A 288,358-nucleotide genomic window follows, 5' to 3' on the forward strand; every position below is an offset into this window, starting at 1 on the left:
TGATATCACATCAGAGCACTCATTTTGTAAGTTAGATGCTGGAGTGACTGGAAAGGAGGAGATCATCTCCTCCTCTGTCATTAACCTGCCTGCTCAGGCCCTAAAACCTCAGCATAGCCCAGCACAGTGGACACTCTGCCCATGGACATTGCCTGATCCAGGAGAGGGTGCAGCTGGCCGTAGTGGTGATCTGCATCAGGATGGGACTTCGTGAGAATGCCAAGATTAAGCCTGACTTTCATTGTGAAGACTAAAACTGAAAGTGTTTTTTTGTTGTTGTTGTTGATTTTTTTGTCCTCAGTTACTGGAACATTGTTCCCTAATCATTAGAAACTTGTTCAGGGCAAACGCACATGCTGGTGTCTTACTGGTTTTTTACTCTTCCAGAATGACAAATGTGTGCTGATGTCAAAATTGATGTGATATTAAAAAAAAATGAAGTCCTAGAGCCAGGATTACAAAAGTACTATGCAGGTGTGTGTGTGTGTGGTGCGGGAGGATCACAGCTGAGAGGTGGCTGCTGCCAGCACATTGAGCAAAACAGCGTGAGTGGGCTTCTGAGGACCCTCTCGTGGTGTGCAAGCGCTGTGGAGTGTGTGTGGCTGGGGGCAGGTGGACCCGGGTTCTCGTATTCGTGGACACATCTGGCATTTTCTCACTGCCCTTGGTTTTCTGATCGATGGAATGATGGTCATACCAGGGTCAATGCCGGTCTTTGGTGTGGTGAAGCAACGTGAGCAAAATGGAAAGAACCCAAACTTCTCTTGCAGAACTCCTTTAGGAATCAGTTAGCACGTGTCATTGTATGGAATCCAGCAGAAGAAGCACTTGGGCTTGAAATCAGACCTTTAGATTTTCATTTTATATCATTTCCTATTCTGTGATTTTTGAGCAAATTTATTTCCCTCTTGAGTTTCTGCACTGGAAAATAAGGAGTAAGGACCAGTCTTGCTGCCCTGGCTACATTTAATGAGACAAAGCTCAAAACAAGGGAGGAGATCAAATATTCTTTCTACAAGGATCAAAACGCTTGGAGCAATATCTCCCATTTTTGACACCACACTTTTTAGAAGGGTCATTGCCCTACATGGGAGGATTGAAGGAAAGTAACCAGGAGGAGAGGGGACTAATATGGCAGTATGTAAAAATGTGATGTGTAACCGATGTGATTCTGCAATCTGTATTTGGGGTAAAAATGGGAGTTCATAACCCACTTGATTCTAATGTATGAAATATGATTTGTCAAGAGCTTTGTAATGTTGTGAACAACCAATTAAAAAAAAAGAATCAATACAATTATGGAGACTGAGAAGTCCCAGGGTTTGCAGCAGGCAAGCTGGAGACCCAGGAGAACTGATGGTGAAGCTCCAAAGGCCTGAGAAGTCGGAGTAACAGTGGCATAAATTCTGGTCTGAAAGCTGGCAGACTCAAGACCCAAGCAGAGCCAGCATTTCAGTTTTGGCCTAAAGGCAGGAGAAGACCCATGCTCCAGCTGAAAATGCTCAGGCAGCAGGAGTTCCTTCTGACTTGTGGGAAGGTCGGTCCTTTTGTTCCTCCAGGACTTCAACTGATTGAATGAGGCCCACCCACATTGAAAAGAATCATGTGCTTTACTCAGCCTGCAGATTCAAATATTAACCTCAACCAGAAACACCTTCACAGACACACTCATAATAATGTTTAAGCAAATGTCTGGGCACCACATAGCCCAGTCAAGTTGACATATAAATTAGCCATCCCAGGAGCTAAGGCCCACTTTCCTTGAGGGATAGATAGGGGTGTTCATCTGCTTCATTTATCAGCTATGGAACTGGTTCTGTGAGGCAGTTATGTCCACATTAAACAGATTCTGATTCAATGTAACAAGAAAATTTCTAGCATTCAGGTTAGTTAAGAATGAAATGAGCTCCTTGGAGAGTATATTCTCTCTTGTTGAATATGCACAAACACAAGCTAAAAAATCCCTTGAATTGGAGACTGTCACAGTGGATCAAGTGCCATGTACAGGATTAAGCCTCAGTTGGACAACATACTTGACCAGAGGTTTCCTCCAAGCCCATAAGGCAATGGCTCTGTGACTTTGTGTGTACAAATGCTGTACAAGTGCAGGTAATATTCGTATATATAACCACAGAGTACCAGGCACTTAAAATATTTTGCCCAAGTAACAGCATCCCAGTCATTCTCTCCAAGAATGCTCATAGAATGACAGCCTCACCTAGTAACAATCGAGTGCTCCCCATTACCTAGTGAAAAACACCCAAACTTACTGGCCTAGCACACATCAACTTCTAATAATGCCCTACCTATCCTGACAGACTGATTCCTTACTAATTTCTGTATAGACCCTTTACATAGCCCAGTACATGCTCTGGATTTTTGAGGCTCTATGTTCTGTCCCTCATGCAGGACCTTCTCTGAATCACTCAACACTGGACAAGGTGATCCTCCTGCAAGTTCCTTGGGTCCAGTGCTCTGGCCCTCATGCCAGCATTTGCCACACTATATTGCAATTACCTAGTTTCTTGGGTCTATCAAGATCAAGAGCAAGTGAACCAGATTCCCTCAAGGGCAGGAGCTCTGGCATGTTTGATCCTGTGCCTGAACATCTGCCTCAAGGCCTGGTACACAGTAACAGTCCCATGTGTCATTTGTTGACTTGAATTGTGTTTTTCCAAACTCCTTCATCTGCAGGCTTTCCTTCTGACTTCCGGCAGCACTTTGGTCCTTTCCCTATAATGCCTTTCATTCAACCACTTCTTCATCCAGCTGATCCTGAATGTTTCCTAGAACCCGAGTTTGGGGGCTGCATCTGGAAATAGGACATACTCTTGCCTTTCAGGATGCTTACATTCTAGCAGGCAGAACACAGACCAGAAGCCATGACAAGACACTCGACAGACTTAATCTTGCTCACCAGGCAGAGGGCTCCTGGAGGGCAGGGGCCATCCAGGCTTCTCATCTCTGAACCTTCAGTGCCTAACCAAGAGTAAGTAAATAGGATGTAATTACAGAATGAATAAATAAGTACAGGTATTTCCATAGCTGTGCTAATAATTAGGTCATCTCTTCCTATCTAGGCAAACCACTGAGATCTTCGATAATTCCAGAGTTTTGGAACTGAAAAGAACCCTGAACATCAAAGTTCCTTATCTATTATTTTAATGCCTTCTATAATATCCCTACAATTAATTTCACGAAGACAACTATGCACTCCTAGGCATGGAAGCATCATAGGAAAATAAGATGATCTAATATTTTGGGCTGTGGTTCAAGTGAAAATTTTAAAACCATTCAGTTGATTATGTCTACAGTGGGCACATCTGTTGGTGTTTCACCTATTTTTTACTACATAAAATGTGACACAGGCTTGATCCTGTTATAGTCCGTACTATGACAGCCAGAATGCTTGCCTGGTGAAACAATTGTCAAGCTCCAGCCCACAGCCCACCAACTCCACTCAGCAGATGCAAGTAAGAGGACTTGAGCTGTTTATCAAAATTCTCTGTGATCGTATTTGTCTCAGAATGAAAACCACATTAATTGAGTGTGTGTGAGACAATTCATTTGGGTTCTCTTGGATTGGTTTGCTGTGCAACTGGGTAGTAGATAACCTAATTGAACATGAATACACTCATGCAATTTCTAAGTCCTCTTCAAACCATTTTGGCAACTGTGATATTGAGGACAAATAATGAAAATGCTAAACATAAATAATTTTGTCACTGTTTTAAAAGCACTTGTTAGTTGTTATGGTGCTAATGATATTTTGTTTCCAATAGTACCAGCAGCTCAATAAATTAACTTACATGATGTGGTTGAATTTTCAAAAGTCTTTACCATTTTTTTCCTATCTCCTGTTCAGGGGTGTATGGGAGTTGGCCATATGAGGACTGGAGAGAGCTTGGGAGGGCCTCTGTGAGCTTATGGAGTTTGTGTCTTAAATGACAAGGCTCATAAGGAGAATTGTTACATTCCAATTTATAAGGACAAAGCCAAATGACAGGAATTAGGCTTTGGGGATTCAGAGAACATCAAAACACTTTTATGCCCTTGAGAACAAACTTGTAGACATCTGGTAAGGACATGGATGGAATCTATGGGAATCGAAGTTATCATATCAATTAGGATGCAGAAGATTCATGTTGAAGCTTTGAAGATGCACACTTAGGCTCACATGGCAGGTCTGCTCCTTGTGAGCCATGTCACCTCAGGCCACAGACCTCACCTTTCGGCACCCCCATACAATCACCTGTAAAAAGGAAGAAATCACATCTCCCACACAGGATTGCCAGGAGGATATGAGGTAATGCATCCAAAGCACCCAGCCAGATGCTCAGAAAATATGATTTTCTTTCTGCCTAAGGAGCACGCAGTGTAGACGTGTGCATGTGCCCAGTCATTGGAAGCCATAAATTCAAGCATCCAGTTTGGGGCCATTTAAAAAGAAAGCATCCACAAGAACCATTATGGGAGCGATCGATTAACTCTGAGTGCCACAATACATTATGAAGGCCAAGAGAGAAAATATTGCTCAGATAAATTGCTTCGCTTTCTTTTCTGTCTTTAACATATTTGTCAGCACAAGGAGAGGAGAGAGAAAATAAGCACAAGAAGTCCTCATGTCAAAGAGGACCTCTTCTTGACTCAGTTGTGCATGGCATTCTCATTTAGAATGACAACAGTCTCACCTGAGGACAAGGGAAGAGCCAGGGGACTCCAGGGTATTATCCCTCCATCCCTCAGAGTCTGGACTCTTACCCATTGCTCTTTTCTTAATAGGGGTGACTGGGGAAAAAAAGAGGGAAGAAGGAAGGATAAATGAAAGCAAGATTGTGTAAAAACAAGTCCAAGTTCAGACTTACTAACCGTGTAACTTCAGGTATGTTTGCTGAGCCTCAGTATCTGTTTCTATTTAAAAGGGCATACCAACGTCTACTTAAAGAGATGGTGTTAAGTGAGATTAATGCCACTTCTCACTGTTGGTACATTATATATTCATTGGCTTCTTTGTGTATTAGAATTGTCTCCACCAAATTAGGACAGGAAGGTTGTGTAGTGCTCACCACTGCTTCACACATCTAGAACACTGAAGTACGTAGTTGGCACCTTATAAAAATTTGTTGAATGTTTAAATGATAATGATGTAGATAAAGGTTTGGCACAATGTCATCCCTGAGAACCTTTGAAAGACTTGTGCGTGGCTTTCAGAAATTCAGTGAATGGGGAAGAAACTGTCTTGGGATCTCTAAAGCCAAATTGGATTTTCCTTTGAACAACTGCATAGCAGAATACGCATGAGTAAGAACTTGATTCCAGCAGGACCACGTGGAAATCCCAGCTCTCTCACTCTCTCACCTTGGGTGAGTTAGTGTCCCTCTGTTTCACCTACCCTTCAGAGTCCCACTGTAAGCGTTCAGTTTATTATTATTTGGTAATGGAAAGGGTGGGATCGGCAACAGGAGGATGCTTATGACAGCGAGAATCATCAAATCCCAAGGGTCTTGGATGAGACGCAAAGGTCACTGCTTGCAGACTGGGTCCCACCACAGGACAGAAGCTTATTGCTGCTCCACCCCTGGGAGGTTAGAGGAGAGCCATCAGGGTGTTTTCCCGTAAGTGGCCCCCGAACAGGCATAGTATCTCACGCTGGTCTAGACACCTTGGGGAACACAAGTGATTCTTGCTCCCTTTCCCCAAAATCTTTCTTGGAGAGCCCTTGTCCCCTACATCATTGTCCCCTCCACCCCTGGACTAAGTTAGAGCTCATTATTATGAGATCTCAGTGTGCCTTTCCTCTCCAGACACCCTGCCACATGGATGAGGACCTGCTCAGTGTCCTTCCTGACAGACTCACCCCATGAGTAGTGATAGTGTCTGAATGTCCATCTCTCTAGCCCTAGTATCTAGCATAGTCCCTGGAATGTCTTATGGATTCAACAAAGTCTGAGGAATAAGGAGTAAAGGAATGCATGAAGTGTACCCGTTTTGTATCAAAAAAGAGAACTCTAAGAACATGCAATGTGTTTGATGGGATTACCTTTCCTGTGCCCAAATGTACATCCTTTCTCTCCCCACCCTCTTTCTCTCATTTCTCTTTCTCTCATTCAATCCCTACCACTTTTATTTCAGTAGCCAAAAAAAATGAGGTTATAACTTTGTACCTGGATTCCCCATGCAGACTCAGACATGCCGAAAGCTGAGCACTTAGAGACTGAAGAGTTCTGGCTCTGATTGACAGCAATTTGTGGTCTCTTTGAGAGGTACCCTTCAGGTAGGAGCTAACACAGAAGCCTCCTTGTGCCCAGGGCTCTGAGGCTGCACCAGGGGAGGCCAGTGCCCAAGAGCCTCTGGAAAGTTGTCATATTGCTGGCGGCCAGCCTGACTCGTTCAGCCCTCTCTACAGATGGCGACTTACGTCAGAGGGATGCACTTGTGTTCCATCTGCACACCCAGGGAAGATTCCCTTCTCCCATTGGCCAAGCTCATGCACGCACGCACACACTCACTGCTCACATATGCTCCCAAACTCTCACAATACACACTCCCAGACTCACACCCATACACAGACACAAAAGCATACATGTTCATATGCACTCCATATACTGAGTGTGTATATTCAATATACACACAAATTCACATATACTCACACACACCCACAGTTTTATGGGCATATATACATATATACATACTCTCACATATACAAACACTTATAGGCATAAACATTGCGTATTGTGTTAGTCAGCTTTCTGTTGCTGTGACCAAAATACCTAACAAGAACAATTTAGAGGAGGAAATGGTTATTTTGACTCATGGTTTCAGAGGTTCAGTCCGTGGTCAGCCATTGCTCTGGACCCACGGTGAGGCAGAGTATCATGGCAGAAGGGTGTGGCAGAGGGAAGCTGCTCCATTCATGACAGCCAGGAAGCAGAGAGAGGGAAGTGGGCAAGCGGCTCAGGGAAGATGAAGCCTTTCAAGGCAGGCCCCATTGACCCACCTCCTCCAGTCACGCCCCACCTGCCTCCAGTTATCAGCCAATCGGTCCATTCAAATCAGGATGGGCCAATCAAGTTGAAGCTCTCATAATCTAACCTCTCACCTCTGAAGAGTCCTACATTCCTACAGGCGCTTTTGAGGGACACCTCATGTCCAAACCATGATACATATATTCACACTGTCTCACTCAGATTTAGAACAAAAATCACAAACACACATGTAATCACTGACCAAAGATGGGGGAGAGAAAAACGAGCTCCCAGATGCCTCAAGGAGGCAGTGACCTGGCTTCTCAGCTCACTGTGGACTCTGTGGCCTCAGTTCCCAGCCAGGCTCTGAACCCACGTACTAGGCAGACACTGGAGCCAGCAAGGGCCCAGCAAGCCCACTGGTCAGCAGGGTCCAGAGCTCCTCCAGCCGGGCCTGCCCACCCGCCGCCTGCTAACTCCCCGTGCCGCTGTGAAGACCTTCCCTCATCATCCCTTTCCTGTCTCTCAGCAATTGATGAGCTCCAGCTTCCCCATCCCTATCACCTAAGTCATCTCTTCTCTCCCTTTTCCTCTTGTCCCAGCAGTAAGGGTGTCCCACAGGAACAGCAGGCAGGCTTTGGGGTCAACAGATGTGGGTCTGATTCCCACCTGGCCCTTTCCTGACTATGGATTTGGGCAGGCCTCTCACCCTTTTCTGATTCAAATTTCCTCATCTGCAAAGTGAGCTCAACTATATCTCAGGTAGGTAAATAATGAGAGGAGGAAAGGAGGTGTCCAGAGTGGGGCCCGGGCTCCCGTCAGCCCTCAGTAAGTGCCCACCTCTCCTTTCCTTCTTTCCAGCAAGGTTAAGCCCTCCCTCTGACAGCCCTCGTCCTGGTCCTGGGTCTCTCTTTCTTTATGCCATCTACGAACTTCCCCTTCAAACCATTAACCTTTCTCTCAGCATGACCTCCATCCTTGGACCTACAGCTGTTTCCTGTAGAAAGCCTCCCTCAGCAATGCCCTGTCCACTGCGCACCCTTTTCCTCCCCGTCTACGATGTGCAGGCAGTATTCACAATATTAATCATGCTGCTCCTCCTATTGCCTCCTCTACTGTCCTCTACAGTCGGGTTTCTGTTCACCCCACTTCTGTACTATAGATCCCATCCACTCCTTGGGGTCCTCAGTGCTCAGCTCAATCTCAGCCCCTGGGCACCCAGCGCTGGTACCGTGGGGTGCTTCCTTCAGCATGGGGTAGGGGTGGGGAGTGAGGGGACTGGGTCAGACAGCCTTCCTTCAAGTCCTGGCTTATCTACTCCCAGTTGTCAACCTGGAGCCATCGCATATACTGTCTGAGCCTCAGTTTTGTCATCTATGAAATGAGACTATGAGGAGCACTGGTGTGTTGGTTTGTGTGAGAGCCACAGGGGACAACACGAGTTGAACATTTCCACGTAACTCATGTTGAACAATCATGACTTCTTATTTGACCCTTACACTCTTCTCCCCAGAATCCGGAGCCTCTGAAGTCCTTTGAATCCTTCTCACACATGAACATTCTCTGGGGCTCTGTCCTCAGGCCTCAGGTATGTGGAAGAAAACCTAACCACTCCCACAGCACCCCATCCCTTCCTCCCAGATGACTCCGCTGCAATGCAGCCAGCCCTAATAATGGCTCTCCTGTGCCCCTGATCTGGCCTGTGGAGGGACTTCTGTGCATCTCTCTTTGGACGGGGTCTCACACTGCGTGGTTTGGAGCCATCTTGGTCTTCGAGCAGGGCAGCTTAATGGCCAGGGTTTTCTTTAGTAAGAATACTCAAGAGGAAAGAGATCCAAGCAGCCACTCCAACGAGGAGATGGCTGCCTGCAAGGGAAAGGAAAGGGAACTATTTCTGAGCATATGTCTCATTAGAGCTAAAGATGGTCCTGCAAGATAAGCACAATGACCCCATCTCAGACTTGGGGGGTGGTGGAGGTGAGCCTAATGCCAACCCCAGTCTTTCTCATTACAACTGAGACAGCACTTATTTTAAACAAGATTTTCTCCAGGTACTATGTCTATTGCCATACTAGTTTAATCCTTCCAGTGACCTTAGTAAGGAGTTATTCCCATTTCACAAATAAGTAAACTGAGTTTCAGTAACTTTCTCAAGGTGTGGCTAGATCTGATTGGGTTCAGCTGATGACAGGAGCTACTTTGATGGCTAAGCTCTCTCTCTTCCTTCTCCCTCTCTCTCCATTCCTGCCACATTTCCTATGTAGACACATATACAAATTCTGAGGAGACCATTTCTGGAGATACGCCAGAGACAATGTTCCCTAGGTTTCCCTGCTGGAGTCAAGCCTCATAGAGAAAACTAGATTTTCAGATGGTATTGTTTTTAGGCCAGTAAAAGAATTCTACAATCCCGAAGGCAGCTGTCTGTTTCATAATCTAGTAACATTTCATGGTTTACTGCAATCCTCCACAGATAACAAAAAGAAGTTCAAGGAAAACGTTCTTTGTTTATGAATCAAATATTACCTTCACTTTCTCTAAGGAAACAGACTTTAATTTCCATAGAGGTAACATAAAGGATGCAGCTGCTGATTTAGTGAACCCAATGATGTATTCTTTTACCCCTTTACCTTTGTATAAATAGTAGCACACTAGCCATAATTTTTCTGCACTTGGCTTTGTTAGCAATATGATCACTGAAACTTTCAAGTGGTGCACAAATGTAAGGAGGTATTATTATAGTCACAATATTTGAATAATGTAAAATGGTGATTATGAAAATCAAATTAATTTTTCTTAGAATTTGTAGAGAAAAAAAAGACTTTGATATAGCATTTGGATAGTTTAATGAAAAATGCTACATATTCCAAGTTTCTCTAAATTTAATTTTAAAACTCCAGAAGTCAGGAATAATTGATTAGCAAATACATTTTCTAAACAAAGTGTGTTCTGCACCCTCTGGGACACTGAACAAAGCTGTCTTGTGTTAACAGCACCACCCAGAGGCAGAGGAGAATTTTCACCATCCCCACTCCCAACTTCATTTCTTTATGTTTACATCTTTGGAAATCCATACAAATTCTTGACATATACACATTCATGACTTCTTTTGGTTCCCTTGATTCTTTTCTCAAATGATCTGTTTGCTGATGACATGATCCTTTATTTAGAAGACCCCAAAACTCCACCAGAAGACTTCTAGGACTCATAAATGAAAACAGCAAAGTAGCAGGATACATGCTCAACACTCAATCATATTCCTATACTCCAATGACTAATTTCCTAAAAAAGAAATTAGGAAAACTACCCCATTCACAACAACAACAACAATAAAAAAAAAACTTTGAGAATCACTCTAACAAAAAAGGTGAAGGACCTCTATAATGAAAACTATAGAACACTAAAGAAAGAAATTAAAGAAGACCTCAGAAAATGGAAAGATTTCCATGTTCATAGATAGGCAGATTTAATAGTGTCAAAATGACCATACTAACAAAAATGTTCTACAGGTTCAATGAAATTCCCATCAAAATTCCAATTCATTTGGAAAGATAAGAGACCCACAGTAGCCAAATCAATTCTTTTTAAAAAATATTTTTCTTAGTTGTAGTTGGACACAATACCTTTATTTTTATTTATTTATTTTTATGTGGTGCTGAGGATGGAACCCAATGCCTCACACATGCTAGATAAGTGCTCTATCACTGAGCCACAACCCCACCCCCAAATCAATTCTTAGTGAGAAAAGTGAAGCAGGAGGCATCACAATACCAGGCCCCAAATTATACTACAGAGCTAATAGTAACAAAAATAACATGGTACTGGCACCAAAACAGGCATGAAGACCAATGGAATAGAAGACATAGAGACACACCCACATAAATACAATTATGTCATACTAGACAAAGGTGACAAAAACATATGTTGGAGAAAAGATAGCCTTTTTAACCAATGGTGCTGGGAAAACTGGAAAATACACATGTAGTAGAATGAAATTTAACCCCTATCCCTCACCTTGCTCGAAAGTCAACTCAAAGGATCAAAGACCTAGGAATTAGACCTGAAACCTCGAAGCTGCTAGAAGAAAATGTGGGCCCAACAGTTCAACATGTCAGCACAGGAATTGACTGCCTTAGCAAGGCTCCTAAAGCACAAGAAATAAAATCAAAAATCAATGAATGGGATGGCATCAAATTAGAAAGCCTCTTCACAACAAAGGAAGCAGTCAAAAGAGTGAAGAGAAAGTCTACAGAACAGGAGAAAATCTTTGCCACCTGCTCCTCAGATAGGGCATTAATATCCAGGGTATACAAAGAACTCAAAAAACTAAACACCAAAACAAGTAAAGTAATAATAATAATAATCCAATCAGTCAATGGACAAAAGAACTAAACATATACCTTCAAAAGAAGAAATACAAATGGTTGGCAAATATTTGAAAAATTGTTCAACATCCCTATCAATTAGAGAAATGAAAATTAAAACTACACTGAGATTTCTTCTCACTCCAGTCAGAATGGCACTTATCAAGAACACAAATAGCAATAAATGGCAAGGATGTGGGGGGAAAAGGTACACTCATACATTGTTGGTGGGACTGCAAATCAGAGCAACCACTCTGGAAAGCAGTATGGAGAGTTCTCAAAAAAACTAGAAGTGGAACCACCACATGATTCAGCTCTCCCACTCCTCAGTATAGATTTTAAAAGATTTAAAATTCGAATACTCCAAAGATGCAGCCACATCAGTGTTTACAGCAGCACAATTCAAAATAGCCAAGCTATGAAGCCAACCTAGGTGCCCTTCAACAGGTGAATGGATGAAAAAAATGTGGTATATATACAGAATGAGTATTAGCCATAAAGAAGCATGGCATTTCAGCATTTGCTGGAAAATGGATGGAACTGGAGATTATCATGCTAAGTGGAAGTCAAAGGTGGAATGTTTTGTCTGATATGTGGAGGCTAATTCAAAATGGTGGGGGAGGTAAACAATAGAAGAAAGATCTGTGGAGTAGATGAAAGAAGATGAAGGGAAGGGAGGAGAAATGGGATAGGGAGAGACAGTGGCAGAAATCTGACCTATTTTCCCGTGTACAAATATGAATATACCATAGTGAATCTTACCATCAAGTATAATCCACAAGACATTAATTTTAAAAGACTAAGTAAATACCAAAAAGATCAATAGAGTAGAGGGAAGGGAACAGGAGGAGGAAGAAAGGGAGGAAAAGGAGAAGTCCTGGGGACTGAATTAGATCAAATTATATTCTATGCTTTTATAATCATGTCAAAATGAACCCTAATATTGTGTCTAACTAAAAAGAACAAATAAAAAAGAAGAATGATTATTATGGTGCCAAGAAGCAGGGTTAGCCATACCAGAGAGGGTATCCAAGACTTTGTCTGTTCCCTCAGGTAGTTTGTGCTGGAGGGCTTGATCCCTTAGCCACTTGGCTTATTGTGAGATCATCTGGGCTCATGTCTCCACCGTGCTGGTGGCATTTCTGTACATACTGCGTGAGATGTTAGCAATAGTACAGACCCCACCCTCCTTGGCAAGGAGGTTAGGAAAATCTGTAGGTCTTAATTTGACTTATAACAAACGTGTGACTCTGGTAGCATCTTTTGTAACCTTTTCTTCATAACTTTCTAGTTTTACTTACTTGTGGGAGAATTGACACAAGTGTACATCTCAAGTTACATAAAAAGAGGGACAGATTCAATGCAGAGACGCTCCTCTTTGTAGAAGGTGCACTGGTTGGTTCCTGTTCTCTAGAGTTCTCACAACCCCCTGATCAGGAGGCAGAGTGGCTCACTGGATTTGCAGAACCCTTAGAGGGGTCACATCGCTCCCTGAGTTCTGGCTGACCTTAGAAGGCAAGGGACAAAATACTGGCTGCTGTTTCCTTGGCCCAAGTACTTCCTTGGCTTTGGTCTCCAAGTTTTGGTTTTAAACATCCCGAAGACCAGTTTCACCATTCTTGAAGTGGGAGTAATGGGTTTTAATTTTCATGTCTATACTTTGACAATTACCCTTTTGTTTGATTACGACTAGTGTCAATAAGGGAAGGCAGCATTTTATCCTATTTTTCCTGGAGGTGATGCTTTATTGTCTTAATTCAGGCTGTTCTGTTTTTGCTTCGCCCAAAATTAGGGAAGGAGAGAACAACAAAATCCTGGTAGTGTTAAAATAAATTGTAGTGGCAGCAAAGCGGGGGCTGTGTTCACAGTATGAAGTGGGCCATTATAATAAGAGCAAATCAATGTTTTAAGGAACACTTGTTTTTAAACAGAGAATTAGCCTTTGTTCTATATCAGCATATTAAAAGTTGACCTTGGGGCTGGGGTTGTGGCTCAGTGGTAGAGCACTCACCTAGCATGTGTGAGCACCATCCTCAGCACCACATAAAAATAAATAAATAATACAAAGGTATTTTGTCCAAATACAACTAAAAACAAACAAACAAAAAAACTTTTTTAAAGTTGACCTTAAGGGAGAAACCCTGATTGTGCTGAGGATAGCCAACTTAATCACAAACACAGACCTTTTGAGATTTACCAATAAAAACCTACCTAGCAAGCCTGTCACCTGAGTCTTAAGGCTGGTGGTCATGCCAGTCATTTTTTAACTGACTGACAGGTGCTCAGTGTTTAAAGACAATGTGGCATATATACACAATGGAATTTTACTCAGCAATAAAAGAGAATAGAATCATGGCATTTGCAGGTTAATGGATGGTGTTGGAGAAGATAATGCTAAGTGAAATCAGCCAACTCAAAAAAACAAATGCCAAATGTTTTCTCTTATATAAGTGGGGTGACTCATAGTGGGATAAGAAGGGAGAGCATGGGAGGAATAGATGAATTCTAGATAGGGTCAAGGGGTGGGAGGAAAAGGGAGGGGGCAGGGGATCAGCAATGATGGTGGAATGTGATGGACACCATTATCCAAAGTACATGTATGAAGACATGAATTGCTGTGAACTTACTTTATATACAACCAGAGGTATGAAAAGTGTGCTGTATATGTGTAATAAGAATTGTAATGCATTCCTCTGTCATTTATTTTTTTAAAAAACACAATTTAAAAAACACAATATCATTCACTATGATATTGCCTATGACAAACCCATAGGCAACATCATAGTGAATGGGGAAAAAAATCTACAATAATTTCTTCTAAGATCACTAATGAGACAAGGATGTTTACTTACTGCACTCCCCCCACTTTTCTTTTTGGTACTGGGGATTGAACCCAGGGCTTCCTGAATGCTGGGCAAGTGCCCTACAGCTGAGCTAAATCCCCAACCCTCCACTTACACTGCTGTCATTAACGTAGTATTGAGCAATGAAACAAGAAATAATAAAAAAAGACATTTTTTTCCACTAAGAAAGAGCACAGAGAAGAGAAATGAGAGCTCTTTTGTCCATAATATTCCAGCTCACATCTTGAGAACATTTTTAATTGATTTTTTAAAAAATAAATGACAGCAGAATGCATTACAATTCTTATTCACATATACAGCACGATTGTTCATGTCTCTGGTTGTATTTAAAGCATGCTCACAGCAATTCGTGTCTTTATATGTGTACTTTGGATGATGATGTCCACCACAAACTCTAGGGAACCCAGAAAAATCTCTAAGCTGAGGGTTATAACTGAGAATCCCAGGGAACCAAGTTATCTAGAATTCTCAAAGTGGACTAATGAAGAGAAGTGAGTTGCACACACACACACACACAAAAACAAACAAACAAACAAACAAACAGAGCTATGCAGAGGGTCCCCCTTGAGCAATAAGGCTGGGGAAAGAACCATTCGGATTAGAAAGAATAGTATTCATTTCTCAACAGGAACAGATGTGGCACCTATTGCCTAAAAGAATGCTGGAATTTATTTGGGGGGAACAAAACCCTCCTTTTAAATATCTTAAGGGGCAAAGAAGAAGTCAAAAGCTAAAGTAAGAAGTATTCTAGGCTGGGGATGTGGCTCAAGTGGTAGCGCTCTTGCCTGGCATGCGTGCGGCCCGGGTTCGATCCTCAGCACCACATACCAACAAAGATGTTGTGTCCGCCGAGAACTAAAAAATAAATATTAAAAATTCTCTCTCTCTCTCTCCCCTCTCTCCTCTCTCACTCTCTCTTTAAAAAAAAAAAAAAAGAAGTATTCTAAACTGAAAAAAACCGAAAACAAAACATATGAAACGTTGTAGAATGCTGCAAGAGCAGTAGTTAGAGAGACATTTATAGCACTAAAATTAGGAAATAAAAAAGGTTTTAAATAAATGACCTTAGGGCTGGAGTTGTAGCTCCGTGGTAGAGCACTTGCCTAGCATGTGCGAGGCCCTGGGTTCCATCCTCAGCACCACATGGAAGTGAAATAAAGATATTGTGTCCACTTACAACTAAAAATAAATAAATAAATAAATAAATAAATAAATAAATAAATAAATAAATAAATAAACAATCTTAGATTCTACCTCAAAAACAAAAAAGAAGAGCAAATTCCAAGTAGAAAAAAAGGAAATGATAAAAAATCAGAGTAGAAATCAATGAAATAAGAAACAGAGAAACAATAGAGATGTTCATTAAAACCAAAACCTGGTTTGTTGAAGAAGATAAAATTGAAAAACAAAACAAAACAAACAAACAAAAAACAACTCAGCTTGGCACAGTGGCACATACCTTTAATTCCAGTGACTTTGGAGGCTGAGGAAGGAGGATTCCAAGTTTGAAGCCAGCCTCCCAACTTAGTGTGACTCTGTTTCAAAATTTAAAAAAATAATAAAAGGGCTGGGGGTGTAGCTCAATAGTAAAGTGTTCTTGGGTTCAAGCTCCCATATCAAAAAAATAAAAATAAAAATTGAAAACTCTCTAGACAGAATAATCAGGAAAAAGAAGACAGTATTAATATTAGCAATGAAAGAGGTAATACCACTACAGATTATGGTTACTAAAGCATAAAGAGAAAATGTTATGAACAGCCTTAAATTATTCTTTCAATCTTTGAACATAGTTATAATAGCTGATTAAAAATATTTGCATTTGTTATTTCCATAATCTTAGTCATTTCTGTTGAATTTGTTTTTTCTTGTTCTGGGTAACACTATCTTGTTCTCATTCTCCTGCTTCTTTTTGAATATTACATCATTCAATATCTAGACAAGGATGATCTCCTTTAAAGAGTACAACATCTCTAGCAATTAGAGAAATGCAAATTAAAACAACTCTAAGATTACTTTAGAATGGCTGTTCTATTAAGAATACAAACAACAGTAAGTGTTGGCGAGGATGTGGGGAAAAAGGTACACTCATACATTGCTGGTGGGACTGCAAATTGGTGCAGTCAATCTGGAAGGCAGTATGGAGATTCCTTAGAAAACTTGCAATGGAACCACCATTTGACCCAGCTATCCCTCTCCTTGGTCTATACCCAAAGGAATTAAAAACAGTGTACTACAGGGTCACAACCACATCAATATTTATAGCAGCACAATTCACAGTAGCTAAATTGTGGAACCAACCTAGATGCCCTTCAGTAGACGAATGGATAAAGAAACTGTGGTACATATACACAATGGAACATTACTCAGCATTAAAAGAGAATAAAAGCATGGCATTTGTAGGTAAATGGATGAAATTGGAGAATATAATGCTAAGTGAAGTTAGCCAATCCCAAAAAACCAAAGGTCGAATGTTTTCTTTCATATGAGGATGCTGACTCACAATGGTGATGGGGGGGGGAGCATGGGAGGAATGGAGGAACTTTAGATAGGGCAAAGGGGAGGGAGGGGAAGGAAGCGGGTAAGGGGGTAGGAAAGATTGTGGAATGAGTTAGACATCATTTCCCTGAGTACATGTATGAAGACAAGAATTGTGTGAAAATACTTTTTGTACAGTGACTTGAAAAATTGTATGTGTAACATGAAATGAATTGCATTCTGCTATTATGTATAACAAATTAGAATAATTAAATTAAATAATTTAATTTTTAAAAAGTACTGATGTTTACTTTGGTAGGTATCTGAGCAGCTGTGGAGGGGCATGGATTTTTGGAGCCTCATTTTATAAGATGTTTTAGGACAATTCCAGGCTGGTCTTTCTCTAGGGCCTTATATTGTTCCTCCTGAAAGTTCTGGGAGTTGAGTGAGATTGTCCCACTAGGGCTGGTCTGAATTTGAATGTCTCCCATGTCTCTGGGAGTTTTGAGATTTGTTTGATTTACAGTTACCTGATAGTGGTTCTTGTCCAGCCTCCTTCGGTATCACTGAAGCATGTGCTATGAAGTATTCCACCAAAGACTCAAGGGAAAGTGCATGCACATTTATGGCACTTGTTTGACTGGAAAGCTTTGTTTTCCAGTATTCTCCCAATGTTGAGCTAAGTCTCCACCAACTCAGGTCTCTGACTCCTCGACTCAGCAATACTGTGCTCTGCTGAGTTCCCCCTTCCCGCCTCACAGTCCTGTATGTGCCTCTAAGCAGAAAGTCAGGGTGACCAGAGAGTTCATCTTGTTTGTTACTCTCTGTTCAGATATCTCTGTCCTGTGCTGCCTATTGTATAATGTCTGAAAACAATTATTTCTTATATTTTGTCAAATATTCTAGTACTATGGGAGATCAAGTCTGTTGCCAGTTTCTCTGCCATGGCTAGAAGCTAATGTGAACTAATTTATATCTTGGAGTCATATTCATCAAGACTTTGCTTATAATTTCCTTGGTGTCATGTTTAGAAAAAGCCTTTGTATTTACTTATATTTTGTGCCAGCATCATAATGGTTTCATATTTTTTAACATTAAATTCTTTAGCTCATGTGGGATTTATTTTGGTGAAAAATGCAAGGCATTAGTCTAGTATTTCACAAATGGTTAGCCAATTGTGCTAACCCAATTTGCTAAATAATCCATCCTTTCCTTAGAGGTACAAAAAGCCTCCTTTATAAACTTAAATTTACATGTAATTGCATCTATATCTTGACTCTATTTTGTTCAAATAAATTGTCCATTGCTGAGGCACTATAGAAAAATCACTCCATGTTGCAAAATACTGACTTACATATTAATTGTTAAAGCAAACTCCAAGGAAAGAATATGTGCTAGAATAGAAGTGGTGGAGGGTTGTATGGCCCTGTCCTTTTGGGCCTGCGGCAAGGGAGCATACCATGGCTGGAGTACATAGTGATGCCGTTCACCCCGTGGTCAGGACAGGAAAGAGAGGGATGAAGAGACCAGGGTCCCAATATATCCTCCAAGGTCATATCTCAGTGACCTAACTTCCTCTCACTAGGCCCCACCTCTTAAAGGTTTTATTATCTCCAGTGGTGCCCCAAGTTCGGAACTGACCTTTAATATGTGGTCTTTTGGGGGACACTAATAATAACCACAGCACTCTGCTGGGATAGATTTCTAATCTTTTCTTGGTGAAATCTTACATATCCTGCAAGGAATAGATATCAAATGCCATCTCTTCTTATGTAACCCTCCCAATAGCCTGAGTCCATATCTCATTTTGATAAAATTGTTTATTTACACATCTATGTCCTGTGGCTGAATTCAAGCTCCCTGGGGATAAAAACTGTGCTTTTTTTTAAAAAAAACTCTCTGATCACAATAATTAACACTTAGCAGGTGCTTGGCAGACATTGTTTGAAAGATCAGGTGGTAGACTGGTGTGTAAATGCAGGGCTAGTACCTGGTTTAGTAAATTGGCCATCCCACCCTGCTGTATGCCAGCACAACATTTTGCCACACAGGGCAAAACTGAGTTGCAAAGGGTAGATTGCCTGGATTCGTATTTGCCATGTGAAAATCTTAAAATTTTTAAAAATTTCTGTTTTGATATTTAGACACCTAAAGCCTTACTAAACCTTGCAGAATCAGTGAGTTCTTAGAAATAGTAAGCAATTGGCCTGTGAATACTTTTTTTTTTAATGCAAACCAACCAATCCAGAGTCCACATGCCAGACAACCATTCCCTTTATCAGGTTCTCACTCTCTGGGCCACTTTGCCCTTTATCCATAACTGGGGACAGCCCCTCTGAAATTATTCAAACTAACCAATCCTAAGCTGGTTTACTCTGTCTTGCCCATTCCTTCCCCTGGTAACCACAATAAAGGCTCTTGCCTAAGGTTCCCTCTGTCTCCCTCTGCCTCCTGACCAACCTCAGTGCTTCCTCACATGACCCCCTTTCTCCCATGGCATAGCTTGCCCCCTTCTCTTGGGAAACATCTTTTCAGTGGCAATCACCTCCTTCTGTGTTGATATTATATCTCCAGTTTTCTATCAGGACACTCAATTTTAAAATAGGCTTTGAATCTAAGATTTGAGATACTAATTATATAATCTTAGATACACGTCTTTGAGTCTCTACTTTCTCAACTGCAAAATGGGGACAGCAGTTGTTTCTATGTAAGGAGGTTGAAAGGATTAAGAAATAGATTGCCAGGCTGGGGATGTGGCTCAAGCGATAGCGCTCTCACCCGGCATGCGTGCGGCCCGGGTTCGATCCTCAGCACCACATACCAACAAAGATGTTGTGTCCGCCGAGAACTGAAAAATAAATATTAAAATTCTCTCTCTCTCTCTTTAAAAAAAAAGAAATAGATTGCCCGACACATACTGAGTTCTCATCAAGTGTTGATTGCTACAGTGTGATTCTCACTGCTGTGTACTCTGCACTCACTAAGTACCCACTAAGGTGCAATGTACAGGCCAGGGACAGACAGAGAACGACCTTAGCTTGGACAATGACAATCAGTTAAGACCTCCTTCATGTAGTTTGCAGTCATCCAAACACAAATTAGGGTCCTCTGGAACTCTGAAGGGTTATGGATGTGTTTGGGAGAAATCAGCCTAAGGACCTGAAGGAGCAATTGTGCTAGGCGGTTCATAGCAGCAGAGTGTTGCTGACCACGTGGTTGGCTAGGGAATAGTGGGCAAGTGGACAGCACTGCTAACTTGGTGTCAAAGTAGAGGCCAAGTAGTTGGTCAAAGCTAAATTATAAGAGTAGAGACTATGCAGAGACCATGTTACTAAGACCATTCTTTCTCTACCTGAGTTTGTTGCAGGAACTGGACTCAGACTGACAGATGGAGCAATAGCTGGCATATGAGTCTACATACAGAGGGCAGTGACTTCTAGGAATCCAGATACCCCTTGGTGCTTCCCAAAAAAGAGGTCGCAAGAGTATTACAGACAGCACCCCAGAGCCAGAGTAGGTTTGCAGTGCTACATTGTTCCTGAGTCAAATGATAGCTCAGTTTTGTAGTTTTACCTGTATTTATTGTGTGTCTATCATGTTGTTAATGTTGAAAAATCTTCGTCTTCCAATACAATGTGGTTCCAACGGTGATGGAATGTGGCTGCAATAAGGAAACACCCTTGACCCAGTTGGTAGAAGAAAATGACTTAAAAGAGCACAAAACATAGGTGATTCTCAAAATGGAGCAAGCATTGCAATCACCTGGAGGTTGGGTAAATCAGATTACTGGGCCTCTAGCCCCACTCCCAGAGAACTCAGGATACATTTGGTTTAGTGTGAGACCTGAAAATTTGTATTTCTAACATGCTCTTTTGCCAAGCAGCACTCTGTCCTTTATTACAATAATTCAAAAATCACTGTTGGCCTTCCCTACCAGGATCCTCCCTCCTAAGATCTCCCTAAGCAAGGGATCCATTTTTATAACTGGGAGACGTTAGGTTTGCCCTTACAATGAAATATGAATGCAAGGATTGTGTGCCAAGAGCTAACATGTACATTTAGCCATCTCTCTTTTCCCCTCTGTCAGAATGAAATATGAATGCAAGGATTGTGTGCCAAGAGCTAACATGTACATTTAGCCATCTCTCTTTTCCCCTCTGTCAGGAGACCAGCATGCTCCAGGCATGGGATTCCCATTTGTCTTGGCTTCTATAATGATGAAAAGATGAAATTGAGTTGCATCTGACCATGATGAAAATTTTCCCATGGGAAATAAATAAACTTTTATTGTTATAAGCAACAAAGATTTGGGGATTGCTTGTTAGGGCAGCATACCATGGCTTAAACTGACTGATACAGAAGTTCCTAGGGAAAATGATACTGAGGGGAATTTTGAAGGTGAATTACCTAGGCACAGTGTGCTATACCTTTGGTACACTGAATATTCTTCAGTGCAGAGAGTGATGAGAGGTAAACAGAATCGAAACATTGAGTCTTACACAGTAAGGTGAATACAGTAAACAAAAATGCACTGCTAGAAGAGGATTTTGAATGTGCTCACCATAAAGAAATGAAAAAGTTTTAAGGTGATGGCTAAAATAATTACTCTGATTTGATCATAACACAATGTGTACATGAATCAAAACATCACAATATATATTAACATATATAATATATAATTATCATATATATAACATATAATTATCATGTATCAATCGAAAAATAATAATAGAGATAAGAAAACCCACTTCATTTGTATGGACAAGATGAAGGAAAACTAAAATGTGACATGTCCCAAACCAAGTCTTAGGTACCTCTCACTATACCCAAAACTATTCCTTCCAAATTCTTCTCCAGAGAGTGAAATATTATCACTTACCTTATTCTTCAAACTAAACATCAAGAAAGCATCCTTAATCAATTTGTCCAGTTCCCTCACTGCTCTCATGTGCAGGTCCAGTGGGCTGTACCTGCAAGCACAGGGCCAGCTCCTCTGCCTCACCTGGTCCTGAATTGTTGCAACCACCACCTGGCTGGTCTCCCTGTTTCCAGCCTTCCCTTCCTTTCACTCCAGCCTCCACATGGTAGACAGAATGATCCACTAAAAATACAAACCAGATTGTGGATGATGTCATGTTCTTGCTTAAAACCTTCCAGAGGCTTCCAATTAGATTTAAAATGAGATCTTCCTTCTTTGCTGTGTTCTGCAAGGCCCTGTAAAACCTGGTCTCTCCCTACTTCTCTGATCTCTCCTCACAGCACATTTCCTAGGCTAGCTCACTGAGTTCAACCCACATTGGACTTCTCTATGGTCTTCATTCTCCTCTCAGGACTGCAAGTTCTCTGCCAGAAATGCTCTTCCTCTAATGTCCACATGCCACCTCTTTCAGGAAGCCTTTAGGGGCCACTCCAATTCAATGCTTCTGTTCCTCTCCAAGTTGATCTCCATCTTCTTTTCCTTGCATCCACTGCTGATTGAAATGATTTCACTTACTTGATTAAGTAAGTAAGCTAATTAGCTTGCACATACCTTGGAGTGCAAGTTCCAAGATAGTGGTTCAAGACTTTTATTTACTCATATGTCCACTCACTCAACCTATACTCATCAAGCATCTAGTATGTACAAGACGTTCCTGCTTTTGAGGACACAGCAGGCAAAAATATTTCAGCTTTGAATATTCTGGTTGCTTAATAAATATCAGTTGATGAAATAAATAAATTAACAAACCAAAGAGTAGGGAAAAGTTTGAATCACAAAGAAGTATATAGGTCACATGTGCATTGCTAGTGGTAAAATTGAACATTAATAAGAAAGCAACAAAATGCTAATGTAGACTGGCTAAGACATCTAGATCAAACAGGACTGGCCCAGAGAAAATGTGCTGGGAAAAGCTTCCTCACTGGGACTTCTGAAATTATGCAAAAATCATTAAATTGTAGAACATGAATATGAGCCACCAGCATGAAAATACCATGTACATTTCTTCTGTTAGAAGGGCAACTACTCAATGACTTATTAGGTATAATTTATTAAGTACTTTCCCTGACAAATGAAAGGAAACTGTATTTGCAATTAACCACACTTGCACTAGCAATAATTTTATGTGCAGGATTTAATGAATCTTTCAGGAATTTTCATAAACTGTTATGAGTCAAAGTCAATTTTAAGGCAGCAAAGAGATAGTGTTTGCAAGGTGCACATTCCAAGGGTCAAAACGCAGTATCTGGTTCTGGCCAGAAACTCAGATATTATGTTCCTGACTTTAGAGACTCGTTTATTTTTCATATAATGTAATATCATTTCTGTATGAAATCATGTGCACTTTGTCCCCTTCCTTTCATCACAAGGATTAATGAAGCTATAAACAAAATCTAGGTACAGCAACATCTCAATAATTCAGACTCGCTATGGAGAAAGCCAATGGGAGCTATTGCAATGCATGAATTCTAGAGAGCACTAGGTAATGGTGTGTGCTTTTTTTTTTTTAAGTACATTCAATAATGTAAAGTAAGTTAACCAAGTATTGACTTTGGTTAGTACTTGGGGGGAGGAAGCTAAATTAATGATAGATTAAAATGCCTTACAATAGCATATTACATATTGATTTGTCCTCTTAGGGAGGATAAACATTTTTTTCCCTAAAAGATAACTTGCATATGATTTTTTTTAATTCATGTTTTCAGAGCACTTAGGCAAAGTTCAATCTAGGTTTGGTCCAGCTAAAGGCAAACTTTGGATTTGTGGGTCCAATTAATATTTTATTGAAAAACTAAGAAGCATTTTCATACCTACCATGGTGTAGTTACTTTAACATTCTCCAAGATCTTATCAAGATTTCTTTCTGTGTTTAGATGTCAAGATACTAATTGCTTTTTGCCATGTTCTGTGACTCCAGATTAAAGTAATCACTTTTCTTTAATGACTCAAGCAGGGAAGCCAGTGACATTTGTGAATGGTAAAAGGGATAAAAGGAGCTGGACACATTCTCTCTTTACCATCCTCCAGGATATGATTTCACAAGTGAGAAATGTACTAAGGCAAATGCCCAAGTCAGTCATTATTCATTTGCTTCATAGTTCCAGAATTAAAGAATCCGTGATGAAAATAATCGATATGGTGCTTATGCAAGAAAAGATGACTAGAGCAATGGAGTAAGATAAAAAGCCCCCAAACCATACAGACATTCAATAGATTTACATCAAAGGGGACAGATGATCTTTCTAGTAAATGGATGACCAGTGGGCAACTAAATGGGGAAAAACATATCTTAACCTGCCTCAAATCAGGTACAATTATCAACTCGAGGAGTACAGCTCTAATTATGAAAAGTAAAGCAATAAAGTTTCTAGAAGAAAAGACCATCTTTAGGAGCTTGGAGTATGTAAAGATCTCTTAAACAGGACCAAATTGCCAATTACATGGGGGGAAAATGATAAATTTTTATACCAAAACCAAGAACTCCCCATTTACCAAAAAGGTATCATCAAGACAGCAAAACATACAGCTCACAAAATGGAAAATAATGTTTGTAATAGTTATCTGACAAATAATTCACATCTATAACACATAAAAAATTTCTACAAATCAATAAGAAAAAGACATACAATCCAATAGGAAGCTGGATTTTTTAAAAAAGGAAACTGGATAAAACCATAAATAAGCACTTTACAAAATAGGATATCGGAATGGCCAATAAACATATAAAAAGATAGCAAATTCTTTTTTTTTCAATTGTGTACTTTATTAGTTTACTCAGGTTTTTATTTTTTTTTATTGGTTGTTCACAACATTACAAAGCTCTTGACATATCATATTTCATACATTAGAATCAAGTGGGTTATGAACTCCCATTTTTACCCCAAATACAGATTGCAGAATCACATCGGTTACACATCCACATTTTTACATACTGCCATATTAGTGACTGTTGTATTCTGCTACCTCTCCTACCCTCTACTATCCCCCCTCCCCTCCCCTCCCATCTTCTCTCTCTACCCCATCTACTGTAATTCATTTCCCTCCATGTTTATTATCCCATTCCCCTCACAACCTCTTATATATAATTTTGTATAACAATGAGGGTCTCCCTCCATTTCCATGCAGTTTCCCTTTTTTCTCCCTTTCCCTCCCACCTCATGTCTCTGTTTAATGTTAATCTTTTCTTCCTGCTCTTCCTCCCTGTTCTGTTCTTAGTTGCTCTCATTATATCAAAGAAGACATTTGGTATTTGTTTTTTAGGGATTGGCTAGCTTCACTAAGCATAATCTGCTCTAGTGCCATCCATTTCCCTGCAAATTCCATGAATTTGTCATTTTTTAGTGCTGCGTAATACTCCATGGTGTATAAATGCCACATTTTTTTATCCATTCATCTATTGAAGGGCATCTGGGTTGATTCCACAGTCTAGCAATTGTGAATTGTGCTGCTATGAACATTGATGTGGCAGTATCCCTGTAGTGCGCTCTTTTAAGGTCTTCAGGGAATAGTCCGAGAAGGGCAATAGCTGGGTCAAATGGTGGTTCCATTCCCAGCTTTCCCAGGAATCTCCATACTGCTTTCCAAATTGGCCACACCCGTTTGCAGTCCCACCAGCAATGTACAAGTGTACCCTTTTCCCCACATCCTCGCCAGCACTCATTGTTGTTTGACTTCATAATGGCTGCCAATCTTACTGGGGTGAGATGGTATCTTAGGGTGGTTTTGATTTGCATTTCCTTGACTGCTAGAGATGGTGAGCATTTTTTCATGTACTTGTTGATTGATTGTATGTCCTCCTCTGTGAAGTGTTTGTTCATGTCCTTGGCCCATTTGTTGATTGGGTTATTTGTTTTCTTATTGTCTAATTTTTTGAGTTCTTTGTATACTCTGGATATTAGGGCTCTATCTGAAGTGTGAGGAGTAAAAATTTGTTCCCAGGATGTAGGCTCCCTATTTACCTCTCTTATTGTTTCTCCTGCTGAGAAAAAAACTTTTCAGTTTAAGAAAATCCCATTTGTTGATTCTTGTTATTAACTCTTGTGTTATGGGTGTCCTATTAAGGAATTTGGAGCCCGACCCCACAATATGTAGATCGGAGCCAACTTTTTCTTCTATCAGACGCAGAGTCTCTGATTTGATATCTAGCTCCTTGATCCACTTTGAGTTGACTTTTGTGCATGGCGAGAGGAGGGGATTCAGTTTCATTTTGTTGCATATGGATTTCCAGTTTTCCCAACACCATTTGTTGAAGATGCTATCCTTCCTCCATTGCATGCTTTTAGCCCCTTTATCAAATATAAGATAGTTGTAGCTTTGTGGATTAGTCTCTGTGTCCTCTATTCTGTACCATTGGTCCACCCGCCTGTTTTGGTACCAGTACCATGCTGTTTTTGTTACTATTGCTCTGTAATATAGTTTGAAATCTGGTATCGCTATACCACCTGATTCACGCTTCCTGCTTAGAATTGTTTTTGCTAGAGGAGAGAGAAGATGGCGGCGGGAAGTGAGTAAGCCGCTCTGAGCCCCGCGCCGCGGCGTCTGAAAAGATGAGGTAAAGATCATTAAAGGAGATCTGTCGACAAAAACCCAGCACCGTGTCATGATAGGGGCCTAGGTGGAGTGAATCAGCCACTAATCCAGCCAAGGTGAAGGGAGTACAGCAGGACTTCAGCGCGAGCAGTAAGGCTGCAGCCCGAGCCGCCCGGCTCCATCAACCCCGTCTCCTTCTCCCTCCCCTTCTCCTCTCCGCCTTTCCACCTTGCTTCTTTCTCCCCAGCCGTCTCTCCTCCCAAGCTCAGTCTCTAAATTTAGATCTCAACTTCTTTCCCCCACCCCGCCCGCTCTCCTGCGTGTCTGGTACCCGGACCGCGTGGCCTGAGGCGCCGCCTCCCCTCCCCCAACCCGCACCCCCTCCCCGGGGGTCCCGAAGGCCGCCGCGCTGCCGCCGCCTCCCACAGAGCACCACAGAGCAGACGCTTCACCGCGCGATTGAGCTGCCGAATTATATGAAACAGCTGATAAGATGAGCGACAATTTAAAATCCAAGTGATCCGAGAACACGCACTGAGCTCTGGCCCGCTGAATTCAAACTCCCGGTCACCTGCTTCCCGCAGACAAACAGCTATGACTCGGCATTAATTCATCCCGCTGAAACAACGGGTCAGCCCTTCTCATCCTACGAAGGTAAATGCCTACCGAGCCTTCATAAGTAGTGGCCACAGGTTTGAAACGGGGCTTGGGAGAGAAGGACCCACCCGTTGAATTAGTCTCCCGGCAAAGGGAAACCGTGTCATCAGACTGCTGCGGAGAAAACTTTGTTGAAACAGGTGTGTGATCCCATAGCCTTGCCTCTCCACACATCGGGAAAACTCAAAGAGCCCCTCCCAGCTCTCCCCTAAGGGCACCTCCCAGCTCTCTTGTGAGTGCTTCAGCCAGCCCGAGGGAATCATAGGTGGTGCGGGTCTCGCAAGCGGAAATACCGCTCCCACCTGGGCTGATTGCTGAGGCCTCTTGCACCACCTATGGGAAGTGGATACCAGAGGGCAAGTAAAAGCCGCTGAGGATTCTCAGCCCCAAACTCTACAAGCTTAGGGTCTGAGGGAATGGCAAACTGGAAGAGTGTGCCCAGTCGTTCATGAAAACAGGGCTCCCGGGAGCAGCAGACTTGGCGTGTAGCCAGTATTGTGGTGAGAGGGGCCTGGCTAGAGAAAAAGTGGGAAGTGACTAGACACAAGAGGAGGCCCTAGACACTCAGGATTGGAGACTCGCCCAGTCTGGGAGGAGCTGCTGCACAGTGATTGGTTCCCGCGTATTGACAGGAGAAACTTGACCTGGTGGGCACAGCGCCATCTACTGGAAGAGAAGTTAATCAAACTCTAAGACTGCAGTTATTAGGTTTTTTTTTTCTTTTTCTTTTCTCCTTTTTTTTTTTTTTTTTGATTTAGGTTTTTCTTTCATTTTCATTTTTTTCTTTCTTGTTGTTTTATTAATTTTTTTTTTTTACAAAATATTTTTTAAATTTTTTTTTCTACTAATTTTAACTTAAATTTTTTTAATTATTATTATTATTTTTTTTAAATCTTTTTCTTTTTTAGTTCCTATTCTTTTTCTTCTTTAGTCTTCTCATTTTTCTTATCCCCCCTTTTTTCTTGAATTCTACCTGCCTACTCTCATTCTCTTTAGAGACTTCTTCCCTTCCCTTCAAATACCTTTCCTCCCAAGCATCAAACTAATTTATAGGAGTAAACAGTAACTCAGCAGTCAAACAGAACAAGAAACAACATGAGCAGCTTCAAAAAACAAGGAAGAAAAGGAGTACAAACAACGCAGGACAGCCTAAATATTCAGGAGGACCTAGAGTCATCAGAAAAATGGTCATATAAAGAACTCAAGGAACACCTAAGACAGATGGAATGGAACCTTAAAGAGGATACAAGACAGCAAATTCAAGCAGCGAAAGAACACATTGAGAATGCATTTCACAAACAGATAAAAGAAGAAGTTAAGCATCTTTATCAGGAGATAGAGTCTATAAAAAATAATCAAACAATAATTCTAGAAATGAAGGAAACGATAAACCAAATTAAAAACTCAATTGAGAGTATCACTAACAGAGTGGAGCAAGTAGAAACCAGAACATCAGATAATGAAGACAAAATACACCATCTTGAAAAGAGTCTAGCCAACTCAGAAAGGCTGGTAAAAAATCACGAGAAAAACATCCAAGAATTATGGGATAACATTAAGAAACCGAACTTGCGAGTCATCGGGATAGAAGAAGGTACAGAGATTCAAACCAAGGGAATGAGAAACTTACTGAAGGAAATAATTACAGAAAACTTTCCAGAAATAAAAAAGGAAACAGATATACAAATTGAAGATGCATACAGGACACCGAGCACACAAAATCACAGTAGACCAACGCCAAGACACATTGTTATGAAGATATCCAATATACAGAACAAAGAGAAAATATTAAAAGCTACAAGAGAAAGGAGACAGATTACATTTAGGGGTAAACCAATACGGTTAACCACGGATTTTTCATCACAGACACTGAAAGCAAGAAGGTCATGGAACAATGTATTTCAAACACTGAAAGACAATGGATGCCAACCAAGAATTCTGTATCCAGCAAAATTAAGCTTCAGGTATGACAACGAAATAAAAATCTTTCATGATAAACAAAAGTTAAAAGAATTTGCAGCCAGAAAACCAGCATTGCAAAGCATTTTGAGCAAAACACTACACGAGGAAGAAATGAAAAACAATAACCAAAACCATCAGTGGGAAGTGCCGCAGTAAAGACAGAGGGCAAGGGGAAAGACAATCATGGAGAGACAAACTAAATTTTTTTTTTTAAAAAAAGGATAAACAATCAAACATGGATGGAAGTTCAAACCACATATCAATAGTAACTCTGAATGTTAATGGCTTAAACTCTCCAATAAAGCGACATAGACTGGTATCATGGATTAAAAAAATAAATCCAACAATATGCTGCCTCCAGGAGACACATCTGATGGGAAAAGACATACACAGGCTGAAGGTGAAAGGATGGGAAAAAATATACCACGCACATGGTCCTTGTAAGCAAGCAGGGGTGGCCATCCTCATATCGAATAAAATCGACTTCAAGACTAAGTTAATCAAAAGGGATAAAGAAGGTCATTATATACTGTTAAAAGGAACCATTCACCAACAAGACATAACAATTATCAATATTTACGCACCAAACAATGGTGCTGCGACATTCACAAAACAAATTCTCCTCAAATTCAAGAATCAAATAGACCACAACACAATAATTATGGGAGACTTCAACACACCTCTCTCACCATTGGACAGATCCTCCAAACAAAAGTTAAATAAAGAAACTATAGAACTCAATACCACAATCAATAACCTAGACTTAACTGACTTATATAGAATATATCAACCATCATCAAATGGATATACTTTCTTCTCAGCAGCACATGGATCCTTCTCAAAAATAGACCATATATTATGCCATAGGGCAACCCTCAGTAAATATAAAGGGGTGGGGATAATACCATGCATTTTATCTGATCATAATGGAATGAAACTGGAAATCAAGGATAAAAGAAGGAAGGAAAAATCCTACATCACATGGAAAATGAACAATATGTTACTGAATGATCAATGGGTTACAGAAGACATAAAGGAGGAAATCAAAAAATTCTTAGAGATAAACGAAAATACAGACACAACATATCGGAATCTATGGGACACAATGAAAGCAGTTTTAAGAGGAAAGTTCATCGCCTGGTGGTCATTCCTCAAAAAAAGAAGAAACCAACAAATAAATGAGCTCACACTCCAACTCAAAGCCCTAGAAAAGGAAGAGCAAAACAATAGCAAATGTAGCAGAAGGCAAGAAATAATTAAAATCAGAGCGGAAATTAATGAAATTGAAACAAAAGAAACTATTGAAAAAATTAACAAAACTAAAAGTTGGTTCTTCGAAAAAATAAATAAGATCGACAGACCTTTAGCCATGCTAACGAAGAGAAGAAGAGAGAGAACTCAAATTACTAACATACGGGATGAAAAAGGCAATATTACAACAGATGCTACAGAAATACAGAAGACAATTAGAAATTATTTTGAAAACCTATATTCCAATAAAATAGAAGATAGTGAAGACATTGATAAATTTCTTAGGTCATATGATTTGCCCAGACTGAGTCAGGAGGATATAGACAATCTGAACAGACCAATATCAATAGATGAAATTGAAGAAGCCATCAAAAGACTACCAACCAAGAAAAGCCCAGGACCGGATGGGTATACAGCGGAGTTTTACAAAACCTTTAAAGAAGAATTAATACCAATACTTTTCAAGTTATTTCAGGAAATAGAAAAAGAGGGAGCTCTTCCAAATTCATTCTATGAGGCCAACATCACCCTGATCCCGAAACCAGACAAAGACACCTCAAAGAAAGAAAACTACAGACCAATATCTCTAATGAACCTAGATGCAAAAATCCTCAATAAAATTCTGGCGAATCGAATACAAAAACACATCAAAAAAATAGTGCACCATGATCAAGTAGGATTCATCCCTGGGATGCAAGGATGGTTCAACATACGGAAATCAATAAATGTTATTCACCACATCAATAGACTTAAAGATAAGAACCATATGATCATCTCGATAGATGCAGAGAAAGCATTCGACAAAGTACAGCATGCCTTTATGTTCAAAACATTAGAAAAACTAGGGATAACAGGAACTTACCTTGACATTGTAAAAGCTATCTATGCTAAGCCTCAGGCTAGCATCATTCTGAATGGACAAAAGTTGAAGGCATTCCCTCTAAAATCCGGAACAAGACAGGGATGCCCTCTATCTCCACTTCTATTCAATATAGTTCTCGAAACACTGGCCAGAGCAATTAGACAGACGAAAGAAATTAAAGGCATAAAAATTGGAAAAGAAGAACTTAAATTATCACTATTTGCAGATGACATGATTCTATACCTAGAAGACCCAAAAGGGTCTACAAAGAAACTACTAGAACTAATAAATGAATTCAGCAAAGTGGCAGGATATAAAATCAACACGCATAAATCAAAGGCATTTCTGTATATCAGCAACAAAACTTCTGAAATGGAAATGAGGAAAAACACTCCATTCACAATATCCTCAAAAAAAATAAGATACTTGGGAATCAACCTAACAAAAGAGGTGAAAGATTTATACAATGAAAACTACAGAACCCTAAAGAGAGAAGTAGAAGAAGATCTTAGAAGATGGAAAAATATACCCTGTTCATGGATAGGCAGAACAAACATCATCAAAATGGCGATATTACCAAAAGTTCTTTATAGATTTAATGCAATGCCAATCAAAATCCCAACGGCATTTCTTGTAGAAATAGATAAAGCAATCATGAAATTCATATGGAAAAATAAAAGACCCAGAATAGCAAAAGCAATTCTAAGCAGAAAGAGTGAATCAGGCGGTATAGCGATACCAGATTTCAAACTATATTACAGAGCAATAGTGACAAAAACAGCATGGTACTGGTACCAAAACAGGCGGGTGGACCAATGGTATAAAATAGAGGACACAGAGACTAACCCACAAAGTTACAACTATCTTATATTTGATAAAGGGGCTATAAGCATGCAATGGAGGAAGGATAGCATCTTCAACAAATGGTGTTGGGAAAACTGGAAATCCATATGCAACAAAATGAAACTGAATCCCTTTCTCTCGCCATGCACAAAAGTTAACTCAAAATGGATCAAGGAGCTTGATATCAAATCAGAAACTCTGCGTCTGATAGAAGATAAAGTTGGCTCAGATCTACAGATTGTGGGGTCGGGCTCCAAATTCCTTAATAGGACACCCATAGCACAAGAGTTAACAACTAGAATCAACAAATGGGACTTAATTAAACTTAAAAGTTTTTTTTCAGCAAAAGAAACAATAAGAGAGGTAAATAGGGAGCCTACATCCTGGGAACGAATTTTTACTCCTCACACTTCAGATAGAGCCCTAATATCCAGAGTATACAAAGAACTCAAAAAACTAGACAATAAGATAACAAATAACCCAATCAACAAATGGGCCAAGGACCTGAACAGACACTTCTCAGAGGAGGATATACAATCAATCAACAAGTACATGAAAAAATGCTCTCCATCTCTAGCAGTCAGAGAAATGCAAATCAAAACCACCCTAAGATACCATCTCACTCCAGTAAGATTGGCAGCCACTATGAATTCAAACAACAACAAGTGCTGGCGAGGATGTGGAGAAAAGGGTACACTTGTACATTGCTGGTGGGACTGCAAATTGGTGCGGCCAATTTGGAAAGCAGTTTGGAGATTCATGGGAAAGCTGGGAATGGAACCACCATTTGACCCTGCTATTGCTCTTCTCGGACTATTCCCTGAAGACCTTAAAAGAGCATGCTACAGGGACACTGCCACATCGATGTTCATAGCAGCACAATTCACAATAGCTAGACTGTGGAATCAACCCAGATGCCCTTCAATAGATGAATGGATAAAAAAAATGTGGCATCTATACACAATGGAGTACTATGCAGCAATAAAAAATGACAAAATCATAGAATTTTCAGGGAAATGGATGGCATTAGAGCAGATTATGCTTAGTGAAGCTAGCCAAACCCTAAAAAACAGATACCAAATGTCTTCTTTGATATAATGAGAGCAAGTATGTACAGAGCAGGGAGGAAGAGTAGGAAGAAAAGAGTAACATTAAACAGAGACTTGAGATGGGAGGGAAAGGGAGAGAAAAGGGAAATTGCATGGAAATGAAGGGAGACACTCATTGCTAAACAAAATTACATATAAGAGGTTGTGAGGGGAATGGGAAAATAAACAAAGAGAGAAATGAATTACAGTAGATGGGGTAGAGAGAGAAGATGGGAGGGGAGGGGAGGGGGGATAGTAGGGGATAGGAAAGGTAGCAGAATACAACAGTCACTAATATGGCATTATGTAAAATTGTGGATGTGTAACTGATGTGATTCTGCAATCTGCATTTGGGGTAAAATTGGGAGTTCATAACCCATGTCAATCTAATGTATGAAATATAATATGTCAAGAGCTTTGTAATGTTGTGAACAACCAATAAAAAAAATGTAAAAAAAAAAAAAAAAAAAAGAATTGTTTTTGCTATTCTGGGTCTTTTATTTTTCCATATGAATTTCATGATTGCTTTATCTATTTCTACAAGAAATGCCATTGGGATTTTGATTGGCATTGCATTAAACCTATAGAGAACTTTTGGTAATATCGCCATTTTGATAATGTTAGTTCTGCCTATCCTTAAACAGGGTATATTTTTCCATCTTCTAAGATCCTCTTCTATTTCTCTCTTTAGGGTTCTTTAGTTTTCATTGTATAAGTCTTTCACCTCTTTTGTTAGGTTGATTCCCAAGTATTTTATTTTATTTTTTTGAGGATATTGTGAATGTAGTGTTTTTCCTCATTTCCGTTTCAGAAGTTTTGTCGCTGATATACAGAAATGCCTTTGATTCATGTGTGTTGATTTTATATCCTGCCACTTTGCTGAAGTCATTTATTAGTTCTAGTAGTTTTTTTGTAGACCCTTTTGGGTCTTCTAGGTATAGAATCATGTCATCCGCAAATAGTGATAATTTAAGTTCTTCTTTTCCTATTTTTATGCCTTTAATTTCTTTCGTCTGTCTAATTGCTCTGGCCAGTGTTTCGAGAACTATATTGAATAGAAGTGGTGATAGGGGGCATCCCTGTCTTGTTCCAGATTTTAGAGGGAATGCCTTCAATTTTTCTCCATTCAGAATGATGCTAGCCTGAGGCTTAGCATAGATAGCTTTTACAATGTCAAGGTAAGTTCCTGTTATCCCTAGTTTTTCTAATGTTTTGAACATAAACGGATGCTGTACTTTGTCAAATGCTTTTTCTGCATCTATCGAGATGATCATATGGTTCTTATCTTTAAGTCTATTGATGTGGTGAATAACATTTATTGATTTCCGTATATTGAACCATCCTTGCATCCCAGGAATGAATCCTACTTGATCATGGTGCACATTTTTTTTTTTTTTGATGTGCCTTTGTATCCGATTCGCCAGAATTTTATTGAGGATTTTTGCATCTAGGTTCATTAGAGATATTGGTCTGTAGTTTTCTTTCTTTGAGGTGTCTTTGTCTGGTTTTGGAATCAGGGTGATGTTGGCCTCATAGAATGAATTTGGTAGAGCTCCCTCTTTTTCTATTTCCTGAAATAACTTGAAAAGTATTGGTATTAATTCTTCTTTAAAGGTTTTGTAAAACTCCGCTGTATATCCATCCGGTCCTGGGCTTTTCTTGGTTGGTAGTCTTTTGATTGCTTCTTCTATTTCATCCATTGATATTGGTCTGTTTAAATTGTGTGTATCCTCCTGACTCAGTCTGGGCAAATCATATGACCTAAGAAATTTATCAATGTCTTCACTATCTTCTATTTTATTGGAATATAGGTTTTCAAAATAATTTCTAATTGTCTTCTGTATTTCTGTAGCATCTGTTGTGACATTGCCTTTTTCATCTCATATGTTAGTGATTTGAGTTCTCTCTCTTCTTCTCTTCGTTAGCATGGCTAAGGGTCTGTGGATCTTATTTATTTTTTCAAAGAACCAACTTTTTGTTTTGTTAATTTTTTCAATAGTTTCTTTTGTTTCAATTTCGTTGATTTCTGCTCTGATTTTAATTATTTCTTGCCTTCTGCTACATTTGCTGTTGTTTTGCTCTTCCTTTTCTAGGGCTTTGAGATGAAGTGTGAGCTCATTTATTTGTTGGTTTTTCCTTTTTTTTTTTTTTTTTTTTGAGGAATGACCTCCAGGCGATGAGTTTCCCTCTTAAAACTGCTTTCATTGTGTCCCATAGATTCCGATATGTTGTGTCTGTATTTTCATTTATCTCTAAGAATTTTTTGATTTCCTCCTTTATGTCTTCTGTAACCCATTGATCATTCAGTAACATATTGTTCATTTTCCATGTGATGTAGGATTTTTCCTTCCTTCTTTTATCATTGATTTCCAGTTTCATTCCATTATGATCTGATAAAATGCATGGTATTATCTCCACCCCTTTATATTTACTGAGGGTTGCCCTATGGAGTAATATATGGTCTATTTTTGAGAAGGATCCATGGATAGCAAATTCTTTTAGTCATCAGGGAAATGTTAATTTAAGACACAATGAGATACCACTACATACCCAACAGAATGGCTACATAGTTGGTAGGATGTGGAGCCAATGGAACCTCTATATACACTACTGATGAGAGTGTATATTGGTAGAATAATTTTTTTTAAAGTTCTTCACAATATCTACCAATGCAGAACACAGACATTTCTCGTGACCCAGGGGTTTTACTCCCACATTCCTGTGTTATGGAAAATACACATAGAAGTATATCCATAGCCCTAAACTGGAAGCTAGCCAAATGTCCATTCAATGGTAGAATGGACAGTATAGTTTGAAATGTGAAACATGCATAGAATAAGTATAACTTGTTCTAATTAGGATCCCATTATTGTGGTTGTACATGATGTGGTTGTGTATTTATATATGAGGATAGGAAATATAGGTCCAATTCATTCTACTGTCTTTTCTATCACCTTCTCCCTCCCTTGGATTAATTCCCCTTTGTCTAATCCAAAGAACTTCTAATCTTCCCCTCCCTTGTTGTGGGTTAGTATCCACATATTAGAGAGAACATTCTGCCTTTGGTGTTTTGGGATTGGCTTATTTCACTTAGCATGATATTCTAAATTTAAAAAAAAAGTACTAGCCCTGCCTTAAGGAAAATTAAAATAAAAGTTATCACAAGCACATGTATTCAAAATTCCATACTCTAAGAAATTTCTTCCTATTGAGTTTACCATCGGGCTCTTCTGACTCTATGCTTGGCCCACTACAGTATCTCACAGAATATAATTTCTGTTTCTTTGCATGTTAACAATGATTTTAATAAGTGATGATAAAGCATTGAAGATCCTGTCATACTGTATAGGGTCTTTACAAAACAGAACAGTATTCAACATAGTTTGGGGGTTAACTATTTTCTGATTGCTTAGAAGTTGGGAGACTTTAGGGGCTGGGGTTGTGGCTCAGTGGTAGAGTGCTTGCCTAGCACATATGAGGCCCTGGGTTCTATCCTCAGCACCATATAAATAAATAAATAAATAAATAAAATAAAGGTATTGTGTCCATCTACAACTAAAAAGAATTGAAAAAAGAAGTTGGCAGACTTTATAGAGGGAAATTCTTGATTGGTTCAAGCATTCAGTTCTCTTATTGTGCTAAATAACAGAGGGTTTTGTGTATTCCTATACATATTTACAATAATATTTTTCAGATGGAAGAGTTTAATAGTTTTCCCACTTTCTAGGTTTTTATACTATCAAATTACTCATTTAAAATATCCCATTACAAAAAAAAAGTTAAAACAAAAAAATATTAAAAATAATGGTAGAATGGATAAATAAATCATGTTATAATCACAATGAGTTGGTAAAATGAAAGTGAGAAAAGTACAACCACCCAACAGCACAGGCGTCTCTCCAAACATCAGGGCAGGTGATGAAAGACACACAAGGAGTACACACCACACAAGTCAATTGGCATAAAAGTCAGAAACAGGCAAAGGTAACCTGTGTTTCTAGAAGACAGGGTGGAGTTTTTTCTTTGCAGGGTTTTAACTGGAGAGGGGCGTGCTCGGAGGGCTGACTATGTGGCATTGTGAAATAGCAGCAGGCTGGATGCTTCAGTGTGTGCATAAAACTCAACACTTAAATTTATGCATAGGATAAAATCTCACTGCAAGATATTTTATATTTTTCAGTTTATTTTTGATTATATTTGGAGAGGCAGATTTTACATGATAGCTTCAAACCAACCATTGTACATTAACCAAATTTTACACAAGCCATTTGAAAAAAGATCTAAAAATGTGCTTAGTTATTGGTATTATATAACATGTATCAAGCACCAAGAGTGTGCTGAGAGCTGTACAGAACAAACATAGAAAAGACACAGTCCCTGCCTTCAAGGGTACCCACTCCTGTAGGGTCTTGCACAGAAAACTCCACCTCATATTTCACACTCTTTTGTTCATAAGGCATAAATAAGGAAGTTTGTTGCATTTCTCATTATTACTTAATAAATATCTAATACCCTTTTCCCCAGGTATAGCATCGTATCTTTGCCTTTAAATACAAACTTCTGTAATACAATATACAGTATATATTGATTTGGTATTCACACGATTGACCACAATGTTCTTGCAGGTTGGTTATAATATGAAGCATGTTGAATTTCAACATTCACAAAGTTTCATACCACTTAACAGAATCTTTTACTGCTGGCAGAGGTTTTCTTGTTTAAAAATAAACAAATGAAGTGCCACTGTAAACAAATAACACACTGCCGTGATTCCAATAAGGGTATCAGAACTATGGCACAGATATTCCTAACAGTGATTTGTAGCACATCTATTAAATTCGCCTTGCAGATATCAATCACATAGTTGCATGCCCTAAAATACTAACAATTTATGATCAGCTAGTAATGGATGATGTAAGAATGATTGGCTATATTGTATTTGCCATTTAACAAAGGGGCTACTGGTATAAAATATCTGAAATCTGAGAGCTGGGTACTCTTTTTTTTCTTCTCTGCAAGGCTATGTTCAAAACAAATTCAGATTAGAAAAAAGGATGAAATGTTTCTGAATTTAATCATTGTCTAAGGACATTTGATTTCAAAATAAATCCCTTCAATAATAACATCTGATTGTTTATTTTTTAAAATACAAGAAAATGCAGTGAATTTTAATCATGTAGTGATTTTGGACTCTGATACAAGAAATTGTACTCTACGTAAAGTGCCAGAATGTGGTAGAAGATGACACCCAGTACTGAAGATAGGTCAGTCTACCTGTCATCTGGGGGGAGCTCATTGTAGCAGGAAATGAGGGGCACCTATTAAAGGGATGGGTAGATGTTTCCCTCTCAGCCAGACTCTTTCTTGCTCCACTCAGCATATTAAGGGACTGGAAGAGCTGGGGTGAGTCTGGGGTTCTGGGGAAGAAGGCTGGAGCAAGCTTGGGGGCCAATGGAGAAAGGATCCAACTATGAACTTCACCTTCTATGGATCCCAAGACCTCAAGCACCAATTAGCTTCAAGACACAGCCAGGGCCCGCTACTTCAACAGTAGACTTGGTACCATCAGGCTGAGGATGACCCCACCCCCGATAAACCTTCAGTATCTGATTTCCTGGGTTAACACCAGGTCTGGATGTTTCATTATGTCATAACAATGTTGAGTTGAATTTAAATTTTATAGTGGACTTCAGGCAAGACTGGCTATCTCCCCAAAAATGAAGAAAAAATATAGAAGGCTCCACAGGGTCCTTCTACTTCCATGCTTGGGGTGGGGCACACAGTGGTGCCCTCCCTCAGTAGCTAGGCACATGACCCAGAGAGGGTCCATTAGTAATAGACTCACCCGACGGCAGTGGCAAAGTGGTGTGGCCCAACCACCATGATCCTATCTTTCTAATGGAGGAGTCGGGATGGGATTTAACAAGATTTTTCTTATCCTGGGTGAGTATGTCTCCACTTTTCTGCAAATCACAGACCCAGAAGTTGGGAGGTACGATCTCTGAAGCTCTGGTAGCTTAATCTGTGATAGAGGGCAGAATGGTGGGACCAGAATGTGGTGCAGAATCTTACTGGTTAGAGGAGAGAAGGCAGGACAGCAACTCCCAAGGGTGTAATCTATGACCTCTTTGGGGTGAAAGAAATAATCCTATTTAAAGTGCCCAATTTAAAATGGAGCACCAAAAGACTAAAATTCTGACAATAGACAATAATATAGAGAGTTGTTTTTTTTTTTTCATTTTCAACTATAAGCCCTCAATACTAAGGCTTAAGTTTCAGTCACCTAATTGAAAATCCATACATAAACATGACAATAGAAATAGATAACATGGAGACCTCTAAAAATAAAGGCTCACTACAGTTGAGAGCATCCATCCCTCATTTGCTAACATCATAAAATGCACTGACTACCTCTTAATAGTGAACAGTAGAATTAGACACAGCAAGCTAAATATTATTGTAATTGTTTAGGATGAATGCTGGACTCCTATTGCTTTAAAAATTGAGATGCTTCCCAAGCCCCACTTGCAGGAATTTATCATACCATCCAGAGCAAAAATTTCTTACTATCCAAAAATTATGTATATACCACCTCGAGAAGAAAAGAATTTAAGGTTGCTTGCTTGGCAAGTTTTTGTTTTGTTTTGTTTTAACTCATAACAGGACATTAGAAGCAGATGTTGACAAGGATTCTTTCTGTCCAGTTATTGGCAAAGCACCATTCAGCAGGTGGAAACTTGAGATCAGACTCTAATGAAATCACAACAGCTTCTTATACACTGGAGAAAACCTTGCTCTCGAGTTACTTAACAGAGAAGACAATAAACAAAAGTTACGTATTTAGATAGACATGTAGATAGATAAATGGTTAAATAGATACTATTTTTTTTTTTGCACTGCTGACAAGTATTCAAAACTCTGGAGTAGGTGTTGGGGTAATTGAGAAGACCTCAGTGCCTTTATCATAGTATTGAACAAGCTTTCAAAATCTTTTTAAGCCATTGAAAATAGCTGATATGGATGGTGCATGGAAACCATGGTATAGAGTTAGAATGTCAAAGTGTCGCCATTTGTCTCTACTCCTCAAGGCACAAGGACAAGTTCCAAACTCTTCAAAGCAGAGTATATGGTATCACCAGGAGAGAGAAAGTCAAGGAGAAGAACCACTCGCCAGAGCAAAAGTGGTAGATCCTTTGGGGTGGCCACAATTTTCAAATATCGACCTTACACCATGAGCAAGCAGCTCCCCACACCATGGGTTGAGGACAGGAAGATCTCCTGGCCTGAACACCTCGGCCATTATGCAGAAAGGGCACACTTGGTGCCGTGCTGGCTTGGCAGGCCAGCTCCTTCCTACTCTGGGCACAAGGAAGAAGGTCTAGAATGTTCCCACGAAGATCTGCAATGCTGCAGACATTCTGTCACGGTGATGATAGAAGGGCAAGAATGCAAAGTCGGTAGCCCTTGATAAAAGTCAGCAGGGAAGTAAGATCCTGTGTGGACACACATCCTGTACTTCACCAGCAATGGTCTCAGAGCATTATTACGGAAAAATAGAACCCATCCCCTTTTTCTTTTCACTTTGCTATCACCCTCAGCTTCCCCCAGGGAGGCATGTATTAAATATACTATGTATAACTTATTCCAGGCCAAAAAACATCATCAAAATGGAAAGAATCCAATTCATCTTCCTTTTTTTATTTTTGCTTAGAATATTCACTTTGTATTCACTAATAGTCCATTACATTCTTTTGGTAGGAAAAGATATTGCACTTCTAAAAATGCATCAGAGTGTAAGTAAGTCAAAGCTAATAAGTAGGTAGATTTCTTTCTAGAGTTGTATATACCCTCTGAAGACCTCCTTCGGCATTTGCAGAAAAGTCTCCATGATTTCACCTCTGTTTCAGCAAACGGTTGTCGCACTGCTGCAAGCTCTTCAAACATGGAAGAAGTCATCAGTAGTCCTAAGTTTCATGAATGCAGTGACCACAGGCTCATGATTTCATCGTGCAGATGGGCACAACAATGACAAGGATGACCGTGCACGCAGCAGCAGTGATCAGAGCCGCGATCTTGCAGACCTTGGCACGTCTGAATTCAGCTTCTTTCCGTTTTAGTAATGAATCGTAGCCTGGAGTATAAATATCTTCCATCCAATATTCTAAGTTGTTCGGGTTTAAAGATTCTTGTGTCTAAAAGTGAAGAGAAGATGTTAGAAATAGGATGGATCCTTGATGTCAGGTCAAAGACATTCTGACAGTCGTCACTCCTGAAAGCACTGAAGATGTTGTTGCAGCTGGCAACTAGGTGTGACTGTCAGACACTGCTCCCCTGGCCTTGTGCCTGCCACCAGGGACTCAGCCCACATATCACAGAGGCACCAGCCCCTTTCTTACTGAAAATGCCATGTGGTTTTTGACACCGAGAAGCCCAAGGATCCTCTATCGACAAGCAAGCAAAATAGGGTCGGGAGAGACAAAACTCTAAACTTCAAGGGCATAAAACCAAGAGCAGGCTGTCCCCACTGCAAGGGGAAAAAGGAAAGTCACTGAAAAATATTCTCTACCAACAGGCTCTAGGAACAGACTTGCCTGAAGCAAGGCCGTCCTGTTACTCCAAGTCTTCCATTCCTAGAAGAGCTTCTACTGAAAATCAAAGGCACCTCCAAGATAAGCAGTTCAAAGAAAATGTAAAATATTTCAGTTCCAAACATTTGTCTGAGCAGGTCAGGCCACTGCTCAAAGTCAAGTTCTAGAGACTGTCCCCAACCCAGGCCTGTCTTGATGATGACCCTGGACTTGGTGCAGCTTCCCCCAAAGAGACACCCGCCACTGACATCTGTCTCCCAGTCTCCCCATGATTAATGAACTGTCTGCAGGAGAAATATCATATTTAACCTATATTGCTCATGAATCCTATTCCGTGTTGATGGTTATAATCTATTTCCGTGAAGAGAGGCAGTGTTCTCATTTTATGGCAAGCATTTAATAATGTGAGTGTCACATAAAAGCAACAACACATTGCAGTTCCAAGTGAGGTCACCTAAATCTCTGAAACACACATGAAATAATCATTTTAAAGATTTTTCTTGGATTGTTTAATGTTCATAAATACAGGCACATTATAATTCTCACACGCAGCGGATTGAAAAACAAACCTTTCAACACTTTAAAAAAAACTCAGTCGCACCATGTTGTTGATGGTATATTGATGATCCTAATGCGTGCTAGTAATCTTCTGCCTGCCCTCCTGATCTGTTCTTTGCTCTCTGGCTCCTTCTTCTGTGCCCCCAGGAGACTGTCCCATATTAATACATGATGGGGGCTCCCCTGCCCTCTAGCTCCCATGTGGGTTAAGTCAGAGGCCACAGGAGGAGAAAAAGGTGGAGGTGGAGGCATTTATTCCCCAGCTCCCTCCCTCCTGGGCTACAGTTTGGCAGCAATTCAGCTCCTACCAGCTCCAGCTCCCAGAGATGTCAGTCTTAGGGATTTCAGAAATAGTTCCCTGCCCTTGGCCTTCAGACCCAACAGTGGTAACAGCTTCTCCCGGGTGCTGGTCCTTGGGTGCTTCACCGGACCTCACTGGCCTCTATCCCTGCTCACACCACTGTGGTATCCTCTCCAGCCTCCCCTCGCCCCATGAAGCATGCCATCTGTTCTCTGTGGTGCTGGCAACCGGCTGCCATGTGCTCCTCAGGCTCCTCACTCTTCTGTTGCTACCCATCTTCTAGCACAGGCCCTACAGACTGGCCTGCAGGCCAGATCCAACCCACCACCTGTCTTTATACAGCCCTCCAACTCAGAATGCATTTTCTATCTTGAAATGGTTGCCGAAAATCAGAAGAAGAATGTTTCACGGTAAGTGAAAATTATATGAAATGCATATCTCAACATCCAAAAATAAAGTTTAGTTAGCACACAGCCAGGTCCATTCATTGACAAATTGTAGCTGCTTTTGAGCTGCAGTGGCAGAGGTGAGCAGTTGTGATAGCAACAGTAGGGCCCATGAAGCCCTAAGTATCTACTCTCTGGCCTCTGTGCTGGTACGTATTGTACAACATCACACAATGGAAAGAGAACGGGCTCCTTCCCCAGTGAGGCATAATATTTAAACACTGTGGTTGAATTTTTCAAGTTATCTGGATGGTAGAAGGCTGTGTTAGCCACTCAGGGTACCCATTATGAAAACCAGGAACTCTCAATGTGGGAAAAGTCCTTAAAATGTAGGTGCTCTGTCCAACCCTTTGCAAGAAATTCCTGCAACAGTGTCCCCTACTGGGATCCAGGAGCCTCTAAAGGCTGCCCTGCTCTGGCCATTAGAATGCATGTTCTTGGGCTTCGGCCAACCCCCTCCACATACACACATCTGCCCTCTGTGGACACCTGGGACAGGTCTGCTCTCCTTGGCAATAAAAGCCCTTCATTTGTTGAACAGAAACTCTAGAAGGAAGAGATGAACCCAAGATGGGTTGATTTTCCTGGAAGACTAGTCTGCCATGCTGTGAGGTGCTCATAAGGTTGGTGTGGTAGAGGCTGGACCCACAGCCATCCCTGCCTTGGCACCTTTAAGACAGGCTCAGGCCATTGCTGTTGAAACAACCTACTCTTCTTCCAATCTTCCCAGGGCTGCTCTGAAAGGTAAACAGACTATACAGGACACATCAGATTGTGTGCCTTGTTTCCGGCTCAGATAGAAGGAAATTGGCTTCCTTTCATAGCTATCTACGCTTTATTATGGACTAGCATCCTGCCTGTGAAATAAACTATTTTTAATTAGTTTTTTCAATAACTGCAAGCTGTAATGGCACTAAGTAGCAGAGAGGTAATACTGAGGGTCCCAGGGACGCAGGTGAGCGTCCTCAATTGTTAATTAGGCTGCCAAACACTGGAAGTAAAAACAGGTCCATTATGCCTTTGCCTACATCTGCAAGTGGGCACCACTGGACAACAAGGGACCCAAAGAAGATTGTCCAGATGCTAAAGCTGACCTAGGACAGTACCTGCATCTCTGCAAAGCAATGAAAACAAATCAGGTGATGTCTTTGCCTCCACCAAGCTCCTGATGCTTGCTCTGCTTGGCTGCAAACACCCTTGCAAAGCACTAAACTCTTTCTTCAGCTTGTGTGACTGAACGCTCTACCCTTTGCATTAATTAGTGTCACCTAAAGTACTGCAACCTGGACATCTATTTTATTATTTTTTTTATAATTTGTTTTTATACTTCTAAACATTGGCATTTTTGTTTGGGCGTGGTGGCCCACACCTGTAATTCCAGCAATTCAGAAGGCTGAGACAGGAGAAACACAGGTTCAAGGCCAGCCTCAGCAAGACCCTGTCTCAGAACTTTAAAAATTTTAAAAAGGAAAAGGACTGGAGATGTATCTCAGTGGGAAAATAACCTTGGGTTCAAAAATAAAATAATTTAATTAATTAATTAACATTGGCACACTAAAATTGCATATAATCGGAAGGCCTGTATCTTCTCATTCCCTCTCCCTAAACTTAAAAAAAAAAAAAAGTTTCTTAGTCTCATGCAATCATGATCATCTCCCTGGCACTGGTGAAATGTGGATTTTTCTACTGGTTTAGCCATTCACACCTCTGGGTTCTTTCTAAGCAGTGGCTTACTGTTGTTGAATATCTATAGATCGAGGTATAGCACTCATGGCAAAGCTGCATAGAGACCCACCTGCCAGGGAATCAATTCTTGTCTGACCTGCTTGTCAGCAGGAAGATGACAGGAAAAGTACTGTCCAAAAGGCATAGGTGACATGCAGTACACATGGAGTCATAACATGCATGAAGTAAGAAGGCTGAGAAGGTACTTGGGGGATGCTCCTCTACTCACTAACCTCACTTTCAGGATCTGACCAGAGCATCCCTCTCCCATAATTACATAATTTAGGGCCCCAGATACACAAATGTCATTGCAATCAATGTTTGTGACATGAAGATCCACTACACTCTTATCAACAGAAAAATGAAATGGCGCCAAGGTAAAAGAAGAGAAAGAACGGGAGACTTATTGCTGATGGTCCAGTGTGCTTTAGACTCGTCTGACCTGGGGCAAGCTGCCACCCTTCCTGGTGCCTCTATTTCCTCATTCCTAAACTGGAGAGAGTCTTACCAACTCCTGCCTCCACTGCGCCTGGATGAGAGACTGCTGTGAGAAGCACCAGGCGAAGCTGACGGATCCCAGCCTCCTTTACCCTCCATGCTGAATCTCCCAACGCTCTCCTTTTCAGTGTCTACTTAACTCGGTGGACTTTATCATATTATTTTCAGTTCTCACAGTGCCACCATAAGTTGGATATTATTATGCCCATGTCATAGATAGAAGGACCAATGCTGAAGCAGGTGAAAAGAACATTTCAGGTTACACGGTGAAGGCGCCCTGGCTTAGAACCCAGTGCTGCTGGAATACAAGTCTTCTCTGCACCATGCCGCCCCTCCTGCAGCCCTCTTTGATTTAGAACAAGGCCACTGCAGGAGAGTCTTGCTATATTGGCCTCTATAAACAGCTCTTGCCAAGTGCATGGTCATTCTGGATATGACGCACCCTTGGTGCTATGGCCTCGCTGCTCACAAAGCTAAGCCCACAGGTAGGGACGGTGTTTTCTTTGCTTCATGGTGATGTAGAGACACAGATAGATGTGGCGTGAATGAAACTAAGGTGGAGCTGCTCACCAAAATGAAAAGTGTGGCCAAAACCCAGCCCTGCCTGTGGGTGAACAAAAAACATGCCCTCTGGCCACAATGGCATTCACAGAGCTTCTGGGGATGGCTCTTACCTGGGGCTGCTCCATATGGAAACATAATCCATAGCTTGGCTCCCATAAATATGCTTATCCCACGTGCTACATATGGAAGGAGAAATCAGCTTGTATTTCATTAAACAGTTTGGCTCAGGTCTTGTGAGTCAAGATTAGAATCTGCACTTGGTCTTAAACGCATCATTAGCAAATCAGATGGCCAACAAATAAAAATAAAGCAAGCATCCCCACTGCTAAATGTTTCAAAACAACTACACAAAACAACAATCCCCCTTGTTAGAAAAAAAAAAGAATCTCCTCTGCTCTCTGATTTATTAGAATTCAGAATTTCCTAAGGGGGACCCAGGGAGTTGAAGGGTGAGGGAGTGGGCGGGTCTAAGCCATCCATGACCCATTCCTGCATCTGCCTGCACACTGCAGGGCTCCCCCCGCCCGGGAGCAGGAAAAGCTCACCTGCAGGTCCAGGGCTGTCAGCTTGCCCTTGTCGCCTGTGTTCCGTGCATACTCCTCAATGGTCCAAGAAGGCTGGCCCCGCTTCACCTCGGCCATCTCGGTCAGCCGCATGTCCGTGTACAGGGGGTTGCTCTTCATGTGGGCCTTGAGTGAGGTGGGGTAGGGGTGTGGGCTGAACACCTGCTCCACCAGGAAGCCATCTTTGGGCTGCTTGGGCAGTCGGTGCTGTGGGGGGATGTCATACTGCCTGTCAGCCTGCAGAGGGGCACAGAGAATTCCAGAAAAGCAGCACAGGGGCCATCAGATCTCAGGGTGCAGCTTCTTATCACATCCAGGTAGCAACATGTAGTTACTTAGGAACAAATAGAAAACATACCTGTATTGGGGACATTTCCTAGTAAAAGCTTCTGATTCTAATAGTATGAATACAACCTAATTTTTCCATGCCAAGTTCTTCAATCTGATCCTAACACCATCACTGCCATATTAACACCCATTGCACAGATAGAACAATGAAGCCCAGACTCGACCACCTGCCCCAGAACACACGGCTGGTATGGGTTAGGCCTGGGATTGACACCTAATCAACTGGCTCCAGAGAGTCCTTGTTGACTGCTGCACAGCAATGCCTCATCTTTCTTTTACCATTTTATAGCTGGAGTGAAAGATACAGGTCCTCCTTTCTAGGCACACTACTTGTCTGAAAAGGAAAGGCCAGGAAGAAAGCACATGTCGACTGCCTCTCTAGCAATTATCCCTGGTAGCCGGTGGTCCCTTTCAGAGGCATCTGCAGGCATTCAGGATAAGAGGATAGTCAGGGCAACAGGGTGAAGGTGTGAAGGTGCCTAACACAGCTCACCATCATTTATGTTCTCAGTCCAGGAAACATATCCCTGGACTGTTCTCAGTGGACCTGTTATAATGGAGAACTTCTGATGCTCTCTATTTCTACCTTCAATCCACAAAGATGTCATTTCCTCCAGGCAGCACTTCCTGACCCACCAAGACTGTGATAGCACCCAGGCATGTGACCTCACAGGATGTGCATAGACCTCTCAACCATCATTTGTCACATTGAACAATAACTGCCTGTTTATCCATCTGTCTCCACTGGACTGTGAGTTCCTTGAAGGCAGGCAATTGTTCACCTTGTAATCCTGAATCCAGCAAAATAGACACTGAGTAGAAGACAGTCCATCACTATTTGTGGAAGGGAGAGAAACCAATGATATGGAGTTGAGTTAGCAAAGAGTGTTGTGCATATAATTAACAGAAAAAGACTGGAGTAGAGGAGTGTAGTAAGAAGTAAGAGAAAGGGAATCAGGTTAATTGTCATGAGGGTGACATATCAGGTGTGACATGTGACATGTGATGAACAAATGTGAGTGCATTGCCCACATGCAAGGGGACCGACTGCCCACCTATCCGCAAATCCAGCCCATCGGCTCTTGCTCAAACACAGCTAGCAATTAGCTATTCCAACCCACCAAGGCTGTTACACGGAGATGAAGAGTGCAGGACAAACTCTGCTAAACCAAACAAGGAAGTGGGGTTCCCTCTTGTTTTCTATTTCCTCAAAGCCAAGACTCAGAAGAGTCTTCACTGATTTGACCTATTCTTCTAATTTCCATGACTTGACATTCATAGAGCCTCTACCACATGCAGGGCCCACACCAAGCTGAGGACTGGTGAAAATGGCAATAATGACAACCACAACAGCCACTGCAATCGTGATCACAGTTAACCAAGGGCTATGTGCCCAGTGCTAAAGGTGCATTATCTCATTCCATCTTCTCATTAATATCCTGAGGTTGTAACTATAGTTATCCCCATCATGCATGTGCAATCTCAGGTCAGAGGGGTTAAGAGACTGACCCAATGCTGCACAACTAGTAAGTGGTAGAACCAGAATCTGTACCTGTTGGCACTCCTAAGACAGGATGTTTAACTGACCATGTCTGTTCCTACCAATGAGGAGTTTATGTTTTAACTTGGCAATCCGTATATATACACAATATGTATGTTTTAGCCTATTACATCTGAACAAAGACTAGAGATCAAAGGCCACAAATAATCTAGGGAAGCTTCCAGATACCTATGAATTAAGATGCCATGAAGAGTGTGCAGGACTTAGATCAGCGCGGAGGAGGGGGTCAGATGTTTCTGATGGAGGAATCATTTGAAGAAAGTTTTGATGATAAAACAGGGCCTGGCCATTATAGATGCTCAATCAGTATTTGCTGAATGGGTGACTGGATGTGAGCATGGTGTTTTTGAGGAAAAATAGGTAGAATCATGGAGGTAGAATAGGCCTCAGGATGTAACAGAACCTTCCTGTGTGTGTGTGTGTGTGTGGTACATAAAGTCCACAAAGCCTCAAAACCTAAGTTTGAGACTTTTTGCTGAAGGAAAGGGGTACCAAGAAGCAGCTGGGAATAGCAGGCACCACGCAACCAGAGAGCAGAGTTTTGGAAAGTAAACACAGCAGTGGTCCATGATGTAGGACAGAAAGCAGAGAGTGGGCCCCCAAGCCCTAGGTGTGGGGTACTAAGAGCCTGGGTTGTGTGTGGGGTAAATGGAAAGGAAGGAAGAAATGTAGGAAATACCACAAGAGAATAATGCACAGGGCCTAGCAGCTCTACTGGATGTGAGTGAGGCAAAGAGGGAAGTCCAAGGTGAGCAAGGCCATTTTAGCTTTGATGATTGCATGAAATGGTGACCCAATACCCCCAGGAGGGAATCAGCAAGAAAGAACACTGGCTTTCAAGGAACACAAAAGTCTGATTTGAGACCTGTAGGTTTTGATATGTGGGCAAGTCATGTGGGGAACTGGCCTGCAGCAATTTGAGACCTGGGACCAAATTGAGAGCCCAGGCCAGTTAGCACCATCCTCAGCCCAGGGATGGTGAGAGCAGGTAGAAGAAAATAGGGTCACAGAGGCAACAAAATGAAGAAGGCTTTTGTGTGAGGCACATTTCAAATGGCTCTTCCTTGAGCTTGCGGCTATTCCTGTTGGTCAGGTGAAGCCTGGACGTTTAATGGATTGTAGGCGTGGCTAGTTCAGTTTGAATTAGCATTCCTAAGAAGTGCCTGACCACTTCAGACCTCTAAATAGCCACTTCAATGCTATCCAAGACCCAGGATTCTATAAACCTGGCTTAGCTAAGAGTCAAGGGCATTGGAACTAGAAGACAAGGACATGTCTGGGCATCTAGTCAGAGTAGCAGCATGGATCATCCTCTGGCCTTTCTCCAACACTATTCATGGAAAACAGATACAGAAAACTGGAGTGGTGACCAGTACTACCCAAGGCTTCTTTGGGGTCAGAAAAAATGGCTACTTAAATTTTTTCTTTCCCCCGTCTTTGGACCCTGAGAACCTCTTTAGGGCCCAGTTTTCCAAGCTTTTCTTTCTTTGTAACATTTTAGAATCTCAGCCTCCTCCTCTAGCTTAGCACATGTGCATCCCACACCATCCTCACTTCCTGTCCCTGGCAATCCTGTCCTCAGGGACCTCAGCAGGCTCTGTGGTCCGACCACTTACCTTAAGAAGCAGGGGAGGGAATGGAGACAAGGACAGACTGAAAATTATCACTTTGGCCAGAAATGGTTCTCTGGAACCCACTCAGAATGAACAGGAGTAGCCACAGGTGCCACTAGAAACAAGTCCCTCCTTACCACAGGGAATGAGAAAAAGACAGCATTCGAGTATATGTAACTGCACAGATTCCAGAGCTGATGAGGTGAAGTCTGAGATCAATATGCAAAAGCACTCATGCTCACATTGAAAGCACAGAACAATACAACTATGTAGGGAAAACCAACGGAAAAGGAAAGGGAGACACCATATTAAGAGTTGCTATTTTTGCATGGGGAACAATGAATCATTTTCTTATTTATCTTCTTACCAACATCTGTCTTACAATGACAGAATTCATGCTTTTGCAAAGGAACATCACGCGTGAAACAAAGTCCATAAAAAGGACACACATCAGCAAGCATATTTGCAAAGCATTTTCCTTGCTTGCCTGGCATGGGTCCTGCTGCTCCGAAAAGGACAGAAAGACATCCTTGGTGGCGCCTGTCTGCCCTGACACACCCCCGTTCTGTGAAAATCTGTTCTCACACCACCTGTCCAATATCCCAGCCACACTCTCTACTGCAGGCAACATCTCAGCGTGAGCACCACCTCGCTGACTGACAATTGGCCAAACAAACAGCCTGCCTTCTTGTCCTCTCTGTTCTAATGGGCCAAGCTTGCCAAACCTGGAAGGGTAAGTAGCACACAGAGGTGAGGCCTTTTTCTTGCTTTATGGAATATCCCGAGCTTGGAAATACAACCAGGGCTATGATAAAGCCGGTGCCAATTATGGGAACCTAAATTTCAGTTACCTCTTTAGATTTCCGATGCCAGTCCTTATTATCTCCTGGGCCTGCCTCTTTTATCTCCTCCTCATTGAGGCCCATGCGGTTGGTGTAGGTGATGGTACGCCAGTCTCTGGGCGAGTTGGAGATGCTGGCGATTTTGGATTCGGTGGCGCTGTTCTCCTCGGTCAGGGACCTGGAGGATGGCCTGGTGAAGAGGCTTTTTTTTAAGGCCTTGACGCGCAGGCTTTCGCTGTTGCTTCCGCTGGCATCCGAGCAGCACCAGTCCGTGCTGCTCTCCAGCTTGGGTCCATGGGAGCCACTGTGTGCACGGAACACCCGGGGAGAGGCGCTGTCATCCGAGGGGGCCTCGCTAGTCAAGGAGTTCAGATCGATCTGCACATTCACCTTCTCTGGCTGCTGCATCTTCTGATCCAGTTTATTTAGTTTTCCCAGGACCTGGGAGATTTCCTCTCGGACCCCCGACAGTGATTCCAGCTTCCGTTCAATTTCACCGATCCTGAGCACCAGTTTGCACACACTGGTCTTCAACTCATCTTCCGAGTGGTGGATGTTTTCGGGCCGGTTGCCCTTGTCTCCCTTGCTGTTGGGGACCCCATTGGAAATTTTGGTGAGGTTGTGCTCTGGGGAACTGTCACAGTCCGACTTATGAAGCTGAGACAAGGACCCGGTGCTGTTATAGCAGGACGACTGTATCACCCCCGTGGAACCACTGATGCTCATGTCGTCGAGGAACCGGAAAATATCACTGATATCGTCACTGACGATTTCAGAGTCGTCATCGGAGTGCTTCATGTGCCGGTCGCCGTACTTGCCCGGGCCAGAGGCGCACAAGTCTTTGCATTTCTTGGGTTCTAGGACGTGCTGCTCCGTCTGGGTGCCCACGCTACTGGTGTCTGAGCTGAGCTGTCCGCTGGTGCAGCTAATACTCTTGTCTTTAAACTTCTTGATGGCTTCGTGCTTCTCCAGGTCAACAGGGGATGAGATCTCTTTAGATTTGAGCCCATTTTGTTTCACCGCGTAGCCAATGGGGAGAATCGGCTGCTGATCCTTTGGCACCAAGTAAGTGGGGCGCCTGTCTGGGGCTGAAAAATTGGGGGTCTGGCTTCCGGGATTCGGGTAGCGTAGCTTTTCCTCGGAGGGATTTCTATTGAAAAAGGACCGTTCAAAGTCAGGAACTTCCTCTGTATTTAAGCTCCAGCTTTTGGCTGGCCACGGAGTCTGCTTACTGGGCTTCCCGGGACAGCGTCTGGTGTCCTGGGTTCCCATTACAGGAGTGGGTCCGAAATACGTAGATGCTTGAAGGTCATCTAGGCTTTCATGCTTTACGCGCCTTTTGTCAGGAACGGGGGAATACACTGGGTTCAGGTACTGGCTGTGGTAGGGCATCTCAAAGCTGTGATTAAAGAAAGGTGGCTTGTGGGACTCCTTTCGACTCTGGTGTTCCCCATGCTCAGCCTCTGCTTTGTTGGTAGGATCAACCAAACTAGGGGACACGGTCATAAGATTGTGAAAATCCTCTTTGAAGATGTTCCTTTTCTGGACACAAGACTGAACCACGAAGGGCTCCTCATTGGAGATGAAGGTCTCCTTGATGCTCTGACTGAGGGGCAGGGAGTCCTGGTCTGAAATGGACTCATTCTCAATGTTCATGGGGAAGTAGGTCCTTTGCATCTCACAGGGCTGAGGGCTGGCCACAGAGTATGGGGCCAGAGCCTGCAGCCTGTCCAGGGAAGCAGCCCGGTTTTTCACCTCTTTGCTGACACCCAACAAGAAGTTGGGCTCCGAGGCAGGGACAAACTGCGGGCAGTCCTTGCAATCCATCTTGCGGCACTTGGATGACTGCCGGGTGGGGTAGCCCCGGCTGAAGGGCCTCTCGCTCAGCTCACAGTTCAGGGGCTCACACTCAGCAGCGTTGCAGATCTCTGTGTCAGACCTGCATGATTCAAAGGACGCCTCCTTCTTGCGACCCTTTTGGCGACCAGTAGGCAGCTTTTCCTTAGCGGCGCCCCCATTCATTTGGATCAGGTTGAATATGGTCACGATGTCTGCTGCCACCATGATTTTCTTGGATTGCTGGTTATTCACAGTGCATTTCATCTTGTCTTTGAATAATGTGGCTGGAAAATTGGGATCGAGACAAGCAGTGTAGAAGAGCACGCTTCTCAGTTTGGCAAGTTGCGACAGATCAAACCGGGCACACAGTGATTTGCACAGGTCCTGATAGGAAACGGTATTTTGCTTGCTGTCCAGTTCCTCCAAGATCTTCACCAAGAAGAGGGAAGTCTCCTGATTGGTCTCCATGATTTAGAATTTCGAAACCTCACTGATGATAGGGAAGCTTCAGGTCAGTTCTACAGGGACGACATTGGAAAAGAGAGGGAGGGAAAGAAGATTATAAACACCAGTGGAACCTTAAGTTCAGCTTGTTATGAACCACTTAAAGAAATACAAAGGAAAACATTTTAATGACTAAACAGTGTATCAAAGGCTTTAAAACTATTCATAGTAATTCCCTTCCCAGGAATCTACCTTAAAGAAATGATCAATGGCAACAATTATGAAAAAAGATGTTCACTTCCAGGGTTTTTACATGGTGAAAAAAATTTAAAAAATCCTAAATATCCAAATAATAGGAAATATAGGAATACAACAGGTTATGATATACAATGAAATTTTACAAACACTAAAATTACACCCTATAATGGAACACTATTCATTAGTAGGAAAAGAACAAACTTCTAGTACATGCCATGACATGGATGATTCATGGAGTGAAAGAACCCAGAGTCAAAAGGCTACATACTATATTATACTATATGATTCCGTTATAATGAACTCTGGAAAATAGATCAGTGGTTGCCAGGGGCTGGATGTAAGGGGAGGGGTTGACCTTGAAGATGCACAGAGAAATTTTCCAGAATGATGGACCTGTTCTACATCTTGGTGGTGGTGGCAGTGGTTATGTGACTATATGCATTTGTCAAAACTCATGGAACTAAACACTAAAAAGTGTGAATCTCACTATATGTAAATGGTACCTTAACTTAAAAATGACATAAAACTTTGATTGGCAAAAGAAAACTGTGGTACAATATTGAGTGAAAAAATATGGAAATAAATATGTACATAGAAAGATCTTAATGATATAAAGTTATATGTTCCTAAAAGTGACAATGAAAGTGCATTTAAATGTTAATAGTCATTAAGTTTGAACTTTAAATATACTTTTTTTCCCTAAATTAGTAATCTCTTTTCCAATATTTTATCATGCAAATTTTCAAACATGCAGCAAAGTTGAAAGAGTTTTATAGTAAACACTGATATACCCACCATCTGGATTCTACAATTAACATTTTAATATATTTGCTTGATCATATATCTACCCATCTATCCATCATCAAGCCACCTTATTTTTTATGTACTTTAAAGCAAATTGCAGACATCTGTACATTTCCCCCTAAATACTTTGTCATGCACATCATTACCTCAAGTTCAATAACTGTTTAGTTTTCCTTTGCATATAATGAAGATCACAAATTATCAAGTATGCATCAGTTGAAGTTTTGACAGATATGCCTGTGCACTAACCAACACCTCCAGAAAGAAGATGTAAAATGTTCTTATTACTCCAAAAAAGTTCCCTCATACCCTTTCCTGTTCAGTCACTGTTCATTATTTATAAGTGATATGTTATTTGTTCCTTGTAATTCCCCATCCTTTCTAAAATTCTTACAATATACACATACTATTTTGCAGTTGCCAAACAATAACGAATCTTACTTTGGAATGGAATGGAAAAGCCATATTAACTGATGTGGGATGAGAAAATTAAATACATCAAATCAAACGTTTAACAAAATTTCATAGGAGAAGGTGAAATTCCTCATTTATAAACATGGACACAGCTTTTGCAATTCCTGAGGACACAATGAATTACATAATGCATTACTTCCCTGATCCACACTACTTAGACAAGGTGATTTGATAATCGACTTATTGATTTTAAAGCTGACCCAGTCTGTGGGGCCCAGCCCATTTTCTAGGGGAACAGTGCATTTTCTTCAGATTAAATTGTAGCAGCTTGAGGCAATGGGCTCTCTCTCCACCCCAAGGGCAGCTCCTCTAAACAGGCTTTTATAAACATTAGCTTGGTCTCACTCATGAATGTTGAGGGATATGCATAGATCTGTGGCTTACATTTTCCAGTATAGAAAAAGGAATGAAACCCAGACAAGTTCTGTTCCTGCCCAGAATAAGTCAATGGGAATCCCACTTCTCCCACTCAGTGCCCCTGCCCTGCCCAGCCTTCAGCTGCATCTTATTAAAGCATTCTGTGTCAGGATGTTCTGGCTTGCTAAAGGTGGGGACAACCTGTAATGCTTGAATTTCAAGTAAATAAATGGATTTAAATATCAGAGCAGAGGACAAATGAATGCAATTTAGAGAACAGCAACACATGCATATCATATTGTATGGTTGTGGTCATACAAAGCACTTTCCTAGCTACATTTTTCTTTAATCCCTGTAACTACCTTCAGAAGCCTCTTCATTTTTGCTATTTCCACCATGTGGCCAATGCAATGGTTTCATTAATGAGGTTCTTGGCATAAAAGTTAGTTAGCGAGATCAAAATAAAACACACAGACTCAGTTACCTTATTTCTATTGCCAGGTCCGAGTCGGCTCCCCTCTCTGGTTCCCACCTCTAACCGCCCAGCAGGGCAGCAAGGATTACTCAGGGCTAGCAGGAGAGAGAGAGGGAACACGCCTGGAAGTAGCTTTTTATTGGGGAACAAGAGATTCAGGGGAGAATTCCATCCAATGAAGGTTGAGGGGGGACCGCATTCCAAGGTCAGGGTCAGTGATTGGGCCCCCGGGGTCAGTGGTCAGTCACACCCCCACACGGACAGGTTCTCTCATCAGGAAAGGGTCGGGAAAGCTTCGACAGAGCCAAAGCGCCTCAGACCCTTAACGGGAGCCACCCAATCACGTGTCAGAAATGGCTTCCCACAGCTATTACTTTTTGACAGATGAGGAAACAGGCTTCAGGAACTTAAGGGTCTGGTAGCATCTGGAAGCAACAAGATCTAAAGCCAGGGTTGTCAGCTAGCTCCATGCCCTGCCCCATCATGTGCCTCCCAAGAAAGCCCAGGACTTTGCCATCTCAAATTTCATGCCTACTTTGCATGTCTATAAAGAATTATTGATCCCAGATTTAAAAAAAAAAAAAAAAACTACTTGGGGACTGGGATGTAGCTCAGTGGTAGAGCGCTTGCCTCACACACGTGAGGGCCTGGGTTGGATCCTCAATACCACATAAAAGTAAATAAATAAAAATAAAGACATTGTGTCCATCTACAACTAAAAAAAGATTTAAAAAAAAAATTTAAAAAGAACTATTTTAGGAAACCAAGGCTCAATGTCTCCTGAAGTGAATAATGGAAATACAAACACTGTATGAGGCCTAAGTCACTTTTGTCAAAGTTGAAGGTAAAGAGGGGACAGGAAAGATGGTGGATGAGATGGACATCATTACCCTAGGTACATGTATGACTGCACATATGGTGCGATGCTGCATGGTGTACAACCAAAGAAATGAAAAGTTCTGCAACGGTGCACAATGAATCAAAATGCATTCTGCTGTCATATATACCTAATAAAAATAAATTAATTGATTAATTTAAAAAAGTGAAGGTAGGGAATCTATGGATGAAAACAGGTACATGGACACAGGTACTGTGTAGGTGCACATGATGTGGTCCGCCATCAGAGAAACTCCACACAGACCTGCTACACTATACCAATATATGCAAGGAGGAATAGGAGCAAAGAAAGAATGCATTGAAAAATAAGCTTCCAGGTTCTCTAGCAGAATAATAGACTCAGCCTGCAGCAGGCAGCCATGGGTGGGCTACCTCATTTGACCACACAAACACCTCTCTGCAGATGAGGAAATTGAGGAACTGGGCGATCCAGAGTCCAACACTGGATCAGGGACCTGATGTCTTCTGGTACTGTTTGAAGAGCACAAGGCTCAACCTTATACTAAGGGTAGGTAAAGTGTCCACCACTGAGGGACAGTAGTGAATGGGGGAGGCCTCTTTGGACTGACCTACTATGTGAGATCAGCTTTGGAAAATGACTCCGTTGTATACAAAGAGCAAGACACACTTGCCTAAAACACAAATTTGGCCTCTCCACTATTACATTTTTGACTTCTTGAATCACATGCTTCCAGGGACCCTCATTAGACCCGTGAGTTACTGCCTGTGTCTGTATTATGCACCACCTCAGAGGGAAAATAACAAGTTGGCTGTGGGACTCATTATCCAGCTTTTTATTAAATAAGAAGAAAGCTCATGAGCTGATTCCATGGGGAAAATTTGAAAGTGGCTCAACACACATGACGCCAAGCCCGGCCTGGCTTCCCCCATGGTCTTTAGCACCCGCCCCGTGCACTGGCCTCAGGTCTCCTTGAAGGTTCTGGAAGCATTCAGCCTCACAGAACCTTTTCTGTGCATCCAGTATGGGCATGGCACTGTGCTAGGCACAGCTTAAAAAAGGTAAGGGAGCTGCCCTCACAGAGCTCATGATCTCAGAGAAGAAAATGACTTTTATGATCAGGGCTGGATGGAGCCCAGCCTGAGTCCTTTGTTTTATGGATAAGAAAAGTGGGGCCAAGAAAAGAGACATGGCGTTTTAAAGGCACATGTGGGGGGCTGGGGATGTGGCTCAAGCAGTAGCGCGCTCGCCTGGCATGCGTGCGGCCCGGGTTCGATCCTCAGCACCACATACCAACAAAGATGTTGTGTCCAACAAGAACTAAAATAAATAAATAAATATTAAAAAATAAATAAATAAAAATAAAGGCACATGTGGGATTAGTGGCAGAATGGGTCTTAGTAGCCAGGTCTTCTGTCACCTAGCCTGTTTTCTCAAATGGTCATGCAAAATGCCAGAGTTCATTGATGAGGACCAAGGAGCTTAAACAAGGGACCAGGACCCCAGTTGGGGGTGATGGAGTCCAGCCCGGAGGAAAGGAAAGGTGCCATCTACAATGACCTCAAAGCTGAAGAGGAGGTGAATGTTTGAGGGTACAGGGTAAGGGGACAAAGGGGATGTTCCAGGCAGGAGGCTGAAGGTGCAGGGGAGCAGGGTGGAGTCTGTGTGTTTGGTCAGAATGGAGAGAGGGAGGTGGAGCTGGACACATGAATGGTATTTAGATAGGGCTTGCTACGATCTGACTGTGTCCCCTCCAAAATTCAGGGGTTACCAATGTGACAGTATTAGGAGGTGAGCTATGAAGAGGTAACTAGACCATAAGGGCTCCTTGCTCATGGGAGGGACTGAGGCCCTTATCAAAGGATTCATGCAGCATGAGGCTTGCTAGCTCTTCCACTATCTGCCACGTGAGGGTGCAGTGAGAAAGCCCTCTCCAGATAGCAGAAGCGGGTGCCTTGACAGTGGGCTTCTAGCTTCCAGAACTATGAGGAATAAACTTTTTTGTTGTTTATAAATGATCCAGTCTCAGGTATTCTGTTATAGCAGCACAAATAGAGTAATGAATTCTGAGTGAGGAGTTTGGACTCAATTCTATAGGCAACTGGAGTCAGGGCAGAGGTCTGGGTGAAGCAACCCAGCCTACAGGATATACCGACTGGGATTCACATTATCTTCTCCTTTTCTAAACCTCTGCACATGCACAGCCAAGGTGAGAAATCCAGGATGGTCTAAATCCTGAGCCATGGATATTTCCACAAACAATAGTCTGTAGCTTTGGGAAGGGCAGGAGTTGAATGCTTTCCCATTATCCTGGGGCACCTTTCTCATTTCTCATGCCACATTCCCACAATGATAAATGGTGTTGCTGTCCAGCCTACAAGGCTAAAATGAATGTCCACCCTTTCACCACCTTATGCATTTTTAATTGCTCAAACTGTTGACATTTGATGTTAAAGAAGAAGAAAGAGATGATGGGGGATATAAAATTTGTAGGATTGCCATTTGAATCTTTGGACAAATATAAGCTCCCTGAATTTCATTTCTATCAACTCCCTTAAAGCTTTAATCTTCCTTTCTGACACTAACAACCCAGAAATCTGATGACAGTGAATGATATAAACCTTAAACTGGATCAGCAAGACTTGGTTATGGAGTATTCTTAATAAAGCTCACCCATATGCCATAATGCATTGATCTTTCAAAAACCAAAATTAAGTGCTGAGATGTAACGTGGCCATAATGTTCTTACTTCATGTTAGCACAGTGAGGGAGAATTTATCTGTAGCACTTATATGATTTCTGGAGTGGTTGTCCTGCTTATTGTTCTGAATTTTGTGGTCTTTATTTCCAGGATGGGAAATGTTACTGTGATTTAATGAAACTATGGATTCAGTGAAACTGTAAAAGGTTGGTATCCATCTAGGAATCTGAACTGGTAACCTAGAATTTCTACATTCTTTATGTCATCTCAAATAAAATCTCATACTGAAGGGAGAGTTCTTTCCAACCCAGAGGCAGCTTGTTCTCCACAAAAACTACTAAGAAGACATACATCAAGGAGTTGGGGAGGGGACTACACTCTTGTTTGCTGAGGGTATCCCTGCAGAGCTCAACTCTTTATTAAGAAATGAAGAAATTACAAGGCAATTTCCAGATCTGACAAGGAGGTATCCTCAGAAAATGTGTTGGGCTGAGGATGTGGCTCAAGCGGTAGCGCGCTCGCCTGGCATGTGTGCGGCCCAGGTTAGATCCTCAGCACCACATACAAACAAAGATGTTGTGTCCACCGAAAACTAAAAAATAAATATTAAAATTCTCTCTCTCTCTCTCTCTCTCTCTCTCTCTCTCTCTCTCTCTTAAAAAAAAAGAAAATGTGTGTGTGTGGGGACACCCATTACAAACACCTAGAAATGCTGGATAGAGTGCTTCCCCCCACCCTTAACATGCATAGCTAAGATTGCAAGAGGGCAAAATAAATGTCCAGGTGTCAAAAACAGGGAAAGGATAAGAAATCACAAAAGTAGGCAGGAGAACTGATGTTGAGCTTCCCTGGAGGGAAAGGGAGAGTCTTACTAAGGAGAAGGAGAAGAATCCCCTCTCCATGAGAAGGAGGGTGGGAACACAGATTCTGCATAAAGTTGGGACCCTTGAAGGACTACTCCCTAATTCTAATTGAAAGAATGAAATAGAAGAAAATCTGCTTATTAGTTCCAGAAACAAGGACACTCATCAACTTCTGCCTGGGCTCTATAGTCAATAAAGTAAAAAAGTTACTCCTTGGAAATATAAAGCAAGGGCAATGTCTTAAATATGTCAGGGCCCATAGTTTTGTTGTCACAGGATAAAAGAACTCTTGAGCTAAGAAATTAGCTATAAAAATTGGTTCCATTCTAATAATGTCTGTGGGTGCAAGAAGAAACAAGTGCTATACTGCTGTGGACAGTCTATGTGACAGAGGAAAAATAAAAGCCCTACACTAAAGTTGAATTATCTTTCTAGAAATAACAACACACAAGAGAAAATGCCCCACAATGAGTAAGAATTCAGAAGACACAAAATAACCAGAAGGATTAGAAGTTTAAGAATTTCACAAAAGTGAACCACAATCTAAAAATGGTATGAAGATGTTTAAAATAAGTAAAAACATAAGTAGTAAGTCTAAATAAGACACTGGGGAAAAAAAAAACGACAACATAGATTTGGAAAGGAACTAGATAGTTCTTGTAGAAAAAAACGATGATCGAAGTAAAAAACAGAACGCACAGATTCAATAACAGATTTAAGTGAAGAAAAAAATAGTGAACTGAGAGAGAGATTTAAGGGAATTCAGCAGAATCCAGCACACAAAGATAAATGATATGAAATCAGGGTTAGGAGACATAAGCACAGAAGAAGTTTCTTCAAATGTCTGATAGGAATTCCAGGAAAGATAAAAGAGAATAACAGAAAGACAATAATCAAAAAGATAATGTCTAAGAATGTTCCAGAATGAACCTTCAAATTCAAGGCGAAACATGAGCTATTAAGACATATAAAAATGAACTCACCCTTAGATACCTAAACACATCATATTAAAACTGAAGAATTCCAGAAACTAAAAGAAAACTTTGCCCAAAAATGTGTACTCGGAAAAGATATTCCTTAAAGAATGAAATTAAAGAAAAGTACACATAGGGATAAACATCTTTATATAGTGCTAAAGAAAAGTAACATATACTTCATTATTCTATTACCAGATAAAATGTTTCTCAGGAATAAAAGTTGAACTTTTTTCAGGTATAGAGGTGATTTCTCATATTCCTTACCATAAAAGCTATAAATTAGCCTGTTCAAAGGGAAAGTGAATCCGGAGAAAAGAAACTAGTGCACATATAGTTAATTTTTATCATATGTCAACTGTGTAAAACTACTGATGACTAATTTTGCAGGTAAAATAGGAGAGGAAGTGATGAGGATCAAATTGTTTTTATGAAACTCCTTATATTATCTGGAGAAGGAAAGAGATGATAAATAAATTCAGCTAATACATCAATTAAAATGTATGTTGGGAAAAAGTATGGGAAACCCCAAGAACAGGAAGAAATTGTTGGACTTCTAAAGCAGCATAGATAAAACAGGGGAATAAATAAGAGCCTACTCTAGGACAGAGTAGGAAAGAAGAGAAAAGCAAAGACAAAGTAGGACCAATAAAAATCAATAAGATGACAGAGTGTTTCCAAGTACATTTTATGACAATAGATGAAAACTTTATAAACTTATCAGTTAAAAACAATGACTTCCAAACTAGAATTTTAAAAATTACAACAAAATGCAGCCAAACACTCCTATAAGAGGTATACACAGCAATTAGAAAAATACAAATCAAAACTACTCTAAGACTTCATCTCACTCCAGTCAGAAGGGCAGCTATTAAGAATACAAACAACAGTAAGTGTTGGAGAGGATGTGGGGGAAAAGGCACATTCACACATTGCTGGTGGGACTGCAAATTGGTACAACCAATATGGAAAGCAGTATGGAGAATCTTTGAAAAATCTGCAATGGAACCACCATTTGACCCAGCTATCCCTCTCCTCAGTCTATACCCAAAGGACTTAAAACAGCATACTACAGGGACACAACCACATCAATGTTTATAGCAGCACAATTCACAATAGCTAAACTGTGGAACCAACCTAGATGCCCTTCAGTAGATGAATGGATAAAGAAAATGTGGTATATATACACAATGGAATATTATTCAGCATTAAAAGCAAACAAAATCATGGCATTTGCAGGTTAATGCAAGGAGACAGAGAATATAATGCTAAATGAAATTAGCCAATCCCAAAAAAACAAATGCTGAATGATTTCTCTAATTTAAGGCTGCTGGTTCATAATGTGCTGTGGGGGGTTGGGGGGAGGATTAAATGAACTCTAGATAGAGCAAAAGGGAAAAAGGAAAGGAGGGAAAGGGAGGGGGCATAGGGTAGTGGTCATCACTACCCTAAGTACATGTATGACACGAAGGATGTGACTCTACTTTGTGTACAACCAGAGATATGAAAAATTGTGCTCTATATATGTAATATGAATTGTAATGCATTCTGTTGTCATATATAACAAATTAAAATTTAGAAGTTCAAAAAAATTTTAAAAAATAAAGAAAGTATAATAAAGATATTGTGTCTGGGACATCTTTTAAAAAAAAACACTATCACATAAACAGTGAAAGTAAAGTAAAAAGATGAAATGAGATATATCCGTCAAAACCAAATAAGAACCAGGCATGGTGGCATATGCCTGTAATACCAGCAGCTCAAGAGGCTGAGGCATGAGGATCCCAAGTTCAAAGCCAGCCTCAGCAACTCGGTGGGGCTCTAGGCAACTTAGAGAGACCCTGTCTCCAAATAAATAAATTTTCTTAGAAAACAGCTGGGGATGTGGCTCAGTGGTTAAGTGCCCCTGGGTTCAATCCTTGGTTCAAAAATAAATAAGAAAACATTTAGTATGTGTTGTAGATAGCATGGCATAGCAGTTAAAAGTCGCAGGCTCCGTTTGGATCCAAGTTCTCCCACCCTTAGGGTATGTGATGAGAGCAAGTTATCCGTTGCTGTGAACTTCACAGTTTCCTTATCTTCAAAATGCGGGTGGTAATAGCATTTATTTTAATTAGTTATTTTATATAAAGTACAGTGCTTAGTATACAGTAAGTACTAAGTGTGAGCTATAACTATTGTTATAGTAACATAAATTTAAAAGAGTTTAAGGTTAAAAAAAAGTATTAGGGACACAGAGAATTATTACAAAAATGATAAAAGGAAAAATTCACCTGGAAAACAAAACAATTCTGTACCTGTAGGCACTCTAATATAGCCTTAAAAATATTTGAAGCAAAAATTGACAGAATGTATAGGAAACACATCAAACTTATAATCATATTTAGAGACTTTAACATACCTTTCTCAAAAAAATGAAGGATCAAGCAAAGAAAAAATATTGTTTGTGGTAAAATATTAGAATACCACCATTAACAAATATGATCTATCACACACAGAGAACACTGGAACCCCCTCCCCCAAATACAGTTCTTCTTTTAAATGGCCATCGGTAGAGTTGAGCAAGCAGATTGGGGGAGGGAGGAGGGAAAGTACTGAGAGAATGAGATGGATCAAATTATGTATGTGCATGTATAAATATGGCATAATGAATTCCACTATTATGTATAATTATAATGCACCAATAAAAATTAAATACAAACAAGTTACTAAATTTACAATTTCCTACTTATACATTCCTGGAACATGAGTAATTTTCATTTTTGAAATTGATGTTCATTAAAATTCAAATGAAAAACTCCTAAAACTGTAAATTGCCTTATTGTATAGGAAGAACTAAAGTTATTTCTTTTAAAGTAAAGTTGGCCACATATTTTGAACCAAAAATGTTTCAAAAAATACCAGTGAATTCTCTCATCCTGTAGAGAATTTTTTTACAATAAAGCAGTGAAATTAGCAAATGTATCCCCAAAAACATCTCCTAAGCACATAGGTCTAAATAATCTATAGGTCGAAAAAGAAATCAAGGTAGAAATTAGAATAAAATTATCATTAAACGCAATGAAAATACTATGTATCAAAACTTGTGAGGCATATCTAAAGCTGTCCTTATGGAAGATTTATAGTGATAAATACAAATATTGGATTAAAAGTTTGAAAAGCAATGAGCCAAGTATGGCATTCTACAATTAGGGGGGGGGGGAAATCAGCATAGTAAATACAAAGAAAAGTAGAAGAAACAAATAAGAGCAAAAAACCCAGTTAAGTAGGAAACAAACATTATCATCCTCAAAACCTAAATAAACTGGTTTCTTTGAAATGACAAATGAAATTAGAAAACCCCTGGCAATAATGATGAAAAAAAAAGATAGAGAGACAGGAATAAACAATAACAACGCTGAAACTGGTAATGTTTAAGGAAAACTTACTACGTACTAAGTACTTTATTAACTTATTCAATCTTTATAAAATAGGAACTAAAATGATCCTAATTTATGGTGGAGTTCACTCCAGCAGGTGAGTCACAGAGCTAGTACATGGGTAAACTAGACCCAAACTATACAGCCCAAGTTCAGAGTCCACAGCATCATGTGCTACAGCCCTTCAAAAAATTAAGAATGAAAAATAGTACAAAGTCACAGATTCAAAACACAGGTTTTGTTTGAAAGTTTAATAACACCAAGTATTGGTGGAGATACAAGCAGATTTTGTCATACACTTCTGATGGAAGAGGACATTGGGAGAATCACTTAGGAGAGTAATTCAGCAATATGAATAATTCAAGCTAAGCCAATCATACTGTCCTCCAAATCCACTTTAGGTATTTTCCCCAGATAAACACTCTCATGGGTCATGAGCTTGGGCTTGCTCATGCCATTGATATTTTACAGCAACTAATATGAATGAATTTATTTAGAATAAATTTGAGGATAAACCTCCCAAATATAAAAATGTATGGATAAAGGAAGTTGCAAATTAATCTACCACATCAATAATGTAACTTGAAATAAAAGAAACATTGTTTAGTGGTCCATGCATTAAAAAGAACGTATTAAAAACATGGAGATGAAATACACCAGGTTTGGGACAGTGGTTTCCTGGAGGGGGAAGGAAAGATGTGGTGCGAGGCCCAAAATTAAGGCCCACTGTTCTGTGCCACCTTGACACCCGGTGGAACTGTAAGCAGGGGCCTGAGGGGCACCACAAGTTCCCACTCTGCTTCCAGGTAAGGCTCCCCAGCCAAGCCACCCTTCTAAACAAGGGACCAGGCACAGTTCCTACTTACCCCTGAGGAGCAGGTTTTGGTTCCCTCCCAGCCATCACAAATATTCAAACAAGCTCATCCCATCCTCCTATGGGAACCAGAGGTCACCTTACCCTCTTGGTACTCTAAAGCCTGCCTCCCACAGCCCACGTTCGCTCACTCTACTGCCAAGTGGCCCCGTAGCAAGCAGCGCTCACACCAGACTGACCACAGGTCACTGATAAATCAAGTCAGGTGCCACGTGTTCAGCCACCCTGTAATAGGGCGGGAATCCTCCCTTACCTAGGGGGTGAACTGCAGGTGATTAACCAAAGGAGTGCCAGGTGGCAGGTCAACTAAAACATGGTCTTTTTTCTCACTTATTTGCTTTTACTGAGACCTATCAAAAGTGGAATAAGCAGAAATTTTTCATAAACACAGCTGTAGCAGGACAGTAGCCACTAAGAAAATTGACAGTGCTGTTCTTTGTTGTCATTTTAGCTTTGCTGTTTTTATTCTTTTCTTCCTTTCTATGCGTAGAGGCCCTTCATGTTGGGGGATATGCTAAGCAATTGTTTATTTTAAGTTAATTCATTGACAACTGGTCAAAATGGCAATGTTTTTGAACAGCCAAAGATTAAAACTTACTACAAAGTACCTATAATTTATTAACAAATAAATCAGTGGGATTGGAGGACAAGAAGCAGATGCAGACGTAGATCAGGGTTTCAATATAAAAGGAAGGTAGAATTGCAAGTCAATGAGAGAATAACGTTTTTTTCCATAAACATAAATGTTTTGATTGGTTTATTGGTTGAGTATCATTGAAAGCATCAGTTCATCGATTGGTTAAAAAAATTAAGTTGGCCCTCACTACTTTCCATATACAAAAGCTGAAATCTAAAGAAGATTGGAGTCAAGATTTAGATTATCTGAGGCTCTGAAAGAGTTTTCCACACATAATCCAAAAAGTTGGAATCAAGAAGAAAACGATTGATCCATTTGGGTCCATGAAAGTGACTCACCAGGGCAATGAACATCATAAAATCTGAAAAAGACAGAAAGCAGAAACTTCTTGATTCTAATTGAAAGCCCTTAAAAATGAATAAGAAAGAAGGAACAACTCAAAAGAAAAATGTCCAAGGAAAGGCAAAGAAAAGTGCAGCATCATAATAAATAAAGCAAACTATAACAGGCCTTTGTTTCATTACTTTGTTATTTACAAATCTAAAAGAAAATGAAATTATTTTCTTTCTGAAGTAGAAAAGCACTAAATACCATGAGGTTTGCACCTAATGCTTGGTTTGGATAGTTGCCCCCAACACCCATGGATTAAAGGGCTGATTGCTAGTCTATGGTGCTCTTGGGAGTGGTAGGAACTTTAGGAGGTAGAGGCTAGTGGAAGTCAGATCACTGGGGACATGCCACTGACAGGGATATGGGACTCTGGACTGTCCTTCCTCCATCTTTTTTGATTCTAGGCCACCGTAAGGCAAAGAGGCCTCTTTTGCTATGCACTCCTGCCATGACTTACTGTACCACCACAGGGCCAAGCAGCGATGGACTGATACCTCTGAAACCATGAGCAAAGTAAACCTTTCCTGTTATTCATCTAAATATATCAGGTATTTTGTCACAGTAATGTAAAGCTAATATACCTACTATTATTTATGACTCACGTAATAATATATTGATTATGGTATTTATAATCAGTACTGTTGACATTGGATAAGAAGCAAGCTCATACTCCTGTTAGTGGGAAAAGTAGGCATTCCCATATATTATTGAAAAAAAAGACAATTGTCTAACTTTTACAGGAAGTAACCAGCCATAAAACTTGCAAATATGCACATCCTTTAAATGAAGGAAAATCACACTTCTAAGTATTCACCTAAAGGAAATAATCAAATAAGTGCAAAACATGCAACAAATATATTCTCTTCAATGTTGTTTAAAACAAGAAAAAAATCAGCAATAACCTTTCTATGCAACAATTGACTATATAAAACTATACTACATTGCTATGATGGAATACCATGCAGTCATGAACAAATCATTTTGCAGAAATATATTTGTTGGCATATTTACTTTTTAATGATGTATTCCTTTTTCAATTTTTTTTGTTATACTTGTATCTTTTTTTATGTTTTTATTAGTGCATTTTCATGGTGAGATTCATTGTTACATGGTCATCCATGCACACAGAATAACAATATAATTAGGCCAATACGATTCCCCAGTATTTTAATAATGTGTTCTTACATGAGAAAATACAGTGCTAAATGATATAAAGTAAGATGGCATAAAATTTCACATATCTGTATCTTCTACATAGTAAAACGTTAATAATAATTATCCCTGGGATCTTTTTTTCCCTCTTGTTTCAGATCTGCATTAGTTAAATGCTCTAAATATTTGATTTTTTCTAGTAAAAAAAAAATGAAGAGGAAAGGATTTTCAGCAAATCCTGGCATTGGGAACTTGAGGGAGTCAATTATCATTTCTGGAATTTGGTTTTCTTACCTATAGAAGAAAGATCTCAATTCCTCCTCCTGGGATTACTAACAAGGTCAAGTGAGACATCTGTGTATTCATTCAAAAAATATTTATTTTGTAACTGGAACATGTCAGACACTGGGCTACTGGAAATATAGCCGTGTATAAGGTGGACAAACAGTAAAGCAAAAACCTTACCCTCAGGAGCTCATCCGCTAGTGGAAAAGATAGGTAATCAGCAAAACTAAAACATCAAATTATAGTTTGTTATATGGCTGAAAGTGCTATAGAAAAAAGAAGGAAGAGGTTAGAAATTGCAGGGGGAGGGAGTGGCAATTCTAAATTGGATGGTTGAAAAGGATTCAGGGGAAAGATCATATTTGAGTGAAGTTTCCAGTAATGAAGCAAACCACGTGGTAGGGAGGAAGAAAGGCAAATATTACCGCAGTAGCAACAGCGAGTGCAAAGGCCCTGAGAGAGAAGCAGGATGGGCATGACCAGCAGGCCATGACAGTACTTTTTAAAAAGCTGATAGGCAAAATAAATAGTATTTATCAGTATATTATTATAACATAATAGATCCAAATGATTATTTTATTTTTCAAAATGTCTCTAAAGTAGCTTTTTAATGTTTAGCCACTGCTCATGTTCCATTTTAGGGTGAAATAATTATAAGAGAGTTATGAGCTCCCTCAAATTCCCCTCTTTTTACCTAAACCATGCTTAGGTCAGACTTCCTCCTACCTCTGACTTCCCGGGAAGAAGGGAGGCCTTGGACCAGATGATGGAATTTGGAATAGAGACATATAGAGAGGTACCCTTTTGGTCCAGGTAAGCCAAAATGCTGCCTAAAGCAGAAGAATCCCTTGCTTCATTTTCACTTTGCAAAGTTTTTCTGACCCTTCCTTATATGCAGTCTCAGTGATATGCCCTGTTTATGTTTTTTTTTTTTTAAAGAGAGAGAGGGGAGAGAGAGAGAGAGAGAGAGAGAGAGAGAGAGAGAGAGAGAGAGAGAGAGAGAGAGAGAATTTTTAATATTTTTTAGTTCTCGGCGGACACAACATCTTTGTTGGTATGTGGTGCTGAGGATTGAACCCGGGCCGCACGCATGCCAGGCGAGCGCGCTACTGCTTGAGCCACATCCCCAGCCCATGCCCTGTTTATGTTTTAACAATTTGTTTTTATTTGTGGGATGGATCTAAATGCATATTCCAGATCTTGTGAATGGCTACCTTAGAAATGGTTATGGCTCTGTAGTGTCAGTGCCTACCCTGGCTTTGGGTAAAGGTGTTGAACTTTTGTTGTTGTGTTTCCCAAATGGGTCCATGGAACCTTTAAGCTCCAAGGTTGGTCTTGAAGAGGGTAGAGCTCCAGAACCCAAGGAAACACTGACCAAAGAAAAGATCCAACTAGATTCTCCAGACATCCACTGCCCCTAGAGAAAGTAAGACAAAATCATGCCTCTGGGGCTGTTGTTCTGTTGTTCTCTCAAACTTATGGGGTAAATACTAATCATCTCAGAGGCTGTCCTGTATTAGTTTCCTATGGCTGCTGTAATAAAAACCTACAAATGTCATGTAAGAGAGAGATGTACCAACTTACAGTTCTAGAGATAAGAAGTTCAAAATGAGTTTCAAAAACCATGGTGTCAGGGGGCTTTGACCTGTCCAGAGCTTCTAGGGGAGAATCCCCATTTTGCAGCCCATAGACGCTTCCCACATTCCTTGGCTCATGACCCCTTCCTCCATCCTCAAAGCCACAATACATCATCCTGGCCTCTACTCTGATGGTCACATCTCTTTTTCTAACTCTTCTTCCTCCTCTTCCTCATGAATAAACCCCTTCCATTACATTGGGCCCAATAAGATAATCCAACATAACCTCCCCATCTCCAAGCCCTTAACTCAATCACATCTTCAAAATCTCGCTTGCTGTGTAAGGTACCATAGTCACAGGTTCTGGGGACTAGGATGTGGGCTTCTGTGGGCAGTCATCATTCTGCCTAGTGAAGGGCCCATGAGCAGAGGCCCGGGTCACTGGCAACTTGTGCCCCAGGGAAGAAAAGAAAGCTTATTCTCTCCACGGCCTCATATTTGAGATGAACCCAACCAGAAGGCAGCAGTCCTCAAGACTGAACGCTTTGCCCTCATTGATGACATCAAATCAGGTTTACCCAGCCTGTTGAGAGCCATCCGTGGGCTGTGTGTGGACTCGGTTGCGCATTGTAGCCTAATGAAGGAATAAGTCGGGCACTGGGAACTTCCAGTGCACCCCCAAACCTGCCCCAGCCTAGGGATTGACCAGCCTGATGCAGATGAACTTCCCCCTCAAACTCTGCCAGAGATCCCACACAGCACCTGAGATGGTTGTGACCTGACAAAATGCTAATCAACCTGCTCACCGCAAGACATCACGAAGCAAGACTCCACCCTTGAAACCTTATCCCTGCCTTTGATGTACACCCTTAAATAAACCACTAGAGCCAGCTTTCTTTTGTCTAGTTCTAGCACCCATGTAGACTAGATCTATCAGGGGCTCCACTTTATGCAAATATATTTCTGACTATTTGTGTTTTGTTCTTCACTTATTTGAGACTTTAAGTTTCCAGGTAACTTATACCCTCCTCAGCAGGAAGAAGAACCCCCCTATGAGACACTGGTCATCGCCCCCATTACAGCCTCATCCGTGATAACCCTCCATTACCTGGAAGCAGAAGATAATGACATCTGGTGGTGTTAGTAAGGATGCTCATGTACTATAATCCTGAAATAAACCCCACAGTCCTGGGGCCTTGAAGGAGAATGATATGGAAGGCCACATTATCATGTCCTTTTCTTCATTCTTGGGGCTCACAGACAGCTTGACCTGTGCTTGCCTGGGCTTAATGGCAGACACAGAGCAGTGATAATTTCCCAACATGACCTCTTCCACATCTCCAAAGAGTTGCCCTCTACAGAGATCCTGTTCCTCCTCACTGGGGATATACAGAAGTCCAACCCCTGTTTATAGGGTAGTTATGCAAAGATGGGAGGGTGGCTCTTACATCCTGGATCCTCCACCCACTCCCATCAGCACCGGGCTGCAGCTCCTGCTTCCTTCCAGCTTGAAGAGGAAGCTGTGAGGTATGGCCTCTGACTCAGAATATTGGTCAAGCCAGATCTTTCCCTTCTTTAGGTACTTATAAAGTATGGAGGATAAACCAGGTCTCAGGCCTTGTCCCTAGAGATTTTGGCTTGGCTGGTCTGCGGCAAGGCCAAGAATTCTGTGTTTATAAAGATCATCAGGATTTCCCATGTGGTCTGTGCATCCACAGCTCTTGGGAAATCTGTACTACATCACTTCAGACCTGATGGGCCATGGTGCTTCTTTAAATAATTTCCAGTTTGCTCAAGAGTTTCTCAGGGTATGCCTCCTTGCACTGAAGTGCACAAAGAACAGGAGTCCCCTTCCCCAGTCCTGACACCATCTTTCAGCTAAGGATCTTTTTTGGTGGCCATGCCATACTGTTAACTCGGGCTGAGGTTAAATTTTTTCCTTCATGCAGCAGCTACGTGGACAGGCCTCCCCCATTCCTGCAGAAAGTACTCTGAATCAGCTAATGCTCATTTCCTATTTCACTTGGCTGCCCAAGTGAAACCATGGCCCTGCCCAACCTGTGCCAGATACTCTGCTCATCACTAGGACAAAACAATGATGAGTTATCATCCCATTCCTCCAAGGGCTCACAGCTGAATGGGAGAGACAGACCAGCTAACAGTCTGTTCTAACCCACTGCAGGAAGTGCTCAGAACTCAATGGGAACAAGAACAAGAGCCCATGGCCAACTGCACACACCACACACCCACTTATGACCTACTCACACCCCATACCCACTCACTAACTACCCACATCCCACACCCACAATGAAGAAAGACATTCCATTTTCTTCAACTCCAGATCCTCAAATGGGCCACATTCCTTCTTTCTCAAGGCTGGCCTCTTATCCCTGTTTGTCAATCATTTAAGCTGCATGGTGTGCTAAAGCCCTTCAATCTCTATAGGCCTGCTGATCTTTTATATTTATTTGTTTTCTCCACTACTTAATTGAAACCTCCTCAAATAACCATAAAACTTGAATTTTTAGCAACTTGCCTAAAACTGCTCTTTCTCAAAATCCCAGTGTTATCCTAGAGACTACAATGTGTTCATTCGACCACATCAGCACAGGAGGTCAAAATTGCTCACCCAAACACAAAGCAAATGGCAGGAAGAAAGGGCACAGCAGATGAAATACACATTGAGGAAGACTCTGAAGTCAGAGGGCAGCGGAGGGCTCATTTATGGACATTCTTTGCAATATGGTATCCTTGTAGGCCAGGCCAGTCGGAAATTCTGTCATGGACGTTCTCATTGGCTGAGGGCATAGAGAAGTGATCAGAACACTAGAAAAACCATACTGTAGTCATGTTGAATGAATCAAATTCAAAGGATGGTAGTGACTTGTGTACATATGTATGCAGTCTATTTAGAAGGGAGTTCTCTAACTTGAATAAAAAAGAATTCATCAGAACATCATAACTTCATGACAGTGTCCATTCAACTAGTTCCACAAACTTCCCTAATTTTAATTCCAGGCTCACAAAGCAGCTTCTGATTTTATTTAGCTTTTAGTGGAAATTTCCCCTGATCAGTGAACACATTTATCAGATTCACATCTTCCCATCAAACTATTAAACTAGCATTTCATTGCATATACATCAGGCTTTTGATTATCTTGTGCCCTCCCCTAAAAGGCTAATCTCTTCAACCAGCCAAAATGCAAGCATATGTCTCAACGTGGTATTCACACCCTGGTCCTGATCCCCATGAAGTCCTGTCTCAGCAACCACTGGTCTTCCTGGAGGCAACACTGCTATCCTGGTATCTTCTCATTAAAAGCCAGCTTTAGCCTAAATTGTCACATATTACATCAGTCAGGATAGGATAGGTTATGCTGTAACAACAAACAATCCTCATGTCACACCCAGTGGCAAATGAGTAGGAAGATACAATCTACTATGTGCCCCCAAAGGGAGATAGCCAAAATCTTGATACAAAACTAATAGCCAGCACACATATGTTGCTTGCTCCCTCTTGGAGCCATCCATTCCCAGAATTAATGTTAACTACTTTAAAGATTTTCTTATAATGGCCCCAAGGCTGCCTGTACCAGTAGACCCAGGGCTGAAAAAACTATGGACTCCCTGGAGTTCAAGTCCTAGGAGTTCAGCCAGCTATCAAGGAAGGCTGATGCAGGTGAGAGGCTCATTACACATTGGTAACACAGCATTTCATTTGAAACACTCAGAGAGTGCCTTCTAGTGGTTCTCAAACTTTCTTCTGAGGATCCCTTTAGGGGGTCCAAAAGGATGCTTCAGACATCACACTGGGAGCAAACAGACCACTATGTCCTTCCCTTTGCTCTTTAATTGATTCATATACTTAACTTCTATATAAGATTTAATTTAAAGGATTTTACTCTTCTAAAAGAGTAAGAAGGGAAAAGGGGGAATTCAACAATCTAGTCTGATGCTCTCTCATTACATTTATATGAAAATAAACATTCAAAAAAGTTAAGTATCTTGCCAAGGTGGTGAGTTAGAAGAATGCCTGAGATGGAAGCCAACTGCCTCTGCCTGCCTTCAACTCGATAGCACTCTTTTTTTTTTTTTTTCTCTAATTTACACTAAGTCTGCAGGGTAAGCTGCAAAAACAAACATCTGAATGTCAGTGGGAAAAGCTAATCAGTGGGCATTAGCAACATATTCACAGAGGAATTTGGAACCTTTTCCCAGCCAGTTTGAGAATACACATTACCACTTGGCTAGAGCAGCAAGCAGGGCCTTCCCCTTCCTTCTCCTGGACACCAGATCCCTGCCCAGCAGGCACAGAGCCATAGCTGCAACGCTGCTTTCTGCTCCACATTTGTCAAGATTTGAGAAAGGCTCCTTTGGGGAATCCTGAGTTAAAAAAAAAAAAAAAAAAAAAAAAACAGCCCCAGCCCAATGTGTGCTATGGACAAGAGAGGAGAGGAGGGAACCTCTCAGGGGTATGGGTGCTTCAGAGGAAATATCAGAGTTAATAAATACAAAGGCTTTTAGAAGCTGGAAAGACACATCAATTTTGCCTCTAAGATTGGCCAGGAAAAAAGACATTCTAAAATTCACAAGGAATATAACACCAACACAGAAATCTTTGTCTCTCTTCCAAGTATTAAGTGCTATACAACACTTCCTCATGAAATTCATCAGAAATGCAAATAAACTGTTTGATCTATTTTTTTCCCTGGCAACTGACATTTATTTTCACACAGTCCCAGACCTATACAAATGTCTCAGACGCACACAATAAAAATCAGACATGTAAGGCTTTCCCTCCAGGCTCCAGTAACTTAAGAAAATCTAAATTTGCTTTCTTCCAGACTCACCACTCTCTCCTGCTCTACCCTCCTCCTCTAATACAGAAGAAAGCCCACTAAAGGAGGTGTTAGAACTCCAGGTACCCTACTCTCTTTAACCCACTTCTCTTATTCCAAGAATTGCTGAAATATTGCTCCCAGTCTCTCAATGAGCTCATTCCAAAAGGCATTTTGTGGCCACAGCAGGAGCTGAAACCTCCAATGATGCTGGTGGTCACACACACACACACACACACACACACACAAAAAAAAAAACTGGAAGGATGGGCCATTAACTGTCCCTGCCTATCAGGGAGAGGTGGTAGTGGGAGTTTGTTTGCTGGGGCAGCGGGGGTTTGGGGGTGGGGGGGGGGTGAGCTGGTGTGTGTGTGTGTGTGTGTGTGTGTGTTGTTGGGTGCTTAACTGATCACTTGTGCTGCCATCAAACTCCTCCTGGAAACTCTTTATGTCATGCATAAAATCACAGCAGAGCCCAGCAATGAAGCCCCCAATCACAGCCACAAGGACAGCTTGCACTTCCCAATTATAATCGTCCTATCCACAAGAAAAATCGGTGTAAAGTTTATAAGATTAAATCTATATTGTTTATAGCAGAAACCATCGATTTCCCCTTCTGTAAAGTCTTCACCAAATGTTCCTTAATTCCCATTGAAAAGAGTACCTCAGTGTAACCTCCTTCCCCACAGCTTACAACCACCACCTCCCAGCAAAACAATGCTACAATAAATGCTACTCGAGTTGCGCTGCTCGTTCGCCTGCCTCTGGAAGCTCCCTGCACCCCCTGCAAAGAGGACAAATTATTACTTTGGTGGTTTAGCAGCCCGGAGGAGTACTCGCTTTAGGAGGGAAGGCGGCAGGGCAGGGAGGGAAGGCAAGGCTGCATTGGCATGAGTTAGTGTGTGAATGCATGCACACGCCTCGCCGGCCAGGCCTGGCGACGGTATTTTCTGGCAGGTGAAGTTGAACATCCTTATCTCCTCCGGAAAACGGCGCTTCCATTCCACGTCAACGTGACTGGAAATCTTAATTTAAGAATCGAATGCATCCGTCGGTACTTCTGGGGCTGGTCCAGTTTTGCCTCTTACTTCTCACCTCTGGTGTGTCAGGCTTTTTGCCCAGATGGCTCCACTGTTTAACCCTCAAAACTCGGTTTCCTGAGGCGAATTCTCAGCCAGGAAAACTTGCCCCGAACTGCACCTTCTTTTGTCGTTGCTTCTCTTCCCGAATCTCTCGTTTCTCCACCAGGTCTGGTCAAGCCCAGCATCCCCCACACACCTTTTTCACCAAAGCCCAGAGCACAGAGGAAAGGGTCCCAGGGTCCCAGGGTCCCAGGGTCCCCGCGCCTCCGCGGCCCGCAGTGCTCCCCAGTGAAGCCGAGGCAGGGAGGCGAGCCAACAGCTCTGGACTTCACACCGCGCGAGCTTAAGTACCGAGCAGTTGGCACACCGGGAACACACCTCTCACACGCATACACACGCACACGTGCGCTCCCAGGCCCCGCCAGTCCCTGGCTCTCCGAAGTTACCTCCGAGGCGGTCCCGGCGCCAGGCCCACACCGCCCCGCGGGTCTCGCGCTGGTCTCCAGCGATGGTCCGCACGGCCTCCAACGCCGCGCCTCCGGAAGACTCCTGAACCCACTGGTCCCAGTCTCCTGGGCACCCCTGGCTTCGCACCTGGGGCGGCACCACCGGAGCTAGGGTGGCTTCAGTCTCTGCAGCCCCGGGTCGGGGTCTGCCTTCACCTGCGCGGCGCCCACCAGCCTGCAGCCTGGGCTAGAGCCGGCGCACAGCGACTGAGGTGGGCGCTCCGGCTTCTCCTGGGCAGCGGGCAGCCAGTACCGGCTCGCATGGCGCTTGGGCTCACACCGGCCCCGGGACTCGGCCTTTGTGTCTGGACCGGCGCCGCCACGTCACGGGCTTGAAAGCTCTAAGCAGCTCGGGCCGGGAACCCAGCAGTGGAGAACCGGGCTGGGCTTCTCCATCTCCGCCCGCCCGGGGCGCGCAGTCTGGCGGGGCGCGCAGGCTAGCAGGGCGCCCCGGCAGCGACTGCGCGCTCCCCGGGGGACGGAGGGGGCGGGCCCGGGAAGGGGCGCGGCGAACGCGCCTAGGGGTGCCCTGCCAGACGCTGCCACCAGGAGAAAGGGGTAGGGACGTCGCCAGAGCCCCCGGAAGAAGGCGTCGGTTCAGTCCTCGGTCGAGGCTGCAGCGCTTGGGGTGGGAAGGAGAGGGAGCGGAGACTGTGCGCTGGAGGGAACCCGGAGCCACCGCGGGGTTCGTTTCTCCCCACTTCCCTACTCTGAAGGTGACTGCGGCCCCCAGCGGCGGAGCAGGGGCAAATGGTGTCCTCGGCTTTCCTCTTCTCCGGGTGCTTTCGGCTTCGCCCTTCCGCGGCCTCGGACTCTGCAGTGCTTTGGAGGGCCAGGGCAAAGTGGTCACTTCGCTCATTGATTTTCCCTCTTGGTTAGTGCCGTTTTAATTGGTACCCAGATTGGAGAGAGTGGCGGTCACGTGACACACCCTCCCCAAACACACACGCGCGCGCGCACACACACACACACACACACACACACACCAACAAAACTAGGATGAATTTCCAAAAGTCCAATCTGATACATCGATCAGAACTAGAGGCCTTCCGCAAGTCACCCTGTGTGCTGCAGTGGAACTGAAGAGCAGCCGCTGTTTCTGTTGCCACTATCTATACAGATCCCGTCCCTGCGGTTGGGGAAGCTCATCCTAACAGCACTTTGGGTCCCATAACAAGAACAGAAGAAAGGGCGGCGGGCGGAGGGGGGGGGGCGGAAACCGGAGTCATAGTTTCAGATCCAAGGAATCTCATTTCAGAAGGAAAGCAAAGCTCCTACTGAGTCACGTATCAGAATAGCTGAGGAGCAGGAGAGCCATACCTCCGCAGCAGGAAAGGAGCCTCTCCCTGGGCCGCGGTAGGTGGCTTTAACAGAAGCAGAGCCAAAATGTCAGCTCCCTGCTTTTACTACCTGTGGTCTGAGCACCTACCTGGGGGAGGAAAACACCTCCATTTGAGTCTCCCTGCATGCACTGCCTGTATGTGTGGAGACCACACTCTGAATGCAAACAGGCTAATACATGGACATTTTAAATAATGCCTCATCTGGGTTATAAGTATTGACAACTAGATTCTCCCAGAGCGCCTCCCTACCTAATTTTTAAAATCCATTTTCCTCGATTTCCTTATTGTGAGAAGTTCAACCCCATGTTAGGCACAGGGATTTGAAAGGGTAAAATAGGAGGGAAGTTTGTTTGATCCACTGTACCTTGCCCAGGTATTCTAAATTTGTAAACATACTGTCTTTTAGTTCCAACGTTGTTTCTGAGGGGCAAGCCCAGGAGTAAAGAGTGCCCAGGGTACACACAGACACAAGTATGGCAGTATGTAAAAACGTGGATGTGTAACCGATGTGATTCTGCAATCTGTATATGGGGAAAAATGGGAGTTCATAACCTACTTGAATCAAATGTATGAAATATGATATGTCAAGAGCTATGTAATGTTTTGAACAACTAATAAAAAAAAAAGAAGAGGCCTGTTTGGTGGCAATTAAACAGAGTCTTAGATTCTGCGGGGTACTTATTACCCTTGGAGTTTGAAGGGCAAGTTATTTAAGACCTGAGCCAATAGATACCCCCTCCCCCCTCCAAAAAAAAAGAGATTAGTTGGACCCATCGGAGACAATTAGGATGGGAAGCTCTGCAGCTCCTGCTTTCCCCCTTGCTCTAAGTTTTACTCCTTTTTGTTCTTTCTCCCATTGTTTCATGAAAGAGACCAAGTTTTAGGAGCAAAAGCTACAGTTTTCTAAAGCTGGAATGGGTTAAAAATCTGCTTTTTCATCTTTATTCAACTGAGATTGTTAGGGGTTTTTTTTTCTCCTGAAAATCCCTTTTAGAAAACAACTTTTAAAATTTAAAATGACTTAAAAGGAACATACAGAGTATAGTCCTCCAGGATCACTCAGTTCTAGCCAGAAGTCGGCTGGGTGGTGCTTATATATACAAAGGATCCAACTGGTTGCCCCTTTCCACTCCTGACTACTGATTGCCCTAAATTTGCCCCATTTGAGACTTGGGAAGATCCCCTTTAAGACTTGGGAAGTACCCCTCTCACTTTTTGTTTGGAATCTCACCCCTCCCCAAGTGACACACAGTGTTTTAGTTTGGATAAGTGTCTCTGAAAGGTCTATGTGTCAAAGTCTTCATCCCCAGGTAGGTATTATTGGACGACAGTAGAACATTTAGGAGGTGGAGCCTGGTGGGAAGTCCTTAGGTGATTGTGGGTACCCTCCAAGGGAATTGTGGAACCCTCATCTCCTTTCCCATTTTTGCTTCCTGGCCTTGAGGTAAGCAGTTGCTCTGCCATTCACAATCCCACCATTGCCATCCAGAGGCCCAAAGCAATGTGTCTGTCTAATCTTGGACTGGAACATACACAACTGAACCAAAAATAACCCTTTCCTCTCATAAATCCATTACCTCGGGCATTTCTTTAGAGTGATAGAAGCTGACTCACACACACAGGTATGGTGCTGCTTCAGCCTGTTATTCTCCCTTGTGTGTCACTCTCTGGGAAGAGGCTAGAATTTCGATTCCCCCTACATCCTCATACACACTCCATCTTACCCACCTGGGGAGGAGTGAAAGTCATTTCTCTGTATCACTCACTGCCCCAGAATCATAATAAATTATTTATCTATGGACTGAAGGCATTAACTTAGGGAGGTGGGGTGCAAACTCATGGCACTATACTTCATGATGAATAAAGATTTTTTAAAGATTTTTTTTTTTGTCTGAGGAACAAAAGGAGACAGGATGGGGTGGGAGGTGGGCACAAGACCATGAAAAATGAAATCAGCATCCAGAAACCACCTAGCCCCTGCTTTCCCCTCTATGTCTAGTGGTGTCCCATCCAGACCCCTACGTGAAGGTGCAAAAACCCATCATGGCTTCCTAGAAACATCTTTAGATATCTACTTAATGATAAAAATAACCTATGTGATTTTGAACATATGACTTCACCTATCTGGTCTTCCAGCACTTGAATGAAATGTAGGGTTGTACTTAAATTTAGCACATGAACTAAGAAATATGGATGGCTTCCACCATATGGAATCTTAGACTGAGTATGAAATCCTAATAAATCTTGGAGTCCACGTGCTCTAGTCCTATTCAATGAACTACAGACCAATAGCCAAAAGACTTGTATCATTAATCAAGTTCTTAATTTGAATTTTTTTGAGACTAACATCCTCCACTCTCTCTAGTTCTCTCCTACTTCAGCTCTTGCAAAGCCTCTTTCTCTCTGATATCCTCCAAATTCTCTCTAAACACAAAAGTACATCTTTCTGGGTATTTCCTGACACTCTCTACTTTTCTTTATTATGTAGATCTATGCTTTCCTTCTTTCTCTCTTTGGAGGAAGGAAGGGGAGGAGACCTACAGAGAACCTGGAAAAAAAAATCAGAATTCTCTTCAGCGATGGGGATGGAGGAGAAGGCTGTGATAATTCACACATTAATACTTTCTGATCTGCCATAATTAGAACTTCTTTGGGTACATTTTAGATATGTCAAAGTATTAGAAAAGGAGAGTGAATGTTGTATCATTAGACAAAGATGTTACCTCTACTCACCTGACGACTATCTAGGCAGACTTGAGGTCATTTCTCAACCTCCCCTGGGCTTCAGTTTCATCATCAGTAGCAGCAGAATAAGAGTCTTCAGATATTTGTTAGGAAGATTGAGTAAATGTAAGTATGAGCCTCATAACAGATCTTCAGCAAATATTTATGGTTCTTAAGTTGTCAGAAGGAGGGGAGGAAAGAAAGAAGGAAAGAAGAGATGCAGGGAGGAAGAAAGGGAAGGAAAGGCAAAGGGAAGGAGAGATGGAGTGAAGGGGAAGCAAGTACTTGTGTTGTGGGCATCTAGGCAAAAGCTTGTCTGTACCAGTGAGCAGGGATTGGACACAAGAAAATTGTTTGCTCCTCTGGATTGAAAGGTGAGTTATAATCTTTTGAATCCTGAGAGATGTTGCTTTTCTGGCTGACAAAATGTCAAGTAGCACAATCAAAAGGAAAAAAAATCATGCATTGCCATAGTTAGTACTTAGCAGCTCAGTCTGAGTCTCCTCTGAGCAGCCCAAGAGTCTTGCTGCCTCATTGCTCTACAAACCCTGGGGTTGTCACTCACCAGTACAGCACTGACTAAGTCTCACCCTGAACCCAGGGCTTTCTAGATCTCGTTCTGCTAAACCTCACTTGTCCCGTATCATATCTAAGGACTTAAAAGGATATATATTAAGCAGAAATAAATCTCAGGGATTAAGACACTGGTTTCAAACGCTAAGAGAAGAGTAGTTTCTACCTTTTACCTCACAAAGAAGGACTTTTGATATAATACCTTCATCACTGGAAGGAAATTTTGGTACAGCAGTAGGCTTATGAGACACAAATTTGGGGTGAGGTAGAGAACAGAGCACTCCCCAGTCCTAACTCATTGTTCCTAAGTGAGTAGGAACAAGTATTAGCAAATTGTCAGTCATAAAAGTGAGATTCAGAAGGAGCTGTGAACTTCGGAGCCATGCTCAGAGACTAGAACTTTCTTCAGATTCCAGACCAGAGTTCACCATAGGCTTCTCCCCAACTTTTCTGAAATGCTTCCAGGGCTGGAACTCAGAGCACTTCCATGCTGCCCAGGAACTGTGTCAAGTCCATCTAGGGACTAGGGATCTTTTCAAACCAAGGAGACTGTAGCAGTGCCCATGGTCACGTCTGGAAGACTGAGTCCAGGGAGTCAAGTTGGGCATTCTATAACCTGACCTATGTAGCCCTGGACTTTACTCTTGTTTGCAAATGACTTTTCCAAGCAGAGGCTGCTCTGGTGGTATGTTTGGAAGTTGCAAGGGATATTTGTTGTAGTCATTACCATCACTGTAATTATTAATACTGCTAATATTATTTGGAGCTGCCCAGTTTCCAAATTATCTTCCTATTTTGCAGCCATTCTGAAATGTTGATGCCTCCTCTTCTGAACCTTGGCAGATGAGGCATGGGCATGCTCTTTCAATGCCTCTTGCCTGAGGCTATGAATCTAAGCCAGTCATGATGTAAGAGAATACAGTGACAGTTTAGAAATAGTTCCACTCGGAGTGGTAGTGACATAGAAGGTGCTCTGGATCAGCGCTAGGAGCAACAGAGCTTAAACAGTCCCTCCCTGTGGCATGACCTTGGCTGTGATTCCAGCTGTGTTCTCCACCAAATCATTTCCTTCAGTTCCTGTGCATTTTCCTAGCCTCATTCTCTGTCTTACCACTGACTCAGTCAGCAACTGATATTCTTCCAATAAATTCCTTTCCTGGCAAATAGACCAGAGTCAGTGTCTGACGTAGGCAACCCAGAGTCCTGACTGGTACATGAGAGGTTGTCTTTCTACTCTTAAAAATTATTGCGCCTTAGAAATCTCAGACAGGGAAATTGGTTTGACATTAATCCCAGAGTGGCCAAACATGTTGGGGCTGCAAGGAATTCCTGTTGCTTCCTTCTCCTGTGCAATTACAGGGCTATGTTGAACAACACAGTTTGGTGCACTGAGCAATGGGGCAGGAAGTTTGTTTCCAGTTTACCTGCTCTTTCATCCTTGGCTATGTCATTTTGGGAAGGTATTGCACTCCTTTTCTCACCTGTTGCAGGAGGAGGTGGCATCCCAGGTATTTCCTGGGGATGTCTGCTGCTCTGATGTTCAAGCATTCTGGTATGTATAGAAGATAGTCTCCAAACATTCTGGCTACCAGCTTTTATCTCTGAATGAGTGAGGCTTCTTGGATGAGCTGCCATAAAGGAAAGATAAGGGAGTGAGACAATGGGAAGGAAAAGGATTTTCATCCATGACTTGAGTTATGTAAGGTCATCATGTGGGATGGTGGCGGGGAGTGAGATTTGCTGTCCTGGCACAAGGGTGAGTGGGGAAGTCGGTAAGTTTCAGGCAGTGCGGTTTGGGAGACACAGTTCATTCTCACAACTTGTTGATCTGCAGTCTCCAAATGGAATAATAGCCATGCACTTTGTTAAGAGAAAACCATGACTCATGCTTTTGGAGATTACAATTATAATAATACTTATATCATAGATACCATCACCTTTGTTGAAAGATGAAAGTTGAAACTTGAGTTCCTAGGAGCATCTAGGGCTTCTTTCTATTTATTCTCCATAGCATCCAAACATCCAATAATATCCAAATGATTTGGAAAGCAAAATGATGAATTCTGATGGATTTCAATCACTGATCTCTCCCAAGCAGGAAAAAAACAATACCTGAAACATACTGGGATCTCAGTAACTATTTGCCTTGCCGAATGACTTGGCTGTCCTTGTAAAAGTGACCCAACATGAACCTGAACTAAGCACAGGGCCCAATACATATGAGGAGCTCAGCATGTTTGTAGACTCATCTGTTTCCCCATGGCATTTTATCAGGGTAGTTCCCCGACCCAAGTTTGACATTCACCTCACAATACCCTCATGATGGAGTTGGGAGTTGGTTTATTTGTTTGTTTTCTTACCATGACTTGACAGATGGGAGAACAAAACCACACACTGTGAATGAAATGACTTCACCAAGGTCATTTGGAGAGAGGGGATTCTCAAATGCTGATCTGACGTTTTCTCCACTAGACTGAACTTCAGAAGGAAATTGGATCTCAATCCAGCATACCGAAATAATATTGCCTGAAAAGGAAAGCTCAACGAAGGGAAACTCAATCGAGAAGAATACTTAAGAAAAATCCATTTATGCTGCACTCGGATTGCTGGTGTACCGGGTGCTATTTTGTGATCAGATAAAGCCTGGCCTCGCTGTCAGAGAGGCTGGTAACTAAGCCTCATTTGGAGATTCCCATTATTTCCCCCGAGTTCTCTGGATCCCTGAGATAAACAAAAATATTTTTAGGACTGGCACAAATGGGCATGCCTCCAGGTTTCTACTAAAATAGCCATCTCCTTTATCATATTAGGGATGTCCGGCTGCTGGACAACCTGAAGCATCCAGAACTATCCTCCAGCTAAGCAGAAGAAAGACAGCTCTTAGCACTAGATCATAGGATGGTGTCTACTTCTGAGCACCCCTGAGCATCCTGAGGCACTAGGCCCTCAGCTGCACTTGGATACAGAGATGTCACCCAGAGCTAATAATGATTTAGAATATATTACATGCCTGGCATCTGTCTTGAGACTTATTTAGTCCTTACAAAAACCCTATAAGGCTGGTCACAGTGGCACACACCTGTAATCCCAACAAATTGGGAGGCTGAGGTAGGAGGACTATAAGTTGGAGGTCAGCCTGGGCAACTCAATTAAACCCTGTTTCAAAATTTTTTTAAAAAGGGGGGTGATCCAACATGGCGGCAGGCGAGGAGAGATCAAGTCTCTGACCTCTTCAGCTGCACGGGCATAGGGAGTCTTAAACTGTTGAAATGCTGTTTGCTCAGGAGCACTAGGCAATGCTGAGCTGACGTGGATCTGGGGCGAACAATCTGAGCCTCTCAGAACACACACCCAGCCTGGAGCGGCTGAATTCAGGCTCCCGTTCGCCTGCGTCTTGCAGACAAACCGCTGTGACTCAGCGCTAAACGATCCCGATCCCACTGAGACAACTTGTCGGCTTTTCCTGATCCTGCTGAGGTTAATACCAACCGAGCCTCCATAGGCAGTGGCCACAGGATTAAGACGGGGCTTGGGAGAGCCGGTCAGGACCCACCCGTTGCATCGGTGCCCGGCAAAGGGAACAGGGAACAAACTGTCACCATTCGCATGGGATATCACCATGGCAGAGAACTGATGTCACCAGAATGCGGTGGAGGAGATAACTTCATTGAAACTAGCGGTGGCAGGTGTGTAACCCCCTAGCCCCCCCCTCCACACAGCGGGGAAACCTCAAGGGCCCCTCCCAGCTCTCCCGTGAGCGCGATAGTCAGACCGAGGGAACAGAGGAGCAGGACCCGCAGCCCGGACCCCCGGCTACTGCTCCCACCAGCGCTGACAACTGAGGTCTCTTGCACCAGCTACCAGGGGCGTGGTTACCGGAGGGCAAGCAAAATACGCTGAGGGTTCTCAGCCCAAAGCTCCACAACCTTAGGGTCTGAGGGACTGGCAAACAGGGAGAGAGTGCCCAGTCGTTCAAGAAAATAGGGCTCCTGGGAGCAGCAGACCTGGCATGTAGCCAGTATTGTGGTGAGCATCTCCGATGAGCGGGGCCTGGTTGGAGGAAAAGTGGGGAAGGGTCTAGACACAAGAAAGGGCCCTAGGCACTCAGGATTGGAGACTCGCCCAGTCGGGGAGGAGGAGCTGCTGCACAGTGATTGGTTCCCACGTATTGAGAGGAGAAGCTTGGCCCGGTGGGCACAGCTCCACCTACTGGAAGAGAAGTTAATCGAACTCTAAGACTGCATTTTTTAAATTAATTTTTTTATTATTTGGGTTTTTTAAATTGTTTTTTATTTTTATTTTATTTTTATTTTTATTTTTTGATTATTTTTTTAAATTTTTTCTTTTTTTCTTTTCTATTTTTTTCCTTTTGTCTTTTCATTTCTTTTCAATTTCCTTATTCCCCTTTCCTTGAATTCTACCTGTTTACTCTCATTCTCTTTAGTGACTTCTTTCCTTCCCTTCTAATACCTTTCCTCCCAAGCATCACGACACTGTTTATGTGTAATTTACTAAATATGTATAGGTAAATGTTCCAAGGCATTATATAGTGCTACCAAGTCCCTAGCTACCCCCAAATACTCCAGACCATTCTCCTGTTAATATCCCTCGTCAGTAGAGCAACCTTCCAAGGTTGCCAAGAGATACCAACCTCAATACCATCACATCATTCGACCTAAATATAAGTCCCAAGACCAAATCGCAGACTGCTATATGCCATCAGACTCCATACACAGTTTAGGAAACGAAGTAATCTGCATTAAAGTGCAGCAAAAAATCATCATCTCTAGTCATAGTCTCCCATCACAAAAGAGAGACTCCAGAGACACAGAAAACCAAATAAATTTATAAGAGTAAACAGTAACTCAGCAGTCAAACAGAACAAGAAGTAACATGAGCAGCATGAAAAAGCAAGGAAGAAAAGGAGTAAAAACAATGCAGGACAGCCTAAATATACAGGAGGACCTAGAGGCATCAGAAAAATGGCCAAATAAAGAAATCAAGGAATACCTTAGACAGATGGAATGGCATCATAAAGAGGACATGAGACAGCAAATTCAAACAATGAAAGAACACATTGAAAATGAATTACATAAATAGATAAAAGAAGCAAATAAGCATCTTTATCGGGAGATAGAGATTATTAAAAAAATCAATCAATAATTCTAGAAATGAAGGAAACTATAAACCAAATTAAAAACTCAAATGAGAGTATCACTAACCGAGTGGAGCAAGTAGAAGCCAGAACGTCAGATAATGAAGACAAAATATCAGAAAGGCAGGTAAAAAATCAAGAGAAAAACATCCAAGAGATGGGATAACATAAAAAACCAAACTTAAGAGTCATCAGGATAGAGGAAGGTATAGAGGTTCAAACCAAGGGAATGAGCAACCTGTTGAATGAAATAATTACAGAAAACTTTCCAGATATACAAAAGGAAATGGATGTACAAATTTTAGATGCATACAGGACACCGAGCATACAAAATCATAGTAGACCAACGCCAAGACACATTGTTATGAAGATATCCAATATACAGAACAAAGAGAAAATATTAAAAGCTACAAGAGAAAGGAGGCAGATTACATTCAGGGGTAAACCAATAAGGTTAACAATGGATTTTTCATCACAGACGCTGAAAGCGAGAAGATGCTGGAACAACGTATTTCAAACACTGAAAGACAATGGATGCCAACCAAGAATTCTTTATCCAGCAAAATTAAGCTTCAGGTACGACAAGGAAATAAAGATCTTTCATGATAAACAAAAGTTAAAAGAATTTGCAGCCAGAAAACCAGCATCGCAAAGCATTTTGAGCAAAACACTACACAAGGAAGAAATGAAAAACAATAACCAAAACCAATAGTGGGAAGTACCTCAGTAAAGCAAGAGGGCGGGGGAAAGCTAATCATGGAGAAACAAACCAAATTAAAATTAAAAAAAGATAAATAATCAAACATGGCTGGAAGTACAAACCATATATGAACAGTAACTCTAAACGTTAATGGCTTAAACTCACCAATAAAGCAACATAGGCTGGTAACATGGATTAAAAAAACAAATCCAACAATATGCTGCCTCCAGGAGACACATCTGATTGAAAAAGACATACACAGGCTGAAGGTGAAAGGTTGGGAAAAAACATACCACTCACACAGTCCTCATAAGCAAGCAGAGGTGGCCATCCTCATATTGAATAAAATTGACTTCAAGACTAAGTTAATCAAAAGGGATAAGGAAGGACATTGTATACTGTTAAAAGGAACCATTCACCAACAAGACATAACAATTATCAATATTTATGCACCAAATAATGGTGCTTCGACGTTCATAAAACAAATTCTCCTCAAGTTCAAGAATCAAATAGACCACAACACAATAATTATGGGTGATTCAATACACCTCTCTCACCATTGGACAGATCCTCCAAACAAAAGTTGAATAAAGAAACTATAGAACTCAATAACACAATCAATAACCTAGACTTACCTGGCATATATAGAATATATCAAGCATCATCAAGTGGATATACTTTTTTCTCAGCAGCACATGGATCCTTCTCAAAAACAGACCATATATTATGCCATAGGGCAACCCTCAGTAAATATAAAGGGGTGGAGATAATACCATGCATTTTATCTGATCATTATGGAAAGAAACTGGAAATCAATGATAAAAGAAGGAAGGAAAAACATCACATGGAAAATAAACAATATGTTACTGAATGTTCAATGGGTTACAGAAGACATAAAGGAGGAAATCAAAAAATTCTTAGAGATAAATGAAAATACAGACACAACATATCAGAATCTATGGGACACAATGAAAGCAGTTTTAAGAGGGAAATTCATTGCCTGGAGGTTATTCCTCAAAAAAAGAAAAAAACAACAAATAAATGAGCTCACACTTCATCTCAAAGCCCTATAAAAGGAAGAGCAAAACAACAGCAAATGTAGCAGAAGGCAAGAAATAATTAAAATCAGAGCAGAAATCAATGAAATTGAAACAAAAGAAACTATTCAAAAAATTGACAAAACTAAAAGTTGGTTCTTTGAAAAAATAAATAAGATCAACAGACCCTTAGCCATGCTAACAAAGAGAAGAAGAGAGAGAACTCAAATTACTAACATACGGGATGAAAAAGGCAATATCACAACAGACACTACAGAAATACAGAAGATAATTAGAAATTATTTTGAAACCCTATATTCCAATAAAATAGAAGATAGTGAAGACATCGATAAATTTCTTAAGTCATGTTTTGCCCAGACTGAGTCAGGAGGACACGCACAATTTGAACAGACCAATATCAATGAATGAAATAGAAGAAGAAATCAAAAAACTACCAACCAAGAAAAGCCCAGGACTGGATGGGTATACAGCAGAGTTTTACAAAACCTTTAAAGAAGAATTAATACCAATACTTTTCAAGTTATTTCAGGAAATAGAAAAAGAGGGAGCTCTTCCAAATTCATTCTATGAGGCCAACATCACCCTGATTCTGAAACCAGACAAAGACACTTCAAAGAAAGAAACTACAGAACAATATCTCTAATGAACCTAGATGCAAAAATCCTCAATAAAATTCAGGTGAATCGGATACAAAACCACATCAAAAAAATTGTGCACCATGATCAAGTAGGATTCATTTCTGGGATGCAAGGATGGTTCAATATATGGAAATCAATAAATGTTATTCACCACATCAATAGACTTAAAGATAAGAAACATATGATCATCTCAGTAGATGCAGAAAAAGCATTTGACAAAGTACAGCATCCTTTTATGTTCAAAACACTAGAAAAACTAGGGATAACAGGAACTTACCTTAACATTGTAAAAAGCTATCTATGCTAAGCCTCTGGCTAGCATCATTCTGAATGGAGAAAAATTGAAGGCATTCCCTCTAAAATCTGGAACAAGACAGGGATGCCCCCTATCACCACTTCTATTCAATATAGTTCTCGAAATACTGGCCAGAGCAATTAGACAGATGAAAGAAATTAAAGGCATAAAAATAGGGAAAGAAGAACTTAAATTATCACTATTTGCAGACGACATGATTCTATACCTAGAAGACCCAAAAGGGTCTACAAAAAAACTACTAGAACTAATAAATGAATTCAGCAAAGTGGCAGGATATAAAATCAACATGCATAAATCAAAGGCATTCCTGTATATCAGCGACAAAACTTCTGAAATGGAAATGAGGAAAAACACTCCATTCACAATATCCTCAAAAATAATAAAATACTTGGAAATCAACCTAACAAAAGAGGTGAAAGATTTATACAATGAAAACCACAGAACCCTAAAGAGAGAAATAGAAGAAGATCTTAGAAGATGGAAAAATATACCCTGTTCATGGATAGGCAGAACTAACATCATCAAAATGACGATATTACCAAAAGTACTCTATAGGTTTAATGCAATGCCAATCAAAATCCCAACGGCATTTCTTGTAGAAATAGATAAAGCAATATTGAAATTCATATGGAAAAATAAAAGACCCAGATTAGCAAAAGAAACTCTAAGCAGGAAGTGTGAATCAGGCGGTATAGCAATACCAGATTTCAAACTATACTACAGAGCAATAGTAACAAAAACAGCATGGTACTGGTACCAAAACAGGTGGGTGGACCAATGGTACAGAATAGAGGACACAGAGACTAATGCACAACTATCTTATATTTGATAAAGGGGCTAAAAGCATGCAATGGAGGAAGGATAGCATCTTCAACAAATGGTGCTGGGAAAACTGGAAATCCATATGCAACAAAATGAAACTGAATCCCCTTCTCTCGCCATGCACAAAAGTTAACTCAAAATGGATCAAGGAGCTTGATATCAAATCAGAGACTCTGCGTCTGTTAGAAGAAAAAGTTGGCTCCGATCTACATATTGTGGGGTCGGGCTCCAAATTCCTTAATAGGACACCCATAGCACAAGAGTTAACAACAAGAATCAACAAATGGGACTTACTTAAACTAAAAAGTTTTTTCTCTGCAAGAGAAACAATAAGAGAGGTAAATAGGAAGCCTACATCCTGGGAACAAATTTTTACTCCTCACACTTCAGATAGAGCCCTAATATCCAGAGTATACAAAGAACTCAAAAAATTAAACAATAAGAAAACAAATAACCCAATCAACAAATGGGCCAAGGACCTGAACAGACACTTCTCAGAGGAGGACATACAATCAATCAACAAATACATGAAAAAATGCTCACCATCTCTAGCAGTCAGAGAAATGCAAATCAAAACCACCCTAAGATATCATCTCACTCCAGTAAGATTGGCAACCATTATGAAGTCAACCAACAACAAGTGCTGGCGAGGATGTGGGGAAAAGGGTACACTTGCACATTGCTGGTGGGACTGCAAATTGGTGCGGCCAATTTGGAAAGCAGTATGGAGATTCCTTGGAAAGCTGGGAATGGAACCACCATTTGACCCAGCTATTCCCCTTCTTGGACTATTCCCTAAAGACCTTAAAAGAGTGTATTATAGGGATACTGCTACAAGGATGTTCATAGCAGCACAATTCACAATAGCTAGACTGTGGAACCAACCCAGATGCCCTTCAATAGATGAATGGATAGAAAAAATGTGGCATTTATACACAATGGAGTATTACTCTGCAATAAAAAATGACAAATTCATGGAATTTGCAGGGAAATGGATGGCACTAGAGCAGATTATGCTTAGTGAAGCTAGCCAATCCCTAAAAAACAAATGCCAAATGTCATCTTTGATATAAAGAGAGCAACTAAGAACAGAATAGGGAGGAAAAGCACGACAAGATCACCATTAAGCAGGGACGAGAGGTGGGAGGGAAAGAGAGAGAGAAGGGAAATTGCATGGTAAAGGAAGGAGACCCTCATTGTTATACAAAAAATTACATACAAGAGGAAGTGAGGGGAAAGGGGAAAAAACAAGAGAGAGAAATGAATTACAGTAGATGGCTTAGAGAGAGAAGATGGGAGTGGAGGGGAGGGGAGGGGAGGGGGATAGTAGAAGATAGGAAGGGCAGCAGAAGACAACAGACACTAGTATGGCAGTATGTAAAAAAGTGGATGTGTAACCGATATGAATCTGCAATATGTATACGGGGTAAAAATGGGAGTTCATAATCTGTTTGAATCAAATGTATGAAATATGATATGTCAAGAGCTTTGTAATGTTTTGAACAACTAATAAAAAAAGGTTAGAGACATAGCTCAGTGGTAAAGTACCTCTGGATTCAACTCCCAGTAACACCAAAAATAAATAAGTAAATATTAAAATAAAATCTCTGTAAGACAGGCGCTACCATTAGTCCCAGTTTGCACATGGAAAATTAAGTCAGTGAGAGGTTTAGTTATTTTCCTAAGGTTTCATAGTTCATAAGGACTGGAGCAGGGATTTGAGCCCTGATAGAGTGACCTTAGAATCTGTGTTTAAAATCTTGACACTATACCAAGTGAGTGACACATGACCCCTCAAAAGTCCACTGGCAAAGACAGAAGCCAAGAAAATCCCTTTTATAACTCAGGGTGATCAGTGAGTGCAGCATTGTGTAGGAACTGAGGACAGGGGGCCACACAGGGACATATAGGCACATCACTTTATTTTTTATTAAATAATTCACCATTTTGAATATATAATACAAACAATGGTATAAAATCTTACAACTTTCTTTTTTTTAAAGAGAGAGAGAATTTTTTAATATTTATTTTTTAGTTTTCGGTGGATACAACATCTTTATTTTATTTTTATGTGGTGCTGAGGATTGAACCCAGTGCCCCGCGCATGCCAGGCGAGTGCACTACCACTTGACCACATCCCCAGCCCCCAAAATTTTACAACTTTCAATAGTTTACCAACTAGTCAACCTGTCCAGAGACAGCTACTTTACCAATTATTTTATATGTCCTTCCAGAGGTACACTCTGAGAATTAAAAGAAAGATCAAAACAGTGTTGTTAACCAATGACAAAATATGTTGAATGTCATTCTGTCAGTATTTGTAGGCACCGGATTCTTAAAGTTTAAGATGTCTGAAGATTCACCCGCAGTGGTCTTACTATTGGGGAGGGTCTGATTGTCTTGGGGTCTTCCTTTATGCCCATACTCATTTGTCTGTCACCACATCTGGAAGCCCTTGCTCCTTCTCTTTCTCCTTGTTTCATCAAAGACGGAATCTGTATGACTTTTGTCCATTTGGAATGCATCTGTAAGAACAATGCCTCAACCTACCCTAGAACTCTGAGTCCAAGGGCTGCTCCATAGGAGTGTGACTGCTTTGTAGGGAGAGGATGGCCACCACCTCAGGGACCTCCTCCTGCTGTGGGGAAAAGTGACAGAAAGGTTTTAGGCCAACGCAGTGGTTAAGCTCTCCGCGGGAGTGCTTTCTTCCTGGACCTGGAGATGGCAGACAGGCATCCGGGCCTTCTTCTGCTGCTCACTCTCCTGTATGGTTACAGAGATCTGTCGCTGCATCCTCTGTAACACGGGCCCTCAAAATAATAAGGCTGCTGTGACCCTTAGCCTGTCAACTGCCCACAACAGGAGGAAGACAAGAATTGAAGTAAGCATTTGAAAACTTCTGTAGCACCTTGACAGAGTAACTTCGTGCCTGTGGAATTTAATAATAAACAATTCTCACTTATATTTTTGTATCCCTAAATTTTACTGTAATCTTTACTGTATTTGTTTTTAATTTTTTAGTGCAGTATAGTTATCCTTGAAATTGGGGTTCATTTTGAAACTCATAAATGCATATAACAGTTTTGTACATTTCAATCCTCAGTACTACCCCCCCTTCCCTGTATTACTTTTTAAATAATTTATAAATACTATAATAACTTTTCAAGTATTTATTTTTGTTTTACTATATAAAAGTATTGATTTAAACAAAATTGGAAATTTGAAAAAAATACAACAGTCTTTCACAGTAGTTTGAGAACCACTGCTGGATAAAATACCCAAACCTGAGGGTGTTGGTGTTCATGCCCTGGGGTGTTCTGCAGCACCAGCAGATGAGGAAATGGGGTCCCCTAACATTTGGGAGTGAAGAGAGAGATCAGAACCAAGTGTAAAACTGGTTCCATATGGTAAAGAGAGGAGTATGTTGTCTGTCAGATTAAGGGAACCAAGAACAGATCCCCTACTCAGGGTTTGGAGTTAGAGACCAGCACAGCAGCAGCCAGTTAAGTGTTCAGGGCCAGTTATCAGAATAAGCAATGTTGTCCAGGATTGGCTTTTGCCTCTTTGGGTGTTTTTCCATGGGTAGCAACCAAAGTTGGTTAAAGAGGTGGATTAAGGGGCCCCAAAAGAAGTAGCCAGTCTCTACCTGTGTCCGAGGGCACCAGGAGAAAGAAATTAAGCATGGAAACCAGACAGCACAATAGAAAGTTAGGGCGTTATTCTAGTATGACTATCATTAGTCTTGGTGAATGAATCTGCTGAATATTCACGTGCTTCAGTGGCTGCCAGTTCCATTACAGGATTCCAAAGCCCTCATTAGCCAGTGTCCCTCTCTCAAGTGTTCACTCCTGGCTCTGTCATGCCGCTGTCCACAGAATGTTAATTATAACATCACATCCTCCACCAACCCAGGCTCCAAACCTGCATGATATTAGTAGAGGAAGTTGCCATACGAAGTTCAAAGCCTGGCTTTTTTTTTTCTGTTTTGTCTCATATTTGTTTATTTATTCATTCATTCATTTGTTCACTTATATTTTTATTATCTGCAGAAATAAAGATTCATGAAATGCACAAATAAAATAGACTTTACTTGAGCTCTGTAGTTTTAAATAAAATTTTAAGAATGATTTTAGATTCACTGAAAAATTGCAAAGATAGAATGGAGTTCCCAAACAGAATAAGCAATGTTCAGAATAAGCAATGTTGTCCAGGATTGGCTTTTGCCTCTTTGGGTGTTTTTCCAAAAACCTCACACCCAATTTTCCCCTATGACTAACATCTTACTTCAATGTGATACATTTGTTACGTCCAGTGAACCAATACTGATTCATCATTATTAGTGAAAGTAGCTCATACACAGGTTTCCTTAGCTTTTACCTAATGCCCTTTATTAGTTCTAAAGACCCCATTCAGAAAACATATTACATTTAGTCATTATGTCTCCTTAGGTTCCTCTGACTGTGACAGTTTTTCCAACACCTCTTGTTCATGGTGAGCCAGACGGTTTTGAGAAGCCCTGGTCTATTTTTTTACAGGGTTCCCTTCTGTTGGGATTTGCCTGGTGTTTTTCCTCACGATTCGACGGGGGTTGTAGGTTGGTGGGGAGGAAGACACAGAGGTAAAGTGCCATTCTTATCACATCAGATCAACGGTATCACTGTGGATGTTGACCTTCATCACCTGGTTGAGTAGCATTTGTCAGGTATCTCCACTGTGAAGTTATTCTTTTTCCCCCTTTATATAATATATTCTTTAGAAAGAAGTCACTATCTATAAACCATGCTAAAGGATAGAGAGGGAAGTTCCTCCTTGTTGGGGAAATATCTACATAAATTGTTTGGATTCTTCCAAATGATAGATAAGTAAGTTTATCTATTCTCCCTAAGTTTTCCACTTATTCATTTACTTGTAGCATTATTTGGCTGAGTTCATGAGCTTCAAATTTGTGTTCAAAATGTTCCAACATGACTATAAGGGGTAAGTATGTTCTCTAGACTTTAAAATAGCATCAAATTTGTCATTGTTTCCTTTTGTATTTCTGGTTTGATAAGACTCTCCTAATACTGTTTTTAAAAAATCATTTCTATTGGCATAATAGAAATGATTTTGTTCTTACTGTTATCTTTTTTCCATCTGCTGGAGTATATCTTGTACCTATTCTTTCAGGAGAGTCTGTGAATGATAAGTTGTTTGTGTCCTTACAAGATTTCCTATGTATAATTCTCTCTGCAGAATGATAGTCTGTTGGATATAACATTCTACCATTAAAAGCTCCCCCACCTCCAAGCACGTTAGAGATATTCCTTTCTTATCTTTTTTTTAACCAGTGTATCTGGTAAATTTGCTCTCATTATTACATAAATATATACTCTTTGCCCTCTGAAAATTTTGTAGAATTTTCTTTATCTTTGATGTTTTGAAATTTCACTGTAATATATTCAGGTGTTGTTTGTTGGTCTGTTTTTCGATTCATCCTACTTGGTAAACAATAGGCTTTTATAAACTGATGGTAACTATCCTTCTATAATTGTAGAAATTCTTAGCCTTCCTCACCTTCACAGGTCTTGTAGTTCCTCTTTCCCTATTATTTCCATTTACTTCTTCTAGAATGATTATTAGATAAAATTTGGAACCTCGGATTGAACCTTCATGTCTCTGAACATTATTTTTTCTCTCTCTCTTTTTCTTTACCAGTGATTTGAGAGGATTCTTCAGTTCTGTCTTATACTGCCTGAGTCCACTGCATCCCATATTAATTCACTCTTCAATTGGTTCATTCTTCTAGTCAGCTCATTTGTTGAAAATTTTATTTTAGCACTCATGTTTTTATTCTCAATGTCTTTTTTGTAACAAAATGTCTTTTTGTGTCAGAACCATCTGCCCTTTAGGGGAGAAGAGGATGTGAAGGTGTTATACATGTACAGTGAAGTTCCCAAGATGTGAAGAGTGGCTCAGGGGTAACTCCCATATAGCTGGCCAGCTGAGTCACAAAGGTGGAACTGCCAAATCCATATTTATCCAGATCCTGGTTGAGGTTTGCCATCATCTGATGGTGGTGATTGTCCTCTTCAGTTTAAATATCAATGGAGACTATTGGAGTCATGTGCCTTCTGAGATTTCCAGGATAGTAGGCTACCACAGGACTCTCCTGGCCAGTTAGTGCCCATTTTATCATCTGGGACTGAGAATAATACCAGGCAGGGGGTTCTCTGCCAGGCTTTCCCCACAGTCTTGCCTTCTCTGTATGTCACTACTCTCCATCTCCACAAAAGGTAAGAATGATCACCTGATGAGATGTGAATTGACACCAATCACATTACATCTGAAGACACAGTACAGTGGGCGTGTCACCTTAGGATGAAATGCTTCCTTCATTTTTATGGGGTTAGCACTCTTCAAATATTTGCTGGTGCTTAATTGTGGGCTCTTCTCTTAGCTGAGACTCCCAGTTAGTGGATCTGTTGCTGGCTGGAGAAGGTAATGAAACTACCCTGCAGGCTGTGCTGGGCTTCTGCTGTAGGCCAAGCTGGCTGGCCTTCTAGGGCAGCTTGTGGCCTGGGCAGGGGTGTTCCCTGTTGTCCCAGGGGCTGCCAGCCACCCTGGGGCTCTGCCTGCCTTTTCCAGTCTGAGCACCCATATCCATTTTTCCCACTAGAAGAAATTTTCGATTCCTGCTAATTGGGGACAGAGAGAATGTTTACATGGGGTCATGCCACCTGTCTGCTCTGCCTGTCGTAACCTAGCCAGTCAGGCTGTCAGTCACCTTCCGGGTCCCTTCTGCCCCCAGTTTTTGCCATCTCAGGACAAAGAGCAACCTCAGTGCTGTCTCCACCTCTCTGTGCCAGTATTCACCCATGATGTCCCAAGCCGTCCCTTCTCTCTGCTGTTGTACTTTCCTCAGTAGCTCCCTACTGCTGTCGTCTTTCAGGGACCCTTCACAGATTCAAGAGTGAGAGTACCCACTGAGATTTACAAGGGCAACTACTTTTCAAACAAATATTTTCTATCGTTTCTATGAAATTTGTGAATGGGATCAGCAGTGCCATGTTAACCACTAATCTCCACGGCAGTGTTTTAAAAATAGTTTAAATCTAAATATCTTATTTAAATAACATCTTTCTATGTAACTCTAGACAACCATCTCACCTCCTTGATTCCATGTTTTCACCTGCAAAAACCAAGAATTTGGACAAGATGATCTTTAAAAGATTGACCCAGTTTGAAATCCTACATTTCTCCTTTAAATGCAGCTGTGTAGGACCTCCACAGTGAGGTTTCTGACTCCTGTAGTACTGTGAACATCTCTGAGCCTTTCCATCCCTTATCACCAAGGAGGATCACGGGATCAATTCTGCCCCTTCCCAGTCCCTGCATTTGCACTTGGCATTACAATAAAACCCCATTAACTTGGTTGACATTCATTTAGAATGTATGACAATTCTGTGACTGGACCAAAGTTTGTCTTTGTCCAGTACAACCATGACTTCATGGGAAGTACAGTTAAACTGTGCTGACAGCGCGGGCAGCCAGTCTTCTGACTCCTTCAGAAGCAGCTATTTTTCCAGCTTCTGTGAGCATTTTCAGCATATGCCTTTGTGTCTACCAGGGACTGGCTTTTAACCCAGAGCATCAAACCAAATAGCCTGATGGGCAGGACTCCAGTCTGCTGCAAGCCTGGCTTCTTGCCCTTTGGCCCTGCTGTGAGCTTGTGCCACACTTTCAGAGATTAAAAAAAAAAAATCAGTGCCACATCAGAGAGTGAGGAACCCACATTGCAGAGAGAATGGAACAGTAAAACAGGGAACTCCCATCCCGCAGCAGCAAATAGAATGCTTCTGACCACAACTGCTGCAGCCTAATGGAAAAGACACAGGAAGCTAATGGAAGACACAGGAAGCCGGCCAAGGAGGAATCTCTAATTAATGAAGGAGAAGCCCTTCCAGGTGGCATTTACCATCCCCACGCAGACACTAACAAGCCGTTTCAGCAGGGCGCCTTGCAGCTTCGAAGGAGAAGCCTGTCTTCAGGATTTATGTATTTTACAAGTACCGCAGATGATTTCTAAGCCCACCCCTAGTGGAGAAATATTGTGCTGATTAGAAAGATTATTAACTGTGGTTAATAAGACTCCTCCTGCAGCGATGCCCAGAACTCTCTGCACTTTAATAGATAGGTGCTCACGTTAACAGTTTCCTAAACTGTGCGCTCTGCATTCTTGTGACTGTTAAGGAGCCATCCTGAACCATGTGAATTAAGCCATACTTGCAACTAGATCCTTCTTTCTGGAGGGGACAGGAAAGATAAGAGCAGACCCCTGCCAAGAAGTGAACTTGGATAGAGCAACAGCCTTCCAAGGTGGAGTGCATCAGCTCCCTGGGGGGTAGTCAAGCCCAGCTGGCTTACTCAAAGCTACCTGAGCAGCAGACATAATGCCTGGCAGCTGTTTGCCTAACGGAAAACTTTACAATTCCCCAGGAAGTTGGCCATTTTCCAAATTCCCTGGGGAAGGGGCTCATTGTCAACTGGTGTCACAGGCCATTCCTGGGTCCAGAAGAGTTGAGAGGATGCTAAGAGAAGGGGGATCACAGTGGACCTTTCTTACTATATGAAGATTGGGGTAGGTGTTCTTAGAGACTGGGCATCCTCGTGAGCTAAGAAGGTAGGACCCCAAGGTCCCTGTTAGCCAGCTGCCATGTCCCCAGCCTGTTCCATTGATGGTTGTGAATTTGTGGCAGTCAGGGGTATATGGTTAAATTTATTCTCACGTTCCTCAATTTCTGTTATAACTTCTTTCAGCATCTCAAGTTATTTCCATAGTCAGTTTTCCCCTCACAGCTATATTTGCCTTAAAGACCAAACTCCACAAGATGTTTGGAGATCTCTATGGTAATACGGAGAGGAAGGGAATGGTTCCATCAGAGCACATCACCATCATTAATGAAGTGATTCTCTCCTGGTAAGATGAGATTTATGACCCCTGGAAAGAGATCACAAAGCTGGCAAGCTGGGAAATTCTCATAATAAGCAGCTGATCCTGGCCAGTAGACATTTTTGGCCAAGAAATCTGTTCCATCACAAATCAGCCCCTCCTTTACAGATGTGTCAAGCAAGAAACTTGCCAGATGTTTGAAATTTCAATACCAGCTGCCAGTTCTTGGGTGAACTGAGAATTTCAAGGCTGATTTACAAAAGGTAGAGTGAGAAGCCAAGAGAGACGTTTTCCCAAAAGCTGTCCACATGATGTGTAGAGCAGTTTTGGCTGATACAAAAAAAGTTCCTAGTGCTAGGGAAAGGGTTTTGGAGAGTATGGTACATTTACTCAGATGGTGTATTCTTCAGCCACTAAAAGAGAATTAACAACTGAAAGGGAAACAAGTTTATAATATGCCATGTAAAAAATCTACAAAGGAATCATATACATTACCATTGCAACAAAGAAATATTTATGCATACAGACAAGAATTGGGGCAGAAGGGAAAAATAGTAATTACTGAATTTTTCTATGAGTTTAAAAAAAGTACTACCTTACCACAAGAAGAAGAAGAAGAAAGAGAAGAAGACGAAGATGAAGAAGAAGAGGAGGAGGAGGTGGGAGGAGGAGGAAGAAGAGGAGGAGAGGAAAGAAGGGGAGAGGGGAGAGGAGGAGAAGGAAGGAGGAGAGGAGTGGGGAGGAGGAGGAGGAGGAATGTGGTGGTGGCAAGGAAGAATAAGAGGAGGGAGAGGAAAGGAGGAAGAAGAAGGAAAAAGAGGAGAAGGAGAATATGTTGTTTTCCGGCCACTCCCTTCATTAAGTCCCCGGAGCTACCTCCAAGTCTCCAGCTATGTTCTCAGCATACAGACCTATAATTAAAATTTGTGCTTCACGTCTTGACCTTTTCTGGAGTGTTGTTTTTATTATGGCTTTGGCATACTCAGAAGCCTCCAAAACAATGTAGACAGAAAGATCCAGCCTGCCCCATGCAACCTTATCTGAGTGCATCTGCATTGAGCCACCTCTGCTCACATGCCAATCAAGGAGAGTTCTTGTCCAAATGCATTCTACAATTTCCTAAAACTAGGTCCACTCTGCGAAGATCTTACCACTACTACTTTGTTACTTCAGAAAAATTCAGCCTCCCTTGGTGGAAAGATAATAAGTAATTAAATCCATCTTGAAATCAGAATAACAAATGTGAGCAGGAAATTGCTAATAACTAAATAAAAAGATCTAAGTTGGGCAATCTGCAAGCTTCTTCAAGCTTTAGAGCACATTAAGAAGTTACATTTGTTGTTTTATTAAAAATGTGATAGAATCTGATTAAACCACTGACCTGTGGCTCCTCATGTCCTATCTTGTTAATGCAAGACCCTCAGCCCTGAAGTTATGACCTTCCCAGCAGGTGCCTGACATTTTCTGTGGGTGCTAGACAACTCTCGGCTCTCCAAATGCCTCCTGAGCCCTCCTGGCTCTGACCTGTTTATCATGGGCCCTTCTGCTGAAGGCCTGTTGTGTTTTCCCCACTGTGAAGCCCATCCTGACAGTTCATGGGATTTTTCAATGCTGTGTGAGGAGCCAGCATACCACCTCTGTTGATTCCCTGTCTGGACACAGGCAACATCAAACATTCAGATTATGTTCTCTGAACACCGGCCACTGATGAAACTTGTGACTTGTTTCTTGTAACCTTGCTGGAAAGCTCTGCATTTTATCATGATTAGATATTTTGGAATTCCAGATCACAGTGGGACTCCTGTGGGCTGGCTGACACCTGTACCCATCTCAGAGCACTTAGAGTGATCTGCACTCTACTATTTGATAAGTCCTCCATCTTATTTGACTGGATCTTATGCATTTCTGAACTCACAGTGCCTCCATAGGCATGCACAAGCACATGGGTAGGTCCTCGACCAAAATTTATGAAATGAGATGACCAGTCCAAAGAGGCCACACTATACTGCCACCCATTCTAGGATCTCCTCTACAGCTGTGCCATCCACATTCTTATTCCCACATCTTGATCTCCCTGTCTGCCCTACTCTGAACCATATCCATTCACCAAAACTCGGCTCAAACTACACTTCCTCTTTATCATCTCTTACCTACACTGGTCTATCCTCTTTCCCCACTCTCATACTTTCAACCCTGAGTACATCACATATCTTGGCACACCATCACTTTTCTGTACTGTTTACTCATTTATTCTTCAAAAATTACTGAGCATTTTTTAAGTGCCAGATTGATGAGAACAGAAAAGCAAAGGCATGCACTTAAGTACCTAAGTGAAAGGGTGCTTGGTAGGCATGGATTTGGTTCAAAGGGATACACACACACACACACACACACACACACACAAACACACACACACTTTTTGGATGTAGTCTCAAAATCTGGATCTGGCTATCTTTAATGAAATAAGGATTTATTGAATGGCTGTGAGGGTGTGTATAGGAGAGAAAGGAAGGCAGAAAAATCTGGCATGGGGCATACTGATGTATAGCAATAACAGATTCAGGGACCCCCAACTTTTCTAGTCCTTTTGCTTTTCCCCTGATAATTCATATTCAGGAAAGAGTGTACACATGGTTTTGTGGGTGCTTTCAACTAAGGTAGGGAAAAGTCTAATTATTCCTCCAGACAATACCAATGAGATAAAGGCAAATGCTGGCTGCCATTTTCAATACAAGGTGGAATAGGGGTTGAACAGCTATAAATAATTAAAGTCTATCACAATGATATGCTCAAAAGATGAATAACACAAAGTTAAACCAGCCTGATGTGTCCAGTTCTGTATTTAAATTGGGTCTGTCCCTTACTACAGCATGACCAAATTGATGTTAGTTAGGGCTTCCTTACCTCTGGATCATGTTGGGATAGGCTGACCAAGACTCATAAAGATCTCTTTATTCCAGCCAGAATGTAGAGTTTCTGCTAGAACAGGAGCAATATGAAGGGCATTGCCATGTCCACTCCCACATCCTCCCAGTATCTAGCACATAATCTATGCTCCATGAACATGCAGACTCAATTGAATTGGAACCAAACAAGGGTTCCTTATCTGATGGCAGCTTCCCCTCTTTAGATCATCCTCTATTTTGAGAACGTGATTACTCCAATCAAGATGTTCATTGAAAGAATCAACACAGACTCTTGATCAAAGCTCCTTGATTGTGTCCATGGAAAAGCAACCCCTCTGCTGGGTTCTGCAGAGCATCCGGCATGTGTTAGGCTCCTTGATGAGTCAACAAGTGGGTCAATCACAGAGCTCCAAGGACAGCTGCCAATGTTGCAAAATGACTGATTTGCCAAGTGCTTTGGGAGAGCATGGGTCCACAGCTATAGCCCTCCTGTGAATCTCATAATTATTCTAAAGGATTAAAGGATTTAAATGAAGAAATTTAGAGCCACCAACTGCCTAGGATAAAGCTTTCCATTTGCATGCTTTATTTCCACTGTCCACCCAGTGTCTTTGGGGAAGAATTTACTTTAATGGTTGCTTAAAGAATCCTTCCCTAGCCAGAAAGTTTATTCATTCACCTGCGATAAGTGGGAAGCTCTTCTGAACAAGAAAGTGTATTGAACAGGCCATATACGTTGCTCCTAACTGACTGTGTGACCCTGAGGGTGTTACCTTCCCTCTCTGCAATTGTTTTTTTTTTTTTTTTTTCCCATGTGCCTTATATGACTAAACCAAGTTTTCAGCCCTGGAATTCTGCAAATCCTTTAGCCATTGCTAATTGTGAGTAACTTGGATGGCTCTTTACCCTCAGGTTTCAAATTAGAGAGATAGACACAAAGAGGATACTTTAAGGTAAGAAGTCAAAAAGGCACATAAAACACTGTCATGGAAGTGTGATATTGCTGTCAATACATTCTCATTTAAAAAGCAAGACATGTTTCTGGAAATTTATTGTGATAGACTTGGGAAATTATAATTTAGATTGAATCTCTTGCAAATGATTGCTTCTGAGACGTTGCTGCCAACTTTCATAATTTCATTTCTTCTGTATTACTGAGTATAGTTGTTCATATATACATTTTTGAGGACATGTGAGTTGTATATAATATATAAATATGTATATATCTTATATTTCCCCCACAATCCAAAGCTTAAACACATGTGGGAAACCTTCAAGCCACATTTCGTAGGTCCCAAATGGCAGGCATTTCCTGTTAAACTAAGTTAGTGATGTAATTTATTATATTAACTAAATCAGTTTCCATTTTATTACAATAAAAATCCTGTCTGTCATCTTGGCGCCAAAGGTGCTCCTTGGCTGGGCACATTTCAGTCGCCCCTACAAGTGCTCTTGCCAATTAAAAAGATGCAATTAGATGACAATTTCACCACCCCCGTCACAGCCAGCAATAGAGATGGAAGCTTCATTCTGATGGGCAGGATTGGGTTTTCTGACACTTATTAATGACCTGAATTAGAATGGAATGCTTCAATTGTCATTTTACTTAATCTTGCTGTAGAGCTGTACTATTTAAGTCTTATTTGTTAAACCATGAGGATGATAAATGAAGGGAGTATCATAAACCATTCCAAGCATATAGAATTGTAGAGTAGGAATACAATAGTATGTTTTGTTTCTGGGAGGAAATATATACAGCCCCCAGGTATATAGACTTATTTCATTTTAAACATTTGTTTGCTTAATTAATAGGTGATAGATATATGTATTTGGTACAAAAGTTACTGGGTATAAAGATACAAAAAGCACAGGGAAAAGTACCAATCTAGTTTAAAATAGCTTTTACCAAGATTCAGCATATAATAGCCTAAAAATGATCCCCAGGCAATTAATTCACCTCTCTAGGGGCAAAAAGGGTAACCAATTTCTTATATCTGTTGATATCTGTTGTGGTTTATTTTACAATTAAGGAAAGTTGGGCTCAGAACAGCAAAATGATTCATTCATGTTAATATACCCCTGATTAGAACTTGTAGCTTGGTGATAGTCGAACTAGAACCTTGGCCTCTTCACTATAACACATTTTTACTCAGGGTATATAACTGTCAGCAGACCTTCAGCAAACCAAAGACATTCTTTTCTTACAATGCAAACCAAAGCTTCCAATAAAAAGAAAAGACTTGAGGAAATATTCAAAGTGTTTTATTTGGCTGAATGCTCACAGAGCACAGAATATTAACTTTCAAAGAGAGTTTCAGAATGTACACCAACAACTTCAGTTTATAATGAAGAGACTGAGATTTAGGTTGGGAAATTAATATTGAGTGGACCCATTTGCACGAACTCTGAGCAGGATTTTTGACTTTGCAAGCACAGTCTGGATTCTTCTCACTCCAGCCCTAATCATTAGCTCATGGTTCCCCTGGCTGTATCTGGGGCACTATGGCTGAGTTATAATGGAAAATGCAGGAGCACATTGATTTCCTATAATGGTTTTATCTATAGCAACTTGTGAGGACATCCTTGGCTGGAAGACTTGGCATTGAATATCTGAAAACCTTGACCTAGGAGGGGATGTTCCCAAATGGTGCCTCCTGATTGGGAGCAAATGAGCCTTTGCTTCTCAGAAAGGACTTTAAAACCATAATCCTTTGCCCTGTCCTTTTCACAGGACACATCCTGTTAAAAATGTGTTGCTAGGCATTAGGGCTTCTTACTGCCTTCTTGGTTATGCAAGTTATAAGCTTTAGGAAAAATACAATCACTGATTCAAGCTTTTGAGAGAAGCTATGCACTTGAATTAACAAGGAAATCTATTTTGAGTCAAATTTTCTCTTATCTTTCTAATTTACATTGTATTAGGACAATGTAATTACAGAGACCAAAAGGGAGATCACCAGCAAGATGAAAATGTAAATACAGAGAAGCTGTGCAGTCTCTTTCTCTGCCCCAGGAGAGGTGCTATGCCCCTACACCCAGGACTTCTCTACACTCTTTCCTTCCCAACAATTCTGAGAGGTAAGAATTTCCACCAATTCAGTTTTAAAGGTGAGAAAAAAATCAAAGTGAAGGAAGGTCAAGTGATTTATGCCAAGCCCACAGCAAAGATGGGCAATCCCAGAAATAGACCCAAGGTTCTGCCAGCACCTCTTCTCCCACCCCTCTCTATCTCCCTGGTTCAGTTCTTTCCTCCTTCCAGTCACGGACACTTAGGCATCCCTGGAGTGCTCCTCTGAGGTTCACTTCTTTTTTCAAATGAGGTCATCAAGTCCCCTTTCAAATTTCAAAGATTACCTCTTTGCAGGTACCTTACAACTCCCACCACTTTGGGAGTCAGTGCCTTGAGCTCAAAACTGCTCCTCTGCCTCTGGGTCATAGATTCTGTGGGTCTTTAAAAAGCACCTGGGTGACTCAAGCTTCCCATGGGAGGATCTGGGGCCAGCACAAGCTGAAGACCAGAGGGTCCAACCCTCTAAGTAGAGACTAAAAATCAAATCTGCAGGAAGAAGATCTCTGTCAGGTGATGTGGGCAAAAAGGGAATTCTCCAAACATTCTTACATTCTGTTGTGTGTTGGAAGGACATGATATTGAGAAACAAATAGGGTGACACTTTCTGGGCTGGGGATCTAGCTCAGTTGGTAGAGTGCTTACCTTGCATTCACAAGGTCCTGAGTTCTAATCTTTAGTATCTGTGGGGGGGAAGAAGAACACTAAAATAGTGACACTTTCCATTTTTTATAGTCGTTCGCCATTCGCAAGGTGATTTTACATCCATTGTTTTGCTTGGTCTTTATGACAACTTTGCAAAGTCAAAAGAGTAGAAACTAGTATTCTGGGATCTTCCAGTTAGTAAATGGCAGTACCAGACATATGGACAAAACAAGTCCAACTCTCTCCCAAAATATGTCCCACGTCCTTAGCCAACTAGTTATGATCTTCTTTGTTAAATTTTGTTAGATGGATAGTATAAATCCTTCAAGGGCTAGCCCTTAGCTCCAGTACAAACCAGGGGTCTGCAAAGTTTTTCTGTTAAGAGTCAGTAACAAATATTTTAGGCTTTGTAGACCATATAGTCTCTATCACAATTGTTCAATTCTATTTTATTTAGTATCAAAATAGCTGTAGGCAATTCATAGGCAAATGGGCACAGATGTGTTCCAATAAAACTTTATTTACAAAACCTGATTGGCCAAATTTGACCCATGGGCTATAGTTTGTCAACTACCAGCACAAAACATTGCAAGGTGATTCTTGCCTTCCCCAAGATCAGCTCCACCTTTCCTCATAGCCTCCAGACCAACAATCAGGGCCAAGTGAAGTCTGCCCAGAACAGAGATGTAGGATCCCTATTCTGAAACAATCAACGTACAAAGAATATATGCTAATAGGGACTGGGGGAAATTACTCAGTATCTTGAGGGTTTGAGGACTTAGGCAGGAAAAATTGGTAGGGAGAATGAAACGTTGTGTTGGGGCGGGGGCTTATTGACAGACAGGCACTCTCCTCTGACTCAGAGTTTACTATCTTGCTGAGATCAGATGGCTCCTCAAAGCTTTGACCCAACAATAGCCTGCAATAAATGAAGTTGAGATACTGGATCTGGTTTGACTGCATACAGAGAAACAGTTGGGAGGTGGAAGGACTAACTGCATAAGAACAGAGAGCCCACCATGTGACAACATCCCTGAAAAGGCATGGAAGGTGCTCCTTGACCAGACTAATCAAATTCCACTGAGACATCAGCACCTCTGAGACCTCAGCCCCTCCTGACTTCTGTTGGTCTAGACCGACACTAGGAAAAACCACCACAGAAACAGGCAGTGCAGTAGATGGTGGTGACAGGATTCCCACACAGCGAGGATCACATAGCCAGAGGCAAGACTGACAAGTTAACATAATGGGCAGCAACTAGCATGGCAATGAGAATGGCTTTAGAGATTGGCAGTGATGGCCATTAGACTACAGTGTTCCTAAGAGGTGAGATTAATGACTAACTAAATTCCAAATCACAGAAATGGAGGTTTGATGAGTAGAGGCTAATGTCAACTGCTGCAACACAAAATTACTGTTTCTCCTCTAGTTCCTCAGTAAACCCATTTCACAGACCCAGAACTTGTTGCTTTCCCATGAAGGATCAGTATTTTTCTAGTCCTCCCTCAAAGGGATCTCTAGCTATTTTCCAGAATAGTATGTGTGTGGACTCTTAGAATGAAGTCCAGGCTAACACTGATGCTAAGAAATCCAACATGCCATCTAGGTCCCCACTTTCTCAATTAAAGTGAGGAAATAGGAGAGTTGGAACCCTGGCCCAAGTTCTCTCAAATGAGCCCAACGTATCCATGAACCAAACTTCTAGTTATTTTCCCTGATTGCCAAGTATATCATTATTCTCAGCATCTAGCAGAACCTCTTATTCATTCCCCGATTTGTGGAAGAAGACCTGTTATACCAACCAAGATAGCAAATCAGGTACCATACCACCTCCTGGCTGGTATGCCAAACAGTGATGTCTGTTCAAAGATTTAAAGAATGCTGGGGTGGTGATCTTCATGACATCTTGGCTGTTCACTTCATCCACGTGGCTTCTGCAAAAGCTAGACAGATGTCATAGGTGATCCTGAGCATTACAAACTAAATTGAACAGGAGCCCCTATTGCAGCTGCTGTGCTGGACTTGGTATCTTTACTGGAAGAAATAAACACAGTCCTCAGGCACTAGGAATGTGGCTATTGATCTAGCAAATAAGTTCTTTTTCAAACCCCATCAGTAAGAAGCATAAAAAGCAGCTCACCTTTCCATGGAAGCACAGAAATACACACTCACTGCCTTGCTCCAGGCTATGTGAATTGTCTTGCTCTCTACTTCAGCAGAGACTCCAGGGATCTTACTTGTCTTGAGAGTCATGAAGCATCCTGATAGTCCACCATATGGATGACATCATGCTAAGTGGATGTCATGAGTAGAAAGTGGCAAAATTGCAGACACTCTAGTAAGACAGACACATGCTTCAAAGAATATTGGGATTGAAATCCATGAAAATTCAGGGGCTGGCCTCATTGGTGAAGTTTGCAGGCATTTAGTGGCCTGAGACTTACAAGGATATGTACACCTTGCACACCCTAACACTGAAAAAGATGTTTGGTAGACCTTCAGATTTTGAAAGTAACATGTGTGTGAGCCCTTAGGAATATTTTTCTAACCCATTTATGAGGCGTGCTGGAAGACTTCCAATTTTGAGCAGTGGAAGAGTGAAAGAGGATTCTCTAGCAGGTCCAAACATATTACAACTACGATCCTAACCACTCAGGCTATGTGACTTGAAGATCTGAGAGGGCTAAAAGAATCTGTGGGGAATGAAAGATGCTCTGTGGATTTTCTGGCCAGCCCTGAAGCTCAGACCTTTGGAATTCTGGATCAAGGGCATGGCATTGGAAGCAGGGAACCACATCCCATAGGAAAAGCATCTGGGCACGCCTGCGTTCCTAACCAGGGGATTGCGCGTGACTCTGAGATTGGAGTGGAATGTCATAGTTGCTGTATTTTAGATTCACTAAATTGTACTGGAAATAGTGTTTTCAGAGTTGGGTTTAAGCAAATTCAGAGGTAGCCTCAATGGTAAACCCAAACCCTAAAGTGGGCCGAACTTTGTATTTCACATTAATACCCGCTGGAGAGTACATACTGCTGAGGAGGCATTCAGCTCCCATATTTTATCTTTTCTCTTTAGCCATCCCACTGCTCAGGGCAGCGGCCCATGAATGGAAAAGCTGCAGAAGGAGGGACGGATGCTACAAATGGGCCCCATGTCATGGGTCCCCTCTCACCAACACAATCTAACCATTGTGGCAGCTGAATAACTGTCCTGTTACCAGCAGGCTGAGCCTTTGCAATGATGCCAGCCCTTAAGAAGACCACCAGCTGATTGTAAATTAGTACAAACACCATGGAAATCAGTGTGGAAGCTCCTCAAAAAACTAGGCATGGAGGGGCTGGGGTTGTAGCTCAGCGGCAGACCACTTGCCTCGCACATGTGAGGCACTGGGTTCGATCCTCAGCACCACATAAAAATAAATAAAATAAATAAAGATTTTTTAAAAACTAGGCATGTAATCCCACATTATCCAGCTATAACACTCCTCAGTATTCATCCTAAAGGATCTAAGTCATCACACTATAGTGATACAGGCATACCTGTGTTTATAGCAGCATAGTCGGAACCAGCGAGGTGTTCATCAACAGATGAATGAATAAAGAGAACATGGTATAGGGGCTGGGGTTGTGGCTCAGTGGTAGAGTGCTCACCTAGTATGTGCGAGGCCCTGGGTTTGATCCTCAGCACCACATAAAAAATAAAAATAAAGATATATTTAAAAAAAAGAAAAAGAAAACATGGTATATATACACAATGGAGTTTTCCTCAGCCTTAAAAAAAATGAAATTGTCATTTGCAGGAAAATACATGGAACTAGAGACCATTATGCTGACCAAAATAAGTCAAACACAAAAGGTCAAGGGTCATATGTTTTCTCTTGTATGTAGAAGCTAAAGAGGAAAAAAGGAAAAGAAAGCAGGGGCAGAAATCTAATGAAGATCAAAGGGAATCAGTAGAGAAAAGGGACAGGTGGGATGGGAGGAAAGGAGGGAGGAGGGAAGTGCTGGGGAGTGATATTGGTCAAATTATATTGTTATATTTTGTGCATGTATGAATACATAACAACAAATTTCATCATTATGCATCACTCTAATGCACCAATTTTTAAATGTGGGGGGAAAAAAGGGAGACCACCAGCCACATGACATCAGAATAATTGCAATGGACCCTTCCAATTTACAGGGCACAGTGATTCAACTTTGCTGAAATTGTCACCCAACCCATATAGAACTACCTTCTTAACGTGCCTCCTCCAGCTCCTGTACAGGACAGCAGATCAAAGGACATAGAATCTTTAACAATATTGCTGCAGACCAAGGGATGCATTTTATGTCAAAGCAGACAAGTGAATGTGTGACTATCACATGCCAAATCGCCTGAAAAGTGTGAACCTAGGATAACAATGAAATTCCCCCCCTTTTTTTTCTTTGAATTAGCACAAATGCCAGATTGGAAAGAAAATCTGTAGAATTTGCGCTCTCTCCTCTGGGATGCAACACATGCACAAAAAGCCAAAGGGCATACCTGGTGCCATGTTCCCAATATCTAGAATGTGCATGCTTGGGAACCAAGAGGCAGAGGTAGCAGTGACCTCTTTCATCATCATTTCCAATGATTTTCTTGAAAATGTGTGATCCCTGCCTCCATCACCCTAAATTCTCCTGGTTTGTAGGTTAGGATTTCTAGCAAGGGAGGGCTTATTGGAATACAGTAAGGTTCCACGGAACTGGAAGCTGTGACTATCACCTGGTCATTAGGGCTTCTTATGCCAGTGTGCCAGGAGGCACGGAAAAGAGCTGCCAACGTTATCAGGGGTGACTGTCCCTGGTTGTTGCTAGAAACTAGGGCTGCAGCTATAACATGGGGTCTGAAAGTAGTATACATGGACACTTGGGGATGCTCTTTGTGCTTCTTCACCCAGAGATAATGGTAAAAAAGGGGGTTCAGGTCTGTTTTACCCCATCAGCCAAGCAACCTGAACTAACTAAACCTCTGAATTGAGACATGGGATTCTGGAAGGGCAAGAAAGAGAAAGATAATGAGCATCAATCACTATGTGAGTTACTGTCATGTACAACTAAAAGGAACAAGTAAAAATGTAAAATAAAAATAACCATGTGAGGACCAGTTATAACAGCAGGACTGTATCTTCTCTGCTATTTCTCCCACCTTGCCTCAAGGTGAGGGCTGGCTACCATCGTGAAAGCTCTAGGGCTCAAGCAGCAGGAGGGTGGGGCAGTATCAGGCACCTCACCTCTCCTGCTTTGCCTCCATTGTCTCTCCCTGCCTTGCCCAACAATTGCCAGGCAGTCAGCTTTGCACAGGTATAAACTGACAGCACCTGGCCTGAGCTCTGTCACAAATCTCTCACTTCCCGACCTGGGCTTCTCTGAGGTCCCTGCCTGAGGTCCCTATGGGATACCACCCATCAGTCTCTCCCTTAGCCAGCCTGGAGGTGGAAGGAAGTTAGTGACCTGAGGGGTGAGCCTTGGCCAACATGGAATGGGAGCCAGCACCCAAATGCACCACCTTTTGGCATCTGGATGGATGGCTACGAGGTACATTCTCTCCTGCTTCTCAGAAGGCTCCAGGGGAATTGAGCCTCCACCATCTGCAACAGTGACCAAGTGGAGAACACAATCTTGATCAGCTTTCCTTCTTCCTTTGGCTCTCTCCTCTTCCCCTCCTCCTGATTCCTGAGACCACATCTCAAAAGAAACCATCTTCCCATAGCCCTTACTTAGCACTGGCTCTTCACTCTGAGACACTCAGACCAAGTCAATTGCCCTCTTCCCTGGTCCCTACCTCCTTCACTGCTCCCATTGCCTACCGAAGAGCCATTGAGGATGCTCTGAATGAACAATATTGCCTCCAAAGTGACCTCCTAACTGTCTAAAAATCTATTGATATATTTTCAATCTATAACCTCATCTACTTGAAAATGGTATTAAATATCCCTATGTGACATATACCATTGTGAAAGCTCTTTAGCAGGGAAACAAAACAAAACAAAATCTTTTCCTTCTTTTCAGCCCTCATTTCTCTTTTCCAGCTATGCTTTTTCAGTTCCTGATACTCAGGTAGAAAAGTGAAGCCTCTCGTCCACACTGCCCACTTCTTCACTGTTTCATCCTTCCTGACCAGGCTCGGACAGGGTTTCTTAATCTTGGCACTATTATCATTTGAGTCTGATAATTATTTGATGTATTGCACGATGTTTAATAGCAGCTCTGCACTCTACCCACCAGATTCCATCTCCCCAATACAACAGAAATGTCTCTAGACATTGCTCAATGTCCCCTGAGAGCAAAATAACCCCTGTTGGGAATCCAGGAAGAAAATCCTTCTGATCCTCTTTTCAATCCTCCGTTATCACTCCTGTACTCCTGTAAAGAAAATACTTCTTTCTCCTTCTTTTCTAAGTAAAAGTACAAGCTAACAAATATTTTTCATAAGCAGCTACACACCAGAGCACATACTGGATACTATTAGAAAACACTTATTGATACTTAAGTGTTAAACTTCACTCATTCATTCCTACATGCCTGTGTTCACTCATTCAACTCATATTTATTGAGTGTTTAATCTGTGCCAGAAAGTGTCCCAGACACTGGAAATACATCAGTGAAAAAAGAAAGTAAAAGGGGGGATAGTAGGGGATAGGAAAGGCAGCAGAATACAACAGTCAATAATATGCCATTATGTAAAAATGTGAGTGTGTAACCGATGTGATTCTGCAACTTGTATTTGGGGTAAAAATCGGAGTTCATAACCCAATTGAGTCAAATGTATGAAAGACGATATATCATGAGCTTTGTAATGTTTTGAACAACCAATAAAAAAAAAGTAGAGAAACGAAAAAAAAAAAGAAAAAAGAAAGTAAAAATCCAAAGCACATAGCAATTACTCCACATGGTATGGTAAAAGGCATTTGGGGCTTGGGAGTAGTGCAGACCTGGGTTTAAGGCTCGTTTTTGTCACTTTCAGGGTATTTGGTCCAAGGAAGGCACTTGGCTTATTTTATCCTTCGTTCCTATCAGGAAAAGGGATACCATAATACCTACTTCATCGGGCTGGCTTTGCACACCACGTGCTTGTACAAGGTAGCTGCTCACCCCATGGCAATGTTTATTAATTAATTTAGCCCACTTTGCTGAAAAGCTTAAGTCAGTCCTTTACCATAGCAACTTCACAAGTTGAGAATATCAATTGTGAAGAGGAAAAGTTTATTGTGGCTTCTAGGTTGTAGGTTTCAGTCCATTAGGTGACCCCAATGCTTTTAGACCTATGGTGAGGCAGCACATCATGGCAGCAGAATGTGGCAAAACCATATGCCTCATGACCTTATGCAAGAGAGAAACAGGAAGGGGCTGGGGTCGCAATATTCGCTTGGAAAGCATATCTCCAGTGACCAGAAGACCTCCTACCAGGCCCCACCTCTCAAAGTTTCCATCACCTCCCAATAGAGCCACAGGCTGGGGACTGGGCTTTTAACACAAGGGCCCTTGAGGAACATTTATGATCTGAACTATAGCATTAATTATGAAAGAAGTTTAAAGGGTGTTTTGACATTAAATGATCCATCCCATGTCTTCTGCAGAAGAAAATACCCAATTTTAAAATGATGACAAAGCCTGGGAGAGAATAGGGTTTCCAGATGAATTGTTCATTTCTCATTAAATGAGGTAATATATGCAAAACTGTATTGCAATTATAGCATTGTCTGGTATTGTAATTATCCACCCACTCTCCCATTTTCTGGTCTCTTAGGTATATCTAATAGTGAGCAGTCTAACAGTGGCAATTAGGTGGCTCTCATCAACTCCAGACACTGGATATTATTTTTGCATTGCTCATTTCATCAGTAAATGTTTATCCAATGCCTATTTTGCATTAGGCAGTGTTGTAGGTAGTGGTGCCTTGAAGGTGAACAAAATAGTCCCTGCCTTCATGGCACCTTAGTAGGGAGACGGACAAGGGATAATTAAATATAGACATAGATGAAATGATTACATATTACTAAAGAATCCAGGAAGAAAATAAAAACGTACTACGATGAAGAATAACACAAGTGAGTTAGTTGGATAATGTGGTCTGGGAGAGCCTCTTTGTGGAAGTGACATTGAAGCCAAGACTTAAAGGATTAGAAGGAACCAGTGCTGTGAGGAGCGGGGACAGAATGGTCCAGGCAAAGGAAAGAGGAGGCACAAAGAGTGCAAAGAGTATGACAAGTTGGATAGAGAGAAAACTGACTCCTTTGGCTAGAGCACAGTGAGAAAGGCCGGACAGAAAGATAGAAGCCATTCAGGGCCTTGAGGCTGGGTATGCTGTTTAGATTGTATCCTGGGAAGTCACAGACATGGGGGGCAGAGGTGAAGGGTAGCAATTCTTGACCTGGTATATCTTTTCAATCACTGTGGTTGCAAGAGAAGTGTCATAGGCTATCAATGGAGCTTGAGATGTGGAGGAAGCCCAGGACCCATGGTAGCATGTACCAGCCTATCTGGCTTGGATTCACACCTCTTGATTTAAGCTGCCACTGCAGATAAGAGAAGGATTACATTTGGTGATTCTCACAGATGCAATTTTTACTTAGTCTTTCCAGAGCTCATTTAAGTTGGCATTTGAATAATGAATACCGGGAGTATTCTGCCCAATATGGGGAGGCAGGTCAGAGACCTTTCTAAAATGCAAATCTGATTGTGTGTCTCTCTTGCTTAAAACCCCTCATTATATGCTAGATAAAGGACACATTGCCTGGCCTGGAATTCAAGTTCTTTGAACACACGTCCCGGCTTCCATTCCCTCTCATATCTGACACTCTCTCCACCCAGCTCCTCCAGCCCCTCAACTCCAATTCTCCTCAACATAGTATCTGGCTCTGTGCCTCTTCTCTTCCTCCCCCTTCTTCATCTTTTTGGACTCACGCAGCCCATCTCAGGAATTTTCCAATTTTAGCACCATAAATCCCAGATTGGAAACCCCTGGGCACATCAGTCCTGGGCACATCAGTTCAATCTATGGGATGGTCAATCGTAAGTGTCAATCTGACTGAGCCACAGGGAGCCAAGATATTTGACTAAACTTTATTTGAGGTTTTTCTGTGAAGAAGTTTTTGAATGAGATTAAATGTATGGACTGAGTAAAGCAGATTGTCCTCCTTTGTATGGGGAGGACTCATCCAATTAGTTTGTGATGATTAATTTTATATGGCAACTGAGCTGGGCCATGGGATGCTCGAATATCTGTTAAACATTATTTCTGGGTGTGCCTATGAGGGTGTTTCCAGAGAAGAGTAGCATTTGGATTGGTAGACTGAATAAAGCAGATGACCCACCCCAGTGTGGGTGTGCATGGTCGCATCTGTTAAGGACCTGAATGGAACAAAAAGACAGAGGAAGGTTGGACTCACTCTCTGCTGACTGCTTGAACTGGGACCTCAATCTTCTGTCCTCAGGGCTTCCTTCAGGTGCTTGGGTTTTCACCCGTAAACTGAAATCTACACCGTGGACTCTCTGGGTCTCCAGGCCTCAAACTATACCACTGGCTTTCCTGGGTCTGCCGCTTGCAGAAAGCAGACCATGAGACTTTTCAGCCTCTATAATTGCACAAGTCAAAACATTATAATAAATCCCTTATGAGGAGAGAGAGAGAAGGGGGTGGGGGAGAGGAACATGTATTAATTCCATTCCTCTGGAGAGTCATAACTAATATTCACTTGAAGGCTGAATAGAACAAAAAGGCTAACTTTTCCTAGGTAAGAGAGAAATCTTCCTGTTCAACTGCCTTCAAACTAAGCATGAACTCTTTTCCCACCTTCAGACTCAAAGTGAAACATTAGCTCTTCCTGGGTCTCTAGCCTGCCAATCTTCAGACAGGAACCACCTCATTGGTTCTCCTGGTTCTCAGGCCTTCACACTTGGACCAAAACTAAACCATCGTTTTTGTCTGGGACTCCAATTTGCCTGCTCACCTTGCATACCTTGGGACTTGCCCACCTCCATAATCACTGAGGCTGTCCCTCATAATTATTCCCTTTCTGTATATACCTAAATAGATTAGTTAATAAGCCTCTTTATATATACATAAAAATTATATAGAGACTTATCTATGTGCATATAAAACTAGATAAGTATTTGCATGTATGTGTACATATATATGCAGTTGTTCCTTGAAGAATGTGGATTAAGGAATCTGACCTCTCTACACAGTTGAAAATTGATGATTAACTTTTGATTCCTTTAAGACTTAATAGCCTGCTGTTGCCTGTAATGCCTTACCACTTATGAAAATGGTTAATTCACACATATTTTATGTTATGCTTATTATATACAGTGAAAATATGCAAGAACAACCAGAGATCACTTTTCACTGCAATACACAGCTTACTAGAGAGAATTTCTAAAATGCAAAGCTGATTATGCTTCTCTCTTGCTTAAAGCCCTTCATTACATGGTGGATAAAGTACACATTGCCTGGCATGGAATTCAAGTCCCCTGCTACCATTTCATCTCTTATCTGTCAGCACTTCCCACTCAACTGTTGCAGGTGATTAACAACACACACTGTTTTAAGTGGATGCTCACATAACGTGGTAATGTAAGCACAGATGAAAATTCTAAGAAATCATAAAAAATGCCAGATATTTGAAAAAAACTAATAGATGTTTTGATGGCTCATTAGTAGACTTGATATAGCTGAGGAAAGAATCTCTGAGCTTGAGGATATCTCAGTAGAAACCTTCAAAGCTAAAAAGCAAAGATTTTTTTTAAAAGGAAAAGAACAGGAAAAATGAAACATAATATCCAAACTATAGGACAACTGCAAAATATGCATAATGGGCATACCTGAAGGAGAAAAAGAGAGAAAGGAATGGAAGAAATATTTGAAGCAATAATAATAGATTTTTCTCAAATTGTCAGAAACTAAACTATGAATTCAGGAAGCTCAGAGAACATCAAGAAGGGTAAATAAAAGCAAACAAAGAGAAAAACAACAACAACACTACACTTAGGAACATCACATTCAAACTGCATAAAATCAAAGATAAAGAAAGAAGTCTTGGAAAAAATCCAGAGGGCAGGAAAATCACACCTCACCCACAAAGGAGCAAAGCCAAGAATTATAACTGACTTCAGAAACAAGCAAAGAATCATATCTGTGAACAAGAAGAGAGTATAGTGAAATATTTAACCTGTTGAGAGAAAAAAAACCCATCAACCTAAAAAGTATGAACCCTATGAAATTATCCTTCAAAGATGAAAAAGAAAAACTTTCTCAGACAAACAAAACTGAGATCATTTATTTCCAGAGCCCTGCCTTGAAAAAAGTGACTTCAAAGGTCTTCAGAGAGTAAATAAAATGATCCAGGTCAGAAAGTTGGATCTACATAAAGAAAGGAAGAGAATTGGAAAATGAATAGGCAAAGATAAGACAAAAACATTTATTTTTCTTAATTGTAAGTGATCTAACAGCTACAAGATAAATTAATAGTGACAATGTATTTGATTATATGTATTTATGAATATGCATATGCTATAAATGCTATGTATAAAATAAATAACAGCAATGTTGAAAGCATTGGGAGAGAAGAATTAAGAGTATTTTATTATAAGACACTTGTACTACCCATGAAGCAGCATATTATTATTTGAGAGTGGACTTGGATTTATTATTAATATACACTGAAAACTCTGAGAAATACATAAACATGCACAGACACACACACACACACATACAAACACACACAAGTTTTAAAAGAAGTATAAGCAATATGCCAAAAAATGTCAGGAAACAGAATCACATAAAATGCTCAATTAAAAGCATAAAAGGCAGGAGGAAAACAGAAGACAAAAATAGTAACAAAGTCAGCAAACAAAAAATAGTAACAAAAAATTATAGTTGGAAATTAATTTAACTATATCAATAATCACTTTTAATGCCAATGTCTAAAGATATCAACTAAAAGAGATTATCACAGAGAATCAAATGACAAGATTAGTTTTATGTTGTCTCCAAGAAATCCACACATATAGATTAAATGGAAAGAAATAGAGAAAGATACACCATGTGATAGTAGATGAAATTAAATAACCTCTCTACAATTTCTTCCAAAAGCCAGAACAGAGGGAATACTTCCAATTTTTTTCTATAAAACCAGAATTGTCTAATACCAAAACCAAATAAAGACATTTGTAAGAAAAAAGAAAGATCAATATCTCTCATGAACATAAATGAAATATCCTGAATAAAATATTACAAAATCAAATCTATCAATGTATAAAAATGAGCAAATAATATAAACGGCATATTCATTTATGAAAAGATATCCAACATTATATGTCATTATGGAATTGCAAATTAAAACAATAATGTGATACCACTACAAACCTATTGAGAATGGTCAAAATCCAGAGCTCTAAAAGCAATAAATGCTGGCAAGGATGTGGAGCAACAAACTCTCACTCATTGCTGGTGAGAATACAAAACGGTACCTCCACTTTGGAAGAAAATATGGCAATCTCTTACAAAACTAAACATTTATTTTTATTTTTATTTATTTATTTACCTTTCAGCAATGCACTTCTCGGTATTTACCCAAATGAACTGAACACACAAAAATACACACATAAATGTTTACAGCAGGTTTATGAATAATTGTCAAAACTTGGAATCAACCAAGGAGATTAACCAAGATGCCCTTTGGGAAGCGAATGATAAATAAGTTGTGTACATCCAGAAAGTAGATTATTCAACACTCAAAATAAATGAACTACAAGTCAGGAAAAGGCATGAGAGAATCTTGAATACATGTTACTCAGTGAAGGAAGTCAATCTAGAAAGTAGACTTACTGTGTGATTTTAATCATATGACATTCTGAAGAAGGAAAGTTATGGAGACAGTAAAGAAATCAATGGCCACCAGAAATAGGAGACAGGAGGAGAGACCAATAGGTGGGGTATGCGAATACAGGGGCAGAGAAATCCCATGGTGGATACATGTCATGACACACCTATCAAAGTTCATAGAATGCACAACACCAAGAATGAACACTAATGTAAACCAGAAATTTGGGGTAATAATGATATGCTAACGTAGGCTCATCAGCTGTAACAAATATACCACTCTGGTACAGAATGTTGATAGTGAAGGAGATTTTACATGGAGCTGTGAGGGAGAAGGCATGTAAGAAGTCTTCATTTTCCACTGAATTTTGCTGTATACCTAGGACTGCTCTAAAAAATAATAATAAATTCTATTAAAAAGTATACTATCAATCCTGGTGCAAAATGGCCTCTGGCTAGAACTCCCAAAATTGCTCTCCTGTTGCTTTATTAAAAGAAGCAAATGCAATAATGCACATGCATATTGATTCAACTAACTGACGGATAATCTGATTCAAGAATTTGAAAGAAGAGAAGCTGAAGCAATTGTAAAGCAGATGAACTAAGAAAAACTGTACCTAGCTTTAACTCATGGCATTCCTTGTTTAGCTACCTTTAATGAAAAAGAAACAACAATGATCAAAGATGGCCCTGCATCTTTGAAATGTTTTCATCTGTCCCAGCTCAGAGTCCTAAGGCCAACCAGAAAATGGGCATGCTGTTCTCTTTTCTCTATTGCTGCTCCACAAGGAGGGAAAGAAGCTGTGCTGAAGTGGTCACCATTTGTCTACTTCCGGGTAGAAAGTGCAACTCAAAGCAACTGAGCAAGTACATGAGGGCAGACAGACCAGTATGCATCTAGTGCTTTCTGAAAAGCACGGTTCTCAAAAGAAGATTCTTTGTTCATTCCCAAGAAATTACAGAGTAGATAGCCTCTGGGAAGCAGAGGTTCTAGAGAGAGAGTTAGAAATTTCTAGGGAGAGAGTTAGGAAAAAACTATAAAAGGATGAAGCAAACAGACAAGGATGAAAATAGAAAGATGAATGATATAAAGAAATGAGAGTTGAGAAATGCTGAACAGTAAGTGGAAAGCACAGTGCAGTGGTTTTAAAATATGACCACAAAGTCTTTGACACATGACTGAAAATCTTTTTTGTCAATCTTCAAGAGGTGAGGTCTAGGCTTTGGGGGTAAAGCTCAGTGGTAGAGTGCTTGACTAAGCACAAGACACTGGGCTCTATCCCTAGCACAGATGAGAGAGAGAGAGAGAGAGAGAGAGAGAGAGAGAGAGAGAGAGAGAGATAGATAGAGAGAGAGGAAGAGGCAAAATATTCAGTCTGTATTCCTACCTCCTAAATCTGAATGGGTGCTTTGCTTAGAGTTGTCCAACATAAACATGATGCAAGCCACATGTGTAATCTTAAATTTTCTAATAGATACACCAAAAATTTGAAAATAAGCTATTGAAAGCTACATTATATTTTATTTAACTAAATATATCCCAAATGCTATCAGTTCAAAATGTAACAAATATAAAAATGTATAACAATACATTTTATATTTTTTTATTACTAAGTTTTTGAAACCCAAAGCATATCTTATAGCCACAGTGTGCCTCAATTTGTACTAACCACATTTCAGTGCTCACAGCCACATGTGGCCAGTGTCAACCACATTGAACGATTCAGGTTTGGACCAATAAAGTATTATAGAAAAAATGCTATGTGACTTCTGAAGATAGATCATAAACGGCTGTGAAGCTTCTACCTTGCTTACTAGGGACACTTACATTTGGAATCCTGAGGGATAATGTAGGAAATCCAGCTACCTGAGGACAACATGTTTGAGGAAGCCCAAGCGATATGGTCACAAATATATGTTCTGATTTACATTTCTACTTAGCATGGCCCTGGAGTCATCCAAGCTAGGTACCAGACATATAGGTGAAGATTCTAATCCCCAGCCATCCAGGTCACCCTCAGTCATTCAAGGTTTTGTTGTTGCGGCCCAGACATGGTGGATTCACAACAAGTCATTCTCCATATGCGTTGTGTAAACTCCTGACTCTGAATCTACAGGCATAATAAACTGGCCATTATTTTACATCCCTTACTTTCAGAGGGGATTCATTATACAGCAACAGATACCTATAACATACAAATAAAAGTTACGATTTCAATAAAAGAAGTTAAAAAGTAGAAATGGTGGAACAAGAAATAAAATAATGGTTAAGGAGGGCAGAGTTTAGAATCTGTTCTAAAATTCAGAGGAAAAAAATTGAGATGATGCAACAAAAAAAATAGTGTTAAATGTTGTGTTAGTCAGCTTTCCATTACTGTAAAAGAAAAATTTGAAATAATCAACTTATGAAGAGAAAAGGTTTATTTTGGATCAGGGTTTAGGAGTTTCAGTCCACAATTGGGCAAACACATTGCTTTGGGGCCTGTGGCAAAGCAGCACATCTTGGCAGGTATACATGGAGGAACAAAGCCAGTGACCCCATGGCTGAGACAGAAAAGAAGGGACAAGGAAAGGCTGGGGATCCTGCTATCCTCCTCAAAGTCATGCCATCAATGACTGGAAAATCTCCCTATGTCTTAAAGTTTCCATTACCTCCTGATAGTATCAAGCTGGACCCAAATCTTTAACGTGTGGGCATTTGGGGCATTCAAGGTACAAACTACAGCAGACATGGAAGTCAGAAGCTAGAAAGACAATGTACTTTCGTTTCTTTGAAAAGTTGCCTGAATCAAACCAATATTAAAAGGAAAGAGAAATATTTCCCAAGCATTTCAGCTGACATTTAGATGGTTTATCAGCAACAACTGTGCCAAAAGGAAACTGGGTGATATATTCAAACTACTCACCTAACATTTTATTCTTTGCCATGGTATCCTTTAAGACAAAGGACAAAAGAAAGACTTCTAAAACTTCAAAGATCGAATTTACTACACATGTGTTCACTAGAAGGTTTATTCAAGGATTCATTTAAACACCAAGGGAAGGCATAAAATAGGAGGAGCAATGATTATACACAGAAATTGATAAAATGTGTTGGTAAACTTGATTAAATATCTTCTCTTAAAATCCCATATTTTGTATTAAAAAGTAAACTAAAATTCTGTATATAATAACAGCAAAAACTGTTAAGCGTTCAATAATTATCTTAATGCATAAAAATCCTTATCCATGATTGGGATACAATGGAAATACAATAGGTGGTTTTCCATAATATATATTTATATAATTTTGGCACTTAATGAACAGAAACACTATGACTTCCAAACTAAGAGAACAAAAAAGAAAACAGAAAGTATTATCAAGCCAATAGAAGAGAATGAGAAAGAGAGAAGCAAAAAGCAACATGGAGGTCTAACAATAACAAATTAACATCATTTCATTTAAGGAGCTTGAAAGCTTATAATAATATAGTGCTTTACAATACTGAGGGTGCATCTTTGTGTAAAGTATAAAACAGCATGCATGGAAATGATGCTTGAATTCGTGGCAGTACTAACCCCTGGGAAAGCAAAAAGTGCGTTGATGTTAGGTACTGCTCCGAATGGGTCACACTTCTCTGTAATGCTTCATTTCTTTAAGCAAAGCTCAATAAGTAAGACATTGTTAAAAATCGGATAAAACTGGGGTGGTAAGTACAGAGGTAATACTCTCCATTCTCAAGTGTACATTTGAAATATTATCAATAAGATAAATAGAGCAATAGAAATTCTGGATGGAAGACCCCTTCTGCATCTGTAGCTCCATCTTTGTGCCTAGAGGAGGCAGAATATGGACAGGGCCTGCAAATGGTGGAAGGGAAATCCTTCCATTGGCATTTCTCTAGAATAATGAAAAACCAGATTTGAATACTAGTCTGTGGATCTAAGAACTAAGATCTAAGAATTGCTGCTCCAGTAGAAATCTGACTTGGAAATGCAAAATCTGTTTGCAAACTTCCCTCCCCCTGTGTATTTTTTAGGAAATCTTGGGCTGCCAACAGAAGGATGAGTCAGTCTCTCAGCCCTCCTAGCCAGAGACACTCCAGAGCCAAGAGAAACGTATCACAGTAAACATGGGAACGGTGGGCGTGCTGCAGGAGCTCGTGTTCTATAAAGGCCTACAGCGCTGACTTTCTGACAGTCTCTGGGAAAAATAGACTCTTTTAACATATGCCTTTCTCAATGAGCTTTTTAGAGATGAGGCAGCCTCATAAGATAGTACAGAAATATTGTTGGACCCTAAATGTGCACTGATGCCCTCTAATCCCACCACCCCAGCCACCCACAACTCCACACATCATCCCAACCCCTCCCCCGCTCTCAGGACTTCAACAGCACAAACATATTTTTGAGTGAGTTCCCCTCTCACAGCCAAACCTATACCCATGACTATTAACACTTGGAAGCAGAAGCTGGGCACAGTGGCACATGCCTGTATTTCTAGCTACTTGGGAGGCCAAGGCAGAAAGATTACGAGTTGGAGGCCAGCCTCAGCAAGTTTGTGAGGCCCTGGGTTTTTACTCTTGGGTAGAACACTTGCCTAGCATGAACAAGGCCATTGGTTCAATCCCCAGTACTGAAAAAAAAAAAAAAAAAAAGAGTCAGAACGAAGCAGGAAAGTATGAAATGCCTAAAGGACCCAAATGGAACTTCCTGTGTTTACTTGAGGAGTTCATTATTTGCTAACTATCTAGAGATTCCCTGAAGCCAGAGAATAAAAATCCTAAATTGGAAGTCAAAAGGTCCCCAACCTCAGAGAAAGGATGAAATAGAAGTAAACCAAGTCTTGAACAGGTTTTAGCTTTGTGACATCAAAGATTCAAGGTCCCTCAACTTTGAATTTAGAGGAGGATGGTACTGAATGTGTATGGCACCTGGATACCTGTCAGAAGCATACAAAATTTTATCTGAAAGTCTCAAATTATTTCTCCAAATAAATTTTTAAACACAATAATTTTCAAATTAACTAAGTACACTAAATAAGACCCCATGAGCAAAACCTCATGAAATAATGAACAGTAGAAAGAGTTGCACACTTATTTGAGATATTGGAACTAACACTGACTACAATATTCCAAAAAAAGTCAAGCGTGAACACTTTGGCAGGAAACAGAAGCAAGAAAAAACTAAAAATAAAACAATGAAAAGTAACACAGTTGATTTTTAAGTGAATCAAATATAAATTCCAGAACTGAGACTTTTTTTCCTTTTAAAGTATGAACTCAATGACTGGGTTTAACAGAATAATGTAGACAAAAACTAAAGAGGAAAACTAGAAGATAGATCAGAAATAATTATGCATAATGAAGGCTAGAGAAACAAGGCAAGGAGAAATGCAGAAGAGTTACTGAAAACAAAAGTGAAATAAGAAAGTCAAACATGATTGAAAGACCAGAAGGAGAAATGAGAGAATGGGACAAAGACAACATTTAAAGAGATGGCAATGAGGAATTTTTTTCAGAACTGATAAAAGACACCAATGACAGATCCAAGGAAGTCTCATGAATCCCATGAAAGAAAAAGAAAAAGAAATCCATAACTCTACACATCATAGTGAGATTACAGTGAACCAAAGAGCAAAAACAAAGTCTTAAAATCTGCCAAAGGACAACAAACAAACGAAGAAATAACTTTCCAGTAAACAAAAGTTAAATAAGTAGCTGACTTCTTTATAGCAAAAAATAATGGAAGTACATAATTATAAGCAAAAATAACTGTCACCTAGATTTCCAATCCATCAAATATATATATATACACACACACATATATGTACATATATATGTATATATATAAATGTGTATATTTTAAATTAAATATATATGAAATGAAAATAAAATTTCAACAAATAAAATTTAATCATTTGTGACCGACAGAACAGAATTTAAGGAAATTGCAAATGACATCAGTAAACTTATGTAATAATTCTATTTAAGAACATAGTAATCGTCTGTCAGATTTCAAAACAGTAAATCAAGAGGAAGCTGTTCTGCTATTCTCATGTAAGAATAATCAACTTTAAGTCAAAAAATACTTTATTACAAGTAAAAGAATCACTCCTGAATGACAATGACAATAAATGATTCAATTCAACAGGAAAGAATAAGAATCTTACATTTGGATGAATTACATTATGTAGTCTCAAAAATCCTCATGGCAAAAGTGACAGAAATACAAAGAAAAATACAGATTTTCACAATTGAGTTAGTAATATTAAAACAGTCATTAGTAGAATAAGCAATCCAAAACTTGGTAAGGACATAGATGTTTTGACATCATGATTAACTAATTTGAAGTAATGAACAACACTGTAGCCAATAATCACGTTTTCTGCAGACATATATGGAACTCATAAAACTCAACTATCTAATGAGTCTTTAAGAAATCTTCAGGAAGGCTGGGGTTGTGGCTCAGCGGTAGAGCACAAGCCTAGCACACGCAAGGCCCTATGTTCCATCCTCAGCACCACATTAAAATAAATAAATAAATGAAATCATTAAGAATATTTCAAAGGATTGAAATTATATAGAATATTGTCCCTTTTCACAATGTACTCAAGCAAGATTCAAAATAACTAGAAAAACAACATTTAAAATTACAAAATACAGGCTGGAGTTGTTGCTCAGTGGTAGAGCCCTCACCTAGCATGTGTGAGGCCCAAGATTTGATCCTCATCTACCACTAAAAAATATTTTTTAAAAGTTACAAAATACATTGCCAGGTAAGCCATAGATCAAAGAAGAAATCACATGAAAATTATGATGATGATGATGATGATGATGGCGGCCAGTAAAAAACTTTAAAATGTAATAAAGCAGCCAGGTGCAGTGGCATATGCCTGTAATCCCAGCGCCTCCAGAGACTAAGGAGAAAGGATGGAAAGGTCAAAACCAGCCTCAGCGACTTAGCAAGGCCCTAAGCAAGGCCCTTAGTAGACCCTGTCTCAAAACAACAAATAAAAAGGACTGAAGATGTGTCTCATGGTTAAATGGCCCTGGGTTCAAGCCCTAATACCAAAAAGAAAAAAAAATCACTAAAGAAATATTATTTGGAGGAAGAAATGACAGATTATACACACAAACATACCAGTCTGAAAAAAAAAACCCAGGTTAATTAAATGCCCCAAAAGGAAAGAAACTAAATAATATAAAAGAAAGTTTAAAATGTGTTTAAAAGTTGATAATCCTCAGGCAAGACTAACCCAGCAAAAATAAGAGAAGTTTCAAACACCCAATACCAGAAATGAAAAGGGGGACACCAATACCACCATATTCTACTATAACAATTTAAAAGGTGATTCTTTTGAAAGAATTACATCAATAAATTGAATGATTTGATATCCAAAAATAATAAAAATTGTATATGAAAGGAAAATTACTGCTAAACTCATGTATAAAAAAAGAGACAAAATAACATTACAAAATATTTGCAAACAGAATCCAGTGATATAGAAAAAAGAATAAACTTCATGATCAAATTGGATTCATCCCAGGATTGCAAGTCGCTTCAGTATTATAAAGTCAATGTAATTTTTCTCACTAACAGATTAAAAGAGATAAATAACATGATTATCTCAAAATAGGGTGAGATGTTTGATAAAATTCAACTTACATTAATGATTTAAAAAGAAACTCTTAATAAGCTAGAAATACTGTTAAAGTAATCAACAAAAACAGAAAAGTCTACATAAAACATCACATTTAATGGTAAAATACTGAATATTCCTGATAAAATGAGGGAAAGACAAAAATATACACTATTGCCTTTTCTATTCAACACTTTATTGATTGATAAACCAGCCCCAAATGGCAAGATAAATAAAAAGCATGAAGCTTGGAATGGATGATAACAAAATTCCTATATCGCAGTATAGATTGTGCTCATAGAATGTCCAGAAGTACTACAGATGAATTATTAAAATTAATAAGAAAGAGTCACAAAATTACCAGAAAACAAAATCAAGTTTATTTCTAGGTGCCAACAATAAATAGAAAATGAAAATTTCAAAACTACTATCTGCAATAGCATCAAGAAATGTCTAGTGCTTAGAATACAGAGAAAAAAGACACAAAGTCTATATGGAGAGAAAAGCAAAATATTATTGAGGGAAATTTAAAGAGGATTCAAATAAGGAAAGGAATAAATTAGAAAACTCCATAGTGCAAAGATGATATTTCTCCCCAACCAACATATAGATTCAATGCAATCCCAGTGAAAATCCAAACAGGGTTAATTAGATTTTTAAATCTAGTTTTATTTTTGTTTATTTACTTTTAGTTGCATGTTTCTAGCATTTACATGGAAACACAAAGGACCAAGAACAGCCAAGACACCCTTCAAGTCCTTCTAAATGTCAAAACTCATAAAGCTTAATTCATTAAGTTACTGTGGTATTTGCACAAGGATTGACAAACTGACCAGTGGATGATAATCAAGAGCCTAGAAGCTGATCCACACATACAAAGATGACATTGCAGCATGGAAGGGTGACTTTTCACAAGGAAATGTGATAAATGGGTAGTCATGGAGAAATCAAACTGGAAAATATACCAAATAAAATAAAATATGCCAAATATGCCCAAAAAATACAACCCAGGAACATTATAGACTAAGTATAAAAAACAAAATTATAAAGCTCTTAGTGAAAAATGCAAGAAAATCTCTTTCTAACTTTGGGGTAGAGGATATTTATGTTTTTGTTAAACAAGCCACAAAAAGCATTGGCCATAAAGGCAAATAAAGGCAAAAACTTGATAATTAGACACTGAAATTAAAAACTGCTGTTCATCCAAAGATCCTCTTTAGACAGTGGAAAGGCAAGTCCCAAAGCAGAGCACATCTTCAACAGAGAAACAAATACCCAACAAGGAACTACTATCCAGAATACAGAAGGAACTATAAATGAACAGGAATATTCATACTCTGGGAATTCAGATTGGGTATAGCCACTTTGTAGAAGATTTTCACATTATTTAGTAAAGCTGGAGATAAACATTCCCGAGATAATGCAAATATGTGCGTTCCTGTACACATGCCAAATGTTCATTGCAGAATTTTTCATAATAGCCCCAAAATGGAAATAACCCAAATGTCTATCAAACAGTCAGGTGGATGAAAGCATTGAGGTGTCTTTTAACAATGGAACAGTATGCAGCGGTTACACTGAGAGAAAAATTAATCTTATACAAAAGAGTTAGAAAACTTATTATCCTAGTATACCAAGGTCAAAAACAGACTGTAGACTGCTGAACTACATGCATACGTAGGTGGCAAATCAGAAATGAAAGCCAGCAGTGATTGCCATCAAAATGTAACAGTGCAAAGAACACAGAGGGATTCTGGGGTGCCGGTGGTGTTCTATTTCTTCACCCAGGGGGTGATAAAATGGCTTTTTACTTTGCAGTTGTTGAACTGTTCACTGTTTTGTGGTAAAAAGAAGAGGAAATACTGGTGTGCTCTGAAAGTTAGTGCCACAAGCCTGGAATTGTCCTTGGCTATGTTCTGAGCCTGTGCATGACATACAGCCCTGGCCAAGCCATGAAATGTTCTGATGACTAGTGCTGCATTGTGTCCCTGGGTCTGAGGTGTTTTAGGGAAGTTTCTGCCAGCTGGTCAGCGTTGTTTTCTGATAACAAGGGCACTGACCATGTACATCTGGTCCCCATGAGCACCCTGGGTAGCTCTGTCTTTGAAGCTATGGTGTGGCAAAAACATGTCTATGTGACTGCTAGGGTATAAGAACCCCTAGTGGTGACTTGATTTTAGGCTCTTTCATTCCAAAGAATTCCATATAAAAGTCAGGGGCTTCTGATCTGGGGGAAAAGTGTGTAGGGTGCAGCTCTGGCAGGAAAAGAAAAATGAGAGCTCACACTTCACTCACTGCTCCTTCATGCATGACAACTTGTAAAGGCTGTCACTCATAACCTTACTGTAATGCTGTTGCTCTGTCAGGAAAATCAGTAAACTTCCCTCTGAGTCTCAGAGAGCCATGCATTGTGGAGACCATGCAAAAGGCCACAAGCAGTCGGAACAGGAGAATCCCAGATGCAGACCACCCTCTGTGGTGGTCTTGATACTGTGAAGCACTGGGGCTCTTGGAGAGACACTGAATCACATGATGCCTGGCACCAGACTTTGGCCCAAGGGAAGAAAGAATATATAATTTTGGTAGGAACAAGGGCATAGGGTACCCAGGAAAGATAATGGAAAGGAAGCCTCCATGACCCCGGATCTGAAAACACTGCTCCATAAGCAGATGATAAGACTGAAATTCCAGGATTAAGGTTGGCAGCCAGAATAGATGGCTGATAAGCCATTAGCAATGCTAGATGTTCCAAGTGAAGTACAAGAATCGAGACAGCAGGAACAGGGCTTCCAGATGGGCGGTATGGGAGGCAGAGATAGCCCTCCACGGGGCAGGTTCTGTGGGTGGAGACAGTTCTCACTGGCAGGATGGACCCTCTCTGTAATCTGCTCTCTGTAATCTGGTAGAGACAAGCAGGTACTGCTGACAGTCAAGAGAAGGCTCATCACAGCTTTTACCAGCTTTTTGCAGCCTCCTTTTGAGACACTCCTTCTAGCACAAGGCCTACCAACCCTCTCGTTTCATTCTGGATTCTGAGTAAAAAGTCAGAAGCCAGCAGCACAGTAAACCCACAGCCCCCATGAGCACCCACTTTGTGACTTGGTATCCATCCCTTCCTACCCTTCAGGGTAGTCCTCATGTCACCAACTCCAGAGCACAAATTTGGACAGGAGACTTCTTTCTGCAAAGTCTAGAAATATCTAAGTTCTGGCCCTGGGAGTAGATGTAGAAGACTGAAACTCCTCTCAAGCAACTACTTTGAACACCATGAAAATAATCTTATAGATGCGGAAACTGAGGCTTTGAAAACTTAAACTTCTTCCTGGGTAGTGGCAGGGCTGGTCGCCTCTTGGCCTATGGCATGATTTTCTTAAATCACATGTCACCTCTGACAGGATCAAGAGGAAGGAGGGAGGTGCTTTAGGGTCAGAGAGTGGCCCACTGGTAAGTCAGAGAGTCTAGTCTGATTCTGCAATTGCACAGCACACAGAGCCCTTTAAGTCAGTGAAAGAATCAGGCAAATAATACACTCACCCCGGTGGGATATTGAGTCTCTTCCACAGAGCCAGGTCAGAGTGGCTGCAGAATCATTTGTCCTCTTTTGTCCTCTGGGAGGTGTTCTGACGAGGCACCAAGCCTGGCCTCCCAGCCCACAGAACAGATCTCTGCAACATTCAGCACTTGCTCTAGACAAAAGCCACTCAAAGGAATTGGTCAGATGCTAGTGGTGCAGACGGCCTCACAGGGGAAAAATTAGGAGTGTTCCTACAGATCACCTGCTACCTCCTTATTGCTCCAGCAAACCTTTTAACCTTGGTCCTGTTCTGCTAAGTGTGCATCTCCCGGTCCATCCGTGCTGAAGTGAGCAAAAAATGAGACTAAGAGACATTTACCTTCGCTTCTATGCATTGTGGGTTTTTCTGCTTTTGGTTTGTGGAGTTTGTGCACACTGTGCCTTGGCTCAGGCCCATTTGTTCAAGGCTGTTAAAGTTACACATACCCAAGCTTCTTCCTCACCTTGAATCCCACCAACAGCTAGGAGCATGCTGCCACCTGGTGGTTGGAGTTGACTCACATGGGCCTCTAAACAAAATTAGGATTTTGCAAGGTACTCCCTTGCACCAAGAGTTGGAAGGAAATGAATGTTTAGATGCCTCAATTGCCATTCCTGAAATTCACCTGAAAACAGCTCAGAATGATCACGTAGATTTTCCTTGCCCACCTTCCTCTTTATAACTGACCTTCTTTTTGATAGAAAAGAAAGGCATATGTGGAATCTTACTGTTGGGCCTGCCCTAAGCTATAACACCCAGCAAGGTGCAAAAAAAAAAAAAGCGGGGAGGGGGGACAATTTGAAATGCCACTTTGGGACAATATTTCTTTAGTGACTGATCAAAGCTCCATGGGCTTGCCTCAGGCTGACTGTCTGTGGGGCTTGGAGAGATTTCTGTGAGAGTGAAGCAAAGCACCAGTTCTAGGGTGTGTTGGCCTGTGTTTGCAAGTTCTGATTTGAGATGTATTGTAGAGTAAATGAACATGTGGGGTTTCACTTCTTTCACTCCCCAAATATTGCTAAGTCAAGCATCACTTTTGAGGAAGAATCCCCTAGGAACAGAAAGAAAAAAAAAAACATGCATCCCGCACACCTCAGTATTTAGAGTTGAGCGATCCTTTTTAGATGTTTATCCCTAACAGGTACAGCTTAGTAATGCTGATTCTTTTAAATAAGATTAGAGTGTTTTCTGAGATACCAGAATACGCTGACATACACTGACTCACTCTTGCAGATAAAAATCCTTTGCGATCCTTCAGATTTGGGGGGCTTCATACAATAGAATAGTTAAAACACATTTTAACACATCATATCATAAAATATTTATTTCAATTAAATTCTGCCATTACCTTATTTAATAAAATGCTATCTTTTTATCTTTTTTCAATCTCATTTTAGCAAAAAGCAAAATTACACATGAATTATATATGAATCATACTGATTCGTTTTTATACTTCATCAAATACGTAGGAAAAGTTTGATCATGATATCTAATGTAGTTAATAATTTCTGATTTTTATACATGATTCTTACTTAATTATTTTACAAAGACAGTCACCAGTGTTCAATACACAAACACATTTTCCAAATACCAAGCTTCACATGCTTACCTTCTTAAATAATCATATTTTAGACACACATTATATTGCATTTTACTAAAGGGTAATAATTATATTACTTTAATGTGATATATTACTCTAAAATACATGATGTGTATTATATGTACATCATTCATTATTGCTGATTTGCTTTTAGTAATATATCTTACATATTCTTTATTTTATGGGTTTTTTAAAATAATATTTTTTTGAAATAGAAATTGAAAAATGAAGTCAATCCTTTCTAATTAGATAAAGTGAGACAGATGTGACCAACTGGTCACATCAACAACAAAGTTATAGTTGGTTTTATTTTTTATTCTAGAATTCAGGCACATTTCACTGCATAACAGAATAAATGTTAAAATGGGCTGATTGGAAGAGGTTGAGTTTATAGACTGACGGGGGCTGAAGAAAGCAGAAACAAAAGACAAAAATTTGGTCATTTCAAATTTGTTTTCCTTTATAAGGCCAGGACAGGGAGAGAGAATAACAAGACAGCAGATTGGTTCACATCAGGTTGCTTCTGGTTACTTGTTTTGTGTGAGGATTAAAGCAGGGGGACTTCATTATCTGCTAATTCAAAGTATACTCTAGGAAAGCTGGCCGTTGCCTTCCCTAATCTAGGATGCTTAATAGTTATTTGTCGATATTCACAACTCATTTATGCTGCTTATGTCAAATGTGCACTAATAAAGAATCACATCGATAACTCAATCCAGAAGAAATTTTAAACACTTAGAGCCTTATGATCATAAGAAATTGTTCCAAAGTTCAATTTCTAATCACAATTTTGATATACCGAGTTTTGGGGGTGTGATCAATAAATATAAAAATGTACTATATCAGGATAAAATTATATACTGGAAAAGACATGGCAAAAGGAATTCAAGGAAATAAGAGAATGATGTAAAATAATTTAATGTTAACAAAGTTTGTCCATATACAATTTTTAAAGATGATGATTTTCCTTGAATTGCTACCAGAGTCTCTTACACTAATTCCTAAAAACATTTTAATATTTTTTTAAAGTTGTGCTATACCAGGTATTTTTAAATGTTATGAAAGCATGAATTAGTCAGGGTTGGTTCTGTATTTGAAGGTAAGAATATCTTTACGATCACTTGTTTCACATGTGTTTACTGATCACCTTCTATATACCAAACACTCTGTTGAAGACTTGGTGAAGATATCATACATCTACACTCAAGTAATACCCTCTTCCTTTCTCTGTCACTCACACATACACACATTACACTTGAGTTTTGCTGTTTTTAATAGCTAGGATCCACCTCAACATAGAAAATGGGCCTATTTGAGCCAGAAAAATGGCTCAAAATTATAAAAAAAGGAGCTATCCGGTTTATCTAGACATTCTGTACTTTTTAATGATAACAAAAATCTTTTCTCCCTGGTACCTCTCTAGTTCTCTCCAAAGTGACAATGCCAACATCCAATCCCTGGTTTTCTCTGCTTTGTGAAGACCTACCAGTAAGTAGATGGATTCACAGCCCCAGGCCACCTCCCACTGACTGGAAAAGCCACTGAGTTCCGCACATGCAGGAACTAGCCAAGCAACCAGCCACTGTTTGGATGGGAATTGTGGAGTTCCACAAAAACTCTAAAACTGACCCAAACAGAGGACAGTTAAATGATGCCAGGATGAGGGAACAAACTTTGAATAAATAAATAATTAAAAGCAAACAACCATAAAAATGCTCAACAAAGATATTTTTGAAGTTGTGTTTGATATTTACTCAGTGTGTCCACTGCTTGGTGAGACTGTCTACAGTTAACGCTCTTTGAGAAGCTTTAATGAAAGCCTTGGTCCCAGAACCAAGGGCAGGAGGGTCTGACCTGTTGGAAGGGGCCAGGTAACCACCGCAACAGTGGGTTAGATTCTCGTGCTGCACTCGGCAAGCAGCCCTCACAAGCTGCAGCTTCCTGAAAACTGCCATCTGACACCTCCACAAGACACAAGTAGGAATGGGATCATCCTGGGGTAGGACTGAAGCATTCCTGTAATTCTCAAGTTTAGGAAATCTGTGGATGTTGTGCAACCCATGGAAAAGGATTCACAAAATGACCAATAATACTTTTTGCCAAATGACCTCATCTCTGCTAATCTAATGTGAGTTACCCAAGAGTCCTCAAAGCAATGAAATAGAGGTCCTGAACTTCATGGCATGAGCTGTAGAAACCACAGGGGGTGACTATATTTTAACATAAGGAAATTCTTTTTGCTAAATACATAAAGTAAGTTTTGAAATTGTGAGCCCTTTAACTTGGAAGAGATAAGTAGAGGATGTTTGGTAAAAGGGCAAGTAGTTTGTTAGATAAGATCCACTTCAACTGGATGACCTAGGGCTGCATATTTCTCCTTCTCTCATTGACTTCTGGTACCACATGAAAGCTCATACCTGAAGCTCTTCTGTAACCTTGGCTTTGGCACCACACAATCTACTCTTTTTTCCCAACCAGCATAAAAAAGAGACCCTAGGATTATCCAAGAGGAGAGCTGTGTAGACTTGGGGAATGTTAGCTGTTATCTAAGCAAAAAGAAACTGATCAGAGACAAGATACTGTGCTACTTGATGGCCCAGGATGCATGGAACAAACAACCTCAAAGCCCAGCATCAGAGAACTGGAGATTTGCACCTGGCATGACAAGTATTAAAAAGTCAGACTAACTAGCATTTACTGTACTCCTAATATGGGCCCCTAATATGGGCCTTTTAAGGAAATGAGACATTTTTGCAGGATTATATGGAATTCTGAAAGTCATAGAAAAAGCTATGGTGGGTCTAGCACTGTGAAGGTATAGGATTAGCCCTATTAACAAAGGGCTGCCTTTGCTATGGAGGCTTGAGGGAGGAGAAAAGAGGCCGTGTGTCTTCCTGGTTGCCCTGATCAGCAATCAGGACAGAGAGAAGGGCTAGCCATTGGAGAAAATGTGCTCTCTAGGAACTAAGAGCTTTGGTCTGTTTGAACCCATCTCCCAGACTGTGTTCCCTGGGGCTCAGAATCTGGTGGGCAACTTGAAAAAAAAAATGAATTATGGACCAAAGCAGGGTTGGTCTGTTTGCCCTGGTTCATCTGCAAATCAGTCAAAATAAGAAATCCCTTAGAATCAGCCATGTTTTATCCCAAAATATTCCTAAACCTCCAAATCCTTGCTAATTGGGCAGATACTTGGGCAGGTATGTAGTAGAGAGAGATTGGGGACGGGAGAAAATGCATTTGCATTTCATCAGTTTCCAGATTGGCTTTATTTAATTTCCCATGTAGGATTTTTAATTGAATCCACCCTAAGCTTCAAACAATTTCTAGCTGCCCAACATATCCTGAACAGTCATCTTGCTTTTTAGTAAGAAAGGCTATCAAACCAGCTATATAGCCCTTGAGACCCAAGGCGACAGCAACTCAGAGAGCCTTCCTGCTCTTGCTTTGTATGCTGAGCTCCTCCTCAAACCAGTGCTTAATCTTCTGTTCATTTGCAGAAGTGAAAGGGACAGATGATTAACTGCTGTAGGGAGACTTGGGAAATTCATTGGAAGATGGGCTTGCTCGCATTAAACCATATTTATAACCTTTTACAGTTGAAGACAATTGAACAGCCAAAGAAAATAGCCCAAGAGGGAAACCAAAGAGATTTAAGATGCCTTGATGGAAGGTTCTTGACAAAACTCTGGGACCAATGTAATCTCATTGAAAGTGCAGCCTTTTCTGTCTCTTACCAAGAAGATTTTATGAATAAAAGAGAAAATAGCCCATGACTGGTCTTATCTACATGATTAGTGGTGTTTACAAAACACAGATTCACTGGGTAGCAAGAAAATAGTGCAAGCTTCTTTGCAGGTAAAAAAATAAATAAATAAAAGAGAATCTGCTGAAGTCAGAAACACAAGGGTCCATTCTCTTCTATCTCTACTCATTTGATTGTTCTGAGTTTGACAATGAGCTGGGCCCTAAAAAATCCCATATAAATAAATCAAGAAATGACAAACATATTTGGGGGAGAGGGGGTATTAGCGTTTGAACTCAGAGGTACTCAACCACTGAGCCACATCCCCAGCTCCATTTTGTATTTTATTTAGAGACGGGGTTTCATTGAGTTGCTTAGTGCCTCGCTTTTGCTGAGGCTGGCTTTGAACTTGTGATCCTCCTGCTTTTGCCTCCCAAGCCACTGGGATTACAGGTATGAGCCACCGTACCCAGCAAGCAAACAGACCTTTAAAGTTAGGGAGACAAATAAAAAGAGAGCTCGTTTTTTTTAACATGATCTAAAGTTTGACTTGAAAAAGCTGGGATGCATTATAGGTACAGTAGGGGCACTGGAGGGATGGCGTACGCCTGTAATCCTAACGACATGGGAGGCTGAGGCTGGAGGATCAAGGGTTCAAAGCCAGCCTCAACAATTTAGCAAGGTCCTAAGTAATTCAGCAAGCTCCTGTCTCTAAATAAAATATATATATTTATATGATATATATCATATAAATAAATTTTATATATTACATATATAAAAGGGCTGGGGTTGTGACAAACTTTTATCTTAGGAAGTTCTTATGGAATAATTATCTCATATGAGATAAATTGAAAGTCCTTCCTAAGATAAAAGTTGTGCACATAGCAAGTGTGCTTTACATTTAAACTTCAGAAAACTGAAGGGCTGGGGTTGTGGCTCAGTGGTTAAGTAACAAAGAGTTCCATCCCCAGTACCAAAATAAATAAAAAAGAAAGGGAAATGCTGATCACCCAGCTCAAAGTCTCAAAGGTGTAGAGAAGACAGGCTTCAGAGCAGTGGGAGTCTGTTTTATTCAATCCAGCATGCCTGCCATCTCTCTACCTGGATCTCCCACATTGCAAGTTCTCTTTCCTGTTCAAACCTCCCACCTACCTCCAGACTTTTCTTTAGGACAGTAAGCCTTCTTCTCATTTCATGACTTCTTATCGAGCCTGGGGCCTCTTCTCATTACCAAAAGTCTCCACTCCCCAGCCCTCATCAACAGAAGGCATTTTATATGGATTTCCTTAATATCATCATGTCTCTAAAGACTTGGGTTTAAAAAAAAAAAGAAGTCTTGGGTTTACCATTTTTATGCATCTTGTCCTCTTCTAAGTCTTGGGTTTAACATTTTTATGCATCTTGTCCTCTTCTAAGTCTTCTTAGGGATCTCAATTTTAAAACACGCATTAATCTCTTTAAGACTATGCATGTTTATTTGGTTTTCGTGAGGTAGGGCCTACTCAACACAGTATTTGTTAAATTAGAAGATACATTCTTGAATAGTTTAGAGGTCAAAGCTAAGACAGCATCAGGAGAGCTAGACAAATCTTCTTTCATTTTATTATTGAACTATTAATAGCACGTCTGCCTCTCTGGGAAGTTGACTGAAAAAAAACTTTCCAGATGTCTTTCACACATCCTGTGACTTAGCTCTGCTCACTTCAGGGCCACTTGGATATTCAGACAACAGAAGACGACCCCAAAGGAGAAATGCCAGCCACGTGTCTGGGCCAAGTAAAGCAACACAAGCAGAAGTTGTGCATAAGATGACTTTCATTTATAGAAGCACTAGAAGCCAAAGAGCTCACCAGCACACCTTCCATTTGGGAACTCACAGACTCAAGAGTCTATCTGTAGATTCCCAAGGATCTGAGGCATCAGTTTGAAAAAGACTGCACTCATAATTAAGTTTTGTCACTTAGGAGGTCATAAAATCTGACATAACCATTTGACATTGAATGGCAGGACTGGTTATAAAGGGAAACAATCAAGCAGTGTCTAGTTAAAAAAAAAAAAAAACTGAAAGCACTTTAGGTGTTTCACAGGGTTTGAAGGATAGAAGAGCAAAAAGGAAAGGCTAAAGTTAAACCCTAAGATTGGGGAAGCAAAGGGAAACGGAGCTCCATAGAGCCTGTCACTGAGGCTGATGGAGGCCCTGCTCTTGCCTGCACCAATCTGCTGGGAACCAGGAGTCCACACACCCATGCCAGCTGCAGTAGCCCTGGGGCCTACAGTCACCAGTTGCTTCTGCTAGAACCAGAGTTCAAGCTCCGAGCTGCTGCTGCTGCTGCAACTGCCTTCCCCAAGCAGAGCCCTGGAGACTGTATGGCCAGTAGCTGCTGGTGCTACTGACTGAAGGTGACTTCAGATGCAAGGGGCAGGGAGAGGAGAGAAAATTAAGGTGTCTCTCTTCCTTCTGAGAAAGAGCAAATCTGCCCCTTCCCGCCAGCAGCTGGTACAGCACAGCTGAGCTTTGGTCAGACAAGGTCACTATCAGACAAGGTGACTTGGGGCCAGTGATAGGGCAAGCAAAAACTAGACTACTGCATGATCATGGATGAACACAGACAAAATAGGAGCACTGGTCAAACCAGAGAAAATGACCAAGTATCCCTTTACTCTAGCTGATACGACTGGCTATTGCCTTAGGCTTCACCTAGTCTTTCCTCTTCTAGATTAGATTTAGTAAGATACTCAGTCATAACATTGACCCCTGCCTGCCAGCATCTAACACCTCTCCTAAAACTCCCCCCAAACTACCTAACACAAGCCTGAACCTTATAATTTTTTCTCTCCAATACTCTCCAGCTGTGATACCCAATACTTCCCACAGTGTGCAAGCTCCCTCCAGCAGAAGGAGAAACCCCACCTGCCCAACTGTTGGTGCTCCTGGTAGACTCTGGCTGCAGGACATTGACACTTCCATCTTCCAATCTGCTGTCAGCCAGGGATACTGAACTCTGATCATCCCTTTGGAAAGGTGATTTGAAAAAAATAAAAAGTGCACCTGGTGGTCTTGTCTAGGCAATTGAACAAATACTGGATAAGAACAAAGGTGAAATAGATGATTGATGTGTCACTACCACAATACAAAATGGGGTCAGTATATGGGGACTTATATAATGTTCTTTTTCAATTGTCTAGACTGTCCTTCCTTGATTTTCTCTGTACGCTGCTCAGTTTCTCTTGTTTTCATCTCTTTATCCTTTATCTTTTTTCTGAAAGCTAGAATAAAGACCACTGCACTGGAGTATCCAGTCAACTGCTGACTGACCCTGTTTTGGTTCCTGCATGATATTGGACTTTGTCAGGTACTAGGTGAGATGCATTTGGTTAAAGATGCCTCTATCCAAATACTTTACCCAGAAAGAAGAATAGAAAGCTCTAGGTTATAATCCCAAATGACTAATTCAGGATCCAACATCTTGAGTCAGATGAAAATGGAAAGTTGGGCGTGATCAGTTCCATTTAAACCACACAGACTGGGCATAAGAACACAGTGGTTCCCAATAAAATGGATCTGAGCAGGAAACCCCACCCAGCAGAGTCAAAAACCTTTCTTAATGCTGCAACTCATACCAGGGGGACCCTCCAGGTCACTTTTTTGCTTGTCATTGTCACCAATGCCAACACTGACCCAGGTCAGTCATGTTAACAGATTCCAAAAATTGCAATGCAACCCTTGCCCTCCCATGTAACAGGTGAAAGTGGGGGATCTTACATGGGGCTCCATATATTTATAGGCTTTACTTTTGGATGTTTAATACTTGTTTGTTTTTTAATTCAGAATAAGGTAAGGAACTCTAATACTCCAAGATAACCCTGGAAGGTTGAGGACCAATGAAGGAAAGTTTTTTCCTCGCAAACATATTGCCATATTAAAATACCCTCTCAGCTCTCCAGACCAGGCAATTGGAACCAGGAGGCTTTATTAACGGATCTATCCAGCAACATGAGATCTGGAAGATTTCACTTTTGTCCACTTATCCAAATACACACAGAAATGACAGCCATAATGTCATTCAATCATTACCAAATATCATGAATATTTGCAAAGACTCTTCCTTAATCTTTTTCTTTAGGACCAAAGGCTACCAAAGAAACTAAAAGAGGCAAAACACTCAAACAATGAGGCTTTTCTGAATGACAAGGGTGCCTAAGGCTACTTGGGAATGAATTAAATCTACCTGAAGATGGTCCCAGCATATGGAGAGGTGGGTGAGGCCAAATGCCACCCTATCACTTGGAATGGGTATACGGAACAGAGAAACACACAAGGAAAGGGCCAGCATGATGAGGCACATGGTCCCAGTTTTCTCCTCATCCATGGGCCCGGATGTTCTGACAGACTATGGCTGTTAGGCCCAGGAGAAGGCCTCCCGCTGCTCCTCCCCTCTCCCCAGTGCAACTGGGAGCACCAGGTGTGCAGAGAGCAAACAGTCAGTGCTCAAGTGCCATGCTGTCTGAGTTTAGACACTAAGTACTAAGACTTGGTGACACTGTAGGAAGTGGGATTCTAGCTGCTGGGACACAAGGGCCTTTAACTCCATAGGAAAGTGAGTGATGCTCAGCCCCTCTCATCTGGGAAAAGGTGACATTTTGTCTCAGGTGTCCTATTTTTCAGAATCTGAGGAGTGCTCCTGGGGTCATTGTTGAATAAGTCTGCTTGTCTCTCCACAATGTACCATGCACAGATTTATCTCCAACCTTTCTTTAGCAGAACAATTAAAGAATCAATTCATCCTGAGAATGCATGTACATCTGAATCGAGATTGCTCTGTGCTTTCTGAAAACAATGACCCAACCATCATTACTCCTGGCAACTGACTGTGAAGTTTCCATCGGATGAGTTCAAAATCAATCACTTGGAGATGAAGAAAGACAAAGAAAAGTGCAACTTAAAGTAACAGCCAGACACACAAAGGGATGCTGGATGGCTGAGAAGTGGGAAGGATGCTATGACTACTTCCCCAAAGTCAGCCAGTATGACGTTTGCCATCACATTGAAGTGTTGGATTTGCAAAGCCAGCCCCAGGATCTGTGCCCAACCTCCAAGCAACTGCCTGCAGGAGCTTTGGGACCTGAATGAGCAGCCTTCCCAAAGATATGGATACTGAGAGGGGCTTAGAGCACAGAAGTAGTCAAAGAAAACTGAGGGTACTCTTATAGAAGTATTGTTTGCTGCCAAGTTGTAAACTACCTTATTTTTTTAGTGAATATGAAATGCTAGCAGATAGGGGTGAGATGGTTTTCATATATTTATCAGCCATTTCTATTTCCTTTGTGAAAGATTTTTTTTCTCCCTTTTGCTGCCATTTTCACTTGAAGTTTTAAAAAGCAAATTGTCAGAATTCCTTCTGATGGTCATTAACCATTTCTTGTGATATGGTTTGCAAAGATTTTTTCCTGGTTTGCTGTTTGTCATCTTTGATACATGACACACAGAAGTTTCAAAAGTTCTTAGATCTATCAGTCTTTACTCTTACAATTTCCACCTCTGTTTTATGATCAGAAAGTCCTTCCTAAGATCAAAGTTGTGCACATGGTTATCTATATTTCCTTCTAGTATTTTATGGTCTTTTTTTACATTTAAATCTGCATGAAATTTATGTAAGTATATAGTATGAGACATAAAATCTAACTATTTTTTTCTGATAGCTGCCTGGTTATTCTTAATCTATTTATTAATGTAATACATCCTTTTCACCTGACATTAGCTATTCTCCTCTCACTCTTAGATCTGCATCTGATTTTCACTATTTTAAGTTGTATTAGCCAGTCTGCGCTGATCACACAATTTTCATATTATAACTTGGAAATGTTATCTTAGTAGCACACATTATCTCTCATTTTTTTTGTAAAATATCTTCATCTACTTATATGCACAAATAAATCTTCATTACTTTAAAAAAATCTATAAGAATTTTAATTAATATCACACTAAGTGTATTAACTATGATAAATTGACTTTGGTTTATAACACCAAGCTTGTTATCCAAGAACTAAGGCATTTTTCAACTCAATTAAGTTGTAGTTTATGTAGCAATTTCTAAATAGTTTTGTTACTACTGTAATATTTTCTTTTTCAATAATTAATGGGGTCTTTTTCTTTCATTATATTGACCAAGTTATTAATTCCCTTATAAAGGGAAAGAAGTATTTTTACATTTTATTTCCTGACTGGAAACTTTCTGATGTCTCATCTCAGTTCTTAGTTTCCCACCTGATTTTCTTGATATAAGTTCAAGGCATCATTTTAACAACTATTTGGGCAAAAGATGTTCATGTTGTAATATTGAATGTTTAAACAGCTTTAAATCTTAAAATAAAATGCTTTCAAATGAATCACCTCATTTGAACCTTACAAAAAATCATATGAGATAAATTTTAATATCCTTATCTTACAGATAAAGAAACTTGGCTTAGGAAAATTTAAATATCTCCTAACTACACCACTGGTAAATAGCAGAATTGAAACTTGAACTCAGGAAATTGGTCAAAAATACAATTGCATAAATTACTGAGTTATTTTAAGTAAATCTATAGAACCCTATTAAACTCTGTGTATTGTTTTTTGTTTTGTTTTTTTTTACTTCTTGCACACATATAAAATCTAGTGTCATATGGCACATGGGGATAAGTGAACAACCAGCCTGGTTGTTCAAAATTTAAAACACCACAGCTGGACGCCCTAATCTACTGGTAAGGAAAAATGTCCATGTTGCATGTTATACTGTAAGTATAGTTGTAAGGAATAAATATAAGTAAAACTCTTACAACAATGCTTGGGATAGCAAAGCCCTGAGTAGTAGCTACTAGTCGCCCTTCTCTTCTACCCTAGATCTCTGACTTATGCTTCAGGAGCATCCTCTGTGTGACTCCAGAAGATTCTGTTCGCCCATCTATACATCCTGGGTTCCTCAGATGGCGTGATCTAGAATCGCCCACATAAACCTGGGTCCTCTACTTTAACATTGATAAAGGATGACTTAAGACCCCATCGCATCTTCTCAGTGGCTCTCACACAGTCCCTGACCCCCATCAGTCCATTGAGTTTTCAAGAGGATTAAACAGCTGGGTGGGTCCCCTCTGCAGGCTGCCTCACTTCTCACTGGCTCCTGCCTGTGGTTCTCAGGTCCTACCTCTCCTCCTCACTGACCAACTAAGTCCCCGCAGTCTCACTAACAATCATTAGTTGGGTTCATCAGAATTTCACTAAAGGTTTTAGGTGAGAGAGGGAGATTACACCCCAGTAAAACACAGGCAACAAGTTACTCTTAATGTTATACTTAATGTTATGTCATACCTAAAAAGGTATGAAATATTCCTTTCCCAGGATATTCCAGAAGCATAAGAGAGATCTGTCTATAAGGGTAGAAAAGGGGAAATCGTGGTTAAAAGCCTACTGAAGGTTTTTAATATCCCAGGCACTGTAATTAGGGTTTAGCTTGGATTTACATTTCCTCTTGGTTGGCGTGGTCAGCAGACGGTCAACTGTGTATGTGTGTATGTTTGTGTGTGTGTACATGTGTGTTACTGGGGAGTGAACCCAGTGTCACACACATACTAGGCAAGTGCTCTACCACTGAACTATAGTCCCCAGCCTTGATTTCCAGCTTTTTCATGCACGCCTCCTCTCATCTCTCTCTTTTCTGGAACCCTGACCTTCTCAGTCTTTCCAATGGTCAGAAAGTAAATTCCCAGGTCTGTACTGTTTCTATGTGGAGGTCTTTATTCCTCTTCTCCCCCATCCCTCTCCCCTAACAAGACCATTAGACAAAGAGGTTCACATCTCCACTCAAAAGGATTCATCAGCCAATTTTTCTACATAAAGAGCCCTCTCCTTCAAACAGATTACGCCCCTTCTCTGGCATGCACATACAAGTACAATCTGCTTTTGTGTTGATTGCAGTTTTGCTCCTTCTGGCTCCATAAGCCTCCTCAACCTCCCTTGTCTTCCCCTCTGGGCAGGATCTGATCTGTCTGAGTGCCTCCGTGGTGGGACTTCCAGGGTGGCACTCCTGCCAGGCAGGCACGACTGCACTCACTCTCTCCTCCCAGCCTCTGCATTCCCAGTAACCCTGTGAAGGCCTCTGTCCAGAGGCAGGGAAAAAACCCTCCGACCCCCTCCACCCTTTCTAGGATCTCCCCAAGATGCTTCCAGGCTGTCCCTCAGGACCCTTGCTCAGACCAAGGTCTCCTGCCCCCACTGGACACTACTCACTTGTCTAAAATGTTCACAGCAAGATTCTCCTACAAGGGGAGAATAGACCTCGCTACTTCGCCCCAGGCAGAACTGCTTGCTTCCTAGGAAGTTTCATTAGAAGCACTGGGCAGATTAGAAAATGTTGGAAACTTGAAAAGCATTTTTTTTTCTTTACTTTCCATGGAAGGAAATAGCAGAGACCAGGAGACAGTGGTCAGAGGGCTGGGACGGATTCCATGACCTCCTTCCAGACCAGGCTGGGGAATGCCTTTGTTCTTGACCTCCTGATTTTGAAGCTGAATCCTTAGATAGCTGTTTTAAAAGACAGATTCTCACCCCCCACACAGCCCTCTTCCTTTCACTCCAGCCAGGTACCACTCCCTTCAGCCTGCTCAGTGGGGGGTGCCACTCATGACCAGTAAAACTGAACTTGTCTAGTCAGCCCCCTCGGTGGACCATTGACCGATGTACATTCTGTAAATCGGGTGCCTGAAACTCTAGAAATAAAGAGTTGCCTAAAGTTTTATGCTTTAAGTGAAATGGATGTTATTTCAAGGGTCTTGGTTTCAAGTCCTGCCCTTGAAACTCTCCTCTCCTCTCAACTGTTCGCAAGGTTCCAAGACAGCACCCCAGAGTATTCCCGCAGCAGAGCCTCCTCCCAGCCTGGCTCTCCTCACCCCACCCCATCCCTGCCTCCAGCATCCTGAGCTCTGGTGGAAGAGAAGGGGTAAGTCTGCCCTCAATAATCTGGTCTTCCCCAGGCAACATAAACAGGTATTCTTAGGCAGCCAATTCTTATTTTGGAACTGCTGTCTGGGGTCACATGGAAGCCGGGAACAGTGCCCTTGTCCTGTGGCTGCATCTCTGGAGAATAATATCAATACAGAAATTTTCAAAGAGGACGGTTGGAGACTTCGACTCACAGGGCCAAAGCATGGAGTGACTTAGCAATGGTGCAAACCAGCACAGTCATCTCCCAGATGGGGAAACTAAGGCTCAGAAAGGGGAAGTGACTTTTGCAATGCTCAGAGCCACATTCCCTCATTCCATGCCAGTGTTCTCCCAAGCACCCTATGAATCAACAGAAATCACAGGGGACTTATTAGAACAGAGAAGCCACTTCCTTCACAGTGGCCCGGGCTCACTGTGCCCCTGACTGCTATGCTGGGAGTGGAAAGGAGGTTCACAGACAGCAGGACCTGAGGAGAACGAGGTATAAGTTCAAGATAACTGTTTTCTCTCAGAAAGAGTTTTTCAATTCTAAAATTAATATGTGCTTGTTATTTTTAAAAAATCTAAAAAAGAATATAATATGGGGAATCAATCCCTTTCTCTAGAAGTATTCACTATTAAGCTGGTGTATCCTTTCATACATATATCTGTAACATATGTATATGCACATATTTGTATATATATTTTTTCCCTTTAAAATGAGTTTATATGGGCTGAGGATGTAGCTCAAGTAGTAGTGTGCTTGCCTGGCATGCGTGCAGCCTGGGTTCAATCCTCAGCACCACATACAAATAAAGATGTTGATTCCGCCAAAAACTAAAAAAAAAATATATATATATATATATATATATATTAAAAAATTTTCTCTCTCTCTCAAAAAAAAGATTTAAAAAATAAATAAAAATAAATGAGTTTATATTGTATGTTCTATTCTGTAATTTAATTTTCTTTTTTTTCATTTAACATAATGAGCACATTTGCTTATGTCAGCACATGTGAATGTCCCTCTCTTTTTAATGCCTGCATGGTATTCCACAGTGTTGATGTATCATATCTGATTAAACTGATTTATGGATATTTGGGTTGTTTCTGGCTCAGGGAAGTTATAAATATTGCTTCAGCAAACATGTCTATGCAGAATTTTGTACACTGGTGCTGCTGAGATTCTGTAGGATAAATTCTGAAAAAGAGAAATGCAAACCAAAGGGGATGATCGCTTTATTTTTATTTTTTTAATTTATCGGTTCTTTAGCTATACATGACAGCAGAGTCCATTTTGATATAATTATACAAGCATGGAATATATCTTATTCTAGTTATAATCCCATTGTTATGGATGTATATAAGGGTAGGATTGACTGTGTTGCTTTCATATATGTACAGGAAAATTATGTCAGATTTATTCCGCTGTCCTTCCTATTCCCACCCGCTATTCCTTCCCTCCATTCCTCATTGCCTGGTTTACTGAAATTCTCATTCATCTATTCCTCATTAGTTGGAAGACCTGGGCTTAATGGAACCTTCAGTTCCTTTGCCCATTTATTGATTGGATTGTTTATTTATTTTTTTACTTATTTGATGTTAAGTTTTTGAGTTCTTTATACATCCTGAAGATTATTGCTCTAAGGTGCAGGCGGCAAAGATTTTCTCCCATTCTGTAAGTTCTCTCTTCATGCTCTTGATTGCAACACAGGGCATGATGAGCACACAGATCATCAAGAGGTTCCATTAAGCCCAGGTCTTCCAACTAATGAGGAATAGATGAATGAGAAGACTTATTTTCCTGTCATCTCTGACATTCACTTTATAATAATGATACTCACTCAAGCCAAAACATCTAAAATTAAACTTCTCACTTAAAGTTTTTAAAGCAAGTCATATTTTCTTGAATATTTAGTCAATTAACCTATCGAAACTAGCTGTAATGTGAGCATCCAGGAAACCCCGAATGAAAAGGCTCAGTGAAAGGGAGGACAAGCCACTCAGGGGAGGGTCAAGGCTGGTTCCTCAGGGCGAGATTTCTCAATGGTTCACATCTGCTGGAAGGTCCACCAAGAGCCCCCACCCTGCCCAAACCAAGGGGTAAGAATGGGAGCCCACTCACCCACTCTTGAATCTGACACCTCAGTGTGCTCTCCAAGCAGGAATGGATGGTTACAGCGGTCAAGCTGTGTTAGATAACTGGTTATGTTGAATATCTGGCATGAAACTCCAGCACCCTCAGGACTAGAGCCCTCCTCTTGATGACAAACTGGTTTTCTGGGACTCTGAACGTCTTCTTTCACTCCACCAGGTGAGCTGTGGATTGTTCTTCTGCATCATCCCATCTCCCCACTCAGGCCAGCCTCTAACCTGTGCTGCAAGTGGCCCTCTGGCCATACTGGTCACTCCCACCACCACCAGGCTTAGCCGTGGTTGGGGCATGGGAGGGGCTCTAGCAACTATCATTGTCCCAGTGAGCTGTGTTGTTATCAGTCACAGCTGATATCACAGCTATAGAGTGAACTGCTTGGATGTCATGGACGACTTTCTGGTCTACTGCAGTTGCTAGAGTCATTTAATTGATGTAGTATCCTAGTTCACTTTTAAAGCATCTGAGGTTCTCATCTGGGCACAGTGGTGCACACCTGTAATCCCAGTGGCTCAGGATGCTGAGACAGGAGGATCGCAAGTTCAATTTAGCAAGGCACTTAGCAACTCAGTGAGACCCTGTCTCTAAATAAAATATAGAACAGGTCTGGGGATGTGGCTCAGTGATTAAGCACCCCCGGGTTCATTCCTCAGTATCAAAATTTTTTTTAAAAAGCATATGAGTTTCTCAACAGTGGGATATTCATTAAAGCATAAAGGGTTTATTTCCTGTGTTATGGTATCAGCTGGTTATGTAGACATAATGGCAGGGATTGGCAAAGGTGGACAAGGCTTTTGATAGCCTGTATTTCATCTTCAGCTTCACATTGACCTTTACTGTTTAATTAAGAGAAGTAACTCATAGAGGGCAGTTATGAGGCTGGAGGGAATGTGAGGTTGCCTCTCCACCTCAACATCACTCCTTCCCAAAGAAAGATCAGATGAAGCCAAGAATTGAGGTAGAGAGGGGAGCTTAAAAGAGAACAGTTGAAATTTAGAGCTTGGCTTCCACAGGGAATGGCACTATTTGACTTTGATCTCCTGGGATTTGCAGGATTGCCTCAGTCTGGCTGGGCACAGAATCACGAGCCACTCAAGCAGGAACAAAACTTTATTTTTGAAAAAGCCGCCAATACTCCTTACCAGCCGGCAAGCCAAAAACCGGTCCACCCACGCGCGCGTCTACCGGAACCGCCCCCCCCACCTCCCCCGGAATTCCCTCCTACTATCCTTCCCCAACCAATGGGAACTCTCCAGGAGTCCCGTAATATGAGTCCCTTAGCAGGCCAAGGTGAACAGCAGGAATCCAATTTCCATATGAATGTAAATCTTAACATAATCATATCATCTCAATGGCTAGCTGGCGTCACCTTACAACCGAAAGTGCCGTGCATCATATTATTTGCTTGTGGCTCCTAGCACAGGATCTTTGCTCTGTTTCTATCTTGCATGTGATGGGAGGATAGATGGTCCTGAGGCTTGATGCAATGAGAGACCCTTTTTCTTCTGTGTAAATTTCCTTGAACTTTTCTTCCTTTGCCTCTTCTCTTCATTGCAGCAGGGAGTACGGACCGAGGGTAGAAAAGGCTTGCTCTTAGCAAAGGCTAAGAACCTGTCACAGGCACTCAGAACCCATGGAAGTCCACATGATTGGTTACATATGAGCTCAATACCAGGGTCAAGAACTTGGTCGTTCTAGATCTGGGTGTGGCCACTGATCCAGGTGTGGCCACTGCCCTCAGAGAACAGCCAAACATAGTAACTTTCACTTCAAGAACTTGGTGGTAATAATACATTCACACATTCTTAGTATCTTAGAAGCTATGAGCTTCAATTCTTCCTGAAATTTCAGAGAATACATCCCCTCTCTTCATGGAAAATCCTTTTTCTTCAATGATATTCTTTCCTTTAGGTCTGCATAGGAGAAATGAAGGGGTTCACCCACAATCCAACATACTTCAGTCCTGCCTTTGTATTCCCAAAGGCAGCTCAAAATTGCTTAGACAAGAGTCCCAGGGGAAGCCAGGGTCATTTGGTCCTCCCTGAGAGGTCGATCGCAACAGGAAGAAGCAAATGACAATGCACCAACCAGGAGCAGGCAAAAACCAAGGAGGGACCTCACTGGGCTTTGTTAGAGAGAGTGTGCACTTTCTTTTTTAGATTGTTTTATTATACAATAACATGTATTTGTATTTTTTAAATAGAAATACAGATAAGCAAAAAGCAAAACAAAATCTGAGTCACCCTTGATCTGTCATCTAGGGGAAAAAAAACATGGGTGCATTTTGGTGATTATCATTCAGAATTCTGTGTGTGTGTGTGTGTGTGTGTGTGAGAGAGAGAGAGAGAGAGAGAGAGAGAGAGAGAGAGAGAGAGGTTATCCCAAAATGGAACCATACTGTGGATAATGCTTTATAGCCTTCTCTTTGGCTCTCAGGAAGATTGTTTTCTTCATAAAATCCCAGCACATTTAAAATACATGGTAAAATATGCATACTTTTCCCTAGAGTGCTAATTTTGTTGTCATTGTCATTAGGACTCCTTTTCCCATTAAATTCTCCAACTAACTATTGTTGGTTTGGAAGAAAATATAAAAATACTGATTTGGGTCCATATTTTTAACCAGCCTTACTGTACTCTTGTTAGTTCTAATAGGTTTTTAGTTCATTACCTTGGGTTTTCCACATTGAGAATTGTCTAAGCTGTAAAATATAGATTATTTCATGTCTTTTAAATTATGACTTCTATTTTCATTGGAGGGCTTAAGTGCAGGAGGAAAAAACGATCTTTGAAAGGAACACAGCACATTAGCAAGTCTTAAGCATTCCCCAGCTTTGGTACATCCCAAACAGACCCCCACTTGACCTACAGTTGTGTGACACAGACCATTGGCTCTGACGAGCCCTTGACCTGACTCCCAGGCATTTCTGGGCTCTCCAGAAGGCACCATGGAGGGTCAGCATTTGAAGCTTGCTTTGTTCCCTGTTAAGCATTCAAGCCTCTAAGCTTACCTCTCACATGCTCATGGCCATTAAAACAAAAAACAAAAAACAAAAAAAACAACCTGGCCAGCCCCAGTCCTGTGGTCCGTGCCCAGTGGAGCTGTCAGAACAATTTCAGATGTGAAATTTCACTGGAGTTGGGGTATGATTAAGACAGCTACCAGAAAACAAAACAGAAGTTTTTCTTCATCTTTCTGCTTATCTGGTATACCTTTGTCACACTTCTATTTTCAAACTTGCTTACTCAATAACTGTTTTAACTGTGCTTCTTGCATCTAGACTTTTACGTATGTTATATGCAACATAAAATTTGATTTTACTTTGTCACCCACACTTTTGTCTTCTAATTGATGAGTTTAGTTCATTTCCATTTACCTGTGTCAGATATGCTTGGTGTTCGCCCTTTTGGTGGGGGCAGGTACTGAGGATTAAACCTAAACCCAGGGGTGCTTTACCACTGACTACTTTCCAAGTCCTTTTTTGGGGGGAGGGTACCTGGGATTGAACTCGGGGCACTAGATCACTGAGCCACATTCCCACAGGTGTAGAGTGTGTGCTCTTCGTGGTTACTCATCTCTGCCAGAAGTGAATAATTCTTGTGTGGAGATGCAGTCAGGCAGAAATTTTCCTCATAGCATGGGGTAGGGGAATATTTTGGATTTTTTTCAGAGACAGGGTCTCACTGAAATGCTTAGCACCTTGCTTTTGCTGAGGCTGGCTTTGAACTCGCAATTCTCCTGTCTCAGCCTCCAGAGCCACTGGGATTATAGGCATGCGCCACCATGCCCAGCTTTCTTATGTTTTTATTTTGAGAAAGGGCCTCACTCAGTTGCTGAGGGCCTTGCTAAGGTACTGAGGCTCATCTTGAACTTGCCATTCTTCTGCCTTAGCCTCCAGAGTCACTGGGATTAGAGGTGTGCACCACTGTGCCCCACCGTGTTCATCCTTTTTATCTTTCATAATTTATATCTCTGTACCAATCTTCTGTTTTATAAAGGAAATTAATTGTTTAGAGAGAGAATTTTTTAATATTTATTTTTTAGTTTTTGGTGGACACAACATCTTTATTTTATTTTTATGTGGTGCTGAGGATCGAACCCAGCGCCCCGTGCATCCCCAGCCCTGGCAATTATTTAATTTTTAAACTTGTTAATGACATATTTTATTGTAATTTTCATCTGCTCCATGCCAACATTTTCTGGAAAGTGTTGTTTCTTTAATGTGTGTGTGTGTGTGTGTGTGTGTGTGTGTGTGTGTGTGTTTTCCCCTGGTCATTCCTCCTTTATACTTTGCTATATCTTTGTACAAACTAGGGATTCTCAACCTAGGCACTATGGATGATTTGAGTTGGAGACTTCTTTGAGGGGTGGTGTTATAGGATGTTCAGCAGCTTCTCTGGACTCTACCCACTAATGCCTTCTCCTCCCCAGTTGTGACAATCAAAAATGTCTCCAGACATGGCCAAATGTACCATGAGACACAAAAATCCTCCTGGTAGAGACCCACTGGTGAAGAGTGTGTGCTCCTCGTGGTTACTCATCTCTGCAAGAGGTGAATAATTCAGGCAGAAATTTTCCTCATGGCACAGGTGGGGGAATAAATGAATTCCTGTTCTCTTTGCTGTTCTGTAGCCTACTCGGCTTGAGAGCTCTGAGCAATTCACCACAGTGCGATCTCCCTGCTCCATCTGCCTCGCTCACAGCAGCCCCCAGAGATCTTCTGAAACCTACATGCTCCCTGTTGAAAACCCTCCAAAGGATGGAGCCCAAGCTCCCTATTAAGGTGATCTCTCTGCATTATGGTGAGACTCCTTAGCTATCCCCGTGGAACCCTCTCCTCCCAGGGTCCAGCCCTGACAAAGTCCTTGCTTCCCTGAGTACATAAGGCTATGCGAACCCTGTGTTTTTGCTCACTCTGCTTTTCATGGGCTGCCCCTTTCCTTCACTACCCCAGAGTGTCAAACCTCTTCCCAGGAGCCCCCTCCTCTAGCAAGTCTTCTTCACCACCCTCCCACTCCATCAGCCACTCCCTGCCTTGAGTTAGGACTTTATCAGAGCACACACTTATTGAATAAAAGAGTTAGTGAATGAATGAATGAATGAATTGTTTTTCTTATTGGACGTCATTCTGGTCATCAGTTTGGCTCATTGAAAAATGAATTAATGAATGAATTATATTATTTCCGAATTATATCATAATTGAGCTGAAAGGGAGGAACTCATTGTACTTAAGGAGAAAAAAAAAACCTTCTTTTTATTTAACACTCACCTGAATAACAATTACAGCTAGTATTCATTGACTGGTGACTACATGCCAAGGGTGTCAGTCATCTTTCCCTGAAGAATAAATTACCTCCAAGGTTAGCAGTTCACAATATTTATTATCACTGTTTCGGTGGGAAAGGAATTCAAGAGATACTCAGCAGGGTGGTTCTGGCTCAGGATCTCTTGTAAAGTTGCAGTCAAGATTTTGGGCTGAGGGGGTTGAGCCAGATAGTCCTCAACATTTCTCAAATTCCATGACATTGTGACACAACCTGAGTCCCAAGAGACACACTTATTCCTGCTCAGGGACAGCTTCCCAAGTGGAGACCCTGATCTGCCCCTCCCTGTCCTTGAGGGGCAGTTGGGTTTACTGATGCTTCTCTACTGTCCTCTTGTGGTCATTTCTCATATTACTTAGGTTCTAAGAAAAAGAGGGAATTCATCAAATATTTACAGAAAAAACGAATTACTAAATGCAGTACTTTGAACAGTGTTTACTAGGAGTCATTGAAGATCCGCATTCATGCAATTTTCCTTTGGAGTATTTAGTCTTACTAGAAGTAGGGCACTCAGCCCCAGGACTCTATTAAATAATGTAGCAGTGTGTGGGATGGCACAGGGCTAGATCAGGGGTCTAACTCTACTCTATGCACATATCACCTTCATCATCATTACCATCACCATCATCCAACCATGACCACCATCACACCACCACTACTACCACAATCACACCATGATCATCACCATCACCACCACAATCACAATCATACCATCACAACACCACCACTTTCACAGTAACATCATCACCATTACTATCACCACCATCACCACCATTACCACCATGAACACCTCCATCACCATCATCACCACTAGAAGTTGACAGAATCAACAGTGAACAGATAAGGTTAAAAAACTAATGGTTGTATGGTAGTTTTCACTTTGCTGAGAACTTTCACAAATATTTTACTATTGAAACTTTGCAACAGCCCTAAGAGGTGAGACAAGTGCTATTACCATCCTTCTGTTTACTTTCCTTTGAGATTTTTCAGACATAAAAGAACAAAAAGTACAAAACAAACATCTACATATCTGCCACCAAGAATTAATAGGTGCTAATATTTTGTCATACAGACTTCAGGTTTTTAAAGAAAAAAGGAGCACTCAGAATATAAAATGGAAATTCCCCTTGTACCCCTCCCCATTCCTACTTCCCATCCTCCTTTTTTTACAACTTTATATACAATCTGTGTTTTTCTAATTTTACTACATATATTTGTAGTATATTTAATATATACATTACATATATTTTTTCCCCATAAGCTATACAGAAAACTGCTTTCTGTGCGTTTTTAGTGGGTCCTAAGTGGTATCACACTAGAACATTTTACAACTTTTTTTTCCACTCCACAATATGTTTTCAGTATCATTCCATGATTCTGTGTAGGGAGCTATTCCATTCATTTCCACCTGTGATGAAGCATTCCCAGATAAGGATACTAGGTTTGTTTTATCCATTCTTCAGTTGATGGGCATTTGGATTATACTCAATGTTTCACAACCATACACAATGCTGCAGTGAACATCATTACACATGTTCCTTAATATCACATTTAATTACAAATGAGAAAACTGAGGTTCGGCCGGAAGAGACTGTGTGATTCGCCCATCCTCACACAGCTCCCGGATGGCAGAATCAGGATTTGATCATTATCAAATGATGTACCCCAGGCATCTTTTGCATATTTCCCTGCAGGGGCTAGGAAATGCTCAATAGCTCATAAAAGAGACAATTTAACCTAGAAATATCTAATCTTGACAAAATGTTAGCCCTAGATAGAATATAATTTAATTTCTTAAAGTGGAATAGGTTGAGAGATTTGGATGGCCTTTTTCCAATACCATCTGCAATGTGTTTGTGTTTCCACCAAAATTTGCATGTCCAGGGAAAACTGTAGGAGGACACAGGGAGAAGATGGCCTTCTACAAGCCTCAGAAGAAGCTAGCCCTGCTGACACCTTGATATCAGAATTACAGCCTCCAGAACTGTGACTAAACCACCGTAATTTCTGTTGTCTAAGCCACCCAGACTGTTTGGTACATTGTCATAGCAACCTCAGACAGTTAATGCACTTTGCAAGGGAGAGCAGCTGAAGAGGATGGAGATACTGGATTCCTTCAGTCAAGATAAGATCTGGGTAGTAACAAGGCACAGCCCTCCAGGTCCGTCAAGCCCAGGTGGAAAATCTAACAAGCTTTCGACCCTCCTTGCTCTGATGACAGAGTCACAGAGCAACTTTTGATTATTATTATTTCTATCCTGATTCTTGGAAGTTGGATATGGTAAGAGTCCTAAATATTTGTGGTACTGGAAATGTCCACATCTCTCTATTTTGTAAATTCAATCTGGTGGATGAAATTTTCAGGATCAGATCCAACTAAAGTAAAAGTGTTGTCTCTGTTGTGTATTTTAATAGATGAAATGCTTGTCTACCATCTTCCTTTTTTAATTTTAATTTTAAATTTTTTAGGGCTTTTGGCTTTTCCTGGATCGTTAGCTTTCCATGGGTAGCTTATTCAAGAAAAGCTCCTGGGTGTTCCATCCCCAGATATCCTTCAAATTTAGAATGGCCGCTTATTACCCTTGTACTGAAACCACAAGCTTCTAGGTCTGTGTCAAGTTGAAGTTCCTCATAAGCACTATTCCACTGTCTTCTCCCGGCAAATGTCACAGGAAGGCTTAAGATGACATGATTTCTTCCTCTGGCAGATCACTTGTTTCTGTCTTTTTGTTTTGTATCACTCTCGTGGATCATTTCTTCAACTTTCCCTGAAGCCCAGCAACTTTGCCAGTATATGTCTGTGCTGATGATTCTACTTCAATTTTTCCTGAAATGCAAGGTACCTTTTTAAACTGAGGATTTTTAGGTCTTTAGTTTTACAAATACTTCCTGTGTCTTTGAAGTTGTTCTATTTTCTTCAGGAACACCAATTATCCGCGGGATGGATATCCTTTGTTGTACAGATTTCGCAGGCTGTCCCTAATAGCAGTTGCTCAGCTCTTTGTTCTTTTCCCATTTTATTTTCTGGGGCCTCTCGTTAGTGTCCCTACCTGTGCCTCTTCTCTTTATGGCATCTTCAAATTGACTATCATTTCTGCAGTGGTTTTTTGGCTTCTTTTACATAGTTCCTGAGATTTGACAGCTCCTTTTCATCTCTTTTGTTGCATTAAAATCTCTTCTACAATTCCTTGTGACCCTGTTCTGAAATTTTGTTGCCTTTTCCCCCCTCTCCTTTTGAAGACTATGGAACTGCGTGTTTGCACTGTTCTGCTTCAGCTGTGCTGAAGTGCATTCTTTGCATGCCTCCTTCTGTTATTTTGCTCTGATCCTGGTCCAGCGGTCACTATTTGTGTCACCCAGGCCTCTAATTGGCTGAAGAACCGTGCCACCGGGGAGCAGTTGGGGCATAGGAGCATGGGGTCAGGTGTGCTCTCTGCATGTTTTCTCCTCAGCAGTCCTGAGCTTGGGTGATCGGGATTGCAAAGCTGATTGCCCCCTCCCACCACCCTCCATCTGCGGCATCACCAGCCAAGCTGCCCAAATAGCTCCCACCCCACTCACTCTGCCACTATGAAAGCAGGGAGAGAGCAGGAGTCATTCCTGCTGCTCACACATGTCCCATAGGTGGTACCATTCCAGGCTGTCTATCACTTGACCTTGGCTTTGATTTGGATCTAGTTTGCTTCCCAAAGATTCATATACATGAAGCTTAGCTCCCAGTGTAGTGGTGTTTCAATGGAGGGGCTTTTAAGGGGTGAGCCTAGTGGGAGGTGATGAGCTCTTCAACAGGGAGTAATGTTTTTCTCTTGGAGTACATTCTTACTCTCAGAAAATCTCTTGAGAGTGAATTTTTATAAAGGAGCATGACACCTACCCTGAATCTCTCTGCCTCCTTGCTTGACATGTATCCTTTCTACACATGGAAAGTTTCCTCTCAACTAACTTCTCCAGCATGTGTGACACAGCCAGTGAGCCCTCACCAGGACACTAACACCATGTTTGGACCTTTTGGCCACCAACATCATGAATCAAATAAACTTTACTTTATAAAATACCAAGCCTCAAGTATTTTGTCATAGCAACAAAAATGAATTAATACAGTTATTCAGGTCCAAATGTTAAGTCTTAACATTCCACAACTATGCATGCATCTCTCTCACTTTGGTTCAAATATCACTGCTTTTGACAGCTACTATTCATAACTGGTGATTTGAGATTGTAACTGCCTCCTGGTTTCAGTGATTTGTTTTACTTTTATTTGTTTTGATTGATTTCAAGAAACTGAGGAGGAGAAGGAGAGAGGAAGAGACCTTCTTTTTTAACATCAGAAGTCCAAGATAATTATTTTAGAAAAGTTCCTATTCTTAACAGCCTATTAAGAGTGGACTATTCAGAATTGTGATAATCAAGAATACAAACAATAAATGTTGGCAAGGTTATGGAAAGAAAGGAACACTTTTACATTGCTGTTGGGACTGCAGACTAGTTAATCTCTCTGGAAAGCAGTATGCATATTCCTCAAAATCTAGGGGATGGAGCCACCATATGAACTAGCTTTCCCACTCTTAGGTATTTTTCCAAAAGATCTAAAATCAGCATACTATAAGTGACACGGCCACATCAATGATTATAGCAACACAACTCACAATAACCAAATTCAAGTTATGGAATCAACCCAGAAGCCAATCATAGATGAATAGCTTAAGAAATTGTGAGATATATATATATATATATATATATATATATATATATATATATATATATATATATACTGTGTGTGTGTGTGTGTATCCTTCAATGTGAAATTAGCCAAACTCACAAACTCAAAGGTCCAATGTTTTCTCTCATATGTGGAAGCTAGAGTAAAATAAAGAAAAGGGGGAGGGAAGGATACGATTACATAAAGAATCAATCAAATTCAAATTAATAGATGAGTGGAAGGAAGCCTAGTAGAGTAGAGGAAAGAGAATGGAAGAGGGGAGGGAGGACAGGATAGTATAGGGGGAGGGAAAAGGGGATCATGAACTGAAATCCATTTTCATGCATGTCTGAGTTTGTCAGGATGAACTCAACTACTATTTCGTTTGATATAGTTTTATATTACTGGTTTATAAAGGTTCTCTATATATTTAAGAATGGGGTCATTTTTGAAGCAAACATATTTGGGGAGTAAAAATTTGTTCCAGTCTGCTGTTTGTCCTTTAATTTAATGCATTGCCAAACTCGTGTTTGAAGGTTCATCCCATGGAAAACCCAATGTCCTATAATTCCAGTGACTTGAGAAGCTGAGGCAAGAGGATTTCAGTTCAAGGCCACCCTCAAGGATTTAGCAAGACCTTCAGCAACTCAATGAGACCCTCGGCGTTCATGGTGCTCATCCATGGACTCTGTGAACATGGACCCAATTTGGACTTCCATCTTACCGGTATCAAGGTCTTTCCTACTTCTTAAAGTTGAAATACATGCATATAAATTAACAAATTGGTTTCAATTAGAACCACAATTGAAAAAGAGGCTACCTGAGTACAAGACTGTTTTACTTATTTTGAAAATGCTAGGTTGTCCTTCAGAGGCCCTTTCTTATTAATTCTGATTCCCACAGTAGTTTTAAACAAAGGGTATGTGAGCCTTAGTAACATGGAGTCTCTGTTGAGCAAGGCGTCAGGGCTGGAACTATTAGCCATGAATTATCAAAAGCTGAAAAGAGATCAACAAAACAGTAATAACAGCCAGTCTTATCAATTTCTTGAACTATTTCTTCAGGTTGATAGAAAATGTGAAAGTAATTACTGGAAGAAGCTGTACACGAAGGCCTATTTTCTCCTATGGTCAAATATTGAACTGCAAGACAGAAATCTGAAGAAGGAAAGATAGTTTTAAAACTGTGTTAGTTTCCAGAGTTATAATAGCTCATTGTTTCTGAGGATATGAAAAGGCTTATGTCTAGAATTAGATTAAGGGAAAGATGGTTGCTTTCCACCTAACCCCCAAATTCCAATTTGTAAGTTGGTGCTAAGGACAGCCTAAGCCGGTTCCTGCCAACAGAGCAGGAAAATCAACTGTGTTAGACTTTGCTTGGTGTGATTTGGCCAACAATGTTCTACCTATATTCTTACATTCTTACAAACAGCTCCTCAGTAGATCTGCTCTAGGTACCATCATAGCACTTACAAATCTTGGTTTCTGGCTCTCCAGAGATGATGTCCCAGAATACATACAGTCACACTATAACCATCCAGTGAGAGGACACAGCAAGAGTGAAGTTATGCAAATGTTAAAGCACAGGGAAGCAAACCAAGGCAAGATAGAACCCTGGGCAGCCAGCAATCATTCATTCCCAGAGAGACCAGGATAAAGTGGCCCTTTAACTTCAACTTAGCCATGTTTTTCCCTGTAGCCAGAGAAAAGATGAATCTGAAACATGAGAAATGAGGAAATTAGACTGCTAGGCTCCTCATCCCATATAACACAATATGAAAGCCCAGAATACAACATCATGAATGGAGCAGCTCAGATGCCTTTCATTCAGAAACTCCCCCAGCTATCGTCCGGGAGACTTTAATCCATGGGAAAATGCAACCAGGTCCCTGGGCCTGGAAGGACCATGACCCTCTTGAAAGTTATAAGTGAGAAAGATAGTAAGAATAGGGTTTCAGGTTTCAGCTTGTCCAGAAAGTTACCCATCTTGCCCCAGCATACTGGCCAAGGCTTAAGGAAGGTATATGATTCTAATTACAAAAACTATTAAGCTATTTCTTTTCATATCTAGGCATAATAACTGAGGGCTGCCCATAAGAGAAAATTTACAGTTTTAAAATGTCTTAGAGGGAGGAAGATGCTGGTTTTTGTTATTGTTGTTGTTTGTACTAGGATTGACCCCAGGGGTGCTCAACCACAGAGCCTCATCCCCAGCCTTTTTTATTTTATTTTTTTTAGTTGTAGTTGGATGCAATACCTTTATTTATTTATTTTTATGTGATGCTGAGGATTAAACCCAGCACCTCGCACATGCTAGGCAGGTGCTCTACTGCTAAGCCACAACCCAAGCCCTCCTTTGTATTTTTTAAGACAGCGTCTCACTAAGTTGCTCAGGGTCTTGTGAAGTTGCTGAGGTTGGCTTGGAACTTGTGATCCTCCTGCCTCAGCCTCCTACTTCTAACTAATCCACTTTGTTTAAGCTTCAGCTTTGTTCTGGGCTGCTCTGGAATGGGAATGAGCCACACCAGAACTGTGGGCTCTGATGGGAAGGGTTTTCTCCCTCTACGCCTGATGAGTCCTTGAAATTGTGCCTGTATCTTTGTGTACTATTGTACTATTTTTCAATTGCATCCGTTGATGGTGGTACCCACCTGCTCTAACAGTCTTTTCATTAGTTCCTCTAACATTAGTATGTTATGTTTCCACTTACTATGATAGTGGCTTTGAATTCTTCTTCTTCTTCTTTTTTTTTTTTTCTTTTTTGCTACCGGGGATTGAACTCAGGGACACACAACCACTGAGTCACATACATCCCCAGCCCTATTTTGTATTTTATTTAGAGACAGGGTCTCACTGAGTTGTTTAGCACCTTGTCATTGCTGAGGCTGGCTTTGAACTCAGCCTCCCCAGCCACTGGGATTACAGGCATTGGCCATGGCACCTAGCCAGATACTACTATTTTTATCTCACTTTTAATTTGGTTGATATTCTCCCAGAAAACCTTTTTTCATCCTTTCAACATTTATGTGTTTTTTTAAGTATGTTCCTGAAAGAAAAAATACTCTTGGATCTTATATTTTTATCTAATTTTAAATTATTTACCCTTCAAATGATTATACTCATTGCAATTATTCTTTAATTAGAAATGTAAATACAGCTGGGCAGGGCTGGTTGGGGAAGACGCCTGGGGCACTGCCCAGCGCTAACAAAGGGAACCGGCTACCGACCAGCGTCAGCGCAGAGCGGGCAGAGCAGCCGCAGCCTTCTCTACTGAGAACACAGAGAGAGTGAAGATGGCGGCGGGAAGTGAGTAAGCCGCTCCGTGCTCCGCGCCACCGCCCGCAGCGTATGTTGCCGCGTCTTAAAAGAAGAAGTAAAGATCATTAAAGGAGATCTGTCGATAAAGACTCAGCACCGTGTCAAGAAAGGGGCCTAGGTGGAGTGAATCCGCCACGACTCCAGCCAAGGTGGAGTGAGTCCATCATGACTTCAGCGCGAGCAGTAAGGCTGCAGCCCCCGAGCTGCCCTGCTCCCTTGGCCCCTTCTCCTTCTCTTCTCCGCCTTTCCACTTTGCTTCTCCCCCGCCGTCTCTCCTCCCACGCTCACTCCCTAAATCTAGATCTCAATTTCTTTCCCCCACCCCGCCCGCTCTCCCTCGGGTCCAGTACCCGGCCCGCTCAGGCCCCGAGGCGCTGCCTCCCCTCCCCCAGCCCGCACCCCCTCCTCGGGGTACCCAGAGGCCACAGCTGAGCTGCCGCCGCCGCCGCTTCCCGCGGAGCACCATAGAGCAGACTCTTCACCGCGCGAGTGAGCTGCCGAGTAAAATGGAACAGCTGATAAGATGAGTGACAATTTAAAATCTAAGTGATCCAACATGGCGGCGGACGCGGAGAGATCAAGTCTCCAACCCCTTCAGCTGCGCAAGCATAGGGAGAAGTAAACTGTCAAAATACTATTCAGGACCACTAGGCACTGTTGAGCTGAAGGGGATCCCGGGCGAACAGTCTGCCACTCTCAGAACACACCGAGCCCGGATTGGGCTGCATTCTAGTTCTGGTTCGCCTGCTTCTCCTGACTCAGCACTAATGATCCCGCTGAAATAACTAGTCGGCCCACCTGAACTCACAGAGGTAAAAGCCAACTGAGCACGATAGTCAGACCCAGGGTATCCCTCTGCTGACAACAGAGGTCCCTTGCACCAGCTACCAGGGGAGTTGCTACCTGAGGGCAAACAAATTCGCTGGGGGTCCTCAGCCCCAAGTCCTACAAACTTAGGGTCTGAGGGAAGCAAACAGAAAAGGTGTGCCCAGGCATCCATGGAAACAGGGCTCCCAGGAGCAGCAGACCCGGCGTGTAGCCAGTATTGTGGCGAGCTTCACAGGTGAGCGGGACCTGGCTTGAGGAACCACAAGAGAAGGCCCTAGGCACTCAGGATTGGAGACCCGCACAGTCTGGGAAGAAGAGCTGAGGCACAGTGATTGGTTCCCACCCATCAAGAAGAGAAGCCTGGCCCAGTTCCCACCTACTGGAAGAGAAGTTAATTGAGCTCTATGACTGCATTTATTATTATTATTATTTTTTTAATGATTATTATTGGTATTTTTTTAAATTTTATTTTCACTTTTTGTTGTTGATGTTGTTGTTGTTCTTCAACTTTCTTATTAATGGTTTCAATTTTTTAAATTCTTTTTCTATTATTATTACTATTATTTTTTAAACTTTAATTTCCATTTGTTTATTATCATTATAATTTTTTTTTTGGTTTTAAATTTTTGTTTTTTCATTTTTTCTTTCTTTCTTTTCACCTTTTTCTTTTGTCTTTTCATTTCTTTTCAATTTTCTTATTCCCCCTTTCTTGAATTCTACCTGCCTACACTCACTCTCTTTAGTGACTTCTTCCCTTCCCTTCTAATATCTCTCCTCCCAAGCATCAAATAAATTTATAAGAGTAAATAGTATCTCAGCAGACAAACAGAACAAGAAGTATCATGAGCATAAAAAAGCAAGGAAGAAAAGGAGTACAAACAATGAAGGACAGCCTAAATATTCAGGAGGACCTGGAGTCATCAGAAAAATGGCCATATAAAGAACTCAAGGAACACCTTAGACAGATGGAAAGGAACCTTAAAGATCACATTGAAAATGGATTACATAAACAGATAAAAGAAGAAGTTAAGCATCTTTATCAGGAGATAGAGATTATAAAAAAAAATCAAACAATAATCCTAGAAATGAAGGAAACGATAAACCAAATTAAAAACTCAATCGAGAGTATCACTAACAGAGTGGAGCAAGTAGAAGCCAGAACGTCAGATAATGAAGACAAAATATATCATCTTGAAAAGAGTCTAGCCAACTCAGATAGGCTGGTAAAAAATCACGAGAAAAACATCCAAGAGATTTGGGATAACTTAAAAAAACCAAACTTACGAGTCATCGGGATAGAGGAAGGCACAGAGATTCATACCAAGGGAATGAGTAACCTGCTGAATGAAATAATTACAGAAAACTTTCCAGAAATAAAAAAGGAAACAGATATACAAATTGTAGATGCATACAGGACACCGAGCACACAAAATCACAGTAGACCAATGCCAAGACACATTGTTATGAAGATATCCAATATACAGAACAAAGAGAAAATATTAAAAGCTACAAGAAAAAAGAGGTAGATTACATTTAGGGGTAAACCAATAAGGTTAACAACGGATTTTTCATCACAGACGCTGAAAGCGAGAAGATCCTGGAACAACGTATTTCAAACACTGAAAGACAATGGATGCCAACCAAGAATTCTGTATCCAGCAAAATTAAGCTTCAGATACGACAACGAAATAAAAATCTTTCTTGATAAACAAAAGCTAAAAGAATCTGTAGCCAGAAAACCAGCATTGCAAAGCGTCTTGAGCAAAACTCTACACGAGGAAGAAATGAAAAACAATAAACAAAATCATCAGCGGGAAGTGCCTCGGTAAAGACAGAGGATGGGGGGAAAGCTAATCATGGAGAAACAAACTAAATTAGAAAAAAAAGAGATAAATAATCAAACATGGCAGGAAGTACAAACCATATATCAATAGTAACACTAAACGTTAATGGCTTAAACTCTCCAATAAAGCGACATAGGCTGGTAACATGGATTAAAAAAACAAATCCAACAATATGCTGCCTCCAGGAGACACATCTGATTGGAAAAGACATACACAGGCTGAAGGTGAAAGGATGGGAAAAAATATACCACGCACACGGTCCTCGTAAGCAAGCAGGGGTGGCCATCCTCATATCGAATAAAATCGACTTCAAGACTAAGTTAATCAAAAGGGATAAGGAAAGACATTATATACTGTTAAAAGGAACCATTCACCAACAAGACATAACAATTATCAATATTTATGCACCAAATAATGGCGCTGTGACGTTCATAAAACAAACTCTCCTCAAGTTCAAGAATCAAATAGACCACAACACAATAATCATGGGTGACTTCAACACACCTCTCTCACCATTGGACAGATCCTCCAAACAAAAGTTGAATAAAGAAACTATTGACCTCAATATCACAATCAATAACCTAGACTTAACTGACATATATAGAATATATCAACCATCATCAAGTGGATATACTTTTTTCTCAGCAGCACATGGATCCTTCTCAAAAATAGACCATATATTATGCCATAGGGCAACCCTCAGTAAATATAAAGGGGTGGAGATAATACCATGCACTTTATCAGATCATAATGGAATGAAACTGGAAATCAATGATAAAAGAAGGAAGGAAAAATCCTACATCACATGGACAATGAACAATATGTTAGTGAATGATCAATGGGTTACAGAAGACATAAAGGAGGAAATCAAAAAATTCTTAGAGATAAATGAAAATAGAGACACAACATATCGGAACTTATGGGACACAATGAAAGCAGTTTTAAGAGGGAAATTCATCACCTGGAGGTCATTCCTCAAAAAAAGGAAAAACCAACAAATAAATGAGCTCACACTTCATCTCGAAGCCCTAGAAAAGGAAGAGCAAAACAACAGCAAATGTAGCAGAAGGCAAGAAATAATTAAAATCAGAGCAGAAATCAATGAAACTGAAACAAAAGAAACTATCGAAAAAATTAACAAAACAAAAAGTTGGTTCTTTGAAAAAATAAACAAGATCGACAGACCCTTAGCCATGCTAATGAAGAGAAGAAGAGAGAGAACTCAAATTACTAACATACGAGATGAAAAAGGCAATATCACAACAGATGCTACAGAAATACAGAAGACAATTAGAAATTATTTTGAAAACCTATATTCCAATAAAATAGAAGATAGTGAAAACATTGATAAATTTATTAGGTCATATGATTTGCCCAGACTGAGTCAGGAGGATACACACAATTTAAACAGACCAATATCTATGGATGAAATAGAAGAAGCAATCAAAAGACTACCAACCAAGAAAAGCCCAGGACCAGATGGGTACACAGCAGAGCTTTACAAAACCTTTAAAGAAGAATTAATACCAATACTTTTCAAATTATTTCAGGAAATAGAAAAAGAGGGAGCTCTACCAAATTCATTCTATGAGGCCAACATCACCCTGATTCCGAAACCAGACAAAGACACCTCAAAGAAAGAAAACTACAGACCAATATCTCTGATGAACCTAGATGCAAAAATCCTCAATAAAATTCTGGCAAATTGGATACAAAGGCACATCAAAAAAATTGTGCACCATGATCAAGTAGGATTCATCCCTGGGATGTAAGGATGGTTCAATATATGGAAATCAATAAATGTTATTCACCACATCAATAGACTTAAAGATAAGAACCATATGATCATCTCAATAGACACAGAAAAAGCATTTGACAAAGTACAGCATCCCTTTATGTTCAAAACATTAGAAAAACTAGGGATAACAGGAACTTACCTCAACATTGTAAAAGCTATCTATGCTAAGCCTCAGGCTAGCATCATTCTGAATGGAGAAAAATTGAATGCATTCCCTCTAAAATCTGGAACAAGACAGGGATGCCTCCTATCACCACTTCTATTCAATATAGTTCTCGAAACACTGGCCAGAGCAATTAGACAGACGAAAGAAATTAAAGGCATAAAAATAGGAAAAGAAGAACTTAAATTATCACTATTTGCAGACGACATGATTCTATACCTAGAAGACCCAAAAGGGTCTACAAAAAAACTACTAGAACTAATAAATGAATTCAGCAAAGTGGCAGGATATAAAATCAACACACATAAATTAAAGGCAATTCTGTATATCAGCGACAAATCTTCTGAAACGGAAATGAGGAAAAACACTTCATTCACAATATCCTCAAAAAAAAAATAAAATACTTGGGAATCAACCTAACAAAAGAGGTGAAAGACCTATACAATGAAAACTACAGAACCCTAAAGAGAGAAATAGAAGAGGATCTTAGAAGATGGAAAAATATACCTTGTTCATGGATAGGCAGAACTAACATCATCAAAATGGCGATATTACCAAAAGTTCTCTATAGGTTTAATGCAATGCCAATCAAAATCCCAATGGCATTTCTTGTAGAAATAGATAAAGCAATCATGAAATTCATATGGAAAAATAAAAGACCCAGAATAGCAAAAACAATTCTAAGCAGGAAGTGTGAATGAGGTGGTATAGCGATACCAGATTTCAAACTATATTACAGAGCAATAGTAATAAAAACAGCATGGTACTGGTACCAGAACAGGCGGGTGGACCAATGGTACAGAATAGAGGACACAGAGACTAATCCACAAAGCTACAACTATCTTATATTTGATAAAGGAGCTAAAAACATGCAATGGAGAAAGGATAGCATCTTCAACAAATGGTGTTGGGAAAACTGGAAATCCATATGCAACAAAATGAAACTGAATCCCCTCCTCTCGCCATGCACAAAATTCAACTCAAAGTGGATCAAGGAACTAGATATCAAATCAGAGACTCTCCGTTTGATAGAAGAAAAAGTTGGCTCCGATCTACATATTGTGGGGTCGGGCTCAAAATTCCTTAATAGGACACCCATAGCACAAGAGTTAATAACAAGAATCAACAAATGGGACTTTCTTAAACTGAAAAGTTTTTTCTCAGCAAGAGAAACAATAAGAGAGGTAAATAGGGAGCCTACATCCTGGGAAGAAATTTTTACTCCTCACACTTCAGATAGAGCCCTAATATCCAGAGTATACAAAGAACTCAAAAAATTAGACAATAAGAAAACAAATAACCCAATCAACAAATGGGCCAAGGACATGAACAAACACTTCACAGAGGAGGACATACAATCAATCAACAAGTACATGAAAAAATGCTCACCATCTCTAGCAGTCAGAGAAATGCAAATCAAAACCACCCTAAGATACCACCTCACCCCAGTAAGATTGGCAGCCATGATGAAGTCAAACAACAACGAGTGCTGGCGAGGATGTGGGGAAAAGGGTACTCTTGTACACTGCTGGTGGGACTGCAAACGGGTGCAGCCAATTTGGAAAGCCTTATGGAGATTCCTGGGAAAGCTGGGAATGGAACCACCATTTGACCCCGCTATTGCCCTTCTCGGACTATTTCCTGAAGACCTTAAAAGAGCACACTACAGGGATACTGCCACATCGATGTTCATAGCAGCACAATTCACAATTGCTAGACTGTGGAATCAACCCAGATGCCCTTCAATAGATGAATGGATTAAAAAAATGTGGCAGTTATACACCATGGAGTATTACGCAGCACTAAAAAATGACAAAATCACGGAATTTGCAGGGAAATGGATGGCACTACAGTAGATTATGCTTAGTGAAGCTAGCCAATCCCTAAAAAACAAATACCAAATGTCTTCTTTGATATAATGAGAGCAACTAAGAACAGAACAGGGAGGAAGAGCAGGAAGAAAAGATTAACATTAAACAGAGACATGAGGTGGGAGGGAAAGGGAGAAAAAAAGGGAAATTGCGTGGAAATGGAGGGAGACCCTCATTGTTATACAAAATTACATATAAGAGGTTATGAGGCCAAATTGATTCTAATCTATGAAATATGATTTGTCATGAGCTTTGTAATGTTGTGAACATCCAATAAAAAAAAAAAAAGAGGTTATGAGGGGAATGGGATAACAAACATGGAGGGAAATGAATTACAGTAGATGGGGTAGAGAGAGAAGATGGGAGGGGAGGGGAGGGGGGATAGTAGAGGATAGAAAAGGTAGCAGAATACAACAGTCACTAATATGGCAGTATGTAAAAATGTGATGTGTAACCGATGTGATTCTGCAATCTGTATTTGGGGTAAAAATGGGAGTTCATAAGCCACTTGATTCTAATGTATGAAATATGATATGTCAAGAGCTTTGTAATGGTGTGAACAACCAATAAAAAAAAGAAATGTAAATACATACTTTTTTACCATTTTATTTTGTTGTTTTTTTTTTAGAGAGGAGAGAATTTTTTAAAGAGAATTTTTTTAATATTTATTTATTTTTTTGTTTTCAGTGGACACAACATCTTTATTTTATTTTTATGTGGTGCTGAGGATCGAACCCAGCGCCCCACGCATACCAGTGAGCGCGTTACTGCTTGAGCCACATCCCCAGCCCCCATTTTATTTTCTATATTAATTTGCTCTGCTGGTCTTTACTGTTTCTTTTCAGTTTTGCATTGGATAGATTTTTTTTTCACTGATTTTGAATTTCTTTTTAAATTTTAAATTTAATTTCTTTTAAATTTTTATTTTAAAATTTATTGATCTCATAGCCCACATTCGTATTTGGTTACCCTGATTGATTTCTCAAACTCATAAAGATCCATACCTGTCCTATAATGAGACAAGAACCTTGGTCACCCCACCCCATCAGCACACTCTGTGGACCTTGCTCAGAATTATGGTTCTTAATTTTTGTGTGTTGTGTCTTCTTTTTTCCTTTAGTCTGGACCTAGTTTTTTAGACATTATAAAGATGCTTACTGACTATTGGTGCTCGTGTTTTCACCAGCCTCCTAGCTTTATTTCTCTTCTCCCATGCTGTCACCCTGAGATTCTTTAGATTCTGAGACTTTCAAAGTTATAATTTGACTAGACAAATTTCTAAATTCGGGGTTATTTTGCTTTTGCGTTTTCTAATTTAATAAGCCCATTTTCTTCCAGCCTGCCATCTTGCTGATGGGAAGTCTCATCCAGTGTGATTTGCAAGGGACAGGTTCTTTCTTTCTGGAGTCATTTGGGATTTTCTCTTTGCCTTTCTGTTCCTCCATGTCCTTATAATGTGTCCATCTGGGATTTTACCTTGTTGATTCTCAATCCTTTTCTCACCCTGTGAGCCCTTTTTACCCGAGATCTTTCCCTTTTTTTTTTATTTTGAGAAATCTATTTTCATTTCTTCAAATATCTGCCCCCTTCCATTTCTAGGAAATATTATGCAGCCCTTTACACGTCTTCTCTCCATCCCTTAGCTTTACTTTTTCTCCTTTCTTTCCTGCTGCCTTCTGGGGAGGTTCTTCAAAGAGACCCGCTACATTCCACACTGCCTTTCTTTTCTTTGCCTCTGCTTGTATATTTTTCATATGTCACATTTCCACTTGGTTCTTTCTTATCACCTCTTGTTATAGCAAAAGATAATTAAAGTCCTGTTAGAGTGTATTTGTCATGTTGCTTGAAAACTGTCATCTACATGTTCCCACAATTCTGCTTCAAATAACGTACAGGGTTCCAATTGCTGTATTCTTTTATGGTATCCACTGGGGTCTGGTCCAGAGAGTTTAAGGAAAGAGGAAGAAGGAAGCCCCCATGGCAGAAAGTCACACACACACACACACACACACAAAAAAAAAAAAAAAAAAAAAAAAAAAAAAAACCAGCTTTATTCAAAGTTCACTTAAGACCCTTAGAGAAAACACTTTTGGAAAATGAAAGTAGTGCTAGTTTCTAACCCACAACCCCTCGGTGTTAGGGGAAGGAGGACTTCGAGGAGGAGAGGCTCTGGGGCAGCTGGCCAGCTGTTTGTTTTCATAACCGAGCTCACACAGCACTGTGCTGAGGATCCACTGGGATGATGAGCGTGTCCAGCCTTTTCCGAGTTGCCCTCCCCAGGTGGGTTCAATGTGTCTTTGCCATTTTGTCCTAACCATCATTGTTTCTTAGTGTTTTCATCTGTTTGGGCTGCCATGATAGATCACAATGGACTAGGTGACTCATAAACAACAGAAATGTATTTCTCATAGTTCTAGAAGCTGAAAGCACAAGATTACATATAAGGCACCCAGGCTTTTGGTGTTTGCTTGGATCCCACTTCCTGGCTCATAGACAACTTCCTGGTGTGGACTCACTACAGGGCAAGAAGGGTGAAGTTCTCTCTCAGGCTTTTCTATGAGGGCACTGACTCCATTCAGGATGGCTCCACCCTTATGACTTAATCACCTCCCACAGGTCCCATCCTCTGACACCTTTGCCTTGGGAGGTAGGATTTCAACATGTGGAATGGGGGAAGGGAGGGACATAAACATTCAATCCATAGCACCTAAAATTTGCAACAACTGATTCTTCTTTCCCTCTTCCCTCCTTCCTTTCTGTTTTTAAATTGAGGAGAGTTGAATGGAGGAACTATTTACAAAGATTGAGTGAGGGTAAAAGCAACAAATGAAAGATTAACCAACTCATTATGGCCCAAGTTTTCAATTCTGCAAACATTTCAACAAAAGTAACCCCCCCAAAAATAGATTGAAAATCATAACCTAGAGCTTATGTATACTGTTATATTAATATCATAATTTTTATTATACTATTATATTGTAACACTATGTACTATATATTAAGTTTTTATAGGTGCTCCACATCTGGAACCACGGAACATGAAAGGTGGATTAAGGTGAAGCCCAAGACTAGAAATAACTGAAAGCTGTTCCCACCCGAGGCCTAAAGAGGCCAAAAATGAACCTTTATGGAGCCAGAAATTAAATGGAACAGCTGGTCTTGTTAATTAAATTGGAAATCAATGCCATTCCCCAGGTGTTGCAGTAGTTCAACAGCCTCTTTCAAATTTGTAGGGAAAAAAATGTTTTAATAAAAAAGCCTCTGTACTTCTGGACACCCCTCCAGGCCATCTGATGCTAAGCTTTGTCTTTGAGCTATTTTTGCAACTGTGTGCTTTCTGCACATAGCACATCCTTCTGGGTTACTGATTCTAGCCTGGTCCAATGTCTTTGAGCTATTTGACAACTTTAAAAGTATATAAAAGTGTCTGTTCCCTGAATTCTCTTTTGAACCATTATGACATCTGGTTCCCTCAATGATTGATGGATAAAATAAAATCTTTAGCATGTATTCATCTGATACCTGTGGCTTATGATTTCACCCTTTTTTGGAAAATTGTCTTTTAAAAAATATTTAATTGATTTTATTTTTTAAATACATGACAGTGGAATGCATTACAATCCTCCCCTCTCAGGGTTATCCTGTGGAGGGTGTCTGACAACAGAGTCGCCTGGGCTTAAGAATTAAAGCTCTTTCTTGTCATACACAGTCATTTGGCTGCCAGATAGCTCATCACAAGGCAGTCAGAATCAGCTGTTTTTGGTGTCTGGAGTCAGCATCACATACTAACTTGGTCTTTGGAGCCAGGCCCAGTCTGCCATCTAGATTCATAATTACTTTGAGGGAATTTCTTTACGTACATTTTACCTTCTTAACATCTATGGTATATAGCAACAGCATTCCATCAGACTTTGATTTTTTTAATCCTCTCCCTTTTCTTTAATGCTGAACCTCTGGATTTGGAAATCCTCCCTCTTCCCAGGGAAGACAAGCTAATAGATATGCCTCCAAACTGTCAGAAGCACCCAGGCCTCAAATTCAAATGGATTTTATTGGGAGCAGGGGAAATCCTAATTCTGCTCACCAATGATGTAGAAACCCTGCCAGTGGCAATACTCCTTGTGACAGAGCTCAGTACGTTGCCCAGGCATACTCAAACTAGTACATGGTAGGTTCAAATTCAAAAGGATCAGACCCAATCCAGTATATTCACCATGAATTTAAAGAACTAAGGGATATTTTCTGACACATTCTAAGCACTTTTTAAAAAGTCATATCACAATTTCTGGGCTGGGGTTGTGGCTCCGCGGCCCTGGGTTGGATCCTTAGCACCACATAAAAATAAATAAATAAGTGTATAAAAAAGTTTTAAAAGTTATAATTTTGATTGACTCTAAAGATCAAAATTATTTGATACCCATCATCATCTATAAATACATGCCAGAAATTTCCATCTTTCCTTTTTCTTCTTAAACTCATACTTCCATTTCACCTCTCCTACAGAGCTGTATCCTTTTACATTTGAAATTCCTGCTTAGTACCCTATCAAATTTCTCTACTTAAAATATTTAAGGTTTGCTTCACGTGCTGCAATGTAAATCTCTAAGTGTTAAAAATACTTCTGACTATTTTCATTGTTATAGTTGATCAAAAATATGTAAATAGTAAATATTAAAAGTAAATTTTATTACAAAAAATTATCTCCTAACTCAAAGAATAGGACAGGGCTTCTACCTCCTAATCTGTATTTTTCTGGATGAATTATTATAAGGTTATACAAGTAAAACACGGTCACCAACACGGTCCTATACTTTTTCGGGGAGGGAGAATATTGTTCTTATAAAAGAGAGACAAGGAGTTTTATTAGAATGATGCCCCTCACTTCTTTGAGCTCCTCTGTGACTAAGAAACGCTACATTCAGATTGGTGATTCCCTCAGGTTAGGAAGGAAAAGCTGCTTTTGAAGGGCAGGTGGCCAGGGAACCTGTAAGAATCACAGGTACTTGCTGTAGTGTCTTTCATTCTGCCCTAAATTCATAAATAACACTTACACATCCAGCACTCAGTATAAAAATAGGAAACAGCAAAGAAATGCCATCAAACACATGAGAGAAACACAACAGTATTTATCTTCCAATCAAGCTAAGTCATAGAACTTTCAGGGCTCATCTTTTATTTAAAAGGACTGTTTACTTAACTTCCTTTCCCACAAGGTATTATTAACACCTGCCAGGCAGCCCAGGGTTTCAGATTCCTTGGTAGGTTTCCTTTAGAATGACACTGAATCTTCCCTCCAGACCTCCTATGTAGGTGTCTGGTCAGTGTGCATTAACTTCTTCCTAATGGGAAGGAGGGCAGGAGAAGGCAAGATGGTGCTGTCCTGAATACTGAGGTCAGGGGAAACTCCACTGATAAGTTGATGTCTTATTAGCAGGAAATTACAGAGCCAATCATGCAGATATCAGGGCTGGGGGATTCACAGAGGAAACAGCATTTGCAAAGACCCTTTGCAGAGCCTGGTGAGTGACATGAACAGCAAGAATTCCTATTCCCTGTATCCTTTCACCTGGGAGGAGTGATATCCTGACCTTTCTACACCCTGTGTACACAGCAACCTATACACAGCTATAGGCCACCATCTGCTCTACCACACTGTTCATAACACACCCCTGCTCCCCATAAAGCTGTGAGCTCCTTTATGGCAAAGAAATAAAGCATACTTCTCCATGGTGTTCACCTAGTTTTTATTAGCCACAGTTTTGCCTCCTAAGAGATACACAGCTAACAGAGAGCACCCAGTCATCATCTGGGTCCTTCCTGCATGGCTGACTCTTGTTTACCTCGGGGTAGGCCTGGTTTCCTCAAGTACAGAGAGATCCACGGAGGAAAGGCTAGAAAGAACTGAGAGCCCCTTTCTTCCCACACAGAAGAGGCCACAAAAGCCAAATGGCCCACACATCATGGAGAAGAGGCAGAGCCCTAAGCTACCCTGGAGGCCCAGGCACTTGGGGTTCCTCCCCTGGCCAGGCAGCTGCATTGCTGCCTGCCTGCCCTCCCACAGTGGCCAACCCCTAGCCTGATTGTAAACACTAGTTTTGGTCAAAGTTACACATATAATGAAACAGGATGCCTTCAGATTCCTGGGCTGTGAGCTTTGGCTGCTGGGGTGCAATGTTCAGGCGAGAACATGGAAGCCAGGTGCTGCCATGCCAGCAAGCCACCTGTGCTCTCCCTGCAGTTTCGCCTCAACCCGCCCAGCAGGAGCCCATGACCCACAGAGCTGCTCCATCCTGGAAGGTGAGAGTCCCTGGGGCAGGATGCCTCCGCTATGAGCGGACTGCCCTGTTGACAGGTCGTTTTTCTGTGAAGAAGCTTTTCAGCAGCAGCACCTGACTGAAGCTGACCACAAACAGGGCGATAGTCTCCCCAACAGACCAGTAAGAAACTCGGCTATTCAGGTCCTCTGCACGGGCTCGGTCCTGGGCCTCTCGGAGCCGGTAATGCGTCTGTGAGTCGATCACTGTCTTCAGAGCCTCATGAATGGTCACACAGGCAGACTCCATCTGGGAAGGAAGACAAAAACTGTCACATTGATAACCCTGAGATGGGCTGAGTGGAATCCAACAAACAGCCAAGGCCGTCAATATCCACTGAATGCTAACTAGGTGTCTGTGCTAAGGGTTTTACATGGTTTCACTTACTCCTAGGAATAAGCCTGAGGCTCAGAGAGGGTAACCAGTCACACTGTTGGTACTGGCAGAGACCTGACCTCACTCCACTGACTCCTGGGGCTATGCCTGCAAGCATTACCCTCTGTTCTTTTATTGAATCTCCCAGTGCCTTGAAAGACATGATGATCACCCCCAATGTTAGGGAGGGCTGATTGCCTGCTCACCCAATGTACTGATGAGGAAATCGAAGCTCAAAGAGGCTACATGAATTGTCTCCAAGGTCACCCAGCTAATAAACAGCAGTGTGAACTAGAACAACCATGTTGGTCTCTAACTCTACCACTCATTTTAGTATGCAATTGACGCCTACAGTTTTATTATAAACACAAAACACACAAGGAGAAATAATTGTCATGAAAACATGCAAAAATATAAACATGCACATATATACACATACGTTCCTACACTACTTCACAATTTCCCTGCTAAAATATTCTGTGTGGTAGGCAGAACTCTGAAAATGTCCCCACCTAGTACTCCCGATATTCCTAGTTCTGTTCCCAGGAAACTGCAGGTGGATGAGGTATCACTCCTGTAACTATGCTGTTATATGGCACAGTTGTCCTTAAGATGGGAGATTATCCAGTGGCCTGATCTACTCACACAGCCCTTAAAGTAAAGGCTTTCTCCAGCTGGTTGCAGAAAGTGGCAATCACCAAAAGGACCAGAAGACAGACTCAAATGGCTAAGAGCACAATAGTTGGCAACAAATCAGGGATCTGCTCAGAACTGAATCCTGCCCACAACCTGAATGAGTGTGAAAGCAGACACTTCCCCAGAATAAGAGCCTAACCTGACCAACGCCTCCACTTTCATTTTACAGACCTTGAGCAGAGAACCAGCTGAGCTTGCCCAGATTTCCAGCATCCAAAGCTAACAGGTAATAAATGGGTAGGGTTTTCAGTCACTCTATGTTAATTAGTTATTCAGTAGCAGACAACCAATAGGTTATGCTTGCAGAAGAACATGACTTCTTACTCAGAGGCGACCTCGAAAACACCAGCAAATACAAAATCTAGAATTTTCTATCCCAATAGTGAGTTCTATTCATTAAGCATCCACAAGATACTTGTTTTAGCTCCTAAACTCCAAAAGCAAACTATTTCTGAAATAGAACATAAGAAGCTAGAGGACACTGAGTCACCATGTAACCTCTCTAAGAACCCTTGTTTCTCTATCATACCAAACATTTCCAAGAGGCAAATGGGAAACTATGGCCAAAAAAAAATGGTGTTACCCTTTTCTTGCTTCATTGGGTATTCTTTACTATGGGCCATTCTAGAAGCTAAACTAGAACACAAATGTTAGAACAAAAGCTCCCCTTTAGCCCTTGCATCTACAGGGCAGCACCTTCTATCCAAGTGGTATCTGGTCCACCTCCCAAAGCTCAGGGTTTCTTTTGCATGTACTCATCCTGATCCATGGATAAGAAGTGGAGAAATGTCATGTGGACAGAAAGGTGATATGGTCCCTATGCATCAGAAGGAACTGGGCAGAGGTAGACTGGGCGCCAGCTCAAGGAACAGGCCCAGTATGTTCAGGAACTGGCCTGGAATCAGGGTCTGATATAGTGGTGAGGACATATGGGAAAGAAGTTGTGGCAAGTAGAAGCTCACAACAAAGGGCTTCAAAGGTCAAGACTTTATCTGTAGCTCTATGGGCAGAAGAATGGCAGGATGAGAATCCCACATTCAGAAGATCTACCTCTGGTAGTCATGATGTAGAAATATATGTATGGGAACCAGTCTGGAAAACACTCAGGTGGCTACAATCCTGCTGGTAAGAGAAGATGAAGGCCTCATTAAGGTCACTACATTGGGTAAGAGGGGAAATTTAAGGTCCTGATATGAGAGGACTTAGTAATAAAGGAGATCATTCTTGAAACTTGTAGGAGGGATAGACAGACACACATGGTCATAGCTTGAACGTGTCTATTCATGGACATATAACATATACATGCATACACACATACAAAGACTCATGTCTTATTTATAGAAATCCACAGTTTTTGCTTTTAAAGACTAAGAAAGGATTATTTGGTTCTCCAGGGTAGAAATCCATCCTCCAAGTTTGTTTCTATCATAAATTCACTCAGAAACTCACTGTATATATTGGACCCTCTTGACTGGGAGTTCTTTGGACCAGGGTCCTGACTGGGAATTCAGCATACTGGTCCACTACCTCTCAATACTATTACACTGAGTACCTAATCTCCAACAGATGAACCTATGGATGCAAACCATATCCAAACCATATCACATCTTTAGGACCTGGCATAAGCACCCCAAAAGACCTCAAGTACATCATCAAGAATCACAGATACTGGGAAGCACAAACATGCCACCTCCCCATCTGCTGGGATTTTCCATTAGTGCTAGTCTAAGAGACATCTCTTTAGCTCATTCAAAAATTCCAGTGAGGCAATTCCTCCAGCCTGCTTCTGGGGGAATGCGAGATAGCAGATGCTGGCTAAAGGGGATCCGTGACAATCAAAATAAAAACAGCCTGGTAAGAAGAGTAAAATTCACATTGTGGGAATTCCACTTATTCTACCCTCCATGTGGGAGCCCCTTCCTTCTCCTGTGGCAGACACATTCCTAGGCAGGTTCCATATTTTCACCTTTGATCTACAGGTCTTTTGAGAGGCCCTCCTCACTCTCTTGGAAGAATTAATGGGTGCCTTCCCTGAGACCCTTCAATCACAGCTCAGACCACAGAGCTCTAGAGCTTCATGGCTAACTGGTAAAAAAGGACCGCATTCCCCGCAGGCCTCCCAACACAGGGACAGGGACAGCATCATCTATCTATTCTAGCATGTCCACCACTGTAAGAGCCCTCTCCCTGAACACACATCCCCTTCAAGGCAGAGGGATCAAGCTACAGAGAAGGAAGGAAATGCCTCCTTTTGAGGCTGGGTAAGAGCAAAGAGGATGTTCTCAGAGGTAGGAGAAGTCCAAGTCTATTCGATGCAACAGAATCGGACTGTAATTCTCAGGCTCCAGAAAGAACTTCTCTACTGATCTAACCTATTAAGACTTTTCTCTGGCTGGGGATGTGGCTTAAGCGGTAGTGCGCTCGCCTGGCATGCGTGTGGCCCAGGTTCGATCCTCAGCACCACATACCAACAAAGATGTTGTGTCTGCCAAAAACTAAAAAATAAATATTAAAATTCTCTCTCTCTCTCTCTCTCTCTCAAAAAAAAAAAAAAAGACTTTTCTCTACCAATTTTTTTTTCCACTGGCTCAAAAGTCTTTCACCTCAGACTTACAAAATCTTCCAAAAGAAGGCTGTTTCATCAGTGACCAACAGAACTCTCAAGATCAGCAACTGCAAAATATCTTACACACATACACACTCTCAGCTACATCTTCTAAAGGCATTCATGTGGTCTAGTCAAAGCCAGTGCTGTCCTGTGGAACTTTCTATGTGTGGCCACCAGCCACTTGTGACTACTTATTATTACATGTTGTTAAAGTACAAATGAGAATGTGAATTTTTCATTCAATTTCAATTAACTTAAATAGCCAAATGTAGACAGTGGTTACTATATTGTTTAAGGATGTGCAGCCTATAGGATTTGATGAGTATGACCAAAGCCACATAGCACATGGCCACCCTGAAGGGCAACCCAGAAGGTTACATGCCTCCTTGAAGATTCAATACACCCTGGCTTTGGTTCTTGAATAAGTGCAACTACAGGTGGTTATTCCTGTCTTACAGGTTTCCCTGGCCTTGACATTCAGTCATTTGACAAATATTTGGTGAGTATTTTTTTGGTGCCATGCCTCTTGAACTGAGGATACAAAGGTAAATACCAGAGTCCTGGCCCTCAGGAAGTCCCCAGCCTGCATACAACAGTCAAAGAGGTGCTTAAATAGCAGGAAGGAAAACTTGATGGAGGAGGGTGGGGGTCAGATAATAATTACACCTGAGAGCCATGGGGGACAGAGGTGACTATCCTCCAAAAATGTCATTATCTCTCTTCCACAGTGTGGAGTTGTTACTAAGAGGTGACTGCCCTCCCAGGACTGAACTTGCCAGCCCTTCTTTCATACAGATTTGCCCCATGACCAGTGTTCACCAATGGGACAAGCAGAAGTGGATCTTTTCTGATTTTGGTGGCTAGAAGCAGAGGGCCCCAAAGCCCCAGGCAAGCCAGAAAGATGAGGAAAAAGAAAGAACCTGGATTCCTAACTCACATCGAGGAGGAGAACTCCCATTAGCCTTCTCTAGATTATCATGAGTGAGAATGAACTTCTATTGTGTTAAGGCATTGACATTTGAAGTATACCTGCTCAGAGTCCTGGCCCTCAGGAATACACTAAAAAAGTAGGACTTTGTTCTTTATGATACAGGCCCATCATATAAGCAGAGGCACATAACACAGGTACTTCAAAAGGGCATTGCACGAAAAAAAGTCTGAGTGGGAATGAGGTAGAGGCAGGAATGTCAGATACTATAGGGATCTGGTTAAAGAACAGAAAGGAAGATCAGATGGAGAACACAGGATCTTTTAGTGCTAGATGGTGACTCTGCCCATTAGCCAAGATAATGACAGAAGAGGAGGAACATACTAACCCTGGATCTGTCACTGTTGATGTCACTCACCTGGGTGAGAGCTGTGACTTTGTTCCCCATGTCTGGGAGAATGGGGGGTTCATCACCCACTTGGAAGTCAAAGTAGACAGTCTTGTGAGAGAAGGTAGAAAACTCATTACTGAAGCAAAACTGATAAACGCCTTTGACCTCGGCCTGGTACGTGAAGCTGTCATATTGCTTCTTGGTTTCCTTGTAGATGATGTTCCCCACGGGGTCCTCCACATAGCAGTCAACGTCGTAGTGGCCTCCAGTGATGACCTAACAACCACAAAAAGTCTGCCGTTACCAGGGGGGCAGCCAACACTTACCAAATGCTGACCACAGAGTGACCAGACTCTACCAACACTTCTGTCATTTAATCATCACAACCTCTGAGGCAAGTGATATGGCACTTCCCATTTTGCTGAAACTGAGAGAGGTTAAGTCAATTGGTCATGGTTACTCTGCTTGAACGTGCCAGGGCCGATATCCAGGTCTGCCTAACTCCAAAGCTTGTGCTCTGTAGTACAGGCCTAGTTTTCCCCATTTTGCAAAAGAAACTGAAGGTCCCAGGTTAAATAAATGGCCTAAGGTGACACAGAAAAATGAGGTAGACCTGGAATTTGACCTGATAGTTGTTGCCACCATCTCCCAAATACTTAAGCACTGCACTATTCTGCAGCACAAATGAATACACCCCTGGATAACTGCTCTTCATAGCTTGGGGCTGATAAGGCTTTCAGCTTTCAGAAATCAGGAGGAAGATGAAGGAAAGGATGCCCAAGAAATTGTCTCAAGGCAACTGGATGCCACTGTTTATCTGTTCAATCCCAAGATGGAGAAAGTGACTTCTTTAGATCACTGCCACTCATTAACTGTTTGAACCTGGGCAAGTTACTATTTAAGGACATGTCTTCATCTGTAAAAGAGAGATAATAGTAGTGCCAACCTCATAAGATCATGGTAAAGATACCATGAGGTAGCACATCTAAAGTGCTCAGCATTGCAGGGGTAGCTCAGTGGTAGAGCACATGCCTAGCATGTACAAGGCCCTGGGTTCCATCTCCAGAACTGCAAATAATAATAATAATAATAATAATTATTATTATTATTATTATTATTATTATTATATATACATACATATGTATATATGTACATTTGTGTATATATGTATTATATGTATGGGTATGTGTTGTGCATGTACATATAGTGATTAGCACAATATCTGACATACAGCCCATGCCCCAAGAAGCCCATTGCAGGACAACCCTCAGATTGCATATTGGCCCACTGAAGGTGATGATGTCTTTGAGCCATCCTGGGGCAAGAACAGATGCTGTATGTATTGCACTGCTTTGCTCTTCCAGGAAGACACAGAAACACACACACACACACCACACACACACACACACACACACACACACACACACTCATACCAAGCATGTGCCATTCTTGGCTTGCTGAATGGATCCACTAACTTTTAATAATGTTATCACTGTTGAAGTGCAAGGAGAAAACAAATAATGACTAAAGCATTCATAGAATCTGAGTGCTGGAGGAGGAAGACACCTTTCCTTTTACACACAAGAAAAGTAAGATCCACCAACGGACAAAATCACACAGGTAATTGATGGTTGTGACCATGGTTGGTCACAGCCTCCATCTGCTTCCAAACTTAACATGTTTCTTTGTCCAGATAAAAGCTACTGCAGCTGTTCAGCTTGTTTGTGTAAAGCAGTGAGCATCCTATTGCTGGGTGTTTAAACCCAAACCAGACACTCCTTAATAGGGGATTCCTGCCCTGGCAGAGACCAGATGACTTCTCAGTCCCCTCCAATCACACAATTATCTTTTATGCTGTCTTGGTACTGTGCTTTGTTAGGATAGACATACACAATTTGATATTGTCCACATAGATATGAAAACGGACAAATCTATCACATATAAACTGTCCCACACTCAGTGCTTCTAACTACAGAAGGGCCAGTCAATAGTTTGCCCCATTCCTGCTGCCTGTGCCACCTCACTTCTGGCATGTGGCCCCTCATCCCTGCAACCATAGATCTATCTGCTCACTAAACCTTGGAGGCAGACCCTCACTCAAGTTGATCCCAGCACCTATGAACCACAAGATCTCTTAATAGAGACAGGAGGGCAGGAGCTGGCTTTTCTGAGCCATATGGTATGAGCCAAATTGTACAGCTACACGGCTATCCTGGTGAACACTGCCATGGCTCAAAGCCCACGCTGAGACCTTTCCAAAGCCCTCCTTCTCACTTGTGCAACGCTTACTCTGACCCCAACTTTAAACGTTGGACTGACACAACTATGAACCCACTTCCTCTCCCTGCCATTTCTCGTATCTGCAGGGACCAGGCGGTCCAAAGTAACCTGGGGCAGACTGGCCAGGTGATTAGTACTGGCGTTCATTAGAGTAGAAAGAGCCTGAGAAAGCCGTTTGCCAACCCTACAGAAGCAGGACCCGCATCTGGACCTCTCCATGCCAGCCCAGTTGGTCTAGGGTGGGCTCTGACTGATCCAAACCTTCCTATTCACGAGGAAGTCAACTGGTGCCGAGTGATTCCCACCCGCTACAGCTTCTTTGGCTAATTCCGGTCACTCTAGTCAGGGCGCGACAGTGCCCATTTGATACATGGAAGCTGGAGGGAGCAGGGCGTGCTGCCGGGAGCCGGCCTCACCTGGTAATCCAGGGAAAACTTTACGCCCTGCTCCACCTCCTCGTGGAAGCACTGCTTGGCGTTGTCCGGGAGCTCGAAGGTGAGTTCGGAGCCCCGCAGCCGCTCAGCCCGGAGCAGGAGCAACAGCAGCAGCAAGGCGGAGCGCAGGGCCGCGCGGCCCATGATGCTGTGGGTCCTGTCCGCAGGGCCGCTGCTCCGGTGCTGCCGCTGCGAGGACCCGGGAGGACGTGCTAGGATAGACGTGGCACCAGTAACTCGCAGCGCTTCCGGGAGGGCAAGCGACCAGGGGAACCGGGCAACCCAGTGCGCAGCCGCGTTCGGGATGGGCTGGGCCCTTTCCTCCCGCTGCGCGTGCGCGCTGAGTAGACGGGAAAGGGAGCATCTCTAGCCCTCGCTCCGGTCCCTCCCTCGTAAGGGCGCAAGTCGCACTTCCCTCATGCCCCGAACCTGTGTCACAGCCCAGGGGAGGCGGACGCCACTCCCCAGCAGGTTCCTCTCCCTATGTTCTTCTGCAAGGCAGATCACCCTCCTGGGGGGCAAGCGGCCCACGCTCTGCTGCTGCCACCACAGCACGGAATCCGTGGGCTTTGACTCCGTAGGACTCTGCTTTTGACTATCACTTGTCTCCCGCTTTTCTCCAGAAATCAGTCTTTCTGTCTAGAAACGGGTTGCCCAGAAGTAACATACACACAGTGGTTAGGAGGAGGAGTAGATGAAGGAGGATAAGAGACCGCTTCTAACCCGTCTAACACTCTTTTCTTCATTCCCATCCATTTTCCTAGGTGATAAAGTGTCCGAGGGGGCGAGGGCGGGAAAGTAAGTAAAAACCCATCGTTACACCTTCTCGGGAGAAAACATTTGCTCACGTTCAAATGGTCTCAAGAAAATTCAAGTAAAGCCTCAGCGATTTCAGATATGTTTTGGCTATTCGGACTGATTAAAAATTCTTTTCGGGCAAAACTGCCCCCTAACTCCAGGCCTTTGAATTTTCAAAAGCCCTGAAAGAAATAGAGTGATTTATTGTCATCCGTGACCACTGATCTAAGAATTTTTATGTAATTATAATTATAGGGTTCTATCTGGTTTTATATTCACTGTAATCCCATAAATCAAGGAGAAATGACACATGGTGATATTGCTGCTCACTAAGGAATTTTTTTCAAGAGAACAATATTTGATGTGTGTCTTGATTTCAGCAAAGTATTGCTCATGTATACCTCCACATGGATAAAACTGAAATGCACTGCCACTGGGTACATTTGAGCCTGGGTTAAAAGATCTAGTGTACAAAAGAGCAATCTGTAGGCTGTGAAGAAGCATTCGCACATGCTATGATTAATAATAGTATGTACCTGTTGTATCCTAGACTTGGAAGAGGTGTTCATTGGTGTGCCTTGGAGTTCCTTCCCTGCCTCTGTCATATTTAACATTATATTTTCGTACCTTATAGAAAACATAAAAATAATAATCACCCAATCTAGATATATCAAGAGGAGGAGAAAAATAACAGATATAAGATCATGATTTCTTTGGCCAGCTGGAGTGCTAGGCTAAGACTAACAAAAAGAAATTCGTCCAGATTAAACATTAAGTCCTTCGTTTGATTTCCAAGAAAACAGTTGCTTAAGTTCAAAAAAGGGCAACCTGACTTCACAGCTGCTCAACTAAAATCAAGAAGAGTTATAATCAGCAGCAAGCTGAATGCAAGACAAGGGGAATGCCTGAACTAAAAAAAGGAACCCTGGCTTGGGCTGGGTGAATAAAAGAGCAGCATTGCTTTGGCACCCATTGTGTAGAAGGTATTATTACTGAAGGTAACTGACCCACCTTAGCAGGCAGTGATCAGATGACATCTATTATACTATTTCAGGAGAGTCATTAACAAAATAAAGGTAACTAATGATAGGAAGACAATTGGAAGGAGACCAATATAATAAATTTGTCAGGAAGGCTTCTCAAAAGAGGTGAAGTCAAAGGTAAAGGATTTAACCTGGAAAAGTAAAACTAATGATGAGAGAGCATTTGCTTTAAAAGATTTACATAACTGCAATCCTAACAGCTACCATTTTTTTGGCACTAACAATGTACCCATCACAGTGCCACCTACTTATACAGTTCACAGACTTTATATTAATTAATCCTTACTAGCAGCCATGCCAAAAAAAAAAAGGTTTTTTTTCCATTTAACAAGGCAGAAACAGAAGCTCAGAGGTTTAATTAAATAACATATCTGTCTCTGTTAGTTTTTGCTGTGCTTCAGTGGCTTAAACAAACGATGATTTATACTTTCTCATGATTGTGTGGATTAGCTGGGCAGTTCCTCAGCTTCAGGTGTTTTTTCCTGGGTTTAATAATGCAGCTGCATTCAGGTAGGAGGTCATATGGACTGGGAACTCCAAGATGGCCCCACTGGCATGTCTGGCAGCAAACACAGGCCTTTGGCTGGGACTCCTCCTTTCTCCTTTAAGCATCCGCCCACCTGTAATAGGCTAGATTACTTCCATACAAGATGGGTTCAAGGAAGCATCCCAAGAGGACCCAGGCAAAGCCAGCAAGGGCCCCTAAGACCTAAGTTTTAGAACTTTTCCAGCATCACTTTCTCCACATTCTATTCTAACAAGTCCCAGGTCTGGCCCAGATTCAAGGAAGTGGAGAAACAGACTACCTCTGGAAGACAGGCATCTGCCACAGTACCAACCGAAACTCATTCAGCTTGTCTATGTCTAAGCCAGGAATTGAATCCAGATCTGCCTGATTCTGAAGGCAAAATGCTCCCCACCAAACACATTGCCCCTCTGTATGCCTCAGAGTTCTACATATCCCATATGGCAAAACTTGGCCCTAAACATGAATAAGACACTGATGAACATCTCAGTTCTGGGATTAGAGCTTTCTAAGAAGACAATGGACACAGACAGTAAATTTTCTATCCCCGCAAATATTAAGATATACAGCCACTGAAGACACTATAGAGATTCGTGATAGAGTATAATGGTGGATCACCTCTAAGTTTCCTCCCAAACTTCATATTCTGTGATATATGATGAATGATACTAAAAGTAGGAAAACTAGAAGAAAAAACAAAAATGTTACCCATCCAACATTAGTCCAGAGATGACTTCTGTGAAGGCCTTTTAAGAAATAAATTAAAATAAATATCTTGAAAGCTTCAGAAAAAGCATGTGACAAAATTCAACATCCATCCATGATTAAAAAAAAGAAAACTCTTAGCAAACCAAGGATAATAAAATGTCTATCAAAAACTTGGAGCAAACTTCATGATGGAGGATAAATATTAAAATTTTTGCCTTTGATACTGGGAGTAAGACATAAATGCCTGTCATCACAATCACTATTCAAAACTGTTCCAGAAATTCTAGGCAGAAAGATAAGGCAAGATAAAAAATAAAAGGATAATAATGAGAAATATAAATGTCACAGTAGTGCTATCTCTAAGTCGAGGGAGGAGTAGAGATTTAGAAGGGGGCACCCCAGGGTGACTGAGTATTCACATTAGAATTTTTCATTGTTATTGTTGAACTGCACATTTATGTTCTATGACTTCTCTCTGTGTGTAATTTACCTCACTATTTTAAAAAGTTTAAAAAATGAATGTGTGTTATGATGCCATGGGTAGTATGAGTATGATCATTGTCCATTCAACAGGAGCACTCTCTGAGGGAGATGTAGAAGGGCTTAGGCAGCCAGGGCAAGATGGCTAATGAGGAGTTTGGGGCAGGCCCAGAACAAAGGAGCATGGAGAGGATCTTCTAATGAGGTCAACTTCCTGCTTGACGAAAGTACTTCTGGACACAAACCAGGGACCCAATCAGACAGTGTTCCTGAGTAGAAAAACTTAAACAGATGCATGGACAGAGGGGGCCCCAATCAATAACTGTGAGGAGAGCATGGACAGGGGAAAAGATAAGGAAAGGAGAAAATTCCAGAGACCATAAAAAGAACACACCAAAATTCCCCCACCAGATTCCCAGCTCTGGGGCCCCTTATCTCCAGAGAAGTCTATCTCTATCACTTTTGCAATAAATCTGCTGCTTACATGTTACCTCTATGTCCTCTTCTTCAAATCATTGCTGAACGAAGACAACGACCCCAGCCCCACTAGACAGTAACACATTCATGTTACCAGAGTTTTGAAGCAAAATCAATATTTATTCATGTCTCATACATGAAATTGATGACAAGGAAATAAATCAATGTAGTCACTGGGTGTGGACTGAATAAAGCAAATAACAAGTTTGCAAACCAGTTAATGTTGCCATGGAACTATATATAACCAACAGCAGCCTTTCCCTGAACAATCCAACCAGGGAAGTTGCAAATCCTGTCCTCCTGAGACTTAAGTCTTTCCCAGAATAACTGCTTTTGTGGATGTCAAGCCATTTAACATCCTTCCTATTGGGGAGACCAGCCTGCCTTTCATCACAGAATCAAAAACGGGCAGATTATTTCTCTCCCTCTGTTCCCTGACCCCAAGTCTGTGGGCATGCTCCCCAGGTTCTGCCAGCTAGTTGCATCTGAATCTTGAGAGGGTATCTAAAGACAGAAGAAAGTCAGAGGTGACCAATGACAATGGGAGCACCAGAGTCCTCTAGAAGTGAGAGTCTGTGCCCAGAAGCAGAAGTGCGGTCCTGCATCCTAAGCAGATGGTTCCCATGGCATGATTCGGGTTGTGAACCTGGTTACTTACCTTTCTTAATTCTGCCCTTTCTCTGAGCCTATCTCTGATCTTTCCCATTGATTTGATGGAGTATGAGATTTTTAAACTGAAATGGAACTTGACCGAGATTTTTTTTTTCATTACCCAAAAGTAGCTACAAAGCTATGGGATTAATGTAGGACATCAGAGGCTGGACACCTGAGGAGTTTTCAGAAAACAGGTTTATTGACTGCAGGGTCCAGAGGGGCTATCGCCTAAAACTCTTTGTGACCTTGAGTCTAGAAATTCTTGCAACTTTAGACAGGGGTGCGCTGCGCGGGGAGCGCAATTGGAGGTTTACATTTTTGTAGGAATCTACAAAAAGTATTTTTTTTTCCTTGAGTTCACAGAAAATGCTTTTTGTCCCATTTTTTAGATTAGTCAGAGGTTTTACAACAAAGCAGAATGACCATCATCAAGTCTGTGGCCAAACTTAATTTTTGCAAGACACAGTAACTTAGTCCTCACAAGAAATAGGTTTCTGGGTTTCTGGTCTGCTTCGTGATTTGCCCCACTGCCATGAAGAGATGGGCAAGGGGGATTCCACAGAGTATCTCTGAAAACTATGCTTAGGGTAAAATAAGCTGTTTTATGATTATGCCCCAATAATCAGGGACACAAGCTAGTCAATAAACTAGCTATCTGTGTTATGGAAGCAGAGGGTCAGGGATCCTTTGAAATAGCTTTCCTCAAACTTTTCCTGTTAGTAATACATGTCTGAATAAGGAAAAAAAAAGTCCATGGCACATGTAAAGGAGTTAAAAGATTAAGCATTAGTGAAGCAGTCAACAACTTAATACATGGTGTCAATGGTGCCGCAAAGCATCAAAGAATCCTGGACTCTCACAATTTGCCTGGACCCACTTTGTGCCCTGTGGATGTTAATGTTCCCATTGGGTTATTCTCTGCTCACATGACAGCATTCTTGAAGGTTCCAGGAAATATGGGTGGGTCTTCGGTACTGGTTCGTCGATGTAGTTCACCTCTCAAAGCAGGTTTTTCTTCTCCCTACACAACCAACAAGATCAGCTCAGTATTCAGCTGAAGGCACTGTCTTGACAAATGTGTCCTCAGTGGTAGAAAAAAACCTGTACTTAACTAGCTGATAATGTTTCACAAGTCCCTGTGAAAAATCCATGTATATACACTAGATGAAAAAACCGGGCCTTGAAAAACCATCTAATATATTCTCTTAACTCCAACATGGCAGAATAGAATAGAATTTGAAAGCTGGGTTTGTAGCACTGATTTTTTGACATTCTGTTCCTCTAAGGGAGTCAGTGGCTAAAACTCAAAAATGAAAACTGAGGTTGGGAATGAATGAGTTGATATCCAAAGATTTTCCTGTTACAATCATTAATACTTCATGTCAAGCAGAGAGCTTGCACTTTTCCAATTAAGTGGAAGAAAACTCAAAGGAGGCAGAAAGAAATAAAGAAGGAGGGTGGGAGGGAAAGGAAGGAGAGAGAAATGAAAAGAAACTCCATGTGGTCTGTATATTGGTCAGGAAGGACAGATAGGCTTCAATAGAAGTTGACCCCAAAATCTCATGATTCAACCAAAAAAAAAAAGTTCATTTCTTGACCATCTCCTATGGCTTTCATAGGTTGAAGGGCAGCGTCAGTCTCTTCTAGATGATCACCCAGGGACCCTGGATGATATATCACCACATTCTTACATTCTTGAGTAATTCCATCAGGAAGACAGTGTGAAAGGGTCTCATACCAGCAATTAAATCCTTCAGCTCTAAAGAGATCCCCTTCCACTCACAGCCCCTTGTCTTCAATTAATTTCATGGTCCTGCTTGAGCACAAGGTCAATGGGAAGCTCTGTTTCTAGAAGGAGAAGAGCCCTGGCTATTAGTGGACATTAGTTACACCTGCCACATATAGTAAAATTAATAATAATAAGAGTAAATAAAACAATGTCATTTTCAGGTAAAGTCATGTTAGATTACTAAACTTAAAGTCTTCATTAAAATAACTAAAACACAACTTTTTAAAAATTTATTTATTTATTCTGATTAGATATATATGACAGCAGAATGCATTTTGATTCATTGTACACAATTGAGCATGACTTTTCATTTCTCTGGTTGTATACGAAGTAGCTTCGCACCCTATGTGCAGCCATATGTGTATCTGGGTAATGATGTCCATCTCATTCCACCATCTTTCCTGCCCCCATGAACCCCCACTTTGCCTAATCACAGTTCCTCCATTTTTTCCAATGCCCCCCAAAACACAACTTTTAAAATGTCTTCTAGAAAGTGTCAAAGAGCTGACCAGACAGTAAAGAATTACCAAGCCAAAACCAAGGGCAAACACTAATCCAGAAATGGAGGTGTTTCCAAAAATTACTTCTTCTCCCCTTAGGGCATTTGCCAATCCTGAATATTTGAATTTTCATTTTTACAGCTTCACAGGCAAAGTAGACAAAAAAAAAAAATAAAAACCCGAAGAAAATTTTTGAGGGCTCATTATGTCACTTTTCTATTCCAAACTGTCCAGCATCACCTTCACTGACCACATTAAATTCAAACTCCTGCCTCACGGGAACATCACACTGTTCTAGTTGGCTCCACAGTCTCTGTCTGGGCCTCACCAGCTGTCGTGGCTGTTTCTAAGCCCATGACTGTGCATGTGATGCAGTGTGCCCAGGAGAGTCTGCCAGCTCCATTTGGGGTCACTGCCCCACTCACACTCCATACAAAACTTCTCCCCTCCCTGACAGTCTCTGTTGCCCTGCCCTCTCCCCTTATATAATCAATCTTGGATTCTTCCTTATGTATCAGGGAAGACTTATTGAGACTTTTTGGTAAAAACTGAGGTAAATAAACTTAAAATAACTGGCATGTATTTAAAGTATACAATTAGCTGGGTGTGGTGGCACATGCCTGTAATCCCAGCAGCTTGGGAGGCTGAAGTAGGAGGATCACAAGTTCAAAGCCAGCCTCAGCAATTTATCAAGACCCTGTCTCAAAATTAAAAAAAATAAAAATAAAAAGGGCTGGGAATGTGGCTCAGTGGTTAAGTGCCCCTGGCTTCAATCCCTGGTACCAAAAAATATATACATAAAAATATTTGCTCCCTTTTGTCCCTATCCTTCTATCCTCAAAACCATCAATTTACTTTCTCACTATGCCTACTTACCATTTTCTAGAATTCTATATAAATGGACTCACACAATAGCATTCACAGTATGGTTCCTAAAACTCAGCACAATTATTTTAAGATTCACCTATGTTGTAGTGTGTGCCAATAGTTCATTCCTTTTTATTGCTGTCTATATATAAATGAGTTTGCTCTTTTTCTCTATAATCTGTTCCATTAATCAGTCTTTATGCTGATACCACATCATCTTGACTACTGTATCTTAGTAGGAAATTTTGAAATCATGTAGAGATGTTCCTGTTTTTCAGAGTTTTATTAACTACTGTAGGTCCTTTGCATTGCCAAGTGAATTTTAGAATCAGTCTGTTGATATCTAGAAAAATACCTGAAGAAATAAACTTAACCATATAAATGGACAACTGATTTTTGACTAAGATGCAAAATGACACCTTGTTGAGAGCCACAGCCAAAGGGGCCCCAGCAAACTTCCAGCTGCCAGCAACCAGCTGCCAGCTGATGATTGGCTCACAGCAGCCCCAGCAACATCTAGCTGATTGGCTCCTCTGCGGTGATGTTCATTGGGCTGTTTCCCTGCCCTTCAGACTGCCAGCTGATGATTGGCTCACAGCGGCCCCAGCAACATCTAGCTGATTGGCTCCTCCACGGAGCTGCTCATTGGGGGACTTCTTTGGCTCCACCCACGCAACCCAGCCAATCGGCCTCAAGAGCAGGAGGATTGTGGGAGGTGGTGAGGTTTGTGTGGGGGTGAGAGGCTTGTGGAAGCCGGTGGTGGCAGTTGGGCTCTGAGGGGTTTTTCCTGAGGAGCGGTTTTGTTTGGTGTTTTTAGTTCTAAAAATAAAGTTAGTTTCTTTTGACAAGTGGCTCCTGAATTGTGCCCAGCCAGACGGCGGCATTTGGTGGCTCGCACGGGGAGCGACTGAGGGTAAGTAAACTGCTCGCCCCTGAGGGCAGGGCGAGAGGATGGGTAGCCATTCTAAGATTCCTCTTTTGTTTTGCTTCATTTTTGTTTTAAGTTGCCTGTCCCTGGAGATGAGTGAGACAGAAGAAAAACCGCTCACATCTGAGGAAAAACTATTTGCGTCTGAGGAACAGATAGGGAGAAAGGACGGATGCACATGTCAGGAAGATAGAAAGGCTGATATAATGATTTTGTGTGGTTCCATTTTTATTGCATTCTGTCTCGGTTTTGTTTGGCATCATCTTGTTGGGTTGTATTATAGTAGAAATACGGGATCAGAAATTAGTAAAAAACAAACCAAAAGACTGTTAAGTAAATTGTTAGAGGAAGGAGGCATCTCAGTAAAATCAAGAACAGTCAGGGCATACATTGATACAATACAAAAATGTAGCCCATGGCTTTTTAAGGAGGAGTTGTTAGATATATCACAATGGAACCATCATGGTGAAGATTTAAAAAGAATAGAAAAGAACAACCCAGGGACTCTGCCAGTTGGCACATTGACATTGTGGGCGTTGGTATCTGATTTGCTTAGTCCAAAGCCTTCAATTCAGACAAAGGTAGAGGAAGGAGAAGACATATTGATTCAAGTAAAAGAGAAGGTCTCTCAAGTTAGTCAGAAAGAGGAAAAGATTCAAGTAAAAGAGAAGGTCTTTCGAGCTAGTGAGACAGAGGAAGGAAGTTTAGAGCAGAAAAAGCCATCAGGGGAAAAGTTACAACAGGAGACTGCTAATAACACCTTTCTATCAGAGAGTGTAAGTGTCCAACCATCAGCACCACCTCTAAAGGAGACTGCTACTAACAGCATTCTATCACCAGAGGGCATAAGTGTCCAATCAACAGCACCACCTCCATATGCTAGGAGACTCCCAACCCCCGCAGTTGATAGTTGGGATCCTGAGACAGGATCTCAAGTATGCCCTGTATTTGAGGTAGGAGGGCAGCGAATTTACCAGGGTTTAAATTTCAAAACAGTGAAGGAGCTAAAAGAGGCTGTAACAACCTATGGTCCTCAAGCACCCTTCACTGTAAGCTTGGTCGAATCCATTACCAACTTAAACATGACGCCAGCAGATTGGGCTAATATTTGTAAAGCTGTGCTAAATGGAGGACAATACCTGTTATGGAAGGTTGCCAATGAGGAATTTTGCAAGGAGACAGCTAGGCGAAATGCAGCAGCTGGTTATTTTCAGAGAAATCTAGATATGTTGTTAGGAAAGGGACCTTATGAGGATCCGCAGCAACAAATTGCATATGATCCTGGTGTATACTCACAAATTGCTGTAGATGCAGTTAAGGCATGGAAGACTTTACAAGGACATGGAGGTTTACAAGGTCAATTATCTAAGATAATACAAGGAGCTAATGAACCTTACGCTGAATTTGTAGATAGGCTTATTCAAACAGCTACCAGAATTTTTGGGAATACAGAACAAGCAATGCCATTAATAAAACAACTGGCTTATGACCAAGTGAATCGTTGGTGCAGAGATATCATTAGACCATGGAAACAGGAAGATTTAAACACATATATTAAATTATGTAGAGACATTAATGAACAAGAGCAAGTCATGGCAGCTGCAGTAAAACAGGCTTTAGATGCCAGAGACATTAATGAACAAGGGCAAATTGTGGCAGCTGCAGTAAAACAGGCTTTATATACCAGGCCAAGAACATGTTACAATTGTCAACAAACAGGACATTTTAAAAGGAATTGCCCCATAGGAGGAGGGTTTAACAAAACTAGGTATCAAAGGAGTAGAATACCGGGTATTTGCCCACGATGCCGTAGAGGGAGACATTGGGCTAATGAATGCCGTTCTCAAACCACCATAGAGGGTACTCCATTACATTGGGCTAATGAATACCATTCTCAAACCACCATAGAGGGTACTCCATTAAAAAACGAACAAGGACAAGGTGTTTATCCACAATATCGTGGACAAAGGCATCGGGCTCCGTTGCCAAAAAATGGACAGGGGGCCCCAATGCTCCGGGGCCCCAAACCACAAATATACGGAGCACTGGAGGAACCCAGCAACCCCATCAGGGTAGTGACCAGGACACATTGTCCATCAGATCCCTCATCAGACAAACCAGAGGGAGCGCAGGGTTGGACATCTGCGCCTCCGCCAGATCAGTACTAACTCCAGAGATGGGAGTTCAAATCATTCCAACAGGGGTAAAAGGACCTCTTCCCAAAGGAACAGTAGGCTTATTATTGGGACGCAGCTCTTCTACTCTAAAAGGACTTTTGATAAGTCCTGGGGTAATTGATCCCGATTATGAAGGTGAAATAAAAATTATAGCCAGTTCTCCAAAGGGTATATCAGTAATTTCACCAGGAGATAGAATAGCACAGTTACTAATAATACCAAGCCTACATGATAAATTTTCCAGTCATGCTGTAGAAAGAGGTTCCAAGGGATTAGGCTCCACAGGTGTAGATTGGGCTATGCTTTCTTTAAATTTAGATTCTCGCCCCATGCTAAAACTAAATATTCAAGGACATGAATTTAATGGGCTACTGGATACAGGTGCAGACCTTAGCATCATCTCTCGTCAAGAATGGCCAAAACATTGGCCATTACAACAAGCCACTCAAACGCTTCGAGGCCTAGGAGTGGCGACTAATCCTGATAGAAGCGCAATGGTATTAGATTGGAAGGATCCTGAAGGATGTGAAGGAACTATATAGCCATATGTATTGGATCATCTTCCCATAAATTTATGGGGACGAGATGTCTTAGATCAATTAGGTTTGACATTAACAAATAACATCAATCAAAATGCACCCACTATTATGGCTAGACAAGGTTTTAGGAAAGGAAAAAGATTAGAAAAACAAGAACAAGGTATAGCAGCACCAATACAAATTGATCAAGGAACAGACAGACATGGGTTGGATTTTCACAAAGGGCCACTGAGACAATAAAAATTACATGGAAATCAGAAAGACCAGTATGGGTTCCTCAGTGGCCCTTGACTAAAGAAAAGATACAAGCAGCCCATGATCTGGTCAAACAACAATTAGCAGAAGGACATATACAACCTTCTGTATCTCCCCATAATACTCCCATTTTTGTCATCAAAAAGAAATCTGGTAAATGGAGATTATTGCAAGACCTAAGAGCCATTAATAATGAAATGGTCATTATGGGACCTGCTCAGTCGGGGATTCCTCAATTGTCTGCTTTGCCAAAAACTTGGTATGTTTTAGTTATAGATATTAAAGATTGTTTTTTTTCAATTCCAATTCATCCTGAGGATAGTCCACGTTTTGCATTTACTATCCCTGCACTAAATCATGAAGGTCCTGATCAGAGATATGAATGGAAAGTACTCCCTCAAGGGATGGCTAACAGCCCAACTATGTGTCAAATTTATGTTAACAAAGTAATCCAGCCACTTAGAAATCAAAATCCTGAACTACAAATATTTCACTATATGGATGATGTATTATTAGCACACAAAGATAAAAACACATTGCTAGAATGTTATGCCACACTTATAAATTTATTGAAAAATTATAATCTAGAGATAGCAATAGATAAAGTACAATTAAATTTTCCAATTAATTATTTAGGAGTTCTATTATCCTCAACCATGGTCCGTCCACCAAAAATTCAAATACGAGTAGATCAACTCAAATCACTTAATGACTTTCAAAAGTTATTAGGAGACATAAATTGGATAAGGCCTTATCTAGGTATTCCAACAGGAGAATTGGGACCTTTATTTGATATCTTAAAAGGTCCATCAGATCCAAATTCACCCCGAATGTTAACGCCTGAAGCAAGAAAGGCATTAAAAATCATTGAGACATATATGGAAAATATGCATTTGGATAGAATTGATATAAGTTTGCCTTTATTATTTATTGTACTACCAACAAAAAATATTCCTACAGGAGTATTTTGGCAAGAAGGTCCATTATTATGGATACATTTATCTTATTCTCCTAACACTATTCTTACTAGGTATCCTGAGGCTGTAGGACAATTAATACTCAAAGGAATAAAAACAGCAAAGGGAGTATTTGGAATTTCTCCCAATAAAATTATTACTCCATATACTATGAATCAAATTGATGAATTAGCTAATGAGTTAAATACTTGGGCAATAATCATGTGTAAAACTAGTGTTTCATTTGATAATCACTTACCATCTAATCCTTTGTTGTCTTTTTGGTCTAAGCATCCTATAGTTTTTCCAAAAATGACAAGAAAAACACCTATCATGAATGCTCCAAATATATTCACTGATGGGTCAAATAATGGTACAGCAGCAATAGTTACACCTGATCAAACTTTTACATTTTTAGTACCCAAACAATCAGCTCAAAAGGTAGAGCTTAATGCAGTATTACAAGCTTTTGTGATGTTTAAAAATTCTGTATTTAATTTATTTTCGGATAGTCAGTATATAGTTAATGCTATAGTATCCCTTGAAGATGCTGGTAGGATTTCCCCTTCTTCTAATGTTTTCTCTTTGTTTTCCACTATACAAAGTTTAATCTGGGACAGAAAAGATCCATTCTTTATAGGACATATCAGGGCACATACGGGATTGCCTGGAGCCCTTAGTTTGGGCAATGATTTAGCAGATAAAACTACACATGACATACATATTTTCTCTACACCAGAAGAAGCTATAAATTTTCATAAAAGGTTCCATGTCAATGCTAATACTTTACAAAAGCGTTTTAAAATAACTAAGGAACAAGCTAGACAAATAATAAAACAATGTCAAAATTGTGTGACCTTTTTACCACAAGTTAATCTTGGAGTCAATCCTAGAGGATTGATACCTAACCATATTTGGCAGATGGACGTCACACATTTGCCAGAATTTGGAAAATTAAAATATTTGCATGTTACAGTTGATACTTCTTCTGGATTTTTGATGGGCTCCCTTCATGCCGGAGAAAAAACTAAAGATGTTATAGCTCATTGCTTACAAAATTTTGCCACTGTGGGCATTCCAAAACAGTTAAAAACAGATAATGCCCCTGGTTATACTTCTAGCTCTTTTAAACAATTTTGCTCATCATTTGGCATTACTCATATAACAGGAATCCCATACAATCCACAGGGACAAGGCATAGTTGAAAGAGCTCATCAAACTATTAAAATGTACTTATTAAAGCAAAAAGACGGAATTGGGAAGGGGTATATATTCCCCAAAGATAAACTTAAAATAACCCTTTTTACTCTAAACTTTTTAAATTTGGATTCATCAGGACTTAGTGCTGCAGAAAGGCATATGTGTCCAAAAAATGTATATAAGCCCAAGGTACTTTGGAAAGATATTCTAACAGGACAATGGAAAGGTCCTGACCCAGTAATTGTCTGGAGTCGGGGGTCTGTTTGTGTGTTTCCACAGGAAGAACAGCAGCCGATTTGGATTACGGAGAGATTAACTAAAGTCCTGACCCAGTGATTGTCTGGAGTCGGGGGCCTATTTGTGTATTTCCACAGGGAAAACAGCAGAGAGATTAACTAAAGCGATTTCTACAGACCAAAAAGAAGATGATTTGGCTCAAATCCATAACAGCTGATATCCAAAACTCCAATTTAGCTATCCTTACATCTGCGACAGAACCAGGATGCTTTTTTCAATATCTATTTTATTATTGCCTTTTCCCATATCATGAAGTTCTATTTTGGTTTTTGAGCTCATACAGACCTAAGTTAATGTTTTGCTGATCAGTTCTATTTTTTTTTTTTTGACTATAGAGTTTTAAACATTGCAATGGAGATTTCACCTGTAAAAAGTTATAAGGCCTTTACTATTATGTTATGTGTTGTATGTATTATATTATGTGTGCACACTTGTGTTTTATGTTATATGTTTGAATGTACGTATGTCCATATATCATATATGATGAGCGCTCATGAAAAAATGGATCCAAATATTTTTTTTTTATTCACGTGATTTAAATGGTTTAATTTAAATTGGGTAAATAACTATTAAGAATTGTTTTAATATGTAAACAAAAAAGAAGGTTAACAGATCTGTTTGTTTACTTTCACCTTTCCTTTTCATTATATTTAATAATTCTCTTCAAGATAATGTAAATTGTTAAGAAAATTGTTTTCTTTTAGTGTCTTCTGGAATGTTACACAATTTTTTCTTTAGCCATTATTGCCAGAATTCCTATCTTCATCCCAGTGCCGGTGAAGACAATGTAAATTGTTAAGAAAATTGTTTTCTTTTAGTGCCTTCTGGAATGTTACATAATTTTTTCTTTAGCCATTATTGCCAGAATTCCTATCTTCATCCCAGTGCCGGTGAAGACAAAGATAAAACTAATCTACAGCTTCTGCAATAGCCATCACTGAACTGCTTGCAGAACTTGCCTAAACTATGTGCAGAACTTGCAGAACTTGCCTAGACTTGCCTAGACTATGCATTGTGAACTATCTGTTGGTGCAGCGACTTGTGGTAGTGTTGGAGTATTTATACTGATGATGTCATCGGTTGTACAATTTTTCTAACAAGAGCCGTCAATTGGCTTGGTGTATCTTCCTCCCTTCTGCTTGTCATGACAAAGACCTCTCCACACGTGTGGCTGTATACTGGACCGGTAGTCAATGACGGGTAAGATCCAATTACAATGGTACCAACCTAAGACAGGAGGCTGACGCCCTGAGGTCAGCTCATCCGAAGACGGGTAAGGACCATATGTAGTATTGGACAACCTAAGGTAGGCACGGTCCCCAAGCCACATGCTTGTTGTTTAAACAGAGAGGGGGAGATGTTGAGAGCCACAGCCAAAGGGGCCCCAGCAAACTTCCAGCTGCCAGCAACCAGCTGCCAGCTGATGATTGGCTCACAGCAGCCCCAGCAACATCTAGCTGATTGGCTCCTCTGCGGTGATGTTCATTGGGCTGTTTCCCTGCCCTTCAGACTGCCAGCTGATGATTGGCTCACAGCGGCCCCAGCAACATCTAGCTGATTGGCTCCTCCACGGAGCTGCTCATTGGGGGACTTCTTTGGCTCCGCCCACACAACCCAGCCAATCGGCCTCAAGAACAGGAGGATTGTGGGAGGTGGTGAGGTTTGTGTGGGGGTGAGAGGCTTGTGGGAAGCCGGTGGTGGCAGTTGGGCTCTGAGGGGTTTTTCCTGAGGAGCGGTTTTGTTTGGTGTTTTTAGTTCTAAAAATAAAGTTAGTTTCTTTTGACAAGTGGCTCCTGAATTGTGCCCAGCCAGACTGCGGCAACACCTTATCCAACAAATGGTATCAGAAAAAAAAAAAAACACTGGATATCTATATGCCAAAAAAGTGAATGTGGATTCCTACCTCAGACCATTAAAGGGCCAAGGAAAATATTAAGGATCTTCCCTGTCCATGTGCCTACCAAGGCCTTTGCACATCTTTAATAGACATCTAAAGGATGCTGACTTCTCCGTGGGTTGGCTCACTCCAAAGAACTCAGAGTCATTCACTATCTCAAGGCTATCACTCTTTCCCTTCAGGGATTTGGCATCCTTGGGGGGATGAAGAGTCCTTGAGGTGATCACTAGGTTGTTAAGATGGAGCTTTCTTTGTTCTAACTTGTATTTAAGTATTCTTTCTTTTGGATCGGGGAGTTGCTGGGAATTGAACCCAGGGCCTTGTGCATGCGAGGCAAGCACTCTACCAACTGAGCTGTATATTTAAGGAACCCCACTGGGAATAAGACTTTGGAGTCTGGCCCAGGGAGAGGACTCTGCCTGGGACTTCCCCGTCAGGACCCTGAAAAGCTGCCCTGGGATTCCCCAGCTACCTGACTTCATGTGATGATGTTTTCTTATCTTCCTTTCTCAACTTTGCTTTTGCTTTCATATTACTACTAAAATAAATGCTATCTTGTATAAAGAGAGTCTTTATTGTCTGGCAGAGTCAACCTGCCAAATTCAGCAGCTGCACATGTACATAATGCTTTAATGTTGCAATCATATACAAAGATTCACTCAAATGGATCATCGCCCTAAATGTAAAACCTAAAGCTATAAAACCTCTTGAAGAAGACAAAATAATCTTTATGACCTCAGACTAGGTAAAGATTTTTTTTTCTTTTGGTATCAGGGATTAGATCCAGGGGCACTTAATCAATGAGCCACATCTCCAGCCCTTTATATATAAACTTAACCATATATATAATTTTGAGACAGAGTCTTGCTAGGTAGTTTAGGGCCTCATTAAGTTGCTGAGGCTGACTTTGAACTTTTGATATTTCTGCCTTATCCCCCTGAGCCTCTGGGATTACAGGAATGTGCCACCATGCCCAGAAAAAAATTCTTAAATAAGAAACCAAAAGCACAATCTGTAATATAAGAGCAAGTTAGTAAATTAGACTTTACAAAATTAAAAGTGTTTGCTCTTCAAAATCTCTGAATGAATGAATTAATTAATTAATTAAAAGAATGAGAAGAAAAGATACCAATTGGGACAAAATCTTTGGAAAGCACACATTGATAAAGGATACATCTAGAATATCTAAAGAACTCTCAAAATTCAACAATAAAAAGCATACTTTTTTAAAATGAGCAAATAGTTTAACATACATGTCACCAAAGAAGATATGTGGATAAAACCACAATGAGATACCACTAAACATCTAGAAGAACAGCTAAAATTAAGCAAGATGTAAAGGAACTGCAACTTAAATACACTGCTAGTAGGAACATAAAATGGCACAACCACTTTGGAAAATAGTTTAGGGTTTCTTAAACATTTAAATATACACCTGCCTTTCAGTCATACCACTTCTAAGTATTTAGAAAAGAAAAAAAAAAGAGGTATATGTCTGTGTAAAAACTTACACATAAATGTTTGCAGTAGCTTTATTTATAGTAGCACCAAACTGGAAACAATCCAATTATCCTTCCAAAGGTGCAGAGATAAACAGATTGTGATATATCCATACAACAGAATGCTGTTCAGCAATGAAAAGAGTGAACTATGGGTGTTGAAATCACATGGATGAATCTCTAGCTAATTATGCAGAGGGAAAGGAAGCCAGACACAAAAGAGCCATAATGGAGGCGGGCACAGTTGCACACACCTATTAGCTCAGCAATTTGGGAGGCCAAGGTAGGAGGATTCCAAGTACAGAGACAGCCTGGGAAATTCAGTGAGATGCTGCCTCAAAAAAAAAAAAAAATTAAAAAGCTGGGGATGGAGCTCAGTGGTTAAGTGCCTCTGGTTTCAATCCTGGTAGCAAACAAACTGGGGCTGGGGTTGTGGCTCAGTGGTAGAGTGCTTGCCTCTCACATGTGAGACACTGGGTTCAATCCTCAGCACCACATAAAAATAAATAAACAAAATAAAGTTATTGTGTCCATTTACAACTAAAAAAAATTTTTTTTAAAAAGAAACTAAAAAGAGTAATCCTCTATAATTCCAAGTATATATAACTCTAGGAAACATAAATTCATGTGTAGTGACAGGAAGCAAATCAGTCATTACTGGGAATGGAGGAGAGATTGGAAAGAATATAGGCAAATATTTGGCAGTGATTAAATCTCCATTATCTTGGTTGTGTTGATGGTTTATACTTGTGACACATGAGACTTTAACTCTATGATTTAATAGCATGGTGCTGGCAAGGGCTTTGTGCTACTTCAACTCATGGCAGAAAGTGGAAGGGCAGGTGGGCACATGTGGATTAACGTAGTTCCTTACAGAGTGGTTGTTATAAACCATCAGGTCCCCTCATTTCCACATGTGCCCACCTGCCCTTCCACTTTCTGCCATGAGTTGAAGTAGCACAAAGCCCTTGCTAGCACCATGCTATTAAACTTCTCAGCCTCCAGAATTCTGAACCAAAATAAATCTCAATTCTTTCTAAATCACTCAGTCTCAGGTATTCTGTTACAGTAACAGAAAATAGACTAAAACAATTATTATTTGAAATTCTGAAGTTCAGTTACTTGATAAAAAAGAGGACTCTGGATTTGAATTACCTGAGTTCCAAACCCTGGTTACCAGTTACCAGCTGTGTGACCTTGGCAAGCCCCTAATCTCTTTATACCTCAATTGGCTCACTTATAAATGAAGACAAGAATTGTACCTATATGCACACGCAGGTAAACATGCACACACACTCAATCCTAGAATGTTTTTTTTTAAATGAGCAAATAGTTTAACATACATGTCACCAAAGAAGATATGTGGCCAGAAAGTTTAACCAGCAAGATCTACTTAACAAGAAAAGCCTGTAAGTGAGCAATCAAGGAACAATTCCATCCAAATTAAAATAAACAAAAAAACAAAAAAAACTTTTCCACAGAACATATAATGAAAGGACATGTCCCAAATTCTTCTCATGAGGCTAGAATAAACTTGATATTACCAGGCACTGTGGCACACACCTCTAATCCTAGCTACTTGAGAGTCTGAGGGAGGAGGCTCACAAGTTCAAGGCCAGCCTCAGCAACTTAGTGAGACTCTGTATCAAAATAAAATATTAAAGGGGCTGAGGATATAGCTCAGTAATAGAACACCCCTGTGTTCAATCCCCGTATTGAAAAACATCTGACTGGGTTAGTCAGCTTTCCATCACTGTGACAAAACACCTGAGAAAATCAACTTCACAGGGGGGAAGATTTATTTTGACCCATGGCTTTAGAGGTTTCATATTGTATTGGTTCCATTGTTTCTGGGCCTTTGGTGAGGCAGAAGATCATGGCAGAGAGTATGTGGTGGAGTACAGCAGTTCACCCCATGGTGACCAGGAAGCAAAGAGAGAGAAGAGGGGCTGAGACACTGTCTCCTTCAAGGGCACACCCCCTGTAACCTAACTACCTCCCTCAAGGCCCCACCTACTAAAGGTCCCACCACCTCCTGACAGCACCATGGGTTGTGGACCAAGTCTTTAACCCATGAGCCTTTGGGAGACTCTTAAGATCCAGACTGTAATAGAGACAGAGGCCATGAAAAGGGAAAACTGGAGACCAATCTCATTAATAAATGCAGATATCAAAAATTCTAATCAAAATTAGTCTTCTTTATTAATTCGGGTTTTTAGCTTTATGCTTTAAAATACTCCATGTCATTTTTATTTTATCTGGAGAACAAATTGTCTCAATGCCATTTATTGACCTGCAATGCCACCTCCATCATCCCTAAATCTTCTCCCTATATGCGGTTCTTCTCTGTTCTGGTTTTGTGGGTCAGTTTATCTATGACTGCATTGTTGATTATTGTAACATTTAAAATCGTATCATCTGAGACGATAGCCTTCCCTTTTATTATTTCTCTTCAAAACTATTTTAGTTATTGTCAGCTCTTTGTCATTCCATATGAATTGTGGGATCATTTTGTCATTTTTAATGAAAAATTTTGTGGGCATTATCATTGTCATCACATTAGAAAAAAACAGTTTTGCTATATACCAGCAATAGCCAATGGTGTGGGAAAGAATATCATCCACAAACAAAAATATAAAATACTGGGTAATGAAATAAAAAAAGAGAAATGTATAAGATCTGCGTGAAGAAAATTGTACACTTTAATGAAGGATAAAATAATGAAGATTTAAATCTTTTAAGTAATAATCCATGTCTGTGAGTAGAGGGTTTAATCTATAAAGAAAAAAAATCTGTTGGTATAAAAAAAAACAACAATGCCATCAAATCTCAATAATAATCCCAGTAAAAAAAAAATTAACATTTAAAGAAACAACTCTAAGGCACAATTTGTCCAACAAGGAGAACTGGAAGTGTATTTGTCCCACAATTTGTGAAAGTGACTTAAAACCCTAGAATAATTAAGCATTGTGCTGTGATATATATCACAGCATATACACCTGAAACAGAATAGAATGAAATGGGATGGGATGGAGTAGGATAGGATGGAAAAGTTCAGAAATAGACTCAAGAATTTTAAAAGAAAGAATTTAGCATACTACAAAGATGGCATTTCAAGTCAGTGATATCAGAATGCTTTTTACTTCAAGTAAACGAAAAATAATTACAACTAGGTTAAGTGGCACAGAAATATGTCCTCTCACACAAAGGAAAGGGTGGAAGTGATGTGGGCTGCAGGCACATAATGATCAGGGCTGTGGATTCATTTCACTTCCCTTCTCTAGGCCTCCCCTCTACCCCTGCCTCTGCAAATTGGCTTTATCCTTAGACTCTATTATCTCATTGTCATCAGAAGGCTGTAAAGACAAACAAACAAATAAACTTGAGACTGCATGTTGATCACGACCAGAAAAAGGAAGGGAAAAATATTTCCTTTGGTTATGGGATGAAGTCCTTTCCTTTTGTGCAATTAGTTGGACTTAGGTCATGGACCCATCTTTGGATCTAGGACATTGTCAAAGGAAAGGCCATGTGCACATTGGCTGATGCTGGTTCCCATTGGCTGATGCTGATCACTAGTAAGAAGAATGGGACTACCACTATTAACCATCAGGACTTCCCTCTGAAGGGCTGGGCTCAGCTTCTCTTCAGCCAAAAGAATTGCAAGGATATAGTGTGATTACTTGAATAAAGTCAGGCTCTTACAGCAGAAGGAGAAAGGACAAATCAATCTGAGTGGATATACCAAATAGCTACCACCACAGTGAAGAAAAGATTAAATATTTACTAGATTTTAATGAGATCATTAAAAAAATTAATTTGGACCCCTACCTCTCACCATATGGGAGATCCTCTCTGCCCTAGATCAGGAGTGTCTGTGATTCTGATTACAGCAGCCCAGAGGAGGAAGAGGACTCCAGATGGTTTTCTTCATCGGTGATAAACCCAGCCTAATTCCATTTTAAGATTGGGAGCCATCTCGTCACAAAGTCATGAAAAGTTAATTTTTGTTTTTCTATAAATTACTGCTATTTCTAAGCTTGCTTGGAATGCCTGCCTGTGCCTTGAACTCATCCATGCCTGGCTTTCCCTGGCCAGGTAACAACCCTCTCTGAAACCTTAGTGGTGCCTCATAAATTCTAGTGTTGGGATCTAAATTTACTCCCTAACTTGAAATGTTGAACCATTTAGATACTATCTGCCCTTGTATTATGCTTGTTTAAAATCCTTTTATCTGTAAGTTCTCAAGACACCCTCCTTTTGCAACTTTTTGTGCTATTAAACCATGCTCCTAGAGAGCTGGAGTACTGTTCTCCAACCCAAGGATTTCAGGAGAGACAGTTCTAGCCGGAATTACAAGCTTGCTTTGATTTAAAATTGGAGTTAGTAGTCTTTTTCTTTTCTTTTCTTTTCTTTTCACTGTGGTTTAACAATCAGGCTGTTTGGATTGGTTCACTCTGGCAGGACCTTAATCTCTTTGACCCTTTCGCTTCTCTTCCACTTCCCTCCAAGCCTCACACATAGTGATTACTCTTTTCTCCAATGGCCCCACCAGACTTTAACTCTGTCATATCAACAGATCCCCTTCCACAGCCAGTCTTTTAGAATTGGACCTCAAAAATCACCTTCTGCTAGGGAGCACCCATGAGTCTTGTCAGCCTCTTTTCCCTTTGTTGACACAACTAGATGTTGTGATAACTTCTCCAGGCAAACGCAAGTGCGAGGCAGACTCCATAACTCCCAGGTGCACATGCCATTTTGTTACTTGGACAAGGCACAGGATGCTGTGAATTCCTCTATATCACTTTTGGATGTAAGAAATGCCACATCTTTGCTTTTCTAAATCAATTAAAATTGATTAAAGTCCCCACACCCTTTAACACAGATTCAGAGAAGTCCGGCTCTCATTCTGGAGTGCTCCCTGCCCGTTCCGTGAAGGTCTACAGCCTTGTACAGCGCTCAGGCTCAGGTTCCCTTTAATCTTCATCTCCCTAGCGACCTGCTCCCGCTGTCTAAGCTGCAGGGCTTTGAGGCAGGCGACTCAGAAGCCTTCCTGCCAAGCTTGACCCAGGCTCAGCCTCCCCAGGTGCACCACGGAGCCACTCCTCTATAAGATTTTGCTCTGGAAAGAAGAAAATTCCACTAGAGGGATGACAGACTTCTGAACCTGTTATCAATCTTGAGAATGTGCTCCCTCCTCCAGTGTCAGCCACTTAGCTTTGTCCCTCCCCCTTAGCCCTCCTCCCCCACCATTTTCTCCTCCTTCAGAAGCATCTCTCACAATCTATCCTCAAAAGATTTGGAAATATTGGCCTCCCTTTTCCTAAAGGTAGAAGTCAGGAAAAGAATGCTAAAATTAGTACATTTTAAATCTCTTTTTCTTAACTTATCTCAGTAGTTGAGGGAAGAGCTTAAGGGTAAGGTTTAGAAGTATCCAGAGAATCACTAGAGACCAGGGGGACCATCCAGCTAGTTTATTTTATTCTCGTTACCATGCCCTTGGATAAGAGCTAACAGAAGTCAACTTCCACTCACACAGGCCAACATTAGAAACAGGGCCCAAGGTCGGATATCCAGCAGTCTGAGCCACTTGCAGTTGGTAAGTGCAGCGCCAGGATAGGAAGGGCAGCAGAATAAAATAGACATTATTATTGCTGTATGCATATAGGTGACTGTATGACCAATGTGATTCTGCAACCTATACACTCAGAAAAATGAGAAATTATACCCCATCTGATTCAAATGTATGATATGTCAAGATCATTGTACTGTCATGTGTAACTAATTAACAAAGAAAAAAAACTCCCCCCAATGAGTGGCTATCATTCATTGCACTTTCTTAAACCAGAAGCAAAACCAACATGCTTGTATAATTTAAAATCAATTTTTGAAATTACATGTACATAAAACACTGAGTGTTTGCTAAGGTTGATGTTACTAGGCAATCATATCAATCTCATTATAATGTTTAAATAATGTTCAAAGGTAATGTTTATCATTAAAATTTCACTGAGGAAAATGAGGAATACTATTGAAGGATTATAATATCTCTTTTATTGACATATTAGAAACAACTAAATAGTTTTATTACATAGATTTTGATACATCTTTGAGTATATCCTCAGCTTGAGACTAGGATAGAATACTGCAGAGGACCAGTCCAGGCAGCACAGGGTACGTCTAAAGCACCAGCACACACAAAGGAAGAAGGTCAGACACACCTGCACGTGCAGGGGACCCTTTACTTGATAAAGTTCTAAGAGGATTGCAAATGGTCTGTGTTTTGTTTTGTTTTCTAAAAAAATTTAAAAAAAAAGCTTTGGGATGTCTAGAAATTAAACCAACGTTCCAGACTTCAAACTTTAGGCTCACTTTCTGAATGACATTTTAATAAACAGTCCAGAAAATCTTAAGGGGCTAAATTATTGAAACTCTAGTTTGAAGCTAACTTAGAGAGTGACTCTTGGATTCCAAAAGGAAAAAAGCTAACTTCTGGTCTAGGAAGCATGTTTGCATCTAAAATATGCTTCTTGAAAAGCATTCTCATGAGGCTCATTGACACGGATAAAATTTCTTATTTATGAGTAAACCATGGTATTTTCGCCATTGTACTAGTTTAGGACAGTCTAATTCAGCAAATGCATCATCGAGAACTGCTGGGAGAAGGCAGCATTCTGATGACTGCCTAGAGAAAGGCTGATGAAGAGGTCACACGGACTGACACAGGCCACGAGTGGCAGGAGAATACAGTGCTACACGCTCATGCAATGTACCGAGCCACTCAAGTCATGTTTGGTGTTTCACCCAGGCTAATCACTATAAATGTCACTACTGAGGATAAGTTAGATTTCCAAGTCTTAGCTAAAGGTTTAGAAAAATGCTCCTCTGCAGCATTTTTCTTGCTATCCCCACAGCTAAACACTACTAGCAGAGGCTAGTTTTAATGCAGTCACAACAGCTGGAAAAGCACTTAAAGTGTGCTGTGTGTGTGTGTGTGTTCAATGACCCACTGAAAACAGTGGCTGCCTGTTTGATTCTCTTTGGAATTCTCACATCTACTTGGTGAGAACTGTTAACAATTAAATGTGTCTGAACAGCATATGGATCGGCCACACTAAACAAGTTCACGAATGGTAGGTTTTCACTACCTTACATGCTTTTCTTCTCATTTTCTTCCCTTCCTGCAAGATACAAGATCCCATTAGTGCTTGAGTTTGGGTGCTTGTGTGCCACACCTCCAATCGGCATTTTGGTTCTTCACATATTTCTATCACAGGCACGGCCATTCTCTACAGCCCTGGTGATCACCAAGGTGATGCTGCCCCAGGAGACATCTGGCCATGTCTGGAGACATCTTTGGTTCTCACAACTGGGGGGAAGAGGAGAGGGTGATACTGTCATCCAGTGAGCAGAGGCTGGAGAGGATGCTAAATGTCCTGCAATGCACAGGATAGACCGGCCCCCAGAACAAAGAATGACCCAGCTTCCAGTGTTATTAGTGCTGAGGTTAAGAGCTTTCCCTAAACGAATCATTTTTTACAATAAGCATTTTTGTTTTCTTTATAATTAATAACTATCAGTAACACTTTTGCTTGGGATATCTGGACAAATTTCTAGCAAATGTTCTTAATGAAATATCACAAAATGTAGAGCTTATGTTACGGATTTTTTTTTTTTACTTTACAAATAAATTTAGGAACTAGGATTTTTAGAATCATTGGAGATATCAAGGAGACACTTGAGTCTTTCAGTGAGACTTAATTTCTTCAAAGGATTGTATAGATTATTCCTATGAATCTCCCAACCCCTACATAATTCAGGCAAAGAGGAAACTGGATTTTTCTTGAATTAACTATTAACTGAAGGAGAAATGACATTTGATATCCCCTAAAATTTTCAGGCTGGAAAATGAAATGGTCCTCATTGCCATCAGCTTGAGGACCAGACACTTTACCTTTATTTATTTATTGGTACCAGGGATTGAACCCAGGAGTGCTTAACCACTGAGCCATGCCCCCCACCCACCAGCCCTTATTTTAATCTTTTATTTTGAGACCGGATCTCACTAAGCTGCTTAGGGTCTGACTAAATTGCTGAGGCTGGTTTTGAACTTGTAGTCCTCCTGCCTCAGCCTCCTGAGCTGTTGGGATTACAGGTGTGCACCACTGCGCTCGGCTCCAATTTACTTTTCAATCCAAGTACATCCCATCATCACCTATCATCCTGGTTTTGATAGTATTCATCAAGTTTTCTTAAGAATAATTGGTAACATTTCTTGTAGTTATGTTCCACTAATTGTGTCACATTCAAGTCCAAATTAGTTCTCTTTGACTGTTCTTTACTAGATTTCAACACAGAGCCTATGTCTGCACAGGGATCTGGTGAAAGTTGCATCTTGGGAGAAAGATTCATCTTTGAGGCACCATCTACAATGACATGTTAGAATGGAGCCATGAAAATGTGATATGTAGGGACTCACAACACATCCAAATGAGTCTGTGAACATCTCTGGATCTGAAAAGAGATCTTTCAGAACTCAACCATGCTTAACAGTGCCTGCAGAATAGCAAGAGGCAAGAAAGACCCACATACCAGACCCTCTCTCATGGGGGATCCTGCTTCTATCATCAAACTGAGCTCAGATGCCAAATTCAGGAGCTTAGGGATTAGTTTTGAGCTTTTGCACATTTTGGACAAATGATAAAGCCTCATTTTCTCTTTCTTTCTTTTCTTTCTTTTTTTTTTAGCTACTTTATAGGCTCTGAATAGCATACTGTAATACTATCTCATGACTTCAACTCACATTTACTGTTTGTCTGAAGGAAAGTAACTGGGATCCACAGTTTAGATCACCATACTTGCTGGGTCACCTGCAAAGGTTGTCTTCCTTGGGGGAGTTATTTTTTTCTTGTAATTTCATCTCTGAAATCCAATTATCCTGAACTCTTTTCAAGTAGGCCTGTAAAAACCCAGGGATTATTTCAGGAGCGAAATAATCATTTCAGAAGTGAAATAATCCCTGAATTTATTTCAAAGGTGAAGCAGCACCCTGTTCCCATGTCTTCTGAAGTGGTCACATACCAGCATTGAGGAGTGAGCAGAGACAGAGGATCTACATGGCTATGTTGGTCTAGATTTTGGTCCCTTCCATAAACTACCTAGATTTAGACGTGAGGAGAAGCCTTCCTGAAGGTTTCTAGGTCATTATTTCTTCAAAGTCCGACAGCTGCTTCATCTGTTCAATTTGCATCGAATGCCTTCTGAGGAGCTTCTTTTTGCTTCTCAAGTCAACTCTCTTTGGTGAACTTGGAGCAACAGGAACCATAGATTTTAAGCCACTAGCAAGTGGGGAAGAAGGTTTGCTATTCGGTCTAATATCGGGGATGGGTGGGTTCAGATTCACATTTAAAGGTGGAAGAAAGCCAGGCCTAGTGTGAGTGATGCGGTCTAGCAGCAGAGTTCCAGAACCTCGTCTTTCTAGGAGATGCGGGGGTCTGCGACGCACAGAGCTGGGGGATGTGGTGGGCACGGATTCCAGGGACTCCCGAGAGCCATGGAAAAGAGACAAGTGGGAGCTGTTGAGCTTCTTTCTATCTAAGGGACCTTTGCCTGGCTCGAGGGAAATGGAGCTGGGTGAGTCAGCCCCTGGTTGTAACTCTAAGTCATAGAGGTCATTTTCCAGCCGTTTGAGGGATGCTGGCTCTTTGAGAGCAGAGGCTCCCGGTGGGCACATGCCACCTTTCTCTTGGTCAACAGAGAGAGCTCCTCTCCTGGCCAGACGAGGGTGGGGAGCCTGGCCTTTCTCATAGGCTGCTTTCCAGGATGCTGGTGCTGAAGAGGCCGGAACCTTCAGAGCCTGCTCTGGGACTGAGGGGAAGAGGGCAGGGTCTTTGCCATCAATGCTGTTGGTTCTGGAGAGGGGCCCCCTTTTAGGGAAAGACATGTCACTGAGGTTCCTGATGACCTCACTGTCTGTGCTGGCACTGTGGGTCTCATCCTGACGAGAGGAGGCTGCCAGCACAGACGGCGCAATCAGGCCCCAGGGTTCAGACTGGAGCCTCTTCAGTTGGGGCAAGCGGGCCCCCACTTTCCTGGTGGGAAGGTTGCTGACTTTCCTAGTGGGAGACCCAGGCTCACTGAGAATCTTAGAGGTGTTACAGCCACTTGGGTGTCCTGTTTGGAGGCCGAAGAAGTCATCCTCTTTTTCATTTGGTGGAGAGCTCAGGCCTGGAGCCTTCAGTTCAATGTCAGAAGGAGATGCACACAGTGGAGGTGACTGTCGGTCTTCCACCTTGGGTGAAGGAGGGACATTAAGATACTGTTTAGTGGTTTTGGTGCCGGAAGATGATTTATCCGTTGTGATAATAATCACTTCCTTCCCTTTGGCTTTGCAGGCATCAATGAGATGTTTCAATGCGTCCTTGTCATCTGCATTTATTGCATAAACCAGAGCCGAAGCCCCACTGCGATCCTCAAGGCTGGGGTCAGCTCCATTTTCCAGTAGTAGGGAGACCACTTCTCCCCCGGCTCTTCTGATGCAAGCGTGGATGAGAGCAGTCTTTCCAGACTTATCCTGGATATTAGGGTCTGCCCTGTTGTCCAACAAGTACTTCACCATCTTGGACTTGCTGATACTTTGCTGATCCACATGTTTGGTGATACATGCCACCATGAGAGCCGTTTCGCCTTTGTCATTGCTCTCATTGATATAAGCTCCCCCTTCCAGGAGGAGTCTGGTCAGCCGCAGCCTGCCCAGCCACACAGCCTTCAGAAGGGAGTTTCCATCAGTCCTCAACTCCGTGTCATCATCCATCATATTGGCTTAGAATCTCCAGCCACCAGGGCAGTCAGACCTAGCAAGGGAAGAAGAGGGGGAAACGTTAGGTATTCTATTGCTGATGTGTGCAGCATGGCTGTGACAGGGTCAGGTACAGTGAGATCCTAGCCTGTCCCCAAGCTGTGTCAGCTTGGCTCAGTTGTCTGAGGTGTCTGAGTGATTTCTTTATCTATAATTGGGGCTAGGAGTAGTAGTGACCTACCTCAATCATCATGAAGATTGCTTGTGATGGTGTGTGTAAAACACTTAAGCACATGAAAATCTGTTAACATAATGCCTAACATGGACTAACTATTTTGCAAATGCAAAATTTTGTTTTTAATGTTTTATTAGTGCATCATAATGATACATAATAGTGGGATTCATTGTGACATATTCATGTGTGCACATAATTCACTCCAATTAATTCCCCAGTATTTCCCCTTTCCCTCCCTGCCTTTCCTTCTCTCCCCATCCTCTATTCTGGTCTTTTCAATTTTTATTTATATGTGTATTTTTTGATTGGTACTTTATAATTATACATAAAAGTAGGATTCATTGTGTTATATTCACTCATGCATATAGCATAATTTGGTTAATTTTATTCTTCAGTTTTCCTTTTCCTCTCTCCTCCCTTCTCCTTGATGCTTTACTTCTCCAATATTGATCTCTCTTCTATTTTCATGATATTCCCCTTTTTCTTTTATTCCTTTTTCTCCTATAGGTTTTGCTTATGAAGGAAAACATTTGACCCTTGACTTTCTGAGTTTGGCTAATTTCATTTAGCATGATGTTCCCAAGTTCCATCCATTTATTCACAAAGGATATAATTTTAGTCCTCTTTGTTCCTTTGTGTGTGTGTGTGTGTGTGTGTGTGTGTGTATCACATTTAAAAAATTAATTTATCTGTTAATTGACACCGAGGCTGATTCCTGTAACTTTGCTATGGTGAATTGTGTTGCTATAAACATCAGAATGCATGTTATCACTACAGTCTGCTGATTTCAGTTCTTTGGGAAAAATACTGAGGAGTGGAATAGCTGGATCATGTGGTTTCATTCCTAACCTTCTGAGGAATCTTCATACTGATTTCTAGAGTGGTTGTACCAATTTATAGTATTACCAATAACATATACATGTACCTTTCCCCTTGCATCCTCTCCAGCATTTATCATTATGTATATTCTTAATAGTTGCCATTCTAACTGGAGTGAGATGAAACCACAGTGTGGTTTTAATTTGCATTTTCCTGATTCAAATGCAAGGCATTGTTGTATTGAGTGCACAATACTTATCACAGATGTAGAAATTTAAGTTCCTAAAAGAAGTGTTTGTGTCTACCTTGTTTACTGCTTATTTCAGCATTTGGCAATGATTCATACATGGTGAATGAGTTACCTCATCAATAATTGTTTAATTCATTCTTGGTGTAATAAAAAGACTAGTAAGAAACATGCCAAGTTATTCCTTATTCTGGGTCATGGGGCTTAATAGGGTTTAATTTCCTTCTTTTTTACTGTATTCCTAAAATAAATCAGTACTACTGTTTTAATAGAGGGAAAATAGGTGTGTGTGTATGTGTGTGTGTGTGTGTTGTGATTTAAATGTGAGGTGTCCCACAAAAGCTCCTGTGTTAGACATTGCAAGGAAATTTAGAGGTGAAAGGACTGGGTTATGAGAGTCTTAACTTTATTAAGTGCATTAATCCCTTGATAGGGATTAACTGGATGGTAATTGTAGGCACATAGGCTGTGGCTGGAGGAGGTGAGTCCCTGGGGGCGTGTTTTTAGGGTATATATATTGTCCTTATTGAGTGAAGTCTCTCTTTCTGATTCCTGGGGCCATGTCCTGAGCTGCTTTCCTCTGCCATGATGTTCTGCCTCAGCTCGTGCCCTGAGGAAGGGAGATGGCTGTTGATGAACTGAGATCTCTGAAACTTCCTCCTCCAAAATTGTTCTTGTCAGGTCTTTTGGTCAAAGCAGTGAAAAAGCTGACTAAAACGTGTGTGTGTGTGTGTGTGTGTGTGTGTGTGTGTGTGTGTGTGTACACAAATCAGTCTAGTCACCTCTTTTCAGGCTGAGTCCCCACTCTTCCAGCAGATGTCAGAATTCTCCTACTCTTCATTCAGAAGAGTTCTAACAATGCAATGCTATATCCTCCCTCTGATTGAAGTGAAAGGGGGCAGAGGACAGAGAAGAGGATTACACTTTTGCTCACAAATATGAGGAAATAAAGCTCAAACCTGAGCTTCCTCTGCTGGGGTTTGTCAAACTCAAGTTCTGTGTTTTGTTCTCCATGTGTGAGTTAGCTAGTCCTGGGCTCAGAACCTCAAAACCTCCACACCATGTGTTGTTGAGGCCTTTCACAGATAAGGAGTAACAGGCAGCCTGGCCAGGCCATGGGAATCATACCTGTGGGCGTCTCTGCCAGCAAAGCCTCTATTGTGGATGTCCTGAGCCTCCAGCGCCTGCTGAGCAGATGACCTGTGTGGTCTACTGGCCACAATTCTTGAGTTCCTTCCTCATCTGATCCACGTCATTTTTTTCTTACTGAACTATCCTGAGCAGTTACTTATCAATTTATATTTCTCTATTAAAATGGACAGAAAAGCTTCTCTTAATTGAAGTTGAGAAATAGATTTATTTCCTTTCAAAAAAATGAATCTATGAATAGATATATTCTATAAAAAAACACACTTAAGAATTTAAAGAGGAAAAGGTCTCCTTCACCCACACCTACCCCTTCTTGAAGCCACTCTCCATAAGTAACAAGGTTTACAGTCTAATCTGTATCTTTCGGCTTCAGATCAATTTCTGCTTTTTCTGAATCTGATCTTGTTGCAAATGTGACTATGTGTTTCTGCCGTATTTTCTACAAAAAATGCTACCACATATTATTTAAGATATTGATAACAGGTCTCTGCTTCTGTCTCTCCATTTCCTTCCTTCCTTCTCCTTCAATCTCCCACCAATCTTCCCCTATGTGTGCATGAGGGGAAGATCCCTGTCACTCCTCAGTGGTTATACTTATGGTTGTTATGTTCAGAGTCTTATGCTCTGATAAGCTTCTCAGTCTCCACGCTCTGGAGATCTGAAGAATTACCAAGGACTAGCTAAATGAAAGGGAATGTCCCATGAAGATATGCTTCTCTCCATTCCATCAATGTCCTTTCCCCGGGTCACCTCTTCAGCATCAACCCCTGAAACTCTGGTCCTTATTACACTCTACCTACCTTGAAATCTCATTATTTCTCAAACATACCACTTTTTTTCCCTCTTGGCACTGTTCATGTTTCTAGATATAAGGCCTCCCTGATCTTCTTTAATTATTCATCCTCCTCCAAACTTCAGCTCAAATGTTACTTCCTTTGTAATCAAGAGGAAAATCACTCAAAATCCAAAAGGGAGAGTTGAGTAAAATTACAATGACTCATATTCAGACTATATAAAGAACTCCTACAAATCGCTTCCTCCAAAAGAAGATATATAAAATGACCAATAAGCACATAAAAAGATATCCAGCCTCATTAGTACTCAAGGAAAAGCCAACTAAAGCACAATGAGAAACCACCACATCCTCACCAGAGTGGCTACAATTAGACAGACACACAAGCCAAGAATGGATGAAGTTGGGGAGCAACAAGCACCTGCTGGGAAACTTGATAGCACTAGATTGAACTAAAGCCACACTCCGACAAGATGTTCCATGCCTAGGTTTTTACCCATGGTCAGTTTTAAAACTGACCACGAAGTCCTCCTATCCTGGCATATATTCAAGGAGTTGGCCCTATGATTTGCTTTGATCAAGAAAATGAGGCAAAAGTAATTTTGTGTAAATTTGAGGCAAAGCCTCTGTAGACCCTACAGCTTCCAAGTTTGCTCTCTTGGAATCCAGCTGTTCTGTGAGGAAGTCAAGATTTACCACAAAAAGGGGCACATAGAGCTTTAGCTGATGGTCCAGGTAGCTACCAGAATGTGGTGAGACCATCTCGGACCATCTAGCCCCAGCTAGATGACTGATTGAGTGAACCCAGATGAAACCAGCAGAAAAAAATATCCAGAGCCTGGCCCAGACTGCAAAAATATGCAAAAAAAAAATGGTTATTGTTTTAAGTCACTCATTTGGGGATGGCCCAGTCACAGTAATAGATTAGTAATTAATGCATGCACCAAAAGACTGGCTGCATTATTCAAAAGACAAAAACTAGAAACAACTCATTAAGAAGAACCTAGATACAGAAAATATAGCATGTGCATACCCTAGAATACTGCACTGTCTTTGTTTCTCTCTCTTTCTCTCTTACATACATGTGCCCATCCCCCCCACACACCCACACCACACTGAAAGTAGAAACCAGATGCTGTGTCCCCTGTGTTTCTTAATACTTTGCAACTCCCTTTATTGGAGAATCGAACTTGTTAATCATCTGGGTCGGCCTGTCCACAGAATTCTGAGCTCTTGAGGTAGAAGTACCACCTTTTCTTCTCTGTCGGCTATGTGGTAAGTGAAAAGTAGGATAAAGAAATGATGGAGAAATGGAAGAAGAGGAAAAGGGAAGGGAGGTGGGAAGGAGGATGGATGGGTAATTGGATTACCTTTTATGTTGTGTGTGGTACAAATTGCATACCTCTAGTCCACCTCAAAGTCAAGGGAGGGAGGCAAGGAGGAAAAAAGAGAAAAGGAGGAAAGAAAAAAAAAGTATATCTAGGAGACTGCTTGTCCCCCTTTGCTTGGAATCAGTGCCCTTGTCCCTAATCAACTCTCCACAAGCACCTAAAGAATGGGGCAAACTGAGGGCAAAACATCCATGTTCTGTTTTTGTCTTATTTTTTGTTTTCATTTATTTTTCATTTATTTATTGTAATCTGGAATGTGGAGCCCACCCTTAGACACAACATTCTGTGCTTACCGAGCTGCTCTGCTGGCTATCACCAGTTTTTCACAGTGGACCTCTCAGCTGAAATTCCTTAAACTATGAAAATGCAAGAGCTTTGTTTGAGGACAGAATCAGGTTCCGTATCTCACTCTTATAGCCCAGATAAAATGTGCTGGGCTAACATTAACTGTCGGCACGCTGCATTTAACTTACACTTGTCATTTCAAGAATTAAATTAAAATTAAATTAAAATTTCAAGTTTAAAAGACTGCAGTTGACATGGTTGGTTGACAACAACCTTACAAATTACACCAGATTCAACCCATGCATCATGATGGATTCGCATAGCCTCACCAAATGCCTCCCTCTCTGGGTGTTGGCCACTTGCCTGGCTTGCTTTCTTAGTGAGCCCCATACCTTTCCTCTAGTCTTAAATCCAGGTGCCTGGCACCTGGTTTCAACCAACCAGGATAAATTGACTCTGGCCTGATTTTGTATAGCAGTTGCCTAGAGAGAACAGGTCACTCAATCAAGAATGTGGGAGAGTTAACTCTATGTAGAACAAATGTTAGCAAATAGGAAATAGGTGATAGAGGAAGAGATGTTTGGAAAACTCATCTCCCTTTCTTTGCCCAATAGCCTCTTCTAAGATGTAATGTGACTTCCCCAGGACTCCCCATGAAGCTGAGGCTAGCTCTTCCTTGCCTCATTTTCATTTCCCTTCATTCTTACTTCCCAGTGTTTTATAACCCAGCAAAGAGTTAATTTGTATGCTTTTGCCTTAGACTAATGCCAAGTGCTCCACTAACCATAAAATCCCCTTTCAAGAAGTTTTCTTTCCATTTCACAGATGGGAAAACCAAAGCCAAGTGTGAAGAAGCCTAGAGAGAAACCAAATGCCTGTGGTCCTTCAGTGATCAGGGCTGACTGTGTGGAGGTTTCCTGTCAGCTCACGGTGACCCCTTAAATTGTGTATCTATCCCCCTAGAGAGTGCTCCTCTCAGACTTGCATAGCCACATCTACTTCCTCCCTCTCTAGAGAATACCTAATATTCTTGCTTTCAGCTATTTGACCTGCTCCATGTGCACAGTGGCTCAACCTTTGGTGGAACTTGAAATTGGGGCTAAAAATACCAGTCATCTGGGCTGTTTGTAGGAACTGATGTACTGGGCACTCCAGATGTTAGGCTGCCTTGTGAGTTAGCCACATGTGTAGAGGGAGAAGAATAAAAGCAAGTGGCCTGAAAAGCTGAGTTGGAGAGAGAGAGCTTCTCCCCGCCACCCCTCCTGAGTTTTAACTGCCTTCAGAGTCCAAGAACATTCTGGAATTCTTTCAATAAATTAGCATATTTTTGCTTCTGATAGCTCAAATTAATTTCTGTGACTTATAATCAAGTAAGTCCTGACTAAAACACTAGCATTACTTGCTCATCCATCCATTTATTATTGCATCATCAAACATAAATCATCTATCTATGTCATGCCAGGATAAAGAGTTATATAAAATGCAGGAACAGCTGCCAAGGTATTTACAATCTAGAGGTAAGCCAGATGTATATTTTAATAATAATAAATATTTATGATATGCTTACCATGCTCCAAGCAATGTGCTGAATACTCTACATGCATTATGTCATTTAATTCTTTTTTTTTAAAGAGAGAGAGAGAGAGAGAGAGAGAGAGAGAGAGAGAGAATTTTTTAATATTTATTTTTTAGTTATCGGCGGACACAACATCTTTGTTTGTATGTGGTGCTGAGGATCGAACCCGGGCCGCACGAATGCCAGGCGAGCGCGCTACCGCTTGAGCCACATCCCCAGCCCCTATGTCATCGAATTCTTACAGTGATACTGTGAGATGAATACTATTATCCTGACTTTGTGAAAAAATAAAACTGAGTCTCAGGGAGATAAAGTCACTCACCCCAAAATAACCAGACAGTATGTTGAGGAGCTGGAATTCAAATCCAGACTCAGTCCAAAGTCCATGTTCTAACCCTTACATGAAATAAGTACAGTACAACATAGTAAGTCCCAGAATGGAGGACAAACATGCAGCAGAAAGATAATGAGTGCCACGAGGACCTAGAGGTGCAGATTAGAAAAGGATTCATAAGGAGAAGACAATTGAGCTAGGTCTTCAAAAAGGAGCAGAAATTTGTTGAATCAAAAAGGCTAAGGAATTACCCTTAGGGGTAACTATAAATTACAAGACAGAAGGTAGCAGAGCAAATATTTTGTGAACTTCATAGTTCAGGGTGGTGTTGGAAAGAGTGGGGAGTGCATTGGTAGAACAAGAAAATATGGGGACGTCTACAGAGATCAAATTCAAGGTTCTTTGTAGCCTTGTCCCAAAGGTTTGATGTTCATTATGTGGAAGTGGGGAACCAGTCAAGAGTTATAAGGAAGAGGGTGATATGATCATTGCCTATAGTGTGAGAAATGGACTGAGAGGATGGGAGCCCACCCAAGAGCCTCTAGGAGATGAAGAAGATCAGAACTGCCACAGTAAGGATGCAGAAGAAGAATCAAGCTGGACAGATGTTTGCAAGGTAGAATTGAATAGTCATCCATTAGATGTGAGGGTAAACCAAAATCTAATGTCCTTTAACTTGAGCATTTATCTTCAATCATGAATCACAGAGAATAAATGGTAAGGAAACCTAATGCTGGAAAGAGTAGATGCCTTCCAGAAGGAAAAGAAAATCATTGAAAAGAGTTGGCATAACACCAGGATACTGAAATCCCAACTTGGGTTGTTCTAGCCACCATGTTTTTTTCTTAAAAACTTGGTGACCACTTTTTCATGTATTTCAGAAAAGTAAACTGAGAAATGGACAGAGTTTGCCTGATTCCTTCCTTGTCATGCTCTCAGGGCTGTTTTCTGTTTTACCTCACCTCTACTGTAATGGCAGCTAAAATAATATTCAATAGCACAGGGTCTACAGAAGAAATGCTGAAGACTGAATATTACCAACATCCGGAGAGTCAAATGATGCCTTTTCTAATAGAGGGAGTATGTGGATGCCAACTTTATCCTCAAGTCCTCTGATTATTTTATTCTCTGAAAAGCTATGGAAGTCCTAAACTTTTTTTAAACTGAGAGAAGCAATTTTGTTCAAGCTTCATGAATTTAAAAATAGAAATTACAGGCAGAGATTAAACATTTTAATCTCTCTGAATCCAAGGTCTTTCATTCCCATGCCAGTCTAGTTCTTTGGCCTGGATCTTAAGCCAAGGATGCAAATTAGACCTGAAAGTCAATGTGGCCCACAGTCAGATATTGTTTAACTGGCACACTATTTAAAATTTTTTTTAAATTTAAATGTGTTAAGATGAATTATTTATTGTTCAGTTTGAAAAGGCCTTGCCATTCTCTGTAGTCTTACAACTGACCTGATTCACACATTCCAGTTACTTTTTGGCCTATGTATGGATGCAGTTTTACATATAAAAGCAAAATACAAGAACATAGTCATGTTGCTGTGGTTTTTGTACTTTCTGTCACTTCCTAGCTGCTCACCTCTTCAGTTTGCTTGAAAACTGAAATAACCTTATGAGTATAGAAGCCTTTCTGTAAACTTTAATGTACAGTATGTTCAAGTTAGCCATTTTTAATTATGTAATTAACAATTGCCTCAGTAAAGAAATAATGTCATTCACTTTGTCACTCCTCTCTTAAATCACACTGACATTAGGTTTCCAGTTAAACTTCCCTTGTTTGGTTCAGTGGCAGATTTTTCAGAGGTTTGAGAGACGTGTTGTGCAGAAGAGAAGGGCCTGCAGACTTTTATAAACATCTTTAAAGTTTCTCACGTCCCCTCAAAAAGGTGTAGGGATATACTTTCATTGTACTTAATGACCCAGAGCAAGTTTCTAGGACTTTATATTATGCACATTTTATATTCATTTATTTCTGGCTATCACCTGTATCTTGTCTGTCCTTTGCTTTCTGACATCTTGTGAAGCTTTATAAATTGTTTAAAATTCTTCATGGAACAGAATATAATCAACAAAGATTATTTTGATTCATATGAGATTGCTATTGCTGTACATGAAAATTATTAAAGTCATCAATTTCATATATTTAAAGTGCTTATACAAATGTACCTTTTATAAGTACTTTTTAAAGTACTTATAAAAATATAGTTCTGTGATTACCCCCACAGTCCTAACTACTGAGGAAGGGCTAGCCTGCAGTGGGAGGATTCAGGATACAGATGCAGGAGAACTGGATTCTAATCCCAGCTCTGCTTACTAGGTTTCTGAATATTTGAGGCAGGAATCATTTTGCCTTATGAGTAAAATAACCCAAATCCTGCCTACTTTACAGGACTGTTAAAATGATCAAATGATCGCAATACATGAACACCCTGAATGAAGTCCTTTAAAAGTCCAAGGGATTGGTACGCTGAAATAAGCTCATCCTGAATTCCTTCTACTGAGCCCTGCTCTGAGCCCAGACCCTTGTAGTGTGCCACTAGTGTTCATTAACAGTCCTCTTTCTCTTCCAATTACCTGCCTCCTCCCTTCCAATCCCCCCACCCAATCAATCACAATTAACAGTTCGCTGGATGTATCTCCCTACATGATCCTTTTGACCACCGCCCCCAATGCTTCTGCAAGGAAAGCATTATTATAATTTTACAGATACTGAGCTTGAAGTTCAGACATGTTTAGAAATTTTGTTCAAAGACACGTTTTTAAGTGCTATCTATGTCTTTCATTCAAACTTGGTTCCTAAGTTCAGAGCTATTTCATGCAGGCAATTCTGCTCAGGCATATCCCCCCACTATATTTTCAGGTTGTATATTCTTGGGCAAGTTTCTCAGACTCTCTTGCTTCAGTTTTTTCATCTGTTTAATGGGAATAATAATAGTACATAAAGAGTATACTCATGGGGTTCTATAAAAATTAACCCATAGAGCGTTTAGCACAGGGCCTTGGCACATGGACAGCCTTTTATAAATGTTAGCTGTTTGAGGAAGTTGGGATTCACCTTCCCAAACCCAGGAGGCCACCGGTTCAGCTGCATTCCTGGAAGCTTGGGGGCTATCTTTATACTCCGCCTCTTCCTTCTGCAGTCACGGGAAGCAGTTACAAGCAGATCAAAAATTGAGCTCCACGTTTGCTTTTGCTATTCGAGAGCCCTTCCTCGCAAAGCTGGGGGCGGTGTTACGTATCCGCCCCCCGCAGACAGCACTGGTGGCCTGGGACTGAAAAGCCGGGGCTGTACAGCTCTAGCTGCGTGCTTTATGCTGCCGGGGAGGGGGAGGGGGCTGTCCGAGGTGCTGAAGTCGGGGGCTGAGGCCGCGGTAGCCTGGTGTGTCAGCGTCCATTGTTGCCACTGTCTGTGGTCAACGTCGAGAAGGCCGAGTATGGGGGTCAGGTGAAGCCAGGGCGGTAAGTGCTTCTCCCACCATTTCTCAGAAATGCCCAGATACATATTCTTTACAATTTCGTGCGCATTTTCAGGATCATAACATCTCACCGCCCACTTCTCACAGGTTTCTGCAAAAATTTAAGATTTTGCTCCCTCTTCAGTTCCTGCAAAAATATCCAGACGCCTATCACCCAGCCCCGCTTTGCAACCATTTCCTACAAAAATTCAGGCCCCTACGCATCTCATCCCCACGCGTCAATGCAAAAATAAAATATTTTAAATCCGCCTTCCATTCCAGTCTCCCACAATTTCCTGTGATAAAAGCATTCTCTCTCCTACCAGTCCCCGCCTCCTGCCTGAGGCTAAACAGCGTGGACTTACTTCTCGGGAGCTTGAGGTTCTGCCTAGGCAGCCAGGGGAGACCCCTCTGGAAGCACTTACCTGGTAGGGACACTCATCAAGCGAGGCCACCTGGGTCCAGACCACGGGTAGTGTCATTACGTCCAAAGCACAGTCAGAAGGCGCCCAGAACCTCCGCTGGCGGCTGCAGGTGGGCTGCCAGAGGGCACCGCCAGGCTGAACCCGCTCAGGAACTGGGGCTACCCCTGGCCTCGCGGGTCCTGTTGAGTGACTTGCCCTAACTTCAAGGTCCATGAATAAAACCTCTGCGTCAGTCCTTCGAATCACGCCCTGCTCCTCCAAGTTGAGGTGGCAACAGAGGATTTTCTTTTTCTTTCTTTCTTTTTGTTAAGAGAAAGAAGCTTGAAGGAAACATGAGGCTTGTCCCCCAGTTTCAAGCTGCTGGTTTGCAGGTCTCCTGCGCAGCACCAGCCCTCCGGCTAGGTCTTGGCTGGCTCTACTGGCTGATGAGGCGCGGCTGCCCGCTGGCGCCTGAGAGCAGCTCTCCAGCCGCGGCGGGAGAGGGTTGTGTGGGTGTGTGTGCTGTGAGGAAGGAGGGGGCCGCGGGGGTGGGAAGTGCCTACCTGCAGCTGGGGGGAAAGGCGCCCGCCGCCGCTTCCCGGCGGACTAGCTCGGCAACTTAGCGCGAGTCTCGCGGAGCACCGGGCGGGGGCGTGGCGGTGCGCACAGACCCCGCGCCGCAGACTTCGGGGTCCAGAGAAGCGAGCAGACCCTTCCACAGTCTGACTTGACCTTGCGAGTCTCGGACCGGGCAGGGATTCGAACTCTTGTCCCTTTGGTGGTTTCTGCAACCCTGCCTTTCTTAGATCCTTTCATAAACTCCCTGGGAACTAAGGATGAATCAATCAGTCCACAGGGTGGGAAGGAGAGGCAGAGAAGCCGAAAGCCAAGGGTGGTCCTTTAAAACTTGGGAGCCATCTAGTAGTGCAGGTTTCTGCAGTCGGACCTTCGGATTTCTTTGCCTACTTGGTTCTCTAGCCCACCTCCAACCCATTCCCGGGACTTCCTGTAGAGTCCTTCACCAAAATTTAAGCTAAGTTTTTACAAAATTAACTCATGATTGTCATATACTATTCAAAGCACACAGCACTATATTTAGGAAGTGAATGCCCAGCGGCCCCCCCCCCCCGTAGAGCCTTTCCCATTAATCTATTTCCTGATGGCAACCTGAATTTCTATCTTGATATGTATATTGGTTCTATTTGTCCTAACCCCCCCCCAAAAAAAATCCTACTTCTTCTTGAGTCAGTTTTAGTCATTTATATGTGCCTAGAAAATTGTCCACCTCATTTACATTTTCAAATGTAGTGGCACAAAATTATGAATAGTGTCACCTTGTAATTTTTTATTTTCTCTCAATTGTTCTGTGCCTTCTTTGTATTCCTAATATTGTTTGTGTTTCCTACCACCCTCCACACATACACACACACACACACACACACACACATCCACACACACACACTTTTGGTTGTTTGTTTACCACATTCACTGAAGGGCTGTCAATTTTATTGATTTTTAAAATTCTGAATATTGGGTTTTAGTGTGTCTTTTCATTTATGTTTCCATTGTATCACTCTGGAAATGTTTCCACATAGTGACCATTATTTGTAAGGATGCTGTTTCTGGAGTGTTCCCCTGTAGAGCTGATTTGTGGAGTGGAGTTTGCAAGTCTTTTCTTTCAGGGCTTCTGAACTTTCCATCTTGCTTAGGGAGGCTTCCTATACCAGAATCACAAGTATACTTCCCTAACTGTTCTAGTGAATTATAGCTTTGAGATACTCATTGTTTAGATTACCAGTTATCTGAAAATTGTATTTGTACATAGGGTAAGGTAGGGATCTGACACAGTTGAGAATTCTACTGTCCCCACACCAATTCTGAAAAATCCACTCTTCTACACACTGATTGAGATGTTATCTTTAATTACATCATGCTATGGTGCCCAAATAAACTCTATTTAGTCCACATATGTTCTTTTATACAAATGTATCAGAATCCTTTATTCATACCAATGAGATTTTTTTCCATTTGTATTAATAAATTGTTTTTATAGGAATGATGAGTTTGTACTTAGCTTTGGGACAAAGCTATGCAAGCCTTATGGGATGATTTTTTTTTTAAATTCTAGGATTTCCCTTTGGAAAATTCAAACCATTAACATAATTATCTGTTTATTGAAGTTTTACTAGAGCATACTTATAAAACCATCTGGGTTTGATTGATTATAGAAGGATAGGTCATTTTTCCCCTTTTAAAAAGCAGTAATGTCTGTCATTTTCTTGAATTCATTTAGGGTAATTTATATTTGCCTAGAAAAAGAGTGTACTTCTTTTATGTGTTTAAATCTACTTTCATAAAGTTACAAATTGTCTTCTTTTATAATTTTAATCTACTTTTAATCTGATCTTATATTCCCCTTTCATTCCTGACATTTTTGGGTTCTCCCCCATTATTTATACTGTTTATATCTAATGTTATTTTGTTGTGGTCAAATTATATGATCTACATAATTTATATTTTTAATGGCCTACTTATATGACCATTAAAATACCCAATAAACATTTTCCCTCATACTCAATGAAGAAAAATGTACACATTCTGCATTTTTGTATTCAAATAACACCAGTCTTCCTGAAAAGTTAATTGCACATTAGTATCCTCTATATCTTTGTTTTGTACTACAAGGTAGTACAATGTATTGATTAAGAGCACAGACCCTGAAGGCAAACTGCCTGTATTTAAATCCCAACTCTACCCTTTGCCAGCCATGAGATCTCTGGTGAGACACTAAAAAAAAAAATCCTTTCTGTGCCTCAGTTTCCCCTTCCACAAAATGGAATTAATCACAGCATCCACCTTACATAACTAGGTTGGAGACAGCTGAATTAAGGCATGTAAGACGCTCAGTGCAGTGTCTGGTAGAGAGTAAGCCTCTGTATGTATTAGCTATGTTTGTTTGCTTGATCTGAGAGTATTCAAATCAAACTTAAAGCCTTGCAGGATGTTTGAAAATTTTTTGGCAAAAATTACCATTGAGTCTGAGCTATATGATCTGCCTCCTTTTGTGGGCTGGATATTCAGTTATGAACAGGAGAGAAACATTGCTTCTGCAGAGGGATCTTCTAAAGATCCATCAGCATCTCCTTAGAGAGGGTGTGTGTGTGTGTGTGTGTGTGTGTGTGTGTGTGTGTGTGTGTTGGAGAGAGAGAGAGAGGAAGAGAGAGAATTAGTGTTATGCTGTTACATGCCACCCATGTCATACAAAAGACTTTTCCAACCTATCCCAAGTCTGCTTGATGTTGGGCATTCAGCTGCTTCCTCAGGGATGTACCTGACATACTAGATTAATAAAAACAACAATATTTTTAAATAATTGCTAATAATAAAAATAAAAATTTTAATACTCAGTATTGCCAATGCCCTCCAGCTATCGACTACCAAGAATATACCTGTAGTTGAAAAAATTAACTGTATTACTTGTTGCCATGAGGGAGGACACACGTTGGGAAACTTGGGGCTTCTCAATAAGAGAATTCTAAAAGAATGTGATGGGATGTAAGCTTTGTTTGGGAGATTTGGAGGAGGGTTAGGTTACCATCACCCTTAATACAGGTACTTGGATTAGAAGAGAATTGCATAAAATGGTATTCTGAAACGAAAAAGAAAATGATCCTTGGTGACATGGTTCCCTCTGCACTGTTTTAGGTTAGTGGAAGTGTTTATTTTCCATTCTTGAACGGTTTGCCTGTGCAGAGTTTATTTTCAGTCAATTCTTGTCCAGAGGGAGGAGAAAGACTCAGGGTGAGCACAGAGCTCTTTAGATAGAGCTGTTAGCAAGGAGCCTTGAGAGCCATCAGATTCATTGACTTGACGCACATTGGGAGGCCAAATCCTAAAAGGATAAGGTGTTTTTCCTAAGATTACACAACAAATCGATACAGCACCAGGGCTGCCGGGTCTCCTAAGACCAGCATGTGCAATCGGATGTGTTCCAGACCATCATAAAACTTAAAAATAGCCTGTACTGTATTTTTATCACAAATGTATTACACATGTATTCTAGAAAATATAAATAAGATAGGCTTATTCTTCAAGTCCTTCTATTCCACTTTTTTCATTTAAAATTTCATTTCCTCCAATTTTTTTTATGGCTCATTTAAATCAGCCTGCAGTGCTGCAAGTAACAGAAAATCTCATCTTATACAAAGAGGGGCTTGTTTTCTCCTCTTTCCCTTTATTTTTTTAAAAATTCTGGTAGGGACAATTAACCAGAGCTCTACTCTCATAACAAAATTTTAACTGTATAATATACTATTGTTAACTGTAGGCAGAATGTTGCATAACACACCTCTAGAAAGGGGGTTGTTTTCTTACACACCAAAATGTCTGAAGGTGGGTCATGAAGTTCAGATGCTCACAACTTTCAAGACTAGCAGTGATGCTCATGGTCTCTATCTTAAGTTTATTGGAAGGCTGCTGACAGCTCCAAGCACAATGTCCACATTCTGAAAAGAAAAAAAGGAAAGGGTGGAGCCAGTTACATTGGCTAAATTTCTCCAGCCAACTTCTCTTTGAATCTTTTCATTTGAAATAGGTCATAATCAAGAGATTCTGGGAATATGGAAAGCAAGATTGTTATGATGGGCTAAGACCAGGGAACACTTCCTTTCCCTGGTCTGACTTAATGCCATCCCAAACAAATTAGAGTTCTGTTAGCAAGAAAATAAATGAAATATTGATAATGAGATTGTCACATGCTTGTTATTAAAAATTTGCAAAATGCAGATATACAAGAAAAAGAGACGATATGTATAAAAAATAATAAAAGTATGATTGACACAAGTAGAATTAAACAATGGAGCACATGTTATTCATCTTGTAACCTCCTTTTCTTCCTTAAAACATCAGCTATAAAGCTCTCAACTTGTTTTTTAAATCTCCAACATACTTCCACATCATTATGTGCTATTCTTCTACTCCACTGCTAAAGGCTGTGTTATATTTTAGAGTATACATAATCCAGGATTTCTTTAATCAATTCTATCCATTAAGTTAAAGTTTCACAGTTTCTATTTTAAATAATACTGCAATGAGGAATCTTTAGTTGACCTTTCTCAAATTTCAGAATTATTTCTTTAAAGCAAAATATTTGCAGTTGTAAACTGAAGGGAATACAAAATCTTGATACTTTTGAAACAGATTGCAAAACTGTGCCAACTTTCATTACTGCTTACTCATACTTAAATGCACCCTCATCCATGTGGAGTCCCATCCTTAAAGAAAGATGCCAATTTTATAGTTTTTAAAATGTATCAAGTCATTGTTTTAGTTCTTTTATTAATAGGTTGAATTTTGTAAAAATGTTTATTGTCTATCTTTCTGTAAAATTACCAATTTATATCTTTTACTCATTTTTCTGTTAGTGTTTGACTCAAAAGTCATTAGAAAAATGTATATATGCTAAACAATTTCCCTTTCCAAAATAATCACTATTATCCATATATTATTCTTAGGACTCTTTCTTTCTCTTTTTCCTCCCCTATCCATCTCTTTGTCTCTCCTCCCCATCAGTCCATCCATTTATGTATGTATGTATGTATGTGTCTATCTATCTACCTATCTATCTTTTTATCTATCTATCTCATGATTATTTCCTTTACGTAAATACCTGAAAGTAAAATTCTGACTCAACAGGTTAAAAAAAAAAAACATTTGGGGTTTTGAATAAGAATTGTCAAATTGCTCTCTGAAATATGGTATCAATGTATAAGGATACACCCCTCATGGACACTAATGGTAATACTATATTTTTAAAATACCAATTTGAGAGGCAAATTGGAAAGTTTTCTTTTTGATATCATATACTCTTTTGTTATTACTGATGTTGGCTATTCTCTTTTAATAAGATGTGGTGGGAGCTTCACTATTTTGTTGTTTTTCTTTCTATGAGATATTTTATATTTGTTAATAACATTTTATATTTTTAATTCACTTTAGTTTACTTTTATCTCTATTAATCACATGTTCCTGTTTTCCTTAAGTTTCTTTTACTGTTTGTTTCTTAGCTTTTTATATTAAGTACATTTATATTAAGTACATGATTCAATTTTACTCTTCCTTGTATAAAATTGAATTCATTTAAAGATATGAATTACCTTTAACCTACAGCTTTACCAAATCCACCCCTCTTTTCCACACCAAAAATAACTTTTTGGAAAAAAATGAGTATATGCTGGGAACAGTGGTGCATTTTAAAAAGAGGGTTGCTAAGGATATGGTTCAGTGGTTAAGTGCCCCTGGTTTCAATTTCTGGTTCTCACACACACACACACACACACACACACACACACACACACATATCAGTATGATACTTCACCATAAAAGAAATTTCAAAAAGCCAGAGAAGTACAAAGATAAAAGTTAATCACTTGAAATTCTACAATTCAGAGCTGACTATTGTTTACATTTGAGGAAATATTTTCCCAGAAGTTTCTGCTTTACTAAATGTATACAAAATTATGTAAGGTGGTATCGTAACATACTTTTAGTGAAATATTATATAATAAAAATCTTTTCCTGTCAATGAATATAGTATGCATGTGGCTTTTTTATTGGTTGTTCAAAACATTACATAACTCATGACATATCATCTTTCATACATTTGATTCAAGTGGGTTATGAACTCCCATTTTTACCCCAAATACAAGTTGCAGAATCACATCGGTTACACATCCACATTTTTCCATAATGCCATATTAGTGACATGTGGCTTTTAATGACAAGATAATAGTCCATTGTATAAATGTATTATAATTTATTTAACCAATCTGCAAGGCATGTCTATTTTGGTTGTTTCTAATTTTTTTCATTATAAATGAGAATTATATTTCTGTGTCCTTGTCCAACTAATCTTTCAGAGTAAATATCTACAAAATAAATTGCTGAATAAACAAAAGGACAATAATTTCTATTAATGTAAGAAATATTTCCAAACCACTCTACTGAATGGTTATAAAAATTTATGCTCCCACCAACAGGGAGTGACACTAACCGTTCTCTTACACTCTTGCCAATTCTGGACACTATCAATATTTTTAACCCTAACAATCTGGCAGGAACAAAAAGGGGACTTCATTTTTTTTCATTTTATAATTTTGATAAATTCTCATATATTTGCAAGTTATTGGGGTTGAATATATATGTCTAAGTGTCTCTGTGTGAGTTGGTTGTTCAAATCCATTCTCACTTTTCTATTTGACTTATTAGTTTTTAAACCTTTCTCTGTATTTATATTTTATCCTTAATCTGGTATACATATTACAAATATTTTTTAAGTTTTTATTTGTATTTGGTTTTACTTTCTTTACTTTTGACATAAAAAGTTTTTAATTTAAGTAGTCTAAAACTGCCTAAATTTTGTTTTAAAATTGTAGCCTTCTGTATCATGCTTAGAAGCCTTCTGAGCTAAAGACTGAAAAGATTCTGACATTCTTGTGAAAATCTTATAATTGTTGTTTTTCAATTAGATTTTTACTCACCTAGTATTTATTTTATACAATTAACTAGATTGTATTGAGATCAATTGTGTTCCAAATGACAAACTCATTTCCCCAATATAAATTTTAGAAGAATTTATCTTTTTTCACTTTTATGAGGATTACCTTTGTTACATAGTAAATTGACACAAAAACTTGAATTTAGAAAAATACACTAGAAAATGGAAAGACATACCATGTTCATGTATTAATATCATTAAAATGGCCATAATACAAAAAGACATCTTTAGATTCAATGCAGTTTTCATCAAATTACCAATGATGTTCCTCACAAAAATAGAAAAAAAAGCCCAAAATTCCATATGAAAGAAAGAAAAATCCACCCCAGAGTAACCACAGAAATTCTGAACAAAAGAAGCAATGCTGAAAGAATCACAATACCCCCAAACATCATGAAACTAGCATAAAAACAGCCATGTAGACCAATGGAATAGAACAGAAGACATAGAGACAAACACACACACAGATACGGCTTTCTGATCCTTGGCAAAGGCACCAAAAACATATTTTGGAGAAAAGACAGCCTTTTAAATAAATGATGCTTAGGGAAACTGAATATCCATACATATAAGAATGAGACTAGATATTTCTCTCTCACCCTACACAAAAGTCAACTCAAAATTGATCAAAGACCTAGGAAGTTGACCGAAACTTTGCAACTCCCAGAAGAAAATGTAGGGTCAAACTCCAACCTAGGTGTAGGCAAGAGCTTCCTTAATAGGACTCCTAAAACTCAGAAAACAATACCAGGAATTAATAAACGGGTTGGCATTAAATTAATAAGCTCTGCACAGCAAAAGAAACAAGACTATGAAAAAAGAGCTCATAGAATGGGAGGAAATCTTTTACTAGCTACTCTTCTAACAAAGGATTAATATTCAAAATATATATACATATATATGTACATGTATGTGTATATATGTATACCTCATATATATCAAAGTTTAAGCTTATATAAAGGGTATGTGACATACAATCTACAAGTAATGATAAAATAGTAATGATACATAATAGTAAAATGTATTAAATATTCATAAAGATGAATTTTGAGTATTTATTTTAGTAGACTTTATTTATTTAAATTCTAAGTTTATATAACAATTTTAAAATAAAAGCTGTGTTCTGACAGGCTGAGAAAATTCCAAAAAACTTATTAATCAGTTCTCAAAGCTGTTACAACCAACTCCAACACACTTTTGTTGTTGTTATTTCATTTTTGTTGGTTCTGGGGACTGAACTCAGGGGTTAACCACTGAGCCACACCCAGCCCTTTTTTATATATTTCATTTAGAGACAGGGTCTCATTAAGTTGCTTAAGGCTTCACTAAGTTGCTAAGGCTGGATTTGAACTTGTGATCCTCCTGCTTTAGCCTCCCTAGCAGCTGGGATTACAGGCATGTGCTACCGTGCCCAGTTCCAACACACTCTTGTCCAACAACCCTGAAATCATAGGAAGGCTGCGCTTAAAAGGCCCTTAGCAATGATTTGGTCCAGTTCACATTTCATATAGATGGAGAAATCGCAAACTTAGGCTTACTAAAAACTGCAGTTAGTTATCAACAACAGAAGAAACCTTCATGTCCCCAGCAGTTGGTCTACTACTTGCAAATCAGTGTGTGACACCACCAGCAATAGCATCACCTGGGAACTTGTTAGAAATGCAGAATCTTGGGCCCCATTCCAGACCTACTGGATCAAGATAACAAAATCTCCAGATGATCCTTAATGCACACTTAAATTTGAATTTCGAAGCAGTAATTCTGATGCAGGTTGTCCATTAGAATCACCTGGGGCTAAAAAAAAAAAAAAAAAAAAAAAAATCCATACCTAGATCCCACCCTCAGAAATTGAATGAAATTGTTTTGTGTTTTCTTAAGACCCCCAAATGTTTTTACAGTAGAGTGCAGAATAAAGATCTGGACTGTGCCACATTTCCTCTATGACACCCAAATCTGCTGAGACTGTCTTTTCCAGAGAAGCAGGAATGTAAGTGACCTCACAATGACAATGGTCTGGGTGGCTGGAAACCATCTTGGACAAACTGCCTGAAAACAGAATCCCAGGACCTGAATGCATCCACAGCTCCCAGAAACCCTACTTTCTCCCAAATAGAAGCAGAGCGACCCTTTGGAATGCCTGGGAAAATGGAAGTACGGGAAAGCCAGCAGACACAGCAAGCTGAAAAGAATGTTGTTATACCAAATTTACGCTGCCATCTCTGTTCTGGCTCTTCCTTTCTTCACTCTGAAGAGACCGTATTGAAGGTGTCATCACCACACAAATGCAACACTATTTTGATTGCCATCCTCCTTCCCACCCTCTTCTAGGGGCTCCTACAGAAATTGTTTTGTTTTTTCACCTTTAAAGTATTTTATAAAAATACTCAGCAAATATTTCAGCAAAAATAACTGTCCCTAAATAGCCGCGCTATCCAGTAGAAGTCATGAACACCAGTGTTCCTCCGAAATGCCTAAAATAGAGTCGATGCTTGCGGTTCCCTCCAAGGAGCGTCCTTGTTTAGCTAACCTAGTTAGAAGCTGTGAGCTTGTGCTTTTGGGTCCTGTGAGAGCCTTGTATTTTTAAAATAATCTTGTCTAAAAAACCTCTCTTCTCCCAAAGGAGGTTCAGGATATGCAAATTTCCAGGAACTGCAAGCCAAGAGCCAATCTGTTTGTGGAGATGTGGCCCTTGTTTGCAGTCTCCCAGGGGAAATGCCATGTAGACCTGGACCAGGGGCAGTGTCTGAGCACAAGACCCCTAGGAGCATCTACATGAGGCTTCCTTTGGGCCATGCTTCTCTACTGACGGAGCCCATGACATCGGTGTTCTCCAAGGACCCTTTGTCCCTACCTCCACAGTTTTGTCACATCCTTTGGAGCAACAAATGTGGAGAACAAGTCCTGCCTTTTAGACTGCTTCCTGCCATGATCTAGGAGGGCACCTGTGGCACAGAAGACACGGTTATAACAGTGATGGCTGAAGTCAACAGTTGACTGGAACAGGGCAGTCAAAGTCTGTGGTTAGCCCCTATGGAGGCGGCAGTTATTAACTCATCCTAATTTGCCAGGAACTTTATCAGTTCAAGCACAGAAGAGCCTCGTGTCCCAAGAACCCTCTGAATCCGGAACAAACCAGAAAATTGGTCATCCCTTGGGTAGCAGGCAGCACAAAGTTATTCTCTCTTAAGGCCTGGAAGAGTAGCCTCAGCTGAACTTCCATGATGGAATTTTATAAAATGAAAAAATAAAACAAAGATTCTATGTGCATAAGTCAGATGAGCCCAGTTATTAACCAAACTACACCAGGGGTGGAGGGCAGGAGAGTGTAGACCCAGCTATCGATTTAGGTCCAAGCCAGAGATAAGACCAGGGACCGTATCCAATATAGCCAGGCAGTGTGATTACCAGGGAGCCTGAGGCAAGCACAGGACAGAGCCAGCCACAGTGAGAGTCATGTGGAGGTCCCAGGGAAAGAAACCTGAGCAATGGTCATAAGCTGACAGTGACTGCAGTGACACAGGCTCACTTTCCCTGCGCCAGCCTGCAGGCTGTGCGTGGATGAGTCAGGCTGCCACTGCCTGCAGCAGAGAGACTCTGAAAGGCTAAGGGGAACGGAAATGGTTAGAGCATGCTCTTCTCTGATACAGAATCAATCCACTTACAATGCAGAAAGTAGGAAAGGTCGAAAAAAATACAAAGAATAAAAATATCACATAAAACAACCACCCTAAACAAGCCATTTTAAATAGTACTGTATATTTCTTCCCCCTGAAAAAAAAAAAAAAAAAAAAGCTAGGAATCCAAGTGTTCCAGTCCCAGAACAGTTATGTTCAAAAAACCATCACTGTCTGAAAATAATCAAAAGCAATTAAGATTTTCACTGGAGATTGCCAAAGAAAAGCAAAGGGAATACAATTTATAATCCATAGAGACTTTTAAAAATGCCTTTCCCCAGCTGGGGTTGTAGCTCAGCTGCTGAGCACTCGTCTAACATGTGCGAGGCCCTGGGTTGGATCCTCAGCACCACATAAAAATAAAGGTATTGCGTCCAACCACAACTAATTTTTTTTTTCTTAAATGCCTTTCCCAATCCCACTCCCTAAATGCCTTCAAGGTTCTGCAGATTCCCCAAGTGCCCCTAACTCCTCCTTCTCAGCTACCATCAAAAACAAAAACAAATAAACAAACAACAACAACAACAAAAAAAACCACTGTGGTCCATATCAATATCAAGGTATTCTCTCTCCTTTTCCTCTTCCTCCTTCTCCTTAAAGCTTCCTTTCTCTTCGAAGAGCTCAGTTCCCATTCCCACTACTAAAGTAATGAACCTTGTTTCATTCCTTGAATTTCAGCTCTTCTTTCTACCCATTCCCCAATCCCGCCAGAATTCTGTGAACTAGCAGACACACTCCTTCCCTGCCAGTTGGGGGAGGAGAAAAGGTCAAGCAAGGAATGCCAGAATACTCTTTCACAGGGAAGGGGAAGAAACAAAATATCACAAATGCCCAAATAGAACATCTTTCAGGAAAAGAAAAAAAAAAGCAACTGTTTATAAATATATGCATTTTTACAAGACAATAATTGTGCTGTAGGTGAAATTTTAAATTGTTTGATTGATTCATTTATTTTCTCAGCAATTAATTGATTATATTATATTAATTGATTGATTCATTTATTTTCTCATTATATTAATTGATTGATTCATTTATTTTCTCAGCAAATATGTATTGTGAGTTTGTTAGGTGCCAGACATTGTCACCAGGGAAGTAGCCAAGCCCAAAATAGACAAAAATTAATGCCCTCACAAAGCGTAGTTAAGTGTGAAGAGATGGACAGTATGAAAGGAAGGAAATTATACATTATATTAAGGGGTAATGAATACCCTGTGCTATTTTTAAGCAAAGTAAAAGTGGGTCAGGAGTGCTGGGCAGAGGGCTGCTTCCTTCACTGAGATGAAATATGGACCTAGACTTGGAGGAGAAAAGGAGAAAGCACACAGCAGGAAAGAGCCTTGGCAGGATAGGACAAGCACAACAAAGGCCCAAAGTCCAGACGCACTTGGCATTTTCTAGAGCAAGAAAGCCAGTGTTGCTGGAGCTGGATATGGGGTGTGAGAGAAGGAGAAGTCAAGGATAACTCCAAGTGTTTTGGCCTACAAAAGTGGATCAACCATGAAGCCAAGAGAGGAAATGGCAGAGAGCCGATTCTGGGAGAAGAATCTAGAGTTCGGTTTTGGAGATGTTAAGTTATAGATGCTTCTTAGCCAACAAGTAAAGTAGTAGAAGATGTTAAAACATATTTTCCTATGTTATATTATTTGAAAAATATGTTTTAAATAGGCAAATATATATAATATATATTAAATATATAATACATATAAATATATATTATATTTTCTCTTTTCATTTGATCATGAGTTTTTTCCAATTTTAGCATTTATTCTTATTATTTGAATGGCTGATCAACAGCCATATATATATGTGTGTGTATATATATATATATATATATATATATATATGTATGTATACATAAATTATAATATTTATATATGTATGTATACATATATATGTATATACATATATAATATATTTAATATTATATATGGGGTTGTAGCTCAGTGGTACAGAACACACACACACACATATATATATATACATATATATATATATATGTATATATATATACATATATATATATATATGTATATATATATTCAAAAAGTACAAAGGGGGCCGGGTGTGGTGGTGCATGCCTATAATCCTACTGGGGAGGCAGAGACAGGAAGATCACAATTTCAATGCTAGCCTCAGGAATTTAGCAAAACCCATTCTCAAAATTTTAAAAAATAAAATAAAAGATCTGGGGATGTGGCTCAGTAGTAAAGTGCTCCTGGTTTAAAGCCCCAATACCCCCGCCAAGAAAAGTTCAAAAGGATATGTAATGAAAATTAAGTTATTTCCCCTTACTCTACCCACCTATCCATTTCTCCTCCCCACATGCATCTTCTTTTACAAGTTTCTTTTATCTCCTTCCAGAAACAGATTTCACTTATTACAGGTACACATTTTCTTTTTCTCCTCCATAAAATTTTAGCACAATATGTACATTTTTCTACTATTCCTGCTCATTTAACCAATATCCTGTGGTAGTTCCAAATCAGTAAGAATAGAGCATTGGGGGCTGGGGTTGTAGCTCAGTGATAGACTGCTTGCTTAGCACATGTGAGGCACTGGGTTTGATCCTCAACGTCACATAAAAATAAACAAATAACTAATGTATGAAAGATGATATATCATGAGCTCTGTAATGTTTTGAATAATCAATAAAAAATAATAAAAAATAAACAAATAAAGGTATCATGTCCATCTACAACTAAAAAATATTTTTAAAAAAGAATAGAGCATTGGTTAACGTTCTTAGTTTTCCCATATTTTACAAATATGCATATAATTTGCATAACACTTTTAACAATTCCCCTTTTTAACAGATTTAACGTTGTTATTTCCAGTCTTTTGCTATTATAAGGAGTATTGAAATATATAATGACCTTGTACATATTGCATTAAAATATACAATTATATTTAAATAAATATGTTAAAGTGAATTTTTGTTGGGTCAGAGGATATGTGAATTTTTATTTAAGTTGATATTGCCAAGTTTTGATATGGCAATATGTAGGGGGACAAGTTTTATCATACCCTCCCCCACAGTACGCAATTAAATTTTTGATAATTTTCTGATATAGTAAGTTTAGAAAAATTAAGATATATATTATCCTATAGCCAAAGTATTTATGGCTTTTGTCTCATATTTTAAGAGGTTTACTCTGAGTTTATATTTTTTAACTCCCTAATATTTTCAGGTACATTTGTAGGTTTTTATTTCTAATTTAATTCTTTTACATGGAATTAATTTGGAAAGTAGGAAGTGGGAATAATTTTTTTTCCAAATAGCCAGCCAGGTGCACTGTTTATTGCATAACAAATACTTATTTCTCCCTGACCAAAAATGCTACCCATAAGATATAATAAATTTCCACATGCTTTGGGGTTTATTGCTAAACCTTCTATCCTTTTCCATTCTGTTTATTGAAAGACACATTACGCATTAACTTAATTACTCTAACTTTTGTTTTAATATTCAATACAATTAACTCTCATTACTTGTTTTCAGGATTTCTCCGGCTATGTTTGCTTGAAAAATATTACTTTAAGCGTACATTTTATTTCATTATGGAATCATAATTTTATCAGTCCGTTATAATTAACTATTCCCATATTGTTGATTACAATATTTTTTGCTGTAATAAATAACAATAAACTCTTTCCATAGCTCAAATTATTGATTAATGACAGGTTCTAAGAAATGGGAATTATTGGCTTTGAACAATTGGAAAAGTCTTGGCATGTTAACAATTTTGTAACCAGAAAGGGGATGCCAATTTATTTTCCACTGGTACTGTAATAAAGTGCCTATTTGACTATATTTCTATAAGCACTGAATATTTTAGGGTTTTTAAAAAATTTCATTTTTCATATGTCTTTAGGACTCTAACATTCTTTCTGTAAATCACTAAAGTAAGGTAGGGCTTTTGCCCTTTTTCATATTATATACTCATCTTTTTTCTTAAATTGCCAAAAGATGATCATATGGTGAAGCCCACAAAAGGAAGTTTAATTTTTTTCATGGATTTATAATACTTTCACCTTAACATGGTGGTTGGTACACTGGTCCAAGGACCAAATCCCACCAGTTCTGTGTTTTTTAAAATGGAGTTTTATCGGAACATGGCCACTTTCATTCATTCACACATCACCTCTGATTGCTTTCATAGTGTACATATGAGCTGAGTGACTGTGACGGATCATATGGCCTGCAAAGCCCAAACCCAAAGTATGTACTGCACGGCCTTCTATAGAAAAAGTCTGTGAAGCTTTATTTGAAAGTGTTGTCTAAAATTCTATTCAGATACATATGCATTACTACATCGCGACAATTTTTAAGTATCAGCTTAAATATTCTCTTTTTCATTTGATCCTGTGGGTTTTTTTTTTTTCAATTTTAGTACTTAGTATTTGTTCTTATTTTGAATGGCTGATTGACAGTCTATCAAGAAGTGGTCTCATCCATGGTTTGACATTAATTGCTTATTTGCCTACATGCTGCCTGATTAAGTTAAGTCAGTGGTTATCCTCCTATTATATAATTAGGTTGTTTATGAATAATACTGAAATGAACATCTTCATACAAAAAGGTTTTTTGGCCCCATGTCTTTGAGTGACACCCATTGGCGGTTGGTGGGAATCCAGATCTTTATATGGATTATTTGAAAACTACTTTAAAAATAAATCTGAAAGATTATCAAAAGGGTCATAACTTTTGACCCAGTTCTTTTTCTGAGAATGTTTTCCAATTCAACAAAGTATGAAATGTTAATGATTTTTGTAAGAAAAAATAATTATAGAGACTAGACATTCATGAAGTAATGTAAAGTATCTACAAAATAGGAAGGGTTATAGAAGAGATCTAGCACTCTCAAGAGCATACTCAATGCCAGGCAGTGAGAAATATATACAGATCACCTTTACAAAGCCTAAAGAGAAGGTATTGTTATCTCCACCTCTCACAGAAGAGCTTCAGGGATCAGAGAGTTTAGGAAATTGACCATGATTACACAGCCAGAAAACAGTCACTTAGGATCCTAACTTGGTCTATCTTTCTCCTTAAAACCAGTGTTCCTTCCACTACAGTCTTTTATGATGCTTGTGGAAGGGTCCTAACAGTGTCAAGTGGGCCTTTAGCATATTGTATTTCTGCCTGAGTCTGAGGAGGTGCTGAGGACGCCCCAGATGCTGATGGTGGTGACAGTGTGTTCCCTTCAGTGCTTCAGCACAGACCTGTCTGAACCTCACCCTTCCCCTCCCCTGAGCCACCTGGTTGTCAGCTTAGCTTCTTTTCCTCTCCCTGCCTTCATCCCTCTCAGGTTCCTGGAATGACTGGGACCCGAAGACCCTTCTCACTATTCCCTCAAGCTTCTCCCAGGAACAGTGCCCTGCAGAGGCTCTACCCTCACCCAGCCTGATTAGCTGCCACCCCAAGGACAGGCAGCCAGGACCTTCGTGCGGGAGTGTCCTCTTGTCAGGCTCAACACTCAGGCCTCTGAAGGCCAATAATTCAGTTAAGACAAAAGGAGAATGGGGATGGGAAGGCAGGAGAACTATGGGCGACCCTGGGGCCCTTGCCTGCAATGAATGAGGCTATCAGCATGAGCTGTGTGTGTGTGTGTGTGTGTGTGTGTGTGTGTTTTCAATGATTGTGAGTTACTCTGGACTGTGTGGCTGAGGTTTAGTAAGTATGATTGTCAGCACGTATGTACAGGAAAACATGTGTACATGTGTGTGCCTATGGATTAGGGCTGCTTTTTATGAGTGCAAATGTTATTGTATGTAAGTGAATCTATATGTGTTGTCATATAGGTAGGGATGATTAAGCCAGAGGTAGTGTCTTTTATTTCTGAAAATGAAATAATATACAGAAAACATAGACCTTTTTGAAAAACTAAGTCTAGGAGCTTGGACTCTTGGGTATGACTGGTTCCCTAGACTAGGGTGTCTCAAATTGGCACCATTAACATTTCAGCTTATGTAACTCTTTGTTGTCAGGGGTTGTCCTTTAGGATGGTTAGCAGCTTCTCTAGCCTCTCCCCACTAGATGCCAGTAGCAGCCCCCCCCCCCCAACAACCAGATGTGAAAACTAAAAATGTCTCTGGACGCTGCCAAGCATCTCCTAGGATGCAAAACTGTCCCTGGAGAACCATTGTTTTAGACCAGCAGTTCCCATCTCTGGCTGTGCATTTATTTGAGTCTCATCTCTGAAAGAGCCTCAAATTGCCAAGACTCCAAAAGATCAATGCTTGTCAGGCATTAGTGGAGAGGGAGGGATGAGCAGGCAGAGCCCACAGGATTTTGAAGGCAGGAAAACTACTCTGTATGATACTATAAAACTGAATGCTTGTCACTATGCATTTGTCTAAACACAGAACCAACACCAAGGGTGAACTCAAATGTGAACTGCGGACTTTGGATGGCTATGCTGGGTCAATGTCAGTTCATCAATTGTTACAAACAGACCACTTTGGTGAGGAATGTTCCTAAGGGGGAGGTTACATACATGGTGGGGGAAGGTGTATGGGAAATTCTGCTCAATTTTGCTGAGAAATTAAACTACTCTAAAAAAGCAAAGTCTATATAAATAAATAAATACAGCACATATATGCAAAAAATAACTGACCAGTTTCCTCCAGATTAATTAAACCATGATCTCTGAGCTTTGGTAGCTTTTAAAGGCTCCTTGGGTATTTTCTAACATGTTTTCAGTGTGCAGCCCAGGCTGGGAACCCGTGCCTTAATCCAGTGGTTCTCACACAAATGTGCCTCACAATACCTCAGACCTTATAAAACGCAGAATATTGGGCCTCAGTTCCAGAGTTTCTGACTCAGGAGATCTCTATGAGAACTGAAATTTTGCATTTCTAACATTTTTCCATGGATAACAGGGACCACACTTTGAGAACTGCTGCCTAGAAAAGTCATTCTAAGACTTTGCTGTCCACGGGGATAACCTGGGCAGCTCATTGCAAATGTGCATTTCTGTGCCTAAATATTCTAATGCTATGGATCCTGTGCAAGTCCCAGGAATTCAACTTTCACAAGCAGTATCTGAGGTTATTCTGAAACAAGAGAATAACCTGTATGTGAGTTCTAGATAACCCCTCTGGGGAACTCTGCAGCATGTCAGACAGAAGGTCAGCAACAGTGTGATGGTGTTGGATTTGGATGGTGAGACCCATTTTCAGGGAGTAGGCTTGGTACAGGCAGGGTGCTGAGGCTGGGACACTAAGAGAGCTGCCCAGTGACAGGGGCACAGGGAGTAGGAACACCTCTCATGGACTTAATAAGGGGAGAAAAGCTCACAGGTCCAGGACAAGCATGGCAGCACCACTGACAATATCTCAGAAAGTAAAAGAAGCTCTAAGAACTTCTAGAACTCAGACACTGCCTAATTAGTGAATGACATTCATTTGCCAAAATTTGTTCATATCATCTTTGGCTTCCAATAGTGTCCAGGCAATAATATTGGGATTTCTCAGCCAATACAAGAGAGCTCCAATTCTTATCTTATAGAGTCTCAGTTCTGACCCCCTCACTTACACCCCTTTGCCCATTCTCAATTTTTTCTTTCTTGTTCCACAACTTCCCCATTCTCTGTTCTTGTTATTTGCTCTCCTATTTCCCTCTTAATTTGGGTTTCTTAGATTTGACACAGCAGTTTCACACTGGACTTCATTGGACAGAGAATCACTTGGGCCAGCCAGAGTATTGCTCTTCAAGTGGGATCCAGCCAGAACCTAGCTAATCCTGAACTGTGGCCTGTGGAGGTCCTGACACATGACACTCCAAGCATAAGACACCAAGGTTCTCATCCTGAAATGTTGCAATCTGGATTTACTTAAATCTAAAAACTGAGATGGAATGAACTAAGGCAAGAAAAAGACATGAATCTTTTAGAATTAGAGATAACACTAACATTTGCATACCACCTTATTATTCATCTTCAAAATGCAGTGCAATCATTGGAAAATGATTAAAATTAAGAAGAGAGACTGTCTTAGATAATTTATGCTGCTGTAACAAAATACCCAATGCTGGGTAATTTATAAAAGCAAAATTTTACTTTCTTGTAGTCATGGAGGCTGGGAAGTTCAAGATTAACCTGTCAGCAGGTTCATTTGTCTGGTAACAGCTGCTTCCAAGATGGCATACAGTAAGATGCAGAGTTGGGGCTTTTAGGCAATGATCGGAACTTGAGGGCTCCAACCTCATCAATGAGTTAATCCATCAAATGGTGTCTGGACGGATCATGTGTGATATGTGTGATGCCTTATGCTTGAACTGTTATGTATCAGGTTATAGAGTCCCCTGCAGGCCTCTTCAACCTGAGGGAGCAAATGGATTAATCCATTGACAGCTGAATGAACTACCACAGGTGGGAGTAGTCGGAGGAAGATCACTGGAGGCGTACCCTGGAAGGATTCATCATCTTCCTGGTCTCTCTCTCTCTTTCCCTCTCTCCCCTTCCTGACTGCCATGAGCAGCTTTCCCCCACCATGCCCCTCCACCATAGTATTTCTGCTTTGGAGCAAACCAGCCATGGACCGAACCTCTGAAACTGTGTACCAAAAGAAATCTTTTTCCCTCTAGGTGGTTCTTGCTAGGCATTTAAATCACAGCAAAAACAAAGCGCATAACACAAAGCTGAATAAATAAAAGTCACATTATGAACCAAATTGGAAGGTTTCATAGCATAAAGATCTCAACACTTTTGTAATTAATTTAGAAATTTAAATCAATCACAAAGTCTTAAAGATATTGCGTTTAAACAACTAAATGATGTCGAACTTTAGAAAAATACACAAAATGTTAAAAAGGAAGATAATGTAAAAGAAAGGCATTCTAGTAACTCTTTGTGCTAGAAATTTACTATAGAGATAGTTAGAAGTAATATATTACTGGCAAAATGATTAATGAATAATAAAACCAAGTCTCTATAGAAACTCAATGCATGACGAATATGTGGTCTCAAGCCTTTAGTGATGAGATGAATATGTAAGAAATGAATTAGTCCCTGGGGGAATGTATTAATTCCTCATTCCATACACCATATTGTAGATGGGTAAAAATTAACAATTTAGATAAAATTATAAACATGTCACAAGTAAATAGTAAAGGAAGTTTTATAATCTTGCTGGAAGGAAGAACTGTTTAAGCATAAAATGAGAGTGAGGTGTTATAAAAGAAATGATTGATCCATGTTGGGTTAAAGATAGAAAAAAATGAGGGTGGCTGATGTGCTGGGGGAAATATTTACTCCCGACTTACATGACAAATGGTTGAATGAGAACAAGATGAGCAACTCACACAGAAAATGGACAAAGGATGTAAGCAGTCACAAGGAAGAAATGCAAACGGACAATGAGTTTGTGGCTCGACATAGGCTCTATCAGTCATCCAAGAAATGGATATTCAAACAATGTGGCTCCACTTTTGCCCAAGAAATTAGCAAATGATAACGTCCAATAATAATTGATGGGGGCAAAGATGTGATCAATGGACACCCTCATAGACTGCAGGAAGCAATAGAAAGGAGAGCAAGTCTCTGACCCGCAGTTCAAGTGTGTCCATGTGAGTAGGTGAATGTGCAGGTGAGCGTGAGCACAAGTGTGTGTGTGTGTGTGTGTAGTGTGTGTGTGTGTGTGTGTGTGTGTAACTTGGAGATGACAATGGCCATATTCAGATGATGGCACTATGAATGATTTTTATCCTTCTATATTTTCTATGGACTTTTTTTCTTACAATGAACAAGTCTTCTGTGATTAAACACAAAGTAGAATTACTTTTAAAATACATTTAAAATTGCTATCTCATTGCCTGAGAAAAGATAAGAGCAGGTTCTGCATCCCTGATAGCACACAACAGATGAAAGAAAAAGATACCCATGTGTACATGGTTTAGTGTTTAGAGATCTTGAAGTCTCTACCTTAAAAAGAGACAGTTGATAATCTGAATTTTTCCCATATTCCCTTGAAAAATAAATTGATTTGGCAAAACAAACACAGAATCTGGATCTTCGAGTGTCTGCTATTCTGGCCTTGGCATCGAATACCTATACCCTTCCAAGCTGGCCTCACCAAGAAGCAGTTGGGTCGTGTGTGTGTGTGTGTGTGTGTGTGTGTGAGAGAGAGAGAGAGAGAGAGAGAGAGAGAGAGAGAGAGAGAGAGAGAGAGGCTGTGGGTTTTCAAACCATAGAATCAATATTGTTTCAGGAAGATTTAATCTTCAATGTCTCTACACCTGGGTAGAATCTGTCACCCAAACATGTCACCTGTCACTTGCGGATACTCCCACCTGAAAGCCATTCTTTGTCTCAGTTTATAAAAATAGAAACTGAAAGGGCCAGAGATCATCTACTCCTCCCCTGATGTCAATCAAGAGGAAACAGGCCTCACAAGGAAAGGGGGTTCCCAGAGCCACCCAACCAATGAGTGGCCAAGTCAGGACTTGGGCCTGAGCCCACGACTCCTGACCTGTGCTGTTCCTGCTGTGAGATTCAGTCTCCTGTCAGCATGTCACAAACCCTTATGCCTTGTGCCCTGGCTCTGGACAATTGGTATCACATGACCCTCAGTCTCCTCAGAAGTCTGCCAGTTGTCAGGCTATTTGTAAGCTGCCGTGTGGCACAGATTTAAGGGTTAAGGAAGGGATGAAGGGAAAGACAGGCCATTGTCAGCAGCAAGATGAGAGCTGGAGCCAGTGAGGGCTGAGGGGAATAGTAACAGCTGCCCTCACTGAGCCGACTGCTCTGCTAAGCACTGACATGTATTATTCATTACAGCCTCAAAGCGGTCCTGAGAATCGGAGCTGGTGTAATTATTCCTACATCCAGGATGAGCAAACTAAAGTGTGGCATTCATTTTCTTTGGTGTTATAATGAGTTCTACACACTTAGTGGCTTAAAACAGCACAAGCGTCTAGTCCACTGATCTTTCTTCCATTTTGATGGAATCCTCCTCGTTTCCCTTTCTCTCTTTCCCTTTCTCTGTCTTCCCCGCTCCCCCTTATTTTGGACCAGCTTCTGCAAATCAAAGAAAACATTTGACCTTTGGCTTTGTGAGTCTGGCTTATTTCACTTAGCTCCATCCATTTCTCCAGCTCCATCCATTTACCAACAAATGCTATAATTTCACTCTTCTTTATGGCTCAGTAATACTCCACTGTGTATACATACCACATTTTCTTTATCCATTCATCTGCTGAAGGACACCTTGGTTGATTCCATAGTTTGGCTATTGCGAATTGTGCTTCTGTAAATATTGATGATGCTGATTTTAGATCTTTTGGATATATGCCAAGGAGTGGGATAGCCATCAAAATAGAAGAAAGATCATTGGACTCAACTAAGGGACTGAGGGGGAGAGAAGGGATGGGATAAGAGCAGAGGAATGAATCTGACCTAACTTTCCCATGTACATTTATGAATACACCACAGTGAATCTCACCATCGTGTCCATCCACAAGACACTATTTAAAAAAAACTAAAAGTAAATAACAGAAAGATCAGTGGAGTAGAGGGAAGAAAATGGGGAGGAAGGAGGGAGGGAAGGGAAAGGGGAGATACTGGGGACTGAAGTAGAGCAAATTATATTCCATGCTTTTATACTTACATCAAAATGAATCATAATGTTATGTGTAACTGAAAAGAACCAATAAAAAACCAGCACAAATATATTATCTTACAGTTCTGGGGGTCAGAAGTCAGAAATGTGTCTCATGAGAATAAAATCAAGGTGACAGCAGGGCTGTATCCTTATGCAGGCTGTAGGGGAGAAGCCATTTCTTTGCCTTTCCCAGCTTCTAATGGCCACCTGTATTTTTTGACTCCTGACTGCGTCACTCTGACCTCGGCTTAACTCTGACTCTCTTGCCTCTCTCCTATAGGGACCCGATGATTACATCAGGCCTCTCTGGATAACCCAAGATAATCTCCCCATTGCAAGATCCTTTACTTAGTCAGATCTGCCTGCCATATAGGTTCCAGGGATTAGTGGATAGACCTTGTCTTAGTCCATTTTCTGTTGCTATAACAAAATACCTGAGACCAGGTCATTTATAAAAAACAGAAGTTTAATTGGCTCACGGTTCTAGAGTCTGGGAAGTCCAAGAGCAGGGCACTGGCATCTGCTTCATAAGGGCCTTCTTGTTGCACCATCACATGGCAGAGGGGATCACACAGTGAGACAGCAAGTGTGCTAACTTAACTTTCTCCTCCTCTTTTTGTAAAGCCACTAGTGCCATCATGAGGGCTCCATCCTCAGGACCTCATCTGTCTCTAATTACCTCCCAAAGTGCCCCTGTGCCATATACATGAATTTGGGTATTAAGCTTTCAACACATAAATTCAGGGCTCCACAGTCAAGTCACAGCAGTTCTTTGTGGGGAGAGTCTTACTCTGCCTGCCACAGAGAGAAAGTGAAGTGCCCAAATTCACAAGCCACAAGGCCCCAGAAATTGTGCACACTAGGAAAATAGGAGGACAAAAAGGGGCTTCCCTATCTCACAGTCCCCCCAGGAGGTGAGGCCTATGCCCAGGGGCAGCCTGACAGGCTGCAAGGCTTCCAGCCACTGTCAGTCACCCTTGGAGGCCCTGTGTGGCCTTCTGTGACCTCCCAACAGCTCAAGAAAAGCTTTAGAATGCCCAATCCTATTCTTCCATTGCATTATTAGGGCATTTTTATTACTATATGGCTCAATTCCTGTCTTTCTCAGTTTTCCCACTAGTCTGTGAGCAGAGACCACATCTGACCATCTCTGTGTTCCCAGGACCCAGCAGAGTAGTGTCAGCTTGTGCCCACTGCCCTGAGGGACCCAGCAGAATAGTGTCAGCTTGTGCCCACTGCCCTGTGGGACCCATCAGAGCCCATACATCACCCTCAGACATCTTGCAAAAAAACTCTGACCATACCTTCACCAAGAAAGCCCTGGCACCTTGCCCTGGGCCGGGGACACTGTAGGAGTAACTCAGTGAATGAGTGAATGGCCGTCATCCACTGACCCATCACATCACCTCCTGCAATTTCCATCATGGTACTTACCATTACTTGAACTTTTTTTTTTTAACTTATTGACTCTACCATTTGTCTTTTTCCTTACCAGAATGCCAGCTCCAGAATGGCAGGAACATTTTCTGCCATGTTCAAAGCTGTACTTGGCTCTGACAACAAAAATAATAGCAATAAGAGCAACGTATGGAATGCTGCCTGCTGGTGCTATGGATGGATGGAGAGATGAATGAACAAATGAATAGAATGGTGTACCACGGAAGAAGGCCTTTCTAATGAAAACTCCACTGAGATACCATTTCTTTGCCTTTCCCAGCTTCTAATGGCCACCCGTATTTTTTTTTACTCATTTTGTTAATTAATTATATTTTTAAAATAAAAAAGCCAGTTGGCAAGTCTGTAGAAAATCATTCTCATAGACTTCTGGTAGGTGTTTTGAAAGGCATAGACTCTATGGGGGAAAATTTGGCAATATCTAGCCAAACCACATAGGCAATTACCTAGCAAATCCATGTCTGAGAATCTAGCATAATGATACACTGGCAAAAGGAACAGACTACATACACACAGGGCATCTACTGCAACATTTTTTGTAATAGAAAGATGAAAAACTGAACCAACACAAATGTCCACCAATGGGGACTGGGGGAATGAGGTATGGCACAACTGTGTGGGAGAGTTCTGGGCAGTTATAAAAATGAATGAGGACCGTAAGGAATTCCATGTCTAAGAATCAAACCAGTAGAACTAAAAGCATAATGCCCGTACCGAGACATATGTGGATGCTCACAACAGTGTTACTCATGATAAAGTGTTGCTCAGAAAATGGAAGCAATCCAAATGTCCATCAACTAGCGAATGGATAAACAAAATGTGGCATAGTCGTACCACAGAACACATTTAGCCAATTAAAATTAACAAAGTACTGGTACCTGCTACAACATGAGGGAAGCTCACAAAAGTGTAAGTGAAAAATCCAGACACAAAACACTATAGGACTATGTGAAATGTTCAGAAAAAGCAAGTTTATAAAGACAAAATGACGGTCCATCCGTAGTCACTGGGGACTGGAGTTGGGAGTGAGGATTGGTAACAAATGGACATGGGGGAACTTTGTTGAGTGTATTGGAGCAATGATATTGAACAACAGCAGAAATTTACTAATATCATTGAACTATGCATTTACAATGGGTAAATTTTATGGTAGGTAAGTGATACCTCAATAAAGCTGTAAAAAAAAAAAAAAAACCCTGAGGAAACTATAGCTAAATATTCAGCTATGGAGTGATACTTTGGTTTGAGAAAGTTTTGAATGTGTCCCCTCAGGTTTTATGCATTAAAACCTCATGGTGAAGTATTAAGAGGATGGAAACTTAATCCAACTATGGCAGTTAAAGGCAGGGCATTTAGGGAGGTAATTAGGGTTAGATCATATCATTAGGGTGGAGCGCCATGATTAAATACTTTAGGCTTTGTAAGAGGGAAAGAGACCAGACAGACAGACTCTCCCCTCTCTCTCTCTCTCTCTCTCTCTCTCTCTCTCTCTCTCACACACACACACACACACACACACACACACACACACACACTGTCTTTCACCGTATGATTCCCTACACCACCTCAGGGCTCTGCCAGCAAGAAGACCATCACCAGATATGACTCCTTGACTCTGCAACTCCAAAACCACAAACCAAAATAAACCTTTTTCCTTTATAACTCACCCAGCCTGTGGTGTCATGGGCAATAGAAAAAGGGCTAACACAAGTGATCACCAGGCTACCGTATCCAGTTAAAAAAATGAAGAAAAAAGAAGAAGGCAAAGTGCGGAACCATGTATTGTGTGAGAGACCTTTTATGTAATGGAGCCAGTATTTTAAAAAAAGAATGGAAATAAGTAGCAAAAATTAAGAAAATATTCATCTATAAGAAGAAGGAAGAATGGGGGAGACATGGAAGAGAGCAAGCCTCATCTGAATTCTGAAAGCTACGCTTCTCTTGTATTTTAATCTTTGATTTGGGACCATGAAAATGTTTCATATAATTAAAAACATAAAACAAATCAATTCTCCAGTTTCCTAAACTGACAACCAGAAACAAACCATGGACCAAATTTTTATACAACAATAAATGAATTTCAAGTGGCATTGGGGCCACCATTTTGACTGTGCATCTCCAAAAAAGTAGATGCCAAAAGCTGCCATACGCAGCCATCAGGAGAGCTGGCCTAGAGCCGACTGAGTGGAGAGGAGGGAGCTGTGCTCGGAGGGCAGAGAGGGATGCTGGCAGGGTGTCAGGAGGTGGTTATGTCATGGAACCTGTGTGTGGCAGATACACACCACAGTAAAGGGGCACTGTGCAGGAATTCATTGCCAATGGTTCAGAAAAAGAAAGCTCTTTGAGATATTCTTGTTGTTTTTCTCTGTAAGTTTGAAATTACTTAAAAGTAGAAAGAGAAGATACTGAGAAAATGAAAAAAAACCCACCAACTTATCTTTCTGAAAATTATAAAATAAAGGATCAGTTACTCTATTTGGTCCTTGATACAGTTGGTATCTTGAATGTCCCTGAAAGGCCAATGTAGTAAAGATTTGGTGCCCAGGCTCCCACCACCTTCCAATATCACCACCCTCTTCTTCTCTTTCACTTCCTGGCTACTAGTGAGTGGTTTTGCTCCACCATGTGCTCCTGCCACCATATGCTGCCTCACCACAGGCCTAAAGCAATGAGGTCAACCAATCATGAGCTGAACTCCTAAGACCATGAACCAAAGTAAACCTTTTCTTTTTATAAGTTAATTATTTCAGATACTTTGTTATAGTGACAGAAAATGACTTATTTATGATTCCAGGTTAACAAAATAATTGTTCAGTTTTTCCTTATAGAATATTCCAGGTAATAAAGAGAGAAGCAAATAGTTGAAAGAGAAAAAAAGCAAACTGCCACTTAACAATTCCTAATGGAAACATAAATTTATGCTCATCAATGAATACTAGAACTTTCAGAAGGATTTTTGGAGACCTTTAAAGTTAATGGTTCTATTTGATGATATTTGAATTCAGGAATTAATCTTTTTAGAATTTATTTATTTATTAGTTCTGATCAGTTATACACGACAGTAGAAAGCTCTTTGATTCATTGTACACAATGAATGGAGCAGAATTTTCCACTTCTCTGGTTGTGCATGAAGTAAAGTCATACCATTTGTGCAATCATACTTGTACCTAAGGTAATGATGTCCATCTCATTCCACCATCTTTCCTACTCCATTGCCCCTTCCCCTTTGCCCCATTCAAAGTTCTTCCACTTATCTCAGGAACCAATCTTAACATTAAAAGAAGGGCAGCCAGGTGCAGTGGTGCATGCCTGTAATCCCAGAGGCTCAGGATGCTGAGACAGCAGGATTGAGAGTTCAAAGTCAGCTTCGGCAACTTAGCAAGGCCCTAAGCAACTTAGAAGACCCTGTTTTTAAAGACCCTTTCTTTGTATCTATAAAATATACAAAGGGCTGGGAACGTGGCTCAGTGGTTAAGTTCCCCTGGGTTCAATACCCAGTACCAAAAAAAAAAAAAAAAAAATTAGGGCCACAAGACATTATGGAAATGTAATAAAAAATACTCTGCCCCATCTATGACTTATTCCTGCCAAAATAAAAGGTAAACCTGAATTTAATCAAGTTCCTAGAACCACCCCCCCCCAGGCTGGGGGGTGGTGTACACACAATGAACACTTGGCAATGTTTAGAATCACTTTGGTTGTCATGGTTTGCAGAGGGAAATGTGCTACTGACATACAGTAGAGACCAGGAGTGCTGCTAAACCCACTGTGCACAAGACAGCCCCTCACCCAGCAAAGGATTATCTGATCCAAAATATCAACTTTTTGTCATGTTGGGAGACCTTCTCTTTATGGACCCCGAAACACTTGTTGAAGGACACCAGGAGGGTGGAGAATGACACCAGGTGGGTGTCATCAACCAAATCCAGAACACTTGAAATTTTATAGCATCAATGATTTACTTTTATCAGCACATAATGGAATGAAAACGGAAAGAGCAGGGAACACTGAAATTGATTTTTAGAGGCGTAGAAAATAAATGCAATGTAGGAACATAATTTGAATCCTGATTTCAACAGAATGACTGTAAAAAAATTCAAGACATTAAGAGATATTTGGACACATGCTGACTATTATTAGATGATATTAAGTACACGTTGTTAATTGTGTTTGATGTGATATTAGTACTGAGCTTAAGAATTAGAGATGCATATTGATTATTTACAGGTGAATGATATTGAAGCTGGGGATTTGCTTTAAAAACATCACTTTTCAAAATGCAAGTCATAGACCCCTGAGGAATCCCTAAAATTCTTTTCAGGGATCTGCAGAGAGTCAAAACCATTTTTATAACAATATTAAGAAATTCTTTACCTTTTTGAGCACTTTGACACTGCACTGATGGTGCAAAAGCAATGGTAAGTAAAACTGCAGAAATCAATGCAGTTGTGTGGAGCGGTCCTGATGATCAGTGTATTCTACAAAGCCACCCAGACAGAGTAAAAAGAAAAAAAAAATCTAAGTGGCCAATTTCACTTCAGAATGTACTGCATGAAACAATAGAAATTATACATTTTGTTAGACCCTGACCTTCTCAAGTACATCGGTTTAATGTTTCATGAGATGAAATGGAAGCGCACATCAAGCTCCCTGCCAAAGGATGCTTGCCATCTCCAGGAAAAGCACTTGGAGAACTCTGAGTTTCAAGCTGAACCAGCTGCTTTTTCCATGGAACACAATGTTTATCTGAAAAACAGATAAGTTACAGTCAGTTCAAATGGGTATTTGGCATACACTTTGTCAAAAATCAGCAGTTGAAAATTGGTGCAACCACTCTGAAAAGCAGTATTGAGATTCCTCAGAAAAAAAAAAAACTGAAGAGAAACCACCATTTGACCCAGTTATCCCACTCCTGCATATATGCCCAAAGGACTTAAAATTAGCATGCTATAGTGACATGACCACATCAATGTTTGTAGCAGCTCAATTCACAATAGTTAAGCTATTGAACTAACCGATGTGCCCTTCAACAGATGAATGGATAAAGAAAATGTAGTATATATACACAATAGAATATTACTCAGCCATAAAGAAGAATGAAATTAGGGCATTTGCTGGTAAATGGATGGTGCTGGAGAATATTATGCCAAATGATATAAACCAGTCCCAAAAAAACAAACGCCAAATGTTCTCTCTGATAAGCAGATCCTAACACACAATAAGGGGGATGGAGGATGAAGTTCACTGAATTAGACAAAGGGAAATGAAGGGAAGGGAAGGGAATGGGAATATGAAAGATAGTAGAATGATTCAGACATAATTTTCCTAAGTTCATATATGAATACATGACAGTGAAACTCCACATCATGTTCAACCACAGGATCCTCATTAGAATAAAGTATACCCCATGTATGTATAATATGTCAAAATACACTCTACTGTCATGTATATCCACGAAGAACAACAACAACAAAAAAAAAAAAATCAGCAGTTGAATGTCATTGTAAGCAAAACAGTGAACAAAGTGTGTGCCAGTCATGAAATTTGAACTTTCAAATGAAAATTAGAATTTGAGAAAATGTGTACCTTCCAGCTTGCCACAACATAAAGATGTTCTTATGGGCTGGGGATGTGGTTCAAGTGGTAGCGCGCTCGCCTCGTGTGCGCGCGGCCCGGGTTCGATCCTCAGCACCACATACAAACAAAGATGTTGTGTCCACCGAAAAAAACTAAAAAATAAATATTAAAATATTCTCTTTCTCTCCCTCTCTCTCTAAAAAAAAAAAAAAAAAAAGATGTTCTGATGAACTTGATAATCTTTTTTTTAAAAGAGAGAGTGAGAGAGGAGGGAGGGAGAGAGAGAGAGAGAGAGAGAGAGAGAGAGAGAGAGAGAGAGAGAATTTTTTAATATTTATTTTTAGTTCTCGGCGGACACAACATCTTTGTAGGTATGTGGTGCTGAGGATCGAACCTGGGCCGCACGCAAGCCAGGCGAGCGCGCTACCGCTTGAGCCACATCCCCAGGCCAAACTTGATAATCTTAACAAATATATCTGGTTTTCGATTGTATCATGAAATACCTCAGCATTTGGAAGAGCTGTACACCTTAGTCAACCTGTGGCCTTCCACATGACAATGTATGATGACACAAAATCATGCATGGGTAAAAGCTCCACTCCAAGTCTAGGAGAGAACAATGGATTTTAATGTGAACAGTATAAAAATTTCCTCAATGTAATTTTAGATCCCACGTTGCAATTGTTGCCAAAAGAGGCAGGTTTTACCTGCTCCTGAGTTTAGAGATCACTGAACAACAAGCTTTGCAAAAACAGAAGAATTTATTCAAAAGGTGCCAATCATGAGCAGTCAGGAGGCCCAAGTCTCAAAACTGTCTCCCCTGGGAAGGGGTTTAGGAGTCTCTTTTTTTGTAGCAAAAGAAACAGGGGTGTGTGAAAGGCGATTGGAGATCAGGATAAATTAATTAGTTAGTAGTCTGCTTGGGCATAATCAAGCTTTATGGTACTTTATAGGATACATGTTCAGAAAATGGTTATTATGATCTTGGGTGGAATTTTGGCCCCTTGGTGTCAAGAGATTACCCAGAAGATGTTTATACAGGCCCAAGTGAAGGGTCTGTGGTTCCAAAAAGTTTAAGCTAGTGAGGTTACCTCCAAATTCCTGAAAAGCAATTGCTTCCACAGTAACCATAAGTCAAAGGTTACTCTAGATGTAAAGCTGGTTGGGTTCTATTACTTTACTGTTTAGCTACAGGAGCAAACTCCTTTAGCTAAAATCAATGACAAAAACAGATAACTAGAAGCAAGTGATGCTAGAGGGTTTTCTCAGATTTCCCTCAGTTTCACAGTAATTATGCATGAGTAATTATTTACCAGTAATTATGCATCAAATTTCAGTGCAGTAACAAAGAATATCCACAAAAATTGGAAAAGACAATTAAAATTGCCTTCATTTTCCAACTCCTTTTCTGTGTGAGGCCAGTTTTCTTTATGTATGTCAAACAACAAATTATAACTAATTGAATGCAGAAGCAGACATCCAGCTGTCTTCAATTAAACTAGACATTGAAGAGATTGCAATAGCATAAAACAAGGCCACTCTTTTTGCTAATTCTTGTTTGGTTTTGTAAAATATATTTTTCATTTAATTGTGCCATTCATATGAACGTCTAATGGGTGTGCTGGTATTACTTTTGAATGTGATATAGTAAGAACTATTTTTAAAGCTTTTCAGTTTTAATATCAAAATATTTAAAAATTAACTCTCATACACTAAAGCTCTTTGAGCTCTTCAATATTTTTTTAAAATATAAAGGGATGTTGAGACCAAAGATTCTGAGCAATACAGCTTTATAAAAATCTAGAACCAGAATGAAAATATAAGCAAACAAAAAGCATGATAGGGAGAAGACACTTGGGACCGGATTGAGCTGAAGTTAGGTAGTGGCTACAAGGGGATCCGTTGTACTATTCTGTCTTCTTAATATGTTTTGAGTTTCAGTAATAAACATTTTTTTAAAGATCACATTTTCTTTTCTCAGATGTTGATAACTACATCAGTACATGCCTTCCTGTAACTCCAAGATCCAGGAGTGCACCCAGAGTCAGGAAAATCCTCTGCACACATGTGGAGCCCCACTCTTTCCTAAAACTGCCTAAGGAGGGTGACATGGAGTGTAACAAGAAAGCAGCAGCAGGTTGCACCCCTCACCTGGGCCTGATTACCTCCAGGTAATTGTAGGGGAGTCTGATGGCCATGTCTAGGGGCCCCAGGAAAAATGTTTGGGAAGTAGGGAGATCTGAAGTCTCTTCTCTGTACCCCTGGAAATGTGCTGAGGACCTCAGCCTCCTCTCTGGAACACAGCTGGACCAGATCATCTTCAGCAGCCTTCCCAGCTAACACGTTTGGCAAAAAGCTTTTCCTCCTGAGTTGCATTCACAATTCTTCTGGTGCAGGAGAATGACAAAAAGCTGAGCAGCATCTGTGATTTTAGTGACATGGGGAAGGGCCAGCTACCCCTGCATACACAACCCCCAACATCTCAATCCAAGTTCAGCCATTAGTATAACCATTGCTTTGATTCCTTTCGAAATGAGTCACTGACACTTTAATAGGGATGTAGTTCTGACCCTTTCTAAAGATAGAAACCAAAGCAGAGGGATGAATCCATTTGAGACATATCGATTCAACAGCTCTGTGGGGTGTTTTAATGGAGGAGACCAGTTGAGTATAGGGATCTGGAAGTCAGGGGAGTGGTACAAATTGAAGATACAGATTTGAGAACAGTCCACATTGACAAAGCAATGCAGCTATGGATGTGGGTGAGATCGGCCAGCATCCCAGAGAACAGAAGGGACAAGGAGAGAAGACCAGAAAAGCTCATTCAAGGAGAGAAACTTATTCAGGAGATCAGTAGACCAGGGGTAGACCAGGAGGCCAGAGAGTGTGTGGTCAGGGAAGACAAGGAAAAGTGGGAGCAGGGGTTAGTGCTGAATGCAAGAGGTCAGGTAAGAATAAGGACCAACAAGCATGTGATGGACTTGGCAGCAAAAAGACCAATGGCAAATTTGTCCCAAGCAGTTTGGGTGGGGCAGCAACCAGACCGAGGTTGAGAAACAAGAATGAGGAGGTATGCATGATGAGTATTGACGGCTCTTAAGAGCTTGACTGACAGAGGAAGGAGCACATAGCATTCAGCAAGGTATCCTGTTTATTGGCTTAAATGGGAGAAACTTAAGCATGTTTTAAGTGAACAATCTTAACTGATTTTATTGATTGCTGGAAAGAAGCCACTATGTAGAAGCTGAAGAGACAGCAAAAGACGGTGGATAATCCAAGGGAGAAAAGGATGAGGAGACAGACTACTATAAACAAATGACTGGCAAAGAACTGCAGATCCAGACAACAAGGAGACACTATTGTTCACAGACCAATTTAGGTTTTTACAGATAAGGAAATGTGGCCCAGGGAGGTTAAGATCTAGACCACACCAGCAGTGCATAACAGAGCCAGGATTGGAATCCAGGCAGTCTGAGGACAGAGTTCGGGTTCTCATCCACAATATGATGCTTTTTTTTTCTAAAAATATATGCTCATTGCATAAGTATACATTTCTTAAATAAATCCACATGTATGCATATGGGTACGTAGGTAATACACATTAGTACTCCTAGAAAAAGTCTAGATATCAAAATATGAAGAGTGATAACTGGATTAAAGCTGATTTTGTTTACTCTGTGCTTTTCCATATTTCTAAATTTCCTACAAAGGGAAAATTACTTGTGTTGTAAGAAAATAGTTGGTTTTTTTTAAACCAAGCCTGGGGAGGATATTGGGATGACAGAGTAGATCAGATCCCCATTCTACAAGTCTCACCTTTCAAAAAAGCTGAGAGGCAAGGGGGGTTGGGGAGGGGTGGCAAAGCACGAATGGATGCTTTGGTGTCTTCCAGCAACCCAGACAGAGCCCACAGGATGCCTCCTTGGTTTTCCTGAAAGGTGGACCTACTGCTAGCACCGGCAAAAACCAGGAGATTTTTCCCTGGGGATGACTTTCCTCTGTCTCTAGCAAAACTGGCTTTGGGGAGCCTGACACAGGCTCTTAGCCTCTTTGGTTAGAAGAACCAAGTTTTCCACACAGTCTCCCTAAGGAGACATCATGAAGACACATCCCCTCTGGTCATGCTTCTGCACTGGGGTGAAGGGATGGGTACCCCGCTCCTTGCAGAACCAAGACCAGATCAAAGCTGCTCCTCCAGCCCTGTCTCTGCAGGGCTTCCAGGTGAGCTGGTTCTCATGGTAGCCACCGTCTGCCATCCCAGGTCCCTGCTCCCAGGAGCCACTGGGCTCCAAGGAGCCACCGCCTCACCCTCACAGCAGGTTTTCTTGGGAAGGCATCCTACCTAGGAGGCAGATGTGACATCTCCCTGGTGACGGGCGTCCTGCAGCCCTCTCCACTCTGTCTGCTGCAGTGCTCTTTATAAGAGGCCATGTCCAGCCAGTGCCTCCACTCCCCATTTGTTGCCTCCAGGGCCATCATCTTCTTATAACTGGAAAGTTCTGTATGAGTTACTTACAGTTACTGAATTCTGTAAGCATCTGCTACTGCTCAAATGTGATTTTTTATCAAAGTGTCATAGAGGATAATTCCACAGGCAACAACAAAAACAAAATTCAAGAACAGGAAACATCTGGTTGTCCTCAGAGAGTAGAACTAGGCAATCCACATGGACATGTGGACCTCAGGGTGTGGACAGTGACCCCAAAAAGGCAGACTAAGACCCAGACCCAAGTTCAGTGTGAAAGGGAGCAGGGACAAGAAACAAATACTGGCCACCTAGGGGAGAAGGGCACTGCACACAGGGTGGTCTGTGGGGAAGGAAGAGAGAGTAGGGAAACACTGGTGTCCCTCCATTCTGTCCTTATTCCAGTCTGGCCTCTGGGTGGTTTCTTTGAGGGTCTGCCCACATGGTGAGGATGCTTCTCTAGGCTTGAGGATGCTTTGAAGGATCTAGTCAAAGTTGTTATCTCTCACCTTCAAAAGTTCATGTCCCTATACATATGCCTGCAATCCTGTACCCAAGGCAGGGCACCCGGTTCTGAAGGGATGCTAGGCAGGGGGCCTCCTGCCCTCAGGCTGTAACCGTGCTCCAATTCTTGGCTTGTGTCACTCCTTCTGGAAATGTCCCTCATTCCTTTCCTCCTCCAGGAGGGCCAAGCAGAGAGGAAAGAACCAAAGCTTCAGAGCCCAACCTCAGAGAGTGTATCTTCCCCCCCCCCAAAAAAATATGATTTTGGGTCCCTTACTCACCCCTGGGTGCCTTGACAAGCTCCTCTATGAAGTGGGGATGATGTGGGGATTAAAGAGGAGTGCTCCAGGGACATTGCCAGTCCATTAAAACTGAGAAAGACTGATTAGGTCACAACTCTCATAATCCAATCACTTGACATCTGAATATTCCTGTATTGACAGGAACTTCTGGGAGACACCTGATATCCAAACCGTGATGCCTTGTATTGAGTCATTCCTTCATGCAACAGATTCAACAAAGTGTCTGTCTGTCCTCAGGTCTGGGGCTGGCCGCTGGGGTTCAAAAGTGAAAAGACACCAGTCTCTGCTCTTCAGGGTGTAAAGGCAGAGCAGGGCTGAACGGGTGTCACTGCAGTACTACCAGGGGCTGGAGAACTGTGCCTACACACTAGCACCCAGCTCTGCCTGTGGCCAAAGGGGAGCCCATAAAGTCTGGATACCTGGGCAGTGTGTGTAATGTCAGTGAGGACATCAGCAATGTGCACATATATATAAATGATATTGATCTGTTTCCAGACTTTATAGACATCTGTAGAATGCTTAATAGACGTCAGTGACAACGCAGAGGAGGAACAGGCAGACAGGGGGGTGGGCATCCTACGTATCTTAAGATGTTGACAATAGAAACTAGCATTGGGACTTGCAGGGGCTGTCAGGATTCCTCCTATTAACCTAACTGGGACCCTACAACAGACTCATGGAGGAAATATCTTTTTTTTTTTTTAACCCTTACTTTGCAGAGGAGGAGAGAAGTCCTGGCTCTGTTTTTCAGTAAAAAGGTGGGAATTTAAAACTGATGATCCAGACGCGGGTGCACAGGGGATTAAGTGAGAGGAGAGGGCAGCCAGCATCTTGAATGCTGTCAGAAAGGCCACATTGCTCCTGCGGTTCTCACGCTGCCATGGCGACAGCCAGTTAAAAATAGTTTAGTCACAAGTTGAAGAGTCAACACAGACTGACATTAGGAAAGCTCCTGGCTGTTAGAAAGGATGAGCGGCAGGTCTCCTTCTGTTCTAGGGGCGGGGGCCTCCCAGGAAGGGGTGCAGAGGGTCCTCGTGTGGCATGGCAGATTCTCACATGAAAGTGGAGGTGCACCGAGCACAGTCTGTGGGAGAGCTGTAAGCAGCCCAGGGAGCCAGGACTGCTGCCCCAGCCCCCTCCTGACCTCGCTGCCTCCCTCTCCCTCCCCCAAACCCTCCACCTATAGCTATTGCTCTAGTTGTGCTTCTCCCGCTGGATTCTGAAGGGAATGGGTCAGAGTCTGTGTTTGCATCCCATCGCTCCACCATAGCCAGCACAGAGCCTGACCTTTAGTGAGTTCTGGGTACATATTTATTGAATGAATAAATAAGGTGAAAATTACCATTTTAAGTCCTGGCTTTGAAATGCATTTTAATATTCGGACTCATGCACTAGCAAGCCATGATATGTTTCTGTGGACTGGACTCATGGACTCAGCATGTCTGGGCTGGGTCTTGGCTCAGCTAGCTCCATTCCTTCATTATGTAGAAAATCAGAGAGACTTGCCCTAAGTCACACAGCGACTGACTGTCCCTGAGTCACAGAGCTATGCCTTTATTACCAGCCTTTCTTATCTAGATCTAGAAATTGACCTTAACTGAGCATCCTCATACCCAGGATGGTTTTAAGATACTTCTGACCATTAAGATCACTGTTTTAGAGAGATGTTCATAGACAAGCTTTCCAAGTCCTGCATTAAGACAAGGGTTATATGTTGGCAATTACAGACAATTCCAGAATCCAGGAAGAAGAGAAGAATGTGTGAACCATCTGCCTGACCTGTGTGTGCCACTGGACAGCTTATTTACATCATGAGCCCAGTGCACACAGTACCTTATGACTCTTCATGATCCTGAGAAGCCAGTGAGTATTATTAGTGTCATCTTACCTTGAGCTGGGTCACTCAGAAAAAAACAAACTTTCCAGATGGCTGTCAAGAATCAGACTCTGCACACACATTGGAGGCACAACAATGGCCACTGAACTGGTGGAATCAGTACTACCATCAGTCCTTCCTCCAAGAGAAGAATCCACCTTCCCCTCGCCCCTGGACTGCAGCTTCTAACATTTTCACTCACATCCTCCATCAGTAATGCTCATTTCAATCACCTGACCTTGGACTTGGACGGTGAGTGATGCTCAAGTATTTATCTCCAGCCCATGTTGCACGTCCAAGTTCCATATACTTCTATCAGTCTGCCTAGGGAAGCTCTGTCTCCACAGGGTGGTTTCTAAGACACAAATATCACAAGCAAAATGCAGCCTCTCCCCTGAAACTGTTCTCTTCATTAAATTCTTCTCTTGGTGATTTTCACCCCCACATACCCAGAACCCAAGGGGGTCATCTCTCCCACCTTCAATGCACCAATCGCTGAACCCTGTCCATTTCATCTACTAAATGGTCCCCTTCTCTCCATCTCCAGAGAAGCCCACCTGCATAATTATAGCAGCCACCAGAATGTTCTTTCACCTCCTCTCTTTCACCTCTTAATGACCCTATTCATTCTTTAAAATGACATCTATCTGGACTTTCTGGTCCAGCTGTGACATTCCTCCGCATGGCACATTTTGACTCCCTGAAGCTGAGAGTTGGCTGGACCCCTGGGCCCTTTCCACTGCCCACCTCTCCAGCCTCCCCTCCCCAGGCCTCCTCCATAAAGGCAGCCCTCTGTCCTTTGCATATTCTCATTCTTTGCAAGCCCCCAAACACACCAGGCTCTTCCTCACCTCCGTATTTTCATGTGCTTCACTCACAGTCAGAGTCTCTTGATGGCTGAAGCATTCCATATATGTAAAATATAAAGACATCCCTCTCCGGGTCTTCAAAAATGGCTTATTTAAAATGTTTGCAACTAACCCACCAATGCTCTTATTACAAAAAATATTACAATGCCATGTAAAATGTGCTGATCAGAAGACAATTAAAAGACTTGTTATTCATATAATAATTCATAGTGCTCTTCTAGCCTTAGGTCTAAGTACCATTTATCCTGATTTGCATAGGACTGAAGGGTTTCCCAGGAAGTGGGACTTTGCTGCTAACATCAGGAAAGACCTGGCAAACTAGGACAAGCTGGTCACCCTAACTATGGTACAGTTGTTGGCAGTTGTGTGATGACCTTCTTCAGAACCTCCGTAGCTGTTTGTCTAACATTTGTGGAAGAAAAAGTCACATTTCAAGCACATGATTGATAGGAAATCCAAGCTCTCCAGCCCTACCCCCTGCTGCTACCCCCTTGCTGTTCCACATAAATCAAATGACTATTTCTGCTCCTCTTTCCAGGCCCATCGCTTCTGGACTCACCCCAGTGCTGGCCTATCAGTTTCTCCTTCCTGTGCTCCCTCATATCTCTATGTAACTCCTATCTAGCAGTTAGAGGGGTGGTCACATTATATTGTGAATTTCTGTTTGTATGTCATTTTTTCTCTAGGTACTGAGCATCTTACAGTCAGGCTGACTCACAGACACCCAGTGGGCCATGAGTAGATGAAGCTATTTGCAAAACTCACCCTTCAGTTTCATCTAAACTACTGGAGGATAGACAAGACATGGGCCCAAAAACTTGAGCAGGTTTCCCTGGCACCTCCTCTGTGCCAGATATGGAGAATAAAGAGCTGGCTAGAGCACTGACCGACCCAGCCTCAAGAAACTCAAAGCCACTTGAGAAGATTAGAAAGTGGGAAGAGGGAGTGAAGGAAGTTGATAGCACTTGTCTCAAACCACTGAATGGCAAATGCTATTCCTATGATACAGGAGACCAGAGAGGGCCCAAGTACCCAGGGAAGGATGCCTGGAATGTGTGTGGATGGCACTGAGGCTCCTTACCAGACACTAAGTAGCAGAGAGGCAGATTTCTTATCTAAAAAAAAAAAAAAAATGTAAGGAGAACCAGAAATGCCAAGTCACAGTAGATACTGGTCCAAGAAGCAAGACATGAAAGTCAAGTTCAGAGAGCCCTTCTTTGGATGGAAAGTTGAGTCAGATGACCTCTAAGGCTCCTCCCAGGTGCTATGACACCTACCTTGGCATTGCCAGCAGGAGGGTGCCATGGATGCAGGAAGTGAGCAGGTGTTCCAGGCATTGTTCAGGTGAGTCAGAGCACATGAGGGATTTGCCTGGAAGAGGCAGATTGAATTCTGAAATCAGGGCCACCAGTCTCTGCTTGGATCCATAAGGTGAAACACTGAGGATTTCTGGAGCAGGGGTTGAGTAGCTCAGTAACTCAGGAGCATCCATCTGGCTGGGGGAGAGAAAAACCACTGTAGAATGTGAATATATGCCTGCAGGCCACCTTTGGCTACTTAGCTCCCCTCCATATCCTTCAGGTTAGTGTTTCCAGGTTTATCATTAACCTCAGAGATGGAAATCAGCCCAGCCCCTTGCTGCATGGGCTCCAAGCAATGACAAAAGAGTCATCAAAGAGTCAGCTTTACAACAGCTAAAGCTAACGGGGAAAAAAAAAAAACACCTTGAATCTGCAGGCACAATCTAATATTTTTCTCTGGATTAGGTTTATCCACCCCAGACTATGGGATCGCCCTCCACAGGGGCAGCAGCAGGGAGGGAGCAAACAGGAAGAAAATGCATATTCATGGGGTGAGAGTCAAAGAGGAGAACACTCAGGCCCTTTCCCCCATTTTATCAGGCTCTATTCTGTGCCCCAAGAGAGTAAGAATAGGAGGCAGGTTGAGGAAGGGAAGAAGGAAACGTGGCTCCCTGCCTGAGGAGACAGAGGTGCTGGATCCCATGTGGAGTCCCCACGGGGGGCTTTGTGGCTGCTGATGCTCCAGATTCTAGCTTGGTACCCTCTGTTGGTCCACCCCTCCTGCACATGCACAGGATGCAGGAGAGAGGCCCTGCTCCATCCACACGCATTTTCCATGGGAACCCAACAGTTGAACATAATTCAATTGTCGGATCCAGAGCATTATGCTTAACTCCTACCTTCCCCATAGCAGTACCAATAAAAGGCTGTGAGTCTCTCTCCCCCAGAAAGATAGAGGACATCAGAATTTGATTTGTCACAAAGACCCATTAGTCCCCTTGCTGAGAAAGGCATGGGATCATAGGATAGAGAACAGGCATTGAATCTTTGGACAGCTACCAGATTTGAAAGGCTGCTATGTATGATGTCATCTCCAAGCTTCAGTCCTGTCATCAATGTAAAGAGAATAATTGTGATAGTATCACAAGATGCTGTGAGGATTATTGATAATGGATGGATGGCACACAATAAATAGGTGCTTAACAAATATCAAGTTCTTCCCTGCATGGTATCCTGTCACTCCAGAGCAACAGCAACATCCCTAACCAGATCCAAGTTCTCTGGCTAAATCTTCACTGTGGATCTCCAGTAAATCACAGCATCCCGGCTGGGCTGCTGGGTCCTAGGATGCAATTTTGATATTTTGGACACTGTTCCTCTGTCCCCATAATTACACAGGATTGAGGCTGCCACTTTCTATGTACTTCTAAATGGGAATAGGGATGAGGGGCAACCTACAGATGGGCCTTTCAGATCTGTACCTGAGGGACCCGGAGAAGACAGAAGAAACCACACCTTAGCTTCCTTAGCTTCCTACTTTAAGCCTTTAGCAAGATAACCAAGCACTTGTGGTGATGATCAATTTGTGCACATCCCAGGGATGTCAACCCCAGCTCTGCCACCAAACACTGGGCATTACCTAAGTAAGTCCTTTCACCTCTTGGAGCTTAAATTTTTCCTCATCTAAAAAATGGGATAATGTGATCTTCTTGAAGGCAGGTTATATGTACCCATGGGTGTGAGCTGTTCTCTGTAAGCTGCAAAGATCTGTGCAATTGGAAGAGGTTGTGGTTATGGAAACTGTCATCAAAGACACATTTGTTGCTGTGGGAAACTGCAGACGCTGGACCATTTTCTCATCTTTCCACAGGTTGCTGGAATCACAAGTTATAATTAATGCACAGTGATATGGCTTGACCCAGTTTCCCAAATTGGAATGTTTCAATTACTACTGATGAAAATGTGAAATTCTAAATCTCCTTTCTCTGGGCTTCAAGATTTCTTCAGAGCTAATAGATAAATATATATATTGAGTAAATACACACATTCACACACACACATATATATACACACATACACACATGTGTGTATATATAGATACATATTCACTTATTCAACAAATATTGATCAAGTACTATTCTGCACCATTTATCATTCTTAACATTTGACCTCCTCTCCTGCTCCATGCAGGGCTCTGGGCACTAGGAGGACCCTGGGATGAATTGGCTGCCCTCTCCTTGCCAGAATCATCAATATTACAACTCTGGGCTGCTGCCTCATCCTTAACCTTGGATCTGCCTTAATCCCTTCCCACCATCCCACACCTCTATAAGGCAGGACTGGCCCTAGGGCTCCATATTCTGAACTGGTAGCCATATCTCCACCTCACTCTGGTCTGGTGGACAGTCATTGGGCAGCACAGGAGATGAAGTCCAACCAAGTGGGGTTCTTCTGATTGCTCCCTAATTGACTTTGAGGAAGTAACTGGATTTCTCTAAGCCTGTTTCCATATCTGCAAGTTGAATGGAACAGCTATTTTTTTTTTCTCCTTGACTTGGAAAATGTTGGCATAGATGTCATTAAAACTTGTCTTTGTTTTCACTTTCTCATAACTTCATTCATTGGTTTTTAGAGCTGGGTTTTATTAATTTTTTCCTTTTTTAGCATAATTTGGGGATAAATTTATATATTTTCTAGTATTAGTTTTCCAAAATATTGAAGGCAAAAGCTTTCCTAATTATGGATATTTTAAAATAACAAAATAATTAATTTATATGATAGTACAAGTAATGACTGAATTATCATAAATATCTGTTCATATATCCAAGATGTATTACATATATGCCATCTAAAAGTTGGCCAAATTTCAGTATTTATAAGTGGAAATTAGCATTTGTTAATGAAAAAGCTAAATTTTTTCTAATTACATTTCCCTGTTTTTAAAAAATCTAACAATTTTATATGATACAGAAATATGATTACTAAAATTTATTCCACATTAACCAATTTTTGGATAAATAAATTTTAAACTAGTAGTTGGTTAATGCAAGATAAGTTTATGATCTTCATGTCTTTGTTTTATTTTTTGTTGCTTAGGGCCTCACTACCTGAGGCTGGTCTCAAATTTGCAATCTTCCTAGTTCAGCCTCCTGAGTTGCTAGGATTACAGGTATGGGCCACCACACCCAGCTTATGATGTTTTTTTCACAGTTATAACATTGCCTATCTCATGATGTACAGATGTTGAGGAAGAAAAGATGGTAGAGTTTCACCACATCCTTTTCTCTAGTGTTACTTTCAGACTTCTGAATGCCAGCCTTTCTTTACTGCTACTTGAATGGTAAACCTTTCTCCAAATTAAGATCATTGTCTGAGGCTGTAGCTCAGGGATAGAGCATTTGCCTAGCATTTGTGAGGCAGTGGGTTCCATCCTTAGCACCACATAAAAGTAAATAAAATAAAGGCATGTTGTCCATCTACAACTACCAAAAAAAAATTGTAAAAAAAAATCATTGTCAACTAATAACCATAGGTCTCATTCTGTTTTACTAGTTTCACCACTATTTTACAGGGTTTTTATAAGGACTAAATGAGATACCACACATCATATACTACTGTACTGTATATAGCAGTCATGCCACAAGTGCTATCTCCTATACTTCCCCTGATTGCCAAAGAAGTGTTGCAAATGGTAAATTCCATACTATGCCACATTTTCTCTTCGATTTGTTATCTTAAAATATTTGACTTTAATTTTGGTAAGTAGCATAAGATGTGAGTCTAGTTCCTTTTTCAAATTCAATCTTCAGTATTCTAAAAATATTTATTAAATTGTTTTGGCTCATCATATGTTCAATCTTTTATATAATTTGATCCAATTTTTTATCTTCTGTATGACTTACATATAATTTTCTCCTTACATCTCCTATTGATTTTATTACTATTGCTTTAAAATAGGTTTTTATATTATACAGTAAATCCTTCCAATCTCTGCTCTCTCCATCCTTTACCAGAATTGCTTCTTATCATTTATTCTTCCAGAAATACTAGTCTAGTTTCAAGAGAGGTTTTAGAGCTTTAGATCAGGATTTGCTGAGCTATACAGAAGAAGTGAGGGCTGGCACTTTCAAGAACTTGTCTAATTCCCTCGAACCTTGAAATCTTAAGCACACAGACCACACATACACACACACACACACACACACACACACCACTACTGCCTAGTTGCCCTTCTAACACTTTAGCACTGAGAAGTATAAGAAGAAGACCACAAAGAATGACAGCCCCCTGCCTAGCCTGCACCCATTTAAAGTTGTGGAAATGAAGCTGGAAATTATTTCAGAGGTGGGCAGATTCAAGGGGGACACCAAGAACTCTGGAATCAATAGTATTTTGCCAGTCTCCCATTATTCTGGCTTCCAAGACATTTGATTAATCTGGTGGCTCTCAAAGTCGAGTTCCCTAACCAGTATAACTTCAACAGTATTTGAGAACTTGTTGGAAATTTTTGGGCCCTGCTCTACGCCTACTAAGTCAGAATCCCTGGGTGTGGAGTTCAGTGACCTGTGTGTTGACAAGCTTATGTTTGAGAGTCACTAAACTAAACAAGCATAAATGTACTCAGGCCATCTCTATGATTTCTGCGATTTCTAGCAGCATAGTAGCAACTTGGGAGGGTGCAGCAGATGTACAACTGTGGTAGCAAAACCGGACACACTATATGGACCCTGTACTCAGGCCATCTCTATGATTTCTGCGATTTCTAGCAGCATAGTAGCAACTTGGGAGGGTGCAGCAGATGTACAACTGTGGTAGCAAAACCGGACACACTATATGGACCCTGTGCAATATTAGGAGCATTGATATCTTTGCAATTCTAATGTTCCTCTTGCCAAGAAAATGCAGTTCTCTACTGATCTCCTTGAGGAATCAAAAGTACTCTGACTTTCTTAATTTGGTCACAAACTGGGTTTATTCCAAAATAGCCAATCCCATTTGTGATGGTGAAGGAGATCTCTTCGGCCTTTGATTTACAACCAATAATGCTGGTGTTCGTCCAGTATCCAGAACATTCCTTTGTAACAGATCACTTTTCTAACCTCTTTATTTTTTGTCATTTTTAACAATTGTTTTGTGCATCTTTTTAAGGTGTGTTTTAAGTACTAACACTGCTTGGTTTTTTTTGTTGTTGTTGTTTTGTTTTGTTTTGTTTTGTTGCCTAATATTTATTACGTGGGTTTCTACTTCAGGAAATAGCTGGAAGACTGGACCTTAACAAAAGATGACAGAGGGAAGGGCCAGGCTTGCCCTGGAACACACCTCCACCTGTCCCCCTACCTGACCACACTCCACCTTTAGCATTCGCCTGGTAGGAGGCCTATTTTTTTGGTCCTCAGTCTCCTGGAAGGACCTGTCTCCTAGTGTTTTTCATCACACAATTAAAAGGGGAAGTCCCTTTTAAGACAGTAAAAATTGAGAGAAGCCCTGAACTAAACAGATTTATTCAAAGGCTACCTCCACATACTTCTAGATTCTAAAATTTGCTTGGACAAAGTTATATACACTGGTCTGTAAGCATTCCTTTCACTTAGTTTTAATGGTTTCATTTCTATATTTAAATCTTGGATTCATACAGAATGTATTTGCACACGAAGAGTAAGATGAGAAGTCCAAATTTATTCCCTTCAGAGAACTAACAGCTTTTCCTGGCACCATTTTTGAATAACCCATCCTTACTGAAAAAAATTTAATGATGCCATTTTAATCAAATACTCAGTTCCCACATTGTTTACATTCATTTTTGGATTCTATATTCTCACACTGATCTCTTAATTTAATCCTGCCCTAAAATTATATTATATTAAATAAATGTAGCCTTAAACAATGTATTCTCTCTCTTTTTTCCTGTATGGGTTTAAACAATGTTTTCATACTTGATAGTATCATATTCATATTCCTTGTTCTTCTTTTCCAGATGTTATTTTTGTCTCAATCATGTATTTATTCTAACAAATAAAATTCAGTTTTCATTTATCAAATTCCAAACAAATTTCTACTGATAATTGGAGTGAGAACACACTGAATTTAAAGATTATATTCAGGAATTGAAATTACCTTAGTGAATAGTTTTCCAAAGAAATGCAAGGGGAGGTTTTTTTTTTTCTTTGTTTATTTGCTTGCTTGCTTGTTTACTTTTTAGTTTTTAGTTTTAGATGGACACAATACCTTTATTTTATATTTACATGGTGCTGAGGATGGAACCCATGCATAATAGGCGAGCACTCTACCACTGAGCCACAACCCCAGCCCCGCAGGGGGAGTTTTTTACTTGCTAAGTAATTTTTATGACTTTCCATAGATCTTGAATTTATGTTCTTGAATCTCTGCATCCAGTTTTTGTCTTCTATCATCCCTGCTTTTCTCTTTGTTAGTTTCTTCCTTCCAGTTTCATTAGCCTTGCTTTATTATATTTTGCCACAACTGCATGGCTGAACCTGAGAAATGGGCAAAAGTGTGATGGAGGATTAAAGAAAACACACGCACAGGTACTAAGAAAAAGCTGAAATCAGGTGGAACACTGCACCTTGATAGAGAAACGGGACACAGATCTGGCCCAGCAAGTTTATTATATAGGGTCCCATCGTGAGGAAGTTAAGACTATAGAGGCGTTTTTCTTTGGGCACTAGCTGAAAACATTCCTATAGCTATTTACTGTTGCAATGTGGCACCCAGGAAGCCCATTGTCCAAAGTTTCTATTAAGTGGGCTCGTGAAACCTTATAGTTATCTTGCTATGCTCAGAATCTTCTATCCCTGAGAGCTGGTGTCTGAGGTCTAGGTCAAGAACTAAATGTCTCTGTGGCTAGCACAGAACCTTCTTTTGAACAGGGCTTCACCATGCAACTGGGCCATCTCAACAGGCATCCTTACATCCAGAGTATTTCCAGAGGAGCATTGTCTCTCCCAGGACAGTTTCAAAACCCATAATTCAGATGCAGCTCCTGACAATATTTCCTCTATATTCTTAAATTAATTGCTTACTTAATTATTTAAGTTCTCTCTTTCTTACTTAGTACATATTTAAGACAATAAATAATTATACATAACGGTGAGTTCCATTGTTTCTTCTAAAGTTGCTTTGGACTCTTCTATAGTGTTGGATGCACAGTGTTTGTTGTGTCATTGTATCTTATTGTTACAGACTTTTCTAGAGCAGAGATACCCAATAGAAGAAAATTTGACCACACCTGTTAGTTTAAAGCATATGGGACCCACATTTTTTTTAACTACTTAGGAGGCTGAGGCAGGAGGATAGCGAGTTCAAAGCCAGCCTCAGCAAAAGTTGCTAAGCAACTCAGTGAGACCCTATTTCTAAGTAAAATACAAAATAGGCTGGGGGTGTGGCTCACTGGTCAATCCCTGATATCCCCCACACACAACAAAAGAAAAAACTGGTGAAATTAAGTTTAATGATATTTTTAATTTAATTTTATTTTATTTTATTAATGATATATTAATTTAATTTAATACTATCACTTTAGCATTTAACCAATAGAAATATATTAATAAAATATTTTACATTTTTTTCATCCTAAGTCCTAGACATCCAAGTTTAAACTCACAGCAACTTCAATTCAAACTGCCCACATTACATGTGGCTAGTTGCTACAATACTGGGCAGCACAGCATTAGAGTTCAGTTTTTTTCCTTTTTTTTACTGGTGCATATTAATTATACATAACGGTGAGTTCCATTGTGGTGTACTAGTATATGCATATAGCATAATTTGACCAATTCCATCATCCAGTACCTCCTCTGCCTCCCCTACTCTCTCTTCCTGGTCCCTTCTTCTACCCTCTTGGTCTTCCTGGTAATTTCATGATATCCTTTTCCCTCCCTTCCTTTCCCCTAGCTTCCACCTTGTCTTTTTGAGTCTGGCTTATTTCACTTAACATGATGGTCTCCAGGAGCTTGGTTTTCTTCTTGTTGTTTTAAGGATGAAATGGAAATGTAAGCCGTGGGCTTTTTGTTTATGTTTGTGTCTTTACTTTTTAGTTTTATTGCATTTGGGACCAAGAAATCTGATCTGAATAATTTCAATATTTTCAAATTGGCCAATACTTTTCTTGGCTGTTGAAATTGTGATTTTTAAAATAATAGTTCCAGAAGTTCTTGAAAATAAGATGAATGTTCAGTTTTTAATGTTTATGGTTCATTTCATTAATCATAATATCCAGGTATTTGGTGAAGGGGGTTATAAATCTGGCATAAATAAACTAAATTAAAATCTTCTCCTATTAATTTGTTTCTGTTCATTTTTCTTTTGTTCTTTGTGGGGTTTTTGCACCTTTTGTCTTATTTATGTTACTGCTTTTTTACTTAGTATTTAGAGATTTAGAGGAGCTATATATTTGTTGGAAATTATAAATTTCATCCTTATAAAGTTCTGCCTTCTGTCTGCCTTTTTTCTTAATTGAACTTCTATTTGCATTAATATCATAATTCATGCTTTTGTTTGCAACTTCCTGATATGAGTCTACCAGCCCTTTTTAGATGGGTTTTTGTGAGCAGCTTCTATGTGGGTTTTGACTCAGCTGATGTACTCTGTGCATCAAATAGCCAATGAGGCACAGAGAAAGTGGTCAAAGAAAAACAAAATGATCAAAATGATTCCTCAACTCCCAGTGAATTTGGTTTATCTGCAGAAGGGGAAGTTAAGGGCTGTTACATCTACAACAGAGTCCCCACTTCAGCACTACTGACTTTGGGGGTTAGATAATTCCTTGTGATGGGGTCTGTCTGTTCCATGCATGGTAAGGGTTTGGTCAGTATCCAGAACCTCTATTCACCTGAGGCCACTAGCACCTCCCAGACCTCCAGTTGTGACAAGGATGGACGTCTCCAGACATTGCTGAATGTCCTGAGGGAAACAAAGTCTCCCTAGTTGAGAACCACTGATCTGCAAAATACTTTTTACACCTTGTCCTAGGCTCCCCACTGGTCTGCCCCCATCTGTTCCCATCAAACAGAGGTTTCCTATCAAGATGTGCCGCAGATGAGCTGCTTCACAGCAGTGGAGAAAGCCCCTGATTTGACTGTTTTGAATTCTAGAAACTTCCACGTCTGTGGACACCTTTTAAATTTATGGTGGGAGATTATAACCCTTCATTTGTTTAAAATATAACCAAGTTATTCCTTGCTGGTGTGTCTTCTCCTTCTGTTTTTCCTAAAGTTGGTGGAGGGGAAGATTTTTCACTCCTCTGAGCTCCATCACCCTTCCACAGCGGGCTGCTCTCAGCCCCAGCTCTGAGTTCACTACGTGTCTGACACAGAGATGTCAGGTTACAGTAAGATTATAATTAAATCCATAGTCAACTCTGATCAGACAGCATTAAACAGAGGAACCCGGAACAAGGAACAATGTTCTCTAAAGAGAAAAATATTTTTACATGAATATTTTGGTATTTGTTAACCTGCAGGAGTTCACAGAGAGGTGTAGGAGGTGCTGAATAGAAATCCAATTTGTAGTGATTATTTCCAAATTAAGATTAGCACAGAAACCTTTCAGGAGTGGGAGGTAAAGTCTGCTGTTCCAGAGAAGAGGATTTAACCACGTAGGTGGAGATAGTGAGAACTGAACGTAAATGTTCTTGTGACAGGAATGGTGAAAGAGCAGGCAGGTCTCCTGACAGCAGGGCCATCAGTTCACAAGGAGGCTCTCTCACCAGGCCAGAGATGACCTGCAGAGGCCATTCCTTAACCCTGACCTTGTCAGCATCCCTTAAATGCATCTGATAATTTACAACTTGCACAGAGCTTCAATGGTTAGCATTTTAAGTATAATGAGTAAGTGCTGGTAAGAGCCTAATAAAGAGATTTGTGATGGGATCCCCGCATAGATAAGATTTAAATTAGCTACATAAGTTGCAACAAACTCTTATTTCATTCCATAAATAATTTGTACAGCAAATATTTGGGTCTCAAATACAACCTATGGTGTAAAGACAAATAAATTTCCCACATTCTATGCCTTTCAGAAGACCCCATCTACTGCAGAAGATGGAAGGAAAGCGCAATTACAATCACAAAACATGTCATCTGGTAGAGATATGACAGCTGTCCAGAGAAGGGACACCACATATCATAAGGCAGGCCATAAGGGCAGGAAAGACAAGGCAGGCTTCCTGGAGGAATTGAAGCTGAGTGTGAGTGGAGGAGGGAAACGGTGAAGGGGTGAAGGGGTGAAGGCAGTCCTGGAGGAAAGTCCACAGGAGCCAAGGCACTGAGACCAGAGACAAGTTGGTGGGTACAGAAGAGACAAAAGCAGTTTGTCATCATTGAAGCATCAAGTCTGGGATAGGCAGCAATCATGAGGGGACTTGAGTGCTCTTTCACAAGTCTTGATACTTTGTCATGTTAGTGATAGGGACCCACTGATCAAACCCTCTTTACTGAATCATATTCTTCTGCAACTTCTGGTTTGGGGTTCACTTTTCTGGATTACTCCTTCAGTGGTTTCTCCAACTCTGTCTCCTTATCTGGATCTTTCTCCCCTTCCACTTTCTAAGTATTAGCCTATCCCAGGGTTCAGTCTTTGGCCCGTTCCCCTTTCCTCTATATACACATTCCCATGATTCTCAATACCATCTCTTTGCTGATGAATACAAAATGGATACCAGTAGCTTCATAGCCCCACCTCCCAGATTTAGGTGCGTTTATTCCATTGCCTACTCCCCACCTCTACTTTGATAGCTACTGTTTGGATCTGGAACATCCCCCCAAAGGCTCGTGGGTTGAAAGCTTGTTCCCCAATGCAAAAATGTCAGCGGTGGGGCTCTGGGAAGTGGTTGGATCATGAAGAGTCTGACCTCATCGGTTGGATGAACCAACTTGGAGGTGGTGGTAACTTTAAGAGGTACATCACTGGGGCTGTGTCTCAGAAAGGCACTTCTTATCCCCAGTCCTTTCCCCTCTCCCTCTCTGCTTCCTGGCTGTCACGGGTGAGCAGCTTTCCTTTGCCTTGCCCTTCTGCCTGGATGTCCTGCCTTACCTCAGGTCCAAAGCAATGGAACCCGCTGACCATGGGTTAAAACCTCAAAAAGTATGAGCCAAGACAAATCTTTTCTCCTTTAAGTTTCTTTTCTCAGGTATATTTTTACAGTGACAAAAAGCTGGTAAAACCCAGTATCTACATCATAATTAGTGTTCAATCCCATGTAACAAATATCTAAAATAATAGTCGCTTTAAAAGGACCCATGTTTTAAGACATTTGTGGCTGGTATGGTTGTTCCAAAGTTAACTGTACCACATATCCTCAGGGCCCAGGAGGAGCCCCATCCATCCACCATTACAAAGTTCCAAGCAGTTGGATAAAGGAAGGAGTAATTAAAAAGCTGTTGTGGGTCAAGTTCCCTAAGAGTCAGACTTGGAGACAGAGATTCACATGCAGTAAATTTGTTAGAATATGCACTTGGGTCCAATCTGTAGCTGAGTAAAGGAAGTGAGATTGGGCAGAGGAGAAATTAAACTCAGATGAGTCAAAATGTGACCCTAGCCCATCCTATAGGAAACTCAGTGTTCAGGTAACCCTGAAGAACTTTCCCAAATGGGGACAAGGCCACCAGACCTATTATTGCCATTTTAACTGACACCAGGTATAGGTAGCATTAGCAAGGAGCATAACTTTTGAGTGGGACAGCTCTCCTTAACCAAGGACAATCCCTGGGAAGTGGGATTCATCTGAAAACTTCCAGCCATTAACATACCCTGTATCCAGAAAACTGAATGCTTCAGTCCTGAAGATGGGAAGAATCTGGATGGTGAGTGACAGCCTACTACAGTCCACCCCTTGTGCCATTCAGATCTGTTTGCTTTGTCGAACTTCTAAGAGCAGCTCCTTCAGGATTCTAATGGGTTTCTTTCCCTGGAGGAAAATTACAAAAATTAAGAAATTGGGTAAACTACAGCTTTGCCATTGCAGCTGGTCTCAAGATCACACCCAGTCCTGATCATTTCCTTCCTTTACCATCCATTTGAGAGTACCTTCACTCTTCTGATCCAGGTGGTTTACCTTGTGTGACTTCCCTTGTGGTCTGAACCCCTGAGTCATTGTGCTCTTCTTTAGATGCAACACTTGACCACTTACTCTCAAAATTGGAGCTGAGAGCATAAGGGATGCCCCAGCACAGCACTTCGGTGTCAAACACATTCTTCTCTGCCTCTCTCTGAATGATAGCACCCTATTTTCACCTAATGAGAACCTCTTGCAATAGGAATGGCAAATCCTTTCTTTCCCTATTAGCACAAAGACCCCAAATGGAGCAGATAGCAGCCATAACTTGAAACTTAGTTAAACCCTTGTTATAGATCTTGGTGGACTTATTCCCTCCCAACCTGAGCTCAGATCAAGACCTCTAAACCCACAGACTCCAAACTTGTGGGAACAGGAAGTGGAAATTCCCCAAGAGGGTCATTGGAAGTAAACTCCTTCTTCCATCCCTTAGTTCCAAGACCCATATAATAGGAAAACCACTGAATAGGAGTAGAGAAATGAAAATTCCAACACAGCAATATTGAGGACAGGCCAGAAGGAAAGTATTTGAGGCAGGAAGACCGATGATGAGCCTCTTAGAATTGTCCAGGCAGGAAATTATGTGAGTCTAATAATGGAATATTATTAGAACCTGACATTTCCTTCAGCAGGAAAGCAAGCACTTGGCATCCAATTAGTGTCTCTGGGTACATTGAGAGGCATACTGTAGGTTAGGAAAGACATTTTTAAGCTTTCCCTGCAATCATGGGAGAAAAACTATTACAGGACCATTCCAAAAATAACTGAGAAAAACTGGTGAGCTGCTGCTCAGCTACACGTCAGCTTGATCATCAGAGACACAGAAATATTCTCACTCCAAGAAGACAGGCAGGCAGACAGACTCTCTGAATTAACTCCACCCAGAGTTCTAACTCCAGCACTTGATCTTTGCTTATTCCTCTGTCCCAGAATGCTTACCACCATTCACCAAGAATTCAAAGATATTTACATGTATAGTTGACTCCTGCTCTGGTCTCTTTGATCTCGTAGAACAAAAAGTTTATCTTACACTCTTGTTACTAGAGTCTTTTTTTAAAATATTTATTTATTTATTAGTGATTGGCGGACACAACATCTTTGTTTGTATGTGGTGCTGGAGGATCGAACCCGGGCCGCACGAGTCTTATCATAGCCTCTGGCCCAGACAAGCTCTGTAAATGTTGCAGTTGAAAATCTTGCAACTCAGATCATGAAACAACTCTTTATCAATGATCAACAATAATGATAATGATGATAGATAACATTTATTGGGTCCCTCTTTTAGGCTAGGCACACTGTTAAGGGATTTACGTGCATAATCTTATCTAATCTTTCCCAAAACACTATGAGGTAGATATTATTGTCCCCATTTTTTACACAGAAACAGAAGACATAAGTGTTTGCCACCACCTTTGCCCAGCAAGATTCCAGAGCTCTCTGTGAGATTAATGTCTACCAGGAACTTTCACAAGACAACTAGGAACAGCACATGTTCACTAAGAGCAAACCATGCTAGGTTAACCTCATTTCTCTTCTAATTATTCATCCCACCCCAACCTCCATGAAAACACCCTTCATCAATGGCCGTGTATTCTAAATCCTGCCCCACGCCTCCAACCCTGCTGCCCAACCTCCAGCCATATGCTCCTCTGAGAGTTTCACACATCCCTTTTACGTAGGCATTTATTTTCAAGGAATCAAAGGTGTCATCGCAGTTTCTCTGTCATCCCTCCTCCACAGCTGTTGCCCTCTTCCTACAAAGCTCCCGTCACTTCAGCACCAGGTGGAATGTACTGGCCCTGGAAATATGAGACCCAGAGGCCCCCAAGACCAAAGAAGCCTGGCCCCATCTCCCATCCACAAAAAGGTCAGGTTTTCTCAGCCTGAGTTGGACAAGGAGCTGGAGCCCCACCTCCTACTGCTGACCATGAGACTCCGCCACCACCTCCCTCTCTTGCTTCTCTCAACTGTGAAAGGGTACTTCAGGGAGGCAGAAATAAAGTATAAACAGGGATAGGAAGAACTGCAATTTAATAGCAATAAATCAAATAGCCAGATTTTAAAATGGACAGAGACTTGAACAGAAGAACTTGGGAAACAGAAGGGGGAAGAAGAGGAAGGGGGTGAAGTGTAGCCCTCAAGGGCACACCCTCAAGGACTCACTCCCTTCACCAAGCCCCACCTCCTTCAGTTTCCACCATCACCCAATAGTCCAATAAACTATAAATCCATCAATGATTTAATCCACTGATGAGGTCAGAGCCTTCATGATCCAATTACTTCCCAGAGCCCCACCTCTGAACTGCTACACTGGGGACCAGGCCTTCAGCCCATGAGCCTTTGAGGAACATTGCAGACCCCAATGGTTCACTGGCTGTATGTGCAAGACAAGTGTGCACCTTCGCCTTCCCACTGCCCTAACCTCCTGGAGAAGGGGATTCCACCCATCTCATTGTAGTCCCCACTTGGTTCCTGATATGGTCATGGGAACCTCTCTGGGTGACTAATAACATGGTGGTACCCTATTCACTTACAGAAAATCAAAGGAGAAGGCCAACCAGCACCAGTAGGTCCCTTGCTGTATGCAGAGTCAGGAAATGGAGCCTAGAGAAGCCATTGGGAGAATAGAAGCATTCCCAGATTTCCTCCCCCCTGCCCCGAAAAAAAAAGGCCCTCTGTCCCAACAGCTTTTCTCAAAAGCTCTGGCTGCTTTCAAGTTTCATCCAGAGACCTTTTAATATGATAGGGCCTGCATAAGCATGCAGCTTCCAGACTCCAGCTCAAGCAGTTTACAAAAGAGCTTAATGAAGACACCACTTTTAGGGTTAAAATAATCTCTCATTGCCATGGCAACACTGCAGGTCACTGAAGAAAAGGCACTTAGGGCTGGCAGGTCTCCTTTAGGTCCTAGGGCAGGCAGGAATCCCAGGCCACGAGGGAAGAGGTAGAGAGGCAGAGAGACCAGTTGGGAGTGCCAAAGTGCCTCAGCCTCCTACCAAGACAGACTGGAAAAGGCTAAATATATGCAGCATATTCACAGAAAATAATCAAACTCTAGGATTAGCAACATTTGCAGAAGGGGTCAAGAAAACATATCTTATGCAGGGCTGACTCACAAGGCTCCCTTGGCAAGCCCCCACATCTGGGCACTGCAGAACATCTGTAACACGACCACAGAACAGGAACAGGAGAATAGAATATACACTCCTCCAGAGGGGGGACCAGCCCTGAGAGCACTGAGGGAGGAGGGAGGAGAGACACGATAGAGGAGAAGGTATAATGGAGAGTCTTACCACCAACAAGAGAGCTCTCTCACCTGGGCCCCCAGGTAGCCATCATAGGCCAATCTGCCTCCCAGGTCCTTAAGATTTTGTTGACCTCAAGACAGTCACCCCCATTGGAGCAGAAGCAGAACAAGGTTTTGAACCCATCTCCAAGGAAAAATCTTTGCTGAGATATTTCAGCATCATTCACCACCTCTTTCCAATTCAGGACCTCTCCTCTATCACCATGGCAACCCATATCTCATAATAATCAGTAGGACTCTTTATCAGGAGGGATAAGCAAAAAGAACTTGCAAAGATAATTTGCCCCCAGTTCAGAGGATTTATCTCTTGGGGATTCTCGGATGACTGGGGGGGGGGGGCTGCCAAGACGCCCAGTTCTGGACCATCAGAATTGAAAGCTCCTGAGTTTGACACAGGGACTCTGCTAGAGCATAGACGCCTGTCCAGAGGGGACATCAATAGCTGAGGTGAATTCCAACATTCTGTAGCCCCAATAACACAAGTGCAAGGATTCCTACCCTGGCTGAGCCTAACCACCAAAGGAGCCTGCCTAATCACAGGCTCATGTTGTACAATGAGAGGATGTCATCAAGAATATGAGCTCTCACAGAATGAGAAAAGTGAAATCCCATGACATGGAGGGCACAGGTATGCAGGCCAAGCTGTTGGACAAGTCTGAAATAGCTGCTGTGTCCCTTAGCCTTGTACTGAGCACCCAGTACAACTATCTCCCATGCAACTGTGAGTGCCCCTGCCCCATCAAAGCTTCTGCTGTGAAGCAGACCTGCTTCAGAGCAGGCAGTTAGGACCGTGGACAGCAATCCAGAGGGTGGGTGGCCATGGTTCTCCTGAGTTCACCTGCTAATGGTGTCCCAGAGTCGAGCTTGGACACAGGGCAATTCAGAAAGGAAGGACTGGTCCTCTAAGTCTGGTCCCAGAGGGGATCTGAGTAGCCCTGGGCAGAATGTCTGGGGGGAGGGTGAAGCATAAGATGAAAGGGCAATGAGGCTACAAGTCCTGGCCACCTTCCTCCTCTGCCCTCCCTCATTAAGACACAACCACTTTCTTACTAACTTTTGGAAAGGGGCCTGAATCATTAGTGTGATGATGGCACCCATGGCCCAGTCCGGCCCTGTTCCCACGCCTGCTGCCCGCGGCACCAGGGAGGGTGAGGTACAGAACTGAGCCCTGGAGAGACAGGTAATATGGAGAAATACCCCAGACTCAAGAGGCATGGAGTAGCATCCTCACTCCCTCACGGCCAGCAGGGGGTTCCGGAATAACAAGGCTCCCGTCAGTTTTCTTCTTGCTCTGAAATGCCTGTTAAAGTCTAATACTGAGAACAAAAGGTAGCCATTACCCCACACTGGAAGTTCAGACCACCACCTCCATTGGAGTCTGTCACTTAGCAGCAAGGACAACTTAGAGATACCCTTTTTGGAAATGTAGCCCCATAATACTCCCCTGCTTCCATTCCTGGACAGAGGGGAGGACAGGAATTAAGGACAGACACTGTCCAGGAAAAGCCATGTTTGTGAGGAGAAGGAATCCCATCCTACTCGTCTCACTGGGCATTGGATATGAGGTGTTTCTTCTTCCCAAGGAAGAGGAAGGAGGTTCAAAGAGAACATTTTAAAAATGGTGGCAGGGGGAGGGGGAGGGGGTTCAAAATGAAAAGACTGGATTTAGTTAGAAAGGTTTGTTCTTCAGACTTCCATCTGTCTGTGTGACCTGAAATTGGAGGGACTCTCTTGAGAGAGAGAGAGAGAGGATGTTATGGGGACCACAGTTAGGAAAATAGAAGGTCAAGGTCATCCCCTCTGACTGTCAGCCCCCAAGAGGATGGAATATGGATCTCACCAGGTTGGTTGTAGCTGGTGGCTTGGCAGGGCTGGCCAGACAAAAAGATAACTGCAATCAGGATGTGAAGAAAACCTCTGTATTCCCCTTTCTCCTCCCACCTCTACCCAGAGGGGATATGCCAGGATGGGAGGACAATAAAAGCAGATCATGCCCCTGCCCCTCACCCCAACCCAGCCTCCAGATTGCATCCCAAACTATTAGCATTCCAAGTCTTGCCTGCTCTGGGGAAAGAGAAGAGGAGCTTTAAATAGATGTGAGATCAATATTTTTAAATGATCAGGGCTGAGTTCTTGATAACAGCTTTCTGGAAAAAACTACACCATCCTCAGGGGAGCTGCTACCTAAAGGATCAGCATGGCAACAGTTAGGAACTTACTGGGGAAAATGGAAACAGAACATTCCATCTCACATTCGTATTCCATTGCAACCACTCAATAAACCACATATGCTAAACTGGTTGGCTCAGAAGTTTTCGAAACCTGAAAACAGACAGGTGAGGCTCGCACTCAGGGACCACAATGTGGCCAGAAATGAGACTACATAGAAGAAGAGTGAGAAGTCAGGCAGCTAAGACCAGCCGGGAAAGAGCACTGGGGAGGACAGATTTGAGTCCAGGAGAGGAACTGGGTGCCTACAGAGTGCTGGTAGCATTCTCGTGTATAAATTCATTCCTCAAGGGTTGGTTGACCGACCACCTGTCACGTATCCCAATGGTTGGGCTCCATTGTGGGGAAGGTCTTGGGCATTGGGTCATCCACACCTTGATCCATGTGGCTGGGAACCTCCTCCAAGCTCACACAGCCCTGGAGGTTACCTCCTCCACAGTGGATACCACATCATGTGGCTGCTTATGAGACATCTCTCTCCCCGAACTGTAAAAGCTTCAATGGCAGGAAGGGTTCTTACTCATTTTCCTCTCCCCGGCATTCAGAAAGAGACAGATCATAGTAGCTGCTCAATAAATGTTTTTTGAATGAAAGGCTGGATGATTAATAGGGTTCATGGATGGCTGGGTGAATAGATAAGTCCCTGGATGAATGAATGGGTAAAGGCACAAATGAACCCTTTGGAAAATGAGCATCATTTTTCCCTATCCTATTCCCAACTATACAAAGGTGACCAGTCTCTGGACTGAGAATTCAGAGGATAAGAGATGTCTTTGCTAGAAAATATCTGTGCTCTGCAGTATATGGTTGAGCTAATGGCAGGACTGATAAATAAACTGTCCTCTAGAATGTCACAGAAGAGAAGCTTTGAGTGTCCACCCTCTAGTGTCCAATTGCTAGACTGCACCTCTTGCTTTTTACCCCTTGCAAGCACAGCTGTTTTCAAAATAGGCTAGGCAGGGCTTTCTGAATTAGGGACACAAGGGATTTGACCTGGAGTCATTCCACTTTTCTGCTCTTGGAGTGAAAGACATTGACTTTGCACATCTTATGTCCCCAGCAGGGAACACTGTGGTATCTCTGGTATTTGCAGAATGACTATTCTACCCATGCATACACATTTGAAAAATAGAATTTCATGATTATTTTTTAAAACATGATATAGAAAACTGACTGAATTCAAAATCCATTCACATCATCCAGAGAAATTCCAACATTTCAAGGACCAAAGAAAGGGGAAAAGAGTATTTGATTTTTTTTAAAGCAGGAGTTCAAATGATGAAAATTGTTTTTGATTTTTTTTATTATTTGCTTGGGTGGGAAATTTTCTACTCAGTATGTATTAGGCCTAAAAATCTTGATCAGAAATTGCATGTAGCTATTTTAGGTATAAAACTTGATATTCTTTAAAAGATGCAAATTCAAGTTTCTCGTGAAGAAATTTGAAAATATTTTATTTATAAACTTTATAGAAGCTTAATATTTAGCACTTTCCTAATATTTTATTTACCCTAATTAAATACCATAAACATAAAATAATTTTTCAGTCAGTCCCATAAATGTTCCAAAATTCCCTCCAGACTTCCCCCATGTAGCAAATATTATTTATGTGTGTCTTGATATGAAAGAATGTAGGAAAGCACTTGAATAGAAGATTGCCAACTCAGAAATACTAAAGGTCTTAAAATTCTTGTTAAAAGTATAAGATTCTGGTATCAAGTGAGTTTTAATAATTTGAAGTACTTTTTACTATTAAAGATATACATCAGAGATAAGGGCCTAGAGAAATTTTAAAACTTGGCTGCCCCAATTAACGTGCATCAGATCATTCAATAGCTTGCCTCCCAAGTGTTCTTCTTATGCTGTGATTTGGCTTCCCTCCCATAATAAAATCTGATCTATATTTCCTCCTCTTAAATTTTGCATTTATGACTACAACAGAAGATGTGTTTGTTGTTTAACTTCCAAAGCTAGACTGTAGAAAGCAACATAATTTTCTTCCTGGTACTCAGGCTCTTGGTATTTGGCCACCCATGTTGTAAGGAAGCCCAAACAGTCCTGTGACAAGGTCATGTGTAAGTGCTCCAATCACAGCCCCAGATCAGCACCCAGCTGTTGGCCAGCACCACCTTGCCGACCACAAGTGAGACATCTTGCAAGTTCATCCTTTAGCCCCAAGCTGAGCCACCTTGCTGATAGTGCATGGAGTAGAGGCAAGCTAGTCTCATCAAGCCCTGCCTGAATGGCAGCTTGACTGCTGTTGTCAAGCCACTAAGCTTCACAGCAGCTTGTTACACAGAGATAGCTGGCTAGAACAACAAAGGAACAAAAGTCTGCTAAAAGAGGTCAGAAGCAGATAAATTAGCCATACTTTTAAGTTTTCACAAATGTACGTAGGCCTTAAACCAACCATTCCATTTTGGGTAATCTCATACGAAGGGAAAAATTAAAAATGTGCTTTAAGATTTTACTATAGGGGCTGGAACTTCATAGCAGAGCCCCTGCCCAGCACGAAGAAGACCTTGGGTTCGATCCCAAGTACCTTGAAAAAAGAAAGGAAGGAAGGAAGGAAGGAAGGGAGGGAGGAAAAAATAAAATATTTTACTATGAAAGTAAACAATAGAAAGCTGAAAACAACCTAAATGTTCAATAGATATTTGGGTAGCTCATTTGTGGTACCTCCAACTCTGCTGGCCTCAAATCTAAACATCAGAATCTTCTGGGGATCTTTATAAAGAAAAAGAAAAACGATAGTTCCTCCTCCTGTTTCTATTTTGAGACTCTTATAAACAGTGATGTAATGCATTATACATTCTATTCTTACATACTGTTTCCTTTTTCTTCTCTTAAGATACATTCCTCCAAGTAAGAGAATTATATCAAAGGTATATGCAATTTCTATTGTAATAAAAAAATTTCCCACAAAATCTATGGTACTTTATATTCCTTTTGGTAATATAGGATTCCCCATTTCTCTATACCATTAACAGGCCTGGGTATAACTGATTTCTTAGACTTTTTAATGTGCTATACAAACATTGATTTTATCTTAATCTGCATTGTCCTGATTACTAATACACTTGAGCAAATGCTTATTTTCTATTTATGTTTCTTCTAGGAATTTCCTTTTTTGTTCTTTTATTAGTGCTTTAATAGCTGGGTTCTGACATAATCCTACATGCATGGAATTTGCTCCATCTTAGTCCCCACTGTTTCTTCTTTCCCTCCTCTCCTCTCTCCCCCTATTATCTTTTCTCTACTGGTCTTCCTTCTATTTATTTATTGTTTTTTAATTGGTGCTTTATAGATATACATATAAAGGTAGAATTAACCATGATCTATTCACACACGTACATAGTATAATTTCATCAAATGCATTAATCATTTCCTCCCTTTTCCCATCCCTCCTCCCTCCCCTTCAGTCCTCATCCTCTACTCCACTGATCTTCCCTCTATTTTTATGAGCTCCGACCCTCTCTTCCCTGACCCTGCCCCTGCCCTGTACTTTGCTCTAGTTTCTGCATATGAGAGAAAACATTTGACCCTTGACTTTCTGAGCCTGACTTATTTCACTTAGCATGATGTTCTCCAGTTCTATCCATTTACTGGCAAATGCCATAATTTCATTCTTAATTAAGGCTGAGTAAAACTCCATTGTGTATATAGACCACATTTTCTTAATCCATTCATCTGTTGATAGGCACCTGGGCTGGTTCCATAACCTGACTGTAGTGCATTGGACTGCTGGAAACATTGGTGTGCCTGTATCACTGTAATATGCTGATATTAGTTCTTTTGGATAAATACCAAGGAGTGACATAGTAGGGTCATATGATGATTCTATTCCTATTCTTTTGAGTAATCTCCATACTTCTTTAGGAATTTCCTTTTAATATCTTTTATTTATTTTTCCTTTGGGGGCTGTTGTTTTTTTCCTTATCAATTTTTTAGGAATTTTTTTTTAATCTGGTGTATTGCCCTTTGTCAGTTATATAAGTTTTGGATATTTTCTCTAGAGCTGTGCTGGCCAAGGTGGCAGCCACCAGCCACCAGCCACCTGTGGCTATAACATCTAAACTAACTTCAATTAAATAAAATTTGAAATTCCTTTCTTCAGTCACACCAGCTTCACTTTAAGTGCTTTAAGTGCCCCACAGCTGTGTAGGGCTAGTAGCTATTATTTGGAATAATGTACAACAGACCATTTCCATCAGCATGCAAATTTTTACCAGACAGACATGTCCCAGTTTACCATTTTTCTTTCATCGTGGTTCATGTTAACTTTGGCCATACCTAATTTGTAATTTCTATATAATTAAATCTGATACTCTTTTCTTTGTGGCTGCTAAATATATCTTTCTTCTAGAAGCAAGCCAACCCTTTCTCCATGTTGTTTTCAAAGCTTCTATTTTTATTTCTAATTTGTTACATTACTTGTTTTCATTTAGATCTTTATGAAGAATTTACGTTTGCAGATGGAAGGTTGTACAACTAGCTTTGTTTTTCCTCCAGATGTGTAGCACGTGTATTTGTTAACCCATTTTCTTATTTATGTGGCTTGTTTTTAATGCACTGGTGTGTAATGTCTGTGAATCACAGTGATTTTTTTTTTAAATGAACTGTGCTTTGTTCTCTTACTTAGTTCTATCCCAGCATTGGTCCGAGGAGCACTCAGCTGCATTTCCATCTAGGTAGTCAGTGCCAATGTTCCCTCCACAGTTACAAATGGGGGAAGTATGCCCTGGGAGTGTTAAGTAAACAACTTAAAGGGACAAGAGCAAAGATAAAGGGACAAGACTGTGGAGTGAGAAGCATTCTGAGACCAGTCAAATTCCATAAGGAAGGTCTCACAGTGTCCACAGACCACATCCCTTCCTGCCCATCTGCTCTGCAGCTTTTCCGTCCCCAGTACCTGGGCTCAGCTACAGATACACAAAAAAGATGATTTAGTGTCAACCTGAAGTCCACCTCCCTCACCACCATCTTCTCTCAGGCTGCATAAGCTCCTTCCTGGCTGGGGCCCAGCCTTGTTCCAAGACCACCTTCTGGGTTTAAGCTCTGGATACAAAACATGTGGTTGGCATGCAGAAACCACACAGCTGACTCAGATGAAGATCCAATGAGAAGGAGAACTGAATACATAATTTTTGAGCCTAGTGGAAAATGAAAATGCCCTTGTTAAAAATTATTATTATTATTATTATTATTGTTGTTGTTGTTGTTGTTGTTGTTTGTTTCAAGATAGTGACAATAGTTTAACCAAACCCAGGGTCCTCCTAAGTATGGGGCCATGAATCTCTCAGAGATTATAGGCCCAGAAAACTGGGATTCCACTCAAGCTGCTTCCTCATTCAAATTGATGCACTCTCTCGTCTCCTGGCACCAGAGTCCAGGAGCCCTAACAGCAGGACTTGGGAGTGCTCCATTTTCCCACCTCCCCCACAGCCTCAGACCATGCTCCCAATTTAGAGGTGCAGCCTTAAAACTTTAGCTCCACAGAAACCCCAGCCCCCAATCCCATCTTCACCCCAGCATCTGAGTCACAGCCAAAGGGTGTGACAGGTAGTGGTGAGCACAGCCCCTTGGGCCCTGGAAAAATAAGCAAGAAGCTGGCTCAGGGCCACAGGAAAGATTCTGTGCTCTAGAATCAGAAAGACCTGGGGTCAAATTCTAGTCCACGTCATACCACCTACAACTGTCATTTGTCATTTAGAGTCTCTGAGATGTGCTCAGGAGCTGCTGTGAGGATCAAGTGAAGTGAGTTCCAGGGCCTACCACAGAAAAGGGACAAATTAACAGTCACTTTTAAGGAAAGGCAGGACAGCCAAGTGGTAAGAACATAGACTTTTCAAAACAGCCCTAGCTCTGGCGCCTGCCAGCTCTGGGACCAAGATCCTGAACATCTCTCTGCCTCCATTTCCACAGAGGAGACCGGAAGCTGATACTAATAGTGCATTCCTCATGTGTTATTTTAAGGATTAAACATGTTAGCATTTGCAACTCAGCTTAAAACACTGCCTGGCACATAACAAGAGCCATAGGAGCATTTGTTTTATTGAGAGGAGTTCCGGACGAATGCTGTGAGAGCATTTAGAGTTTGGAATTAGAAGAGTTGGGTTTGAGGTTTTCTTCCACTGAAGAGGATTGAGCAAGCCCTGCAGCTCATGTGAGCTGCAGTCTTCTGGTCCACTTAATGGAAATAATGGTTGGTGCCTTCAGTTGTCGCAAGAATCAAACGAGCCCCTGATGTCAAAGTGCTGATGAGCAAGATGAAAATGCTGGCTGTTGTCATTATGATTATCTTTCTGGTCATCAGAATCCCTGGTCTTGTGGGGCCATGGAGAGAGCATGGCTACATTCCTTCCTTCAGTGACATTCACTGCCCACCTACTCTGCAGCCCACATGGTGCTCAGAACCCAATAGATGGAGGTGAGTAAATTAGTACCCCTGCCCTCCAGAAGCTCAGGTTTTCCCACTTGTGGAAGAAAAATCAGCACATGAATCATCCTGGAAGACAGAGCTGTTGCAGTAGATGTAGCGCATATGGTCACAGGGGCCCAGAAGACTTCTGAGCATAGGCGTTATTTGACCAGAGGCCTGGCTGTGCCTTCACAAGCACTGGGATCTGGCCAGGGACAGATACCTCTGTGAGCCTTGGATTCCTCATCTGTAAAGTGAATAAATCAAAATGTGTGCATACAAGCTGTGCTTGGGAAAGTACCAGATGTTGTCTATTATATTCTCTCCTAGCCATGGATCTCAATGACGACAGGAATGGGAGGGACCCTGAGCCCAAACGCAAGCAAAGCAAGTTCATTTAGAGGTTGTCATGGGATGGAGGACCCAGCACGGGGCTCATTCAGGATGAAGAGATTTCCTGGACCTGGCTTTGCTGTCCCTTGTTCTTTTCATAAGCATTTGACTCTTCCTCCATCCATAAAGATGAAGACATTCTTCTGCAGGGATTTAATATCAGAGCTGCGTGCCTGGCCCCTGAGAGAGCCCAAGCTTCCTCTCCTTTTGAATCTAACCCAGTGCAGCTTTATGCTCTCCAGACAAGCCTGCATTCCCCTTAATGCCCCTGGAATTGCTTACTCACACCGAAATCCGCTGCCTCAGGGGTTTCCAGCCAGAAGTAAGCCTTCTTTTCATGGGCAATCAGGCAGTAGCCTGCAGCAGGAAGGGGGGGCGCCTGCATGCCCGACTGGGTCTCTGTAGATAGAAGATCACACCAGGACTCCCCTCTCACTGACCCTGCACAATGACTCCTGGGAGAAGGCACCCAGGCCAGGAAGGAGCTATGCAGTGACAGAAAGGGCATCTACCTCTCACTACACAAATGGGTTCACGGAGGCTGGGCACTGCACTTCTGAGTTTGGGCTGGATGTCCCGAATCACTACCCAGAGCTCACTGCCTGTGGCAAAGGTGGTTTGGAGGGTCTTATGATCCCTCCCAGGAGACCATGTATTATCACTGATTTAGAGCCCAGGCAGAGAAGGTGAACACAGTCAGAGGAGTAGGTCCAGGTGTGGGCATGTCCTCAAAAAGCCCTCCACTCCTCTTCTTGAGGAAAGGAATCACAGGCTGGAATGTCTAAAAGGCTGCATGGGATCAAGGGTGGAGGCTTGTGGGGGGTGACATTGTGTCTGAGCACATCTGGTTTGGGGGGTCTTTTATTCAGCTAACATTGATTTCGAGCCCACCTTGTGCCAGGTATCATGTCAAGGGCATAGAATTCAGGAACTAATGGAGTCAACCAAGCCCACCCAGCTCTGCCAACCCTTGAGAGCTCAGCCACTTTTCTAGAAGAGATGTGCTCCTTCCGACCCTTGTGTGTCTTTAGGCAAACTGTTTGCATAGCGATTTCCTTATCTGCAGCAGGTTTGTAGACTTAAACCTTGCCTCCCAGGACCATTTTTGAGATCAGCTGATGCTTTATAGTGAAAAGGTCCATCTCTCTTGGCCTGGCACTGCGTCAATAAATTGAGGCCCAACTCCAATATATACCAAAGATGTGGATGGAGAAGTACAAGCAAGGGATTACACACTTTGCCTTCAGCTTCCCACAGTCCTAGATTCAAATCCAGATTTTCTAATCTACCATGTGGCCTGGGCATGTTACTTATCTTCTTTTGGATCCCAATATTCACAACTATAAATGAGGGCTGCTATTAGTAATAGCTAGCTGAGATGGGGATATAATACTTAAAAGAGCTAATTAAAATTTTAAAGGAAAGGGTTCTGCACAGAGGTGTTCCTAAAAAGCCCTAAATAAATGAGAGCTATACTTTTAATCATTAATATTTTTATAATTCAGTGGATAATGCAACCTTTGTTTTTCTCTTCCCACATATATGTTTTTGGACCAATTCAACAACAGAAAATTTGAAAACACACTGTACAAGGGAACTATGAAAACAAAACCTCTGGAGAATTCGTGGCCATCACATGCTCTGTTTTTGTGGTAGTTGTGCCCAGCAGTGTCTCTCCAGGTGAGCACCAGCTCCTTCCAGCACTGAATGTCTCGAGGGAGGGCTGGGGAGTCACAGCACCACCTTCACTGTCCAGCCATTTCTGTTGGAGGGAGGCGGTGCAATCTCTGGGCTGGAACTCTTGCTCATCCATCTGTGCTGCCTCTGATGTCCACCCTTGGGACAGTGGCCTCTGGAGCAGCTCTCCACTTTCTCTCTCAGACCCAGAGCTCAGACAGCAGGTTTGAGTCTCCAATGGTAACTACAACCCCATGAAAGCATTCAGGAGCCTCAGTCACTCTGAGAGCAGAAAGGGCTCTGAGGAGATATTTGCTCCATCCATTTGTCCCCAAGCTCCAGTTTATATAAAAGGAAACTGAGGTATAACAAAGGATAAAGACTTATGCAAGGTCATACCAGGAGATGAGGACTCAGCCAGGGCTAGAACCCTGGTGCTAAGACTCCCAGATTATCAGCTGCCGTTACAGCTGTACTCTGGAATCCTTGACTGTGCATTGGCACCTGGGCACAGCTACAGTGCTCAGGCCACACCCAGATCAATTAAATCAGAATCTCTATGAATGAGGGACAGGCATCAATGTCAGACTGCCAAGCTTGTCCACAACCGTGTTACAGCATGGAGACCTGCGTGTGAACACGAAATGCCTTAGTTCTGTCTTTTTATACTGTTCTAGAACCCACTCTCGTCCTCAGCCTTAGCCCAGAAATTCTGATATAATTAACTACACATCAGAATCATTCAGAACTCTCAGGTGACTCCAACAACCAGCTGAGGTTAAGACCCACTGTTTAACTGCAACATCTTAATCCAAAACTGTATTTCCTCTTGAAGGAAAGTCACGAGAATTGGAGAAAAAAAAAAAGTTACCTTTTGGTTGAGATGCGGTCCTTTCCATGCTAAATCGGTATTCACATTCCAGGAAGTAAAAGTGTTTGTAGTATAGGAATTTTTACCTTGGCTTTATGTTTTTGCACAGGGTGTAGTTAGACTTGTGTGTATGTGTCACTCAACTACTTCCATTTTCCGGTTCAACAGATTGTATTGGTTTTGATTCATATAAGCAATTATGAGCTATAAAGGATCAATCTGAATCAACAAAATGATAAACAACCATTTTTAATAATACAAAGGACAGAAGTTTGGTTAGTATCATGAAATGTTCTCCTAACACATGGTTCCTATAAACTGAAAAAGACAAAAAGGCATTTAATGAGTATCTCTCGTTTGCTGAAGGACATGCCTGGGATGGACTTCCACTCAAATTAGATGAAAATTCCTGCTCTCGCTATTTTTAAAAGAATACCTAAAGAAGCTCTATAGCCCTTTTATTCACCTTCCAGCTATTATAAAGAAGCCTCAGGAAAAAGTGCCCCCTTTCCAACCCCCAGCGGCTGCTCTCCATGGGGAGACCCTAAACCCAGCTGCAGAGAGCACATTTCAAATAAACAAAGTGAATACCTTGCTGAGTACAACACAAAGGCTGCCCCAGCATCCTCAGGCAGGGAGTGCAGGCCTTGGCCCTGAGGCCCAGGGGCCTCCTCTTCAAATCCTATACGGCCCTCAGGCATCAAGAGCAGGAGTACCGGATTTCCCCCCATGCACAGGTGTGGGTGATCCACAGGGCTTCCGAAGGCTGTGTCAATCACCAACCCTTATCAGTTCTCCGTCCAACACTTAGATTCACAAAGCTGGGCTGGAAAAGTGATAAGGGGATGTGACTGGCTGGTAAAGAAGATTTGATGAAGCTTTGCAGGACCAGGTAAAAACTGACATTTGATGGCCCATCCACCCGATCCTCTATGCAATTCCTCCTACCCCCAGTGCCCTTCTCTATCCTTCTGCTTTGATCTGGCTCTCCAGTCTCTGTCTTTCTGACAGTTGGGAATGTACTTCTGCTTCTATACACAGAAACTGAGACCCACAGTCCTGGACAGTTATGGAAAGCAATGGATTCTATGCATTTTTAAAAAATCAACTGAAAGTTAAAATTATTTACATTTTTTAAATTATTAAATAAATTAAAGCAAGAGAAGTCTTTACCCAATGGCTTCTGTAGGTCTGAGGTCTGGAGCCCAGTAGGTCCTTCTCCTGCCCGGGGTCTGCTGCTAAGCCCACACCCACATGCCATTCATAAAGTCCCTGTAGCAAGACTCCTCCTCCAACCAGGATTGGTCCTCCAGAGAGGCTGGCCCCAGGCCAGGACCCATCAGCCCACAAATCTGCTGCAGCTGGATGTGTCCACCGTGCTGCGTGGCCTTGATGGGATTAGGCTGGGGTGGAGTTTGGGTCTAATGGTGAGTGAGTTCTCATGTACCCAAGCTCACTGCCCCATCATGTCAGATTCTTCCTCTTGACAGTTTGACTTTGCACCCTGACTCATACACAGAATCTTTGATAACCAAAAACTATAGACATGGTTTCCATTATAGAAACCTTAACATGACTCACTATATTGGGATGAAATCAAATAATAGTCCAGATTTCAGGACTAATACAGTATTGCATTGTGGGAAAGCCATCAACTTTTGATCCCATCTGCTCACAACTTCCTGGTTATGCAACCTTACAAAAATTACTGAACCTCTCTGAGCCTTGGCTTCCTGACCTATGAAACAGAGACAGTACATTCATCCCTTGATATCCTTGTGAGATTGATTCTAGGATCCCCTGAAAAAAAATTATAGATGCTCAAGTCTCTTACATAAAATGGCATAGTATTTCCATATAACCTACATATATCCTCCCACATGCTTTAAATCATCTCTAAATTATTTATAATACTGAATACAACAGAAATGCAATAAAATAGTTTAATAAATAACAAGGGAGAAAATCAATACATGTTCAATACAGACACAATTTTTTTTCCCTAAATACATTTATTTTCAGTGCTGGGATTGGACCCAGGCCTTAGACATGCTAGGTAAGTGCCTTCCACTGAGCTACCACCCAGCTCTTTTTCAAATGTTTTCAATCCACCATCAGTTGAATCCACGAACCTGCAACTGAACCACCTAACTCCCAACTGAACAACCTAACTCCCATTGCTGTCGTGAGAATTAAAAGAGAAAATGGATGGAAAGAGCTAAGTTCACATCCCAGACCACCTATTTCCTGGTTATGTAGCTGTTAGCAGGTCTCCTGGACTCTCCAAATCTCAGTTTCTTATCCTGCACAATAGTGGGTTATAATAGCTACCATTAAGGGTTGTTCTGAGGATTCAAGTGTACAGCATAAGGTTGGGAGTGTGGTCTTTGTGGTTGAATTGGCCTGGATGTAAATGCTGACTGTCCTTGGCTATGTGAGTTGCTCAGACTCTCTGGACATCTCACGTTCCACACCTGCAAAATGCCTGTGACAACCTGACCTCACAGGGTTATGGTGAAGGCTATTTGAGATGAGTGATCAACAGCCCTTAGCACAGAGAATTTAGCAGACATGTCACTGCTATTGTTCACAAGACAATGCCACCACAGACGGCGACCTTGACACAGGAGATGCCCATCTGGTGGCTACTAGTCAACAAATATCCAAAAAGGTGCATTGCTTGAACCACATGGATGGTTTCGCTAGAATCAGGCCAGGGAAATCCTGTGAACATGCGTCCACTCATTGTCTTATAGAGAGGATGCCCTGATTACACATCGGTTACTTTGGAAACCAACTTCTTCATCAGTCCCAAGAGGTTATTCAGCTCCAGGCCTCTGACTCTTCAAAATGAAGCATCAACAGTCCAGGGTCCAGGATCAGGGCCTACTATGAAAAAAGGGACTGAGGACCTCTGGCCCATGGAGCAACCGAGCCAATCTCAGGACATGAGGAAGTGAGTGCTTCATTATGCAAGGAGTCCAGCCGGTGGAGAGGAAGGAAGAACCTGACCTGCCATTAGTGGTCAGAGCCTACTTCAGAGTCCTAAGGCCAGCCTCCAGGGGGAGCTGGGCCTGGACAGTGACAATCTATGTGGTCCAACCACTTTGTTTTACAGATGGGAAACTGGAGCCCGGGTTGAAATTGGGCTAAGGTCTGAAAGATGCAGTTCTCTGGCCCTCAGCCAAGCATGCTCCTGATGTAGAGCAGAAAGTGGGGTGTTTTCAGAGAGGAGGAGGGCAGCCTCTGAACAATAAAGAGAGAGGAAGTTGGTACTGACTGGCTAACTGTTGGATGGCAGGGCCACATCAGCACCTCTCAAGGGTCCAAATTGTGCCATGAAAGAACATGCAATGGTTCTTTCCTTCCCTGTGTAGCAGTTTTCTTGGACGCCATCCTCATCTTTACAAAACTGGCCTCAGTCTCTGTAACACGAAGAGGAGATTGGAAACTATCAAATATTCTGGATGTTCAAGCCCAGAGAATCTTCATAAAGATGCCTCTTCCTCTCCTCCAGGCCTAATATAAAGGGAATGCTTAAGCACATAGTAGGAGCTCTGTTTCAAAGGCCCCTTTTCTGTCTCCTTGCTTCCCTGGACAAATGACATTCACATTTTCAGTGCCTAAATAAGACAGATGGTTTGATATGTATATTTCTTATAACCATTCCATTACACTTGTTTGCATGGGCTTTTTTCATTCCATTTGCTTCATCCAACAGATACTGAAGAGACCATTTATTGCCAGTGGCTTCTGTAGTCATTGGGCACAGAGGGATTAATTCAGCCTCTGCACCCAAGGAAATGAGAAGCTCATAACTGATACTGACCTGCATGCCATGGAGCAAAGAAAGGAACCACATCCCCTCCAGAGGAGACTTGAGAGGGACATCAGGTAAATTAGTTAGGGTCCCACCTGGCAGGCAATAGGAAGTTTTGGGATTCTGGGAAAGTTAGATCTGAGTTGAGATGCTAAATGGGGAGAAGATTTAGGAAGAGACCAAGATCCTGGTCCCAATATCTGTTCCAAATAGTGAGGCCACCTACAGGGAAGGAGAGTCAATCAACATGGCAACATTTGCACTGGTCATGACTATATCAGAGAGAGAAAAAAACAGGCATATGTCACACCCAGGGTGCCCATGGGTTCCAGGAACTGCACAGCCTGGAACCTTCATCATACTGATCTTGACCCTGACGCTCCCTCCAAAACTCACTCCAATCCATCTTTCATGGCTAAGTCGCAAGACAATGTGCTGCTGTACCTTGATTAAGACTTACATTGCCACTTGGCTTTTGTTCCTAAAAATGTCATCCACACAAGGAGGGGGCCACAGCCAGGACCATTGGAGGGGCTTCATGGTAGCTAGTCCCTCTGCCCCATGAGGTCAAACACTAGGGGTCCTGTTGGCTCACTCCATGGTCCCAGAATTGTGACACTGTGACACTGTCCAGCCTTCCTTTTCTTGTTATGTCTTCATGGGTTTTTGCTAAAATATGTTCTAAGCCCACTTAAGCACAAAGCATGACTTGGCTCGAATCTCCCCACTTCCAGTACAATACGCTTTCATAGGGTCCATCCTCTTTTTACAGAATAGAAAACAAATTCAGAGGGGACAAGCAACCTGTCCGAGGCTTCACAGCTCATCAAAATTAG

The 288,358-nt window shown here is 41.1% G+C and overlaps 3 protein-coding genes across 8 annotated transcripts; all 3 read right to left on the minus strand.

The window, feature by feature from the left end:
• Nucleotides 1-39,479: 39,479 nt before the first annotated feature.
• On the minus strand, nt 39,480-75,522 carry MINAR1 (membrane integral NOTCH2 associated receptor 1; the record flags this gene model as incomplete). 2 transcript variants are annotated; one of them, XM_081288716.1, is made up of 4 exons in its annotated part: nt 39,480-41,031; nt 46,065-46,319; nt 50,456-52,803; nt 75,192-75,522. In XM_081288716.1, 3 exons carry the CDS (start codon nt 52,751-52,753, stop codon nt 40,834-40,836), a joined length of 2,751 nt encoding a protein of 916 aa, XP_081144842.1. In that variant the 3' UTR covers nt 39,480-40,833. The 2 variants fall into 2 exon arrangements, with proteins under 2 accessions (XP_081144842.1, XP_081144843.1); XM_081288717.1 differs by lacking the exons at nt 39,480-41,031; nt 46,065-46,319; nt 75,192-75,522 and adding an exon at nt 46,359-46,416 and having other exon boundaries at nt 50,456-52,753.
• TMED3 (transmembrane p24 trafficking protein 3) lies at nt 52,785-178,763 on the minus strand. 5 transcript variants are annotated; one of them, XM_081288722.1, is made up of 4 exons: nt 178,454-178,763; nt 175,785-176,033; nt 170,881-171,008; nt 52,785-52,803 (listed from the first exon to the last, which is right to left on the minus strand). In XM_081288722.1, coding segments are annotated over exons 1-4 (540 nt in total). In that variant the 5' UTR covers nt 178,616-178,763; the 3' UTR covers nt 52,785-52,802. The 5 variants fall into 5 exon arrangements, with proteins under 5 accessions (XP_081144848.1, XP_081144845.1, XP_081144847.1 ...); XM_081288719.1 differs by lacking the exon at nt 52,785-52,803 and adding an exon at nt 81,462-81,519; XM_081288721.1 differs by lacking the exon at nt 52,785-52,803 and adding an exon at nt 157,838-157,983.
• Nucleotides 178,764-205,257: 26,494 nt separating this feature from the next.
• On the minus strand, nt 205,258-206,877 carry ANKRD34C (ankyrin repeat domain 34C; the record flags this gene model as incomplete). Its single annotated transcript, XM_081292784.1, has 1 exon — nt 205,258-206,877. One exon carries the CDS (start codon nt 206,875-206,877, stop codon nt 205,258-205,260), a length of 1,620 nt encoding a protein of 539 aa, XP_081148910.1.
• Between the last annotated feature and the right edge of the window lie 81,481 nt (nt 206,878-288,358).

Source organism: Spermophilus citellus (assembly GCF_964194105.1).
Source record: "Spermophilus citellus genome assembly, chromosome: 4".
Lineage (NCBI taxonomy): Eukaryota > Metazoa > Chordata > Mammalia > Rodentia > Sciuridae > Spermophilus > Spermophilus citellus.

What these genes read in the sequence shown, in the direction of transcription:
- TMED3 (XM_081288718.1), bottom strand. Translation starts at nt 178,615, where the DNA reads ATGGGCCGCGCGGCCCTGCGCTCCGCCTTGCTGCTGCTGTTGCTCCTG. An exon ending in AGTTTTCCCTGGATTACCAG is followed by an intron (nt 176,034 to 178,453) that starts GTGAGGCCGGCT and finishes TGTGGTTGTTAG; the next exon opens with GTCATCACTGGAGGCCACTA. An exon ending in AAGTCACAGCTCTCACCCAG is followed by an intron (nt 171,009 to 175,784) that starts GTGAGTGACATC and finishes CTTCCTTCCCAG; the next exon opens with ATGGAGTCTGCCTGTGTGAC.